Here is a 265,000-nt window from a genome sequence, read left to right on the forward strand (position 1 = left end):
TAGAAATGTGGTCATGTGACAGCAGGTGGTCATAAACGGAGAGATGGTCTTCAGCTTTGCATGTCATTGGCCTCCTTGATCTTCAGATTGCACCATATTACCATGTATAACTAATCGGGACGATAAAAACAGTCCAAAAGTGGTGCAAGGCTTAACAGTGAAGTACGAAGAATTAAGTTGTAAGTGAAATCCAACAAATGATGAGGTCTCACCATCGTCTAACTTTGTGGGCTTTTTTAAACCCTGTTGTGACAGACATGATCCATCGCCGCGTGTTTGTTGTGAAGGAAGTCCCACATCAGATAATGCAAGCATTCGACTTTGAAACCATCGGACAAGCAGGCTGGCATGTAAAATGATTTGTCGGTACCCTACTCGAACATCGACACCTTGCCTGTCAAAGCGCCACGTGGTAGAGTCGTTTCCTCTCCATTCCCTCACAGCTTTTCAGGAGAGAACAGACCAGACGAGCAGCAGCCACCACTGTCAATATTTACAGTCCTGGATGAATCACTCAGCATGACAATAACATTCCCTGCGTGCCTCTACATCAGGAAGAGATTAAGAAAAAAGGAAAAGTGAGAGAAGTGGTGAAGAGGGGGGGCTGGAACGGTGAAATATGCGCCAGCAGCGATAAACGTTGAGCAAAGGGATCTGCTGGTGGCTCTCCCATGACGAGGCTGTGTGTACGTGTACGCGAACAGATGTAGTTCAGGTTGGTGGATTCAGTGGGTGGAATTTCAGTTTGCGCGTGTGGGTGTAGTGACGGTTTGAGAACTGTTAGCGCATGTCGAGGAAAGCTGTGGATGTCGTAACGTCGGGTTGAATGGGTGCAGTGAAGGCATGGGAAAAATTTGTACTTGGACAGTTTCACTGTGGAAGCGTGTGGAAACGTCACGCTGCACAGGCAAACCGGGAAAAACATTTGGAGCAACACGTCCGTCTCAAAAAGACAAACGTCAACGGACCGTTACATGGACGCTCTGTGTTTTAGGGAACCAGTTGTCTTTATTGCCCATATGACAGCACCACAAAACCCACCATTTGTCTCCTCAGCAATTGTGCAACAATCAAAGGAAATTGGGCAGAAAAGGCAAAGTAAATGACGTTACTGGCGTTTATTTTAAGACAAAAGAGGCTCTTTCACAACACAGCTGCTCGAATTTGAACCATTTGTCATGTCAAATGTACATACTGCTGCGAAAGTTATCTTATATTTGTATCTATTATACAGAAATCACAAAAAATCTTAAGATTATGAATTTATGATTTTACATTTGCCGTCTGTTTCATTCAACAATATATGAGAGAACCTGCACAACTTGGATCCTTGCATTGGTATATCTTCAGTAGGATTTATGTTTGGCTCATTTGCTCCTTATGAGCAAATTACTGGAATGACTTCGACATGCAGCTGCAGCTGCCCATTATTTTCATTATTGGTTACAATGGATATTATTCGGTTCAGTCAACTGTTTCTGCTACAAACTGTCAGAAAATACTTAAAAAAACTTTACCTTACACATTTTCCCAGAAGCAAGAGTGACATGTTCAAATAGCCTTTCTCCCACTCAACCGTCTAAAATCCAAAGATATTCATTTGACTGACCTTTAAAACTGAAAAAACCTGCAAATATTACACTTTTGCTTGAAGTAAACAATCAATTATCAAAATGAGTTACTAATTGTTTGAGCTGTCGTTTGGAAACCGTTTACTGAAAGTCTGCAGCACAGAACAGCTTCGAGCTGTCATAAACTGACACTAACATGATAATTCAACAGTATTAATACTCGGTAGGCCAAGTGTCTTATGTCATGCACCACGTTAAGCTTTGCCCCTCCAACTTAAAATGTTTAGTCTGGTTGTTTTAGTTTTGGGTTCTAGTAAAAAAAAAAAAAAAAAAAAAGCAACATATCAATAGAAGCTGGCCAATGGTTTAATCCAACTTTTTATGTTTTTGAGATGAGCTGTTTTTATCCCTCTTCAAAACCCATCGCCCAGCGAGCAGCATTGTCAACGGACCTTTTCAGCTCGTTGTTTCCCTGAGCTGTTTGGCTTAGACCGGCCCCAGTTATGTGGCATCTGAAGAGAGAGGAAAAGAGAGTACTTGGGGAAGGAGAGAAAGAAGAGGTTAGAGGTGAGAGACAACCAGAGAAAAGCAGAGAGAAATTGAAGAAAACACTGGAAGGGGGTAGATGGAGCTTCAAGCAAGACATAGTGGAGAAGACATGGGTTCAACTGGAGAGAGAGAGGGAGAGATAGAGGTTGAGGTTGAAGGTTGAGTGTGTAAAAAAACAGAATGGACTGACTGTGCCAAGCCAAGGGAAAGCATTAGTGCTATTTGTGTGACGGCTAGACTGTTATCTGCTAGACTCTGGACTATTATCTTCTTCATTACCCCTTTTAGTGAGCACCAATAAAGACGGACTAAGGGAGCAAGGGAGAGAGTGAAGAAAAGGCAGAAATGCTGAGGCCAAGTGGAGGGTGAGAAAATGGTCGAAAGTGCAAAGCAGAGTTGACGACAGAAAGAAAGAAAAAACGGATTGAGCAAGAGTTAACAGAATAAGGGAGGGACTCCAACAAGCAGAGCAGAAAATGTGTAACGTTTCTCCACATATTGTGAGGGACAGTCCTGGTGGTGCCTCATCTTGTGAAGAAGCTCCCTAATGTAACACATTGACAGTTAATGATGCCAATATAATTGGTGTAATTTCCTGCACCTGCACTGCATGTACATATCATACACAGCTTTTCAACTTTAACATAAAATAATGTAGAAGCAGCGTTTCCCACACAGACTTTACTTGGGCGGGCTGCCCAAGTATATTTGGCGGCCCATTTCAGCATTTGTTGTTTATTTATAGTTATGTATTTTTTAATCTGTCTGAGATAACGACTCTCAACTAACGAGTGGACAATCTCCCCTCGCTCTCCTTTCCCTCCTCCCCCAATAAACTGCATGAGTCCCTGTATACACATCGGTCACAAGCCATGCCACCACAAGTCAATTCTCGACCCTATAGGAAACACCAAGAGGCATATAGTATAAAGATAGATTTTTAAATACAAAACCACAGTATACATACAGAAAGTTACCTTTTAACTTAGTTAAAGCCAATTTAAAAAAATATATATATACAACTGTAAAAACTGTATATATATATAAAACGCCTTACCATTAAAAAAAAAAACTAATTCTATAAAGTGTTCAAAAACATATTGAGAAGTAATTATAAATGTCTGAAAAGATGTAAAATAAACAATACAATCACATCAAGGATTTTCAGTCGTACACTGTGGATACTGCATTTCATGTATTTACGAGATGATTTAAATGAGAAGAGATTAAATAGGTTTCTACTGGGTAAACAGCCGTTAAAATCAGGACATAAGTAGTGAAATAAACAGCTGTGTTTTTGTCAACAATAATATTTGAAAATGAGAGCACAGAAAGAGAACCTAATTCATAACCATAAAGAAATGGAGAGGGGGTAGATGGGGTCTCTACGGACAGAGAAGAGCACGAGCAGCGGCGTTGGAAAAAAATGCAGCATCATGAGTGAGAAAATATCTGTCTTGAATGATTTGAAAATGAGTTCCAACAATTTGCAGCACCTCCGATGTGTTTACCAATGTCCACATTGTTGAAATACAGAGCGTGTATGCTCACGCTCCGATTTACAGCAGGAGCAGTCGTGTTCTTCTTGGTAATTTGTATTCCTGGGAAAATCGGGAAAGACATGATGTGACTTCTATAATTTGTGCTAATGCAGGTGAAATGACCGGGTTGCAACATGAGTCAGGGAAGGGTGTGCATTTGTGCGAAAATTGCATGCGAGTTTTTACATCTTTTGCATGCCTGTGCAGTGTGAGCGTGTGTGTGTGTACATGTGTGTGAGCGAGGTGAGTCAGAGGAAGGTGTGTGTGATGTCAAGCCCAGACAGGCTCTGCTGTGGTCCAAGTTCAGGTTGCTGTCAGGTGGTAGTGGTTAGTTATCAGAGCTGGTAATTATCTCAGACTGTTGGGCTGAGATACTGGCCAGATACCCTCAGGATACTGTGGGAAAGTACATTTAATAGGTCACGGCAGTGTTTACCATCATGCTCCTGCCGCAGCGGAAAAGTGACCCTTACTTCCCCCTTACAGTTTTTAGGTACCGTACATCTGGGAAAAATGTATTTTGAAGGGATCTACCTTCGTGACAAAATCTTAAAGAATAAGAGTAATGTCACAACTTTGTTCTTTGTTTAATTAGAACTTTGTTTTCATTTTAAAGAATTGTTCACCATATGTTACTCATCATCAGTTAACTTGCATGTTTTCTTCTGTGACTGATCATTATTTTAAACTTTGGCTCGAAATGTATTTTTCAGTTGTATATTCCACTGTTTTTTTGGAGACTTTTCTCTCATTTCATTACATTGTATACTTTATTTACTTCGTTGCAAGTGACCCCTTCTTTAGGATATTCTGATGAACAGTATGTCTGTGCAGCTCATCTGAATTCATGAAATAACGAAGCCATCTACCATTATCCTATCTTCTGGTTTTCCGCATTAGAGGTTTGGTTGTAGTTGTGTTACCTAAACCTTGTTAAGCTGCATTTCAAAGTCTCACGGTGTCTTACAGGAAATGTGACGTACAAAGACAAATTGATTTTTCCTTGTATGTGCAATGAAAGTATTTATATTTTCAAGTAACTACTTTCATAAGTGAGGAGAAATGATGATTTAAATAGAGTGCTTGATTTTGTGACCTTCTCTCACCTCTCTCTCTCTCCTGCACACTGGCAACTAGTGCTCAGGCTTTATTTTCCACTCAAAGATAAGAGCTTGATTTAATGATTAACACTGAAATGATGCCAGCTTTTTCAGTGCTCGAATACGAAATGAAGTAAGATGTTTCCACTCCAGTTTGTGTCATGTCTAAGATTGTCCATCCAAATCACAGACTGTTACATGAACCTCAGGAACGTGGGAGAGAGCAAAAAAAGATCAGTGCTTTGGGCCGGTGAGCTTCTCCTAACTCATTATTTACTCATCATTTGTACAGAAGTGAAATACAGTACTGAGGCTGATTTTTCCATTTCAGCATGTCGTCCCACTTACAATCATTTTCCATTTTAATAATACCTGACAGAATGACAGGGAATTAAAGATGGCACTACTGACATGATGGCAGACATGAAATGATGGGAACAAACAATGAACCTCTGGTTTTGAATGTTTTCTTTTGGTTTCTATGGAAGGCATACATACTGTAGTTTCTAGAAGAAAAAAAAAAAAAAAAACTCGTCTTATATGCAGTACATATATTTTAAATCTTGGACAGTGGACTTTGAAGTATTTCTAACTTTCTTATGGATTTACATATAAAGGTTAGATGAGACCAGCTTTTCAAAAGGAGACGATGGTGCAATTCCTGCTCCCCTCTCACTCTTCGTCTCTCCAGTTCCCACGCTGCCCCTTACCTGACTTACCCAAATTTGAATGAAAACATCGGGACCCAATTGGCTGGTCCATAACCATGTGACCCACGTCGGCCCTAAAAGCACCGCCTTTTGAGATTGGCCGAGGATTTTCCCATGGGAGCTGCCTACAGAGTGTGTGTGTGTGTGTGTGTGTGTGTGTGTGTGTGTGTGTGTGTGTGTGTGTGTGTGTGTGTCTGAGCACGTTAGGGATAAAACAAATCCCCCCCCCCCCCACCTCCTCTCCACTATCCCCCTTTTTCTCCTCTTTTTTTTTTTCCACCACCTAGCGTCCTTTGAAACACAGTATCACACTTCAGATAGCCTTTGTTGTCACGGCAAGGAGCATTCGAGGAGTGAGAATGTAGGAGGTTCCCTGAAAACGACTGAAAGACAAAGAACAGGCAGTAAAACAATGTAGCAACAGCCTAAAACTTTGTCGAGTTAGATATAAATAGAAATTACTGTATTCTGTTTGCTATTTTTGGGACACTTTTGATCTCAACCTGTTGTTTAAAATTGCAATCCACCTGATGATCTCAAAGAACGTACTCAGTCTGTGCAGACAGGTTTTGTACTGGAACTAGTTTGACAGTGAGTCTAGTGCTGTACAGCCTCAGAGAACGCAGCTTCATAAGCTATATCCACACGAATACGTTTTTGTTTTCCATTGTGTAACTCTTCTTACTATTACACCTAGTGTTCACACTACTCGCCAGAGGTGCTTTCCAACCCCTAAAACTGAGACTTTTGAAGACCCTGTTGACCCCTTGTTAGTTTGAAAACCCAGGGACTGCACTTTAGTCCAGTGACTTTTTAAAACCACGAGACCTACGTTTACTTCCTGATTGGGTCTTATCTGTCACCTGTCAGCAGTCACGCCGCTATCACGAGTCTTTTTTTTTCCAGAAAAAAACAAACAACATCTACCATGACTACCATTAGTTCATTCAACAGTTGCAAAGGTTGTTGACCTCTTTGTGTGTGCTAGCAGCCATTCAAGTCTGCATTTCATAATACTACCACTGCCTACAAGCTCATATTTGAGTGATTTGCTGCATTATCAGCTCTTTGTGGAGCGGTAGTAATGTACTGTACTATGTGAGCTATCAGACTCAGTGAGCTGCAGTGTTTGTTAGGCTCGTTCCGTTTAAACATGAGGAGTGAGATGAGTTGGGTAAGAATGAGGTCGTGGCACAGAAACGGATGGGTCACCATGGCATGCTTGTGATGTGTGTACTACTGTGGACAGAGATTTTTTTTTCCCTAAACGGTACAGACAGATGGTTTTTTTTGTCACTGTTTTAAAAGGACAATGCATTAGTGTGGACATAACTTTATGCTTGATGGCAGCGTGCCTGCAAACTCCAGCACTTACTGCTGTAGAATAAAGCTGCTGTTCACAAATATGCTTAATCTCCAAATCTGTTAACATCGCTTTGACGTGTGTTAATATCACTGCAAATTTAAATTATTTATCTTTCTGTATCACTTGTTAGTCTAAAAGATTCCTGCAGGATCTTTGCGTTTGTAAGTCAGTGTTTTGATGAATTATAGAATTATTTCCATCCAGGTTGCGTGTGTATGAGATGGTGTGCGTGTGTGCCTGCCTGTCCGTGGCTTAGCCTTGAGATTTCAGAGCAGGTTCTGGCTTGCTCAACTCTGGGAAACTTCGAGCTGAGCAAATAGCTCGGTCTGTTTTCCTGGCTGCCGCCACACTTGTATGTATGAGCCATGTGTACACGCTCTGAGCCTTTGTATGCATGCGGTTTGTGCGCACTGCAGTGTAGCCTGTGCAGATTGTAAAGTGCTTTGTCTCGCGTGGTTCGTTTTTTTGTGTGCTGTTTGCATGTTACGTGCGTGGTGCGTTTGTGCATCCACTCGGCGATGAGCTTCATTCCCGCAGACAAGACAGATTACACCTCTGCCATTCCCACACCTCCACTGTCTCTTGCCGTTTTCTCCTCTCCCGACCTCCGTCACCACAGAGGAAAACACTGCTTTGCATGTGCTCATAGAGGAGGAGACATACTTCAGTGTTGGGTGGGTGTATGCGCTTGAGTTGCTCCTGATTTTTTTTCCCAGGTAATCTCTTGGGAAGGATTGTGCTTGTGAGCGAGGTTTGATTTACAGCCCACCTCTAAGTGGAATGCTGTTTGCTGGGTGGAGCTCAGGTGTATTGACAGGGCTTTTAGCACTGACATGCTGTCAGGATGGCTTACAGACAAGTGTGTGTCCACGTTAGGGTCCGGCAAACAGGAGGTCACTAATGTCCCATCAGGGAGACCTTTACCATGGAGAGGGACAGGACAGCATGGACATGTGAACATTACTGAGGCGTGAATGCTGTCTACACAGACACACGCACACGCACACGCACACACACACACACACACACGCACGCACACACACACACACACACACACACACACAAACAAACACTATTCTGATCCTGCTGTAACACTTGTGCCCTTTCACACCAAAGCAAGAACCTGGGAAAAATGTCTGCTTGATGTCGGTGTGAATGGGTCAACACAAGTTATCAGACTCAAGCATTTTCCGGGTACTTTTACTTTGGGAACAGGGGAAATTTGGTCTATACAGTTGACATAACGTTACTAAGGTGAACTTTGAATACATACCGCCGCTAAATGACTTGGAGGATTCAGAAGTTACTTTGTACTCTGGTAGGATTTTAGTTTCTAGAGTTTCAGAGGCAGATCGCGTGTTAACACTGATCACCAAGTTGTTTATCATTTGTCTGCAGAGCCAAACCAACTGGAGGTTGTAGTCTATGTCACGCACTGGGTGTGTGTGTGGGTGTATGCGTGCACGGGAATGTGACTTTGAAGTGATCGTATTAAATACTCCACAATCTATATAAGCCGTTTTTCCGCCGTGCGGTACAGCTCGACTCGACTCTACTCACTCAACCAAAATGTATGGATGATACCTGGTACTTTTTCTGTATCACCTCCATCGAGGTTCCAAGCGAGCTGAGCCGGTACTAAAAGTTGACGTGAAAACACCGTGTTTGTCGACTTGAAGGTGATGTCACAGTAGTTTCATGCAGCGTCACTATGACGACCAGCTACACTGAGGTAGTACTATCCACGGTGGAAAACAAAGTGCAGAAAAGAACCTGGTGCTAAAAGCTCGTAGTGTCGGGTGGACCGTGGAAAGGGCCATTAATCTGTATCTTAATATGTTGTTGTTATATGTCTGGAATATTGTCTCTAATGGAGACATTTATGTTTTGTAGGCATTTTGGTGGAAAAGACAGTTTAGGAAAACACTATTAATTGAATTATTAATTATAAATTCAGGGATGAGATTTTTATGGTCAAATTTACATGTTTATAAATTAGGGAGTCTGTTTTCAGTCTCATTTGGTCTGCATAATATTTACATCAAGGCTTAAATTGATAATTGTAGTTTTACTAAAGTTGAAAGTGTGATTTACATGTCAACAAGTTATTGCTGGTTTTGCCATTAGAATAAAGATAAATGTAAAAATGTGGCACAAATTTAAACTGAATCCATTTGTTTTTACTTATTAAAAACAAAAACATTCCCGGAATGTTCTTGTGTTTTGTTTTGTTTTTTAGGCGTGTAACAGTGATCAGTATGTGGCAATTCCCCAAGAGGACATGCTCAGGATGTTTAAAGAGAACGGTGAGTCAAACCCTTTTACCTTCATGAAATCTCACTCAGTAATATGGGAAAGGCTTTATTTTTTATGGATTATTATGCTAATGAATAAAGGATGTCTCTACATGCCATTACTCCTGCTTTTATTGTGTTGGCTATTACAAAACCCTTACTTTTTAGGAATAAAGTCAGAATATTATTGTGTTTGGTTTGTAGGATTCTTGCAGGACCAGGATAACACTGACCACACGCTACAGGAGTCCCATCAACAGGAAGAGGAGAAGCTGTGTGACATTCTGACCCCCTGTGCGACCCCTGAACTCCCCAGGTATGCCCTTCAATGTCGCTGGGCCTCCCTTTCAGGGCTGGACCCCGACACCCTGACCTTTCCGGGGGGGGCGCCCATTCAGCTCCACACTGTGCCCCTTGGCCTCCTGCCGAGGATACTGCTCTTCTACGCCTGCACCAGATGTGGCAAGGTGTTCTGGGAAGGCTCTCACTTTGGCCGGGTCCTCTCCATGTTTCAGGAGGTCTTACACATAACAGATGAGGACACTGAATCAGCTGCTGCGCCACATGCAGTGGCACAGCACAAATGATTGATGTGGAGCTGCTGCCGTTCACCTGACCCTAAAAAAACATCCTGAAAATGTTCAGCATTTTTCACATTTATCATCCAACTGTCGTGAAATATAATTAAATTACCCAACACATATTTGACTTGGTAAAATCATAAAAGAGGACTGAAGACTGAATAGAAGCTGACATTTCAACTGAGGCCTTTCAACAGCACCGTCTACCGCTTGAAATAATAATTTATTCAGGTGAAAATTAGAACATTATAAAAGACTGGCCTTTTAGTCCACTACAATGTGCGAGTTAATATGAATATATTTTGTTTTCCTGGATCAACAGGCCGCTCTCAGAAGCTGGATCTCTGTTAGCCATTATGGTTAGCAAAGGTAGTGTGTTGATCGATGGGTGAAGGATTTACTTTCATGTCTTTTGTAATATTCCAAATCTTTTTTAAGATGTACATATTTTCAACAGTTTTAAATGTATTGTGTTTAGAAGTCATCGACAAGATTTTAATTTAAAATTGTCTGTTAAGACGCTGCCTATCGATGAATGAGATAACGCAGTGGTGATCGAGCCTGTGGTCCACTGACGACAGCCCGTGTGTTTTCAGTAATTAAAACGTAACGAGGTGGGTGTCTGTGGCGATATCACAGGGAAAAATCACCAGTGGTGCAATTAGTGACACGATTTTCCCCACCCAGCAGTGGAATGTTCCATTAGAGAGGGTAGGCGGAGCTACAGCACCAGGCTCCTCCTTTATTTGCTGAGGGACTGACATCCAAAAACCCAGCTCCAATTACTGCATATCGCCATAGGTGCCACCAAAGAGAACAAAACCGAAATCTTCCAAGATTGTACCTCTAAAACTCTGTTCAAGTTTAAGATTTATTTTAATATCAATGAACCACAGACGGGTCACCCTGTGATCATGTGTTGACTTGTTTTTGCTGTCGACCATATTGACTGTTGTACTATAAATCCCACTTATGGTGATTTATGGTTTGGATTGTAATGTGTTGTAAAAACACACAGGAGATTTTATGTTATCGAACTATATAGCGCATGCCGTTAACAATATGCATCAATGTTAAGTTTGTTCCATCCGGCGATGATCCAGCTCATTTTAATTGTTCAGACTTGAAAGCTGTGATCAACCAATGACAGGACTGTGGTAGGATGCATTTTCATTCTCTTATTAAGTTTATATAAAGTTTCATTATTCTGCTAAATGTTTTAATAAAGAGATTTTTCATTTCATTTTTAATCTGTGAGAAGTAGTTGTGCCTTACGTCAATCACCAGATGTTTTTTTTTTTTTTAGTTTTTTTTATGTGTTTCTAAAGTCACAAAGCAGATGGTGAAGGACTAAGGGTGGACAGATTGATGAGATCATCTAAGCTTCACTGATGTCTGTCAGGTGTAACACTAGCGTGGGGGTTTCCTGCCCCGGGGCCGAAGAGTCGTCAGGTCAGAGTAACCCAGCACATACCAACAGAACCCCCTCACATTTTCTCATACCTTCTTCTCTTCTGTTCACAGATCCCACACCGAATTTGTGTGATTGCAGAAAAAAAGGGTTCAAAGAGATTTTCTAACGTGGAACATTCTGCAATTAATGTTGTCTACAAAAGAGCATGGTAGGCATTTTGTTGAAGCTGCTTCAGGAGGTTGAGCTAAAAAATCTTTTTACAGTCTAACCATGGCCAGATGTGCACTTTATTTTATTGATCACTTAACTCGGATCAAAAAAGCCACAGTGATTTTTCAATGACAGGTCATACTGTGAATCACTGAAGTACATGTGTTCAGTGTTTGAATCACAACAGCTGCAGGAGGAAGTCTGAGATTTGTTTCACTAATCTTGATGCTCCAGAACATCCACACTATCATCATATCATGAGTAATCAAACTTAAGGTTACAGATGTAAAGCATTTAATGAGAGTTAGTAATTCTTGGATCACTAATTTAACAGTCTGAGTTTTCAGGGAGATTAGCTTTCTTATCTTTATTCTGACAAGTAGCTCTGGAAAGAGGCGTGACCCAAACAAGTGTCCCAGGTCAGTCCTCTCTTTATTCTCTTACTTTCCAATTGTTTTCGATATGTTCAAGTCATTCGGAAGAAGTAGACATGTTCAGCTCAAGCAATGACCAACAGTGACGTCACCCATTGTTTCTTGAACTGCTATTATGAAGCCTCGAGTTTGGATTTTGGTTGTGGTCATTTTACTATTTTGGAACCATAAGTGACCTTACAGACAAGCCGGGGGTGAGCGAGTGGTGGATCTGACTCAATCTGAATGGGGAACCCAAGGACACTACGCCCGTCCACCTGACTGCACCACAAAATTGTCAATCAAACAGACGCCCTCCTCTAATGCCGTTATCTGTTAGGACATTACAAGTATTTTCACATCTGGAGAATAACGTTACAAAAGTGGATGTCTGCACACATGAATAGAAAGTTCACCGTTCATTGTTCATTGTTGTGAGCGTTGGGTGAGTCGCGGTAGTCCGGATCTGACCCTCTATGCCCCTGTGAGATGACAGATATTTTCTTAAGCTTTCACCAGCTGTAGATGGCATCAGTACCACTTTCTTGACTCGCTTTACAAAGGGTTCGATTTGATTTTTGTTTGCATTTGAATCGCTGAAAAATTGGAGATAGGCTAATTTAAAGAGCTAAAAACATTAAATGAAAATATTAATTCATTCTTTTATGCATGTGGGATATGGAGACAGTCTCCATCTCTATATGAAAGCATGTCAAATTGAGACTTTTAGGTGTGGGGAAGAGGTCGATGACAAACTGCATGCATGACTGATCTTGGCAGCAGAAGATGCCTTTGAGCTCATTGTGGAGGGAAGGCTGGCCTTATCCTTGTCTGTGGGACATGACATTGTAGAAAAATATCCGAGGGGTGGACAAGACGCCTAGTTGCTCCTCATAACATAGTATAAAATAATATGAGCTTTTTCTTCTGGAGCAAACAGCTCCTGAAATACAAAAAAAAAAAAAAAAACCTCTTGGCTTGTCGCCATGCGCTTTATTTAAAGCAGACTGTGAAATAACTACAGTAACATTGAGCTTCCCTCAAGTATTTTTAATGGTATGAATGAAGTCCACGCCCAAGCTCCCAAATAGCCCCTCTGAGTGTGTCTCGTCCCGTCCTTGTCCGGGTGGTCGACTCGCAGCCCCTGCCTCTGCCGAGCGCGCAGAGCTTTCTGCTGCAGCACCGTGTTATTTGATCCTTGCTCTTTCTTTGCTGGGAAGAAAAGCTCGCCTCTTTCCCACGCTCTGAGGACACGTGGTGTCCGGAATGAATTGGATTCAGAAGACCCTCCCTCCTGGTAATACGTCACCTCTCTCTCTCTCTCTCACTCTCTCTCTCTGTCACACACATAGACACACGCATGCTTTCTGGTATGAATGCAAAAGACCAAAATTACCAAAGCGTCATGGTTAAAAAAAAAAAACATCGACATTTACATGACAGTTTTAATCTATTTTCCCTCTTGTATCCCATTGTGTGACTTTTCCTATCTTGACTCTTTACTAGCGTACATCTCGGGAAGGGACGGGGCAAGACGGGAGGCTCCTCCCGTCTTGTCTGGCCCCGGGTGCCCCGGCCTCGGCGCCAAAAACTCGGCCCATGTACCGATCGGCATCAGGCAGCCCGACGCTCCTTCTGCAGGGCAGCACTCGCGTCTCTTTTTCTGTATGGAAAAAAAAAAAAAAAAAAAAAAAACCACGTCTTGTTTATCAACACACAGCCGCAGAGCAGAGATATGGCTGCAAAAACAACCAGAATAGACTTGCATTATCTTTGTGTAGTTGGTTTCCATGTCGGAGATTGAGGGAAGTTGGTCTCAGCGCAACCTCTGCGCCCATGCAGGCGACCGTTCAGGCCAACTGCACGAAGCCCGACTGTGCTGATGAAAGGATGATTGATTGATGAAAGTTTTGGAAATGCACCATTGCAACTTGTAACTGCGGTTGGCGTGCGCTTTTACGCACGCGAGGAATTCGTCATTGCTGTTGTAAAGTGATATTTTGCCTGACGAAGTAGTGTGATAATAATTGGACATGAGAAATAGGGAGGGGGGGGGAGAAAAAGTATTTTATCACTAGTTAAACGAATATACCATGGCTGCCTCCCAGGTGCATTTTACCAAGAAAGACTCCAGAGTGAAGTGTTGCGGAGGGTATTTGCGAAGAAACTCATCCAGTGGAGAAATTCTTGGCTCCTGGAGTCTGTGCAAATGTTTTCCAAGTGTCCAGACGCATTGCAGCTAAAGCTCTGATAGTGGACAGATGTTCCTGATTTTCCAGAAAATGTTCTGCACCATTCAGTAACCAAAAGCAAAAGAGGGAGAAGGAAAAAAAAAAAAAACACAATGCTGTGCGCAAGTTTTCAGGACAGAAAAAGTAAAACAGAGCACACTAGTGCAGTAAAATTCACATGTGCAAATATAAGATTTAAAATGTAATGATTCTAAACTCATTTCCTGCCAATGTGATGTGAAAATGTTGATACAAACTCTTGTACGTCCATACAGATCATTGCAGTGTCATATGAAGACCATAGAAAGGAACACGTGTCCCTTACTGCGGCCTGTGTACAAGGTCTCATTTAGGTTTTCGCCACATTTCTATTAATGACTCAGAGCTACTGTCTTTGTTTGGGAGCATTTGCAGCTGTGGCCCACTTGTTGCAGAGGAACAAACAAAAAACAGGCTGCACACAAACAGTCACCTGCACATGCAGCTGAAAACAGATGAATCATCATCTCCCATGCCAGCTGTTTGGACTATTGTCCATCCTTTGCTGTCACTTGATCAACAGAAATACTTGTTTTCTGATTGGCTGCCATAAAGCACCTTCGAGCAGTTCAGCCAGCATGTTGAAGTTGCTGTCTGCAGCGATAACATCACAATTCAATTACAGATGAATGTCAATAAAATGAAATATTAAGGTAAAGTCAGTTTCTTTCATTACAACATAATGTTAATAAATCAACACCTGTCAGATTCAATAATAAAGGAACATTATAGTAATTATGAAGGGAGGATTTATTGTTGGACTGTTGCATACTTTATGCTTCACCTGTCAGTGGTTTTACTGTTGCTGTGGGCACTCTGTGCTTAAACAATAGGATGTTTACTCTCAGATGTTTAATTTATGACTTTAATAGACACCTGTCAGCCTGTGTAAAACGTAGCTCTTCGAGCTATGAAGCACTATGCCCAGAAAAAAAAAAAAATGAAGCTGACTATGTCTGAGAACTGCTGTCATGTTTGCAGTTTTGTTTCGGATTATATTAAGTAGGCTTCGGCCCTCGTGCGTGGGACGTCTGTTGCGCGCACACGCACACACGCACACACACACACTGACTGACGCGCCGACCCACAATCGCACACTCCTGCATATATATGCAGGCAGCCGCAGCCGTGCGCCAAATGTGCAGTTCAGAGTGTGGGAAAAGGAGGACAGTGTGAAAACCGCCAAACCATCAGAGCGCAGAGCGGCTTATAAAGTGTTACACAGATGAGATACGAGATGAAGCCTCGACCGCCAAACGGAGCAAACGGTTTGAGGGAGGCTACACATTCCTGCTGTGTTTTCCACACATTTCTCTCTCTCTCTCTGTCTCTCAATCTGTCCATCTCTTGTCACTTCAGGTTTCATGTCTAACCGTGTTCCTGTCGGTCAGTATCTATCACCACCTTTTCCTCTCAGTGTCTCTCTCTCTCTCTCACACGCAGGCGCCCAGTTCCCACGGTGGCGGGGGCAGCTGAGCGGCGTGTCAATCTGCGCAAAGCGTCACCTCTTTTCACTTGCGAAAAGGAAGTAGCGCAGTGGCTTTTGTTATTTGAAGTCCCACAGTCTAGTCATTTAAAAACAAATGGACTGTATCCGCCGTTTATGATTTAAACAGCCACCTATAGCCTCCTCCTCGGAGGTGTTTTCGTATGGAGAGGTATGACCGATAAAACTTGGGGGTGGGGGGGGGTTGTATTTAACTGACGTGACCATTTGCTCCAGAGGTAATTCCTGTCCTGAGAACACGCAGCCTCTCCAGGCTTTTTAGATTTTCAGGTGTGAAAATACGCGCTCACACTTAAGAGTCAGGTGAAACGTGTTTTTTGGAGTCCTTTTTGAGAACAACACTGTTTGTAGTATTCTGCTTAAAATGTAGAAGCATCCCATTATATTCTTTTAATATTTGTGCACAAACCGTAACAGAGCTGTTTACCGGGAGTCCACGGGCTGTCCACAATCTGTAGAGAAAGTTGGGCTACGTATAGCTCCGGCAGCAACAAATAGACCTCCTGGTGTCCGTGAGTCCAGATGTGATATAATTTAACTTGTACCGGTTTATTAAGATGTCTTATTTATCTGATATGGTATCGTCCGCGAGTCAATGTTAAGATTAAGTGAAATACGCCTTTCCTGTGATATTTCCCTGATATCAAAAAAAATGTAAGTGGATAATGACACATTTTAATACCGGTTAAATACTTCGGAGATGTGTTCTCAGAAAAACGCTTTTTCAAAGAAAGATTTCATCTGATTGATTTTTTTTTTTTTTTTTTTTTTTTTTTTTTTTTTTTTTTCTGTGATGTGTATGCGTTGAAGGAGGGACACTTCTCGCGGATGGACAATCCTCCTGACGATGAGACTTGATTAACTTTTTTGTTTCAAGTTCCTATTGATGGGTAATCCACGATCCTTTACAACCTACCCGCTTTCTCAGCAGTTTAGAGCTCCGGCAGACGCACCGTGCCTCTGCCTTCACGTGGTCGACTGCAGGAGATCAGATATAGAGATCACTATAATATTGCTGCGGGCGGCTTGTTTAATATTTCTGCAGCAACATTTGGCTCCCTCCTCGGAATACCACGCCCCCTCCCTACAGATTCAGGGGGCCCTGATCCCTCCTTCTAACCGAGCCGGCAGCCTATAACCTCCCCGGGTCTCCGCCCATTCCTTCACAGTTGATTCTTTGGGAAGGTATTGTCATGCAAATAAAGGACGCGTAAAATATTCCCCCAGAGCGCAGCGCAGGGCAGAGACTCACACGGACCGCAAGGAGGACACAGACCGGGCCACACGGTGGATTTCTATCGTTTGCGTCGCTACGGACCCGTCCATCTGTCACAGGTAAGTCTCAAATCTGCAGCGGATTACAATTCCAGACAGGTTTAGTGGGGGAAAAAAACAAAAACAAAAGTCAAGCAGTGTATCCGTGCGTAAACGCGTGCGCACAGAGATCTCCTCTCTCCCTTTTGGATGTGGCGGAATGCAGGGTCTCTCTGGCAGTCCATTGGTGAGGAATCGGGATTCATGTGGACTTCTCTTGTCTTTTTTTTTTTTTTTTTTGTCTTTCCCAGACACCCTGGCCACATGAGCAGCGACACATAGCCAGGAAACAGGTTGGACCGTTCAAGGAGAACCGACGGGGATCCAACAACCAGGAGGCTGCCCTGTGGTGATTGTGGTCATACGCCAGTTTCCCCAAGTGAAGTCGGAGGTGTCTCTCTTCTCCATCCCCTTGTGTAGGCTACCTGCAGCTGCTACTACAGAAGGGGAACTATATCTAGAGACCCCTGGATCGCTTGAGAGCACCCTCTTATGTTTTAGGGGATTTAGGATCTCTCAAATATTAAAATTTTTGCACACTAAGTGTGTCATTTCTTCTCTTGTCCTTTTTGGGATATACACAGTGATCTTTTTCCGTTTTAGTACTTTAAAGTGCCTTAGCAACTGGTTATAATCCAGTGTAACTGTGGCATTGTTACCAGACCAGAGACGCTCAACAGGGAGAAGACGATTATTATCAGCTTTAGAGCCCAGGCAGGATTACTTCTTCCCCACCCTCCAGTGAGCTGCAACCATGAGCCAGGCGGATGTGTCGACTTGCTCCGCGCCGCAGAGGGTTTTCCAGGAGGCGGTGAAGAAGGGCAACACCAAGGAGCTGCACTCTTTGCTGCAAAACATGACAAACTGCGAGTTCAATGTCAACTCCTTCGGACCAGAAGGACAGACGGCCCTCCACCAGTCCGTCATTGACGGTAACCTGGAGCTGGTAAAACTACTGGTGAAGTTTGGGGCAGATATCCGGCTGGCCAACAGGGAAGGGTGGAGCGCTTTACACATCGCTGCCTTCGGGGGCCACCAAGACATTGTGCTATACCTCATCACCAAGGCCAAGTACTCATCTGGCGCCCGGTGATCTGTCTCTGCTGTCAGGTAAAAACGTAGAAAATAAAAAAAAAAATAACAAATCAACAACAAATGAAATATAAAACTGTAACATGACATAAGGGAAAGCCAGGCTCTTGTAAAAGCAAAAAAAAAAACACAAAAAAAACCATTATCTAAATAGTTGTGCCAAATTATATTACAAAAAAAATAAAATAAAATAGGCCTGCACAATAATCTTTCCTCACTGTAAACCAAACGGGGTCCTCTCTGCACTCCTGAGTGAAGCACCGCATGGATCATACACAGCGCTTCAACACGAATCTTTAACAAAAAGAAACCCATTTCGGTGAGGTTGTTGGTACTAAAGCTTTCCTCTTGAATGTGCATATTGGATCGTGTCGTCTACTATAAAAGAAACCAGCTTCTGTGCATCACATGTGTGTGTTTGGACTCCAGAGTGCAGATGGCCCAGTTTTTTTTTTCTATCCCTCCCATTCTCAGTACAGTTGAATAGTTTCTTTGTGGGAGCGCAGATTTGACCTGTTGCTCCTCATTGTTCTGTTAAGCCCTTTTTTTTTTTAAGTTATTTTATATGAAACACGGCACTTGATGCTAAATGGCTGCATGCTGGAATATCTGAAAGGGAAGACACATGGACAAGAGAAGAAGGGTTGCCCTCTGTTGGCTACCAGAGGTCTATTTTCTTTAATAAATCCATTGATTCATTTTTTTTTTTTTATCTCAAAGAGCGGCATTATGGCTATCCAACACGTTTTTCAGATGTGTAATCATTATGAAACAACAATTGACTTCATCATTGTTGTGAAGTACTGTACACAATAGCTTTACTTCGTTTCTGATTTTAAAGGAAATTAAAAAAAAAAAAAAAAAAAAAAAGAGACAGTAGCTGAATGCGCTCTGCAACAGATCTTGCCATGCTGGCGTCCAACTTTTCAGGCCAGTGCGACCACTTTGCCAATGGTCATTGTGTTACTAAAAGAAAACCGCTGCTTTCGCTTTGTATAAAAAAAAAAAAAAAAAGAAAAAAAAAAATCGCATTTGGAATTCACTTTATAATCTCCTTTCAGTATTTTATTAACATCCTAGTCATCACTGTGAAAGCAGGCTGGGTTTTTTTTTTGTTTTGTTTTTTGTTTTATTTATGAAGGTACATTGAGAAGATGCATTTTTGAATATGTTGTGATTCTTCTTTTAAGAAAAAAAAAATCTGTGTAGTGTAAGAATATCATGGGTGGCTCCAGCTGCTTCAGACTCTTAGCGTAAACTGTCCTGTGTGGAGGTAGACCTGCCACCCCCCAACCTCCCACCCACCACAATCCTAGACTCCCCCATTGTTATGGTCTGTTGACCCTGAGAGGACTCTCTCTTCCTCCTCCTCATCCTCCCAATTAAAAAAATGACTTTGTTTGGTTGCCTTTTTCCCAGCTACCTCGACTGTAAAGTATTCTCAAGTTGTTCTGCTTTCTCGCCACTCTGCCACGTTGTTTGGAGTCTGAAGAGATCTGCAGTTTTGTCTGGGATCACCCACATGCCAGTATGTGTCTGCTCTGTAGCCTCAGACAGATGGACTCCAGCACAGAAGATGCAATGACACCCAATTCCTGCATCCTCGGTTGGGACAGTTTATTTTACACTACAACCAAACCAGTGCTAACAAGCAAAGCGTCTTTCTGTAAGGGAGTCTGTGTCTCACTCTTTTTGTCACACACACACACACACACACGCACACACACACACACACACACACACACACACACACACACACACACACACACACACACACACACTGCCATTGTTGCATGTTTCTCCTGTAAAGCTCCACCTTTGCTCTCCCTCTCTGTCCTCATCAGCCTGTATGGTCGTTTTTGTTTTCATTTTTTTCAGTCATACAAAAAAAAAAAAAAAATGGAATTGTATCGCATGACTTATAAATGCAGGGAGTTTTATTGCACAAAAATACGGAGCCTTGTGCGCCCCCAGTGTTCGTACGGGGTAACTGCAGGAGCCAAGGCTTTGGAATAGTTACTACTACTGAGCAGGACCCTAATACTGTTGGATGATGAAGACTTAAAAACTACAACAACAACAACACATGACTACCGCAGGATGTCACACAAAAAGGAAAATTTGGTTTTCACAAACTTGCCTGCTGCATTTTGAAAAGTCATGGCACCCTAACATTTGTAACAATGCTGCTTGTATGTTTCTTTTCTTGTTAATGTTGATGTGTTTTTTTGTTTTTTTTTGTTTTTTTTAAGCATACTGCTCAAATGGCCAACAGTTGTGTGGAAACTTCACAGCAGCACTAGTTCACCTCATGAGAAGCTGTTTTGAAGATGTCTGTGTGTTTGTGTGTTTTTGTTTTTATTGATGTGTGTGTGTGTGTGTGTGTGTGTGTGTGTGTGTGTGTGTGTGTTATTGTTTGCTTCTCATGAGGCCTGTGTGCTAAACAGTCATCCAGACAGAACTTCCCATTTACAACCTGGAACAACCACATTTAACCGAAACAAATAGTTCCACTACATCAAGGTATAGATTGGTATCAGGCAACAAATGACATATGCATCGCTTGTCTTAAACTTGATTTTTTTTTTTTTTTTTTTACTTTAATTTTGTTTGTTTGTTTGTTTGAATATTGCACTGATGACTGTTCGTTGAAAAGTTGACTTTTATGTGTCAACATTTTAATTTTTTCTGAATAGAAAAAAACAAACACAACAAAATACTATTGTATAAATATATGCTCCAGGTGATAATGTCCTAATGTGTGTATTACTTTGTGGAAAAAAACATGATGTTTTTTTTTTACAAAGATGTGTGTATCTCTGTGATTGGGTGTATGTATATATACATATGGATATATATATCAATGCTGATGATGATGATGATGATATCTTGGGGCACTTTCTTTTCTGAAGTGCTGTCTTTCTGTTGTTGTTTTTTTTTTTAAAGGGGAATAATACATTTGATGGTAAGATCATTGTAACAAAAATTGCACGGTTGTGTGGTTATTTGGCTTACCAGGGTCATAACATTTATGACGTAAGGAGCCAGCTGCCGGATTGGTGTACATGAGTGAGAGGATTTTTTTTCTTAAAAAAAAAAAAAGAAAGAAAAAAAAAAAGAAAAAGTGCTGACTTCTTTGGGCCAACTTGTGTTTCTGGTCTTGCTTCATTTCAAGCAAGAGGAAACAGTTGATCTTTCATGAGTGATGCAGATGTTCCATCATGTCTGATTTTTTTTTTTTTTTTAATTTGTATTCTTTTTATTTTTTGAACATTTGTAACACTGTGATGATGACGTGATGTCATTCGGAGATGAGTGCTGTATTATTTTTGTACGTTTGTGTACAAGCCAGTAAAGAAATCATTAAACTAAAAATTCTCTGTGTATGCATACATTTCTTCACCTCCCCAGCAAAAAGCTAAGTTTTTCTCTGGTTCAACACCCTCCTCCTCCTCCTCCTCCTCCCTGCATTTTTCATAGAAAAGGTTGGTTTGGGAAACACACCCCCACCCTGCTCTCTCTCTTTTTCCCTCCCTGTCTTCCAAGCCGGGCCCAACCCAGATCCCCATTCTCTCCCTTTGTCATTCATCTGGCCTCATCCTTTCACTGCTGGGATAAAGGAGCCCAGTGCATTGTGGGTAGGCTCAGTTTAAAGAAGGGTCCCCTCCCCTGTGTGTGTTGTGGGAGAGATGGTTTTATGTTACCCCCACACACTCAAAAACTTTCCAACACACTCTCCTCTTGTGCTCTCTTTCTAATGATTGAGACCCAAGCTTTGCACTGCAATTCAGCTCTCTGCTAACAACCTGCTTTTACCTCTCTGGCACTTTGCTTCTGTACGCTGGAGTATGTCTTGTCACTCATTATTTACACTCTCAAATTATCTTGTGTCATTTTCCTAACCCTTTCTCCAAAGCGCCATTGCACATCTTCGAAGAAAAACCTGCTTGCTAATTCAGAAGCTTTTTTTTTTTTTTTTTTAAATGTCGGTTTTTGTGATATTTGTTGCAACATATGTACTCTGAAGCCTCCTAGCCAATTATAATGATGCATGAAACGGCCCTGGAAATGGTTGGTTAAACTGTTCACCACTCTCGCTTCATTTGGACCTGTCATTTAAAAAAAAAAGAAGGGGAAGAAATGCTGCAGCACACTTGATTCATTTGCAGCCACAAAAGTTTTAAGAAATTCTATGTCAATGTGTGCATCCTGTACTGAAAGTGTGATTTTTTTTTTTTTTTTTTTTAAGTTCAGCCTGTAAATTATTATTTTCAATTATACTCCGTGTTGGAGAGTTAAGTTTAAGTTTCTTGTCTTTTGCTCCACTTTGCTGTACTCACTGCACTGGTTGACAAAACACAAGATTTGTGAGCATTTTTGCTCATGCCCAGTATTCACCCCGCTTCGTAGAAATGCTGAGTTGCCACTGATATTGCGTGGCTGCATTGAGGGTTGTGGGAAAAGAAACACAATGCATTTTTCTGCATGTCAGACCTGTTCGTGTTGCAACATTTTTCTGGGTGTCGACCAGCTTTAAACTGTGACTGTTTGAGTAAAGAGGATTGCAAATGTGATGAAAATAACGGTTGTGGTTTGAGAATTTTCATTTCACTGTGATCTTGAATTTAAGTTTAAAAAAAAAAAAAAAAAAAAAAAAATCAGTGATGTCTACTTCTGGTTTTCACTGACAAGTACAAGTTTGTGCCGTTGTAAAAACAGATGTTAAACTTGCTCTCTGAGCTGCAGCTGAACCACACAAGACCTGGGCTCAAGCTCTCATCGCCAATCACATGAAAACTTCACCTATCTGATGCATTTCTTTGTTAAACTCTAAAGTTAGCTCCTCTAAACACCATCCCCTTCTGTGTTTTGATACATGGCAGGCAGAACGGGTTATCTGGCCTGCTGCTCACATGTACTTCCCTACCTCCCTCCCTCCCTCCCTCTCTCCCTCCCAGTCTCTCACTTCTGCAGGATGTTTTTGTTGAGCTGGGTTCCCATTGTTCACACACTGAGTTGGCTGGCCTCCCAGGGTTGCTGCTGGCTGCTAGGCCCCCTAATAGGTTCTTCATGTGCCTTGGCTTTCCTTGCTCATCTTGGTCTGGCCTTTTTGGTGGAGAAGCCAGACAACACAAGGCACTTTTTTTTTTTTTTTTTGGGGGGGGGGACTTTGCAGAGAAGACAGTGACAGAAAAGGAGATGAATATTTGTTTGGGGAATTGCATCAGGTCCAAAAGAAACATAGAAGAACAGCAGCAAAGTCATTGTGTTAAAGTGAAGAGGCCAAACTGGCAAATATAAGCAGTTACAGCTCTGCAAATGCGCTTGTATTGTTTTGTTTTTGTATTTCACAGAGACGGAGTTAAATATTGTTGGTGGGGTGATGTTACAGCAGCTGCAATCAAGTGCATCTGTGTGATTATCTTCCATCTCTATTCAAAAGGCCATTGTTCAGAGGCTCATAAAATATTCATATCCGTGCTTCCACCCCTCATTTGAAGGCTTACACTTGATCTGTAACACACAAGATTAACTGAACATCTTGTGATTCGTGTAAAATGCAATTTAACTGGTTTTGCAACAATGAATTCCTCATTTTATAACGGCTCCTGTTCGACATGTGTACAATGACGTGAGCTTTGACTGTGAGATCTTGTGTGTGACCTCCCCACACTGCATTTGTATTGACCTGGTTGCGGTCGGATTGTGTAATAATGCACCACAAACGGCCTGTTTGAATGAGGTCTGTTGTACATTCAGGATGAGAAAGCATTTGAGGAACTCTCAGAAGCTGTTGCAGGAGTGTGAAGTGATGACAGCCGCACAAAGAGGAACATACTGCAACCGTTTAACAGTCTTTACCAGTTCGTTGAATTTGATAACAGGTTGCAATTTTATTTCTTGTTGTCTTCCTCCTGACATCCCTGATAGGGATGACCTCAGGTTGTCAAGGTGACAGTTCTCCTTTTTCTCATGGGACCGCTTTAAGTAATTAGGGACAATAACAGGACACTTTATTTATCTTTATAGCACACGTTCCTACTTCGATACACAGTAGAAGAGTCAACTCCTGCTAGTTACATTACATTACATCTCATTTACATCCATTTAGCGTTCTGTATTTTCCTTATGGACTTTATAGAAATGGTCAATATGAGCAAGTGTGGCGGCTTGAAGTCGATTCAGATAGTTAACATCTCCCAGGATGTTTCTTAGCTGCTACCTGGGATTAAAGCATTAAAGTTCCTTCACATAACTATGTAGATGTAAACAATCTACATCTGATTGACGTCTCCCTTTCTCACTCTCCTCTTAGTTTCTTTTGAGGACGGAGAAACTTTTTTTTTTTTTTTTCTTATTATTATTGCTCTTCTTCATTCCCATCGGAGCTCCACCTGACTTCTGCCTGACTAAGATGTCTGATTCAGTAGGCTATTTGGGTATGTGTGGGCGTGGCGGGGCCGTAAATATGTTAACAATAATTATTGGACAATGGCACAGGAGATTAGCAGCCCGGGCACATACGTAGTGCTCACAGCTGATCTTCAAATTTTCCACAATACCTTGAATACAATCTTAAAACTACTCTTCGGCAAACAAATTTAAACGTGCTTTCGTTGATCTTTCGGCCACTTGTGATGAACAGTGAAGACAACGCTGTCGAAGCATCACCCTCTTAAGTTTGTATGGTGAACTTGTTGTGCAAAATCTTGCTTATCGGCACGTCCATATTAGTACCGTTGTGTTCACGTGACGAGTACAAGATTCACCCTCTTTTTTTTTTTTTTTCTTTGCTCTGTTTTTGGCCTCTACTAAATCCTGCCTATTGCTCCATGACAGTCACCGGCTAGTTTCTAACTATGTCTGCTGTTTGGTGCTGGAAAAGTCGCGTAAAGAGCAACATCCCCATGATTTGATTTCAGTTTTCGTGTCTGTGAGGTCAATCAAAAGAGTTATTAATATCCAGCATGTCCTTCTTATTGGCACCGAAGACTGTTTATTGTCTGTTTGCATCTGTTTTAGTCATTATTCTGGCTACAACTGCGCTTCCTTGCGTCTATAATCACACTCCACAGTCCCGTTTCCAAACCTATCAGCACTTTTGTGTGTGTGTGTGTGTGTGTATTCGCCCTTTGTAAAAAAAAAAAAAAAAAAAAATCATTTTATTGACAGTCTTGCACCATGTTTTTTTTTTAAATGTTTGTTTATGTCACAGAATGTTGCACAAAATCCTTTGAACTAAACTACCAGCAGAAAAATCAGCGCAAAAAAAAAAAAAAAAAAAAAAAATCAGTGATGGTGGTGGATGACGGTGAGCTTTAAATCCTGCTGATACTGCACTTTCTTTCTGAAACCCAGAACATGTCTGTCGCTAAACAGGACCAGCGAAAGTCCCCTCCCCAAAAGTCTGCCTGGGAGTAAGAAGGGGAGTAAAAGAAATAAAGATAGAGAGGGAGAGAGGGAGAGAGAGACAGGTGGTCGGGCTGGTCTTTTCCTTGCCCTCCGCTCCTTTTTGAACTTTTTCTTTCATTCTTCCAGTTCATTCTGTGCTTCTCTCCATAGCTCCAGTGACAAGGCGCTCCATTCACTGCCTCATTCTTCCACCCCTCCCACCTCCCACCTCCCTCCATCTCCCTCACACACCCCGACCCCATCCCCTCCCTCTTGGCTCCTTTGTCTAGCTTGCGGGGGCCTGCTTTAGCTGCTATTCACCAGCCAGACGGACCGCCATTGACTGGACCCCCCACCCCCCCACCTCCCACCTCTCTCCTCTCCCCTCGCCCCTCCCCCCTATTCACCCCTCTAACATCCCTCCCTCTGCAAAACACCCTCACACACATATGCACACAGCAACCTGGCCATTCTCCACCCTACGCCCTGTATCAGGCAGCTGCTATGCTAATAGGGAGGAAGGGATGGATGGAGGGGGGGGGGGGGGAGGCGGTGGAGGTGGGGGGGAGGAGAGGAGAGGAGAGACAGAGCAGCCAGCCTATAGTAAAAGGATGAGGGAGGGAGAGCAGGGAGAGTGACCTCGCTCCTCCATCTCCATAGCCATGCCAGAGCAGCAGCAGACCTCCTGTTACACAAAGGGAGTCCCCCATTCCTCCGCCTCCCCCTTCTCCTCTCCCCTCTCCTCCCCCCCCCCCTCCACTCCTCTGTTTCCCTCTTTCTCATTCAAATCCATTTTATACCCCAGTGGTAAAGGGAGCTGTAAGTGCAGTATGTAAAGTAACCTTACTCCTGCCCTGCGGGCGTAACCATTCAGGGCTCAATACACACACAACAGCCTGTGTGTGTGTGTGTGTGTGTGTGTGTGTGTGTTCATTCCCCTGCTTTGTTTAGGACTACAGCCCATACCTACACACACACACACACACACACACACACACACACACACACACACACACACACACACACACACACACAACTGACACCTGTCCTTGAGTCAAGTTGCATCTCCCTTCATCGTCAATAGTGCATGAGACACACACACACACACACACACACACAAACACAAACAGTTTATGATCAATTTGGAGGCTGTTGTTTGTATTGTCCAGCTGTGGCTGTCACTAACGATTATTTGCAGCATTAATATATGCTGATTATTATTTCTGCCAATAATTTACTTGTGCAATCGATTATTGGTTTCGTGCATGAAAAGTTAATGAAAATTATGAAAAGTTTGACAGTAAAAAAAATTGTTGAATTAATTTCCTGTCCTGTAGTCACAGATTTATTTTGTGTTTGACGGATTGCAGCTTTATACTGAAAGGTGTTTCTAATATTTTGACCAACACATACATCAGAGGGATGGACAATATTAGAATTTAATGGACTAATTTATACATATTTTAGGATTTATAGCCTAAACTATTAATACTCTTCTTTTTTTTTTTAAAGAGTATATGCAGTGCAATAGGCATGTGAAATTACAAAAAAACACAACAATATAATGAAACGACAATAACTGCACCACTGAGCTAAAACTTTAAGTTTTCATTTATCATTTAAAGTGTCATTAGGAATGGATGTTGCATAAGTATTTTAATGCTCACGTTATAATTAAAAGTAACGAACGTAAAAAACGAATTAGTTCATTTATTCAACTTTAATCCCATATTTACTATTGGGGTAATTTTTTAAAACACATCTGCATTAAAACAAATCTTGCTGTGACTTGGTCGGATCATTTGTTAGTGATTGTAGTGCTATGCAGTGAGCCCACGGCTGTGTTGGCATGTTTGTGTCAGCAGCTTTTTCTCTGCTAGCATGTGTATACATCTCTTTTGCTGTGTTTTAGGGTGGGGGGGGGGGGGTGGGGAGGGTGTGTGTGTGTGTGTGTGTGTGTGTGTGTGTGTGTGTGTGTGTTGGCAGGAATGCATTTCTCTCTCCCTCCTGTTCTGTTATTTGCCCCTGTGCGGTGTGACCCTGTGCCCCATCAGGGAGGCACGTCCCATTTGACATCTGCCTGTTTGCACGGGGAGGGGAGGTGGAGCGGGCAGGGTGTGTGTGTGTGTGTGGGGGGGGGTGTACAAGGGGTGGGGTGCCCATATGGAGCTTCAACCCACCACCCCCCCTACCTAACCTTACCCTGTCTGACACTCGCACACAGGCACGCATGCACGCCTCCTTTGTTGCACCATGTATATACAGTTGAGTGAGATAGTTTGAGCGCCCCCCCCCCCCCCCCCCCCCCCCCCGGGCATAATTACAACACTGTTCAAAAGAAGAAATGTAGAGATGCAACACAAATTTTCTCTTCACATGTCACTTCTTTTATAAAACTAACAAGTAAAAAAAAGTTTGAATTTATTCTGTGTACATCATTTTTTTTTCCAAAGTGATTCTGGCTTATCCAGATGTTACTGTTGCATACTTCAGACGTTGACTTTTGTGATGAGGTCACAGGTAGGGTGTCCATCAATGCTGCACAGTGGAACGGTGCACCACCACACTATCCTAACCCTGTGCCATCATCAGCTCACGAATGTTGACCTGCCTTACATGTCCGAATAACGAGTATATGAATAATAATTATAATAATAATCAGCTTTATTTGCATGGCACCTTTCATACAAGAAATGCAGCTCAAAGTGCTTCGCAGCAAAAGAATCACAGTGTTTCACATAAAAACAGATATAAAGGGACAATTCAAAATATAGAAAATAAATTAAATAAAACAGATAAAGAGCATTAAAAGGAATACAAGTGGAAAATATCAAATTGAGCAATATGCATTTCAAGGCGCGGTAGTTCAAGTGCATGGCAGGCGTAAGAGAGCATCAAGAGGTAGCTAATTAAAGGCTGATGTAAAGAGATATGTTTTGAATAGAACAAGATGGATGGATGGATGGATGGATGGATGGATGGATGGGTAGGTAGGTAGGTAGGTAGGTAGATAGGTAGGTAGATAGATAGATAGATAGATAGATAGATAAATAGATAGATAGATAGATAGATAGATAGATAGATAGATAGATAGATAGATAGATAGATAGATAGATAGATAGATAGATAGATAGATAGATAGATAGATAGATAGATAGATAGATAGATAGATAGATAGATAGATAGATAGATAGATAGATAGACCGACAGACCCATATCTAAATCCTACCTTACTTATGTGTTACATGGTGGTGTACCAGTGTGTACCAATTACCCTGTATGGATTATTGTTCGACACAATGATTCAGTGTGCTGGATGCACAATGAGCAGGCTGGCCATAGGGCTGGATCTAGGCTAACGAGCTCGGTGGAGTTTAAATGGCCAGTGTAACACTGACAAAAACTGATGGTGATACTGCACTCTGCGACAGCACTTTCCCTGTGAAGGCTTGCCCCCTTTATCCGACAGCCGGTGTACGATTATACCTCTTGTTAAAGGGCTTACAGTGAATTAGGTTGTTAACACATATTGTGGCACAGCTGTGGGAGCAATTTATTCTATTACGTCAAAGAAAGTGAGGCTTAAATGGCTTTGGAAATTAATCTCTATATGCATTGGCTGAATTGTCTCTTTCTGGAGCTACTGGGTGCACATCCCATCCTACTTTTAAGCCATGCAGATGGACAGTCAATTCAGAGGAGAAAAAAGTAGAGTGTGAGTATCTGCTCACTGGATTACAGCGTCTAAACTTCACTGGACTGAAACAGGCAACATTTTGACCCGACCACATTTTCAGGAAAATGGTTAGCATGACAAAAGGTGAGCTGCTAATCTCGTGGTCCGTTTAAATGGAAATAAGCACTCATACAGGACAAAAAGAAACACATACATCAAAAAGGAAACTATTTACATAGATTTAATGATATCTTTTCTTAATATGGTGACAGCATAATATGGCAACATTGCAGTTAATTCCACACATTTGAAACTACAAAAACAATGGGTTGGGCAATTGAGAATCCACCTAAAACATGTAGAAAAGTTCACTAAATTGCAGATATGGGATGACTATAACTTGGATAATAATAACTGGATTGACAACAATTCAACAAATAAAAACCTGCCAGAAGGACTTTGTGGTTTTTGATATACTGTTTTTACAATTTGCTTCAAGGCAACATTTATTCTGAAACCCAACGGAAACAGCGAAAGCATTACGAGGTAGGGATCTACGACAACAGTGAGATGTTTCACACATGTGCGACTGGTCTTTCAACGCCACATGGAAGTGGTCCAACTTGTGCCGATCCGAGCTGTACATACAGTACTCTGGCTGCTGTCCAGCCAAAGAGTGTGTACAGACAATGTGCCACGATAGAGAGAAAAACAACAATAAGCCTGGTGTCTATAGTACCGAAAAGTTCATGTTATTTTCATCCAAATTATGTCAGTTTTATGTTGGAAATGACTGACACAGTTTAATGGGATGACTGGAGTGATGTTGTGTTCTTTAAAAAAAAACTATCAAACTGAAAAGCATGAACTTTTTAGAGCAACAAATATGAGTTTTATTCTTTTTCCAGTGTCTTTCTTCCTGTCTTTACCTACCGCCAGAGTAAATGTGCACCTCCACAATGTTTGTGACGAGGGACAGGCTCCATCTCTTCTTGCTGCTATCTACAGTGACGATACTAAATTTGTATTACAAACTGACCAACAGTTTGCATTTTTTTTTAATGAGATATGTGTACAGGTGTGCTAATTAACATCCCATTCATCCATTAAATTAAAGCAACTGCACACAGCAGTGTAATTTCATAAAATGTCCGTTATGGAATTCACTGTGTTTTTTTTTTTATGCAGGGGAACTCAGCTGTTGATTAAATAATCAAGGGTGTCATTTGAGCAGTTTGACTCTTGACAGAGTAATGTGTGTCAGGAGTCAGTCTGGTTAAGTTATTCATATATATGCATGCATACATGTAATATGCATTTTTATGTATGCATATATGTGTGTTTGTGCCCATGTGTGAATACGTGTGTATCAGGGAGTAATTATGGAGAATAAAGGCCTGCTTGTACAGAGTGAAACTCTGGGTTTTGAAGTGAGATGGGAGATGATTTTCTGTTTGGCTGAGCAGGCTCAATGGTCCTATTCAACTAGCCCCCTTACTGCCCATTGTCCTCCCACCACCAGCCCTCCACACACACACACACACACACACACACACACACACACACACACATGGCTGTGGTGGAATTGGAGTGGAGGCCTGGGGGAGAAAGCGATGTTGGGGGATGAGGGAGTTCCAGCTGAATCTGAGAGCAGTCGGAGGGGTGGAGTGAGGAAGGACTGAGTGAGGACTTTGGTGGAAGGAAACATTGTTGGATGGAGAACCAGGATGGAAATAAAACTTCGATGATTCGATATCTCTTAAATGTCATCTTTAAATCTTTCTTACGACAATTTTTCTGCAGAAACCTGATGTCTGACTAACAATGTCATTGCAAATATTCACATTTACAAACTGTTCGACATACTCTCGGGTTCAATCTTTGTGGGCATAAAAAGTAGCCCTTATCAATTGTCCCGGAGCAGGACAAGTTAAAAATGTGTTTTGTTGTACAATCGATGCTTTCTTTTTCTTTCTTTCTTTCTTCCTTTCTTTCTTTCTTTGATAATGATGACCTTATTGTTTAAACTTCATCCTTACATGTCTGATGATGTTGTTTTGTTCAGTCATTGACATTTAAAAAAAGAAACTCATAACTGTCTCATAACTGTTAATGTCCAGTTTACTTAGGTGATGATAAGAGTTATGATCACAATGTCATGTTTTAAGTGAGACCTTTCATCCAGCAGTTAAACAGGTCCACACGACAGAAAAAAAGACAGCACAATAGTTGTTGTACAAAACACAGTGGTCACACAATAGTCTGGCGATGAGGAACTGACACTTGTTAATAATAGTCTGTCATTGATTTGGAGCCCATTAGGACGTTGATCTGGCTGTGTCTTTTATGCCACCTGGGGAAAGGAATGTGCTGGGTCTCCTATTGTGTCTGCCTGTCTAGGAGTGCAGCGAGCGGTCATATACCCTGTGTGTGTGTGTGTGTGTGTGTGTGTGTGTGTGTGTGTGTGTGTGTGTGTGTGTGTGTGAGTGTGTGCGCGCGTGCGTGTGTCAAAGAGAGGTCAATCAAAGCAGAATGGGCCAGAGTGTCACACTGTGCAGAGACAGTTGAGGGTTGAATATTGTTGAGGTCAGTTGGTCAAGGGTCATTTAGACCATGTTGACAGAAATGACAACATGGGGAAAAATTACATTTAAAGATTTATGAACAAACATTGACTATATATCAACAAGCTAAATCATTCTAATATTTTTACTCAACATAATGCACACGCCCAGAAGACATTCCAAGTTTCCAAAATTTTAAGTTCATTCTCACGCACTCTAAGGAAAGGGATTACTGCAGTACAGTTGTATGTCTTCATTGACTCAAGTTGTAGTTTTGATCCATATGTGTCCAGACTCATAGAACATATGTTGTAAAGACTTTGAAGGAATTCTACATGAAAGTTTTTTTTGTCAAGTTTGATACAAAATTCCTCAAGGCGTTCTTGATATATTGTGTTCACGAGAATGGGTGGGATGGATCAGATGGATATGAGATCTCAGTGACCTTGAGCTTTGACCTTCCAATCACCAAATCTTTTAATTTCCTGCTTGAGACCAAGTAAAAAAAATGTGACCAAAGTTGAAGAAATTCACTCAAACTAGTCCTGAAATAGTGTGTTTACAAAATGGGACACATGGATAGGAGGGACATGAGGTTACATTGACCTTGACCTTTGACCTTTTACCAATAAAATTCAATATTTTCCTTTTTAAGGCCAAGTGAACATATTGCCAAATCACAAACAAACTAAATCTAATTAGTTTGTCCTTAAGTCCAACGGACATTTGTACCAAATTTGAAGAAAGTGCCTCAATGCATTTCTGAGAGATAGCGTTCACAAAAATGGGATGGATGTGACGTCACAGCGACCTTGACATTTGACCCCCAACATTTAATCATTTGATCCTTGAGTCCAAGTTTAGTTACCAAATTTGAAGAAATTCCCTGAAGGAATTCCTGAGATAATGTTTTCATGAGAATGGGTCAGATTGATTGGAGGAACTGACATTGACCTTTGACATATTACCATCAAAATCCCATCATCTCGTTTTCGAGGCCAAGGGAACGTTTGTGCCAAATTAGAAGAAATTCCCTCAAGGTGTTCCTGAGGGATAGCACTCACAAGAATGGGTCAGATGTGAGGTCACAGTGACTTTGACCTTTAACCACTATCATCTAATCAGTTCATCCTTGAGTGAATGTTTGAACCGGACAGATGGATGGGAGAGGCATGAGGTCACAACGTTGACGTTTGATCAGCAAAATTTCATTATTTCCTTTTTGAAGCCAAGTGAGTGTTTGTGCCAAATTTCTTCAAAGTGTTCCTGAAATATTGTAATAATCATAATAGATCTATGTGAGGTCACAGTGAACCTGACATTTGACCTTCAAAATCGAATCAGTTGATGCTGGGAACCAAGTGAACTTTTGTGGCAAGTTTTAAGAAATTCTCTCAAGGCTGAGTCTCAAGTTTTTTCAGCCACAACTAAAACAAAATAATATTACTGCAGCTTTCACAAAGCAATTAGCTATTTCTGTTCCTAATAAATTTACTGGTAACAGTACTTGAATTGGATATTTTGGCTGCTGAGTTGTTATTTTTTTAAATGGATGCCATTTAAAAGTTACATGATTTATATTTGTCTCTAAGTGATTTGTATAGGAGCACCATGTTTGAGAATGCAGTAGCGTTCAGAATTTCTGTACCTTTGCTTGATTTGTTTCAAAATAATAATAATAATAATAATAATAATAATAATAATTAAGTAAAGGAAATATAATCCTTCATCTTTCTTTCCAAACCTGAACTTCTCAATTCTGTCATTTTGGACAACCATCTGTTGGCTCTCAGACTTGGTGAAAACCCTCAGATGACACAGCTGGGGTTTAGAGGAGGGGGAGAAAAGGGTCTTTAAATGCTCACGGCTGCCAGTTGGTCGACCGCATAGTCAGAGATGAAGTTGAAGAAAGGAAACAAAGTGACGAGGTTTCTGTTACAGGTTATAGGCTAGTAGTGGTTATGGTGAGGACCATATGGTGAGGACTCACCGGAGAATCTCTTTTTTGTTTGTCATCTTGTAAAATGACATCCCCACCATACACAACCTCTCCTTTTACTTCCACCTTCTCTTCCTGATTTGACTTTAAGGGACGTCGACATCTTTCCCCCCCCCAACTCCATTTACTACACTCTCTCCTCTTGTTCATACCTCGCCTGCTGACTTTCATGCTTTCCTCTGTCCAGCCTACTCTTCAGAGACGCATGTTCTTTTTATATATCCTTTTTTGTGTGCATGTCTTTGTATGGCTTTGCTTGGGCAAGTATGATGATTTGTATGTTTTCCGGTCTTTACTTACTAAAGAATGTTTGCTCTAAGTCACTCCCCAAACTCAGTAAATATCTGCAAGAGAAGCCATATGTTCACAACATGTATGTCCAGTTCCCGTCTGTGCAAACCAGTGTGAAATGAGGTCTGTTTCATTTTGAAAACAACTGTCAATATAAAAAGGGGAGTTTTTAGCTGATTTTCTAAATAAAGTGTATTTTTTTTTTTTTAGTGTCTTTTTGTTATTTTCAATGAAAATTTTTAAAATGAACAGTAGTAACTGTGTAATTGCGAAAATAAAGTACATTATTTACTGCAGCAAAGAATATAAATACTACGCAAAAGTGTAATCAAGGACAATACTTGGGCAAATGTCTTTACATATCTCTACCACTGGTTTTTATGCTCAATCAAAACTTTTTTGTCCAAAAATAAAGACAGAAAGCTGATGTGAGTAATCACTGAATTGTGAGGGGAGTTTTCCTGTTAAATTTGTAGTTAGCTCAGACTGTCTGTTGGAACATTTTATGCACAACCACTTGAAGTTATCGCTTCCCTTCTCTTCATGGGAACCTCAGTCTTTGTCACTATTCTCCTGGAAATTAAACAGAGGTGTCGAAATGTGTCATGAGCACTCATACCTCTGGCTCTGTGTGTGAGTTTTTTTTTTTTTTTTTTTTTTTTTTTTTTTTTTTGCTTGTTTGGTTACTCTCGTCCATGCAGCACCAGGTGATCTGGCCTGGTACGGAAGGTCACCGCTGTGATGTCACTTCCCTTTCCTCTCCGGATATTCCCAGTATTCTACTGCCAGCAGCCGGGAACTCTGGGAACTGAGAGCAGGAAGCCTGGCTCCTTCACAGGACGCAGAGAGCGAGCGAGAGAGAGAGGACAAGTGGGCCTAGTGGTGAGGTTATGTGGTGATTTTGCGGAGCTGAATGACTCACCCTTTACAGTGTAAATATATGAGAATGTGTATTTGACTAACACTGTGTGAAATATTTGTAGATCATCTGTAAATAGAGCAATATTGCCCCCTACTGGTTATTCCCCCAGTTCACCACTTTTCAAAGGGAAATATTGTCCTTTCTACTCCACTACATCAATGTGACAGCTTTAGTTACTTTTAAGATGAAGATTTTTACATAATGAATAATATAACAAGTTTTTAAAATACAACACATTGTTAAAGATTAAACCAGTCGGCTCCAACCTTGAAACGGAGGCTGTAGCGCAGTCGGTAGAGTGGGTTGTACGCTAATCAGAAGGTTGGTGGTTCGATCCCAGGTCCTCCTGTCCAAATGCCTAGGTGCCCTTGAGCAAGACACTGAACCCTAAAATTGCTCCCAATGGTGTACCGTCAGTGTGTCGTAAGTCGCTTTGGATAAAGGCATCGGCTAAATGTAACGAAACAGATTTGTGTGCAAGAACTTCTTCATTCTTCTCCCATTAATCACCACTCACATTTATCTGCTGTCCCTGGTTATAAAACTACAATAGATATAAAATAGATCAAACTAGCTCCACCTGCAGCAGCTACAATAGTAACATGCTGTTCCCAAACTGATGCTTTAGTATTAACAGCAGCTTTATTTGTTGATTAAACCAGCTTTTGGGACTTTTTGTCAACCAAAATTGTTGTAAATTCTAACTGTATTACATGATATAGTCAGAACCCAAGACTCTGGGCGGAACTGGAGTAAAGTAAGAAAAGGACATTTGGTATTTCCGTGATATGGAGAGTATAGCTGTGTCTTTATTTCTATCCTGTTCTGAGTACACGTAAGCAAAATTTTGCTTGCAAAGTTTGGTTTGCTTGGTCAGCTCGTTCTGTTCACAAGGTGGCGGCAAAGCAGTATAAGTCCACTACAGCGTAACAAATTGAATGCCCTGAGGTTGTGTGAAATAATGTTTATGTTTTTCATTGTTTGTGAACTGGCAGGGAAAGACGATAAAATATTTTGCATGAATATTTTATGTTAATAATGAAGGTATGTTAATAGTTGTTAAAAGCCGCAGTAGCTTCATAAAAGGATTTTATATTTTCCCTTTGCTTAAACAGCTGTTATGACAGTACAATATTTTACTCTGCTCGTGTCTGTGATGGTATAACTGACACATGTAAAAATAAAAAAATCAGAAGGTCCCAATTTCTGTCTTGACATTTGTATAATACTGTATTTATGAGACCCAGGAGTGGGAATCCTATAAACAACAAACATGAATAACAAAAAATAACAGGCTTGATAGGACAGACTTCTTTTATTACTGATCTGTTGTGAAATCTCATCACTGCTGAGACAACATCATATTACTTTATTGTGCACCTTGTGCAATTCTGGTTTATGTTGTATCCGTGTATTGAGCTCGGCTGAGCTGCAATGTTTCCTCGTCTCATTCAGGTTGACCTCAGGAGCTCTTCCTCTGTAAAAGAGCAAAATACGTCAGGTGCTTATATTGTATGTGGGTGGAGATTTGATGCTGCATGAGCACATACAAGTTGTAGTGGCAGTTTGACCAAGTTTTACTTGTGGTGTTTGTCAAACATCAGCAGTTATGCTGGTGTGCGCGTTAGTTTTTTTGTTTTTTTTCATTTAAAATGTTTCTCATCCGTTATATTCCCTTTATTATCTTACCGTCTTTCGCCACCCCCGCAGTACTCCTCACACTCTGCCTTGCTGTAGAACTTGTTGGCGTTAGCCTGGCAGAAGCCCTGTTTGTACGGCACGCACAGACCGGCCGTGGAGTCAAAGGCCCAGATGGCTGGCTGCCCTGTGCAGGGTAGGGCAGCCATGGGCAGACGGCACACAGCTGGAGAGACAAAAGAGATACCCACACCTAAGCATCACAACAGGCAGTGTTACTTCATTCTAGGTGTCGCACAGCAGTCGCAGACAGAAGTTGTACATCGCAAACTCTAAACTCTAAACTAATGCCCTTCTTTAGACCTGGCAGGGAGCCTCATTAAACACAACCAACAGTAGCTGCTGATGGCAAATAAATGAAGTGTCAGCTGCTGTACTAGCAACTTTGTTGGTGAAAAGATGTGGTTGCAGCCACATGTGTTTTGGAGTATTTATCTAGCAATGTCTGTATGGCACAGTCATTCCATATGCAGATATTATGTTTTGTATGTCTACTCCTCACCCTCAGTGCGACATCTTTGCAGACACTCTCTCTCATTTTCGAAGTTGTTCTGATTGCCCAAACACCCTCCATACTTGAAGAGCTCACAGCTCATGGAGGAGGAGTTGTAGGAGTAACGCTGCAGCATCCCAAAACAAGGTCCTGTATCCGGTGCTGCTTTACAGGCCTCTGGGGGAAGCAAGAGAAAAAGAAAGAGCGAGCAAGTAAGTGGAGCATAAGAAAGAGCAGATATCCATTACTTACAACATCAGAATCCAGATTTCTGATGTTCCATTAAACGTACAATAATATCTCAATGTATTCCATTAATCATTTGAGCAAGCTGATCTCTTACCAGTTCCATTGAACAGAGCCATATCATCACCGGAGCCCTCCACATCTGCAGGAACCAAAGTGGGCACCACGTTTCTCCTGACCCTCTGTATAAGAGTCACAGACAGCCTCAGTCAGACACAATTTTTTTTTTTTTTTTTTTTTTTTTTTTTTTTTACCAATAAAGGAGCAGTGTGTGCAACTAACTGCACCCTCCTCCCTTTACCCTCCTCTTCAAGAAGCTGAAGAAAAACTACTGTGGCCGCAAAACCCGTAAAAAATACAAAAGGCTCTCTTTGATTTGTCCTTTCTGCGATAGCGCAGAAACATTGCGGTGCAACATGGCACACTTATAAGAAGATTACGTATATTATATTCCATTTCTGCCAGTAGATCCCTAAAATAAATATCCCTACGCACTGAACCTTTAAATTCCCCCTTAAAATGTATTTTTTTTAAGGATCACATCCTCCTATTTCTTCTACTGCTTCCAAAAGCTAAATTACATTTTACAAAGGGGTTTGCAAATACATGAAACTTTTTTTTTTTTTGCGTAGTTGCATGTACAGTTGTTACTCTTCACAGCAAAATTCTGATCTGTCATGACAAAATACAAAAAAACCTGTTTGCCTCAAGTGATGACCTTTTAGTTAAGTCATTCTCGTGAGTAAGCACAGTACGATGAAAAAAACTGTCCTCTCAATTTAAACAATAAACAAATCATTCCTACTAAATGTTGTTTTAGGGACGCTTATATGCGTGGTCTGTTATTTGCTACTGCTAAAAGTATTGCTATAAATAATTCAAGGTTTATCCTTCAGCCCGGTATAACGGAAAAGGCAGAAAAAGACACTCCAGTCCACTACAGAAAAATGTGAGATAGCCAACGATTTGCATTGTCTAGAAGTGAACGTAATACATTTTCCAGTAGCGGACAAGAATGAAACCTACTGCATGCTTCGAGCCACGTGATTTACAGGAAAATGAAATGTCTTAAACAACATACTATGGTATGACATTTTTTGGACATTTTGGACAACATTCTATACTATCAAATTTTTTGGACATTGTGGACAACATGTCATAATTTAGCATGTCGTAATAGAGTATGTCGTTCAAAATATGTCATATTTTGGACGACATGCAATAGTATGACATTTTTTGGACCTGACATGCATGTCTCAAGAAGGAATCAAACCAATGACCTTCCCACTGTGAGGCACTAGGGCTAACCACTACACAATTGTGCCTGTGACACTGACTTTTTTTTTCATATTTCGGACGACATACTATAGTATGACTTTTTTCCTCATATTTAGGACGACATACTATAGTATGACTTTTTTTTTTCATATTTTGGACGATATACTATAGTATGACTTTTTTTCATATTTTGGACGACATGCTATAGTATGACTTTTTTTTCATATTTTGGACGATATACTATAGTATGACTTTTTTTTTTTTCATATTTTGGACGATATACTATAGTCTGACTTTTTTTCATATTTTGGACGACATGTTATAGTATGACTTTTTTTTCATACTTTGGACGACATGCAATAATAGTATGACATTTTTTGGACCCTACATGCATGTCTCAAGCTGGAATCAAACCAATGACCTTCCCACTATGAAGCAATAGCGCTAACCACTACAACTGTGAGCCTGTGATACTGTGACTTTCTTTAAAGCTTTTGAGGATACAGCGGTTAAGGGTGGCCCAACCAGTTATTAGGTTTAGGGGGCAAACACTTTTTCACACAGGGCCATGTGGGTTTGGATTTTTTTTCTCCCTTAATAATAAAAACCTTCATTTAAAAACTGCATTTTGTGTTTACTTGTGTTATCTAATATTTAAATTTGTTTGATGATCTGAAACATTTAAGTGTGACAGACATGCAAAAAAAAATTGGAAATCAGGAAGGGGGCAAACACTTTTTCACGTTATATTGATTTTTTTTCTTCATATTTTCATATTGAAAAAAATATGAAACAAGGTCATTCTATAGCATGTCGTCCCAAATATTAAAAAAAAAAAAAAAAATAAAAATAAAAATCATACTATAGCATGTCCTCCCAAATATTAAAAAAGTCATACTATAGCATGTCGTCCGAAATATGATCAAAAAGTCATACAAAACGTCACAAAAATGTCAAGTCGTTCAAAACATCACAAAAATGTCATACTTTATTACATTTTCAAAAATGTAAAAAAACAACAACCAAAAACTATAAAATGTTCAAATAAAAAAAAAAAAAATATGTTAGCATGCCGTCCAAAATGTCAAAAATATATCATAGTTTAGCCTGTCGTCCAAAATGTCCAAAAAATATCATACTACAGCATGTCTCCTAAAATTTCAAAAAAATGTCATTCACTTGCCTGTAACTTTCACGATCACAAAATTTCTAATTTTCACACGCAGACAGCCCGAAGCATGGCTACCTCACTTTTTTTTGTCTTTGGTACCTGAGGTTTAGGCTGACTTGTCGGCTCTGCCACTTGCTGTCCGGGAACACAGTCACCTGCACAGAGATAAATATATAAACATAACAGTCATGCATCCTTTCACCCTATAATCTAAAATATACATTTTTAACATTTTCAGTTGTCCCATTGTGTTGTTACTAAGTTTATGTCTTATATTTTTATGCAGCCATGCTCCAAAAATGATTTCCCCTTGTGCGACATTGAAGATCTGAAATAAACTGTCTCACGAAGAATGATATTAGTACCTTTTTCCATGCTTTTAGTCACTTTTTAAGCGCTAGATTTTTAGAGGCATGTTTTGGTGTGTGTGTGTGTGTGTGTGTGTGTGTGTGTGTGTGTGTGTGTGTGTGTTTTACCTTTGTTCTGTTTAATGATTACAGTGTCATCACTCATTCCCTGTTGTCTGACCAGTGTTTTAAAGTCATCAAGCACAGTGTCTCGCACAGCCATTGTTCGACCTGAAGAGAACAGAATAATCACTATAAAGCAGATGTAAATGCAAATGTTGAAATGGTGTGAAGGGTTTGAGGTGAAATGATATCCTCCAGTTCATCTGATAATCACTTTAACAGCAGTTTAAAATTGAAATAATAATTTAAGGGACTGTCTTTCATAAATTCATATACATCCACAAATACATGTTTGGAAAAGTCCCCATACTTGTGTCAAATAAATTAAAAGTGATACTTAAAACCTACATAAAGAACAACATGATATTTTTTTTTCCGAGAACAAAGTACAACAATGCAGAGAAATATAATGAACTATCAAGGTGCATCTAGAGAAAGTGTTCACTTACTGTAAAGCTTTACTGAGGTGCTTTCATCACCCGATGACTTCTTCTTGCTCATTATCACTATGGCATACTCATTGTAGTTTGTGTGAACCACGGAAGCGTCCACATCTGCCCTCCACTCTGCAGGAAGGAGAGCACGGGGACAGTCACATGATCTGTAATAATTTATGGACCATATTACCTGATAAGAGAGCCGCCTTGTTGACAGATGGATGGAAAAAGACATACGTGCAATGTGGTAGAAAAATCGTCCTGGTGTGGTGGTCAGCTCATAATCCCCAGAGATGTCCATGCATGTTCCACGTCTACACACACACACACACGCACGCACGCACGCATGCACGCACGCACGCACGCACGCATGCACACACACACACACACACACACACACACACACACACACACACACACACACACACACACACACACACACACAGATTATTGATACATTTATGTGTGCATCAAGATTACTGCTGTATTGTCTATAGGAACATGTCATAATCTATTAATTGATGATATTTTATGAATAATCTAAATCTTATATAAAGCTCTAGTGCTGGAAAAAGAACACTATTTCCATCTGAAATGTGGTGAAAGTAGTACAAAATACAAATTCAAAAGTAAAGTATGAGTATCTCAACCTGTACTTTAGTGGAGTACTACAAAGCCCCGTCAGGATTTGACAAATGTGCCAATTATCATTAGCAGCACATACACAAATGCTTTGGAATTAAACATACATGTCTTTTTTCCTGTTAGCTTTGGATTGAACATTGAGTTTTTGAGTAAGGGAATTTGTAAAATGATAACTTGAGTATTTCCTTATGCAATAATGTAAAGTATATATATAACTGATAAAGATGTGTTTTGATAAATTTTTGCGCATTACTGTGTTTGTGTGTGTGTGTGTGTGTTAATTCATGCATTTTTATACAAACCTGAGTACAGTTCTAGTCATCTTGAGTTTACCCTCAGTGGTACCTCTCTGCAGTACCAGTTTGCCAATGGCTGCATCTTCCCTGTGACGCTGCATATGGGGACATGTACTTGCTACAGCAACATCATGCCAAGTTCCCAAAAACTGTCGCAAAGAGACAACATGAAAAAGATTGTAAAAATACAAATACATCTTACAGTTGAAATAGATTCTGTTGGCTCTGTATATCGGACCAAAAACATAAAAACGGATGTTTAACCCACATTATATAAACAACACATTTACAAAGTGCTATAAAAAAAAGAGAAAAACCTGTTAAAAAAAGTGAAAAGATGCATCCTCCCAAATGCAAACCCTACTGATTATTCTAAAATAAAATAACAGCGGATATATAGCCACAGATAACATATTAGTAAAAATATTACAAAGATTTAGAAATATTTTTGATACACCACATTTAACGCTTGAGAAAAGTTCTAGTAGCCTAAATGACGCACTCTCAGCATTTTAAGAATGAAAGTGAAGTGATCATAGGAATAGATCTCAGGAAAATAAAGTATTTTTTTACAGGACATAAAATGTTATGGAGAATGTAATGTTTATTTATGCATACTTAAGGGAATTAAACTTGACTTTTTATTTTTATTTTTTATTCTTGCATAGAAATCCCAGTAGGTGTATGATATGTATTTTTAGGCTGATGATAAAGGATGAAACAAAAAAGAATTAAACATTTTGTCCCAATAATATGAATAGTGCATGTATGCATCTGTGCCTTTTTCCACTGACCACATAACATTTTAAATTCCACAGATTACAGAGGAAAAATGACTAGACTCAGTCACTCACCCGGGTCAGATCAAAGTTCTCCTGTGTCGGGTAAAGAGGGTCTGGGAGTACAGGGACTCCCTGGGGGGTCCAGGTCCATCCCAGAACCAGCAGAGGAACCAGGAGCACGGATTTCTGCATCTTGCCTGTCCACTCGTATCTCACACAGTCCCTGAAGTGTCAGACGATGAATCACCCCTCTTAACTCTTGAAAAGGGAACGGGGCATTGAACTCCTTTGAGCTCTGTGTGCTGTGGCCCTTGCTTGTACTCACTCCCACAGCCAAGTAAAAAACAAACAAGTAAAGGAGCAAAGTTCTGCCTCTCTGTATCTCTGTTTGTAGTTTGAGTTGTCTGGGCAGCTCACCACACTAAACATTGGACTTCAGAATTGCGGTGACATCAACAGATCAATGTGTCACGATTTGAGAGACTTCGGAGTAACACAATTTTTTTTGGAGCATCTCAGACAAGAGTCGCATTCTCTCCATACGATTTTAAGATGCTGATGTCGTCTGTTGGCGAGGCTTGAAATAAGTTTTCACACTCTACAGACATCCGTACATAATCAACATGTTTCAGAACTACAGTTCTCATAAGGCTCTGGGACATAAACACAAAGTATAATGTTTCAATGGATTCTAGGAGTAACTGGAGTTGTGTGCTACAACCTGAGCCTTGTTTTTAAGGCTAATATAATATAATATAATATAATATAATATAATATAATATAATATAATATAATATATATAGATATAGATATATACTGTACTGTATATACTGTGCATTTTATATTTTTACTGCTATTTTATTGCTTTCTATTATTCTATTATTATCTATTGCTTCCTGTATGCTGCTGTAGCGAAAAAAATTCCCCTCGGGGATTAATAAAGTAACTACCTAACCTAACCTAACCTAATGTTTATTTACATTTTTGCAAAGTGGCACAAATAAAAGTAGCCCAAATTAGCAGTTCAAATTTGCAATGTAGCCGTGGATGTACATCCCGCTGTCACTGGGTCACATTGGTACTGAAGAAAACCTTAAAATGTGATGTGATGATTCTCAGCCAGTCATGGAGTTATGAGAAACATCTGTTTTTCTATGATTGGACATGATATGCTTGGAAACTGTAAGCCACTCTGAATCTACATATGCATAAATATTCACCCCCTTTAAAATGACTGACCTAATTCAACAGAGGTTCAGCTAGTTGATGCCAACAGTGTTACAATTAGTGAAATGGAGATCACCTGAGTGCAGTTGATGTGTGTCAAGTGATTGTAGTATAAAAACACCTGTCTGGGAGGTCCAGTCTCTGGTTCATCAGCATTCCTGCTACAATTGCAACATGAAGACAAAAGAACACTCTGAGCAACTCAGAGAAAAGATCATTGAAAAGTATAAGTCAGGAGATGGCTACAAAAAGATTTCCAACTCACTGGACATCCCACAGAGTTCAGTTAAATTCATCATTAAGAAATGAAAGGAGTATGGCACTTGTTTAAATGTGCCTAGAGCTGGCCGTCCTCACAAACTCAGTGACCGGGCAAGAAGAAGACTGGCGAGGGAGGCCACCAAGACACCTACGACCACTCTGAAGGAGATAAAAGCTTCAGTGGCTCAGATGGGAGAGACTGTACATACAACAACTGTTGCCCGGGTTCTTCACCAGTCGAAGCTGTATGGGAGAGCGGCAAAGAGAAAGCCACTGTTGAAAAAAGCTCACATGAAATCTCACCTGGAATTCGCCCAAAGGCATGTGGGAGACTCCAAGGTCATTTGGAAGAAGGTCCTTTGAGCTGTTCACGCCCGATCCCCGAGCAACCTGACAGAGCTTGAGCTGTTTTGCAAGGAAGAATGGAGAAAAATTGCAGTGTCCAGATGTGCCAGCCTGATTGAGACATATCCACATAGACTCAGTGCTGTGATTGCAGCCAAAGGTGCATCTACTAAATATTGACCTGAAGGGGGTGAATATTTATGCAATCATTTACTTTCTTATATATATTTAATTAATTGACATTATTTTGTAAAAATCTGTTTTCACTTTGATATTAAAGAGTTTTTTTTTTGTGTGCAAATTCTTGTCAAAAAAAGCCAAATTATATTGACCATGATTTCATGTATAAAAGCAACAAAAGGGTGAAACATCCAAGAGGGGGGGGGGTGAATACTTTTTATAGGCATTGTATAAACTGTATTTATAACACTTCTCATGCATTTTCTTTTTAAGTCTCAGCTATTGCTTTACATCCAAAGAGCATTTTATTAGAAATTAGAATATTAACTTATATCAGTAATAAATGAATAATGCCCACAACTCTTCATACAAACAGCAGAAAATGTTTGCACAATGTTTAGTTATAGTAAACAATTAGGCTTTAAGAACAACTTGAAATTGAGATTCCAACTTGTCTCTGATAAACAATAAAGCACAATGAAAAACGTATAGGTCTACTATTACTTAGTACTTCACATTTCTCTCTATTTTTTTTGGTTTGTCATGAGTTCGTTTCACATGTTTGAGGCTAATCTGAGCTTCAGACAAACATGTAGCAGCTTAAAAACTGTGCATTATAATATATATTCTTTGGGTTTCAAAGTACAAATGCACTCATATAAACAGGGATTTCAGTTTACCTTTTCATGTTGACATGCCAAGCCTTTTATACATATCAAAACAAAGTAACAATGTATTATTCATGTGGTAAGTACTGTATCAATAGGAAGTCAGCAGAAAAGAACGACATAAAATGATGTTTTATCTGTTGAATAAAGAGTTTTTCACACGAAGTCAATGCGATGTATACAGTGTGACAATATGATTGTCTGAAGAGTTTATGTGTGATGGTCCTCCTCTTCAGTTCTTCCACATGATCTCTCACCCTGTAACAGTAAACAAACATTTATCAATATGCATAAATACAATACATATCATATATTTAGCAGTTTAACATTTGTATACATACAGTTACATCCGTCAGAGGTGAACTGTATTGTCACTGGTTAGCATCTGGCTGTGGGCCTTTGTTGTGTGTCACTCTACATTTCTCTCCACTCAGTAAGTCCTGTTATCTCACGACTGTATGATGTCTAATGAAGGCACAAAACTGTGAAAAAAAAAAAGATTATAAAATGCCAATGACTTAAAGAGATAAAATTGTCTGTCATAGTTCCCAATTCTACACCCTTCTCTTCCTCTGGGCTGCTCACCACCCGGTAGCACAGCAAAGTGTGAAATAGAAACGCCCGTCCACCACAGCAAAATGTGAGATAGCTACACTTGATGATGTCTAGGCGTGACAGTCACACCTTTTGCTGTAGTCAACCGGCTTGTCTATTACACAAGCTGGATACATCATGCATTTGTAATGTGAACATAAACAATTAGTCTCCTCTCACCTGGTAGGATTGTATCAGTGTATTCCTCTTGTGCAGGAAACCCAGGTGGAGCCACATTTCTTTTTGACCTTTTGGGAACAAAAACCTTAACGTTAGACGCACGAGGAACCCGCCATCGGGGGCTAATCACTCCTAATACAAATATAGGTCTGTAGTTTCAGCACATCACAGTGTGAAGCATGTACCTGTGCTGAGTAGTGGGCTCTGTTAGCTGTTCGCCTGGAACACACTCACCTGGAAAGACAGTGAGACGCAGATGGTGTTTCTGTTTTTCATGCGGACAATGTTCTGTATGTTTACTTGCATTCAAAAGCAATCAATCAATTATCATCAATAGTCCTCAGATAACATGTGTGTGCATCTGTACCTTTGTAGTGATTCAAGATGATGGCCTCATCACTCATTCCATGTTGTTTGACCAGTGTTTTAAAGCGGTCCAGCACAGCAGGACCGACGTCCACAGTTCGACCTGAAGAGGAGATCATTTCTCTTATATACTGTTCAGATAGACTGTTCTACCTCTGTTTAGTACTAAAATGACACAGAGAAAAATATGTACAGTTACCAAATATGAAAAAGCATACATAATAGTTCAAGTACAAGTCATTAAATATTTAAAAATATTTTTTAACTCACTTTAAAGCATCACTATTGTTGCAATAAAGGGGTGAATTCTATATGGCCATCTCATCGTTTTAAAGATTTCAGTTACTTGATTGAGTTTTAAATATCTGCCTATACAATTGTCTAAATATAAGGAGGTTAAAGGTTAAGTTCACAGTTTTTGAAGTCTGTTTAAACAATAGTCAGAGGCCCACATAAACACGAATAAAGGTCTTGGGAATTTGAAAAACAAGATGTCCTCTTGATTTGCAGATAAATGTTGGAATGTGAGGACTGCAGTTTCTTTCCTTAATTATTGATATTGTAAAGTATGCGGGAACAAATCTCTTCAATATGAAAAGGAGGAGTCTTTACAACACGCAAAACTTGTTCTGGGTACCTGACTATTGTTTTAAGATAGATGTAATGAAATGTGACCCCATGGTTTAACCTCGCATGCAGACATGAGATAAAGGTGTAAAAAATAGATTGTAAGACAAGTCACTCACTATAAAGCTTGACTGAGGTGGTTTTATTTCCTGATGGTTTCTCTGTGCTCAGCAGAAGCATCATAGCATATTCATCATAGTTGGTATGAACCACAAAGGAGTCAACATCTGCTCCAAACCCTGCCGAAAATGAATTTTAGTTTCACATTACTAGAAGCTTTTTAATGCGTTGTGCAGGACACGGAGAAGATGTACATACTTGAAACATGGTGAAAGAATCGTCCTGGAGTGTGGGTTGAATTATAATGCGTGGATGTATCCTCACAGGAACCATTCCTATACATGCAGACACACACAAACACACCAAATGTTATACTAATTGTAACACACTTTAAAGTGTGAGTCTAACAGCATGCATGTGCGTCTATGACCTGATAATAGAGGCTGTCATCGTGAAACTGCCCTCAGAAGCAACAGGTTTCAGCTCCAGTGCAACAATGACGGGGTTTCCCCTCTTGCGCTGCATATAGTAAGGGCAGGTAGAAACAACTGCCACCTCGTACCACTTCCCCATAAACTGCAAAGAACACAGACATATTTACTGGACAGCAAAGCATGTGCAAGTGGACAGATTTGCAGCCATGACAACAACAGACATGACAAACTCAGAACATGGAGTAAAACCTAATACTTTCACATTTCATTTCATTTCACTTTTTTTTTTTTTTTCCAGTTGGTGAAATCCTAATAGAGTGAGAAAACTCCATCCAGGCTGATGAAAAACAGACCATTACAAATAGAAAATTGGCAAACTTGGGCGAATACATGCCTCAAAGATGGTGAGGGGGGAGAGGGGGAAACAGCAATGTTATACAATAAATATGATACTAACACCTGTGTTTCAGCCACTCACCTGGTCCAAATCAAAGTTCTTCTGCGTGAGACTTTCTGTCAGTACAGGGGCCACTTGGAGGGCCCAGGCTGACCCCAGGACCAGCAGAAACGCCAGACTCCCTGCTCCATGCATCCTGTAAGCCTGTCCGTCCACCCTGTAAGCCTGTCCGTCCACCCTGTCTGTGAAAGGATTAAGGCTCTGCCCTACCCTGTTTTCTGTCAGTATTTCTGGGTCAAACTGACAACCTATGCATGAGGGTTTTTGTGAATTCCCTCCCACCAAGAGATACACAGCTAAAAGAGCAAAGTTCTGATTGTTTCTTTATCTGTGTCTGTGGACTGAAGGGTAGGCATGTGATTGTATGTTTGTTGGTTGAAAAAAACAGAAATGAATCCCTGGACTTCAGAATTTGAAAAAAAAAAAGAAAAAAAGAAAAGGCAACTAATCAATACATGTTAGCATTTAACAGCTGATAATTAGTGGGGAAAAGGCTGCATTGCTGTTTACCACAGTCAAACATGTTCCTTCTACTCACGGTAGTGGTTAATATAATTTCTCAGGGTATCTGCATTTTCTGTATAGTAGATTACATAGTTTGCGCATCAGCACTAATTTAGTACAGTGACATGTGCCACCTGGTATTCATGTTAGAGTTACTGTAGTGTCAGATGTCCTCAAGACACATACTGAAATAGACAGTGGTGGAAAAAGTATTGAGGTCAGAGGTCAAAAATAAAAAAGTAGCAAGACAGCAAAGAAAAATACTCCACTACAAGAAAGAGCCCTGCAAGGAAATTTTATCGACATATACAGTACATGGGTGCATGAGTATTACGGGGAAAATGTAGTGGAAAAGTTAAACGAAAAGTACTGATTTGGTCCCTCTGCCTAATATATTACAACATATTATACATGACAGCATTAGATGATTAATACTGAAGCATCTGTGCAAGCAGCATGTTAGACATGCATGTTAGCAGCAGCTGTTGCAGGTGGAGCTAGTTTTAACAACTTTATATACAGTTTTATATTCAGGGGCAGCAGATAAATATGAGTGGCTGTCAAATGATTACTAGGAGAAGAAAGATGAAAAAACAAAGTTCCGATCCACAAATCTTTTTTTTTTTTTTTTTTATCATTGTGTCAAATCTTCATCTGAAAAGTAACTAATAAAGCTGTCAAATAAATGCAGAGTAGAAAGTACAATATCTACCTCTGAGAGAAAGTGGATTGGAAGTAGAAGATGGAAATACTCAAGGTCAAGTACCCCTTCAAATTGTACTCTACAGTACATGAGTAAATGTGCTTAGTTACCTTTCGCCATTGGCAGCAAATAAACAAACTGAACTTGCATCCAGTCAGGAAGTTTGTGTCAATATGTGAAACAGCACAACTGATGATGTTCAGGGGAAGTCGTGGGAGAAGTGCCAAAATGTTTTTTGAAATAAAGGACATACCACGGTGTAGAAAGACTTTATGAACATTGAAGTACAAAAGGTGAAAATACTCATTATGCAAAATGGTCCATTTCAGAAAATGTATATTTTATATTGTTTATTTAACTATGTTACCATAAAAGAACCATGAAAATAATGTTAAAACACTGCATACAATATGTTGATGTATACATTTCATCAGCAATATTTTTTCTACTTTTGAACTTTGTAGCCAGATTTATATTTTTTGAAATAAAGTTCTTGTATTACTTCAAAGTAAATGTTGAGGATGCTGGAGCAGCACAGCAGAATATGTGCTGTCATCTTCCTCTCAGGTAAAATATGGAACCTAGAAGGAGTAAGAGAAATTAATTTACACTGAAGATTTGTGGGTAGAGGTCATTCACACACCCGCATTAACAATCAACTCCTCAGTTTTAAACATAAAAAAACAACAACAACAACACTGTCTCACCTAATGTCCAGATGCTGATGTGGGGCAACTTTCTGTTGACCCAAAAACAAACAGAGAAGAATCATGAAATTTAAGAGTAAATCATTTTTATTTTTTATTTTTTTATTATCCGTGTCTGTATGTTCATAAATGATCCATGTGAGGATGTGTATTCTACCTTTCTCACCTGCTGGAGGTGGAGTCAGGATAGACTCTCTGGGGAAACCGCAGGAATTGGCAAAGGCTTTAAACTTCTGAATGACATCAGTCCTGACTCTCTGAGAACGACCTGTTAACAAGTGCAGAGGCACATTTAGACAGTACTGGTGAATAGTATTGGTTCGGCAGTGGAGCTAAAAAATCTGCAGCTTGTGTGTTTATATGTAATGTAAAAAAATATTTGTCTGTCTGTGTGTGTGTGTGTGTCTCACCATAAAGTGCAACCTGTGTGTACTCTCTGTTAAAAACCTTGTGCTTGAGAACCAAAGCGTAGTCAGTGTAGTTTGTGTCCACCACTGTGATGTCCTTCACCATGTTATGGCCTGAAAGAAAACACATAAGTGAGGGACAAACAGCACTGAGATATGAATATTCAAGTTTTAATTGTTTGGCAGAAAAATAAATAAATACAGAGAGTATATAAAACATAAATAAATAAATAACATATATATGTATTTAAGTTTAGCACAGATACTGAACTTATTGTGTCAGCTGTCAATTATGTTACATACAAGACAAAATGTTTGAATTAGAATGAATACAAAATAAATAGGCTCCTGTAAGTGCATTACAAAAATGTAAAATATAATAAATACTCAATCAATACAAAAATAACATACTTTTATTGTGTTAAACAAAACAAAAAAACAAATTACACAAATAATATATTTCTGTGTGGCTTTTGTTTCCTGTCCTCATTACATTTTGTCACATGCTGCCTTGTCACTGTGACTTATCCTCGTGCTCTAATGTGGTCGTTTACTCCTGAACCTAAAGTTGTTCAACTGCTGCGTGACACACAAATGTCTCAAAGCTGACCGAACATTACGTCTCATCTGTTACACTTACGTGTGCTGAAGTAGGTGAACTGTCCAGGCACACTTGTCTTCTCATACTGGTACACTTTACTCCGACATCCTGCAGGCCTGAAGCACACAAACAAATGTGTATTTACCCTCTGTCCAAACCTGTCATCTAATCTATGCATTTCCATCTGCCTTCTTTCCTCTCTTCTTTGACTAGCTCATATCCATTTTGTTTACTGCACAGTACCATAAATAAATACAAGGTATTTAAAACAAAAATTTTCACTGTTGATCACGTGTCATCCCTGCACACACACAGACTCACGTGATGTCCCACATTGTGAGGTTAACGTTGCCGTTCGGCAGCGGTGTGATCGTGCCCATGGAGGCCCTCAGTTTGTCTCTGTAGGGGACGAAACTCGGAGAGTCATAGGCGAGGCCCACGCGGTACCATCTCCCTGCGAACTAAACACACACAAACAGATCTTCAAATTGGTTTGTTTGCCATTAGTCACACACAGATTCCATATATATAGATATATATATCTATATATATGGTGGGTGAAACCCTTTAAAAACAGGTGACATAAAAGGGTTACATTTCAAATAAAGTTTCTGCGTTTCGGAAAACAACTGGGGACTGTATTTGTGGGAGTAAATAGTGTCTAGGGACCATTTGTACTTGTATATTTAGTGCACTGTTGAGCATTTGCAGAAGCAAGACTTAGAGGGTGTGTGTGTGTGTGTGCGATTGAAAAATAAACGACACTGCCCATGTTTATTAAGAAGGAACATGTCAGGAAGTAAAACTAACAACAGCTTTTACCTGCTGCTGCAGCCAATTTAGGCTTTAGAGAGAAGGGTCAGACATGGGAAACGTAAGGTGAAAAAAATTGAGACAATCAAAGAAAAATATTGCTTTGGCTCACACCAGATTGGCAGGAAAACGAGGGCTTTATAAATATAGGACAATCCCTTGTTGTAGCTGAGTCAAATCAGCCACAGCAAACAAACGGAGAGCTTCCTTTTCCAAGACATTTCTCTCGGCCTATTCGCCATGGGAAACATCAACCTGACCTCTCTCAACCTCCCGGGTGTGAGGGAACCAGGAAAATAACTATTCACAAATGTATTAATCTTAACCATTGACTTCATCGTTTGTTTTTTTGGGTCATCAACTGAGTTGCTGCTCACAAACGTTGACCCTGCGCAGACACACATCAGGACACACTGTCCCCCCCCCCCCCCAGATTACTTCAGATCACTTAATGAACAACAAACAACGAGAGCAGCAGGAGCTGAAACTCAAATCTCCCTTCACTTTAACACATCGAACTGACTGAAACACATCCGGGCGTAAAAAGCAAAAATAAGAATGAATATGTATGAATGTCGATCATACCCTCTGCAGGTTGAAGTCTCTCTGCGGCTTCACATCTGCGTGGACCATCAACACGCACAGCATCACCATGGCAACGGCGCCAACGGTGGTCCTCATGGCTGCGTGGAGGGTGAAAGCGGCGAGTTAAAAAAAAAAAGGTTGCGACGGGGTATGTGACCCGAGCCCAAAGTGAACTGTAGGCAGTCAACAGGCAGGTACAGAGTGGCAAAGCCTGTGGCAATGTTTGCTTTTTCTGCTGATCCACCCACCCGCTTGTCAGCCAATCGTCGCCGAGGATCAGGGAACAGTAGCCAAGTGTTGAAGATGTGTGTGGTTCCAAAACAAGCCTGACTTAGACTTCTCAAAAGGCACAGGGGGGATATATCATGCTTGTGGTTCACTGGAATCAGCTGAGATTCATGTGGTGTTTTCACAAGGAAACACCAGGAGGAACGAGGCACAACAGATCAGTGACTTCTGCTTCTAAACTCTGATGACCAAGTTGTTTTTAAACAGACCACTCTGAGGACACACTGTGGTTTTAGTTTCATTATGTTATGGAAAAATACTGCTGGCTTTTACATTGAAAAAAAAATAAATAGGAAAGCGTGTACAATTACAGTAATTATGGCTCATGTCAGTACACGTCTTCCAATGAATAACTTGCTGACAAGTTTCAGATTAATTTTGAAACTCATTTTCACATCCTCGTCTTACTTTCCTTAGTTTTAATATTTCTGGCTTCAGAAGTAAAACTTATCTTGTATTCTCATACTGAAAGCAATTTCTGCCAAAGAGACATTATACTTCAAATAGCTTCATTGCCAGGTTTCACTTTGTTCCTTTCTCAGAAAAGTAAATACTAAATAGTGTTTAACGGTTACAAGTAAAGATTTACAATCTAAACAATAAGTTGTTGTTAAATTAGGGCTAAGGCTGAAGCGGGTGTCGTGTAAACATTAAATAAAGGTTTAGCAGTGAGGCGAGTAAATGAGTACACAGAACACAAAATATATATTTTGTCTGTCAACAGACAGGCTTTTAGAGGTGCTGTGGGTATAATTCAATGTATGTCCTATAAAATATAAATTAAAACAATATCTTTTTTTTTTTTTTTAATAAAGTTTAAAATAATCTAAAAAAAAACAAAACACATTTCTGAAAAGTGTACATTTTCTGTTGGGACAAAAACATCTTGGATACAACAGCTTTATGCAGGAATAATCTGATAAAGAGCTTCTCTCTGAAGCACATTAAATACTGTATACGTGATATACTAGTTGTTGTTTTGTTTTTTTTAGATTGATTACATTAGTACATAAATACATGCAAATTTAGATCAGGTCTTATTAAATGTGATTTCCAAGAGATGGTTGTTGGCGTCATTAAAATACAAAATTTTGACAAATAATAAAAACAATTTACCTGGAAATTCCCCAACAGGAAGGCCGACACGAAGAGACATGCTCAAGGATAAATTTATCTTACCGTTGGTGAGAAAACAGTTCGGACTCAAACTATTTAATCTACACGGCGTTACAGAGTCAGAGTCAACAATTGAAATAGTTTTTATTAATAATGATTTTGAATTTGCAGCACTGCTTTCATCTCATTTTCTTGAAATGCAGGATGTATACAACTAGCCTTCGGTGGACAAGAGGACATCAGTGTGTGCACACCTCACAGACCTCCTCTTCACACTCTGCGCAGGCCGAGAGCTGCTGCGTGTGCAGTAAGACAATCAAATCAAATAAAACAAAAACAAAAAATTGTTCACACACGTGTAGCCAGACATGTACGAACCATGACAGGGGAGAGAAAAAAGGACAAAGGAAAAAAAGGTGCAAAAAGTGATCGGAGGAATGAGGGACAGTGAGACACAAGAGACGCACGCATCATAAAACACAATTCTTCAGCCAGGGTGTGTGATCTGAAGTATGAACTGCCCGCTGTGTAAAAATGTCCATGAAATCAGTCACAACTGTGACGGCGAGAGTCATTATTCACTTTCAGAGCGATTTACACTCGAGAGACTCCGCTTGTCTCGGCTTATCTCGGCGTGAGCTTTGAAGACTGGTTTGATGCCCCGCAGGCTTCCTCACGATGTTCCACATTAGAAACTTTTTTGAATTATTACACCAATCTCCACATACCGAGTGACGGTGGACGTGTTTCAGGGACTGGTGTTAAATCTGTGTAATTACTCAAATAATAATGTAAAAAAAAAAAAAAACAGGCTAATGTAGTCAGTTCGGGTACAGTGATTTCAACCAATTCTAATAACCACAGGCCAAATGAGACATTTAAATCGGTTTAAAAATGTCCAAACAAAATGCATTGCGAGATTTAATTTTCATCAATTACATGTACAGTAGTTGTAGCAGTTTGATCTTCTAACGACTGCATGATAAAATGATGGCATGGAAACCTGTGTATGTCTCTCTTTATCTGTCAATATTTATTCACTGGGAAATGCAAACAAGCTCTGTGTCGACGTCTACAACCATTCTTTTTTCCTGAAAAGGCAGATCCCTGGCTGGTTACTAGTGCCTTTCAAAAAATGAAAAGCCAAAAACAAACCGCCATTCGATTGTCTTCCATTCATGCATGAATCCTCCTTTTTTTTTTTTTTTTTTTTTTTTTTTATATAACAAAACAACAAAGCTACGATTTCACACAGAGAAAAACAAAAGCAAACACATATAGCAGTGAAATAATCAAAGTATAATTAAAAGTTCTTTAAAAATAATAATTTAAACTCGTTTAAAAAAGAAAAAATAAAAATATGAAAATGGAAACATCTTCTTCAGAGTGCTCTTCTGTGGGGCTGTTTAGTCACACGCCCCCTAGTGGTCAGGGTTGACAAACGCAACCCTCGGTTAGAAGCATCATAACAGCCGGACTGTGTTCCCCAAGATCCACAAATCACACTTCACTTTACAACATCGTCACTCGATTTCCTTTTCAGACATTCATGAGAACATTTCACACTCATCATTAAAGAATAAATAAATGTGTGCGAGAGAGAGAAAGAGAGAGAGAGAGAGAGAGACAGAGGAAGCAGGAACAAACCTCGAGTCCTGTCAACTGGCTTTGTTGGTCTTCCCCCCCCCCAAAAAAAACAGGGAAAACAAAGGTGAGAGCAACTTTGATACAGTCAGCAGACTGCGGCCATTCAATGTCAACCGTGTTAGTCAGTGCAACATGTGAACTAAGAAAAGATGTTTAAATGTATTAATAATCAGTCTTCGGAGAACAGTAGCCAAAGTGTAGCCACAATAAAAGTCATGAATAATAATACTACTACTACTAATAATAAGTCCTCTTCACTACAGCCAGACTTCAAATGACTTTTACAATCACTGCTGGCAGCAGCCCGCTTCGCTGTACTGTAGGCGACTTAGGATGTGGTCAATTGCAAGAAAAGAAGTCACGGGGTAATGGCAGACGACACACAACAGCAAACGATTCTTAAAAGTGTAGTTAGAGCTTCTTGTCACCAGACCTCCTGAACTATCTCAAAAGTCGACTGAATGAAACCCTTAACAATCTCCAATTAAGAAATATCCGAACGTAAATGTAACGTGTTTTTTTTTTTTTTTTTTTTTTACCATCGTCTGATTCAGTGAGCACAACGAGATGAAGCAGACGCAAAAATGAAACGGCGAGGATCAAACAGAGATGCCTGCTGAAAAGGGAAAGGAGGGCCACGATCAGAAAGAGAGAAGAAAGAGGGAGGAAATGGATGAATGGAAAGGATTTGGGTGCTTGGCAGAAATGTGACAAAGGCTTAAAGTTTACGTTTTGGGAAAATGGAAGCTTGGGTAACCTACACGACAACCCAAGTAGGAAACACGCAGCAAATAAGAAAGCTAGAGGACAAATTAAAGTGAAAGATAGGACCGAATAAAAGACCAGAAGCAACTCAAAGACAAAGAGACGAGTAGGGTGGAGTCCCTGTAGATGGTCTGACAGCAGCCCACTGAGACATAGACTCTCCCTGCACCTGGCAGGATGAAGGCGCCAGTCGCTGGGCTGCTGTGGAGTCTCCCAAATTGGAGACCAAAAAAAAAAAAAAAAAAAAAAAAAGGAGATCATGGAAGACAGAAGCTGAATGAGAGGAGTGAAAGTAAAAGACGAAGTCCGACACGGGGGGGGGGGGGGGGGGGGGGGGGGGGAAGGGGGGGGGAAATGTACGAGACACTATGTGTGGGCCAGGGCCTGTGAATCTGGGAGGTGAACTCACAGTAAGGCACAGTGCTCTGCTTGTGGATGATGATGATGCTCATTCATGCTGCTACAAGCTCTGATGACAGCTACTTCAAAAAACAGACAACAACACTAATGACAAAGCATGTTTTCTCTTCTTCTACCGCTCTATTTCGATGCATTCCTAACTCCCGCCTTTGAATCTTTGGATCGTTCAGCTTTCCTCAATCTGGCAGAACATCCCTCTTTAGCACCAGATCGAAAACACAAGTCCTCGCTGATCAGGCGATTTGGTGCTTTTCTGTCTTCAGTCAAGTCCTCTTCATGTAAGAAGAATACACACACACACACACACCCTAAGATAGGGAAAGTCTACCGCTTCGGACAAAACCTGCACAATATGGCCACGCAGTCAGACGAGCTCGGTATGCGAACAAGTCCTGTTTGAGGAAACGGGTTCTAGTCCAGGGTTGAATCGGTCAGATCACATTGTTTTGTGGTCCAGCAGCTGATATAAAATGCATTCTACAGCTTTGTTTTCGAAGGACTCCAAGAACTTATGAAGCGCAGATTTGGATAAACATAAAGCAGAAAAAAAAAAACCTGATACATTTATACCACAACAAAAGAACGCTTTTAAAGCAACATAAATACTTAAAATGTCCATATTTTGTTAAATATGTAAACACTTCAACTTAAATATATTTGGTATGATGCAAAAATATTTAAATACAAAGCTTTTTTTTTTAAATTTTTGTTTTTAAATCAGCTCTTATGTGGTGTGGCTGATTTATTGCACTGCAAATGCTGGAGCCCTATTGCACTTTTAAATATCTCAGCTTCAACCACTGGTCTGAATTAACTTCATTTTGTCACATGTCAAAGGCTTTCCTCACAACCTAATGTTGTTCCCCTTAAAAAGAAAAAAAAGAAAGCCTTGATGTCCTCTCCTTATTGTCATCTCATCCTCCGTAGAGAAACGGCGTCGAAAATGAGATTGAGGAGACCGGAGCGTTCAAAGATAAACTTAACCTCTGATAGAGGACAGGTGCAGCCACAGTACAGGTTTGTCACTCCCGGCTAATTGTGCAGGTTAGGTCGACAGTAGAGGCTCCAGTCGTTCACAAAACAATCTCACTAAATAACAAGGAACAGAGAGATAGTTTAGGTCCACGTAGGTCCCTCTGTTGTCCCACACCGTTAATGGTTCTGAATCCATGTTCCTCATTGGCATCCTTTAAGTCCGTGTTGATCTGTAGTTTCAAGTTTTTGCACTCTGGATGCCAGGCAGCCTGAACTCCTCGTCCCTTGCCAGCGAAACAACCAGGGTTGACAGTGTTTGAGGGCTGTGTGGGCGGGGGAATGTGTGGCCATGACGGGTGGTTTCAAGTTACCAAATAGACCTGGTTACTGGGTTTGTGCCTCTCTCTGTGTTTGCTGAGGTAGCGAGAGGAGTAGCTGAGGAGATTTCAGGAGCGGTGGATGGAGTGGTGCGTGTGTTTATGAGTGTGCCGTGCATAAGTCTGTTTTTTAGGGATTTTAAAGAGCAAAGTGGAAATTCAATATGTATGCGCGCGCGCGTGTGTGTGTGTGTGTGTGTGTGTGTGTGTGTGTGTGTGTATATATGTATGTATGTGTGTGTGTGTGTGTAAATGTTTTGGTCGTTGAACATGTATGGCTATTTTGTATGTATTTGTGTGTATGGGGACAAAATCTTTTGCTATCCTGGCCACACAATATTGTCTATTTTCTGTATTTGACGTGTGTTTGTTTATGTGTGCATGTGTCGATGTTGTGGTCAGCCTGGTCATCACAATTTGTGTTTCCCTGACAGTATGGAGCGGTACAGCTCCTCGTCCAGCTGCTCGTAGCGCCCTCTGCTGGAATCCAGGAAGTACAGTCTGTCTGACACTGCACTGGGGTCAAAGCCGTCCCGACGCAAGTCCGTCTTCTGAAACTTAAACGTTCCTGAGAAACAGACACACAAAGACAGTGTATAGATATTTCAATTTGTCAAACAATATCTGCTGTTTTTTGTTTTTTTAGAAGAACTGTCTTCACTGTCATTCTTTTGGGAAACCGCAGGAATCATTTAAATTGTCAAACACAACTGTGTTATTGATTGAAAGCATTCATTTAAAAAAAAATAAAAATCTAGTGTAGCAGCCAGTTTGGACACAAGTACTCACACAAGTTTAAAAAAACAAAACAATTTTCACTCTTTTTTTTTTTATACAATAGAAGATCAATTAAGTAGAACTGCAGTTATGTAATGAGAAAAGAGTAAACAAAGAAAAATATGTTTCATGTTTTCAATTATTAGAAAAGATACAAAAATAAGAGTTTCAGGTTCAACATTTGATTTGTTGTCTTTGGTCTATTTCCAATTAAAATGGGTTGAGATGATTTGCAAATCATCACATTTTGTTTTTAATTTACATTTTATACAGTGTCCCAACTTTTTTGGAAAATTGGTTTTATGTCTTGAATGAAACGGGGCTTGTTTAGAAAGATTACATGTCATGCATTGGCTCCTCAGTGGGATGAAACAGTTTTTAGTAATTCCCAAACAATGAATCACATTCTCTCATATCTGTCTGATAAAAAATACATTAAGAGCAATTAAGAAGGTTTTAAGAATCTGAGGTCCGTCAAAGGCAATTGAAATATTCTTTAAACTCCACAGTAATACATTTTGGAAAGTGAGAGCAATTAAAAGAGCAGGTTACCCGTCTTGTTGACCTCTGGAAGGAAGCGGAGGAAGACAGGTCTGGCGTATGGCGGGGAGAGACTTGTCCATGTCCTTCACAAACTTCTCCAGGTCACTGGTGTGAGAAGGATCAGCGATGGCTGCCATGCCAGCCTTTCCCTCTGCTCCTGTGCACACAGAGGCGGCAAGTCGGAGGATTAATTCTGGAAACCACTGAGGTTTAACAATTGCTTGTGGTCCTGCAATGAAGCCAAGAGTTCTGTGAACCCTTCTTATGTCTCCACACAGTCTCTCACTCATATTCCTCCCTTTCAGTCTATGTTGGAGCTTCAGAGATGCTGTAACTTCAGATAATGAATTTAATTTATAAATCATTTATACTTTTATACATTACTGATGGATTGTGATAAAAAAAAAAATTACTGTGCACAAGTAACCAAACTAGCTTCTCCCTTGCGGATTAATAAAGTTATCTAATCACCAGACTGGAGTGGCATCTGTGATTTGTCTTCAGTACCACTGGACCCTCGACTACAGCTCAGCTTTATATGTGATGACAATTCAAAATGCCATAATTCATTCAATGTCACAACAGATCAAGAGTAAGCCAAGACACTGCAGCTGTAATTACTGTGGTATTAAAGACTGTATGATTCTCGTCAAGCATTTATTGCTCAGTAAACTATTCATTTTTCAATACACACAGCAGGTTACCTGTTAATGACATGCACACGTGCTCATCAAAATCATGATATTTGTTGTCCACCCACTGTATTTTGTTCTTAGCTTTAGCTTTCAAGAGTGACTATAAGGTGAGTGGTTACCTATATATATATAAATATATATAAAACATCTTTATAAATACAAATACATATTTTGACCCACGTTTTTCTTAAAAAATAAACTCTTGAGGATCATTATGCACAGCTTAAAGCTGCAGAAGAGGGCCTGATGGAAAATCTAGTTCACACAAGTTCATATGAAAATCATCTATCAATGGACCGAGGCATCTGTGACATCTCTTCAAAGTTGTTAGATATTTTGATGTCTATTAAGTATTTTCTCGGGGACTTGCCACAAAGAGATGAGGTCAAAGGGGACCCACCTGACGAGCTTGCACATAATAATAATAATAATAATAATAATAATAATAATAATAATAATAATAATAAGCAACTGACATGGACCCATCTGAAGTTAATTTCAAAGCAATTTGAGCAAGAACGTGATCTGCAATGCCAGTAAGGCTGCACACTTGCACAGCTCCAAATCAAAATGAGAATATTTTTTATACATATTTAAAAATATTCCTTTCATAATTTAAATGAGAATTATTCAAACATGTGAATTAAAAGATGTTACCTGGCACTTCCACTCCATAAACAACTACATCTTTCATGTCGAGCAGCCTGCTCAGAATTCCTTCCACCTCGGTCGTTGAGACGTTCTCTCCTTTCCAGCGGAAAGTGTCTCCTGTTCGGTCCTTGAAGAACATGTGGCCGTACTTATCCATGATCAACACATCACCTGGGAAGAGGGAGTCGATTCATCATTCTTCTTGTTCAGTCAGGATGGATTACAGTAAATAACAATGCAAGTGTGTGTGTGTGTGTGTGTGTGTGTGTGTGTTTCTAACCAGAGAGATAGGCACTGTCTCCCTTCTTGAAAACACTTTGAGCAATCTTCTTGCTGGTTGCTGATTGGTTGACGTAGCCATCAAACCTACGAAGAGGGTCGTTCTGAATAATCCTGCCGACAAGTTGGCCTGGCTCGCCTAGGATGAGATAAAAACACAGAATTATAATGTGACAGTGCTGTAGATACACTCTCTCTGAGGGGTTGCAGACTTCAGTTGAGTGTTCAATGAGCCTATGACCCTATTTTCAGAACACATGAAATAGTGCGGCCAAAAGTACAGACACCACGTTCAGCCTCAGTTCAGAAATAATCGAGCATATCTATTTGCATAAGAACACATAAGCAGCTGCGTATCCTTCAGAGGTGTGTATTACCAAGTGTAAAACTGATGTTTGACGTGTGTATACAGTTAACCCACCAGGTTTACAGGGAATGCAGACGCCGTCAGGTCCCCTAATGAGCTCCATGGTCTCTTCGTCAACCCTCACCAGTCTGATGGGGTAGACGAAGGGTAGAATCTGACTGTTGAAGCCGCACGCTCCAACCTAGTGCACAGAAAAAAAGTATCAACAACCACAAAGCGATCACTGGGGTGAGGAAAATGAGAGGCAGACCTGTGTTGTGTTGTATTAATGAGGAGCTACCAATACGGAGAAAACAAGACAGTTTTGTAATAACAACAGTGCTTCCCCGTAAAGGGCAAGACAAGCGCAGTAAGGAAACGAGCTAAGTAGCTTTAAAGATTTCCAAATAGGGTATTTAACTACAACGTTGCCAAATCCAAACTGTTGGGCTGGCATACAAATCTCTGCCAGTAATCTTTCATCAATAAGCCCTATTATGTTTGGTCAAAGCATCATCACCACTTCTTTGCAGGACTTTTTCCTACCCTGTTATCGAAGTTGCCCAGGCTGCAGTTGCACTCTGTGGCTCCGTAGAACTCTGCAATCTGTGGAATATTGAAGCGGTTCATGAATTCCTCCCATATGGACTGGCGCAGGCCGTTGCCCAGCGCCATGCGTACCGGATGCTGTCGCTCAGTGTCCCGAACTGGCTGGTTCAGCAGATACCGGCAGATCTCACCAATGTACTGCACAATCTGGAACACGGTGATGAGAAAAACAACAGTTAAGTAATGAGACAACAGAGATAAGAACAGACTGCTTACTGACTTGTTTACACTTGATATATCAAGTGTAAACAAAACGGATTCAAAGAGCTTAACTGGGGGAAAACATAAAAATCTTGAAATGATCTTTTATAGAAATTATATTTACAGAAATAATCTTTTCAGCAACACCGAGATTGTGTTGTGCTACTCAATAAACTAAATTTGTGGGACGGACTTGCGATCTATTATTCTTACAGTGCAGTTGTATTTGACACAGTCATCCCAGAACCGTGAGGCAGAGAACTTCTTTCTGATGACCACAGTCATGCCGTGTATTAAGCACTGGCCCACTCCCACAACGTTTCCTGTGGATAAAGAATATAAGGTGTCAGGGTACCAGCCTTGACATAAAAATACATACAATTTAAAGAAACAAAATGATAAATAACAGATATTTGCAATTCTTTGGCAGAGACATTTGGTGTACATAAGGTCAGGGCATTTTCTTAACACACCAAGTGAAAAGGTTTGTGGATTATGATTGTGATAAACTTGCTTGTGACTAAACTTGTAAAAGGAAACACCTATTAAAAAACAAACTTCATTGGTTCAGTTCATTTGAATTTGACTCTGGGTCATTTTCCACTTCATACAATTGAGCATAGAAATCACAATGTGTGGAACAAAATCCCACTGCAACCTTTTTGCAAAAGTGATCTTGGTCTGGTCAAATCAATTCTGGATCGGGTTTGTTTGTGGTGGGAACATGAGCTGACATCGGTGACCCAACTCACCTAATTTGATCTCAACAGCTTCCCCTAGTCAGGTGTGTTTTGCATGCTGATTAGGGGAAGCTGCATGCTTGCCAGCGAGAGAGAGTAGACATTTGACGTGGACAAGCAACAAAGTACAGATACTATCCTTAAATGATGCATATTGGTTCGCTCTAACTTTGTTTCACTGATGCTGCTTGGTTCAATCTTTCTTCTGTGTGACAATAAATCAAACCAAGGATGAAACTGAAGGTGTTTACCAACTCATTCATTGAGCAAACAAACTGCAGATTCTTTAAACATACATACCCGCAGAGTGGTAGAGCGGAAGGCAATCATACAGTACATCATCTGATGTCATCTTAAAGCCGTAATAGACCAAAGCTGCCATGCGGTAGTACCTGAAAATCAGTGTGGGCAGGGTGAGAGAAAAAAAAAAAGTAAAATACGTTAAAAAAACAACAACAAAGCAAGTTATATTCATTTCTCTCACATTCTTGTCCAACAGTATTTGTATTACACGAGAGCTACATGATCAACAAGGAGAGCAGCTGTAGTTCCTGTGTGTCTGTTTGTTAGCTGCACGCCTCCTTCCTACCTGCTGTGCACAACAATAGCAGCTTTAGGCATCCCAGTGGTTCCTGATGTGTAGATGTAGAACAGGCGATCTGAAACGGATAGAACAGTGAAAGTGAGATAATGTACACGTGAACAGCAGAGTTTCCTATGACTGGTTGTAGCACGTGCTCGAGGGCATAAGAGTGAATGCGCCGTTTTAACTTACCTTTTTCAAATAACCATTTAGCTGAATGCCTCCTGATTAGCTGTGCAGGAGTGTAAATGTTTGGCTTTGGTCCTTAACTACAGGCCTATTCACAGTTTTGATTGCGAGCTCATTTTGTCTCAGTTCCAGCAGTGAAGGATCGAGGCAGAATGAAGTCCATTCCCTTTTTAGAGATTGCAAAAAATTTGGCAATTAAGTATAATTCTTCCAAAGCTACAGTGCCATACTGTTTGTAAACAAAGTGGTCGAGTGTTTAGACAGCGAGGTCCTCTTCAGATCAAAACTCTGCATCCTGACGTATTCATAGTTCGCGTAATCAGAGCGGTCCCTGGCATTACAGTAGACCACTTTTTATAGTTAGCGTCCCTCCTCTAAACTGGTTTTATCCATAATAAACTTTAACCATAGCTAGATCAGAAATACTGTCAGGGTCTGATATACAGCTACACCGCCGGATTAAGTGTTAGCTCCATTAATGTAAACACTTCAAACCCTTTGCTGAGTTTTTTGGCACAAGCAAATCAGCTCTGTGATGGCCATAGGAAAAAGCTGACTAAGCAGCCACTCAGTGCAGCAGTTCCCATTAACACACACACACACACACACACACACACACACACACACACACACACACACACACACACTACTGTATGTGAACACAGGCACTTCTATTCACCTCTAATTACATCCTGATGGCTCTGATCCTGATGCTTTTTGGTTGCAATCTGTCCAGATCACTACATTTGACCAATATAACATAACAGAAGGTGCCAGGTTATATTGCTGCACCGGCCCGTGAGCTGTCAGTTATTACATGTTGTGGTTTATACAAAATGTGTGGGCAGGTAGGAGTTTTCATATTGATTTGGGTAAGGGCTAAGTGAATGTTGGTGCTGTGGGCGAAGTTTTTCTTTATCTAAGGATGTAGAGTACTGTATGTTACAGTGATTGTAATGCTCTCAGAGGCAAATTTGTGGTTTTAGAAGGTTTGATTATGGATATTGTGGATTCCGTTTTTTCTCCCTTCGAGTCATGTACTGTATACAGGCTGCCTTAGAAAAGCAAACATACACTGCTGGTAATGAATCATCAATAACTCACTTTAAATGAACTTTTTGGAACTAGACACACCGTTAGGAAACTTGTATTGTTTATGAGAGATGTGATGAGCATGTCATTCTTACCTGTGAAGCAGCGTTGTGGCCGGCGGGGCAGGTGAGAAGGTGCAGCAGCCAGCAGGGGCTCGAGGCACTCGGTTCCCTGTGGGACTCTTTTGGGCTCCCAGTCTCCAGAGCAAAACATCTGCACTGCCTTCCCCATTGAACTGTGGACCTCAGAAACCGCTGTGAGAGCAAGAGAAACGCATGAATCGCACACTGCATGAGGAGTACATGTGCGGCAACATTTAAGCATAAAATTAAACTTGGGCAATTTGAACAATTCAATCAATAATAAAGCAAAAACAGATGTTGTATCAGCAAAAAAAGAGGAAATGAAAGGGGTGTGGGGCAAACAAAAAAACACGTCAGGAAGAGTTAAAATAACTTGTGGAGTTGGAGAGACGTGTGGAGTGAGAGGGAAAAGAGAAACCTCATGAACTAAAGAGTGAACGTAGAGTGTGACAAAAAAGAAAGTAATAATGTGTGACAGTGAGCAAATCAAACAGGTAGGTAAACTACAAATTTAAACAGCGGTCATATTTTCCCCTGAAAGTAGATGGTGTATCTTAATTTAAAAGCTTTATGTCATGCTGGCTCAGTACTAATGCTTCTGGCTTGATGTTGGCCTACTCTGTAGCAGAGAGGGTGCGTTTCCAATTACTTAAAGGCATAAAGCACACGACAGCTCCAGGATCCAATACAGAAGCTGTTCCATCAATCCCAGGACGAACAGCTCTAAACTTACTCACTCTCCATAGCTGTTGAGATCAGGGCTTTTCAGATGGGCAGGGACCCAAAAGAGGGCCATGAGGAGAATGAAATAGATCCATAAATTATGTTAGACCATTTTAGTAAGCTGCTAAAGTTTTGTATTATGAGTTTAAGCAATAAAAAGGTATGTTTAATAATACACTGCAAGCTAGTAGATTTCACAATGTAACAGGTGATTTGCACCACAACAATACAAACACACGTGTGATCATGTCCAAATTGATGGAAGAGAACACATCATTGCAAGTAATTTGCTTTTCTATTAGTCAGTATTTCAGATATAACGTCAAGGTTGATAAAAAGTACGAGGAAAATACAAAGATATGTAATTATTTCATGTGCTGTACTTATGCGTTAGTAATACAAGACATTTAATGAAAAACATGTGATTCAAAAGCATTTTAAATAGTAACATAATAAAACTACTGTACCATGTAAACAGTTTTAGCCAAATATTGTACTATACATCTCTGACTTTCTCCCTCTTATCTATTTTAGTTTATCACTTATCAGGCAATGCTCTTCTCTGAAGAGCTGAGACTTTGAACAGTGCAAATTGGTGATAAGGGATTTTTCTCCACATACCTCTTCATTACTCTTTCAGTTCTTTCTATTCATCAGCCATTTAAAGCTCCACTGACTGATATTGAAGGGACACTTCCTCCTAAACCCATTTCTCTTTTATGACCTTTGTTGTGCTCTTCCTGCACCGCTCACCTCTCTCATTACAGAGGTAGAACATCATTCATCAGCACAAGTGAATACCGTTACAGATTCGGAGGCCTCAGGATGATCGTCTAACTTGAACTCCATCATCCTCTTGGCTCTTACCGTCAGTTAGCTCTGAACCAAAAACCACAGCCTTGGCATTGGAGATGGTGACGCAGTGGACCAAGGCCTCTAGTCTCAAATTGAAGTTAATGAGAGCCGCCTCTACTCCGATCTTAGCCATGCCCAACCAGAGGCCCACGTACTGGGACCGGTTCTCCATGAAGAGGGCCACCACATCACCGTCCTTAAGAGACAAACAAAAAAAATCAGATGTTGTCAAACTGATTGCCATTAACGGTTTAACAGAGGTACACTTGTATTTAGTATCATTCCCTACAAAGTGGTCAATAACGATGTCTCCTTCATGTCTCCTTCTGGATGGAAACAACATTTGTGAACGTTTTGACAAGCAAGAGAAATCACCTCTTTTTCCACCATTTTTAAAGGAATATTTTGTTTTATAGACCTACTTTGAAACCCCGTTCCAGCAGCAGGTTAGCCACTCTGTTGGAGTATTCGTCCAACTGTCTGAAGGTCCATCTCTCTCCCGTCCCCTCGAAGATGAGCGCCGTTTTGTCTCCATGGCGCTGCACTGTTTCAGCAAAGATCTTGGGGATAGTGTTCTTCTCTCCGAGGTGGCGTCTGACATTCATCTTCACCCGCAAGAGCACACCTGCTGCACTGAAAGAGCAAGAAAAAATATTATTACAAGGGAATAACGGGCAGTTTAATTAACTCCTCCTGGAATGATTGCTGTTTTTAGGTTTTTGGTTGGTACTGCAACTGTGATAAGATTTTTTTTTTGTGTGGACATATTCTTGGTTTTGGTGATTTCAAGGATGACATCCAAGTTATAGCTGCTCAGAATCTCTGTATTCATGTGTCAATAGGTCAGAAAGTTGACCTAACAAGAATTGAGGTGAAAATGTTTCATCTGCAGCAAAGTTTACAATTTACATGTGCAACTATGTCACCATTTAACAATACGGTGAGCTTTGCAAAATTATAAGCCAATTGAATGTGTGACAATTACAGCACTTATCTCAGGTAGGGTTTCAGGCTCTGAATGTAGGTTTTTTTTACGCTTTAATTAAATGTATGAAAACCAGAACTGCACAGAGGATGCATGGAAGCTCTGAGGATATGTTTGGATAATGTTTGCAGTAATAGCAAACATGCATAATTTGTAGCTAAAGGGCTAAAACATGCAAAACCACTTGAATATCAATTCATAGTAAAATAACTTTGAAAGCAAAATATTTTCAAGCTCATCTATATCTACATTTGACAACTATTACTTATATTGAACAATACACAACATAAAACATTACAACAGCTTTATTTTACACGTATGGTACAGAGGTTCAGATTGTGACCAGTCTCCTGGTGAATAATTACAGACATATCATGAAAACGAATACTTCATGGTTATATTATGGTGGTGATAATATATTTATCATTACACAAGGGATTCGTTTTATGTTGGTCCAGATAAACATGATATATTGTTGCACAGCTGGTTCATTTGTCCACCATAAATCTGTTTGGTGTTATCTCTATTGCAACAGAGGATCTTTAGGAACACTACACTATGTAATTAATGTCTTTCTTTCAGCTACATTTCTAATCACACTGACCTATTGTTAGCAACAGGACTTTTAGGAAGATCTATAATAAAATGTATATAAATAAACTAGCATTTAGTTTCTTTACTGATGTTGATGAGAGTTTCATGTTGGCACCAATAAGAACAAAACCGTATTTACAACCAATTGTTGCAAACGCAGATGCTGTACGCCTACCAAACATCCCACTGACAATCACTGTAACATGCAGGGACAGGCTCACAAATAGTGGAGGGTGATTTAGTGATCAAAAGCAAAGATGTGAACCACAGTGATTTTTATGGGGAACACAGCACTGGACTACAAAAATCCCCTCAATTACCCTCATCCCCTACACTTACTGACATCCACTGAACTGCCCATAGTTTTACTGTTCATATGGGTACAAATTATATTAAGCTGCAACAGGACTATGAGAAACTGATAGATACTATAGAAAGCTCTGTATTACATAAAGCCTGATTCCCACTCAGGGGAAAGTTTGCAAAAACTCCTGTTATCTCTTCAGTGCTCACCAAATGCTACTGAGCTTTTGTGTTTCAGTAGTTTAGCTTGCTGGGCATAACTATCATTTTATTTTACATATGGCTAAAGTTTTATATTGTACCCTATTCTCAAGTTTTTGTGGCTGCAACTTTAATAGTAACTTGTGCTCTACATAGCACATTGTGCCTTCACCTGGTATAATACATAAATAACAGTTTGCTTGTTTGCCAACGTACACTTTGTCAAACCACATTACCAACTTATGAGTCACTGTGGAAATGGTGTATGCGTTGTCAGGGTCAAATAGAGTACATTTCTGACAGCTCAGATATTGACAATACAAAAATCAACAGCAGTATCTGAACCATACTTAAGAGCTATATGCATTTGAAGCCGAGGTAGTAATGTGTCAAAAGAGTAAGAAACCTTAGTTATTGCATACACTTATTTCATGAAAAATCAACAAAATGTCTTCAAAATACAGCCTTGAAAACTGTAACAACTTCCTGTTTTACCATTACTAAAGCTACTGAGGAAAAAAGTAAGTTAGCACAAACCCATTACAATAACTGCCTCCAAGTGTAAATATTGGCTTTAAGTGCCCTTAACCTGATCATCTCTATTTTTCTTTCTCTGAAATATTTTAAGATACCTGTTTTGAAACATGTACAGCAGGAATATCCGGCCGGCTGCTAGCACTAATCTCTAAAACAAGGCCTTTTGAAGAAGAACCACAGGTTGTGTGGCGAGTTCCTCAAAGCTGCTTTCAAAGATGTCTACATATTTGCAGGCCTTTAGTTGTGAAAGGACTTTACCTGCTCGTGTTCCACCAGTGGACATAGAGCTAAAACAAACCATAATCACTCTCGTAATTATGTCTTCATAGAGCGCAATGAGACTAAAAATGTCACGCTATTTATTCAGATTTTCTTGCTGTCTGTGTTTTTATGAATGATAATTGTTTTACAAGCATGTCCTAATCAAATTTAATTGAAAGTGAATTGAATAGATTATAGTTTATGTGAATGTTGGGCAGTTGCATAATTTTAGGAATTAACATTGACGTCATTACTGTGCATCACTATTATCATAGCATTGTTTCATTACATATGATTCCACCGAGAGAGGAATAAATGATAATTAATATTTACAGCCCTGCACTATTTACCCTAAAACCCTTGCCAGAAGACTAAACACAGACAGGAACAAATCTAGTCATGCTTTTCTTATGTTGAAATGATGTATGGTTCAATTTTCATGGAGACTATTTGGCAAAATAAACTGTCCAAATGTCAGACTGATGTTTCTTTGTGTCTAGCTCTTCTTCTGGATGAATACAACCATCTTTTAGCTGGTCGTGCACCCAAATTGACTGAACAGTGTAGGAATCAAAGTCCCTTATAAACAAAAAGTAGCTATGATTGCCTCAGTTAAACAGAGCGGTGAAATCATGACAACGGCACCGGTTCTTATACTCTTTGAACAATCCGGATGTTAACATTCTTAAACCAAATTTGAGCCTAGGTTAACCACTTTACTCTCAGAGTCACTGTTTCACTTGAGTTACAATGTTTTGAAAGTGCAGAGCCAAACCATTTGAAAATTTGTCACTGTCAAAATACTCAGACAAAACTATATTTTGGTAGACAGGACATACCTGGTTGAAAATTATAACTAGAAACAAAATATTATAATTAACAGCCATAACATGTCTGTGCTTTGAGGAGAATGAAAAGTGGTCAGATTCTGTACATTTTCTACATTTGGAGAATGCAAAACGTCCCCATACTTACTGTAAGTCTCTGCCAATTGTTTTGGCAAAAATATGCAGAAAACTCCATCCTCCGCTTCCCAAGTAGAAGATCAGAATGGCCGGAAGAACTTGGTACCAAGACAAGCCCACCAACAGCCTCAACACAAACAGCAGGGCTGTGCAACATGTTAGACGCATCATCCTGAAAGAATGCACACATATATAAATAGTTAAAGATAATGGGCGACAAGCTGACTACTAATCAAACATTTCACACCAAACATCGGTTCACTCGGTGAAAGATCACATCTGGTTTGAGCCAGCAAAGGAGGTCTTGAATATGCATCATCCCAGTGATATTCAAGCAAACAACTTAGGAATGTTATCTGCTACGATATTTTTTTACACATCCTGTACCCGTTTTAATACAGTAACTCAGCTCTGGTAGACTGATTGGGGTGAAAGGTTACTAATATGAAATAGCACAGTAAAACTAGAGTCATACACTCTACAGTATGTAGCCATGCTCATGTAAAAAAAAAAAAAAAAAAAAAAAAATGCACATATTTAAACATTGTAAATAAACAGCACATAGGAGTAGCTATATACGATTTTGACATGAATAGAATTGGTAAAGCTGAAAAGAGCCTTTGCTCTTGAAGATGAAAAAAAAGCCCAGGACTACAGAGACCTTAGGGAAACCCTAATTCAAAGCAACTATTCTGCAGCAACAGCAGAGAGCAACAAAAGACAGCACATGTCCACGTTGGTGGCCGGTGCCATTTGATAGCTTGAAAGCTGACCCTAAACACTAAACGATAGGTTTACATGTCTGCTTATTACCTATTTATTTGCTTTTGCAACAGAAAAGCATTGCAGAATTGTCATTTCTGCTTAACATTGTGAAACAACGGGCCTGTTTTATGACAGCCTTGTTTCCTGGAGTCAAGATACTGATTAGATATTAAGTGCTCTGCCTCCCTGCAATGTGGCTGTAATGGTGATGATGGCCTGATCATGCTAATTCAATAACTGTACTGCTAAAGCATAGACCAGCCTCTGTGAGGGCGATTACATTATTCTTAATGTCCGACGGATCGACGTGGTAGGATGTCACACATCAGGGGAAATAACGGCATTGAGCGCAGTAGCCACTTCACAGGAAGAAAAAAAAAAAAGCGCTTCATCATTCGCTGCTGCTAAACCCGGAAATTTAAAATCATATTGCGGTAGAGGATATGACAATGATAGAGAAAGGCTCAACCCACTGTTGGTAAGACTACACCTCAATGGGCATGCCATGTGCGCTCCAGACGGGGCCTTAAAATTGCAAGCCGGTTGGACAATATTTATCGTGCTAACATGATGGAGGTTATCAAAGGTAACATGCGCGCCGGGGAAGCGGGATGCGCAGCGTATTGTGCGCATCGGCTTAAAGGAAGCGGATGGACAGCGACTGTAGAAGCAGCCCCTTTCAGTATGAAGAATCATGCCGTCTGCGTCGCATCATTTACCATTCATGGTCCTTGGGCTGAACTGAAATTAAATTGTCGCGCAACCCTCTCCAGTCCCGTTAGTATGTTAATCGCTCACAAGGTTGTCAAAGGACAACAGAGTCATTGCCGGGCTCTCTCCCTTTCTTCTAGCGGATAATAAACCTGACCAATCCGCCAAGTTGAACATCGCGGGGGCTTTCGGGCTGCGGCCGGAATAACCGGGTTTTTGCTTACATACCTTGCACCTCGTTCACACCGTCACAGCATGCAGGTGCGCACAAATCCAAAAACGTGAAACTCGTTGTGTGCGATTCCACCTTGATCGGCTTATAGGCTAGCCTGGTCGCTCCCTCCGCTCGTCACCACCGCTCCTCGGCTTGACAAGAGACTCGCAGAAACGCAGACAGCCACAAGCACAGGGATCCCCTCCTGGTGTTAATAGCACAGCGACCTGCTGCTGCTGCTGCTGCTGCTGCTCCTCCAAAATCACCTGGCAGCGCGCGTCGACTTTGACCCCACGATCATCATCCGTTCATTGTCACGATCATTTACGACGTCCCCGGGTTTATTGTATCCGATAAGCTCACTAACAGGCGTAATTCAAATGACCTTATAATTTTCTTAGTTGTGCCCGCCCACTGCCGTCGGCGTCAAATCAGTGAATCAGGAATAAGCGCTTGACGGACGGGTGCCAGGGCCAATCGAGGCAAGCAATTCTTTACACATCCCATCCGGCCGGGGCGGGGTTTGCGGCACTTGACAAGAGGAAATGCGGCGCGGCCCTGCCTGTTTGCCGATAGACTGCGAGGCCAGCATGCGCGCACAGCAGTTTCCACCCGGTAGTGACAAGGCGCCTTCTGGCGTAAAATGAGCCCTGCCTCTGACGAGAGAGTCCGCCTTACCACGTGCATTCATTACTCCGCTGCGATCACACAAAAATGTCTTTTAAAACACTCGTCTGTCAATAGAGGGGACCAGCGAAAGAGCGAGGAATGAGGAAGGATGGGTTTTCATACAACAGCTATGACTACCCTGTCACACTCCAGTGGGGTCCCAGGATCTACTATGAAAAACTGGAACTCATTATCCACCAACCTGCGGGTTTCACTCTAATTAAAGCTCCAGCAGCTAATTAAATGATTTAAGAAGCTCTAGTTGCAGGCTGGCTGTACACTCCAATGTAGATCTAGCTTACACAAACAAATGTCTGACTGAGGTGCAACACAGGACTGATTATTTTAAGTGTTTCAAGAAATATGCCAAACAAAGTGGCTGTAAAACAATTTCATGTCGGGTCAATTTTGACAATTTCTTGGCGGATTGCTGCAACTTTAAGCAAAGACGTATCTTTTAGCCTATAATAAGAAGAGAGTAACACAAGGAGGCTGACATTTTACACAATGCTCATTGCAACACTGACATGGCATGAAGCACATTGCAAAACCAGGATAGCTTACCAAAGGTCTATGACAAATTGCTGAAGGTTTTTACTAAATTTCCCCACGGTGGGATTAATAAAGTCTAAGTCTAAATCACTGGTGCAGGTCAATGGAGATTACTTCCCCAGTGGTCTAAAAGACCCTTGATTAATGGGGACACGCTTATTTGGAATTGCTTACAAACATGTTACAAGTACCAATTTTTAAATAGTTGTCTTTATCTGCAATAATACCAAACAATCAGAGACAAGTTCAGATTTGTACACTCAAATCCTGCACCTTGATCAGAGTTTATCATACTGTATCATCTGCTATATGATCAAACCAGATGAAACGGCATTTATTACAATGACTCCAGTGTGCGAGATAGTAAATTAATGCTACGTGATGCAATAATCAGGATAAGACAAAATGATAAACTTTGACCTGCATTAAAAAGAAAAAGTGCACTCACTCACAAGATTTGATACGGGAAAATAGATGCCAGTTCAGACGCACACACTCGACAACAACGTTATACCTTAGTCTCATCAGGGTTGAGTAACTCCTCCGCCTATATCATTTACAGAAGACACATTGTCAGTGGTTCTCTGAAAGATTAGGACACACCCGTTATATGATCCTTCTTGCCTATGTTTTATGCACAGTGCATACAATGAGGATTTCAAACTTATTTTTAGTTAAACTTTTAGACGGTGCTATAGAGACATGCAGGGAACTGTCAGTGTGTGACACTTGCGAAATCTCTTTTTACTCCCTACAAGTTTTTTTTTTTTTTTAAATGGGTGGGATTTACATGTGGGATGTTACAACAATAGCTGTTTGGATAACACAGGATATTTTGGGTTGAAATGTGTTGTGAAAGTGCTGACTGTTGAGATAAACTAAATGGCATCTATTTTTAGCAGTCACACCATGATTCAGATTTATTTCCTAGATTTTTTTCAGAGGATGTGACGTGAACATCAAAATATGACAGTGTGTCTTCATATCTGTTGACATTATTCAGCTACAGATACTAAGTGCCTTATTTATTACATGTTACTGTCAGAGTACAAAGAATACTATACTTGGAGCGAGTACATTTTATTTTACTCTTTGACACTCCAGTATTCTCTTTTCTGTAAATAACAAACTCAAGTTTGAGAAATATCTGACATCCATGCACCCACATTCATGCACACTTTTATATCAACTCTATTTAGGTAAGCTCAAATGTTAGAGCAAAGCAAGTCCTCTCACAGTCATGCCCTTAATAGCATTCACATTCTTGCACAACCACCGCTACCTTGCAGCTCTGTTGAGTTGTGCTGGGTTTCCGGTAGGCTGGGGAAAAAAAGCTGTATACAAATTTGTACATTCTCAATTGCCTTAAGTTAAAGGTTTCAATAGCAAGCCTGTTTTAAATATCATGCCTGCATGCGAGACTAACCTCATTCCCCACTTTTTTTTTTTTATCAATGCTGCTCATCAAACTCTGTTTACAGAAAAAGGTGAAAAGAAAACCAAGAAAATGGGCAAACCTCTCCCTGAAAGAGACACACAGTTCTTTCAGTGACATCTTTTGCCCAAATCCATACAATGGAAAAGTTCTATGGTCCCTTGACTTGACCCCTCTCCCCCTGGTCTGTGGGACCATTCTCACCACTGTATTTTCATTCTTATCTTTTTTCAGTCATCCAGTTCCAGACCAAAGTGTGTGTAGAGATCTCGTGTGGTGGTCCCCCTCAGAGCAGCTGCAAGACACAGACGGATTACAAGGTCAACTCTCTCTAGTCTACTTTTCAAACAATCCACAAAACACTGAACAGACCAACTTCACAGTCCCCCAAAAAAACAGAATCACTTTAAACATGAGGCTGTACTGGTGAAAACATTTTACACAATAGCAGTAAAACTCAATTAAACAAACAACAACAAAAAACATCGTGCATCTTAGATCATCCCCATACTTGTTTTAATTCCCTTTTACAATATAAAATCCCCTTTTTTCATAGTTTTTTGCATCTATTATTCCAGTTAGCTAGATCTTGGTCTCGTGTGCAATCAAACTATTCTGATCTGTGCGGATTTCAGCCTGATCGTGACCTACTTCTCCTATACAGGGGTGAAAAAGCTATAACATGAGTTAGTACACAATACGAATGCATATATAGGCAAGATACCGGAGCTGAAAATTATTACATTTTATCGTCAGTTAATAAATATATTTTTTGGATCAACAGCTAAATAGTTTGTCTGCAAAAGAAAAATGTTTATCATAAATTGTCATAATTGGCACTGATTAGTTATACCAACTGTCAAAGACACACAATATTAAACCATAAGTGATATGAAGCAGAAGACAAGCATGCAAAGAAGCAGCAACTGTTTGAAGATTTCTCTTGTTTGATAACCTACTTTTTTTTTCAAATGTGCAATATTTTTAGGCAATAAACCTGATGTGAAAATGATTTCAAATATAACACATGTTGTTATTTATCAATTAAATGAAACGGAGTGCATGAAAAACTTTCAATCGAACCAATATCTGTTGGACCACCTTGTGAGCAGCACCAATTCTCATAGGCACACATGTGCACACTTTGTCTATGCACTTTGCAGGCAGGGCTGTTCCAAGGATGTATGAGAACTTGCTACAGTTCTTCTGTGGATTTCGGCTGACAAATTGTCTTCTGTCTCTTCATGTCCACCCAGGCTGACTCTGTGATGTTGCGACCAGGACTCTATGGGGACGATACATTGGTTTCAGGACTCCTTGTTATTCTTGTCACTGTCACTCTCTGGCTGTAGGCCTGTCATCCTGCAAAATGAACTCTGGAGCCAACCAAATAACTCCCTGAAGGTACTGCATGATGGATAAAAAGCAAAGCATCAAAAGTGCCTAAAATCTTTGCACAGCACTGTTTTCACCTCGCCGTCTTATGAGCCTCGACTATAATATGCAACCGCTCGGCACAAAATTGATGCAACCGTTTCTTTTATCTGATGCAAAATTCTATCCATTCACTAGGTGTTTGTATGCATACAGATGTTTGAAGGAGGTTTGAAGGCCTGGAGCTGCAGAGAGGTTCAGTTGTTTCCGATATGAAACTGTCAATCATCTTTGTGCCTGAGGGGCAACACTCAAGCCTTAGTATATTACAATCCAAGGCTTTGAAAGGGAGATTTGTTTGAAAATTACCTTTATCCCATCTGTTGTTTTTTACTGAAATTTCATTTTAGAAATGATTGTACCACTGCTGATTATAAACAGTAGAGTCTGCTGGGAACAATTAACAATAATAACTTTAGAGTAAAGCCAAAAACTACTGTGTTTATCTAAATTCAATCTATGAAAATTTACATACAAACACACTATTCTTATATTGAACCTCTTCTTCACCCATTGTTGACAAGGTAAGATTAATCAATAAGATCTATATAGACATGACTGCCTTATACGATGTGACTACTAAACACAAACTCTGTTTCAGAGCATATTTCTCATTAGTGAAACGGAAATGGCTCTTAGGTGGCAGAAATATGAATATTCTAAAGACTTTCCTGGCAAAAAAAAGACATTTTTAAGTGACAATGACCCTGACTGACTGACAGACAGACAGACAGACATGGTCAGATACAAAGAGACAATTGTCTTTAGAGGGCAATGCAGGGCATCTCTTCTCTTCGCTCCTCTCTCAGTCCACAGCCTGCCCACCCATCACCTCCCTCTCAGAATAACAGCATACAGTACAACAGCAACTCAGTGTTTAAGTGTAGACTCTTTGTGAAAGTGTGTGTTTGAGAGAGCACGAAGGGGAGGAGGGAAAAAAAGATAGCGTGTGTTTGTATTTAACTGCGTGTGCACGTGTGAGTGTATGCATATATCTATAGACATAGACAGAGATTGTAATTGTGTGGAAGCGTGTCAGTGATGTGAAAGACTGCCATTGTGTCAAAGGGGAAATGCCACCTCTGTCCACCAAGAGGTCATTATCCTCTCGACTCTCCACTGTACTGAGAGAGAATTTAAAGAGGTCGCAAGCTTCTAACTCACAACTCAGATTTGACATGGGAGATTACTCAGTTTTTCAACACAGACTACTGTAGTAACAACAAAATAATTGACATTAGATGTATACTGTAGGTATCCGTGTACATTTTCAACAAACATCAGTAAACTATAGTGGGATGGAGTGTGCGGATTTTAACACAGCACACACAAGCACATGCATGTAGGTAAAAAGTCATGACCATAATAGTACTTTGCCACGATTCACCAAAAACTTTCCGACCAATATGAACTTTTCCCCACTTCCTCAATTCCATGTAGTTGCATCATATGCCTAAACATCAATGCCCATCAAAATTAGCCAACATATGACTAGAAATTTAAAGACATTCAGTGCCTGGTGTATTAAGGTGGGAACCTAAGTGGCCAGCTCTAATATAAGAGATGCTTCAACCAATTACATTTTTATATAAAGAGCTAATCTATTGTGTTTGGATATTTAATAGACAGACCAATGCAATCCAAATGCAAACATATTCAGTGTCGTGGGATTAAATGCTGTCTAAGGTGAAAGACTTGCCTTGGCTTTTGATACAGCAGTACAAGTAAAACAGAGACACAACTCTCTGTTGCCCTCTAGCGGTTGCCTGTAGAACAACTTTAATCCACAGTATATACACACACGTCTATTCACATTCGAATTTGTCCAAGCAAAGTCTGTTACTTTCAGTTCACGTGTCCTATAACCTATGGCTGCATATCAGGTTTGATGAGTTTGTTACCATTCATTTTCTACAAAGTCAGCCTTCTTACTTAAAATGTTTTAATCGGACTTAACTATTAGGTATAAGAAATAAGAAGGTCACAACAAAGTCTGTTTATACTATGATCTTACAGAAAATCTACTGCTGTCATGTTGTCTTGTCTTGTTTTTAAAGGGTGTCTATTGTTACATTAATATTAATCATTGAGGTAGTTTTCAGGCCATGATAACACCTTCATGTCGTTTGTTTTCTTTGGTCCAAGTCACACCAGAAAAAGACATTCTGTTGTATGTCTCATTGTCTGGTCAGGGTTCACACTCTGCCTTATAATAAATGAGCAAAAAGATGGTAAAATGAGTCACATTGACAGACAACTCATTCAGACAGTTTTGATCAGATGTCATGTTGTGACACTTATTTTTTGGGCACGGATAGTTTCCTGAGAAATAGTCCAAATGAACTTCAAGCAACTGGACTTCCTGTCATCGCTGTGACACAGACACATCCTCTAAAACTCAAAATAACTGCCACAATCAGCAGATGAGTCAGGTATTTCGATGTCTGTATACTGCAGGGATACATGTTGATTTCACACACCACAGTCCATTTGGCAGAAATATTACAATCAGTCTCAATGTGACTATGCACTAGAGTCAGAATGACATAAAATTCATCATACCGATCTCATAAATAGAAAAGGTTATAGGAGATCAAGATTGCAGAAGGCTTAAATGAATCGAGCCAAAAAGGCTCAGGATGAATGTGTATTCAAAACACTGCACAGCAACTATCCATCCATCCATTATCTATACCCGCTGTATCCCGAACAGGGTCAAGAGGGGGTTGGAGCCTGTCCCAGCACACTTTGGCAAAGGCAGGATACACCCTGGACGGGTCGCCAGTCCATCACAGGGCCAACACGTAGAGACAGACAGAAACAAAGACCATCCATGCTCTCATTCACACCTAAAGGCAATTTTCAAATCACCAATTAACCTGACATGCATGTCTTTGGACGGTGGGAGGAAACACAGGGAGAACAAGCAAACTCCAAACAGAAAGGCCCTCGGCCAAGGTTTGAAGCCAGAACCTTCTTGCTGTGAGGCGACAATGCTAACCACTGCACCACTGTGCCACCCCCACTGATCTAACTAGTTTTAGTAAATTCAATATAACCAGATTTGTCATACATGCATGCAGGAGCCTTGTCAGAAAAATCTGTGCGTCAGTATGGGTTCCAGACTAGTGTAAATTATTGCTCGAAGATAATTTGTCTCAAAGAGCGCTATTGGGGCTGATCAAGGCATTTTTTAAACTGATATTTATCAGCTATAGTTATTTCGCCTTGAACCTGTGTTATATGGCAACCGTCGCACGGGTGTCAGAAATGGAGAGCACAATTTGTGGCAGGATGCAGAAGTCTACAATGCAATGTGGCATATGTGCAGTTAAATGTGTGCAACGGGAAAGTATGTTAAAATGGAAAACAAAAGCAGCACAACAGCATGCGATGTCTGCAACGGGAGGCGGTAGGAACAAGGCTGCATTTAACACTACTAATTTGATACAGCATTATTAACATAAGTACTCAATGAAATACATTGAGTTGAATCAGGTTGCTGTGATACAATTTAATTGTGATTTTTATAATAGAGGAAGCACCAACTCCTCTGAACCTGATTGTTACCTTCCTGGTATTTAGTGATATAAGTGGCTTTTTTTCAAGGCATGTGATCTCGATTAACAATCAGTTGTTGTATTGTTGTCAAATTTATGTAGCTAGATATACAAACACTTGAAAAAAAAAGCTTGATCTTGTCATTGTAAATTCAACAAGTTTTGGCGACTATTGTGCTATTTTAAATGTTACTATAAAGCAGTGAAGTGAAATGTCTGAATTTAACTTACCAATACGACCCAGAAGAGACTGTCCGATGTCCTTGATGTCATTGTATTCATGCAACATATCAATATGATGCTCCAGCTCCTCTACTCTGCATCCCCTGAAAAAACAAACACAAAACCAGTCTCTCTCTCATCCAGAAGATTTGTGCAAATGTTCCTATACAGATGCAGACAGAAATATAAACATCTAAAAAAAAAAAAAAAAAAAAAAAAAAAAGGCGAATTAGATTACATTAATACTGACAAAAATCTATGTGCTGAAAAGAATACACAACTGTGGGTATTTAGGGACATTATTTACAGGGATTATCACCACCGTTTCCCTGACACTGACTTATCACTACCATTCAAGTTGGACCTCAAAGACATAAGTACAGGAACACAAACACAGCTGTACTCACTCAGCCTCCAGCTGTGCTATCTCTGTATCCAGCTGCTCTTTTCTCCTCTCTAGCTCTGCCACCTCCTCAGCCGGGCTAAGTTTAGCACTCTCAGTTACTTGAAGCTGTGAGGTGAAAAAACAACAACCATTAGAGTGGATTGCATGTGTGGCATGACATACAAGATTTAATGTGTGTTACAGACAGGGGGGGGGGGGGCTACTTACAGGTGACCTGAAGTGGGTGTGGACTTTCCTGAACTTTGAGAATGGAGTTCTGCAGTAAAAGGGAAGAGAACAATGTTAAATACTGGACATATTTTACAAGAAATTGTTGATAGTATGTTTAAGATGACTTTACTGATAACTTACCGTCAACAGATATACAACGAGTAACATTTAACAAATTTTTTGCAAGTTGAGGCTAAACAATAATCAAACAAAAGCATCATTCAGATACCTCTCTGGCTTTTTCACGATCTTGTGTTTGTTTTTAAGATAGAAGCTATTGATGTTGTGACGAGCACTGCAAAAACTAATATTTCACAAATGAATAAAGATGAACAATTTAAACGGAACAAATGGCACAACCAGATGAACTGCCTGGGGGTGAAAATCAGATCGTTTGATAAACCACAGACATTTCGCTTGTAGTCATTGATCAATGGTTCAAAGATATTAGTTGAAAACCTGCCAAATAATCAATGATTTCTAACTTGATCAAAGGTCTTTCTATAAAAATGTTAAAAAAAAGGCAAAAATCACTTCCTCTGCTAAAATACCGACATCCCTGAGCATATTTAACATTACACAAAGATCATATTTAACATTACACAAAGATCATGTGTAACATTACACAAAGATCATATTTAACATTACACAAAGATCATGTGTAACATTACACAAAGATCATATGTAACATTACACAAAGATCATATTTAACATTACACAAAGATCATGTGTAACATTACACAAAGATCATATGTAACATTACACAAAGATCATATGTAACATTACACAAAGATCATGTAACATTACACAAAGATCATATTTAACATTACACAAAGATCATATGTAACATTACACAAAGATCATGTGTAACATTACACAAAGATCATATGTAACATTACACAAAGATCATGTAACATTACACAAAGATCATATTTAACATTACACAAAGATCATATGTAACATTACACAAAGATCATGTAACATTACACAAAGATCATATGTAACATTACACAAAGATCATATGTAACATTACACAAAGATCATGTGTAACATTACACAAAGATCATGTAACATTACACAAAGATCATGTGTAACATTACACAAAGATCATATGTAACATTACACAAAGATCATGTGTAACATTACACAAAGATCATGTAACATTACACAAAGATCATATTTAACATTACACAAAGATCATATGTAACATTACACAAAGATCATGTAACATTACACAAAGATCATATGTAACATTACACAAAGATCATATGTAACATTACACAAAGATCATATGTAACATTACACAAAGATCATATGTAACATTACACAAAGATCATATTTAACATTAAGCATATTTAACATTACACAAAGATCATATTTAACATTACACAAAGATCATATTTAACATTACACAAACTACGTAACTAGATGTATTGTCTCGACAACGTTACACTAAACGCTGACGTACAGGACAAACCGTTTCAGAAAGTCTTGGTTGCAATTAATAACAGCGTAAATAAATTACGATATACACCATTTTAAAGTGATAAAAAGTGTACGTTTTATTAAACGTAAGCGAACAAGTACAGTCAGCTTTGCTGTCGGCTAGGGTAAAGTTAGCTGACAACGAGCTAACTGTGAAGCTACCTTTTCAGGGCTCCTTTCTTCGAGTCGTTTCTCTTCGGCGTCGACACTGGATAGATATTATCACCAAGGCGGGCTTCAACTGACTTCCCTGTATTCATACTGTTGTATATTCAAAAGAGATTTGCGTGTCAGGGCTAATTTAATGCCATACAAATAAACGCTGATAAAAAAAAATAAATAGGATATTTATAGTTCGCGGCAGACTCGTAGCGGAATGTGATTGGATCCTGAATCTGAGAGGCGGGACTAAGAGAAAGTTGGTAACCATAGTAACAACCAACAGCGTGGAATCCTCCCGTGTCCGATTGTACACGTGGGACTCTGCGTTTGAGCTACATTTTAATAATTAGTATAATTAGTATTATATCTGCAAAGCATTTCAAGTAAAATCATCTTTGCCTCGTCCCAAGTACGTAAAAGAAGAGCAAACACATACCGCTTTTAATAACTATTTTGTGCATGTTAATTGTAATTGTGGTCATTCAAGATAAATATTTCCTGTTGTAAACAAGGGTCATGGCCTTAAAACAATAGTTCATTTAATTTAAACAGTCAATCAATTATTATTCGTACTCTAAAATTGTTGTTTTGGAAGTTTCATATTTTATTAGTTTTATCCGTTCCCATACTTGCAGATGAATATTAATGAAATCAACCTCATTTGGCTGGAATATGTCAACATATCACTTTATTGACCATCAGGTGGCGACAAAGCACTGCTCAACTTTACTCCTTTATTTCTCTCCATCACATCTCAATTGATTCCCTCTCACAACACTTATAGGCTCTCTCTTTCACTCTGTCTCACTCTGTCTGAAACAACCCACACACTTCTTGACTGAGAAGAATATTGCATAATCAGAGAGCAATGCTATGGCATGAGGTAATCTAAATTGAGTTTACTCTTGATGGCTCACGAACCAAGCTGCCTCTCAAACTGGTTCAATGCCACCAGCACTCTAAATCTAAATCGGTGGTGGATTAACAAAGCAAAAGGTCACGTTCAATCCACAAAAAATACACACATACACACCATATATTGGAGCCAGAGCCTTTCCAGTTTGGTCCACTGGGTAAATACAAAAGCAAGAGGAACACAGCAAAAGATTTTACTCTTAAAACACACACACAGAGAGAGAGAGAGACACAGGCTTCACAGATACAAGATGGTGAGGTACAAAGAGAAAGGCAGACAAAATGTGTATGTAAGGGAGCTGACGTTTGGGTGTGGAGGACATAAAATTGAGTCCATTCTGTGTTATGTCCTCAGGATTCATTGCTTATTTATCAGTTGTTATACAGAAACAGAGAGGGTGGGGAATGAAAAATTCAGACAGGAAGCATGGCCTTTCCTCCTTTCAGAAATTGCAATATTACACACACTGGGCGGTAGTGGTTCCTGCACGCAGTCATGTGTGTGAGAGAAAGAGAGATTTATGGAGGATGGCTATTTCTCCCTATCTCTGACACAGCAGTAAGTATCTGCGAGGGGTGTAGGAATGTGTTACTAGCATCACAAGTCCTGAATAGTGGCAATCCCTATGTTTTTTTTAAATTAAGGACACAGAGTCACACATATGTTTAATTTGTGAGAATGTACACAAATTCCTAAAGTAATGACAAGATGTTTTTTAAGTGTCACAACAAGTATAACATCTGTTGTTATTGTTTAACATGTCTGTCATGTTCACTGTACTACTGTTCCTCCTTTAGTGATAATTATATTTTTTTAATAAATAGTCTTTTTGCAGCATTGGCGGTGAGGCTCACTGGATCAGAAATGGAAAACAACCCATAAACTGCAGTAGCTTATCAGGCCCAAGCAGCAAGTGCAGGCATACTCAGCGTAGCCACTGAGCTGTGCCCTGGCAGGTCCCAAGCAGTAAAAGTTGGGTGACAGTATGAAGGTATCATCGCCCTAAACAGTGGTCTTCAGTAACTGGTCGAGGCAGACAGCCACCTCTGAGTCTGGTTTTGTTGGATGTTTTCTCCTGTTAAAATTGAGTTTTTACTTCAATCTCACCGAAAGCTTACTCATGTGGGAACTGTTGCATTGTTGGGTTTCTCTCTATTATATCACAAGGTCTTTACCTTTCTATTTAAAGTGTCCTGACATGACTTGTGTCATGATTTGGCACAATATAAATTTAATCTAATATAACTGAAAAATGCAGTAATTTTAGTAAAGTAAACCAGTGACACAACAATGCCTGGTCGACAAATACAATGATCATATACTTTTTCAAACTTACAGCAAGTAGTCATTATGGAGCACACAGAGGCCGGGGTCAGCATATTTTAACATCATTCTAATAGTTGTGGGAATAAATTCATACACCTACAATAGTTACAGTTGAAGATTTGCACAGAATGACCTTGGCTGAAGTTTGCACTCTCTGAATGGCACTCAAGTTTTCTGTTTTTGTGCAAAATCCATAAAATAGAAATGAAAAAACTCAAGCTACATAACCACCTTTCCTGCACAGTGCATTAATGTAATCACCAACATGTACTTTTTTCTAGGAATTGATTCAACTCCACTGTATTTGAGTGGCAGAATCTGAGATACAGATATGTCAGAATCTTTCAATTTCTTCAATCTTATTTTTGAAACACAATTTTAAATGACAGCCTATGACGAGGGAGGAGGAAGAGGAGGTGGTAAGAAAAGTGAGTGTAGAGAAATAACAAGAAGAAGAAGGAAATGGAAATAAGCAGAGGGATAGGACAGGAGGTCAAAACAGCCAGACAATAGAGGAATGAAGGAAAAGAGGTAGGAAGCTTTGTAATGTTAGTTGGAGAGCCTCCTATATATCATACTCATAATTCATGGGATCCCAGCTGTTCCTCTGTACTGCATCTAAATTCCAGTGTTGGAGAATTATGGCCAGGGACCATAAAACAGGCAGAGAAGAAGAGAAAGAGAGAGAGACTACAAGAGTGTGCAAGAGGTCCAGTGGACAGACAGAGTGAGGGAGAGTGAGCACACTGCTGCTGCATGAGGGGTTGGTGAGGGGGATGATACAAAGGATGTCATAAAACATCGATACACCTCTAAAGGCCATGCTGCGAGCGCTGCTTACTCTGGAGGCAATTATGTCTCTAAATAATTCACAAAGCTTGCACAAGCGCTTATTCACACAAATACAGTGCAAACATGTCTGCAAATCAATAGAGGATTTCCTGCAAACATACACAAACCTCATCAAAAATGCACACAGAAACATATATGTAGTAAGCAGCAATGTAATATATACTTGATACAAAATCTGTGTTTTGACTGAAATACATATTTTGGGCATTTGATTGGAGTGAATCTTAGAGACAGCTGTCAGGAGGACAGATTTATCTTTATATTTAGCTATTTAGACAAGCATCCAGAGCCTTGATTAAGAATGCTTTGATATAAAGCAGCTGATAGACTGTTAGGCTGTTTTAGTGATGAGGCACAGTCTTGCAGAGCTACAATGTCAGCCGTGAAAAGAATGAAAGGATACAATTGCATATTTTCAACCTCATTTGACCTCATTCTCAGCAGTTTTTAAAAAAAAATTTAATTTTATAATTGATGCAGCTGATGCTTTCACTTTTGACAGAGCTCTGATTGGCTGTTCCTACTCTCAAATACAACCCACAGGTGTGTTTCCTTAACTAGGCACCAAAATAACTTGGTTGGGTTTTGGGAAAGATAAGAGGTCAGGTTACATTTATGAAGTTATGCAACATTCATCATCTTGGCAAACAGTAAATGTGGTTGTAAACGGTCCCAGCTCATGTTTGGAAACTGGAAGTAAACCTCGGTCTATAGTAGGTAAAACTCATATTTTGTATATATAATCTGAAATGTGTCACTTCTCAGGGACACCGGATTGCCGCAATTTATATGATGGCTGGAGGTCACTAAACTGTAAAATGTAGCTGTTAGTTGTAAAAAGCTGCTTGCATAAAAGACCAATGGCATTGTTTTTGTAGGAGGAGAGTCTAAGTCAGTAACCCATTCTTTCCCTCTCTGAATCAAGACGGTGAACATGTTGTAGACCTGAAACTGAGATGAAACGTTGTCCGATTGTTACTGTACTTCAAGCATGCAAGTAGATGAATAAACAGTACTGGGTCACATTAAACCCGCCAGACAGAGTTTAAAAGCCAGTTAATAATGTCAGAATGAAGGGATCTTTACAAAACAATCCCTTTGTTATCCAGCTGTCCTGCAATTTACACTCTACTTGTGCCTCAAGTGGTCCTTTATCATTACAAGTATAAATTATGTCAAGTGTAAAAAGAATGAATAAATACATTTTCCAGACAGCTTGTATTGTGGGTAGAATGCTAGAGTGACTGTTATTCTCTGTTATAGGGCTCGCAATTTATGTAGTAATAAGTAGGAGTTTGAATATATCCACATCAAAGGGAATCCATCATAATCTGAAAGGTTTTTCCATGTCTGAAGCACTGCTGTTGTATTAATACTATCACAAAATGGCTATTCACTTCTCAGCCAGGGAAGCCTTAGTTGGATATCAGCTCTTCTTTGCCTCCATCTGTCTGTGTGTTCTGTGGTATGTGCTATTTCTCCTTCATTAGCTCTGACTCATCCTTCTAATAATTACCTCTATTTCCTCTCTGAAATAGTTTTCACTTGTTTTTCTATTGTATGATTAGCCTCCTTGTGTCTCTGAGTCACAGTTTATTGCCAGAATAAAGCTTCCCATTTCCATCTTTGGGCCTTCTTGTATGGATGCTTGTTCATCGTGACTATCATCTCCTTGCCTCTAACAGTCAGTTTGGTTTATCATCACACGTAAGCACCCCATTCTTGTGTCTCACCCCTCCCATTCAAACATGTTTGCTGTCATGACTCTCACCTAGTTGCCTCAGGGCTGACTGGCTGTGTACAAACAGACTTTATTGCTGTTGTTGTGGGTAGAAGCTTGGCAGGCTGTCCCTGTATGTCTGATGCTTGATTTTATTTCAAATTTAAGAAAAACAATATTTGTAGGTTCACTGGTTTCTCTTTCAGACGTATTCACACCTGTAAGCTTTTAAAGAACACATTATTTTGCCGCTCCTGGTCAATGATATTTCTCTTCTTTGGATTGATATGATAAACAGATGTTGGCTGATTAACTTCATCAACAACAAATAGCCAACATATGTACCAAACAAAACAGAAGTAGCTGACTGATAATGACTGATAATGATAACAATGGGAAAATATGTAGAAACATTTTCACATGGGAATCTGCCTGGGCTTCACAGAAATGTATGTGATCACATGTGATCATCACATGCCTTTTTGCACATTTGAAAGTCTTTGTGGTTTTTCTGTAAGGGCTAGATTTGGATAATTCATTTTCCTTCAAAGAGATATCCCAACAAAGCTAATCCTGCAAGGCAAAACAATTATTGTATTTATTGCTTGGAAGAATCTCCCCTTTGCTGTTTGTGGTTGCTGCTTCAAACAAAGCATGTCAGCTAGCTGATATCTACCCTGTATTTAGTAGTTCATGCAATAATCCCTGATGATGCTCCATGGTTGTACTTGAATCCACTGTGTCCACATTTAGCAGCCAGCAGAGACATGGTTCTGTGCAATCCTACCCAGGGAATACACATTCTCATTATATCATTATCTCGTATATAAAAATTTCCCTTTGAGGGATCTATCTATCTATCTATCTATCTATCTATCTATCTATCTATCTATCTATCTATCTATCTATCTATCTATCTATCTATCTATCTATCTATCTATCTATCTATCTATCTATCTATCTATCTATCTATCTATCTATCTATCTATCTATCTATCTATCTATCTATCTATCTATCTATCTATCTATCTATCTATCTATCTATCTATCTATCTATCTATCTATCTATCTATCTATCTATCTATCTATATTAATGCACATTGATAAACCAAATAGCCAACGTCTTCACTTAAAGTATCTTTTTGAATATGTAAAAGTGAACTGAATAACTGACCTCAAAGGTTCCTCATTCAAAACTATTTGATTATAAATTTCAGCTGAGATAAATATCTACTCCATGTTTGGTTTTGGTGAAATTAGCAGCAAAGATAAAACAGATCAAAAGGATTTTCACACCATTTTATTAGCAACAATGTGTCTGTTAGTTATATATTAGAAACAAGGACAGAAACATTTCTGCTGAACTGCACTGAGTCTGAAAAAAACAGCTGGATCATAAAATAAAGCAACTAATTCAAATACTGTAAGATAAAAGCAACACTGCATTTGAATATACACTTGTAATAATCATAATAATCATAATAATAATACATTTCTCTTATAATTCTTTATGGCACTAAATTTCCTGTGCAACTGTCACATAGTTTCAGTTTCAAAAATAAGAACATTGAGAACTAATGTATGTGCATGTGTGTCTCTGTGTGTGTACTTATATGGCTATGTTTGTGGGGACAGTTTGAGTTTTAGACCTTGGGAGCGTGGACATTTTGGCTGGTCCACACTTTCTGACACACTTTCAAAGGCTGTTTGAGGGTTAAGACTTGGTTTTAGGGTTGATATTAGGGTTATGGTAAGGGTTGGGGCGAGGCATTTTAGGGCAAAGGGACTAAGGAATACATTATGTCAGTGAATATCTTCGCAAAGTTACATTTACAAGTGTGTGTGTGTGTGTGTGTGTGTATTGTGGCCTAGTGTATTTGCAGGAAAGCAAATGTCACGAGGAAAAACTTAAAACAAAATTACTCACTGTTTCACCCCCTTCGGGGAAAATAAATGAGCATGATCGCTGATAAAATCAACAGAGAGACAGAAAAAGAGAAAGATGAGGGTACAACAGCATTTACCATCCATTTGAGAGAGATAGATAAAGATGGGTGGGGGGGCTCCAAGAAGGACAATCCAATCAGCTTCAAGCCCCTCACACAACCACCAGCAATTTGAAATCAGGCTGTAAATAATATCACTCATTGATCGTATGTCCTCTGTCCATAAATTTCAGCCACTCCTTCTCCAGTAAGAATTTCAGCCACCCAGTCAAGCTGGTCAGCTAAGAGCAGAAAATAAAAAAACAAACCCAAGAAGGAACTCTCTGAGTACCTCAGCGCAAGAGCACATATTCCTCAGTCCAATGTGTCGAGAGAGGAGAGAGGCTGCAGTGTATGTTATGGCCAGTTAAATATTTATAGATGTGCCTTTAAAGGTGAATCTTAAGCCCAAGAATCCATATATCAACAAATCAGAGACAACACAAGGAATGCAGTGAAAAGTCCACAAACTGAAACTTCTGTGAAGAACTATAATGAAGATCACATTGAAGGTTAGAATTGTTCCATTAAAACTTTCTGCCTCTCTGACTGCCACTTTCAACATTAGTCTGTTTTATGGCATTAATTGGTAAAATAAACATTTACAAAATAGTTGGAAATCCATTTAATTTCTCAATGTGTTTGGGTCATTCTTTGCCTTAACATGAATTTAGGGTAAAGTTGCACATGGAAAATAATACAATCTCTTCACCCTTTACAAGAAATGGTTAAAATGTTATTGCAACCCACCTTTGGGTTCATTATACATAGGGATGACAGACTGTGTTTAATTGTATGGAATAAAAATTCTGGTATAACAATTGATCGAGATACACACACACACACACACACACACACACACACACACACACACACACACACACACACACACACACACACACACACACACACACGCACACACATGCATGCCAATACACTCACATATATGCACACAAATGCAAGAACCCAGTCCCCTTTGGCACCTAGTCCACCCTGCCTGCAACAACACAGAGGGTTACTCTTCCCAAGTGTAGAATACTGTTTATACACTGTGTTGTCAGTAGACGCTCAGAGAGGCGTCCTCCATCAAACTGGAGACCCCTATGAAAGGATGTGGAAAACAAGCAGGAATTTACATCTTCTGTGAGCCCTTTATGTCTTAAAATATTATGGCCTTAGTTAAGTTTACCTAAAAAGTCTGTGGACGGCAGCTAAAACACGACACCAACCCTCCTCCTCTCCTCTGGTCATGAGTGATGTTTCATAATCTCTATAATCTGTGGATGGAGAAACAGACAGACTATCCCATCATAGGAGAGGGAAACAATGGACTTCCCCTAATCATATTTTGTTTGTAGCAGCTTTGGAAGAGAAAATCCTTCCTGATTATGTAATTTTGACATGACAGGAATCTGCCTTTCTTTCAGCCCATGAGAAGAAGAGTCCAGACGAAGTAGGGCTACACAGACTTTCGCAAATTCCATTCTTTTTGTTAAAAAATAATTGTTTGAAATAAAACAAAACAAATTTACGTTGTCGATAATTTAACATTTTTAAATACTTTTAAAATACTCTATAATGGACCATGTGTAAGATCATGGAATTGAGCATAGTACCTTTGAAAAAAACTGTCCTGAGAGCCATCTGAGTCCTCCATTCTGCAAGAGATGACTGGTAGAATGAGACCAGACTAGACCAGAATAAACAGGTCAAGATGACAAAAACACAGTCTGACTCAAGCCCAGTCCATGCCTAGGCCATCCCAACTCATTTGAGCATAAACTTACATTGAGTTTCAGTTTCACCCAGCTAAACATCAGTGCTGATGCTACAGCTGCGTGTGAACATGTCCCTCATGGTAACTGAGCGGGCAAGGTTTGGTTTACGGTAGTTTGAGATGTTTACAGGCACTGGCAGGTCCAGATCCTGCTGCTGGACACTGCGATAGCTGATCCGGTCACCTCCGTTCCTCAAACCATCTGGTTGGTGGTGGAGCTGTGGCTGAGGGGGCTGGAGGTAGAAAGGCAGCTCATAGTGTGTACAGGACGGACAGAAGGTCTGTGACCTTGTCAGTTTCCTGGCCAGTGGCGGGGTGGAGAAAAGGGCAGGGCCATTTGGGATGGAGGAGGCGGCGGCCGTTGCCGCCACAATGTTGTGATTGGAGTGAACCGGCGGGAGGCGGGACGTAACGGCAAAGTCTGGCTCCTCCTCCTCCGACTCCGACTCTTCCTTCTTACAGCAATAATACTGGTGGTGGAATAAGGAGGAGAGTGTGAGATCAAGAAAGATGATGGTAAGAAAGATGAGAGAAGAACAAGGGAAGGAGAGACAGGGAGAATAAGTACCAAATGATGTAAAATGTAACACAGGGAGAGAGATATCAGCATGACCACTTTATTACATTTTCCCATGAGGTGTTCTCTGTCCAAGATGTTCGCGTGTGCGCTCAGTGAAGCTGCAGTGTGTACCACAGTATGATGTCATAACAGGTTTTCATCTCTAATCATTTTATTGTGCTAGGACTAGTTTGCACAGACTCATTTACAGACTCTATCTTTCAGCAGAGAATATGAGGTTGCTATATATGGCCTAGAAATGATAGCTTTCACTGGCATCTGGCCAGCTAATATTAAGACATAATTTGGGGATTACATTTGATCCTAAGAACTGTCTTAAACTCTAAATTGGAAGCATCATATTATTTCCCTCTAGCTGTTACCTTATTTCCAGATGATTTTAGTAAATTAACTGCTTGCTTTTATCCAAAAGAGCTTTACATTTTGCTTATTATTTATCTAATCACTCACACTCTCATATCAACAAGAGAGCATCCATACACCTAACCTGACTATCAGGCTGCGTTTTGCTCAAGGGCATAGGAGACATCTAGAAGTTAGTAAATGTGTCAGACTCTGTTCAAAACTTCTGCATCGTCACACGTCAGGTGTTAGTTTGGCAATAGCCTTCGGGTCTGACTTTTTACATACATATTAGTGGACACGTTATTGATTATCAACCCATTTCAGTCTTCTTTTTAAACATCAGTAAGCCATATATTTGACATGAATGTAACTGATGACTACTTGCAATATACACAAATTTCTAGTACAAATTACTCGGCATGTCAGCAAAAAAACTACAACATAAAATCCATGAAATCCATGAAATCCAAGGAACTTACTGTAGGTCACTACAATGGAATTGTAGTGAGGCACAGTTCAGGGTAAAGGTATGAAAACATTTCTAAAGCTTTAAGTGGTCCTGGTAGCCCCTTTGGAAGGAACTCCAATCATCTGGCTAAAACCCTCCCCACTGTAAAACATGGTGGTGGCAGCATCATGCTATGGGGAGAGTGGGTAGAACTGAGGAACAACTGGACTGTTTTTCTGAGCCTTGATATCAAGGATGACGTTCAGTGTTAAAAGTGGTTTTCGTTATGCCTCCAATCCACATCTGATTCAGTTGCATAGCTGTGAAAATACCTGCCAGTCTTTCAATTTGTGAAACAACTTCAAGCTGAATTTCACTCTGCGAAAAATCACTTTGTTCTGAGTGGGTGATTTCTACGGTTCACTTACAGGGCAACAATATAGATTGTCACAGTTAAAATTTGCACAGCTAAACAAGATGAAGCAGTTCTGGATTAAAAGTAAATTAAAGGATCAGCATTTTGGGAAATATGTAAATTTCTTAAAAGAGAAAAGATTGGTCATAGTATAAATAAAGACTAAAACAGGAAACAGCTAGCTTGGCTTTTTAAAATGTTAACAATATTGGCCTACCACTATCTCAAAGTTCAGAAAGCTACATGTCTTGTTCATTCAACTGGTACAAAAACAAAAGTGTAGAATAATTTACAAAAATACTATAGCCAAGCCAAGTATAGTCTACACAACAATTTGTAAAGGCAAATCATTGTTTTCACACTTCAGTTTTTATAGCTATTAAAGAAGCATGAGATAGCATGGTAATTATTGACTTTTAGGAGGTGCTGGCAGATGTTGTTGCCATTTGACAAAGACAGGCTAGTTTTCTGCCTGTTTCCAGTCTTTGTGCTAAGCTAAGCTAAACTAAGCTAAACTAAACTAAGATAAGATAAGATAAGATAAGATAAGATAAGATAAGATAAGATAAGATAACTGGTTGCTCCATGTAGCCTTATTGGACAGATATGAGAATGGTATCAATCTTCTCATCAGTTTTTCACAAGGAGGTGAAAAAGCATATAGCCTACCCCAAAATGTTAAATTATTGTTTAGGAAACTGCTTAAAATATGAGGTGTTGATTCACTTGTCACTCAATATGTCCCAGTGATATGTAATACTCTTTTGCAAGGAATGGCAGTGAAACTATTATAGGGGATTACTTCAGTATATCATATAGTATATACTGTATGTCGGACAGAAACAACCCATACATAGGCCTACTTTAATAATTCTACAAATATCATGGCCAATGATGAAATACAACAAATGCAACGGAGGCTAAATGTCAGCTATGGTCTCACCTGCAGCCTACAGTAGCACAGTACTGCGATGATAAGGAGTAATATAACTGTAGCTAGAATTCCACCAGTGATGACCACTGTCCCGGCTGTCATTCGAATGACTCTCCATCAACACCCTGCAAAGAGCAAGAGGAGGGAAGGATGGGAAGAGATGGACAGAGAGAGAAAGAGTGGGTGAAAGAAGAAATGAAGGAGGAAAAAGCACACAATTCATCAGTACAGTGGCTTCATTAAGTAGATTATAACTGTGTGACATCTCAGTGGTGCTTATTGAATTATCCAGCAGCTAGGAGACATGTAATAGAATTATTCTACAAGTGCTGCTGATAAAATAGACGGGGCCTCACTGGAACACATAAAAACAATGAGTGTGAAAGAGGGGGAAATCAGTGTTTCAACAGCAAGACAACGATAAAGATTAAATGCAGAAACGACAGGAGAGCAAAGAAGTAAATGGTGTGAGAGAGAGATAGATAGATAGATAGATAGATAGATAGATAGATAGATAGATAGATAGATAGATAGATAGATAGATAGATAGATAGATAGATAGATAGATAGATAGATAGATAGATAGATAGATAGATAGATAGATAGATAGATAGATAGGGAGAGATGAAACAAGAACAAAGCGTGCATGGAAATGAAGAGGAGTGGGTGGGAGAAAGTGGGATGAAGATGGGATGATGACAAAGTAAAACAGGGTGCTTGGTTGACAAAAAAGAAAACATATGTTACAGCCAGTGGTCTGAGTGAGGGAGCAAAAGGGCTACAAACACAACACATTTAAAACACCAAAGATGTATTAATACCAGCCCACTGTCAAAAAAACAATACAATATAATATCTATAAATATAAATACATATAATATCCTTGGTTGATGGTTTTAGTGATTGAGCCAATACAGTTACTGTATTGATATATCAAGTCACTGAATGTTTGGGGACTCTCCAGAGAGGGTTTTTAACATCACAGTGAAACAGCATTTCAGCACACTGTTGCTTCACTTAGATGCATCTCCCAATGAAACGGGGACCAATTAAAAGTCTCCACCAAAGAGACATGAGATTAAAGACAGAACATGCAGTCAGACTGGATGAATTATATGGCAAGTAAAAATTTGCAAACATGGTGAGCTAGCTATTTTTCATTTTTGCTGTAATTCCATAATGAGCTGATACAAAAGAAAACCTACACCGGTGGTACAACATAATAATGTGAGGTACAGCACAAAGTAGACGGAGGGAATAATCGGGACCTTTATTGCATCAGTCAGCAGGAAACCTCCAAGTGGACAGTCGTGGGTGACCTGTGAATTCTGACCTTAAATCAGAGGTCACAACAAAGACATGTGGAGATGCTGACCCTAGGCGTCGAGCTCATATTCATCAAGCTCTGCCAAATTACAGTGCAGCTCTGCATTTACTGTTATGTGTCTGTCTTGGCTCCATGTGACTGCAGATTTAGTATGCTGTGCTTATGTGCAGGTCACAAACTATCCAACAATCTTCATGTGATCTAAGAGAGAGTGAAGTATTTTAAGTTTGTTGGTGTTTTACATGTACTACAGGGGAGAATGCCACAGAATGTCTTAAAAACACTTGCAGCAGCGTGACTGACTTGAGAGTGAACTGCCCTCCTCTTCAGCTTATTAGATCACTGCTTCCCTTTAATTGCTTCTCTTTAGTCTCGACTGGAGATGGATTAATTTTACATTTGTGAATAATTTTCTGTCATGTGAAAATTGTTGGCTTCTGTTGCCATATTTGGACAAGCAAACTTTTGATCCTCTTTGATATGGTGCTTTCAGATAAAGGTGGAACAGGAACAACACAGAGAAAAATATTTTTCAATCATTTATTCAACAGAAATATCAATAGATTATATATTTTTCTGTGGAAAGAAATAAGTACAGTACACCCTTGGCCCCAGAAACTATTACCCCGTTTAGCAGAAATAGCTTCCTGTCGGCGTTTTGCATAATTATCCACCAGTCTCTGACATTGGCTTGCTTACAGTTTTGTCCACTCTTCCATTGAAAAACTGTTTTCTTGCATGGACTGACCTCTATAAATCCCCCTACAACATTTTAATGTAATTTAAATCCGGGCTTTGACTAGACTATTCATTAACCCTCAATTTTTTCATTTTTAGCCATTCCTTGGTGAATTAGCTGGTATGCTGTTATCCTATTGAAAGGTCCATCTCTGGTTCAACACTAACTTTCAGACGTATAGCCTGACATTATATTTAAGCACACTGTGATACCAGTGATTTAAAGGTGTAATAAATGTAGGGTGTATTGACTTATCTATGATAATAAAATGCCCCCTTTATGTGTCATTTGTATAATTGTATCACATGTATCTGTTGGGACTGTTTCAAAAAGGATCAAGTGTTTGCCAATATGCTGAAAAAGTCAACAATTTCCATTTGAAGTTCTTTTCACATGGCTATGCATTAATCATAAACATTGTAATTATGAAATGAACAGGTAATAATGCAAGGCTGTCACATAACTGACAGTGAACATACATGAAAGCCTTACTTGATCATTCATTCTACAATCTAAACATCAGTTAAAGCAGAACTCAGGTATAAATCCTGCATGGAGGGTTAGGGTTAGGGTTAAACATCACTGTGCTGAACTCAGTGTCAACATCCCAGTTGAGTATAGTCCCAAGTGTTCTGTTGCAGTAGTAATTGGGTGCGTCACTTGCACAATAGTACGTAGCAACATGTCAGTGCCAGCAGGATTTTCAGTCCAGATGTTTGGTTATTGTTACTGCAAAACATGTTTTGCTCATAAGCTCATATTTTGCCCATCACTGATATTATAAAAAAAAACAATTTTAATAATGACTGCAGCATTTCTTGAAATAAATTGTGCAAATTAACAATGTCTCAACAGCTCAGCGCTTTCTATACACTGCAACTTACACAGGAAGCAGGTTTTCCAGTTTTTTAATTGCATTTCATGCATCTCATTTGATTTTGTGTGACCTCCATTTCAGCATCTATATTCATATTGCACACAGAGATTTTGAAATCCACAATAGTGAAATAAAAGTTTCAGAAATGCTCAGGTGCCTTTGTAAATCATGTTTTTTTAATAGGGTATTCAGTACATTAAGTATGATAATCAAAACACAAAAACATTCATCAAAAGCTCTGCAACAAATGGGAAAAAATATGAGAAGGAAAAATTAGCAAATCATGTATTAATACAATATTTTAATGGTCAATGTTTTCCTTTTGTGGTGCCCTTTTGCCCTCTTTGGCATGTCTCATTTTTGTAAAAAATGTATGTCACACCTTTGTACTGTTTTCACCACAGTGGTGTGAAAATATTAAAAAGTTGTTATTCAATCTCCAAGTTAAGCAACATTCTTATATTATTTGGGGAAAAAACCCTGCAGGCACTTGACAGATGTGGGCGCTGACCTTTTTCCCTTCATTACATCCACAATCTGGAAGTGTCTCAGGACCACAGTAACACACTGCATTGTGAATAATTGCCTGAAACCAAAAATAGGCCAGCAGGCTTGTTGCTAAGCTATGACTCAATGGTGCGAGCCATTATCAGCATGAAAGCACACTGCAGTACAGGTCCGTGTTGTCAAGATGTAACTCAACTGTGACGTGGACACACCCTAAAATAAAAATATGAAAAAAGGAAGCAGGACTGACAAAGTTATGATGCAAAATATGGATTGTTCTGAAGTAAACATAAATAAACAGTCACATTTGGATTTCCTGCATTTCCAATATGGAGCTTATATTACTTTGCTCCAGTTTCTACTTTCACAACTGGATGTAAAAGTAAACATAAATAAACAGTCACATTTGGATTTCCTGCATTTCCAATATGGAGCTTATATTACTTTGCTCCAGTTTCTACTTTCACAACTGGATGTAAACAATGTCCAGCATAACATTAGCCTACTCACATTCACTTTACTGTAGCCTAAAGTGTGTGTGAGTGAGTGACTATTAGCTATTCACCAAGCCAAACAATCCAGCAGTGACCTTCTCACCCGGAAGCAACTCTAAAACAGGCTGAATTCCTCTGTGGCTTACTTGTCTAAACCACATTACTTTCATAGTGATATGCCTCTCCAGAGACGCTCTATAAAGTTAGAATGGATCAGAGTGTCTCTACAGTATATGTGCCCTGTCTCCAAACACAGTACAGTTACTCTTCACTCAAGCTGCAATACAGCTGAACTCTAATCCAATCTGCAAGCAACACAGTCCACCAACCAAATCAATACGAAGGAACAAAAAGAACAGAGCGTTTTGGCCCTAAAGACTCAGAGTCGCAGAAGAAGGTGTGTTGATTTAGGGACAATTTAGGTGTCTGAAAAAAGAGAAATTGAGGACTAGAGTTTGAATTCTGATGTTTTGGTGAATGTGAGCATTTCTGGTAAAATGCACTGCAGGCCTCTGATCAAATCTCTACTTCCTGCTTAAGTGAAATATACTGATAACTATAAGCTTAAAGCTGCACTAATAATTGTTTTTACATTACCAATTAATCAAATGACTAAGCATTTTAGCATTTTTTAGCCCATTATATTTGGTTTTGTAACCTGCAGCTTTACTGTTTTGGTTCATTCCTATTGCTCTGATCAGGGTTGTTTTTGAATGCATGAGGCAGCTCTTTTAAAGGCCAACTATATACCACCTTAACAGCACAAAATAGCTGACAGGGAAACTTCTGAGTGACTAGTAGGTGAATTAAGTGAAATACTTAGCAGTAAAATAACCTGATATTTCCTTCAGTGGAGAACAAAACTGAGCTAAATGGAGAGGAAATATTGGACAGGCATTGAGTGGACAGAAATACAACTCAAATGAATGATAATGTCACTCTATACATCTTTTGTGTCTGCTGAATGTGTAGGAAAGCAAATGTTTACTTAGTTTATGTAAATGTTGTGGCCAAAAATCAGTTACTGCAGGTTCAAGTTAAAGCTTTGTTAAATATCAAACATGTGAGACAGACAAGCATGGGACACAAAAACTGATTGCTGTGCTGTTTTGAAAGAGCACAAACTAACTTTACTCAGCTTGCAAGTCAGCATTTGAGAGCATGCAGGCACAGATTTGTCAGAGCAGAATTAGATTTGAACATGAGGGAGGACAGAATCCTAAGCATTGCAGATGATCTGAGTGTGTGAGAGGAACTGTGTTGGCACATTTGAGCGAACAAGACAGCTTCTCGTTGTGAATTCGTCGTGATTGATATTGTTAGGCTCACTTTTGTTTGAATCCCCTGAGTGCAAACTCAGACTCAGAGCAGAGCTTCACCTGTTTAATTTGATCTGGAAGAGAAAGGTCATGCAGTAGAAGCTTTCAAAATAAAAGCTGAGACAGTTTGACCAACAGATGGAGATTGTTGGCAAATGATCTTGTTTATCAGCTTTCGCAGCTTCTGAGTAATTCTGATACCCAATTTAAATTTAAAAGCAATGTCTACCTACAGTATATATCAGAGTGTGTTTGTCTTTATGAATAACATTATTGGCTTTCTAATTTTTTTTTCTGATGAGACATTTATGAATGAGGCTCATTGTCACTTCTGTACAGAACGAACCCCTCAGAAGTCTAATGAGCCTCATACAGAGTGGTTGGGTTTGCTTTGATCTAATCCAACTCCATGAGTGTTTAAAAATCCTAATGATTTCAGAAATAAAACATTATTATGGTCTGCGGTTACATTCTGAATAACAGCCTTTTCTGAAAATTTGTGGCTTCAGTCCAACATGCAGCATGGATAAATAAAAGACCAGTGAGGCTGGAATCAGTTGGAACACCAGAATTTGACTGAACTTCAATCTACATTACAAAGCCACATACCAATATTAAAGTGTCAAATATGTAAATCATATGTTTTCTAAACAATCTTAAACATGTGCCACCAATCACTCCTTGCCAAGGAGCAAAATATTAAAAAGCTGACTCGTAAAAGATATGATGTAGACGTCTGCATATCATGAACTGTTGCAGTTTGCTAGAGTAAATGTCGAAATCGAGCTCGTGATCTCAGGTACTCAGAAGTTACCAAATCAGCTGGAGTAAAAGAAACGAGCACATTAATTATCAGCACTGCGTGCACAAATTTGATTCTGGTCTCACAAATTTATCCCTGCATGCAAATGTTGATTTGCAGAATAGGTACTCAAATTTTACATTTGTGCACTCTAAAAACTTGTCGTTGATATACTTCCATAGAAAGTCATTAGAATTGTATAAACATAGACACACAGAGTGTTTTAACTATCCTTGAGTATACACACACACACACACACACACACACACACAACACACACACACACACACACACATACACACACACACACACACACACACACACACACACACACACACACACACACACACACACACACACACACACACACATATGTACATGCAGCATTAGTCATTGTGCAGGCTGGGCAGGCACTGTGTATCTCCTGGGGCTCCATTAATCAGATCAGTGTGTGAGGGATGTGTTGTAGCAAGGCGACAAACAGTGTTAATTATTTAAACACACACACACACACACACACACACACACACACACACACACACACACACACACACACACACACACACACACACAGTACGCACTTCACACTCCGTTGTGAAATAGTACTGGAGAAATTCAAACTGGTTCACTCAGCTCCTTTTACTGGTATTTGAGCACAGGAATGACAAGGATTTTGGGCACAAGAAGAATAGCAGTGGGCACACGCACACACAAACACCCACAAACACTCACATGCAATAATTTTAGTAGTAGCTAACATGCTCAGACAGTGGGCTTTGGAATAAATTGCCACGCTTCGATGAAACATGGCAGGGATCACAGCAGAGGTCTTGCTCGGAATAATGTCTGTTGACAGGCTTTCAGTTCAATGGGGGAGAAGTACACAGTAGGTGGTGGATTCCAGTCATACACAAGAGACAATAACATGCCCCGAGAACAATGGGAAGAGCTCTATTACAATTGTAGCTGTCAAAGACTGATTTCACACACACGCCATATACAAAGACACCATGCATATACAGATACAGGATTCTTTGAGAAAAAAGGACAAAAGCCTAGGTTTCATAAGTATTTTTTAGCAAATGACGTCAGAGTGCTGAAGTTTTTACACCAAGAACTTGTGTCCAATCTCACAAACAGTCAGAATTAGTAACAAATCTCCAATCTGTGAATACACAAAATGACACAATGACTAATGCTTCATCAAGTGTTCATCTATTTGATCACAGCTTTTTGTCCTCAATGAGTCTTTGTCTACCACAATAAACTGTGCAATCAGTGTGCATTCAACAGACAATCACCAAAATAATGAAAAGTTATTTTAAGTACATAACTTCCATACAAAAGGTTTCAAAATGTCACTATAAGACACATATTTATTGAGATTTCCATTATGCAACATTCATCATATCGCATACTGATGCATGATACGTACACAATATGCACTATAATAGAGAAAACAAAGCATCACTCTGGCCCACTTTGTGCACTTGATACTCTTTCTGTGGAACACAAACCTAATTAGGAGCCAGGATCTTGATATAAGTGTGGCAATATTACTGAACATATGAATGATGTTGATGACTATACATGCACCTTTGAAAATATCCCCAACAGGGAGATGAATTCACTAAATAAGGCTCATCAAGGCTTATTTAGTGAATCATTAAACTAAATGTAAGCAGTAATGTAGATCCCAAAAAACCCTCCTCTTCTATTCTCATAGACTGAAGTACACATTTTTAAATAAGCTGACAAATTCCTCCCTAAGCCTTGTCATATTAGCCTCATCCACATCATCCTGTCTGGCTGCACTGACCCTGAGTGGAGCACTGCTCGACTCTCCCTTCCTGACTCACCCTGTTCCAGCATAAAATTTCACCAGGCACACAAAAAAAAAGTCTTTTTCCACCATTTCTTTGTGTCCCTGCACTCACCTCCGAGAATAATGACAACACACACCAAGCCTCAGGTAAAACTCTCCGATATCTTATCCCTTCACTGAAAAGCACTGACCAGTTTAGCTCATTCCTAACCCTGACCTTGAATCAAGTACCGGGGAAATCCAAAAGGCTGTCAGCTAGATAGGGAATATAGGGTTTTGGATGAAGTAAAAAATGAACTCGTTGTCACTGGTAGCCATAAATGCAATGGTTTTCATCCATCCCATTGCTTTGGAAACATTTCTGTAATTAGTGCCCCCCATGTGAATGATATATCATAAAAATGTCTCTCAGCTAGTATGAATATAGCACCATGTGGACATTTGAAAATTCTTAACGGTGACCTGGGGGTCTCTACATTTAATTATGTAGCTTGCTAAATGTCTCCCATCCCTCTGAATGACCTTGGTTCATTCAAATTACAGGCTGATGTAAGATGTGCTGCGTGCACTGAAGCAGTGGAGCATGACTGGTCCATGACATACTTTATTTTTAGACAATCTATACGGTAGGCTTTTCACCAGAGTCTCAACTCATTTTTGAGAATATATGGTAAGGCCATGGTACCAAACAGAAATGGTAAGACAAAAAATTACTGAGATTTTTTTTTTGTCTGTTTCTATAAAGATGCTTTGGGTTTCCTCTCAGTTTTTGTATTAATCCACTACAATGAATATTTATGCAGGGAAAATGTATGGTATTTCTGTAGCAATGTGTTGAAAATATGCTTTAAATTGACTATGTATAATCAACAGGGTATCATGCCAAAGCGCATAATACACCCACCAGTCCACTAGATAACATCGTGTCAGTGTCACAGCTTTGTCTCTGCTAGGTGTCAAAAACCATGTGGTTTGGTTCAGGAAAACAAAATGACAGGGAAAACACAAGGTTAGGTTTAGGGGGGAAAAAAGTGGTTAAATCAAGGAAAACAGAACCACGTGGTTAGGGGTTAGCCAACAAAACTACTTGGTTAGGAAAACATTTCTTGACAGTAAATCCATGTCATCTTCCCACAGATTAGAACCCTTGTCTTCCGGTTGGAAGTGTACGGTTTTATCCATTCAACCACCCTCAACTTTAACACCTTTGTACTGGATGAAATGAGCTGTGTCATGTGACATGTATCTATATTTCACAGGATGCAGGGCCAACCATCACACTGACATGCTGTTCTCTAGCCTAGTATCACACATACTGGGCTAATTTAATATACAACACATTATTATTGCTTTCTTTGGTAAATCACAAGTCAGTTCAAAGCCATCAACAGTCTGCTTTAATTTGCCGATCTTTGCCCTCTTAGCTACAAATCTCATTTATGATTGATGAATTGTAGCGCACACAATCAATATGGGATCTAGTGCAACTGTCACCTGTGTTCACCACAGAGGAAGCAGATAGCTCTTCTGCAGAAACGTAATAGAACATGATTGTTAATGACTGTAAGTGCTGTAGCTTTTGGAGAAAATCATATTATGAGGGGCTGCCATTATGTCTGTAAAAGAAGCAAAGTTAAAAAAAAAATTGTTTCCACACCTTCTGTGGTGTGTATGTGTCTCTAAGATAGAAGCAGACCAACTTCTTATTTCTCTGCACTTTTAAAAAGAATGTGGTTTAAACTATGTAGAAGCAATAGTTTCCTTTTCCCACTTTGAAATGTCGAATTTAGTGTGGATGAAAATCTAGCAAAGTCCTGAAAGGATGACATCTATCTGTCTGTCAGACTAACACTTATTGTTCTGTCCCAATGAATAGTTAAAGAAAATTAGCTTTCACTTTCAAATCATCTCAAAATAATTACATATAATCACGCTTTGTCAGTCTGCCACCGCACTTCCTGTTCCTCCCCTCAGCCATACTATGCTCTACCCTCTGCTGTGCAAATAATACCACTAGTCTGAGTATGACAAGCTATAATCTTGGCACCAGCAGGAGCTGACGTTGGCTCAGAGATATTACACTTCTTTGAACTTCATAGTTGATGGATTGAAGAGCAGTTATTAGCTCTGAAACCAAGTCAGTATCAGGTTCAACTCTCGTCATGGAAATGTCTGGACTTAAAGGGCAAGCTCAGAGTTTTTAGTCTTTTGATTTTAGTCGAATACTTTTGCAGACATTTATGGCGAGAATGGCTAAAGGTCAAGAAAACAGCAAAGCCCCCAAGCCAAGGCTGTTAGATACATACAGCAATCAAACAAGAATGGCAACTAAGAGAATATAGATAGAATATGACTTCTGTATGTGATTATGTATGTTGGTGCTGTACCTTTGTTTAATATGCAAGTCTTTCCTGAAGCAAGTGCACATATTTGTCTGTCTATGTGTGAATAGTGTTGGAATTTTTGGGTGAATTCAGAAGACAATATTTGACAGACAGACAGACACACACACACACACACACACACACACACACACACACACACACACACACACAAGACCCTCTAACAACTTAACTCTAAAAACATAAGCCTTAGTTACTATTTGTGCTTAGTGCACTGCATAAATACACTAGACAAGAGCAGAGCTACAACTCGACAGCATCTTAAGTCTCAGTCTTCAGAAGTTACTGCTGTTTATGACACAACATCAGCCTGTTAAGTGATATTTATGTAAAGTCTCTATTAACAGTATCAATAACATTATGGAAAGCAATAAATAAAACCAAATCTCGTTTAATTCACCTTTGGCAATGCATAATCTCTGCGTGCTTGTCTGCGCACATAAGTGTGTCTATCTCATTCTGTTCTCTACTCTAGAATAAATCTATCCAATAAAATGAGCTGCTGTCTGTCACCAGTTTACTCCTGGTGTTTCAGTTCAGTGTCAGTCAAATCTGCCCCAGAGAAATTGCGGTGACAGAGGAGACAGTGTGCAGTAACACTCAGAGCTCTGTTCGGACCTCCTGGTGTGAAATCATTTGCCATGCAAAGACACCTATGATAGGTTAATACTTTACTGCAAAACACTTAAAGGTGTAATCATAAGTAAGGACATACATGGCTTGTGCACGCGCACATGCACACGCACACGCACACACGCACATGCGCACACACACACACACACACACACACACACACGCACGCACGCACGCACACACACACACACACACACGCTGATAAGCAAACCCTCCCTCAGGCTACATGGTCTGTTCCACCCTCAAATAAATGTAATTCCTATCCCTTTTCTTTAATTAGATAAGACACCATTAAATTACATTTGTTCCTTAACACCTCACAATGAGAGTTCCAATTTTAGACTTTTCCCTGACTTTGCTCTCTCTGCCCAAGCAACAGGATGATACATAGACTTTTAGCTCTATTGTAAATGGGTTAGTTCAGTTAGTTTGGCTTGACTGGTGTAAAATGCATCCATGTGTGTCAGAAAAGCTGCCAACTGACATACATAACATACTCTACTGTGCCAGTCGTGATGGAAATCAATCGCTGCAGTCAGAAAAGCATCTCTCTGCAAGAAGTTACTTCGCAGCTTACAGGTAATGTTAAGCTTTCATCCTTCATTTTGTTTGCTAGGGCGAGTGAAAACCCCACAGTTACACCCAGTGTGACAGGTTGTCAACGTGTCAAACAAAAGTTTGTGGTGAACAGAAAGCATACACCCACATACAGTATATCAGCGTAAGGTCTTGAAAGTGCTACAAGTATTGTGCGAACACCTTTTTTTTTTTTTTGTGGCATTACTGCACTTAGTTGAGCTTACCAAGCTGTAACACTTTTTACTTCACTATTCTTTTCAGAAGCACAAAACTTTTGTCTTACATATGTCCTCAAAAGCCCACACAGGACTTTTCATCATTTCTGGCAACGAGAAAAAAAAGTTGCTTCTCTTTTCTATAAAAGTCATTCATTCCTATTAATCAGAGAGAAAATAACATCTGCGTGACCCATGTGTGTGAGAGAAGAGAAGGTTGAAAGACAGGCAGGTTGTTATTGCAGACAGAGTCCGGCTCCTTTTATAAGTCAAGGACACGTAACCGGATCATAATGTCCTCATACTGGATAACGGATATATCATCCGATATTTAATCTAAATGTATACATTAAAATGCACCATACAGTATCTGAGGGACGGACACACAAGAGGTGGTGTAGTGAAGGTCAAGTCCTATTATACCATCTTAAGCTGGTTATCTCAGCGCTCACCACTACATAACCCCAGCTGCTACTGCTGATGCACACATCTGATGAAGGGTTCGTGGGAAGAGAAGAGAAGTTCTATGATTCTTTGTGCAACAAGATTCAACCAGAAACTTAAATGTGTATGTATTAATTTTATGAATGGGGAGGGAGTTATAAAACTAGTCCTGTGTGTGGATATTCTTTGTCTGTGCGAGGGCAGCTGGGCACCTGTGCCGCTTTGCTGTTATCCTTCATCTTTTTATATCAGCAACCATATCCATGGCACATTGCCAGTCTTCTCATTCGTTTGTTGTCATCTTTCTCTTGCTTTTTGCTTTTCACTGCCTCGCTGTCTGGCTGTTTCTTTCCCTATGGCCTCTCTCTGTCTATTGAGCCTGGTCTTACATTTTCTTTGCCGTCTTTGTCGCGGCCCCTGCTCTACACTACCTTTGCTCTTTGTCTGCCTTCAGCAGTGTGGGCATGAGCCTATTTTAAACATCTCTCTGAACAGCAGTGCCACTCACAGGCAAATGCAGTGCCTCTGACACCGAGATGGATAGATCCCACTGTGCAACACTTTGCACATTCAGAGTCTGTCAAGCAAACATGGTATTTACAAGTCGTTACACAACTCAAAACAGTCTCAGGAGAGTTTGTAGTTGCTATGTACGCGAAGCATGGTTGAAATGCACTTATTGTAAGTCTCTTTGGATAAAAGCGTCAGCTAAATGAAATGTAATGTAAAAAAAAAGTAAAAGCACAGATGAAATCATCGCACAGCTGTGGCACATGACAAAATACATTGTGGGAAATTAAATCTACCAGAAAATTATGAAAAAAGTTTCATCAGTTAGGAGACTCACTTGAATACTTTGCATTCTTTGAAAGTACTCCTTCGCTTTTTCCCATTTAGACTTTTGGGATATTGTCTCTTTCTGTTTTCATTCCTATTTTCCTCTCTTTCTATGTGTCTCTAAAGACATAGTGAATTATTTCAGTGAAACCAAATGTAGGACAAGAAGTTTAGCTGATGAAGAGGGTGACCTGGTACCAGAAGGTGTGTTGCAGAGGAGACGTATAACAGCCATCTCTGACACAAAAATTTGAGCATTATACCGCTGGAATGCCAATGACACACCTTAACATTGTCTTGTCTGTCCTCTGACTGAATCACAAAAATACCAAAGTGGCTGAGGCAGGGGAAAAAACTACTTCAGGAAAATGCCACTTCACTGGCACAGACCAGAGGTTCATACATTGCATGTACACATATTAGAACCCAATAAAACGCAGCTATTGTTATAACAACAATATTACTACATTTCTTTTCCCACTTTTCAAGCAGCAACTAGTTAATTAGTGTGCAAATCAGTGTGCCAAAACTTACTTAAGATGTCAAATCTGGCACAGTGAACATCTGCTTTTATGGTTGTCACATTCAAATTTGTTGATTTGCAATTGTACTGACTGTTTTATAAACTCTTCCTTGTTGTTGTGGTGATTTTCTTGTATCTAGGAAGAAAAATCCAGCTGAAAATGATTTATTTTCTAAAATCAGACTGAGTTATGTACAGAACTAAGAATTTGCCTTTTTCTTATCTGAAAAATATGTACCAACAATCTACAGCTCACATCTATGTGCATGTGGCATCAAGCTCCTTTCAAAAGATGTCTTGAAAGGAGAAATTGTTCATGTCTATGAGTGTAACTGACATAAAGAGAGAAAGGCTCTAAAGCTTTTTAGTCTGTGTCTATTGCACATATACGATCTATATGTCCAAATTGACACGACAGTGGCAGAGAGCAAGAGAAGGCGCAGAAAGACAGAAAAAAAAAGGAGAGCAAAAATTTAGAAATAAGCGGAGAACAAAGAGGAAGAAGCAAAGTCAGCAGAGGGCACCTTTGACAGGATGAGAGGAAGTATGCACATGTCCAAGATTAAATGTAAACGCGGTTAAAGGAAATGTGTTAAAAGGCTCAAGGCTGGTGATTGCTTGGTTGTTAGTGCTAATGGTCGGTGCTCAAGAGGCAGTGTGTGTTAGAGGATAAATGTGTCTTCAGTTACTATGGCAACCGGGCTATTACAGACTGACATTTTACCATCACCTTTTCTGTTTTTGGAGTGGGTGGTATATGCTTAAAAGATGGAATGCAATTGTACTTTAACTAACTTTCCCCAATTTACTCACTGTATGCTCATCTATAAACTGATAAAAAAAAAGGATGCATTGTGCTTTCAGGCAGAACCGGACATTGGAAAGAGAGAAATTTATGAGTTAGAAACTCTCTTCTAATGTGCACTTTTGTTATGATCAACTTTTATGGCAGGGCAAGTAATAACCTTGCTGAGCTTGCTTGTTCTTTTTTTTCTTTTTACTTCATCACTTTCCAAAAGGAGCATGCTGACATTTGCAAGTTTATGGTCTTAAATTTAACATCATACAGCTGAGCCTACATGCTCCAATGATGAGCATGAAGGATTTGAAAAAAAGCTTTGGTCTATGAAGTTTGTAATGAGAATGCCCTCAGGCTTCCTTTAAATAAATATTGTAGATTAATGCACATTGTACACCGAGTTTAAGCAATACACCATCTGCCTTTATGTTCGATGTGTAATATACAGTATGCACCATGCTGCAGGCCTTATGTATAGACAGACAGGGTAGTTGGACAAAGCTTAAGGAAAAATGTCATGTTTTTATAACATACATCTTATGCTTGTAGCTTCAGCCATCAGTCCTAATGAGTCTTATAACATTTTACCCTCTAACATCAGGCTGAGATGTGGGAAGTCAACACCACTGAGGTCCAGTTCGTCAGGTAACATAAAAATCCCCAGTTTTACATATTATCTTATTTTTTTGGAGGTTCAAACATACATCATTCTTAAACGGATCTTTGCAGATATACCTCTATGATAAACCTCTTTCCCACTTATTCCAGTTAATTGGGGTTTGAGAATGTACAGATTGTGACTGCAATGAGTTACTGTAATGGACATTTTAGGTGTGCTCACCACATTTACATCACATTAATTTGTTTCAGAGAGGTGGGATCCACTGCTGGTTTGTTTACAACTCGTTTGATTATCTGACTGATCACTTTGCTTGGCCTAATTGTGAAGAGAATCTAGTGATGCCATCCTCCCTGATCTATTAAGTTGTTGAGTAAAATTATGTCACTATAACAATAATTTTGTAATGACTATGAAATTAAGTCAATCTTGGGAAAAACAACATCATTTACTTAATTGCACAAATGAGGGCTTCCGTTTAAAATATTAACTCTAAGAAATATTGACACGATTAATTTCCTATATGCATAATCATTCACAGACACACAATCATAAAGAGCCACGCATTAGGTAGAAGCAGGGTGGGACCCAAGAGAACAGCAGGTTTTATTCGGGTTCGTCCACACCCTCTTCCTGCTCTCCTTCCCCACCTCCCTCACCTCTCTTCTACTCTTTGAAATGAGCTTAATTTTTTTATAATCACTCACTTGGATGAGGGCAGCTGACAAATGGCTTGTGTACACGTACACACACACACACGCACGCACGCACACGCACACACACACATACAAACACACACACACACACACACACACACACACACACACACACACACACACACACACACACACACACACACACACACACACACACACACACACACACACACGTGTACTGGTGCCAGGACGTGTGTGCTGGTCATCATTGGGGTCTGAGTGTGTGCACATCCGTGCGTGAGTGTGATGTGTGAGCATGTCAGAGGGTGTAGCTGTGAGGGGAGAGCAGAACGTGGTGCTGAGGGGGAGGGAAGGATAGATGGGTGCAGGAAGGGAGGAACGGGTGGTGACTGTTTAACATGATCAGTGAGCAGCCATGTTCCCTTCCCCCAGTCTCCATCCATCCACTCTACTTCTCCTCTCTCCTCTTTATCCAAAGCAGATCCATAATGATTTGCCCTCCCAATAGTGAATTTTAAAGGTATTTATGATGACATGTGAGTACACTTTGCCCACACAAAAAAGTAGATATGCTGCCTCTGTATTCACTCTCAAGTTTTCACTCTATCACTCTTTAAACTTTCCCTCCTCCTCCTCTTCTCCATCCCTCTCTCCTTTTTTTATACGCGATCTTCTCTGTACACCTTTCTTCATTTTTTTCGTCAGTCATCTGTCTTTGAAATTTGCTTTTCCATCCTACTCATCTGCTTGTCCTTCAACTCCCTCTCCTGCTGTAGAGAATGGGCGGCTGGTAGAGCAGCAGCAGCAAGCAGGCAAGAAACACACAGTCTCTCATAGTCATGCTCTGAGGGGGACTTGAGTGTGTGTGTGTGTGTGTGTGTGTGTGTGTGTGTGTGTGTGTGTGTGTGTGTGTGTGTGTGTGTGTGTGTGTGTGTGTGTGTGTGCAGGAGTATGACTGATCTCCCAGGGGGCCAAGGTTAGTCTGAGGGTCATTGCGGAAATCGCCATGGGAACACAAGCCCCGCCTTGTCTTGCATTGTTGTGGGCCCTCTAAAACCACAGCAAGCATGTATTTATTATCTTTCCAGACTCTACTAGCTTTGAGTAATATTGTCTTATACTAAGAGAATTTCACTGATATCACATGATATAATATGATATCATATTACAGACACTGACTGATTATGTCTAAATTCACTGTAGCATCCATACAGCAGAGGACCCCCAAGTATCAATCTAAGTAAGTGTGCAACCTGCAGTTCTCTCTCTTCAGTCATCTATTAAAATTTGATTGCAAACTTGTAGTGCGTGAGGAAGCAGTGAACCATTTAGAGAGATTAGCTCAAGTAAACAGAAACAAGAGATGACATAAAAATCAATAACTTCACATCACTTCTGCTGAGTAGCAAACAATGAATATTATCAGTCCTCAATGTGTAGTTTAAGCACACAATAGAGCCTGAACTGAGAGTGAAATCTGGACTGTCAAACAGCACAATGGAGTTTTGAGATGCTAACAACGGGTACATATGCTGTGTTAATTACTACTTTGTTCCAGTTGAGGCAGAATGAAATTGTGCTTTTAGTAGCAAGCAGCATGTTTGCCCCAACCTCTTAAGATCAATGTATCCACGATAACTCTCTCTAAGAAGAAGGGGGGGTTATGTAATAACTACTTCCAAATTGCTTTTAAAACAAACAAAGTGCATGGCAAAATGTATTTCTCTATATTTTGACAACATGAGATGTGAAAAAATCTTGTATGCTTCATATCTCCCAACAGCAATCTAGCCTTCTCAGATTCACTTGTTGTTACACATTTCAGCTTGGTCATCCACCATTTCATCTACAGTGTTTCTAAAACACCCAATAGGTGCTGGGTTGCATCTTGTCCTCCACTCATTCCCTAAACAATGTTGTAATTTTGAATGGCATTTAATGGTATGCTTTAGCATAACACGGCCTTAATGCCGCTTGAGATGAATTTCCAACCCTGCCTAAAAATATCTGCAGAAAACAGTTTGGATGTGACCATGGCTAACAGTTGGTGACAGTAGCTGTGGCTCACAAGCCATGCTGTTTTGTCAGCATGTGGTGAGACGGCCAGCCAGCAAGTGTTTCATACAAAGCACTGAGCCTCTCTCTCTCTCTCTCTCTCTCTCTCTCTCTCTCTCTCTCTCTCTCTCTCTCTCTCTCTCTCTCTCTCTCTCTCTCTCACCTTTACCATCTCTTTCTCATCTTTCTGCCACCCTCTCTCTCTTTCTCTCCCCATAATACAGCCTAAATATCTATTTGTTAATTCAACCCATACAGTACATTCACTTCTCATGGCCATGGTGTAATTAAAGCCTCTGGAAGCACATTCTGCTTCATGTGTACAGTACTCACTGTTGGTATATAATCAACTATTCATGTTCTGGGTGAAATAGGGAGAAAAAAAAAGAAGCAGATTCCTCCCATCAAGTGTGTGGTTCTGTCCTTGGTGCTGAAATAAGAAACTAGTCAAGCACTCTGCTTCTCAGTCCAAACTATCTATCTATCTATCTATCTATCTATCTATCTATCTATCTATCTATCTATCTATCTATCTATCTATCTATCTATCTATTGTGCTTATTTCCACAATGAATCATATCAGGTATCGATTTTGACGCTGGAGCAGAACATGTATGACATGAAGAGCGAGTCTGAAACATTAGAAAAACACAAGGATGAAATCAAACGGTAGAAGACGAGCCTTACTTTCAGAGATAAGAAGAATTCGCCGGGTCACATCTAGGGTAGTGGTGGCTCCTTGGAGCTCAGGTCCCGACCTCGGCTGGTTTATAGTTTGTGTCAACCCCAGTCACTGACTAATGAGACCAATGAACAAAAAAAAAAAAAAAAAGAACAAAAAAAAGCCAAAATCTCGGGAAAGTAATGAACTAAACGCTGAAGTGCATGTGATCAAAGTGGAGATGGAGCTAATAAACCCCACTGGGCTTGATCCTCTTTAGTTCTTAATTAAGAAAAAAGAAATCACGTTGATATTCTTGGTCTGAAGACTACTTTTCCACACACAGTCTTGTCATTCGCATGCAAAACATTTTCAGTCCAATTCCAGACTTGCAGAGACACAACTGAAAAACACTCCAAAGGCGGAAAAATAATGAGCCGGGCTCCAATAGTAATAATATCTGTTGAAGATGTGTTTGGAGCAGGCAGTCAGCAACACACAGTTCCATCCACCGCTTGTCTGGAGTTGTTTGAACAGCACAGGCTGGTTAACCGACGCTGTCCGCAAAAGAAAATACTCCTACGCAAACATCATCAGCAACAGCAGCAGCCTCGGCAGCATGCGTGTTGGAGGAGGAGACAGGATGATAGAAAATTTCACCATCTCCATTTCAACAACCAGTTTCCCACCGTCCGCGGAGGTCGAGGTCAGATATTTGTTCTGCTCCAGATTCCGTGGCCGATCGGCTTCACCCCCCCTCTTCCCTTTTACTCTCTCTATCAATCTATTTATCTATCTCATCCCTCACCAGTGCGCTCATCTTACTGCATGTGGGCTCGCTTGCTTTTCGATGTTTGTCGACAAGCAAGCTGTCCAGTCGTGGAGGGCTTCAAAGTGTCTGCAGCTGGCTAGTCCCAGAGAATATGAGCTGCTGTTGATTTGATGCACGGCTGTTGGGTTTCCGTATAATTGCTGATTCTTGCAGAGCGACGTCCGCCGCTGCGCGGAGACGAGCGAGATGCGCTTTAGATCCAGTGGTGGCTCTCAGTGCCTGCAGACCCAGTGAGTAACTGCAGCCTGGAGTGTACAGACTGGGAGATGGCGCTTTAGTCACAGGCTCAGATTGGCTACGGCTGCTAGAGAGGGCGAAATAAAATTAAAAAAAAAAGGACAAGATGCTGGTCCTTTTTTTGACCTCCGAGCTGAAGTTTGTGAGCTGGTGGCGTTTGGCGGGACTTCAAGGCATGCAACGCGGCTGCTGCTGAGGTTTGAACAGAGAGATGTGGCCAAAAATTCCAAATATCTCGAGAACTCACAGGCACACACTAACATAATTACACTGCATATGAAGTGAGTTGTGTCAAGTCATCATCACAAGTCTGGAGAAAATAACTGAAAAAGTCAACGAGCTGTGGGGTGAAGAGAGAGAGTGTGTGTTTCCTTAGACCATCTCTGCCCCTGAGTGTATCACCAGCAACAATCCCACAGCCTACTGTAGCCTAAAACTGAAAGACAACCTTCACTATGTCCTCAGAGTACACTGGGAACCAGAAGCTGCAGCATCATTTAAAGGAGATTCATTAAGCTTCCTACTTCCAGTCACCGTAGTTAATCATCCAATCTATATGCTTATGCGACAGCCAAATCTGTAATTAAAAAATTACACCTGTCCTCTGGCCAAGGTTCAGCCAAGTTGGAAAAACAAACTGGAGCTCTGTCTGGAACATAACGTTCATTAAACTCCATTAGGACGAAGGACACAACTGTCCCTGGAAGGATCATTTTTCTCTCAGTGTACCTCCCCCTTTCTCATGTCCTTTCACTCTTCATTTTTCTCTCGCCCATCTCCTTCCACCCAGCATCTATCACTCTGCTTCCAGACTACATGATGTATTAGGATTCTATCCATGGATGTGAAAGAGTGTTTCCTACTTGTTACCCTCTGTGATGTGATCCATGTCCCTCTCTTAGTGCCACAACAGTCCCTCCTTGTCAATCTCTGAATCACAACTTTTTTTTTTTCTCCATTTCACTGTTTTTCTCTCTGCCTTCACTCATCGTCTCCTCTAATTATCCAATCCACCCTGACAACTACTCGCCTCTGCCATTTAGATCAGATGAGGGGCAGTTTGAGGCAATGTTAAGGGTGGCAGTGTGAGTTTTTATTGCATTAATTATTAAAACTCAGAAGTGGAGATTAGTGCGCATTGAGTCTGCAAGCGTTGAAATATTTATATTAGCAGAGAATGAGATGGCTGGATTGGTCATGTCGAGGTGAATTCAGCTTTTATCCATTTCTCCTTTTCTCTTTCGGTGTGTGTGGACATACTTCCACAGGGAACTGTTCTTGGATCATTACTATTCTCTATCTACATGCTGCCTCTCGGTCATATAATAAAAAAAAAACCACAATATCAATTACCATTTCTACGCCGATGATACACAACTATATTTCTCCTTTGACAATAACCACACTAACCAACTAAGCAACCTCCACATGTGCATTGCAGAAATAAAAAAAAACTGGAGGGCATCAAACTTTTTACAGCCAAATTCAGCGAAATCAGAAATGATCATCATAGGTCCAGACTTATCCCAAAGTAACATTTCCTCCCATCTCAGTTCCCTCTCAGCTAACATTGCTTCCTCCTGCAGAAATCTTGGTGTAATCTTTGACAACCATCTCAACTTTGACCAGCACATAAACTCTTGTCCAATCATGCCTTTTTCAACTCGGGTAAATCTAAAAACTGAGGTCATTTCTATCACCCATTAACCTAGAAACAGTAATTCATCTTTTCATCTCATCCCATTTAGATTACTGCAATGCACTGTACTCTTGCCTAACACAATTTAACATAAACAAATTTCAACTCATTCAAAATGCAGCAGCCATACTCATAACCAGGTCCAACAGGTGAGAGCACATTACACCTTTTTTAAAATCACTTAATTGGCTCCCTGTCCATTTTAGAATAGATTACAATTTTTCTCGCAGGGGGCTGGCGCCTGGGGGCTGGCGCCTGGCGCCTGAATATATAGCTGACCTCCTGTCCCCCTACGAGCCTACATGCAACCTGAGATCCTCTGGTAGGTCGTTCCTGACCATACCCCAAACTAACCATAAAACTAAAGGTGACTGGGCGTTTTGTGTTCGGGCCCCTCAGTTATGGAATGACCTACCAGAAGAGATCAGGGACGCTAACACCCTGTTATCTTTTAAGTCACTCTTAAAAATGCACTATTTTAGAGTTGCCTTTTGTTGACTGCATTTTTGATTCACTGTCTGTTTTATTGTCTGTTTTATTTTTGTTGTATTTTATCATTATATTTTATACTGTTGCATATTCTGTTTTAAATGTATGTAAAGCGCTTTATGACTTGTTTTTGAAAAGCACTATAGAAATGAAGTTATTATTATTATTATTATTATTATTATTATATACTACTCTGTGTGTGCGAGTGTGTGTACGCATCACATGCAATCACAGTGACGTATGTCAGAGTGGCTCTGCTCCACTCATGTTGATAGCAACTTTAATTTTTGCTCAAAATAAAGATTCAATTGCAGAATTTAAATGAAGCTTCCATTGTATTATCAGTGGGAGCAAACAATAATATCAACTTTAGTATAATTTAATACAACTGAGTGCAATCTTTTTGTCAAAGCTGGATCACCAGTCCGGCAAATGGGGGATACTGTGTTGGAGCCCCAGACCGCAAGGGGCCTTGAATGTTCCAGGATCACTGCATTACCTAAAGTAACATTATAAAGAAGAAATAACACAATCTTGAGTAACAGAAAATGTGAATTGTGAATAACATTAGCTAACGTGAGCAAACTTCATATAGATTTAGGCAGCTGCACATGACCTTAATCCTGCTGTTACATGTGGCCAAAACAACTGTTATACAGCAAATGTTAAATAGGCTCACTTAGAGTATAAACACAATCAGATTATGTATTAGGAATAGCCAGATTTCTATTCCAGTGTTGCACAACTAACTGAATTTGGATTGTTAATTTTTACATGAATTATTTTACTTTTTCACAGTATTTGAAGTGGGCTGATACTCACCAGTTCTGGAACCACCTTTTACTCTCGTGTTCAATGAATTTTTCTCGCGTACTGGCCCTTTACATAAACTGCCAGCACTCTTTTCTGCCATCCCCTTATCAGGTTGTCTGGGTGATTCATAATTGGCCCAAATTAACCGCATTACCCAGGGGGCACTATATATATTGCTCACCTGTCACCCGTTCTCACCTGTCTGCTTTTCCATGTCAGGGGCCAATCTAAGTAACATTACATTAAACTCACATTAATGTTTGCCTGGCTCCAAGAGGGAAGAACATGAACAAAGTCAGGCGATGACACAACAGAGCTTCAAAAGTCAAATCCTACCCAAACAGTACTGAGCACGGGCTTGAAGCAGCAAGCTAACGTTAGCGCCTCTCTTAGGATGGAAGAGCCTGTTGATGCAACATTGGCATCATCAAAAACACCAGCGCTAATTACTGGTGGTTTTCCAGTGGTATTTTAGGTGATTGTGAAGTATACTGAAAGGTGTTACTAATTATTCTGTTCCACTTCCAACTATGTTAATTAGGAGGCAATATACTGTGTTTGGCAAACCTGATAATAAATGTAATCCTTTATGTTCATAAAAGAGGAGATCTCTATAAAATTATATACATGACATATAAAGCAAGCAGACTCTAAACACAATGCAAACTATAGCACAGCAGAACAGAATACAATGACACTCCACAAAATGAAAAACGATGTTCATAAACTAAGGATTATTTTTTGCATAGATTCATTGTTATTTATATTTTTTTCTGTCGGTCCTATGCTTGTCCCAAACTGAGAGCAAGGCGGGGTGGTATGCGAATTGTTCTAGGCAGGATAATGTCACATAAAAACCCCAGGCTTTTTGCATAAACTCAGACATGATTACACAAAGGAGCATCATTTTCCCTAAATCTGTTCTCTCCCACCCATCCTCCATTCCCTCCCCCTCTCTTTATTTCCCTCCAGATCTCAGCTGACTTTGCGGCGTCTCATCTTGTTTGTGTTTGCTGACACATCAGTAGTGGCAGCAGAAAGATAAGTGTGCATGTAAGAGAAATGAGAAGGCAGGAAGTGAATGAAAGAGGGTGATCAGCAGCAATGTGACAGAGCAGAAACAGACTGGTAAAAGAAGCTGAAGTGTGACGTGTAAAAGATAAAGAAGAAACAATCATTGTAGAGATACAGAGACATGCATTGAGAAAGAAGGACGATTACTGAGCCTCACATGAAGGCCAGAGACATTAGAAGGACACGCGGATCTCTGTTTTTGCCCCAGGGGAATAACAGTCTTTATTACATTAACCAACACAACACCAGTCATTCTGTTCTGCTCTGTGTTGTCTGCTCTGATCCAAAACCTTCCTCTTCATGAGCCTCTTCCGGAAGAAAAATTCACTGGATTGACATCATGCAGAATTTGTATTAACCATACAGTGGATTTGATGAAATTTCCCCTAGAATTCAAGGTAAATTCAAATGTATTGAGTAGCTACTCTCTATAGAAAAGAGATGTGCAGAAGTAATGTATAGTTAAAGTTGAATTTCCTGTAAAGTGTCCATTCATCCATCCATTCGCCAGAATAACTTAATCCAGACTGAAAAGCAGCATTTTATTGTCTTCTGTGGTTGAAAGTCTTGTTTGGGTGTAAATGGTCTGAAGTTTCCTTTGTTGCTTCTTTTACATGTACACAAACACAATGCCAAAGGCTTCTGGTTTAAATATGCACATAACTACAGTTCAGTGAGTCAGTGAGGTTTTTTTTAGCTGTTAACCCGTAATGCCCATAGCAAAGTCTGACAGGAATCTGGTGGCTGTTCCTATGATTCAAATCCCTCTTTCTTTAAATCTCTTCCTAAAAATTGCCAGTATATTTTTTTTGCCTATGCACATTTTGTTGGGTGTTTAAGCTCTTTGACAGGTTCCCAGTACAAAGACACCATCAACTGGTTCTCACTCCTTTACGTAGAGGGAGATAGAGTGACAGTGAAATAAACTATTTTGACTTGTCATTTTTTGGAAAAGTTCAGGTGTTCCTAACAATCCTCAGAATGACTCCTTTCTACTAAACTGTCCAATTCAGTCATGACATTGTTGACAATAAACCAGCAGGCATTGGATCCTGAAAGTGAAGCAAACAAATACAAATTCTGTCATTATTTTCCTTCTGTGTCATGCCAAAATGTCTATGGTGAAATTATTAGAGCCCCAATATAGTACAGCAGCGCATCCACATACCTAAATGACACAAGACTATTTCCAATGACTCCCAAAACAATATGCGAGTGTTTTCAGCGCCCTCATTAGGACCAACAGGTCCTCAAACCTAAATGACAGAAAAGCGCACATTTTGCCAAACAACATATACCGTTGCAGAATACCAGCCACAGGCATACCAGAAACCAGACCTTCGTCATCATGGTAACAATAATAAACACATGGTTAACATGTCGCAATTTGGGTTTGGTTATAATAAGGCCGCGTTCAAAGGGGGTCATCGCCCCCTCTTGTGGTATTCAGAAGATTGGAATTTTCGAAACCTCTGAGTTCTTGAATTTTAATGTTTTTTGCTGATGTTTTTAGAAATATCTGAGCCCATGGAAGTTCAGCTTCATCGGATGGTACGATAATATGTTGAAATTGTTGTTGTATTTAACTTTTGCTCCTAATTTAGTAATAAGTTTGAGGAAAATATTGATGTTCCCAATGGCCTGATCTTTTCCCTCTGTTATTATACATCCATTATACACCCGCAACACGTGAAGACAGAAACCATTCACGCTCACATTTACAAGCAATTTAGAATCAACAATTCACCTAACACTGATGTGGAAGGAAGCTGATGTACCTGGAGAAAACCCAGGCATGCAAACTCCACACAGAAGGGCCCCAACCAAAGTTGTTTAGCTTGCTAAATTGTTAGCCTCTTTGGTTTCAAGACACCATCCATGTTGCCGTTGCCTTGCAGTGTTCTCACAACTTAACCACTTGAACGGCAAGCATAGCTCACACACAACTTTCCATGTCATAACCATGAGCTCAGGAGTTCCGTTTGAGGGCAGCATAAGTATGTTAGTTATGTAAGTTTCATGTGAAGTAAATTATATTATATACGTGAAATATGTTATATCAGTTACATATGTAAACTAAAACAAGTCTATATTGATTTTTTTTTTTACATGGGACACAAACATCGGTCCCCTAGATGTAAGTCCTGTGTATGATCCATTCAACCTACCCGACCTCATCCCTACATGGACTTTCTTTACTACATCACCTGACTACTCCCATCAGAATTACTATGACCTGTACATGGTGACATTTCAGGGGAAGACATGGGGTCTGAGTACATGGGTTGAACAAACTCGACAGCACATCTTAGATTTTCTGTTTTGTAGCATTACAAACAGGAGTTTAATGTCTGTTTCTGATCTTGGTGGTTGATGACTTTGTATTGAAAATGTTGTGGTTATTCATCTTAAACTGACTAAAAATGTTGCCCCAACTGGTGGAACAGGTTTGACTCACCTCGTAAAGGAACCCAGCTGGGTTTACTATTGACAGAATTGACATATATAACGCTATGCTTCAGTTGTGTGTTGTCTCGTTTTTTTTTTTCTTCTATTACGTCAGTGTGTGCTGTAAAGCACTTAAAGTGATTAAAGTGATATATAATATAGCTAAGCTGAGTTGTCAGGCCCGGCTATTTCCTTAGACTCTCTGCAAGAAAGTGACTCCCACCTAGCCTGTCACAGATCTACGCCCACTAACAATCCGTATCCATTCTCAATCCAATGTTTCCACACCTTGTACACACAATCTTATGTGCAGAGGGTGGGGACAGGCTAAGGAGCATTCTTATAAATCAATTTCTCCCCTGGAGCTCACCTGTTTTTCACCAAATGTTAACACGTGGACAAACACAAGCAGGCACACACTTTTCCACAGGGACTTTACTGACCTTTTAAACCATGTCTATTTTGCTTTTGAAACCAATAATTGACAGTTTGATTAGGTCTTCTGCAGCCTCAGGCGATGGCTTAAGGAAAGGGCCTAATGCATTAATGCCTTGTTTACGCCTCCACAAGAACTCACTGCCCCCTAAATCCACTTTGAATCAAATATACAAAACAAAAAGGAAGGAAGTATAGTGTTTGGAATACTTTTTAATATACAAGGAAATGTATAACATATGATCACCAAATCAAAAAAGACAGAGATGGAGCAAGCAATAAAGTTTAGTTAGTCGAGGCATTGATAATGTCCATGGTTGAATTTGGATCAATTAGGGTCTGGCAGATGTGCAGAATCATGGCTGTCCCCAGGGCTTAAAGAATACAATCCAATTTTCCTCAATAAATGTAATACCATTAGGCTGGATAAAAACAGACAACTCACAAGGGAGGAGTCTCTTAAAAACCAGAGGTGGATGAGACAGAGAGAGACAGAGCAGTTGCTCAGAAGAAAGAGACAACACCCACAAGGGCTTTCAAACAGATAAACCTAAACACTGGAAAATTGGAGATGCTCAAAAGAAAGTCAAACTTTTCAGAAAATGAGAGCCTGAGAGGATAGAAAACATGGGAAGAAAAGAATAAACAACCCCCTCTCGACCACTGAAAGGGAATCTGCTGTGGTCAGAAAGGAAAAAAAAGACAAACCAAGTGAATGTTTTAAGTTTGGAGAATTACGGCTTATACAGCTTATACAGAACTACAGCACTGGAGAAAAAGTTTCCTGACAACTTTGGATTGAACTCTAAGTCAACTTTAGCAAAAGAGACTGAGGAAGACAAAAAGCCAAACAGGTGAGAGGAAAACCTGAGACAATCTGTCCACCGTTGCAACGAAGCTGTCACTGATCCATCTTTGTGGCTATGAGGCTCTTCAACAAAAACTTTCGCCTTCAGGACATCACTGTCATGTATTTCACTGCCCTGGCTGCTCTAATGGTCATCTTGGTGGCTTCGTACCAAGCGCCCTCCAATGCTGTCGAAGTGTCCAGCCTTACACCGAACCCCTCCAGCCCTCTACCACCTCTCCCCATGCCTTTCCGTGTGCCCCTTGACCCACGTGGGGAACTCCAGCTGGCCTGGAACATCAGCTACGCTGACCAGGATATTTATATGGAGCTGAGGGTGGCAGAGCTCAGACACGGCGTGGTCCTGGGGATGTCTGATCGCGGTGAGCTGACCAATGCTGACCTAGTGGTGCTGTGGGACTCTGGAACAAAGAGCTACTTTGGGGTAAGCAAGCGTGAGAAGGTTACTGTATAATCTAGTTTACAAATGTATACTTTTAGAGGGATTTTAGGGTGATAAATACAAAATAAATCAGACTGACACAAGGTTTGCTGCTAAAAAGAAGTTATCCTGTAGGTTTTTACACACAAGGTGTAAAAACAAAAAGTATTTCATATTCTATTAATTACGTCCCATTCATAAATGTGCAGGGATTACATGAAAGTCCTTCAAGAGTGGAGGTTACCCTCCTCCTCAGTGTTCCTCATCTGTCCTTGGGGTGTGTGATTTGTGTTTTTGCACAAGGAGCCGGCGGACAGTTTGCCTTATGATCACATACTCACAAAGGACAATATCAGCTGCTGCTAATTGGGAATCACTCAAACTGCACTAATAGCTGAAATTCATCTGGGAATCATTAGCAGATATTTGCACATCAAAGTTGAATCCTGCGCTGATTTAGATGTGTAAAATTCCTCATTTTCATTTTAGTAGACACAAGCGCCTGTTTATTGAATCCAACCAAGATCTTTTTTTCCTGGAACCTCCTGATACATTTTTCTGAAAAACAATACATCTTTCTAGCAAAATCTCATCTACCTTTCTTTTGTATCTGTATTTTCCCCCATTGTTTTAATATTCTAATAGGGTTTATGGGAAAATATTAATGATACAGTAAGTAAGAAAAGTTTAAATTCCGTTTCCTCCTTGTAAATCTCCTTTCTACTTTATCAGTATCAGCTTAGTAAATAAATTTTAAAAAAAACACAGCAGAGACTGTATCTGCAGGACTAAAATCTGATTGTTGGTTAAATATCGGTTGCACGTATTGAATGATGTTTGGAGCTTGAGGAACTTGCTTTTACACAACCAAACAGTTTCTACAATTTTATACCGGGACTATAACTGTTGTCAAGTTTGACCTCTACAAACATTTGTTGTTCATTTCAAAGCTCTGCCTCATTTTCGTTCTAATATATTTCTTTGAATCTCAGTGTACGGTGTCCCCACTGTTAAAAATCTAACCATCATAACTTAACACTCACATCATCGTAAAGTAATTAAATGTTAAATCAACTGCTTTCTGTCTGACCACATTGTACCCCTTGCTCCATCTTCCCTCAGGAGGGCAAAATTACCCATGGAAGAAAGGTCACTACTGTGTTACAGTTATTCTGTGTGACACACACACACACACACACACACACACACACACACACACACACTAGCACAAATGCGCCCGACGCACGCAAACACACACAGGCACATAAACACACACATACACGTCGCTTCTCACAAAGTCACGTACATTTTGGGCTGGCTCTATGCTCCATCCATTGTTTTCAAGCCACGGAGACTTCTAACTAAAGTTTTTGTCTCATCAAATCATACCAGAGATACAAAGATAATGTATTCAGTTGTATGTGTAAGCAAATGAGAAACATGTGAATAATTTGTAGGGAGTAACAGTTCCCAGACATTTCTAATGGACAAGCAGGGCTACTCAAACATCCCTTTGGAGATCAAAGTGAGGTCTAACCACATATACATGAACATTGAAACTGCGCTGCTTACTGGCTATGAAGAATTCCTTCCCAAAGCATTTTTAATGTAAGTGATGGGGACAAAATCCTCAGTCCTTGTCTGTGTATAAGATGGCATTATTTTATTTGGGTGCATCCAGGTACAGATCTTATATTATAGAGCACCGTGTGTAAATTGGTCCTAAAAATTATGATAGAAAGGGATCGTAGAATTCACATTGCAGAGAGGAAGCAAGACAACGATCAAAAACTATTTTAATGTAAATGTGATGATAAACATTCTTTTATTACTTATATTTTGCAATAGCAATGTATGAAATGACAATATTAAGACAATGTGACACTGAAAACAGTCAAATGACGTGATGCCACGACAGTGAGAAATATCACCCGAGTCTGAAGTTCCCCTCAACCTTACAGAGCTATAAAGTGGGTTTCAGCTCATTGTTCAGCTGTCTCACCTCCAGTTTGAATGTTTTTTATTGGCCCAGACTATATGGTTATTCACGCTGGAAGACTTGCTGCAATGTAGTGTTGACAACTTGTTTCTGCTGTCCCCAATGGCCAAAAAAATCAGTAACTGAAGTTTGAAGGATCTCAGCTTAGATTTGGATGGACATAAAAGCCCTTCAGAGATTCCTAACAACACCAAAAGCTTATCTAACACTAATTTTATGATATGACTTTGTATCTATAAGCCATCCTTAAAAGTCATAACTTGTGTATTCTGTACACAGACATGTAACACACGTAACACATACTATATTTTGCCCAATTTATTTTAGATTTCAATATACTGTACGTATTTTCAAAGTCGTTGGCTTCAAAATCTTTGCAGTTTGTGCAGAACAGTTACATAAGAGGGACAGAGAGGGAGACGGAAATAAAAAGAGAGATCTTAGGTGCTATTCTGGACAGGTATGAATGTGAGAAACATAACAGAAGCAGATAGACTGTGCTGCTGCAAAGCCTCCTGGCAGAGAAGTACAATATCTTGTACATCTTGTTGGTGAAGGTTCACAACACAAACTGTCACGGTTTCAATGATTTCTTTCGTTTAGATGAATTATAATTCTTTGTTAACAACTCGCTGAAATTGTTTAGATTAGCGTTCATTTTATAATTAACATCCAACAGCAGCAATGTTTTTGCTCTAGTGGGTAACATTTATTTTACCAGTGACATTTCAGCACAAAGCCCTCCTCTGTGGCTCAATAACCTTTCTTTTTAAACATTGTTCTGTCAAATACAACTACTCTGCCCTTTAAGTTTAGTATACTACCCAACCTGGTTTACTCGGACACACAACACCACTGAGATTATTTCAGTAATGACTGAATCATTAATTAGACAAAGCAAAAAAAACACGAAAACTTCTATGTGCAGCTACACCCTCATGCACGAGCAATTTAAGATATAACATTGTACTCTTAAATCTTTTGTTTCGTTGTGTATTAGTGCTTATTATATTTAAAAGTTTGACCAACGTTAATTTGTGTCTTCTCCTTTAGGATGCATGGAGTGACAGTGAGGGTCACATATCCCTGGACAGCCAACAAGACTATGAGTTGATTGAAGCCAAACAGAAAGCCGAAGGATTTTACCTGCTCTTCAAAAGACCGTTCAGCACTTGCGATCCCAGAGACTACCTCATAGAGGTATGAAAAGTTAATTTTCTTGAGATTCATGTCAGATTGTTAATATGAATATAAATAGTTTTTTGCACTGGTTAACAGCAGCATCCATACTTTGTACCACAGAGTGCTAAGGAGGAAGTAGTATAAAGGCTCTTTCTTTGGTCTTGCTTATTGTCTTTATGGTAAGGTTGGTAAGGTTTTCTGAGCTAACGGCCTGAACAAATATTACATTCATTCACCAACTTCTGAAGAATCCACTACGTTACAGATGTTGGGCTGTACATCCTGATTTATTGAATTAGCTCCTGTTGTTTGAACTTAACTAGCTAAGACAGTGCTCTGCTGTCTGTGACCAGTCCTATTATTGTTTCTCTTTTTGTCTTCATACTCATTTGTCACCTGTGAAGCACTTTAAGATGCACTAACCTGTGTGAACGGTGCTATGCTCATCATATTTGACTGATTTAAAGTGAGTGATTTTTTTCCCCTCTAGAGCTTATGCAAAGGAAAAACACACTTTTTGCTTAATTTGTCGCATATGGCCTTGAGCCAAAATAACATCCTTCAGCCTTGAACTAACTAAACTTGACAGTTAACAGGTGTTGAGAAGAAGAAAATAACGCGAGCGGAAGGTGGGAAAGGTGGTATTTGAGTTAGCACATGTATGTAACACAAGACCTACACAGTGTCTTCATAGTGTGCGTGTTAATGGGAGAGTGCCCGTGTGTGGGAGAGTGTGTGTCTGCGTGTTTGCAGGATTTTATATTGCTGTCCTTTATGCATGTAAAAAAGCAATGAGACAGATTATCAAAGACAGCTCGTGGTTTCAGGTGAAGACATGAAAGAGTACAAAAGTTAGAATGATCAGCACAATTTCGACTGAAGCATTTATTATAATGATTATGGTTTCCATGGTACCACATTAGGTTTCTAAGTTGCAAACACAAAATCAATGCTCATCACTATGACAACATAATGAAAAGTTCTCTGTGTTTGCCTCAGAAGGCACTTCAGCCAAATAATAATTATGAAAGATGATTAATTTTAGATGCACATCCTTGCTGTTCATGCTCTGCTTTTGAGTCATTAAAAACCCTTTCTTGTCTAATTCGTCAGGAGGGAACTGTCCACATCATCTATGGGTTCTTGGATAAACCACTTGCCTCGCTGGAGCAGCTGAACCTGTCCCAAATCTACACAGGGGTACAGAGAGTGCTGATGCTGCGTCCCGACACGCCATCGCCCACACTGCCTCCAGATGTGCAGACACTGGACGTCGTGGCACCAAATGTCATCATACCAAACCAAGAGACCACCTACTGGTGCTTCATCCAAAAGCTGCCTGAAAATATGCCCAAGAACCACATTGTTATGGTATAAAGGTCTATAAATGGAAACACTTTACATTCAGCGTATTTACTCACAGCAGAGTGGGTGTTTGAGGGAGCTGTCTTTGCTCCTTGTTTACCCACTAGGCCAAAGAAAACATCAGCTGCTTTGTCATGGTGACAAAAAAGAAAAAGAAATCACAGAAAATGTATCACCACAGCAAAAACTATTCCCATTTTCCTTAGTTTTGCACATAAATGTTTATACTGACATACATATATGGTTGCAAGGTGGCAATATTTACTTGTCGTGCAGCACTGAAACAGCTTCTTTGCTCTCTCTCTCTGTTTCTGTCAGTATGAGTCAGCGATAACTCCAGGTAACGAGGCCATTGTGCATCACATGGAAGTGTTTGAATGTTCTCCGGATCTCCGCGATGTTCCAGAGTACAGCGGCTCCTGTGATGACAAGATGAAGCCGGGCAAGCTCAACTACTGCCGCCATGTCCTGGCTGCATGGGCTATGGGGGCTGAGGTATGACACACATCCTCTTATCCGAATGAGGACCCTTCAACTAAACAGCATTCTCAACCTTAGTCCTAACTCTAAAACTGCTCCCTTAAAGATGTAACAATAAAATGAGAATGTCATTAATATGATAAGACACAAACTAACAAAAACACACCTACACAAACACCATCAGATAAAGGAGAATAAACATATACTGCACATCGTTTTATTACACATAGCACCTAATTGATAGAGAGAGTTGGGATAGAGCTTGATTTTGGTCCAGTCCCTGTACCTATTATAAGAGATAAACAAAAACACCTACGCGAGCAATATCCAAACCGAGAACTGCGAGCATAAAATCTTGTAAAGATGATCCCACACACAGCAAATGTCTATTAAGAGCTCAGAGACAGTCTGCATGTGGGATGTACATACAAATAATCATAAACCAGCTCACATGGTCACAAAATTATACTCACAAAAAACACAGACCATGTTTAATAGGAGACACAGGAGGTTTCATGGCTGATGTTCATATTCAATCTGTTGCTCGCAAGTACAACTGTCCCATTCTCATAAACTATATCTTAATAACACCTAAAGGGAATTTTTTCTACCGTGGCACAAACATTTACTGAGGCTCAAGGATGAACTGATTCGAATTTAGTGGTTGGAGGTCAAATGTCAGTGACCTTACAAAACATATTTGACAAAATTTCACACAAATGTCTGAATAGATTAATTGTTTATTTTATATTTGTATGATTTATATCCAACTGGCCAACTTCACTGTGACATCACAATGTTCTGCAAAGACCATTGTCTGCCCATTTCAAAACAATAACTCAGGAGCAGAGGGGGAGATTGTGAACATCCTTCACATTTAATCGGACACTGAATTTGTGGCACTAACCTTGGGTGTCCACTTTGAAACAGTGGTGATTGTATAGATCTTCTGTCTTGTCAGGTTGAAGATGTGTGGGAAGCATCGACGTTTTAGTTTGTGGCTTCTTTCCTGCAACATCCGTATTTGAAACATCATCTACTTTCATGTCTACAACTTGTGTCAATCAGATTTTCCTTTAAAGTCTGAACTACACATGTTATATGAGTCTGGAAAAGGATAAAAACTGCCACTTGACTGATTGACAGAGGCATACGAGTGCCGATCACAAAGTTATGAGACTGTTCCTGTCACGCATGAAACGAGCGCAGAACCGCTACATGCACAAAGCAGAGGGAGGCTGTAACCTTTGAGAGCAAGTGTTTCAAGTTAAGTTGCACATGTTTAGGTGACCACTGGCATTTACACATTTGAAATGTGAAAATTCTAGTTCGTTTTTATGTAGTGCAAACAAATTTTAGTATTATTATGAAAAGTCTAATAATTGTTAGCGGTAATTATGACCTTACTATCTCTAAAATCCTGACTGCAGCCCTGTCGGTCAGCTAGCCAACAAGTCACTAAAAGGTTAAACACCTGTGATTAAAAATAAAAAAATATTATCAGTGCATTCACTGACTTTTATGTGCAGCTAATGGAGGCTACTTCCTTTGTTTTGAAGAAACAAACAGATTGCAGTTTTTGCAAGGCAGAGCATGCAGGAGAAGTGCACCTGTTTCCTCTTATTAACCAGTCGACCAGCTGGTCAGTCCGTTATTTGTCAGGTATAACCATCCCGCTTAGGTACTACAGCCACGAACCAGCTGGCTGAGCAAGCAAGCAGCCCACTAGCCACATAAAGCAAAGAGGACAGGGAACGGTGCGGCTGTCACCATATTTCTCTGCACTGCTCCCCACTGTATCACAGCTAGCCTGGCCCCTCTCCGATTGGATTATCTGCCAGCCAAACAAAAACAAGCAGGATGCCTTCTGTGAGCTGTGAGCTGTGAAGACAAGATTAGGTGGGAAATATTCAGGCCTCTTTCATCACCTCTTAATAGTGTTGTTTCATTCTCCTCGGCACCACATCAGAAGGGAAACATGGCCTCGAAAAAAACCACAAAACAAAAGAGAAAGAGGAAAATAGAGTGAAGGAAGTTTGAAAGGGAAAAGAAATGATAACATGCGACAATGTCAGAATGCAAAGAGGAAGGACGGTACCAGAGAAAGAGAGGTGTAGGTGTGTGTGTGTGTGTTTGTGTGTGTGTGTGTGTGTGTGTGTGTGTGTGTGTGTGTGTGTGTGTGTGTGTGTGTGTGTGTGTGTGTGTGTGTGTGTGTGTGTTTCTTTGGGAGAAGCCTCAGAAGATTTTACTTCTACGGCATGAAAGCAGGTTCAAATAAAAGAATTCTCTCTTCCATGACAAACAGTTTTTTATCAGCTGAAGTGGCTTAAGGTGGATTTCTCTTTGGAATGAGTAAAGGCAATGATGAATCAACATAAAATCAAAATTTGATGACCATGGAGGCAGTGGTCACTCAAAAATTATGATTTTTTTTTTTTTTTGCTAAGATAAGCAGAACAGTTATCACCATACCAGGAGACACATCCATATGACAATACAACCGTTCTCTGTGTAGAAGCAATCAACAAACATTTCTGAGCCAGCTCATAGATCCACATAAGGCCTCAAAATAATTTTAAGGCTCAGTTGATGCAAATAGAGAAATTATTTATTGTAAATCTAGGCGATAATGTTCAGCTTTCTGTCACATAACGAGTTTAAAAACTCTTTTTCAGGCAATGCGTTGCAGTTGCAATTTGAAATTGTGTTGGTGGTTGGGAGTATGAGTGTAGGTATCTTGTCATTTTGCCGGGCAGTCAAAATTATTATGAACTACACTAGTAGAGCTAAAGGCTATCATTTCTGTAGTGTAGTACTTTGACAGTTTTAGAGGGCAGAGGATTGTTGCTATAAACTTTCTCATCTGGAAGTTTCCTGAATGTCCTTCAACATTTGTACAGAAATGTATACCAATTAGCACATTATGGAGCAACATGAAAACCCCCTGCCTAATATTGGGTAGGTCACCATAATGTAACCAAAACAGCTCTGACCCATCACACCTCCTCTGGTGGCTTGCCTGTCTTTTCCATGTGCATCCTGCTGCCATCTCTCTTCCAGGTAAACAACAGACATGCACCCAGCTGTCCACCTGATGTAAGAGAAAATGTGATTCATCAGGCCAAGTCACCTTCCTTCCATTGCTCCATGGTTGAGTTCGGACGCTCGTGTGCTCATTGTAGGCGCTTTCAGTGGAGGAAAAGGGTCAGCATGGGCACTCTGTTCAGTCTGTTGCTACACAGCCTCTGCACAGTGTGTTGTGACACCTCTCCTTCATAGCCAGCATTAAGGGTTTATAGCAATTTGCACAACAGTAGTTCTTCTGTGGTATCGGACCACTGGGTCAGCCTTCACTCCCTACATGCATCACTGAGCCTTGGGCACCCATAACCCTCTCACCAGTTCACTGGTTGTCCTTCCTTGAACCACTTTCGGTAGGTACTAATCACTGCATACCATGACCACTCCATAAGACATGTCATTTTGGAGATGCTCTGACTCATCTAGCCGTCACTGTGGCTCTCGTCAAAGTCACTCAGATCCTTCCGCTTCCCTATTTTTCCTGCTTTGAACAACTTCAAGAACTGACTGTTCACTTTCTGCCCTAATACAACTTTATATCCCACCCCTTGACAGATGCCATTGTAACGAAATAATCCATGATGGTCACTTCACCTGTCAGTGGTTTTAATATTGTGGCTGATTGGTGTAAATTTTTATGCCTTCTTTCTGTCATCCTCTAACAATGTCTCTTTGCCTTGGAACACCAACCCTTTAAAGTCCCACTAAAACTCTAAATTCAGAAGTCTTCCTCACATGGAAATGTATTACTTCTATACAGGGTAACCCTAACACTAATACAATCCTAAATATAACAACAAACAACAAGTTTTGCATATTGTCTAGTAATGTTTTTACTAAGCTGCTCAAATAATCAGTATGATATATGAGGAAGAGTCTTTACTCTAACTTCAAAACACCTGTGCATAACTTAAAAGGAATAATGGATCACGTGTGTCCTAAATTTGTGCATGGCTGTGTGTGCTTGCAGGCATTTTACTATCCTCCTGATGCAGGGCTGCCTATGGGTGGATCAGGCTCCTCACGGTTCCTTCGTCTGGAAGTCCATTACCACAACCCTCTCCTCATATCTGGTACATACAGCACATACATAACACACAGAATTGAAGCCATGCACAGACTACCAAGCAGACGCTCTGTCTAGTTTTCTTCCTTTTACACACACACACACACACACAAGCAGCAGGATTTTCTCTATCTCTCCCCAGGAGTTACAGGCTTATCTTGAACAGAGTGATTCATTTAAAATTTTCCAGATATACCTTTTGATTTCCCCAGTAGAAGTCAGTACAGACTTTGCTTTCCTTATCCTGATCTGACCTTGCAAAGTATTTTACATAACTATTCTTTATTCCTATCTTTTTTTTCTCAATTTGAGTTTTTGGTGCATTTATGCCTTTTATTAGAAAATATACAGTTCTGAGATAGTAGGAAAGAAAGAAAGAAAGATATAGAGGATGACATGCAACAAGGGTCCCTAGAAGGACTTGAACTGGTTTTGTTGCTAATGATACCCTTTGGCCAAAAGGGCATTTCTTTATTTTTGTTATACTCCTCTCATCAAAATCATCTTTTAATATTTTGGTAATTATATCACAATTTTTTTTCAAAACTTTAACAATTGCTATACTGTCAAAACATTAAAAAGACAGCAGCATGTGTGCTGACCAGGACCAGATGGAGAGTTCACATTATACACTAATTGCACCCGTGATTACTCACTGTTATTATAATCCTCTCTTCTCTATTTCTACTACTTCTACTTCACCTGCAGAAATCTGCTGCCATAGGAGACAAACAGGACCTGAAATAAATAAATTATTCCTTCACTTATATATATTTCATAGCCTGGTTTAGTGAAAAATTAAAAATGATCCGATATTAGTTGTAAACTTACGAAATGTGAGATACATTATTTCTCTAATATTATTTATTAGGCCGGCATGACTCATCAGGGATACGATTGCATTACACGCCCAGTCTGAGGCGATACGATGCAGGGATCATGGAGCTGGGTCTTGTTTATACTCCCATAATGGCTGTTCCACCCAAACAACATGCCTTCTACCTCAGTGGATACTGCACGTCCAAGTGTACCCAGACTGTATGTATACAAAAACTCAATTATTTACTGCATTACTTATGGTTGAAATGTTAAGAAAGCTGGCCTGATATTTGATGTGAAGTGACACATACATATATGTATATATATATATATATATATATATATATATATATATATATATATATATATATATATATATATATTTACATATTTTCTTTCAGTTTTTGTCCCTCAGCACAAAAGTCTTGGTTGAAACTTGACCTAAAAACTGTTTTTGTTTGCCTACCTGTTTGTCTATCTAGGCTCTGCCTCCAGGGGGTATCTATGTGTTTGCATCCCAGCTGCACACCCACCTGGCAGGCCGTGGGGTAAGGACAGTTTTGGTGAGGGGAGGCAAAGAGCTTGAGGTGGTACAGGAAGATCAGCACTTCAGTACACACTACCAGGTGAGAAACAGTTGGGCTCGAATTTACCGAGAGGAGCTCTGTGCAGTGATCCACCTTTGTATAGTTCATCTTATATTAGATCCGGTAAAATGAGTTTTACTTCACATCCAACTGAGATGTGTGCCACTGAGACAAAGACTACTCAAATATCTGAGAAACAAAACTGCGCTGGTTGTTTCTACTGGCTTCTTCTTCTCCACCTTTTAATAAAAGTCTTACATCTTATTACAATCAATTCTCACTAAAGTAAAGAGAGTGCCACAGCACAATTTAGTTACGTACAATGTCCTTTGCGCTTGGTCACAGCCGCTGTAGCTGTGGGAAAAGGAAGTGGTGCTGCATGGCCAAGTCATGAAACGGCTTACCCAATCTCATTGAAAGACCAAAAACAACAATGAGCCAGCTCCAAGTCCATTAGCATCATAGATGCAGAATCCTCCCGTCAACTCAACATCTTAACTGTCAAACAACAACATTAGCATTGTTGAGAGACAGAAGACGACATCTGTTGTGCTGTATTTATGCGCATTATCCTGTGGCAGGCACACACACATATGAGGTGTCAAACTATTCAGCTAACTATCGCCAAAATGCCTCACTAACTTCTACTTAAGCACTCCAACAGTTTACATAGACCCACAATGGAGACACACATGTGGCGTAGGTGTGGTGCTGGGCTGTACTTCATATGACGATGGTTGGCTGAGTCTTTTGACACCTTATACACACACACACACACACACACACACACACACACACACACACACACACACACACACACACACACACACACACACACACACACACACACACACACAAAGCACAAAGCACAAAGCACAAAGCACAGAAGGACATCTGCTAGTAGACTGATAAAATCTCCAGCTGTTGTTGATGTCAGACTAATCTGCATGTACCTGAGTGCAGTTGTTTCAAACCCTGCAGCCTGCATTGGACAGATGAAGACTTCATCAAGCCATTCTTGGGGAGGTTAATAGACCTTTTAACACACACACAGCTGATAACCGTGAAAGGTGCCTCTGAGGAAAGCATCAAGAGCAACCACTGATTTATCTCAGTATTTTGAAATGATAGTACTGTAAACAAAGTATCTAATTATGCCTAATATTAAGATGCTAGAAAGATAATTTCATTGTGCAATGTTAACGAGGAATTCTGTGTGAATATTGAAAAACTCCAACAAAGTACTGTTCACATCACCACCATTCATTTCTAATCACGTCACCAATCACTGCCTTGATTTTACATTTAGTGTTTTATTGTCAAAACGTCATTATACAGAGTAATCCAAAAACTGAATCTTCAGTGGATTTTCCCTTTAATGTCCTGCATTTGTTTTTGTCATCTTTTAAATAGACGATCCGAGTTATGAGGAAAATGGTGAATGTTCAACGTGTAAGTATAACATTGATGAGTGTATCTGCAATAGAAATGACCAAAGGCAAAGACTATGGTTCAGTTTTCCACTGTGCAGATTTTACACTCACAAAAATGGCAATTTCACTATTCTGCAACCTCAGCTAAGTACTTGTGAATGGTAGTGCCCCAGATAAAAAAAATATGTCCTTCTGCATTTAAAATATTGAATTTGAATATGTTTCTGCTGTATAAGGCGTTAAATGGAGTGGAAATAGGGACAGACTGTAAAATCAGTGCTGTGATAGGAAACTACTGGGAGACAAAATCAAACAACAGCAGTTGAGCTCCATAATGAGCAATTCTTCTTAACAGCAAACTGGCCACTGGCTCTCTTACATAATTAATCTTCTGTCAGTAACCTTGAATCATTGCAAGTGTTCTTTGTTAAACATAGTGGACTGCTGATGTATTCGTGCTTGATTCTGCAGGGTGACGCCCTCATAACAAAGTGCACTTATAACACAGAAGACAGGAGCAAGCCTACAGTGGTGAGCAGCAAACTGTATTAATATTGCAAAATTTTGTCCTGATCATTATCCACAAGAAAATAACCTTGAGTGCCTTCTCTCATCTTCCTTCATCTTTCTCCTTAAAAGTCATTATATTTTCTCTCCTTCTTCTGATCTTTTTACTGTATCTTTGTCTTCTTTCTCATCTCCTTACAAATGTCTCCACAGGGAGGTTTTGGCATAATGGAGGAAATGTGTGTTAACTACATTCACTACTACCCTCGTACTCAGCTGGAGCTCTGCAAGAGTCATGTTGACCCAGGATACCTGCAGAAATACTTTAACTTCATGAACAGGTGCATAAACCTTCTCTCCCTCTCTAAATCATCAGCTTTTTCCTGTCCTCCTTCACCCTCTCTTTCTCCTTCAGCATCTTCCTCTGCATCTCACGTGTGACTAAGCAGTTTTTCTTTCCCCTTGTCATTCTATCCTTTGCTCCGGGGAACAGAGTGCTGATTACTTCTTTTAATATCGAAAAGCTTTGTTCTTCCAAAGTGATGCTGTGTTTTAGTGATGTCAATTCTAACAGCTTTTTTTCTATCTCTTCCTCCTTTCTCAATCTCTCTCTCTGCAACCCTCGGTTATCGACTTTCCTTCAATCTCTCGCCTCCCTTCGTCCTCCCCTCCCTCCAGGTTCCACGGAAATGACCAGTGTGTGTGTGGTGAGGTTAGTGTGACGGAGCAGTACTCTCAGCTACAGTGGGACGCATTCACTGGAGAAGTGCTGGACTCTCTTTATAATACAGCTCCCATCTCCATGCACTGCAATCAGTCGACTGCACGCCTCTTTCCTGTAAGTCCCATCACAAACACAAACACACACACACACACACACACACACACACACACACACACACACACACACACACACACTACAATGGGCTGCCAAGCCACCAATTAAACCAGTTCAGAAGCAGACTTCAGTCGGACAGGAGAGTCAAACCGGCTGAGCAGACAGCTTGTTAACTTGTAATATAAAAACAGACACATGCATAAGATGTTTGGATCACAGTGAATAAATCAATTACAAACTGTGTAGCGGCCTTGATCGAGGTTTTCTGTCAGAAATATAGCTTTCTATTTGATATCAGTATGCGCGAGTCAAAACCAAACGAAAGAGATTCCAACTTTTGGGTGAGTACATAAAGAGCACAGCTAACAGAAGTGCTGGATAGTGTAATGTTAGATGATCTATGGAAACAAGGATTGAAAAGCCAAATAAATCAGAAGAGGAATCTAGGGCAGAATCAGGCTGAGGCAAGGAAACCACGAAGTATATTGTTGAGCTTTACATACACACTGGATATATGGATGGTGTCTGTTGTGAGGATTCATTTTCATTCATTCTTTTCATTTTACCACCAAATCACATAATTCAAAATACGGAAGTATTTCTCTGAAGGATAAAAATTCAATTCTAAACAAAGTCAAGTGTTATCAGTTAAGCGTGTAACGCTTAAAAAACTTGACTTTATCAGGATTTTGTGGGTATGTTTTGATCCATTTTGATTCACAGTGTCCGCAAAACAAGCAGTCGTTCCCACAAACGTCATCACATTTTGATAAAATATTTATAAATCCTTATCTTTATCCAAATCACCAACCAAGTTAGAAAAAAAAGAAAAGAAAATCTGCCAAGTGCCCCAACAGGAAGACAAAATTGTTCACAAGATATTTTGGAGGATTCCATAATGAGCAACATGAACTCAAAGTAATTCAGCAGTTTCTTTAGACTCTGTATAAAAAACAGTAGAAGTTTGGCACTTGTAAACTTTGCAAGGGATGATGAGCAATGCAGCAACTGGAAAAACAAAAAAAAAGCTGGAGTTTCATTAGCCAAACTGAAAAAGAGGCAGCTTGAAGCAAACGTGAAGCTCAAAAGACAACTTAAAAGTTCAAATAAACAGCTTAAAGCCACAGCCTCACAGCAGGCCACCATTTACAATGGAGGTATGGTTCACAGCATAATACACAACAACAAAACTCACTGTGATGCACACCTAACAGGCTTTAGTCAGCACTCAACATTATGAGCAAAAAAACACATACGCAGTGCATAAATCAAACCAAACAATGTTAACAAGCTTGTTTTTGTTCTTTGCATGGCTGCATTAAAAAATGTTGGCCTAAATCAACATTATTGTTAAAAACCAGGGCTCCGGAGTAAAGATTCACACTGTTGCCACCAAGTCTTTTAGGTAGCTGCACCAAAGCTGCTTTTCAAAAAATGCATGAGTCCATCCATTGCTTCTGGTGAACGCTGTCATTGTGCAGTTTAAGGGAACACCACATTCTGCACAATATACACATCTTGTTGATCTCTTTATTGTATCTCAGGTATAGAAATGTCACTAACTGCTGTTAATTACTAGCTTTTCATAGACTTAAAGCCATGTCCTATAGCCTATAGTACACAACAATGTTTTTCAGTAACAACTATGCAATTACTTTGATAAAACCTGCAGTCTAAATGTGAAGAACAGTAACCCTGAGGTCATTATTTGATTTTAAGACCAAACATTGTATATCTCTTTCTCCAGGGCGAGTGGGAGAAACAACCTTTACCACTAGTAACCTACGTCCTTGAAAAACCTCGCTACCCCTGTGAGGGTGGAGCACCTCCCACCAGCTGAACCTTTACACCTCCATTCTGACCAGGGGCCTCTCGGGATGTTTCAGCCCAGGAAGAGGGCATCTAATCTATCAAAAGTTATAGAAGCTCCTGTGTTTTGGCTGAATTTTTATCTTTGTGTCTGGGGCCACTTTACTTACAGCATATGCTTATATAAACACCCGCTGTCTGTGTTAATATTAGTGCACACAAATTAGGCTGACAATAGCCCTATTTATATGTCACGTTTCAATATGAATATTATTGCTGACTAAAAATGGGGATTGTCAGGTATCAGACAAAAACATGTGCAACTAACAAATTGGTGCTGGGGACAAATGCTGGCAATGTCATTAACGTCTGCTGATTGTTACTTAATCCTTTTAATTTTTATTTTGCTCCCCATAATTCTGATTATAATGACTACTTACAAGAATCATTACAATATAACTAATTATGTCAATTGATGAATAAATTTAGTCTGTGCATATTAAATGTTTTGAGTGTTATTCAAAGGCAAAAAATTAGTAATAAATCATAAATGTTAATTTCATTCATTATTTATATTTCAAGTCTGAAATTTTTGCCTCGTGTAACAAGTGTTTCAGTGCAATTTTTTGTGTTGAATAATAAATATAACAAAAATGTTGGAAGTTAAACAGAAATTTATTAACACACATTGCTTTGGACAGAAAAAAATTAGTTTGGATTAGTTTTTACTTTATTGACTGGCCATCACATTTAACTGGACATCACTGGTCTTTTTTTTTCTCCAAAAACTACAATTATAATTGAGTTGTCCAAACAAACATCAGAAATCACCATTTTAAGTGCCATATCTAAAAGGTCAGCGGTGAAAAATTTAATCTTTTTCACACTTAATATTCAGTTTCACCAAATATCACTTTTTGCAATATTCACACCACACTATGGAGGGAAAGAAAATTATATGACGGATTCTCTCTCAGGACCAGTAGTGTTTTATCACTGTGTTTCACATTTCCCATATAAATCTTGTTATTAACCTAAGCTACAACCATTTCAATGATTAATAGCCTTCTGGCGAGAATCAATGAATCATTCCACATTAGTAAACATTTTGTGCTGAACGTGCAGCAACCAACATCTGAGAGGCAGTCATACATACAAATACCTTCTTTTACTTATGTTAAGTTTAAGTATGTCAGTGTAAGTTAGTGTAAACAAAGATGGAAAATATAATTCTTTGATAATTAATTATATAAAAATTGTCAAAAACAAAAATTATGTAACAGATTTTAGATACTCATGTAAACACAAAGACTAATTACTGTACATAGCATCTGCATTAAAGACATGGATACATTTTCAAGGTGCTACACTAGTGATTTCTATTTTTTCAGATTTGTCACAGTTTTTACTCTTAAAAAGTGAAAGCAATCAGACATTTTCATTCAAACGACTGTGACGAGCTGTCAAAAATCTGCCCGTATGTAGTTCGCAAACATGTTACAATTTTCATTTTTTATGTTTACACACACATACATACAAACACATATAAAGGCACCATAAATTCTCAACAATTCTCAAGTGAAGAACCTGCATGGTCTCAGTTGATTCAGCATAGATTTCCACAACATTAATCACATGACTCCTACACTACTTCGTTACCCGAGGACGGTATTTTCAATTGAAAATATTAATGAGACTTGGACAGTTCTTAATGTGGTGTGGCTCAAAGCTTCCTGCAAATGCTTCACAGTAAAAGTAAACCCAGGTGAAGAGAATTACAGTATTCTCCTTGTGAGGGAGACAGACAAAATGTTGATTCAGATTTAGCACCATAATCGTACAAAACGAGGGGTCTTACTAATGCTTGAATTGAAGGATTGCCTTATTAAATAACAATGTATCTGTGAAAGAACAAAACTTAAAGGACTGAGTTTGTGAACAGCAGTGACAGCAGATTAACACTGGCGAGTGAGGCAATGGGGGAATAGATGAGAAAACAAAGGGTTTCTATTCAAAACGGCTGCTTTCTGATAACTGTTGTCTTCCTGTGTCATTCTTCTTCAACTGCGTCTTGTTCCCTGATACACTGCGCCTTTGGCTGTTTTCGCTCCAATTCTCTCTAACTCTAATAAACAGTCAGGTTGTTTGCCTCAGATTTAGATAGCACATAAGCAAGTAAAACTTGTAATCATTATTTTTAGCACAAACATGTAATCTGACTCCAATTGCCTGCAGGGCTTCTGTATAGTCTGAGAATACTTTTATTCCCTAATACAACACACTGCACCCTCACAGGATAAATTAGAAATGAAACATGCTGCACTACAATATTATATAATACAGTGCACTATGAAGGCTAAATTAGAATTAACAGCCTGACTCTAATATTAGAGTTTTTAATAAAGGTCTAGCTTCTTCTTTACCCAATTGCACAAAGGATCTGGCCACAAATTGAGAATTCATGGTACTTACTTTGAGTAAAAACACACACACACACACACACACACAGTTGTAACCATTTTATTTTGTAGGACTTTGGTTACAAAGGCAACAGCTGTCTGCGCTACCACACAAAGCTACTGCGTAATCATGGTAATGATTATACAGTGTTCATAGGCTCGCCGTCACACTAGCTGCTAGGAAGATTAAGATTTTCTGAATTAAGTAGAAGTAAGACTTTAAACTGTTTTCAGTGGAAACCTAGAAATAATACATGCAGTCTTATCTCTTGAAAACTCCCACAAGGGTTAGTTACAGATTTAAACCCCATTTTGAATAAGCTGTATTTTACTGTTGATGGTGACATGAACCAGGATAGTTTTGTTTAGTTATTAGTGCTAAAACTGTCTTGAAAGTAATCATTCACTATTATTTGCATCCTTAACATGAATCGAGGAAAGCTAGAGGGAAGCGACCGGGTCTTTTTCAGTTGAAACAGTTGTGCAATTCCTGTGATTCTTAGACATAACAAGACAAGTTTAGCTCATGAATTTGTTTTTATGGTAATGCCATTCACATGAGAACAATCACTTGATGACACAAATGTTGAGTTGAGGAACTGAAGAACCCTTAACAAAAATTCATACCGGATTCTGACTGCTTCGATACAGATTTCAGACCATCTATAACATGCTCAATTTAAAATGGGCAAAGATTTTATCAGAAGCACTTCAGTCATATACTCCAATTAAAATGATCAACACTTGAGAAAACTTGTATTTGACAGCGATGTAAAGACAAGTAAAAAAAACAAACTTGCAAAAGTCTTCACCTTGCGTGTCTCTAACCAGCATGTTTAATTCAGTTTTTACATGCGTGGTCCTTCTCAAGCATAAATGCCCTTGACGCGTTTATTCTCAGGGTCAAATGGGGATTTGAGGTGGGCCTTGGCCTTGTACACCACTCCCATCCTTTCCAGGGTAAACTCCCCACTCTTTATGAAATCGGCACTCACCTGATGAAGAAAGGAAGAAAGATACGGTGAGTGAAAATAAGAGGCATGAAAACCAAAACATGAGAGAGAAAGATACGCAAGAAAAGGAGACAGGGGTAGGGATTTAAATATGCGGATGGGATGAGGAGACGATAAAGATTAAAATGGAGCGAAAATGAGGCGACTGATTACACTCTTTGTAAAAATAGTTCTCTTAACTGGCAGAGCTCTCCAGAATGGACATATTCAAAGCGTTCCCATCTGACAGCGGAGCACAGCGCGGGACTTATAAAACACTGGAAGCAATTAATTCACTCATGGGTAAATGTCAGCTCCCTCGTAACACAGGGAGACACACAAACTTTTTTTTTGTCCCACACGTGGAGGGAGATCAACACAGTGTGAATGTAAACAGATTTATGTCCCCACAATATGGATGCTTCATGAGCACGGTGGTCAAATACTTTAGCTAACTGAACTTTTTCAGAGACAAAGCTGCTTTCAGTTTACAACATCTACAACCATTTGACATTACAGTGAAGGCCCACCAGGGATGACATGAATGCCCTTGTCTCACTTTGAATGGATAAATGTCCCCAGTCCTTCTGCCTTAGTCTGAGACCGAAGCCAAATCATACTATCAACCAACAAAAGGATCCTTTTCTCATATGCCTCCTAGTCCTTGAAGTGAAATTAAGTTAATTTGATATCTAAATGCAAGACGTAATTCAGGAGTTCCTATTACACAACATCTATTTTAAAGTAGTAAAAAAATGTAACTCCTATCTCAAGTTGGGAAAAGGACAAATATTTTGTATTGTTTATCTTAACTTTTCGGAAAATTTACAAATGTATTCAACACAATTTGCTTTGGGGGAACGAGCTAATTCAGCCCATCAAATAAAACCTCGCAATATTAACGAACAAATGCATAGTAGGAGGTGAGTGCTTGGATTTTGGTTGTCAAAAATTTCCAAAGAATGAGGTCGAGGTCTAATTGATTTATTTCTCATTTCTAACAACACAGGTGAGGCTGGGGTGGGATTCATATCCGATGAAATTGGAATACATTTTGACGGTATATTGACCACACAGCAGCAAATGGTGAATTGAAAGAAGAGCTATAAAGAGCAGGGTAGGAGAAACTTCAGAAAACTGCAGTAAATCCAATGAATAAAAACCAAGGAACAGAGATACGAAAGAAAAGAAGAGTAGAAACAATCAATGTGAGAACAAGTGAGTAGAGAGGGCAGACACACGCATGAGACAACACACACACACACACACACACACACACACACACACACACACACACACACACACACACACATCTAAGGGATCTGGTTTCTTGTCATCCAGTATTACAGAGCACACCGCCTACAATCACATCACTGTGTGCGTGTGTGTGTGTGTGTGTGTGTGTGTGTGTGTATGTGCGTGTGTGTGCATGTGTGCGTGCGTGCGTGCGTCTTTTTGTGTGCATTTTTCTGGACTGAAGTGCTCGACTAAGACAAGGGTCAATCTGCTTTGTTGTGCTGGTCACAATGCCGAGGTGGACATTAACCAAATGAGTACAGGCGAACACAAAGGCAGACATGCTAACACACACACACACATATATATGCACACGCACACACACGCACGCCCACACAGAGAGAGCGAGAGAGAGAGAGAGAGAGAGAGAGAGCAAGAGAGAGAGAGAGAGAGAGAGAGAGAGAGAGAGAGAGAGAGAGAGAGAAGTGCTTTCGTCACTTCAAAGGCCATACATTGACTTGCATTAATTTCCTGGCGAGTTACCGTCACAGTAGAATCTCTTCTTGCCTAAATTTAAACATACACTTACATTAAACCAACTATTCAACATAAAATGTTGTGATGTATGTTACAAGGACTTCTTTTTGTCCACCAAAGGGAGGCAGGTTTCCAAAATGAGACTGTGTGAACAGATTTATGCCTCCGTTGCATCAGTAATACACCAGAACGGACACAAGCACACACATTGCTCTATTTTTCATAATTTAAAAAAAGTGTCTTTGCCTTTACGCACACCATTTAACTCTTTGTGTCCTTCCTGCTGCTTCCATCCTTCTGTCTTATGTTGCCACTTTTTGTTTAGTGCGTTTGTGTTATTATCATGAAAGAGGCAGACCCCAAAACTTGTATGCTGCTCAGTAAAACTTATTTCTCAATGTAACGTGAGTGGTGGGACCTAAAAGATAGCTTGAGGATATGAATGAGAGTTACTGAGACTCAACGAGAAGCATGCACCTACCAGCTCTCTAAACCACACTCACATAGAACTTGACTTCTCAGTTTCAGTTTATGTTTCTCATTCCACACATTAAGAAATAAGAGCAGATATATAATATGAAACTCAGAAATCAAAATCATCAGCAGCACACAGCAGGATCACAATCTTTGTAATCCAGTTTGTCGCTTATCCTGAAACATTGATCATTTCACCTGTTTGCAATTTGGTTTATAAGAATTTCGTAAAATCAACACAATTTCTTGACAGTACTGCAGGGATCTGTCATTTTTATTCATGATTCCAAGATATTGACGCATACTTCTACACAAACCTTGGAAAATGGGGGAGAAATGGGGCAGACTCACTCTGCTGGTAAAATATTTTCTTGATTTAAGAAAAATTAGGCTGAATATGACACGAAAGACAGCCCAGAGCACACTATTGAACTTATTAAATGAATAATAAAAGAGGGTAATGTAATGTGTAGGTGTTTGTGTGGTATTTACCACTCCTCCATTAGGGTTGCGGATGTATCCATAACCGATAGTTTTGTCGATAAAAAAGCCATAGTCAGAACGTCGTAGGTGACCAACAGGAACTCCGTTACGGAAAATGGCCTCCAGACCGAACATTGGTACTTTCCTGAAAGTGATTAGAGACAAATAATAAGGTTTATTTTGACTTTTCAAAACAAAGGTACAAAGATCTTTACATGGTTGAACCAGGACAGATTACGACCTTTTAAACCTGCAATGAGGCAAATGCAACTTTTCAATTAAAATTGTTCTAAAAACAAAATGGAATAAAAATATCCAACAATACAACAAATAAAAAGATACTTTTTGTTGATTGACTTAAAATATGTCACTGATTCTGAAAGCCTCAGATTCACAGAAAGAGAGAAGAATGTTTTCTTCACACACTCCCAAAATAACTTCCTTGAATCTAAGTTGGACTTTGATTCTTTGAAACTCAGCATATTTATTTGAATCGGTTCCTGTAAGCAGCAACATATACAGAAGCCTTCACTGTAAACATGTTACACTAAACTCTAAAATCATAGCCTTTCTCAGCACACACAGGACTCATGTAAAAATCACACAATGACAGTAATCACAAGTGGCACGCCCACACAGAATATGGCAATTTCAACATTCACAAAAAGAAGCTACATTTTCACTACAGCAAACTGCTGTTGTCGGGTAAAGCAGCAGTCAAAATGCCAACGTTTTAGGAATTTAGAATTGTTTTTATATATAATTTTTTTTATTTTTTATTCTGTCTTCATAAACCCAAGGTTTATAGTATTCTCTCAACCCACATGAGGATAAAATATCCCAGTGGACTATTAAATATTAATCATTATAAAAAATTGTGGAGCTATATCTTAAATTCTAAACGAATGAGGAGTAAAGTAAAGATTTTAAATGTTTTGTGTGTTTTGGGACAAAATCAAATGGAAAAAGTCACATAGGCCTATATTTTCTAATAAATAATACTTGAGTCTAACATATCTAAAAAGAAAATCAAAGAAGTGAAATTTAAACTGCCTCCCCATCCACCTCTGTGGCTCAGGGCTGTCAGTATTACTTACTGCACATTTCGTTAAACGCATTAGTATCCTGAAACATGAAGACTTCTGTTCTCTAAGATCATTTTTTAAACATTTAAAGGTCGTTTAATGATCCAGTTGCAACATGAGTAACAACACTTTATGAAGCTATGCTGCTGACAATATTGATATTATAGTTAAGCACATTTATATTTTCTTAATTTCACACAGATGACTAAAATATAATCTCAAAAGAAGCTGTACTGACTCATCAATGGTGAAGCAAACGATGCGCCTCCTCAGCCCATCCTCCTTCTGCTTCTCGAGCCTATCACGACCCTGGAACGGGATAGAACTCTTCATTTTGCAGGTGAAAGCTAGCCCCGCCTCCAAGGGTGTGTCATCAGGGCGAAGGTCAGCGTGCCAGTGTCTGTACCCTGATGACGATTAAAAACAAGACACAAGGAGATATGAGCAAAAACCATGCTTACTGTTTATTTGTTGCAGATGTTGGGCACAGTATTATTAGTGCTATACTGAGCTTGCATTGCAAGTAGTGTCGACTCAAAGTCAGGTGATTTGTTGTAAATCTGCACCTCAGCTGGATTTGGATGTTGTGATTAGTTGTTCAAGACTTCCAACTGAGTGTTACCTTTCTCTATGCTGAGGGAGTCGATGGCTCTGTAGCCTGAGTTGATGATGCCGTGCTTTGCACCAGCAGCCATGACAGCTTGGTAAACTGGAAGGCAAGAGTCTTTGGGAATGTGCAGCTCCCAGCCGAGCTCTCCGACAAATGACAGACGCATAGCTCGCACCTGGATGGATGGATGGAGGGAGGTGTTGGCAGAGAGGAGGCTTAGAGACACTGAGAGATCTCTCTCTCTCTCACACACACACACACACACACACACACACACACACACACGTCATGTTCAAGGACCAAATTGACTTGGACTGCATTTTAATACAAACAGCAGTTTTTGTGTGATGCTGCTTAAAAATGCAAGCTCTTTGCAGAGACCAGCAGAAAATAAAGAATAGAATAGATGCAACACTAAGATAAGGTGCACAAAGAAGGAAACAGGAAAACTGTAATCTCCTTTTAGAAATGATTGTTGTCTCCAAAATGCTTTAAGTCCTGAAAGAAACCAAAACAAAAAAAAACTCCACTGGGGGTGAGAGGTGAAGGAAAATGGATGTTTTCTGAAAGTAGGAAATGACACGCTTTGAGTCAGAAGGTACAGGGGATGTATTTCTCAACCTGGGTGCTATTTTCTCTAATTTTGTCCTTTTGAATACTGGTTATAGTAATATTTAATTCACCACCTCCGTTGTGGGGATTTTTGGGAAATGTGGCAAGGATGGCATTAAATAGGGCAAGGAGCACAACCCTCCCACAGCTTTCCAAAGAACCTCAATTTAATAGATATCATCTGAAAAATGTGTCTTTCCGACAAGTAAACATACACAGTAATCCCCTGAATATCCTTGTAGCTGCTGTAATGAACTGCTCCAAAGCAGCGGAAAAATTACCTGCAACTAGAATCCGTCTATCCTACAGTGACTCTTAAAAAAAAAAAAACTGCAGTGTGTGCCTCGTCATTAAAATTTTTTTTGCAATTTGGAAAGTTGACAACACAACCCATCTTCTTGTGTTTTTCCAACATGCATGACAAATCAGGTTACAGTGTCACAATGTAAACAAAATAGTGTGTGCATATTTCATACAGCAGGTACATCAGCCAGCTGCACGACCAGGAAGTGGATCCAAAATGTGTTGCAGTTTCCAACAACGGCTACAGCTATTTCTGAGACTACTTCCTGTGTTTAATTTTGTGAAACTGAAAGACCAGGGTGAGAGATGATTTCTGAACCGAGCAGTGTTTTTGAAAGCTGTAGGAGGTTCCTGCTTAAATCAACATAGCTCTTCTTCCTTCAGTCCTTTTTCCCCTAAATGAAATAACCAATAGTTGCAAGAGCTAGATCAATAAGTCGGATGTAGTGTCATTGTCAGCTGATAAATGACAAGAAACCATTGTGCAAAAGTGAGTTTAATATAATTTAGTTTCTTTGAGAGTTTGTCAACCAGTGAGACAAAAAAAAAAAAAAAATCAAAGATTATTGTTTATGTCATTTTTAAATACACTCAAAGTCAAATGTCAAGTTCCATGATGTTTCCCTGATTTTTAACGACTAAAAGGCTGGACTTGCATGACCTACATTGAACGGAAAAACAGGCCAAACTTTACAATTAGCCATCATTTTGTAGCTAAAGCCCTTACAATTTATATTTTCCTGGAATGTTTGCCTTCGTCAGCAACAAAAATAAGAGCATCTTTAGTGACGTGATTGTCAGTTGTTGATGAGCAGAAAGGGGATAAAACAACTTACAAAATAAATAAAAAGTAAATAAAACTTACATTTGGCAAATGGCAACCAAAATTTAAACATGCTACGGACAAACTTCTGTGACGTTGCGTGACTTGGCCCACAAAATTATCAAATCCCCTGACTTCCCATGTCTGGAATAGACTTTTTAAAATTCCATGATATTCCAGAAATTCCATGAACAGAGGGAACCCTGTAAATAATTCCTATGGGTCGCTGCATTGTTGTTGTTCTTTTTTAGACTCTCAAATATATCAGTATCAGCTTCAAAAATCCAGTATAAATAATAGTCACAACAGAAACAACCTCAGAATAACACCCAGGTGAATAAATGCAGGATTTATTTTTTAGGATGGAAACACGTATACATGCTTGAAGAGGAAAACCACTAATTGTCAGAGTCCATGTCGCTGTCTCCCCCGATAGATCTAAACTCTTCACTCAAAGAGTCTAAAGACAAAGGAGAAGGAAGTAAGGGAGTAAGAAAATGTGGAAGGGACTGAAAAATGAGGGGAGAAAATTTTCTCCTTCAGTTTCCCAGTGGGTGCAGTGACAGCCAGGCCATCTGGCCAGCCAGGATCACCCTAGGTCCCATATGTACAGTATACCATGAAGCTCTGGGAAGGATAGTACTGTACATGTAAGGCCTGCTCTTATTCACAACGCACACCACATACACAGACGGCAAACTATAACCCACAGAAACACAATTATCAGACAAAAATCAAACACAGAAACACCAGCACATGTTCAGGAATTCATATCAACATTAATTCATATGACTTAACACACTTGCCAGCACACTCGCGCCAAATGACGAGTTTTAAGAAGAGAGAGAGAAAGAGAGAGACTAATGAGCTTACGAGGGGAGCAGAGGGCAGAGACAACTCTGCTCTCACAGCAGTGCAGCCATTAAAATGTCACCCAGACAAGGCCAGCAACCAGCTGGAACACAGCACAAGCAACACACTCTCAAACAAACACAAACACTCCTGCAGAGCTGTGAGAAGATGCTGACTGCAATCACCAGAGCGATGCATAATTCATGCAAGAGCGACGAAGACAGAGCGAGTGTGTGTGGACATATGTGTCGCTGCATGTGCCTGTACAACATGTTCTTCCTCCACTGAAGCCAGAAACACTGTTGAGGTCAAATCAAGTGGCTGAGACTCCGTACCTTGAAGCATTATTGTTTGAAAACTGAATACAAATTATAGCCAGGTATAAACATATGACTTCATGAGCGCTTGTAAACAATAATCTTATAGACTTTGAGTCTCTAGACCTCAAGGGCAGAGGAAGAAAAAAGTTGAAGGTGGAAAGAGGTAAAAAAAAAACAACACATCAAATTTGAAAGAGACTTGACATGTAAGTAAGTCACAAGGACGCCGTGAGACATGCCATCTGCCCCCCCCCCCCCACACACACACCTCCGTCCCCACCCCAAACACACAGTCTACAATCTCTGATGCCTGAACCTTTGAAATAACAAACCAGTTCCACTCAGTAGCACGTCATTTGCATAGACTTTTTTTTTTTTAAATTAACTGCATATTTTATTTAACCAGCACTGGCAGGGTTATTTTGAAGCTGACAAATGTACCACATCCAATTACCGTAGAAATGAGAACTGAGGCACCGTGAGTGCGTGTTTGTGTACGCGAGTGTTTTCACCTGGTGTCCCACTGCGTTGACAACTTTGTGTGTAGAGAAGGGGAAAGCTTCATTGTTCAGGTCTGTGTCCAAAACCTCCTGTAATACCTCACGGCTGCAAACAGAGAGGAAATGCAGACGAATCAGAAAGTGTGGCAGTCGGTCAAAGGATTTTGTATTTGTGAGACTGCAGTGGAGAAAACATAATTAACCTGTATATTTTTTTTGTATTTTTTTGTATATGCTTCTCTTAACTAAAGTAATACTGGAATTATCAGAAAATGTACCAGCTCTCCTTCCCCCACAAACACACTAAAATCAATATTACGTAAAGATGAGTCAACAGAAAAAAAAAAAAAAAAAAAAAAAAAAAACTATGTTTAGCTTCCTTTGCAGCTTGTACACTTGTATGTTTGTGAGTGGGCAGGTAGATAATACAATGTGTGAGGCCTTATTTTCCAGAGGATATTTTTGCAATGGTGTGGCATGAAGCCATGGTGGAGGATATTTGGGGAAGGGTTCAAGTTGCTATTGTGTGCGTACATGCTTCTGCATCTGTGTGGGCATCCCTTCCAATAAAAAACAATCGATGTGGTCATTGTTAGATGTAGGGATATGTGTAAGTTGGGTTGGTTATATTATTGCATATATGCATGTGCATAGCAAATAATGCACAGGCTGATCTTTTCTTCAGGCTGTCCTCAAGTTTCTGTCCTCCCCTTGTTCACTGAACTCAAGAGCCCAAGAGCAAAGGCCAATTAGCTATATATAAAATCAGTGTGTGTGTGTGTGTGTGTGTGTGTGTGTGTGTGTGTGTGTGTGTGTGCATCCATTGGGTAAGGCGGGTGGGGGTGGGGGGCAGGGGCACTTGCAACATCCAATTTGTTTCTCTGACTTGCCACTTAACTGTGGCTCTCAGCTGTGGATCAGAGGATGCACATACAGAGGGCTGCTCTTAAAGGATATCGCATAATTTCATCTATTATACATAAGGTTCATAATTACAAAGCAAGTGGATGAGCACAAGTTTCACCCTTTGGAACAGGCTGTCAAGCTGTGTGAGAGAAAAAAGCTGCAAGTTTAAAGATTCCTCCTCTGGAGAATTTGAATGAGACGTCTCAGGGAGGGAAAACACAGTCTAACGCATTTCCATAAACGCTGTAATCTTCTCTCTCCTCAAGCTTTAAAGGGATCAATTTGCCTCGTAAGACAACAAAACAGACTGGAGGAGTGAAGCTCTGCAATTCCTCGTACGCGGCAGAAACAATGAGGAGGAGCCAAGAATCATTAGAGTGCTGTGCAGAGAGAGGCAACACAGATGCCAATCTTGTGTATGTTATCCACACACACACACGAAGAAAAAGGAAACATCCAGAGATGTACACATGATGAGTGCACTTCGGATGCTCAAGAAAACTCAATGAGATTCCTAATCAACATCCTATTGTGTGTGTGTGAGTGTATGTGTGTGTCTATAATGAAACACGCGTATATTATTATATTATATATCCAGCTCCTGCTGGTAGTGACGCAGTTCTTTCTGGTTTGACGTAAGCAATAAAAGGAATGAAGGATAGAAAACCTGAAACCAAGGAAGAGGACACTGAGAATAAACAATTGAGCAGAAGGGGAGGAGTTGGGAGAGAGGAGAAGAAAAAGAGAAGTGGTTGCAATCTAAAATCTACCGAGGGAAAAGAAACTTGGAAGAACAGGAGATGAGAGAAGCCTCAAGGAGAAGAAATCGACAAAGCCCACACAGAGAACAGAGTGGACTAACCCTGCTGCTGGTAAGAGGGAGGAACAAAGAGAGATGGGCAGCGAGGTGGGGAGTAGAGAAGGTGAGAGGGGAAGAAGAAGATAGATAAGGAGAGCAGAGTATGAGATCGGAAAGAGGTGAAGGTGGCCCAGCTGGATCTTTGAGTGAATAAAAAAGAAAACTGTGGGATGCAAAAAGAAAGTGACAAGCTTGGACTGCATCCCTTGTCCAAATGTGCAGGACCATTTTCACATGTGAAGCACACATATCCCTAAATGAAGACATCTATCTATAATTGGTTATATAATGGATTAAGTAAAAAAAAAAAAATAATAATAATATTGGCATTTTCAGCAAATGTGATCATTAAATTCAATTTTTCTGGAAAAATAATGCAAAACTTGAGTTAAATGGAGCAAAAAGTATGTGGTAAGACAATGTTTTGGAATAGCTTTTTGATGTCAACCAAGAGAAGTAATTGATTTTATTCAGCAGACATCTCCTCCTCAAATACTTGAACTCGGTGAATCAAACTTCCCATCAAACAATGGTCCAAGTAACCCACAAAATGGAAGTAGCTGATTTTTATCCAGGGTTCCTGATCCCTGACTGCCATCTCCTCCAGCTCTTCTAGGGAGATCCCAAGTTCAAAGGTCAGTGTAATTCCCCCAGTGTAACCTGGGTCTGCCCTGCAGTCTCCTCCCAGGTGACCTGCTACCTGAAATATCTCCCTCAGGAGGTGTCCAGGTAGCACCCTGGTCAGATGGCCACACCATCATCATCAATTCCCCCTAATACATTATAATTTAGTATCATTAAACTGCAGAATTAACCTAGAACCTCTCTACTTGTCTCCTGTTTTTAGTCCACGTAAGGCCCTGCATTCACGTCCTTATGCCTTTGGCCAATTGTCGAGAACAGCCACTTTGTCTGTAACCTCTTATCAATCAAACCGCCCATCTTTTCAATTTCACCAATTTCAGATGTGAATCGTAACCCACCTTGAGGCCAATCAGTTACCTTCTTCTTTTCACCTCTCATTTCCCATGCTTTTTACCCACACCCTCTCCTCTTGTCCATCTCTCCCCTGAATATAAATCGTGACACCGTCAGCATTCATTCACAGCCCTCCTCCTTCCATCCCTCCCACTCGCTTTCCTTTCTTTCCCCACCTCTTGGGTCCCTGGATGCTGATCATGCCCATGTCCTCAGAGTGGTCAGTCAGCTGGTAGCGGAAGCCTTGGTCCTGAAGAACTGTTCTAATGTGGTTCCAGTTGTGTTCTGCTACACCGCCTCCGATGGCCAGGTAGTAAGCATCACCTGGATCAAAGGTAGATGTGATTAGGGAAAGAAGCACAAGAACGTCACAACCACAACGCACATAAATAAAACTTAATGTATCACTGCACTTGATAGCAACATTAGATGATAGAATGATTGAATCACAGAAGTTATCACATCAGAATCTGTTTTATGTTTTAAAACAAATTAAATGTGGCAGAATACAAATTAATTTTGACTTAACTGTGTTTCCATCCATGAGCCTCATACCCAAATATTCAACAGGACTTGTCAAGAAAATAAATACTTATAAATAATCAATCATCTAGAGACAGTAACTTGTAAACCTCATGGCATTTAACTGCAACTTCCCCAGCAAAGAAGGTATCCTGTGAAACTATTTAATAAATAAATTTGGTCTCTTCTGATCAAACTGCAGGCACCCTGTGGTATTTTTAATTAGCAGCAGAAATGGGGTAAGATGAAACAATGACTCTCGCCCCATTTGGTCTCAGATCCTCCTCTTTTACTGGTGAAGTCGAGCCTTGTAATGAAGAAGCAAAAGGATGTCGTGTTGTCATAATGTCAAGGCCTTTGTGTCTCTTCGGTGCAAAAAATTTTTTTGCAACAAGTCAGCTGTTTTATTGCAATATTTTTGTAGTTTCCCTTTTTTTTTTTACGCATGTTGAAAATGATGGAAAAAGAATGCATGAATGAATGATATAGTAAGAAGAAGTAAGTCAAAACACAAATAACAGACACAAAGAGCTGGCCAACAAGATAATGTAACTGAAACGGAAAGACAGATCTCAAACCTATACAATTAAACCAATATATTGAAATAAAAATGATTTAGAGGAACAGTTAAATGCACGGAAGAATAAGAGATGAAAGAATGAAATGATAAGTATACCAGATAAACAGGACTGAGAGTCAAGTGGAACAAAAACAACAAACAGAAAATAGCACAACAACAACATATCCTAAAAAGGAGATTGATAAAGCAATAAACAAAATACAACAGCTGCAATGACCAAACAGTAATGGAATTATAAACAGATGAATAGACAGAAAAAGCAATACATTTATAGCAAATTGATAAATATGATACTGACACACATTGTTCCTGTTTCTCACCATTGGATTCTGGTGCTAGGGGCAGGTTGGCAGCACCAGGCTCCAGTCTGCTCACTGTCAGGTCAGCCTCCGCCCCTCCTCTTTTATTTAGCATGCAGGTATACACAGTGGAGCCTAAAACACGCACAAACACACGCATAAACAATTAATTATTGTGCCCGATTTTGGCAAATTTTAAGTGTGCAGTCTCATGGAAACAAGCCAACAGAAAGATAGAAAGAAAAATGCACCCAAGTCTGATGTTAATCTTTCGTTTGTGACTGAATAATCCAATGCTTTTGTGTGGCTGTGTGTGCTCTCCTGGCCTCTACGTGTAAATAGGAATTCTGTTTCATTACATTCTCGTGTACTTAAACTAAATTCACAAGGATGTTATTTTTAAGGAACGATCATGAGCAATCTCTTCCTCCCTACCAGAGAATACACTTACCTTAATGACAAATGAAATAGTTACAAAGGAAACTATTTAAATATGAACCCCACACTTCAACTGTAACGATTGATGAGAAACATCCCTTAACAAAAATATACATGATGAGGACATGGTCAAAATAATCTCCTAATGAATGAAGTCTGTATCTAATTACAAGAGACATAAAATCACAATATGTCCATCATCCATTTGCTAAAGGAGCCGATGGCTGCAGTGACATGCTAATATGTAACTGTCCCTCTGTCATCTCTCATTTAAAAGATGTTACGGATTCATTTGTCACTCAGTGTTAAAGAAAATGATGTGTTCACCAAGTGCAAGACACCCTGCTGGAAGATTAAAACAATTTTGGAGGAGGTGTGATCCCTGCATTTGCTGTATATTAAAATCTAGCAGTAAGAGTGAGAAAGTGATGGAACAGATCTTGTCATCATACTGGAGGATATTAAAGTGGACACGTAAACACTTTTCCTGGTGTGTTTAGCATCATCTTAGCAAGCTGAAAGGGGAACTTCACTGACTTGAAAAATCAAAGTTAAGTTTGCAGGTCCATTGATGTACTACTATACACGGGAAAAAAAGTTGTATAAATCCTTTTTGAGTCTGATGAGGTCACTTAAGTCAGTGTTAACCAGGTCTGAAGATGACAAGTTTGAAAATGAAAAACATCTGGAGTTAGACAGCATTGGGGTACCAGACTTCTGTAACCCGCACTACCCTCGGTAATTTCTACTTTATGTTTCATTATTCTCTTTTTAATGATTTCCACTACCATCTTTGTTTACACATGGCTCGGACAATTATTTGTGGATAGAACATTTGTGATATTCCACTTGGTTCATGTATGTAAATTTATGTTGATAGTTATATATTTTTAACAATTATTTGCTCTTTAATGACTCCCACCTTGTTATGTAAATGAACGGAGTGTTTGACGTTTCTGTTGTCTCGTTTGTGACCTTGATGTTTGTAAATTTGTACCTTTGAATTATACTTGCATGTCTTTTTATATTCATGGTATTCAAAGAATATCTGTCCTTGCATTTTTTTCAAAACTACACTGTCAACACTGAGGCTGAAGAAGTAGCAATCTGGAGAAAGTAGCTTCCCATTTTCACATCTGTACACACCTGTCACTGCAAAAATCCAACAAAGCTGTTGGTTTGTTGATGGTGAAAAGTAAAAAAAAAAGAGAGACAGTGAAGACTCTCTTTTGCCCGCTTTTAACAGGACCTCGGAGACACTACATGCTGACATTTTGAATTGGTATTTTGAGATCTTGTGGTAGAGTGGACTGTTATTCTCATGCGATGACATCTTTTTCATCCCTCCATCCATGAATCTGCCCTCTACATTCTACAATCTTTTCTCCCATCTGTCTGTGCATTTCCATGTGTGTCTCCGTGTGTGTGTGTGTGTGCGTGTGTGCGTGCGTGCGTGCGTGCGTGCGTGCGTGCGTGTGTGTGTGTGTGTGTCTGCTTCAGCAGCAGTCTAACTGACCTGGCTTCTTGTTGACATCAGCTGTGAACAGCCAATCAGCTGCCTTCTTGGCATCTGGTCCGGTGAGATAGAACTTCCCAAAGTAGGACATGTCAAACACAGAAACACTGTTTCTGCACGAGAGGCACTCACTCTTAATCTGCAATTAAGAAACACAACACTCACGTCCAATAAACGCACCGCATAAAAATGCCGCCCTGTCCTTGACAAACATGACATTTCTAAGATGACTGTGCATCATAGCAAGATCCGTGGAGGCAGCATCCATCACAGTAATGAAATTAAAGGGAAAAGTATGCAAGGTTTGGACATTAAGGTTGGTCATTATGTCCTGTGTCCTCCAAGCTACTCAGTTGGTTTGGTGTTCTCTCTAAAAACCCTTTATGCAACATTAAACTCAATGACTGTGCTCTTGTCACTGTCACTTGCACATGACTGTTATTTCGTAGGAGGACACATTTCCTAATGGGAGCTTTCAGAAAGTGCTCATACTCATCTGACCACCCTAATTTTTAAACAGTGTCATTACCCGACACTGTACAACTGAAATACATTTGCTCCTGGTATCTTACCACGTCGTGGTGTGGAGGGAAGTCAAAGGTGTACTCTTTGCCCAGCAGGTCGTTGTATTTGTAGTTTACATTCTTCTTAACTTCATAAGCCCCATAATAGTCATAGTCTTTGACCTTTGTAGCGACACAGACAAACAAACAGTTAGAGGCTAATTAATCATCATTGTTTCTCAAGTGCAGAGAAGGACAAAGGACTGGGCTCGAGGCTGTCGCAGTGTCGTCCATTATTGGCAGTCAGTCTGCTCCAACATTATCTGAGAGCTAGTGGAAAAAACAAATTATAATCGACGTGGAGGCAAATAAATCAGTGGTGTTCATGTGATTGTGTCTGGTATGTATGTGTGTTGTGTGTGTCTCACAGCGGCAGGCCCGTCTTTGTTGAACCAGCCTGGTCTCTCCCAGCCGTGTCGCTCCTGGAACACACAGCCCTGCTCTGTCAGCACCTGAAACAATCAACACACACAAACTCAGAGCAGGAAAATCAGTAAGGAAAGTACACACAGATGAAATGTTGACCATGTAGTGTTTTCTATGGAATCATTGCTTGAAAACATATATCAGAGGTAAATTTCAGTCATATACTCATCATATTCAATGAGTTCACTCATGACATCTACAGAAATTAAAACATCCACTGACAGAGCAACCACTGATGCCAAGTCTTGAACTGTGACTGGTATTTTCAAGTGTTTAGCATCATTATTTATTCTGCCACTTGAGGGAAGCAGAAAAAGCAATAATTACAACATTGACATACTCACATTATAAAGTTGTTCCAGTGAAATTGCAAGAAAACAGTTGCCAATTTATACATCAAGCAGACAGGAAGCAACATTTGAATTCATTTGTGTTGTTTCTGTCCAACTATAGAATGTAAGTACAATACTGTCTTTGCTTTTAGCTCTGTTTTGGTCTCCATCAACTCTTGAGAAAAATATGTGGGTCTTTAGCAGCTAAGCAGTCCACTATATTCACCAGCTAATTACAAACTATTACTGTTTGTCATTTAGTTTTGATGTGAATGGTTTTGACTTAACCAGCATCACCAATAAGGCTGAACTAAAAATAAGGAGCTAAAAGCTCATTTCAGACCAAAGATTCGTGACGAGAGGAAACAAACGACCTATGGAAAAAGTTGCAGCAGTCTGAACTGGACCCCTCTCACCTTAACTCAAGCCCACTGACGGTGTCGTCTGCAACTTAGCTTGTCAAGTCTCACGTAGGCAGTTTTTGAACATAAAGCACGTCACTTCTTTTAACAGCCAATCATCTCAGAGCAAAGTGAGATGGCCATGTCAGTTAGCTGATTGTCAGTCAGCTGATTAGTTTGAGGATCACCTTATCAATTTATTTAAGGACCAACCATGTCTGTATGACAAACAATTCTGTTTACATGGTGTTTTTAGTTGTTTAGCCTGTTACAAGAGACATTTATATTAGGAGACACACTTCTCTGGAAAAAGAAAGAGAGAAATTGATAAAACAGGGGAGATCTCCTGTCTCAAGTTCAGGGCATAAATTTGAATAAGTATCCTCGGTATTCTGTTAAAGCACCCACTGGTACCTTTAAATTCCCGACCCTCTGATTGTTTTAAAATGATTGTCATTTTATCTATACTAAATATGCAACTATTCCAAATGGCTCTATCACTATGCTCATTCATGTTTTAAGATGCTTATCCAGCCATGTAAAAGCCTGAAAAGTTGCAAGTTAAAAGAAAGTACAAAGAGTCACTTCTGTGGAGTTGGTACACAGATTCATCCAGTCACTTTGGAGTAAACTGCCAGGTTTCAGATTGACAAACTGCAAGTATTTTTTTACGTTTCAAATCAACTTGTCGTAAATGTCAGGTCAAAACTGGCATTAAAACATCCTGTAGAGCTGTGAGGAACTGTGATAATAATAATTATCTGTGTTTCATCACAGCAACCAGACCGCTTTTATAAAACCGACACTCTTTTGATCTATTGTTTATGTTAAAATAACAATTAGTGCAACTTTAATCCCAGTACAAGATCAAAAAAATTAAGTGGCCTAAATATCAAAAACCTCATCTAGCAACAGACGAAGAACCGATGAGAAGGTAGAGCGTGTTTGTTTGACCCAAACTGCTTCAAAAAAATAGTACACGTCTTAACTCTTAATTTCCTGAGCAGTGTTTAGATATGATATTTCAGGGCTCTCCATCCTCCTTGTTAAAACTGACAGTCGCCCACAGTTGGTAGGTATGTTCTGCTATGCTCTCCTCCTAGCAGGCAGCTATAGCTGTCTCTTGCCAAAACTTCCCACACCAAGCTATATTTACCATCTGTGTTACCGAGGTGGAGAAAGCATGTGAGCAGCCGTGTCAGAGATGGCCTGCTTGTGCTCTGAAATAATCCTCTATTGCCTACTAAAAGTAGAAAGTCTCATTATTTGCACAGGGACTGCTACTTTCGATCAAGCCCTTAAGTACCTCCTAGCCATAATACAATAAATCATCATGTGGTTATACATAGAAAAGGTCCAGGTGTTGTGACACAAATCATAAAGATCAATGATAAGACAGTTTGAGTTTTCTTTATAAATCCTAAGAGTCATAAATTGATACTGACAGCATGTCAGAATTGTGCTATAAGCAAGGATCATGTTTTTTGGGGGGGGTTCTTTGTTTTGTACTGACTTTTACCTTTTTTTTTAAAAAGCGTAGCAGACCGGTTGAAAATGATTTTAATAATGATTTTCCCATGTTATTATTCCTGAAAAACTATGACCATAAATTATAGTAAACAACAAAGTCTTCTATGCGTATAACTCAGAAAAGAATTCAAGTGGTATGAGATACTATTTTTGCACAATGAGTATAAAAATAAAATTACAATCCAAGCTTCAATTACAATGTTTGCATTACAAATTGTGTTATACCTCAAATTTTCATACAAATATTTGTGCTGAGTTTTTTTTTTCTTCATTTTTCTTACTTTTTTGTAACCAAAAGACAAAATCAAAAAATAAAAGTCATAATGTTGGAGAAATGAATTGGGAAGACACAAACCACTAAGTGAAAACACATTAAAAACAGAAACTCTTCATGTCTTTGTTCTTGTGCTCATTCTGTACAAAAACTTTAAAAAAAAAGTCAATCTTGAAAAGGCCCTTCAGCAAACCTGATTAATTATGCATGAAAGGTGTCAGGGAATCTAAATAAAACAAGCTCTAAGTAAGCACTAGACATGAGCTACAAAATATATTGACAACATTGCTAATGGAATCTGTAACAGTAATCTGTTCTGAAAAAAATGCCTGCATGTGTGAGCGGAGGCAAAAACAGTTAAAGGTAAATGAAGTCTGGAACAGGAAAGCATGTCTAAGTGGATAATTAATGCATAAAGTATGGTGGCAAGGCCCATTAAGAGCTTGGGCCGTGCTAAGGAGAGAAAGGAAACTGAAAGACATCCGAGAGCTGGCTACCGAAGCTAAGCATATCATTTATAGTCATGTTGGCAGGTAATGCATTAATAAATGTCGCTGCTAAAGATAAGGTACAGTGCTAACTGCTTTCTGCCTGCGCTTAAATCAGCTGTTTGACTCTGGATTTGATCGGAGGAGACAGAATGAGAAGGAGAGGGGGCATACAGGAAAGAAATGAGAGGGTGACAGAGAGATAAACATAGTGAGAGAGATGGGGGTCAGTGTTTGACAAATGATATTTTTGCAAACACTTGTATACCCATGTTTCTGAAGTGCACTCTATTATTCTGTCTTCTGTGAACACACACACACACACACACACACACACACACACACACACACACACACACACACACACACACACACACACACACACACACACAGAGAGAGAGAGAGACAGAGAAACCTGCCAACCGGAGGTTTCAGCAGCATCATTTAAATGCTGATTTGTTCTGTTGTCACATTACTATCTCAATTGGCGAACTAGATGCTGAGGTTACAGAAGTTAAAAGACAGAAAATGCAGACTGCAACAAAACTGACTGTGGAGAACACAGAGAGAGAGAAAAAGGTAGTTGTAGAGAAACTAGTCGGAGAAATACAAGAGGAAAATTGTGAGTGGCTGAAGGAGGGAAAAGAAAGAAATCTGACCAGCAACAGAGAAAGGGAGTCATACAAATATAGGAAGAGATCACAGATGACCAGGTTAGATGGCAGTGGAGATGCTCCCATGACTTTAAAAGTTGAAGTGGCTACATCTATGTGAGGACACCTCCACAATACGTGTCCAGATAGTTTATCTTTGGGTATGCACAAGCCAAAAGATATATGTTTGTCTAAATCAGGGGTTTCAAATCCATTGCTCGCAAGCTACCAGTAGCTTGTTACCTATTTCCGCTGGTTTAGGTTGAGCTCAGCTGTGAAAATGTTACGAAACATAAGTCTCGGACACTTTCAAAGTAGCTGTCAGAGGAAAAAAGGTTGTAGACCCCTGGTTTAAATCATGAGAGATATGACACTGCCCACACTTTTTCAAAATAAAAGGCCTCCTTACCTAACTGAAAGTGCTTGAGTGAGGCCGAGGTTAGTCTTAATGTTCATCGTCTTGCCTCATGCCCATGCACATAGCTGCCTTACCTTAATAAAAGGTGAACTCTTGCCTTTTTAATCTGCCCGAGTCATGCATTTGAGCCCCATGTTTTCTGTGACAATTTGCTGGATTATCTATAACTAGATTATCTGTTCAGTTCCTTTATTCTCGTTCATCCTTATGCTTACCTCAAAATAACTCCCATGAGACTCATCAAACCCTAGTTGAAAGGAGGGTGACGAACTCACAGCAAAAAAAGACAGGGTTACTTCCTTGAACTCCTCATGAAACACCCTGATTAACTCTGTGCACCGCAGATCAAACCACCCATCTACCTGATGGAAAGGGTCCTTCCTCATGTTTCGGCTGGCCAGCGGCTCATCAAAGGGGAACACCACAGAGTAGTTTTTAGCATATGACTCATGGCTCCTCTCTCTGATCCAGCGTTGGTTGTCTGTCAGCGAGTTATGAAAGCGCCTGAGACAGGAGGGAGAGGAATTCAAAAGATTAACGCTCATTAAAAGTCAAAACCATTCAAACTTCGTGATTGTGTTTCCCGCTGCCTGTTGACACAACGACAATCGCAAGCCTTTGTATGTACCTGATGTCATATCCATACATGTCCTTTTCAGGGCGGCCATGTATGATCCAGTGAGCCAGCTCTCTACCACAGCCACCTCCCAGCATCATACCTGACACAGAAAGAGCAAGACACTTATTGAAATGATTGTTTCATAAAATTCTCAAGTTGCTTATTAAGCAAAACATTTGCTGATATCAGCTGCTTTAAAGTCACAACTTGCCTCTTGTGCTTTTTAACTGACTTTCTTTGGGTGTTTTGATAATCATTTTCCAAATGAAACTTCAGACAAAGAGAAAAATGCCCTTCGCAAATTCCCAGAGTCAAAGAATTGACTGATAGTCACAAAAAAGAGAACGATGTCACCTTAGATTCTTTGAAGTCAGGGTGAACATGTTTTTCTTCCCTCTACATTTTGTACATTAGGAATTTCATGATAATAAAAAATGTTTGTTTGGTGCAGAATAAACAATTATACACAAAAAAATACATCCAATTATCACAAGGACCAGGGGCCTCGTTTATAAAACACTGCGTGGGATCCATACTAAAAGTGTACGTGCAAACAAAAGCAGAAAACGGCGTGCGCAAAAAAATATTCTGATTTATAAAACAGTGCGCACGCACACCTGAACGCAATGTTCCCTTTATAAATCACAATTCACCTTGAAAAGTGCGCACGTAGATCAGCCTCACACGCCGCCGTCAACACGCCCACATTCAACCATAAATGGTCAATGAAAAGCATATTATAAAGGTTGTTGCATAAAAAAACTTGCCCTGTGGATCAGTGGTTCTTTGGTGAATCGTGTAAACAACGGAGAGGAAAACCCGGAAATTGATTTTTTTTTTTTCGGACACAGAACTCGAGGTGTTTGAGGACGAGGTGGAGGATATGAAGCACATATTTGTTCGGTGGTCGCAGCTGTAGGGTCAAAAACAAAAGAAAATGCAGCGAGTGGTAACGTGTTGCTGCTGCAGTGATAGAACTTCCACCGCGATGTCTCCATTACGCTGCACTCTGCACACAACTGCATTAAACTATATGTGCACAACAATACCTTTTTTCTTTTTTAAACAGACGCTCTGTTCTGCAGTTCTTCAATCTAATGCTGTTTGATGTTATCTTGGATTTTTACAAAGGAAGATGATTAGTTTGCAATGTAAATGCTGTGAAAAGGAACGCGTTTGAGTGACGGTGCGTAAGATATAATGAGCGGAATTAAATGTGAGATATAGATTTGCTTCAATCAGCTACAGTTCAAAGTTGCTTATGGAATAATAATAGGTCACGGACAAAAATCACCCTGCTGGTTAGAATGTTAATGATAAAGTGGACCCATGTCCAAATAAGATCTGATATGAAGGGAAATTAAATGTGTGAGAGGCTTCATTATACGTATCAAGTTGTCTGTCACATTTAATTTCTACAATTTGGCTTCAATTCACCACCTCGCCGTCTGTGTCGCCAATTTTCCCGTCTCCAGAACATGCGTAAGGATGTGTCAGAGTTTGCTTACAGACGCGCACTATTTACCGTCAAATTTGTTTTTATAAATCTCGACTTTTGCGTGGGGAGTGGCTACGCCTGTTTCAGGCCCTGTTTTGTGCGTAAGCAACGGTAATAAACGAGGCCCCAGATGGGGAAACAAAAGTGGAGAATGTTAACAAGAAACAGGAGCTCTCTTCCGCTTTCACCTGCCTATTACCTGTGTGAAGAAAGTTTCATTAATTTGAAGAGAAAGAAAGAGAAGAGAAAGAATACAACAGAGCAGTTTTTGTCCTCTATATATCATACGAACTGCAAAGGACTGTTTTGACCTTTGTTCCATCATTTGACCCTTGCTCACAGGAGCCCCAGAGCATTGTGACCTCATCATCTGCAGCCAACCAACAAACAAACACTGGCAATATAATGTTTTATCCAGCTAGTCCCAAAACTGCAGGGTTAATGAGCTAAGCCCTTTCAGCAACCCCCTGCTCGTGTTGCGTTGCTGGTAATTTGCTTATAGTGTGTGTGTGTGTGTGTGTGTGTGTGTGTGTGTGTGTGTGTGTGTGTTGTGTGCACATATGCACACTCTTGCATGAGATGCACAACATCGATATGCTGCAGCACAACCAGTGTGTCCGTACATCCCTCCTTCCCTATTTCTCTGAGCGTTCCCTCTCCCTTGCATCTCTCAGCACTTCCCTCATCTGCAGGCACTGTCACTCCGAGCCTGGGTGGACATTTGAATGGCTGGACGGATGGATGGATGGATGGATGGCTGGACGGATGGATGGCTGGACGGATGGATGGATGGACGGATGGATGGATGGATGGATGGATGGATGGATGGATGGATGGATGGATGGATGGATGGATGGATGGACGGATGGATGGATGGATGGACGGACGGATGGATGGACGGACGGACGGACGGACGGACGGATGGATAGCCAGATAAAAGGGAGGAGCGTAAGAGCAGGAGTATGATGAAGTTCTCTCAGGACAATGTGTAGACAACCAACAAGGCGAGGTGGTACTGATAAATGTCACCCCAGCTAACCGCACTGATGTGTGTGTATTTGCGAGTAAACCCTCATGCTTGTGCTTCCACTCATCTTGTCATCACCCCCCTCTACACCTTTGTACTTCCCTTTTTCCTTCCTCACTACATGTGTCTTTCTCTATTGCTGTTCATTTACGCTTTGCAAATATTTACAATGTCAATATGTATCATCCCCTCCCCTCTCTGTTGCATCGCTCTCAGATTCTTCCTCTCTTCTGACATTTACAGTGATGCTGCTAGGAAAAGAGGATTTTAAACATGGAGAGAGCATACACAACTGTATTTATCCTTCTCTACTGAAGTAGAGGAGTAAGCATTATTTGTAGGTAAAAAATATTTAGTGTCGACATCCAGTAAAAGCAGTTAATTTGGTTAAAAACTGACCACTTCGGAAAACAATGTCTGTATGTTAAGGGTGGAGCTAGAGTCTGGAATTGTTAAGATTAGTGCAACCAATCTTCACACCTACATATCTTTAATAACTGATTTTATTTATAGTCTTTTTTTTTTGTTTGTTTGTTGGTTGGTCTGTTTTTTTGCTTTTAAATTTAGGAAGCCTATTGTACCATTTGGCCAGGGACTACAGATGAAAATTAGCTTTTTTTTCCCCTCCTAGTTAACTCTAGCTATTTACAGCAGTGTTAATTAATGCATACTGTTGTTGTTGTTGAATAAATAAATACGAAAAAATAAAGTTTAAACATATAACTATCAGCATTTACAAAGATGACTTGCTTTAAAACATTGTTTCTACAACAGTTAATCTGTTTGCTTTGCACTCATGTGCAGCATCCCAAGCTATTATTATGTCATGCAGGAGACAAACAAGATACCTTATGTAAATAAATCTGCTTCAGGCCATAGCAGGCTTTTTTTTTTTTAACTCTGAGCAGAGCCGCCTGCCTCCAGTCTTTTGTCTTCAGCTGGGCAAAACATGTCCAGCTCTACACTTTAAAGGAATGACATTTTGAGAAACACACGCTTCTTGCCTCTCTTGCCAAGACTTAGATTGATACCACTCGCATGTCTATGAGGGAATATGAAGCCAGATGCAGAGGATGGAAATCCACCAGCCAAAACCTCCAAAGCTCATTCATTGGCACCAGCTTGTTATATCTGTTTCCACTCTTTATGCTAAGCTAAGCTAACTGGTGGCTAGTTGTACCTTCATATTTACTGTACAAACATTGGTGGTATTAATTTCCTCATTTAACAAGAGAAAGAACCATATTTTCCCCCAAAACTATTCTTTTTAAATGTTTTTTGGATTTAAATTTAAAGAAAATCCTGACTTGGTGCAATTGTCACTGAAATCCAGCAGCTTTGAGGTTTCGACATTTATTCACCTTCAATTTAACAATACTGTGAACCATAATAGCCAACACAATAAATAAGTGCACTGAAGTTAAGTATTCTGCATGAAGGTTTTGACACAGGACTAAGTAAGCTAAGGTTGCCAGGCAACAAATGCAACTTCTACCTGTCAACAGACTCAGTGATTACTTGAAAACCAAAATTAGATCCAGCAAATACGGAGGCTGAAAAAGTTTTGAGCATTCACTGATAGTTTGTGTTTTTTTTTTTGTTTTTTTGTTTTTTTTTATTGTGAATTGACTTTGACCCTGTGGTTTTTGAATTATCCCCCCTCTTTTGTTCTGCTCTGAACCCGAGCTGTGTGAGTGAAAATGTGAAATTGACAGAAGGCTGTTTCCTTACCAGAGGGACACCGAGACAGAGGAAGAAAGAGTGACAGATGCAGAGTGACTGGGTAAAGGACAACATGGGGAAAAGTGGACATGACCAACCAGTGTTTACTTCGTGTGTGTCGGGCAAGTGGATGCAGACCATCCTTGCCATGCACGGCCAGTGGAAAAACATTCATTATCAGTCACCATTTACCAGGTGTGAAATCAGATATGCTGGACCGATTCCAATTAGCTTGATCGCAGCATGACAATTTAAAATACAGACATGAACATTTTATCCACCTCCATTCAGATAGGAATGTTCTGTTTATATTTGCTTGACATGTGGAAAAAAAAATACAAATTTGAGTTGAAAAAGGGCTGTGCATCACTGTCAACCTCTGCTATTTTTTTTTTTAATGTTTATCCACTTCTTAGATTTTTTTTTTTTTTTTTTTGTCAATAACTGAAAGAAAATTGTAAAAATGATCCCATTGCAATTTCCAAAAGTCCAGAGTGATGCCTTCAATTGCTTGTTTTGTCTGACCAATAACCCCAAACTCAAAGATATTCAATTTACAGTGATTACATAACAGAGAAAGGCTGGAGCCAGTGAATAGTTGGCTTTTTTGCCTGATAAATTACATAAACTTTGACTAAATTATATAACTTATTGGCAATTGTTTTTCTGTTAATTTTATTATGAAATAATAGCTGTATAAATTTATAAAAGAACTGTGCGGATCAGGGACAGGAGCATTAACCTGACGATGGCTCACAGGATACAACAATCAGACTGATGAACAGAGCAGTTTCATGGACAAGTGGTTGGAAAAGAAGAGTGCAAGGGAGGAGGTGCTCATGAACAGCAAGGACCAGTCATCAATTTGCAAGAATCCAACCACACTTCTGAGGTTAAAAAGACAGATGGAAGCTCTGTATGTTATGCGTGTTGAGAGCACTACATGCCCACTCGTCAGGACTCCACCTCGCTGCACTTCCCGAGCTTTTGCCAGAACAACTCCAGCGCTGAACTCTGTTATCTTCTGCTCTTATGCAGGAAATATAAGCTTTTCTCTAACTGTCTATTGAAGCTTGTGGTGATTACTTTACCCTTTACACCCCCACTGTGTCTCTGTTTTTCAGTCAGCTGAGATGCTCAGAGTCCCCTCTCTCTAATGTCAGAGGTAAGCTCATCTTTGAGTGAAGTAATGGAGTGACTCGGGTTGTTTGTGCATGTATTTGTGTTCTCTATGGACTCTTAAAAATGAAAACCACTCCATTATTCATTTGTGCCTTGAGAGCATCCACAGAGATTGGTGAAGGCTGGGTCAAAGACTAGGAAAAACATTCTTCGGCCATTTCGCCTCGCTCCTCTTCCTCCTGTTTATTATGCCATTTACTTCCTAAGAATATATCTTTGACCTTTCTACCTCATTCATTTCACAAAGTCCTCAAGGAAAAGCTCTACACTACAATGTACTTGAACATATACAATGCTCAGTGATGTGCATCATTTGTTTTAGCTAAAGTTTATGAAGCTCTGTCCTTCTCATGCACTCCTCTTTATATCCCTCTCTTTCAGGTTAATCTTTAGATCTCTGTCTCTGTTTTTTCCACCATCTTTCCATTAACACAGAACATACCAGCGCTGTTGAAGCCGCAGCCGAGGAAGAAACCTCTGACCTCTGGGGCTTCTCCCATCAGCGGTTTATGGTCTGCTGTGAAGGACTCTGAAAACACAAACAGAGAGCGACTTTGGAGATAAAAGTGGCAACAAATGCAATGTAACCCACCAACGAGGTTTTATATTATACTTTATTTTGTGGAACAGATCCAACGACATTCATAATATTTTGTTCATGTCTTTTCTTTCTTACTTTACTGTGGTATAAGTGATTGGTAGCCATTTGTTGATAGCTATTATATACATCATAAATATCACATCATATATAACATATCTATCTTTTTTTGGTCAATAACAAATAATGGGTATAGCAATGTGAAATTTTTTAATTACACTTCAATTACTAAAGCTCCATAGCATCAACAGTCTGAGGGCTGAAATATTTACTATCTAAGCATCTTATGATACACAATTTGCCGCCATATTGATGAAAACAGGATGTGTTAGTTTGGCATAAGTTATGGCTGTGCGGGGAGGCAATTAGCGTCGACCAAAAGACTAGTTTGAATTTAAAATATGTCTGATTTATATTATGTGTGTTTTATGCTGGCCTGCTGTCATGAGAAAAATGGTAAGTCTACTGTCATCAAGGTTTGTTGGAGGAGTCCCGCTCTGAGTTCGAGGCCTCTGAAGAGCTGTGTCCAGCACTGAAGCCAAGCTCATGTTTGTGGTCAGTAAATAGTGCTTAACTGTAAAGTTAGGTTGGCTGTTTTTTAAAACAATGTCTCCTTTTCTGTTTCAAGGTGTTAAAAAAAACAACGAAGAAATGATGTGTGGTTTTGGAGACTTTTAAGTTGTTTAAAGGCAGCTTTGAAAAAGGTGTGATGAATTAAAAAAAATGTAATTAAATTAATTAAAGAGAAGAACATAGAAGGCACCACAGGCCTGTCAATCAGACACACACTCCCAAACATGCCGCTATTTGAAGCCTAATATCTAATGAATGATGGGTTTAGTTTCAGATGGACCACTAGAAAACTGAAAATAAGAAGTGACTTTAGAAAATGACACTATAAGAACCTGTGGAAAAAAATGTGTTGACTTATGCATTGGCCTCATTTTTCCAACTCAGAAGCTGCGTCCACTTTTATATACAGTCTATGGTTTTTATACTGAATAATGGACTTAACATTACATTTTGTGGGATAGTACATATTATCAGCACCTGTTTTACATGTGTTTGTGAGCAGTGGTACAATTTCTTTACGGACCTGAAACTAAAGCAGAGAGCACGCGTCAAAATTTGTGTCAAAGTTGGGACATCATCAACGGAGATGTTTGAAATGCCTCAGAAAGCCTACTGCACTGAAGCACTGAGCCAGGCGAGGTGTTTTGAGTGGCATTCACGTTTCAAAAGGAGCAGAATGTCACTGTTCAAGACTCAAGACGATGCATCATATCAGCTAGGTTTTCTTTCTTCACGGGGTTGTGCGCTGTGAATTTATCCTCCAGGGTCAGACTGTCAAAACCAAGTTCTACTGTGATGTTCTATCCTTTGGGAGTAATGTTAGCAGGTTTTTTGTTCCACAAGAGTTTAAAAATAATCCAGTTTGCACCGCCTGTAACACAACTGAAGCCCCATGTAACAGAGAGGAAGTCCAGCAGGTTCATAAATATACAAATACTATAATTATCCCAATGACCTTAACAGAATGATATGAAGCTCTGAGGTCTCTCACTCAGGCTGCAATACACACATTATCCCACAAGCACACAGACACACGGGTTTGTTACGCATGTGAATGCATTGATTAGCAACAACCCCTGCTAAATATGCCAAAAGAAAACACAGTGAATCTTCAACTTTAGTCTGCAATGTCCATCTTAACTTTTGACAATTTCTTCATTTCACATCTCCTCCTTTAATTATGTCATCTATTTTTCTTTTTCTCTTTATACCACTATTAATGTCTATAATATATAATTTATTTGTTAATACTTTGCTGTTTCTTTCCGTTTTATTTCTATTTCTCTGTTTTCTGTCTTTCTCAAGTCACCTGTTCATGCATGTGTGCATTGTTGTATAAAACCATGTTTCAGGTACCATTTGTCTCACCTCACAAAATCATCCAGCCTCTCCAAACAGATGCATCACACCATGATGATGAAAAATCCAATTCGACACTGAAACCACACGGCAGCGCAGCTACAGACCTGCTCACTCACCCAGCTTAGCAACGTGATATTGCCTGCACTGGAAGTCAGGCTTGAGCTAATCAAACCATCTCCTATACAAACATGAAACATAGGGCCTGATTTACTAAAGGTTTGCATCTGTAAAATCACGACTCGGCATTGTCCTGCCTCTGGGTCATTCCTGCGTATCAGATATCCCAGTCCCACTCGTCAGGTTTGCTGTCCCGGGTCAGCTGTGGAACTGGGGTGCGTGCGTGCGTGCGTGCGTGCGTGCATGCGTGCATGCGTGCACATGTACGTATGTTTGCTGCACATTCTTGTTTCCCAGTGTAGACTTAAACCTGAATACACACCAACCCATGGGGACATGTGTTACAGTGGGGACAAAAAGTGAGGTCCCCAGAGGGAAGCGCTTGCTTTTTAAAGATTAAAACTTGGTTTTAGAATTAAGGTTAGAATTAGGTTAATGTTAGGATGAGGGTCAGGATTACAGTTAGGCACTTCGTTGTGATGGTTAAGGTTAGGGTAAAGAGCTAGGATATGCATTACATCAATGAAACCCCCCCAATGGAGGTAGTGTGTGTGTGTGTGTGTGTGTGTGTGTGTGTGTGTGTGTGTGTGTGTGTGTGTGTGTGTGTGTGTGTGTGTGTGTTGTATTACTCATGTTGTGGGGACATAAATCTGTTTACACAGTCACATTATGGGGACCTGCTTCAAAATTCCAGTCTCTATATTGTAAATAATATATTTGTAGTCTGTGGACTTGGTTTAAGGTTCAGGTAACAGTTAGGATTAAGTAATGGTTATGGTTAAGGAAATTCATCCATTATTTATATCTGCTTTATCCTAAACAGAGTTTCAGAGGGGCGGAGCCTGTCCTAGCTGACTTCGGGCAAAGGAGGGGTTCACCCTGGACAGGTCACCAGTCCATCACAGGGCCACACATAAGGATAGACAACCATTCACGCTCACATTCATACTTACAGCCGATTTAGAATTGGTTAAGAAAATGACCGGAATAAATACAAAGCCTCTTGACGCAAGTAAACATAACTGTGTGTGTGTCTGTGTGTTTGTATACCTGGTCCACAGACAGTGGACTTGATGCCAGTCTGCTCCAGAACAGGAACTCTGTTGATAGCACCCTCAATATGTTGCATGAATACATCCCAGTCCAGGTCAAACAGGCTGAAGGCAAACTTATCAGACACCTGGGAAAGAAAACACAAACAGTAGGAATACATGACTCACTTACTTAATGTAATTAGTGTAATTCTTAAAAACAGATACATATTGGGATTTTTTTTTTTTTTTTTTTTTCCCCTCTGTTTTTACACATTCGATCAAACAGATACTTTCAAAGTAATTTTCAGTGATTTTAAGTTCCCTCATAAATTCTGTATTCGGTTTGAGGAACATACTGATCTTCATCATAAACAAGGAGCACATGCAATGACAAAAACTGAGGGGGAAATTTGTGCTTGTTTCAGCAATGTTGTGTTTTTATTATTGTATTTCTTTCTCAGACTGCACCAGTTTCCTGTTTCTAACTCACTAACTTATTGCTCTTGTCTCTAATCCAACTTCTACAGTAGTAATTTTCCACATTATTATACTGCACCACTTTAGTGGACTGTTGGCTATTTGATATTGGTGCACCACCTCAAAGCCAATGTCAATAAGATCGAGGTGCTCTTTTTCCTTTTTCTTCATCATTACTGGTGACAAGAATACTGTGATTTCAGTCAATCTGACTACAGACAGCCAACAGTTCACTGTAGCCACAACACATCCTGTAGCATTTGTTGAATTGACTCTCACTACGGAAACACATGTTAAATCAAGCAATTCCCTCTCAGTTCTTTGTCCAAGCTGTAATTTGCTCCCATCTGGACTTCTGCAACTCCCTCCTTGTCAGCTGAACCAAAAGTCAACCCTTAGTTCCTACAACTCATGCCCAGCAGCAAAGACCGCCTTGCCTTAAAATTCTCCCCTCCTACACTAATCTGGCTGACTCAGGGCACTCAAAATTGAAAAGTACAGCACACCAGCTTGTGCTCTGTGCAGCAGTTTTACCAGTCACGTATTTCTCTCTATATTCTGGCAGCCATCCGATCACTCCTGCACTCAAACCTGACTCTTCTCCATCTTCGCTCCCTAATAATGTAATAAAATTAATAATTCCTTAAAAAAAAAAAAAACATTACTCTATCTGTCAGCGGCTGGCTGTGTTTGATTCACAGCAGACCTACTTAACAAATCAAACTGGAATGTGAAATAGACACTGAACAAAAATATAAACAATACTCTTTTGTTTTTACTCTCATTTTAGATGCAAAACATCGAAGACATTCTTTATTTATTATCATTTATTTCTCAAAAATTTGATTTCCAAATTTGTTCAAATCCATGTTAGCAAGCACTTCATCTTTGCCAAGATAATCCATCCACCGGACAGTTGTGGCACATATAGATGCTGATTAAACAGCATGATTATTGCAAATGTGTGCCTTGGACTGGTCACAATAAAAGGCCTATCTAAAATGTATAGTTAAATCTTGATTTTGTGTTGTTTTTTACAATATCAGACACAGTTTCACATATGGTTCAGTGAGGCTTATTGTCATGACATTTATCTGTCGTCATCACCTCAAGTTGCTGCATGATAATGCACTGCCCCATGTTGCAAGGATCTGCGCAGAACTCCTGGAGGCTGAAAACGTTTAATTTCTTGCATGGCCTGCATATTCCCTAGTCATTGTTGTCATTGTCACCCATTGAGCATGTTTGGGATGCTCTGGATCGGTGTATGTACGAAAGCGCGTTCCAGTTCCATAAAATATCCAGCAACGTCGCTCAGTCACTGAAGAGGAGTGGACCAGCATTGTACAGGCCACAATTAACAACCAGATCAACTCTATGTGAAGGAGATGTGTCGCACTGCATGAGGCGAATGGTGATCACATCAGATACTGACTGGTTTTCTGAGATCATTCTGAAGTCATATGTGAAATTGTGCCTAATACTGTTAAAAACTGCACATTTTAGAGTGGCCTTTTACTGTGACCAGTCCAATGCAAACCTACGCAATAATCATGCTGTTTAATCAGCATCATGATGTGCCACACTGGACAGTCTTAGATCTTTTACTTCAACTCATAAAAAATGAGAGAGAAAACAAAAGTGCTTATATTTTTGTTGAGAGCAAGTGATTATTTCAGTTAGAGGTCTGCAGTTTGACAGAAGTGCTGAGGGGCAAAGTGGAAGGAGTTCCTGTAGCTTTACAATTAGCTTCAGTTGCGACACTTTCAGTTTTGATTAAGACTTGAATGTCACAAGGATGTGCGAGCTGTTGATAGTCACTTTCATGTGAAGAAAGACTTCAGCGTTATTACCGGATACTGACACTCAACTAGAGTATCTGAGGAGCAGCGCTCTTTGTCCTTGACACCACACTTTTCCCAATCCCTCCCAAGCCATCAATCCCGCTCATCTTCACTCACTAGGCATCTTCTATTCTCTCCATCTCCCTACTAATTCTCCTTTCTGTATCTCCTCTTTCTTCCTCCATCCGCCTCAAGACATCAAAGCAACGCTCGGCTGCAGAGCGAGAACAAAAGAAGCTGTTTCTGAACAAAGACAGGCTCTAAAATGTAAAACCACTGAGGAGTCTGTAGACAGCCAGGCAGCCAGACAGAAGGACAGAAAGTCAGACTGACAGGCAAGAAGATATAGTCAATATCCTGCAAAAAGAATGTTAATGCCTTTCATTTACTTGTGAATAGTATTGGACTAGGTTTAAATTGCTTTGTAAGACCAGAGACTTAAAGGAATAAATGAATACATTAAACAGGTAAAAGGAGTGAAATCTTGTAAGTAGGGTCATGCCACCAAACCTGACAGTCTCTTTAACAAACTGCTATGACACATGTCCTTGAGAGAGGTACATGTCCATTAAGACAAAGACCACCGGTCAGTTCAAAAGCTTTCAAAAAAGATCAATGTCCAAATTCACCCCACCTTTAAAGACTCTGTGTCTGCATGGAACGACCGCCTGTTTGATTACTTTTTATAGTGTTTTTATAGTATTAAATAATTGGTCTTTACAGCCTCTTGCAATTTCATTCTTTTACAGAAATACTTTATGTTCCAGCAAAAGAGATCTACCCACTAGCGAAGCTTAAAAAAACAAACAAGTTTTGTGGTGGGTGGTGCTGAAAGTACTGGGTCATTAAAATCAAATGAATGTATCCCCGTTGGAGCAGGGTACCCTCGTTATGCTCATCAACCTACCTATTGGAAATGAAATATCTAGTGTGCCAGTAACACGTGGAAGAGACGCATGATGGATGACAACAAAGTTTGATAACTTCCCTGCGTTTCATAACTATTGACTGAAGAAACAAACCTTTCAGACGTACTAGTGTTTAAGATCATTTTTTCACAAGCTGATGTGGAAGTTTCAGTGTTGGAGCTGAATAGTAGTTTTCCACACGAATAAATGTTAGTTTCGTGTACGTTCACACAAATTGACACTGAATCCATTGGATCCTGTCAGTCATGTGTTTTCTTTCTATTCAGTTTAACTGCCTTGCTTTAATGCAACCTAAGATGCAGTATGTCGAGTAAACAGTTTGATACTTTTTCTTTATAATGACTAATATTACTTTTGATACTTTAAGAAAAGTCTGAAATTTTTAGAAATAAGCTCATTGGCTTTCATTATCTCTTGTGTCTACACGTCCAAAGTCTCCACCTAAAACCACAAATTGAAATGTTTTAATTTCTCTTAATGTGGAAGTTACACAAACAAGATCCATTGGATAAATAAGTCAGCTTTATGGGAGGTATATGGTATTTTTATTTTACCTTTGGACAGAGCTGGGTTGGCTGTTTCCCTCTCCTTCCAGTCTTCAAACTGAGATTACACAAACGCATCCTGAGTCTCCTTCATTCTTTATAGAAACTGTTCAACGCTTCATCGCTTCCTTGCAGAGAGTTAGAGTAGATAGTTGATATCACTCTCATGTTTGAATTCTAATACAAAGCTAGAATCAGTAAGCTCAGTGCAAAAACAGAGGGGCAACAAGAAACCTTGGCTTTTTACTCTTCAGTTATTGTGTCAGCTAAACAAAAAAGATATACAGTAATGTTATAAAGTGAGCGAGCTGCTCAGTGAGTTTTTGAAGTGCTGGTCGATGTATTTCGGCATTCATTTCCCCCTCTGTCCAGTCTACATATACCAATAGGCAGCTGTCTCTTGGTTACAGACATGTTGTAGTTCTTGGCAAGAAAGCAAATAAGTATATTTCCCTAAATGTCAAAGTTTTTCTTACATTTTGCTGATAATACTTGTGCACATATACTTAAGCAAGGCTTAACTATAACGATTTTAAATCTTGATATTGGTATTTTTACTTCAATAAAAGATCTGCTCACTTCCTTTCACCACTGTGGAAGAATTTAGTGAGCCCACAGAGTTTTAGGAGCGCTGTTATGAATACAGTTTGACCTCGAAGCCAATACAGCAGCAAGTAATGAAGACGATGGAAAGAAAAAGAGATTAAATAAAAGAGGAGGTCAAAATGACACGGAGAATGAGAAGTGTATAAACAGGATGAAACTGTATTTAGCTTCCTAACTGATGCTTTTGATTTAGTTTTGTCAAAGAAGAAAGACGTTACGTCATGGCACTCACTCGGGAACACAGACAGTCAACATGCAAGGTTTCAGTGTCAGAGATACAGACAGAGAGTGAGATGGTTAATCATTAAATAAGTTTGGAGTTTACCTCATCCCAGAAGATGGGGTTTTGTTCATAGCCACCCACAGAAAGGGCATCACCTTGGAGGCGCAGGTACACTGATGCATCATGGTCCCTGACATTTGGCATGTTCTGCAAAGATTAAAGTGGAAGATTCAGCAATCAAAGCGTGAATTAGTCAGCACACATGACACTGCGGCAGACAACCAGATAAGGAAATTTCATGTAAAGTGTTTTAATTGTTATTTTTGTCATCTATCAATTAATTGTTTGACCTTTAAATTGACCAGTTGCACAATGCAAGTTGCTGGAGTCTCAATTTGTATCTAAAAAGTTAATGACTGGCAGCTAAGAGAAATATTCCCTCACAATGAAAATGTGTATTTGCATATTATAATTGAAGCTGTACCAACAAATGATTGGTAGTTTTACCTGATAGGAGACTAAAATGGTTTCAAAATTATTTTTTAAAAAAAAGCCTCCTCTTTTTTATGTTAATTTAACAACATTTGATTTCAGCATAAACTGTTTTAAAGCGAGGAACTAAAACTAATCCCATTATAAAGATGGGGCAAATTAGCTGAAACAAAAAGGAAATCACAATGCTGTATAGCCTATGTTTAAAAAGGGAAGTTTTTCCTCTCCTCTATACATATTTGTATATATTCAGTGCTTTTGGTAATTTACATAAGAACAGGGACCACAAGTATGAGACATAACAACCATTCAAATCTTAACAGCACCAGTTGCACATACCATGACGTACCTTAACTAACCATAGCATTTCTTTATGTGTCACATCGCAGCTACTGACATGCCATGAAATTTTGTTTCAAAAAACTGCGAGATGCATTCATCCACTTGTGTGCCAGTAAATATTCTTGCAGGAGTGTTTAATGAATAGTTACACTTTGAATATGTTGTCTCATCTGTATTCAGACTGTCATGAGGGCTTTTTCTTTCCGAAGTCAATTGGTTTTCCGGGTACAAAACCAAAATACCAGTGAACAAGCTGACATTTTAAAAACGGCACACTACGAATAACAAAAGCCAAACTGCTCCTTTCTTCTCTCTTCTGCACTGAGCACAGTTTGGCAGCTCACTCCATGTGATCAATACTGAACACCGCACTACACTCCTTCCTGTCCTTCATGCACTCACACAGATAAAAACACACATTTACTAACAGCACAACTGGTATTATTATAAATTTAAAGCCACCTCAGCCTCCTGGGATAAAGACCAACTTGTCACACACACAGACACACATTCAGCGTGAAATGTTTGACCTGACAAGTTGCACACTCTGGTGGGAACAGATTTCCTGATGACATCCAAGCGTGCCAGTGTGTCATTTTGTGTGTGGGCTGATGTCTGTGTGCATGATGTAGCAGTAATGCTGGTTAAGCTCCTCTTAAACTACATAACACAGGGCAGCTCTGACAGCCTGCCTAAAACCACCAGCCTCAAGAGGATGAGCACAGTCATGCATGTGTACACTAAATCTAACATGCACAAGACTCACAATCAGACTTACAGTGAACACATGCACATGTCAGACATGTGTTATAGAGCATATGCAAACAGAGGCCTCACTAGTGCTCCCATGTATCAGCAAAATTAACACAAACTAATTCATGTCCCTTTTTCTCTTACAGAACAAGCATACAGGATTCATTCTAACACTAGACCTTTACAGGCTGGAATCTGTTTGGTCACAGTGCCCCCTGTTGGCCATACAAGCTTAATACAGGTGAGCCACAGAATCAAACAACAACAAAACTGAAATATTTCTATTATAATGAACAGCATTTTCCTTCTTCTGTTGTCTTTTATTGACAATAATATAAGAATTTTCAGATACAACTCTGCTGCACAGGTAAGCCTTTTCTTTCAGGTTACAATGGCCCAAAAGTGACAAAACAAGCAAAAGAATAAAATATAAACATTAAATGTTTCCAGCCACCATACTATAAAGTTCAAGAGAAAGGTATGCCGATGATGGTGAGGAGATCATGCGGCTCAGGTTCTCACTGTGTAGCAACCCCGTGAAGTTGCATGATGTCATCTTGGATCAATGTATCATTTTGTCATATTGATTATCCATAAATCTTGGAAGAGGAAATGTTAACTCAGTTGCTCCTCCTGAGGATTCTTCTATTATTTTCAGACTGTAAAGCCCTCAGGAAAATTCCACTCAAAGGAGGCGGTCCTACCTGTATGCCTTCAATTCTCTCTGTCACCACATAGGCGTGATGCATTGCGATGAGAGGAACCTTGACCCCGGCCATTTCGCCCAGTTTGGTGGCCCAGACACCTGCAGGAAACACAGACAGACAAAAATGTAATAAAACCTTAAATTCGTGATAAAACAAAGACATTTGTCTTCTTTTGCTGTGAATATCGACCCTCTTTACAATCTCACTTTTTACATGACATATTTGCATCAGCAGATAGACGCTTCTAATGTCTCCTTAGTCACATCAGGAATGCGTTACTCTGCGTTACACCTGTGCTTTTGCCGTCTTTGATCTCACCTGCACAGTTGACCACACAAGGTGTCTCAATGGTCCCGTGGGGGGTCTCCACTGCCTTCACCTTCTTCACCCCGAGGTCATCAGCTCGCACTTGAATGCCGGTCACAGGGCAGTTCTCAATCACCTGATTCAAAGAGGGACGTGTGTAATCATTTACATACAAGACTGAGACACTCTCCATGCTCTGCTCCATCCTTGCTGCAGTCCCTGCATGTTGAATAATTGTCAGAATACCAAAATACAAAAAAGTGACAAACAACGTCGTCATCATCCATATAAACTAAGACAGATATGAAATGGAGGTCAGGTGGTCAATATTACTTGAACACTACATTTCTACACATTTTAATGCACTGCCGTTTTAAACATTAAACACAGCCGGCAAACTATGTGAGCTAGGCTAACCAATTCTGGCTGTTTCACTTTATTTACGGATTAAGTACATTTCGTCCTTTCACTACACACGACATCAGGCGACATCAAACCTATTTCTCTGAGCTCACAAAAACCTCCCTGTTTTCTGGAAGGATATTCCTCGTTCATCTGACTAGGTCTTATTCTTATTTATATTTTCAGAATTCCTTTGTTTCCTCCGTGGATTACTTTACAGAACACTGATATATGATCAAAACAGCACAGTAAATACAGTCTGCCATTCAATTATCACATGATTTCAACTTAATCGATTGCTTAAAGCATTGCAATGCCAAAGTGATTATTAAGGATGTCCACTGATTTCTCCAGTTATCATCTGAGAGTTGTAATTCAATTATAAAAGAAACATAATTGGTGCTTTGCTTTCCTTTGTTTCTATTTTTAGGACTGTATTTTTGGATCACACAGCTTGCTCCCCAACAACTGTGCTGTGTCAGTTACTATGGTGATCGACCCAAAAAGTAGCTACCATTAGAGCAACACAAAGGCAGTGGTCCAAAGGCATCTTAAGCATACATGGCATATATCAACAAATACATCAGTTACAGAGGAGGTATGGTATTATATGTTGCATTTACTATTTGCCATCCAAGCCCTTGTGACTCTTTAACACAGCAATTAATGTTTAGCTTTTCACAGAGTTATGGTGCAGCTATCTAGTGTACACTGGATTTTTCTAGCACCGGATAAGGGTGCTATTTTTACACTGTAGTAATGTCAGGCTACCACTGAGACAGCTCCTCAGAAGAGCAGATCATTGTGCAAATTTGCACAAACTACAAGCTAAAGGCAAAAGAATGTATTTTGAACCAAAGGCAATTAATGTAATATTGAATTACAGTGTTGCGTCACAACTTTAAAATGTGTAAACCCTGTTGCTCTAAAAGTAATACAGTAAGATATGCTATAAGTTCCAAAGGACCAATCTTTATTTGGTTCACTTGACTGCAATTAATAATGTATACATTCATTGAATTTGTATATAATGTATACCCATATACATCTGTATATCTGCAGATCAGTGCACATTACCATGGCTCCCCTGGCGGAGGCCGCTCTGGTCAAGGTGGTGCAGGTGCCTGCGGGATCCATGGTGCCATCTTTTGGAACATACAGCGTTCCATAAAGATCATCAACGTTCATCAGAGGATACAGGTCCTTGGTCTCCGCAGGTGACAGGACATGGGATTCGATGCCATAAACTTTACCTAGCTAGAAAAAAAAGGGGAGATGTCTTGTTTTAGTGGTTCAAATTTATTATTCCAAAATAATAAGTATTATCTTTGTTCCATATTGAAAATCTTCTGTAAAAGTCTGAAATCATATTAGAATTTATGTATTTTCATACTCAAAGTTATTAAAGGATCAATGCTGCATATTCTCTCCAGGCAAAGAAAACAAATAACGTTGTAAAACAAATAACAACATGGTGCTTACATTTCTGTATAATTCAGGTGCAACGATATTGAACAAGATGTAAGTAAAACCTTGATAGGAAAACCTTAGAAACAAACAGAATTGATGATCTTTCTTTCTGTGAATCTGTTGCAGGAGATGCTGAGCCATACATTTTATCAGATCAATTATTAGTCAGGTTTGAATTAAGTTTTTCTAGTCTGAAAATAATCTGCTGCTTTTTTGTGGCTGGATCAGTTTTACAAAGTGCAACAGTGAGGTGACATTTCAAGTGAACTTTGAACCTCTAATATACATATTAAAATGTAAACAAGCCTTCTCATGTTCCGCCTCGTGCTGTTAAGCAATTAAAAACTTGATAATCAACTTCGCAGAGCAGTAACTGCAGTGTTTCATGCAATCTTTAAAATAACATTTTATATATGTAGTGAGCACACATTCAATTTCTATCAGGTATTGTTTTGTGGGACATGTGACCACAGGGCTCACTACTTCAATAATTTAGTTATCTGGACAGCCTGGAAAAGGTGGTGGAGAGGAGGACGCTGAACAAACTATTATCCATATTGGATAATCCTGACCACCCTCTCCACCACCTGCTGCAGGGACAGCGGAGCACTTTCTCCAAAAGACTCCTTCAGCTCCGCTGTCACAAGGACAGATACAGGAGATCATTCCTGCCCACTGCAATAAGACTGTACAATAACTCACCTCTGGCAAAATCCATCACACAACAATAACACCGTTGTCTGTTTTTCTTGGTTGTTTAAATATAAAAAAAAAAAAAAAACTTTGCACTATTGTTTAGTTCGTTTTAATTTAATTATTCTATTTTATTTTATTCTATTTTATTGTATATACTGTGCATTTTTATATTTAATATTTTTTTACTGTTATTTTATTTCTTTCCTGTACCTATAAATGCTGCTGTAGCGAAAAAAAAAATTCCCCTTGGGGATTAATAAAGTAACTATCTAGCTATCTATCTTATGAACCATTACTCACTGGCACACATTCACACATTGTTTTGCAAACACACAAAAAGGTGTTTCTTAGAGAGTGCTCTGTAGAAACCTGGTTGATCTGCATTTACATAGAGCAGTAATGAAATATATCTCTTACCCATAAATGTATATAGGATCCATGGCTTAATTTTTTTGGTGAATTTGGACTTAAAGTACTGTGAACAGCTTTGTATGGCCAGAATTTGTCTGAATTTTACAAAAAGTAATTTGCTTACCTGATTTATTTATCTAGAACTATATTATTTTAAATGCAAGGATAAACCTGTATGCGTAATGATTTTTCTATTCATCATGCCTCACTGCTGCATCCTCTTCCTGAAGTGTCTTTTTTCGGTTCTTGGAAGAAAAAAAAAGCAATGTAGCATTTACTGGCACCTACTTTTTACTGGGCTCAATGGCACCTGTTGCTACGGAAACCATTTAAGTCCATAGTAACTTTTTATGCCAGTTAGTTACATATTCAAATAACTTCCACTTGATGCAGAAGCAGCCTGGTGATATGTTTCTGTGGAATTTGGGTGGCCAGAAAAAAAAAGATAAAACTTATTCCCAAATGAATGCGTTTGAAACTATTTTTTCTTATTTCCCTCCCAGTATGAAACTACATGGAAGAATTGGCTTCTTTAATTGGTGTTGCATTGAATTGTACCATTTATATATGTAAAGCATCACATAAAACAAATGCTACGTCCCACAATACCTCTTAATCTCTTCACCCTCTATCCCTTCCTCATGAAGTCCACCTCTGTGCTTACCGACATGAGGCGCTTGTACTCGTCCAGTCTCTGCTTGTTGGAAGCAATGAAGAGTCCTCCATTCTGGATCCAGCCTGTGTGGAGACCCGTCTCCTCCTCAAGGTCTTTGCTGATCACATTCCTGGTGTGGGCCAAGAGCTCCACCTCAACATCACTGGGACGGAGCTGCCACAGCAGGCCTGGTGAACAGACGGGCAGATTAGCGGATTTACAACACGCAGGCTTTGTTAGGACTGTCAAAAGATCAAAATTCGATCTTCTTGACTGACTGTATTATATATAGAGATTACAACAGATCAGATCTGCCCAGGTGACAACCCTCATTTTCAGTCTATTCACATTGGTTGCAAAATAATGACATTGCGTATATAAGTGGAAATAATTGTCATACTACAACTAAAGTGGAAGTTGATGAAATAGGCTTGCATATCCGTGGCACAGGTTTTGTAAACACATAAAGACAGGACGTGTGACCCCCAAGTGAACTTTAGGTGATGTTGGGACTGACAGGATCCAATCATTCAGCAGTACGACCTTAAATTTTGAGCCTTGTTTGTGATTGGTTCTCTTGATTGAATTTGCACCGCCTCTGGTCTGCCAATCAATTCAATGTGCACCGCTCTAGGCAACCATGCCAAGGCGGTCGGCCATGTTCGCAGAAAAGACGAAGAGATATTGAAAACTGTCATTTAAAAATCAGTTTGAATAAACTGTCAACAGTCCTACTGACTGTACACTTGGTTTGAGGTTCTGAGAACATTTTTCCTTCACTGCAGTCAGTTGTGATCGACATACTTGATTTGTTTTGGTGGTTGTCCTTTAACCTCAAAACTTCTTAATTTTAATAAAAGTTCTGTTGTGGAACTTTTAATAAAAGTTTGACAGTAATCAGTATTGAGTGTAATACAGAGAACGGTCCGAAAAAGAGAAAATATCCAGTGAGCGGACGTTCTCTGGGCAAAAATGCCTTGTTGATGCCAAAGGTCAGAGGAGAACAGCCAGACTAGTTCGAGATAATAGAAAGGCAACAGTGACACACATAACCACTCGTTACAACCAAGGTATGCAGAAGACCATCTCTGAACGCACAACACGTGGAACCTTGAAGGAGATGGGCTGCAGCAGCAGAAGACCACACCGGGTGCCACTCCTGTCAGCTAAGAACAGCAAACTGAGGCTACAATTCACCACAATTGGACAATAGAAGATTGGAAAAACATTGCCTGGTCTGAAGAGTCTCGATTTCTGCTGCGACATTAATATTTTTTTGACACACTTTGGGCCCCCTAATACCAATTGAGCATCATATGAACGTCACAGCCTACCTGAGTATTGTTGCTGACCATGTCCATCCCTTTATGACCACAGTGTACCATCTTCTGATGGCTACTTACAGCAGGATAACGCACCATGTCACAAAGCTCAAATCATGTCAAAGTGTTTTTTTGAACATGACAATGACTTCACTGCACTCCAATGGCCTCCACAGTCACCACATCTCAATCCAATAGAGCACCTTTGGAATGTGGTGGAACTGGAGATTCGCATCATGGATGTGCAGCCGACAAATCTGCAGCAACTGCATGATGCTATCATGTCAATATGGACCAGAGCTCCTACGACGACACCAGCAGCGTCATGACGGACGATGAGGAAAAGAGTCATTTATTGGATTTATTGGCTGTGGTGTTTGGCTATGCAACTAAATCCATGATGTTAATATCAATAAATATCCATCAAAATGAGGTCAAAATATTTCAAACTCCACACGCGTGATTTGGAACATATTTTCAAGTTTCATTCGATTTTTGGCTGTGCAGAGTTGCAACATAAAATCAGATGACAATCAGATATGCATATAGATCTGATTTTGACTGAGAGTCTGATAAATGTGAGCAAACATGCAGTGAACATGTATATGTACAGCTGCAAGCTCTACAGAGATCTTATCACAACTAAAGTACAGGTTTTAGGAAAGCAAGCCGAGGTGGACGGTTTAGACAGCCTAACAGAACTTTGTGGAGGTACTGTCTACATAAACAACTGACCCAAAGTCCTTGAATCATTGGAAGCATTATTTACATGGGATGGAATATATGGGTACCCCCCATTTCTGCAAACACTCCTTTCATCTGTCCGTACTCTTATAGTTTGGTACCTGCAGTGTGCCAGGTGGTACCAGCAGTCAGTCTGTCTCTCTCCAGCAGAACTACATTGGTCAGCCCCATTTTAGCCAGGTGGTAGATGGTCTGGCAGCCCAGACTGCCTCCTCCGATCACCACCACATCAGCTGACCTGAGGGAGGTGACAGTTAACTACAGGTGAGCTGAGGAAATGACTTTCCAACATGAAAACTCATAATAGTGACCCAATTTAGTGAAACAAATTAAACAAAAGCTTTTACCTAAAGGACTAGTTTGTCATTTTGTGAAATACATGAATCCACTTTCTTTTTGAAAGCTAAGATGATAATATTGAAAAGGGCGATCCTACTCTCATGTCTATCCGCTAAAGTAAAGATACAGCCAGCAATCAATTTACTTACAGTTGCATAAGGACTGAAAACAGGGGGAAACAGATACCCTGGCTCTGCCTGAACACCATCCAAAATCAGCACCTCTAACACAGACTAATTAACACACTGGACATTGACTGTTGATGCTGTACGTAATCCTAAACGACTTTTTGTTTCCCTCTTCTTTCAGTCTTTATACTAAGCTAAGCTAACAGGCTAAGGACTGTAACTTCACTTTAAAGAACAGATATGACTATGATGAGTAATATTAATTGTGTCATGCTTAATCAACGGGGCTTTGTTTAATTTTTTTAGGATTGAGTGGATGAACATTATCAATACTTAGACCCAGAACGTCCATTAATTCAAAATTATGTTTATTAAACCAACGTTCTGTGTTTGCAGACTACAGTGATCAATAGATCATATTTAAGTTGTTCAAGCCCTGTAGATGTCATTGAGAACAGTATTCCTCCGTTATCTGGGCAATTTTCAGAACTAAGTATTGATCTATAACTTCAACAATGTACTTACCCAGGCATGTATTGTACACAATCATCATCTAAACATAACATAATATAAGAAAAATAAATTGCAAAAATGACTGGATTGAAGCATCACTTTAACAAAGTAAAAAAATTATCCATGTATCCATCCATAACCTAACCTGGGTAAAGACTTTGTGGGTCCAGATGAGACTCCGTCCTCCTGTTTTAGTGTCTTCTCATAAGGAACATTCTTTTCTTTGGTGGGCTCGGAGCTGTAGGACCAAGCGCTTGTCCGGCACAAGGGAGAGAGTGGAGGCCGCACCGCCGACACCACTCGCCGAACTGCACTCCCAAGGAAGGCCATGGCCCCTGAGGACGGTCAGAGGTCACAAGAGGGCAGACTGATGAAGTATATGATCATTGTTTGTGCAGAACATTCAAGGTTTCAAAATATAGTGATGTAAAATTTAAAAAAAACTCAAAAGTTATTTACAAACAACATGACAGGTGACATCACATATGCATATATCATAATCTGTGTAGATTGCTCTGGTTGCAGAAGACATGTCATTCTTATTTATAGTAAATTAAATATTCAAATTCTGTACACTGTTACAGCAGATAGAATTATGTATTATTTTCCATACTGTGTGGAAAAATTGTTCGAGAAAAATCTGAAAAGCAGGTGAATTCACACAGTTATTTAACTCAGCAAGCAGCATTACAAACATTTTTCAAGTGTCCCAGATTTCTACAACTAAAGTTGCAAGTTCACGTTCATTACGTACAATTATGAATCAGCAAATTTAAAATGGTCAACGATTGTTACTAATGCCCTTTAAGGTTAAAGATCACTAGTGGCTGATGTTTGCAAAAAGGCTCAAAGCAGGTTTCCAGTGGTAATGTAGCTGCCATCATAGTACTCAAATAATTACTCAGCTCAGCAGATATGCAAGTTAAAGCCAAAAAAAAAAAAAGACAACAACAAAACTAAGATGATACTCAGTAGTTATGTTATTGACAAACAAAGAAGGAAGACAAACAAGTTTGGGGTGGCACTTGCACGGTCGACTAGATAACTGGGGACGCCTTGTTGGAGTCCAAACTTATGCAACCTTCAAGAGTTTGATCTGACAAGAAGGATTAGAAACAAAACAAAAAAAAGCATAAACTTCTCAGAGCGTCTGGCGGCTGCAACAACAGCAGCGCAGCACAGACCGCTCCGTTCTTGTTCACTGACGTTTTAATGGAAAGTTAGCGTGCAATAGCATGCACGCGTCAATGTCCATAACAGAATACCGCACGCGAAGCATGCTGGATACCCTCAAACGACACGTCTCAAAGTAAAAAAGTTCCCTCAGCAGTTGCAAGCAGTAACGTGGCAAAAAAAACCAAAAAAAATCGCTCCATGTGATCTCTCATTCTAACAACCATGCAAACCTTTAACAGACCTGCAAGTTGCATCATGCTGTAACTTTGTGGCATGATCGTAGTTTGGTTTCCATATGTGCACTTACACTCGATCCCGTCTGATACAGACTGTCCCGGAAAACACACTCGTTGAAATGTCTAAGAAAGTGTGGGGGGGGGGGAAAAACACTGCTTGCAGAATCAAAGTATCCGAGTAATGGGGAGGGGGAAATGGCCGATTAGTTCCGTATACCAAAGAGAGAAAGTGTCGCCGGTGTGGCCAGGAGCTACGGTTCAAGAGCTGTCAGATAGTGAGAGCTGCAGTTGTACTCGCTGCCTTCAACCCTTCCCACGCACAACGATCATATCTCCCAAGTATACTGTGTGTGCATAGAAATGCAGGAGAGGGCAGGCAGTTTGGGAGCCTACTAAGTCAAGAATTAGGTCAGTCATAAGATCACCGCAACTTGCAAAAGTTGGGCAGACTCAACAGAAACTTTAAAATCCATTAAGAACTCGAGCACATTTGTGTTGATTGATCAAAACATAAAGACACGAATATAAATCAATGGTTGTCTGTCATGTTAGGAACACTTTGCAGGGATGCATTTGTGGCAAACATTTGGAAACAGTCAGCAAAAAGTATTCATGACTTATGGAGATAAAACTTGCAAAAACATTATTATTATTATTATTATTATTATTATTATTATTATTATTATTGTTATTATTATTCATGCCAATGTAACTGGGAATTTGTTTGAACAGATTTACTTTGCAAATTCTGATCGTTAAGGCAGTATAGATCTGTATACAGGCTACATATACAAGTATCTTCCTTTGTGAAAATGTTCACATAGTCAGCACAGAATCATTGTAAATGCAGTCACAGAAAATGCCCATGTATGTTTTGTTCTATTGGAGTCATTAATGTGTGTGTTTGAGTGTGTTGGCGGACGTCAGGGCCGCAGCTGCTGTTGAAACTCCTTGAGGCCCAGAGAACAAACGAAGCAGAAGTGGAACATCAGATTGACACAGAAAAATAATGTATGTGCAGTTTGTATTTGTAGCCTACGTGAGGCACTGCATACAAAGTTGTGGTGATTTTGCAGTGGGGGAATAGAAGAGAGATTATAAAAGTCAAAACTGCCAAACCCAGCATTATGAAACCTTACGCTCTAACCCATGTTATCACGTTGCTGTGCCGGCCAAGTTGACCTCATGAATCCTCACCTCCTGACCAGCAGCCAATAAGGGACTAAGTTTAGGTTCCCTCCTTTGACAGGAGAGTCTTTCTAGTTTACACAGCTTGGAACAGGACAGGAGCTGAATGCAGGAGCTGCAGTCTGGCCCTCTGTCTTATGAATGGGTGTGTTTCTGAAACTAAAAAAGTGGACTGCGTCAAACTTTGAGCTTTGTTGTCTTCCTCCAACAAAGTTCATCCTGTTGTATAACAGTTTCTTTAGCGTAGCGCGGCATGTGCACATGTTTGTGTGCACTTACACATGCAAGTATGTGTGAAATGCTTGTGCAAACAGCACGACTACAAGCACACACTGTCGATGATCCAGCCAGTTACTCATTCTCGATGTTCCAGAGAAACATGGTCACATAAGCAAGATAGATTACTGCATGTGCAGACAGCTGGCGGTGTGCTTAAGGGCAAATGTATGTGATTACATTCAGATTTACTGTGTGTATATATGAAGTGTTGTCAATAGGCACTAAGTGTTGACTGAATAAACCTATAAAGGAAATGCATAAAAACCCTCCATAATTATTCTCAGCAGAATGAAATAGAAAGTTTTTCCATTAACTTTGCATGGTATTTAGCCATTGCCATGTTGGGTTGATCCCCCCTATTGACTGACAGGTGTAGGTTGATGCTTAGGTTTTTTTCCTCTTCCATGCAATGTATGCACACAGCAGGCCAATGACTGTCCAGTTTTCAATTCTGTCGATCTTTTCATCTGTTGCTTGTCTAATGGAGTCAAAACACACCAACATGAAGATCAGAGAACTGATGAAGAAGAAAAAAACATACTCATCTGTGAGGAGAGAAAACAAATGCTTGGAGCTGAGAAGAAAAACCCCAAAACAACAGCAAGAGAAATCACTGCCAGTCTAGTATCACAAAGCCACCATTTGTAGAAGCTTTCGACAAAAGAATTACACGGAGCTGGACAAGACGCAAACCTGTTATCAGCAGTGAGAAACAAAAGGCTAGATTGGAATTTGCAGATAAATATAAAGACAAGCCAGAGAGGTTCCGGGGCAGTTTTACTTACAGATGAGACCAACATGGAGGTCTCAGCATGTGTAGCTTTCCTCATTAATGATGTAACAGATGGTGGCAGCAGGATGAATTCAGAAGCACACAGATGAATTTCACCTGGGTGTGTTCAACGCAATTCCTCTACTGTCACTGGCAAGACCTTTATCCTGCAATAAGACAATGAAGCAGAAGACGCTGCCTCTGCAACCAAGGCTTTTATCAGTGACAAAACACGGAGGGGATTTAGAGTGGCTGAGCAACTCACCAGATTTAAGCCAGGTTGAGTTTCAAGTTTGTCACTTACACAGACGACTTCACACCAACAAAGTAACCAGTTAAACAAGATCTGGTTTGACTGGCTACACCATTACAATGCTGATCCAACAAACAAAGATGCTATTTTTGATCAACTATTGAGTAGTAATACAACAGTCAATATGCACTTACTAAATCAGTCCACAAAATATTTGAAAAAGAAAGGCCCAAATATGAAAACCTACAACAGTGTTTTAAAAGACTTTCTTTAAATCCAGGAAATAGTGCGTTGCCTGGTCCACCTGGTTAATGCAATAAAAACGATGCTATCTTGTGGTACATTTTTGTACTGCAGCATCTGGTAGTTGTAATGTACTTCAATACCTCTGTACTCTTCTCTAAAGATAATTTGGTTGATCACTTAACCATTCGCCACATTTAGACAACAAAAAAAGCGTACAAACTTTTTTTTATTAACATTTGAACAGTTTGTTGTCCAGTTGTCCCAACAATCTGTTGTATATTAAATGTCTACAATGTATTGCTCAAAGACACTGAAAGAGGCAGAAAAGCCATTGCACTTGATTGTATGTTGTACTGTGACTGTCAACCACATCACAAAAGACTTGACAAATAAATTAGGACATATGAAGGAAAAGAAAGATGCACAGTGATGGAAAAATACATGAAATTAGAGTATTACAAATGATTGAAAAATAAATGAAGTAAAGGCTGTCATTAAAAATCCTTGAAGGACATCAGTATTACAACATCAGTTACTTGCATTGCAACCCTGTCGAGTTTCAACATATTCCTGGAGAGACATGGGTCCCAGTGATGCTACAAAACGATTATCAAAGGCTGTGTTTCAATATGGCTTTCGAGATTTATGCTACAACACATGGGGGGTCATTTCTATTTTCTAAACTTAAGAAAGCAGAAAAAAGTTAACCGGTTCTCCTCCACAAACTATGCATACACTGGAAAAAAAACGACAACATTCTTTACTTAATATGCTGCACTGATTTTAGACAAATATTTGAGTGGCCCCAGAATGAGTTGGCTTATTTTGCTGGAGCATGTCTAAAATAGTAGTAATAGTATGATTAAAGTTAAAATGTTCTATAATAGTGCATTATTCAATTATTTTGCAGTATTATAATACCAATAATATGCATTGCCAATTTAGACATCCTGAAATTACAAAAAGGCCTTTTGATTCAAGTTTGTGTTAAACAATTAAAGGTTGAACATTGTGAAGACTGATGCTATGACAAAGTTAATTTATTTTAAAATTAAAATAGAGTGATGTCAGATATAGCAGCAGTACAATCCTCTCTCTTAAGGCCATGTTAAATTTCAATATTTATTTATGCATTGATTTTAAGAAGTTAACATTTGTGGTTTGTGGTTTAAATAAATAAAACTACATATCAATATAAAATTGTTAAATATCAAAAAAGAGTTGGTGGCTTTTCAGGTATCATACTAACTCTGATTATGGAGCTGAATTTACATACTCATATGTGAAATGTAAAAATATGAAAACACAACCATAAAGTAGAAGGTAGTCCAGGTTAACCCATTCATAAATTGCAGCTTAAATTGTTAAAATTCAAACATTCTTAAAGTCACTAACAAAATACTAAATATAATGTGATACCAATGAACTGGTTCAATACTGTCCATTGGCTTCAAGACTGTTCATGCTGAGGGAAATATTGATCGTGGACAGTCTGGCTTCTTGTAAGATACAGTTGTATCTCTCAACAGTTCCAGTGGAAGACGAATGGAAGAATGGAAAGACAAAAATACCTAAATGAAAAATAAGAATAAAAAAGAAATAATAAACATGCCCCAAAGCAAAATGAGCCTGCCTTCACCATTCTTGAATCATGGCGTGCTCTAATGTTGAGAAGATTCAGTTTTCCATATGCCGATCAGGCTAAAACCTTTTTTTAAAGGTCCACTACTGTTGTTAACAGTTTGTCTTCTCACTTTTCTGCCTTTCGCTGGAGATGAACTAGGTGTGTTTCCACTCATCTCGCTCCTTTGACTTCCTTCAACTCACATCCACTTAAATTATAGTTATCATTATTATTATTATGGTCTATGTTCTGAGGAAATAATGTCAAAACAATATCAGACTTCAGTCCAGACTTGCCAGGAGTTGTGAGCAGTGCAATTATCTCAGTCTGTGATCAACAGAATAGTCCTTGAGAAGCCACCTCACTGGTTTTGTTTTTTGTTTTTGGGTTCTTTTTTGAAAGCTCTGAGATTAGTGTTATAAAAATGCAGTCATGACAAGAACACACCATTACAAGCACACATTTAACAAAAAATAATCATGATATCAGCCATAGAAGACTATCTAAACATTGGACTGTTTGACAAAAATCTGTTGTGCAAGTTCTTGCATTTGAAATGCTGAGACGTGTGTCCGAGTATGGCTTTACAAACTGCCTCTTTACAAACTGCACCTAAAGATGTATCCCCCCCCCCCAAAATTCATCTTGTCCCTTACACTTGCTAAAATGTTTTAAAAAAAAAAAAATCAAAGTCCAGTATAAATGACACTGAGCATGTCAGTGGCGTGACACAGGCTGAAATAAAGTCTGAGAACACTTTTTCTTCCCAGCATCTGTCTCTCTGACCTCGTAGCCTTTTGACCTGCCGCGTCTGCACAGCCTCATCTGCACCGCACTAAAGTTCATCCCTGTAGGCAGCTGACAGCATCTCGGGTGCCGGCGACGCCCCTTTCAGGGTCTTGTGGGAACCCCGCCAATCGGTCCTTACCGAGTCATCATCCCACAGAGTTGACGTCTCCGTGTCGCTCACCCACTGGGAATCACCAGCATAGTGACACGGCTGGACCAGGAGGGGGCGCACGCTGAAGACTTGTAAATTTCTGTTGGGGAAATGGGACTTGTAGTCCTCACTGCAGAGGGAGAACAGTGACAGATTACATTAGTTTGATTGATTTGAGACTTAACAACACATTTAGTGTGTCACAATAAAAGACTCCTAATAACAAGCGTGGAAAACTGCATCTTAGATTCAATATTTGTGCATTTTGGGGAATTTTTCCTACAACTATGAATCATCAGCAGTATTTTGTAATGTATTAGGAATATACTGATTGGACAAGAGATGCAGAGAGAGGCCGATTTCTAAGACGGTTCCATTACTCTTAGCATGAAGGGCGACAGAAGGACCAATGCGTGGGGCGCAGTCGTTGTGCATTCTTAGCGGGGTAGTCAAGCATATCAAATTAGAATCACAGAGGTGAGAGAGAGGGAGAGAGAGACACAGCGAGAGAGAGAATAGAGAAAGTGGGCTGGCTATAAGCCAGTTTTCCACACATGACGGAGCACACAGACACTGCCAAGCCTTCTGGTTTGCAGATCCTTGAGCACAAGGTGGATTTCATTCCTTACAGCCGCTGCCTGGTGAGAACTGGGGCTAATGTCAGGGATATAAGGGCTTGAAATGGGGTCAGTGTTCCATGCAGCCGTTAGGTGAGGGTGGAGTTGAAGCAGATATTTCATAAAGCTACTTTGTTTTGAGGGTGTCACAGCTAATGCACATCACAGCATATACTATACCACAAACAAATAACAACCAAAAATGATACAACCATCCTGCCTGGGTTAATGGTGGTCAGGAGACAGAAAAGGCATTAGTGGAGGAAAACAGAGAAGAATAGCAGCAGACATTTTTTTGAGATGCTTGAAGGAGCTAAACTCTGTTGCTGTTTTTAGACAGCTTTGGTCTGGATCAACATAAATCAAAGTAAAGACAGAAGAACCAGACTATAGCTGTACTTAGTAACTCCAGTGCAAAGTAAATACCTACCTACCTACCTACCTAAACGCTAACATGTTCACAAAGACAATGCCTATTAATGCTTAGCGGGTACAAAGTTTACCATGTTCAACATCTCAGTTTGGCTTGTTGGCATGCGCACATTAGTTTATTAGCATTTCAACATACAGCTGAAATTGTATGGTGGGACTGCTGTTAGTTTTGCAGGAAATTGGTCATAGACCAAAGTATTGGATGAATTGATCATTTTGAACTGATGATGAATTAAAAGTTAAAGCTTCACCAAAATGGTTGCAATTAATCCTGAGGGAGAGATGAGTGTGCGTATCAAATTCCATGGCAATCCATCCCATAGCTATCAGTAGTCAATTTCAAAAACCTCATGGTGGTGCTCGATAAAAAATTAAAAAAAATCAGTGGATCACAAGAGGAATTTGGATTCAATTTCTACAAATCACAAATGTCTGTGGAAAACAATGATCCAATATGATGAGTAGATGTCAAAACAACATTGTGATGCAGTAACTTTGACCTGCTGGTAGCGCTATATTGAAAATGAGGTGATTATTATCAAAGTCAGTAAAATGTATGCTCTGGGCACCATGAATGCATGAACAAAATTTAATCAAGTAGCTGCTGAGACATTTCAAGTCTGCCACAAACACATCTGCATCCCTTTCTGGCTGTCTATCCATCACACTGTGCCTAAAAAAAAGTAGCAGTCCACACTGGCCAAAATCCAGACAATCAATCCCATAGAGAAATGCTGCCATGAGGCTTGTACATCTTCAAAAGGAAAATGTTCAGAAAGATAAAAAAAAAAATCTATTTTGAAATGTGGAGCTCCAACTCAGCCTGACAAGCACTACATGTTAGAGTGACTTCTATTCGGAGCATCTCACTGAATTAAAACCATGTCTTTACTATAGTTCTTTACTCTACAATGTCCCCAAAAAGCCAAGCTAAATATAAAGTGTGTGCACAAGTTTATGCAGCTATAGGAAAGAATGGGTTTTTTTTCCGCAATTATGAGGTCGGTTTTAGCTTTATAGTTCTTACAGCAGAAGGAGATTGTTGAAAGATGAGTTTTATTATAGAAATCAGCAAATTAGAGTATGTTTTATAAAACAAAACTGTCTAATTTCACAAAAATTTGCATCAAGATGAATAAAAGAAATGCATGGGTAGTTGTGGTTATGCATGCGAGAGCATATTTCTGCCAGTGAGTGGATGAAATGCCTTTTTGTGATACGTACTTTGGATGTTTGTCATACATGATGGGGAGGAATTCATCAACAGGCAGCATTTTAGAAAGTGGCTCAGCATTGAGCAGTTTTTGGGCTCCCTGCAGGGAGATGGCGTAGGACAGAGTCCAGTACGAGTAGTCGGCCACCACCAAGTTCCGAACGTGCTCCACCGGCTCCTCATTCGCAGGATTCACTTGCTTCCTACCGAGGTATCTGTGGCAACATAAAGCCAGAAGGAGAAATGAAAAGAAGAAAACTGTAGCAAAGAAAAAAAAAAAAAAAAAAAGACACATGGTCACTAAAATCTGCTGGCAGATGTCCTGGAAAGTTTCATTTTTTCAGCATATGTTTTGCATATTTATCTAAGCACTTTCACGAAGATGTGGCAACCATAAAAACACACAAAAAAGAAGCTGGCGAACATCCAATTGTCCTGCCAATAGTTGCTCTGATCATGAGTCTGACGTCTTGTCTAATCCTCTAAGTATGATTTCAATTAAAGCCATTGGTTTCTCTGTACTGTCAGACCTGAAACACAGACACTCAAATTAACATCTGTCTTTTGGATACAGACACACACGGAGGAATATTCACACCGCGAGACCATTGAACTCTGTTTAAATAAGCAGTGAGTGAGGTACGCTGCATTCGTGAAGGTGACCACTGACCCCACACCTGGGGTCACTGCATTAACTTAACCTGACCTTGCTCATCCCGGCCTAATATAACTCCCACCAAAACAGGAACCATGATGGAGCAGGTCTTACATGAGGTCCCAGTCCAGCTCCTCCTGCTCCACCTGCTCCATCAGTCGGAGCACTCGTCTTTTGAAGTTGGCCTGGAAACGAACGTCGTCCTCAAACACCAGCGCCTTATCCATCTGCATGTCCACCATCTGACGAGAAGAGGGAAAACATTTATACACCCTGTAAGCCTCATTTATTGAAGAATCCAAATGCTGGTTTTCTTTTTGGATTCGGTTTTAAATGTAAATTCCCAACTTGCTTTATCTTTTCAGAACAAGCTGGAGTTTTAGTGCCGAGTTCGGTATTTTACTTTTGTCATTTTGAAACTGCAGTATGTGTGACAGAAACACCCACAATTTAATGTTATTATTATATGTACATAAATATATTATTTATCATTGTACTTTTTAGCTAAACATGCTGCATATGATCAGGGATTAGAAAGGAATCCGATTCAATATTAAAATTAACCGAATAAAAACAATCTAATCAGCAGGATGCTGAACATGAGCTTTCTTTGATTGCCTTACATGCATTTCTGAAAACTACAGTAAGTCAGTATATCACTCCATGCTTCTTGACTGAGCAAGGGCAGTCTACTTGTGTGTATCCTCTCACCTCCTTCCAGATGTAATAGTGGCTGAGGAAGCAGCCCACCTCTCCTTTGGTGAGTGTGCGTCCAGAGAATGGGTCATAGTAGCCCGGCAGCAGGTCAACACCCAGGATCTTAATGTCACTGCTGTTCAGTGCACTACACACGCATATAGACAGAAGCAGCGGTTACACCGATGTAAAATGCAGTCCACCTTGAATAACACCAAAAATGGACAGCTCTTGTCACATGGAGGACAGCTGATGATTTTAACACTACCTACAAAATGCAGTGGTAACACGTGCAGTATTCTTGGCCGTAATAAAGATTTTCTTTTCACAGCATCAATATCTTCATTCAGATTTTGCGCAAAATATGATTAGAAATTAACCCTGAAGCCTAAATTGTCAGCTCTTTGTTATGTCTCTTGAGACAGCTAACTATAAAACTAAACAGGGGCAGAGATAGGAAATGGAAAACAGCCATGACTATATGAAAAACTATGTAAAACAAAACAGAAAGTAACGAGGCAGCGTCACTGAGCCAGAGCCTAAAATAAAGGAAGAACGACATACATTTAAGATCCATAAATTTTCACATAGTATGCATTTACAAAAATCTTCGAGCTCTACACCTCTTAATTTGTTACAATTGATCAGATTACAAATAAAGTGTGTAGAACTTCTGTTTTTCTGCAATTTGTGGCAGAACCATCTGGAGGGAGGGCTGAAGGAAGGTATTTCTAACCTTGTTGCACACATAAATTTTAACTTTACAGAGACTAGTTGCTAGAAAACAGACAAACCTGTTGAAATCTGTCCTTAGCCTTGGTAAAGTCTGTATATTTTCAACCAAACAGTGAGCTGATGTAACCAGTATATAATCTATATTTACCAGAGTTTTGCTATTGTGTTTTTTTTTCTCCATCTCATGAAACCACTAAACACACTCTCTCTCCATCTGAGCTACTTACTGTTATTACTGCATTAAGTCTTTGTCTGAGAGCGCACTTACTTTCCATCCACGGCATCTACCACCTTGACGTCAACCTCGAGCTCATTCAGAGAGAACAACATCCTATCTCTTCGGTCAGTACGGCGTCGCAGATTAATCAGATATATCTGAGGGGAGGAGGACAGACGGTCAGTAGCTCTTCAAATTGCATGTCAGAGCTGGCCTGCATGCTGTCGTCTCTGATCTGTGACCTCTGCAGACAAGTATACTGTATGTTCTGTGCTTTCTTGAACTCCAATCATCATGGGAAAACTCTCCAGTAATAACACAAATGTAATAAAAAAAAATAAAAAAAATAAAAAAAAATGATGTCAAGACAACAGGCATAACACCAGAATTATGATGAATAACATTCACATATCCTTGAAATATTAAAAAAAAAAAAAAATTCTCAGCTGTTGAGGTCATGATACAAGTTGAAAAATCGGAACGATGACATAGGAACATATTATCTTAGTATATACATTAAAAAAAAATGCCTTTCTTCCTGAAAACCAGGAAAGCAATGGAGTGTCTCTCACCTCATCAAATCCCATGAGGTCTCTCTGTTTCGAGAACATGTGGGTGAAGCGAGATGGATTCATGGGGGGACCATCGACTTTTTGACAAAGAGGAGACATGAGTTAGGAGAGAAGAGCATAAAGCAGTAAAATAAAGCCTAACAGCATGAACGTGTGCAGATGTCGTTACTATTGATTCAGAAACTTGCGCTGTTTGTCTTTTATTTGTCAATTTGTCAATCTTTCTGTCAGTATTTCGCCTTTTTTTTTTTTTAAATGAACAGATAGTGAATCAGTGTGTTCTTACTCATGGATTCAAGATGGACGTGGACAAAGTTGAGGCGATCGTCTTCCAAGGTGTGGTGAGGTTTGGCCGGGACGTTCACGTAGCCGTAGCGCTGCTTGTTACACAGATACATCTGTATCTCTGAGTGGCAACAAAGATCAATCAGTCATTATATTATTGAATGAATAAGTGAGCCTGTTATTGTTGAACATCCTAGGATTTTAATCACTGAGTACTATCAGTACAGAGACGCTCAAACAAGTTACTCAACATCAAAGTGAGTGCATACATAGTTAGCTTGAGTAAACCTGATTACTTTTCTTTTTCTGCCCGTCTTTAGTTGAACAGGAACACTAAACATGACTATAAAGAAACACTAACAAACCTGCAGCCCGGCAGGAGAAGGCGAAAACGATGATGTCGTCGTAGGGCCACGAGTAGTCATCGTGAGGAGGGTAGAAAGCCAGTTTCTTCATGCCCTCCTTCCTCAGATCCAGCAGCATGGTGCTGTGGACCATCGGCACTGGGTAGCAGCCCAGTCTGTGACGGTGACGGGTGGGGAAGTACTCGGCTGTTCGACGATAATATCCCTAGCAAAAAAAAGTGCACAGACAGAGACATGGAAAAGTTTGGCGACTCTGAACATGACTTCACTCACTGTGCATTTTAAAGTGTTGCTCACCTGCGGAGTGATACCGCACCAGAAGTTGGAGTACGCTCCCTGAGAGTCTAACATGGGAGCGATGACTGACTTGTTCTCTGCTATCAGCAGGTTGAGGGTGTCTGGGTTGGTGAGGATATTGTCTGTGTCAGCATACTGAAACAAGAGACATGACTGTAGTGTCATTTCTCACTCGAACAGCCATATTTTTTTTCTTGGATAAAACAGTTGCAAAGAAGGAAGAAATTTCATCTGAGAAATAAAAAAAAAAAAAGGTGCTGATATGAATCTGAAGACAGATTTTATAATGTACCAGGATGTAGTCAGCCCAGCGTTTCCGAGCGAAGTTGAGTGCTGCCTGCTTCAGCTTCATCACGTACTCATATCTGGTGTTGGGCCAGTGTTTCGGACCCAGCTCTCCTGCATAGGACCTAAAACAGACAGATGATTTTACAATACTCTCTGGGTACAATGTGGTATAAATTTCCCCTTTTCTCATGCATTTATCATTTCCAACCGAGTTAGGCTGAATGGTTTATATAACAAAAAACATTTCCTAAATAAATCAAATCTCAAAAATCATAGAACACTCTCGACCGCTTTTCTTCGTCAATTGTCAAGATTACGTGCAGAAAAACAGTCCATGTTTACCCCTTATACTCTAATGTATGCACAAACAGAATAACAGCTCATACGAGACAGCGGTGCATGTGAAATGTACTGTATTATGTGACATACAGTGTGCTTGTACCAGTGGATCAAACACACAGTAAGAACAGTTCAAGGTGGAAGTTCTGTGCTCTCTATGCAAAATAAACATAATTAGATGGAGAAAATACAGCAGGACTGAGAACCTAAACAGTTACATGACTGAGGCAGATGAGAAGAGTTGACTCAGACTGAATAATTATCAGGCTCAAACAAATTTCCACTGATAGTCTCCTCAGCTCAGACAAACAGAGACGTGCTGCATCACTCCATAATATGCAGAGAACATCTTATTTTTAGGCCATAAATTAGTTTTTATTTTTAGGCTCCATTATCACTGACAGATGAACTACAAACTCAGAAACTCCAAAGTTATGTATGACACTCCACAGAATATGTGTTTGTCATCCAGATAAAGGTAAGAGGGAAGGATGACTTCTGTGTTTCCCTTCATATGAATGCACGTGGTGATCAGGACGGGGTGTTTGTTTACCTAGATCCCAACTCTAAATACAGTCTACTACCTTTATCTACTGTGTTTGGACTTACGTGGGCTGATCCATTGGTCTCCACTCAACATAGTGGTAAAATTTCTGCATGACAGTCAGCCACTCTTTCAGTATGGCAGTGGTGTTGTCTGAGTTGTGATCTGTGGCTGCCCTGTGGAGCACAGAGAAAACAGAATTCAAAGTTTACTGCACATCACCAAAACTAATGAAAATCCATCCAATTTCTTACGCTTAACAGGGGTCAAGTCATGGTTGAGCAGGTCGTGCAAATTAGTCCAGACTTCCCTCTCCCCAGCAACATTTTTGAGCTCCTCCTGGGTCATCCCAAGGTTCACCGCAGGGTCTCCTACCGTGATGTGCCGACCCATGGCAAGACAGACCAACAAATGAAAATCTCCCAGAAAAACTGATCTCTCAAATGCTGAAACATTAAGTTCAACAATGGCCATAACAAGTTGTACAAATAATGACCAGTCTTACTAGTGGGATTGAGCATCATTTCTGAGTATACACACTCAAATCCTCAATCTCACTTTGGTTTATGATGTCTTTTGATGTGCTCCATCACCTTTGGACAGAGCAGCCAGCTGCACATGATGTTCCAATAAGAAAATACAACACTGGATCCGTTTTCTGTTCATAACTAAGATATCTTAAAGTGTTACTCTAGTAAACCCTTTCTTGTGGAGAGCGAGGGTGGCCAAAGTGATGGAGACAACATAAATGTATCAATTAGAAAAATGATTCTACAGCAATACTCCAGTATTTATGCGATTTTTGCATCAGTGAGATCAAGCATTTTTTAAATTTACTGTATTAGATCATTTATTTTGCTGCTAACACTACTTTTAAAAAAAAAAAAATTCTTGCAGGGCTTTTACACTGCTGTATTGGTACTTTTACTACAGTATAAAAAAAAAAGTAGTTCCACGACTAGTGTCTGTTCAGTTTGTAGTTTTCAGCGTTCAACATCCGGAATGAGTTAAAAAGTTAAATCACAGCTCGAATTGCCAAGTTTCTCAAGATAAACTCAACAGAGCAGCTAAAAAAAAATGTAAGCAACCCGCATCAGGAAATGAATGCGGCGGAGTGAAAGGCAGCTCGGGTTGTGAAAGGCAGAGAGGGAACAAGGGAGGGGTAGGACGCTGCTGCTGCTTTCACCAACTAATTTAAATGCCATTGACCTTTTTGAACGGCCCCTATCGTAGAGGAGTCCCCCCGTAACAAACAGCCTTGGCAGTGCATGCAGTCACCAGAGTCCATGCAGGAAACCCACCACACAGAGATGCGATCTTTGGGGTAGTTGAGTCTCTCCAGAGCTCCGAGGTAGTACGGCAGGGAATGGGCAGTATTTCTGGCTATGATCGCGATCACCACGGTCGGAGGCTGCATTTTCGACTCCTCCGGATATTTCTCCTCCGAAAAGTAACACCCAGCCTGGGAAAGAAAGGCCCCGAGAAGCAGAAAGTGGTGAATAAACATGGTGGAGGCTGTTGAGAAATATAATCCACGGTGCATCTGAGCAGCAGCTCGACGCCGCTGTACTCGTCAGCACTCTAAGAAAAAAAAAAAAAAAAAAAAAAGGGCTTTCCCAAATTTTCTACCCCTAACTTCATGCACACGCTGGCTTTTTCCAACAACTCATCCAAACCCGGTTCGAGAGAGGGTTAAATTTCAACTTCCGCTGTGAGAAAAGTCTGACAACGTTGTCCAAAAATGGAAGCGTGATTTGGCCACATTTTAATGATTCATAAAGCTCTGCGCACAGTGAGGACACATTGTTGTTGGGTTGTTGTTTTTTTGTCAATGGTGATATCTTGTAGAGGAAAGTGGGGAAGCTATGAAGTTTACATTCAACAAACTGCATCGCATTCAAACCATGATTAAACAAACAACAACAACAACACAAATCCAACTAAAGGAATTCAACATTTGCTTACTTTGAGTCAAAATTAGTCTCTTTATGTTTTTTTCTCAATATTTGAGTCTTCAGATAAACATTTGGACTGCATTACTGTAAGCATGTAGGCTACATCTGATGATTTGAAAATACAATTTGTATCAGAAGATACTGTATGAAACTAATGTAACTGTAAAAGGCTGCAGGGTACACAAAATAATTTGTATTCATTCTGACTGCAGTTTCCGAGATTAACCAGCAGGGGGAGGTTTTGATCCAAGAGAAGGAGCTTTACTCAAGTCGTCCTGGGGCCTTTTGATCCTCTGGTTTTAAATGGGTAATATTTGGATTGGTTTGACCAAGTGCACTTAAGTACAATTATGAGGTTACTTGTACCCTATTTTTAGTATTTTCATTCCACTTTATACTCTATACTTTAGAGGATATTAGATTTTACTCCACTTCATGTGTACTGAATGACTGCAGAAGTTTCAATGTACCATTTTTCATGCAAAATAACCTTTCAAAATAAGATGATGATAAATTAAAATGAGCTAAAACACTGTAATGATATAATACACTGAAAGGAGCCCCTCCACATAATGACTAAGCAACTTTATAAAATGCTGGTAATACTTGCTGTCTGTGATTTTATTGAAGTATTTTACTCTATGGTGTTGCTACTTCCTCTTGAGACCAGAGTATTTATTCCACCACTTAGTTAATAACAGTTACTTAATATGTCCTGCTCTGTCAAAAGTGGGAGACAAATGAGTTTTCTTGTTTTGCTCCTGCTTCTCGGAAATTATTTAAGACAATGCATCGAATATAAAACTGTACTTGTGAAGGGGGATTGGGTGGCTGAATGCTTGCTGCACAGAGTCCAATGCAGTGAATTCAACAGGGGCAGGGGGGTGGGGTTGGGTATAAGGAGGGTTAAGTAATGAGTTTCAACTTGTAAACACTGGAGGCTTTAATGGGTGAAAAATAAATTCTCAATGGTCAGAGATATGTTCAACCTCATTGTAATTCCTTACATTTAAATGGAGCTGTAAAAGGGACGAGTCAGAGTCTTTCATTTAATAACAACATGGAAAATTTGTGATACTGACCAAAGAGGGGCTTCAAATTTTAAATACAACTCGTAGTATGTCATTTTCCATTTGCAGTCTGTCTTTATTTACTGCAGCCCTATAGCTTTGAGTGGTTCTGTTGACAAGAGGGGATGTAGGTTTTGGTGCTCTCACACAGTCCATTGTCAAGAAGAAGCAAAGAAAACAGAGATTAGCTCCTCTGTGTATAGAAGGGTCAAAGATGCATCTTGAATGTAATGGGCACCAATGTGTGGGCATTAGAAAATTCATGGCTGATCAGAGGATGCAGGAGCAAACAGGTGCACTCAGTTGAGGATTTAGGAGTGAGGTGAGTTTCACAGTTGCGAGAAAATTGAAACAGAGCTTTAAAACAGGAGTGCTATCTTCATGTTAGTTGGGTCACTTTGGTGACTGTAAATAACCTAAATTACTGATTAGCCACAAGTATCATTAAGGGTCTCCAAGTTTCTCTTACTGAAGACTTCCACTGGTACTTTCCTAACTTGCAGCATATTGTATGCGCCCCCATCTACCAAAATGTTCCTCAGCATGTTGAATAGACACGTCTTGAGCCTCCTCAATAATACCTGGAGGTGTCTGGATCTCAGTTTGACAAACTCCTTGAACAGCTGTTGCCAGGACTGTAATAAAAACACAAGATCTCAAGTCATTGTGGTTCATATGTTGCAAGTTTGATCGTCTCTTTAGTTAGAAGAGCATCGTCAAATAGGATTTTATAATGTGCCATATACCTCTATGTAATAAATCATGTGCCTGAATCAAACTTTGATAGATATGATACAACATCACTTAACTAACAATCTAAATTATAGAAACAATGTCAAGTTTGTCATCTTCTGTCATGTCCAGCAAACAATTCACGCAGTTAAATCCTGAAGGAAATTATTCTTAAACCAGACAAGGGGCACTTTTTTTTTTAATAATAAAAAGGAAATATTGGAGCAGCCTGGGAGAAATACAAACATTAATTTGAAGGTAAAATTATATAAATTGATAAATGTTTTTCAAAAGATGTGCTGACACTTGAGAGAAGGCACTGACTAAAAGTTTGGTACATTTGAGGCTGGGACTTATGGAGGGTTAAACCTGCAGTGAATTTAAGGATGCAAATATTTGAATACTGATGTTCAATCTGCTTAAAATACAATTGAAATTTCAAGCTCAGATGTGCAGCTGGACAGAAGGCAGAGACTGTGAAAAGGGGAGTGATGGGAACAGGAGCAGGAGAATGAAAATGAAGGAAAGGATGGTGGAGAAAGTAGAGATGAAAAGATGCATAAATGTGGGTGGAAAATAATAAGCAAAGTGGTATATGATGAATTTAGGCTCTTTTGGCGGGCTCTGTGAATAAACGCAAGCAGTCAAGGCTGACAATAGCGGACTTGGCTTAAAGGGGTTGTTTGTGTGGACAGGTCAGGAAGGTTGAGGGTCAAATCTCTCCTATTCATGACACCCCAAGTGTTGCCACACTCACACACAAACGCACCCGCACCGACGCACAGACATATACGTTATGTCAGGGGCACTTTCCCAGCGTTTGCAGCTGCAGCTGACCTGGGAGAGTTCAACCTCGGGTGCACTAACTTTTCACTGCGAGGTCAAGGGTGGAGATGGCGTTTGTGTGTGGGGGTGTGTGAATGAGGGACAGAGGGAGAAGGAAGGAGAGAGGAAGACAAAAAGAAAACCTTCATTGTTTTCAACAGATTGCAGGAGAGAGTCTGAAAGAAAAAAAAAGTGGACAAACAGCAGTTAGATGAGGATTGTGTTAAAGAGTCAGTTTACCAAAATAAATTTAAAAATTAAAAAAAAAAAAATCTGATTTACCTCTCATAGTTTCAATCAAGACAGATACTTTTTGGTTTTTTTTATGCAGGATTTGAGATATTAGACCCTGAGACATCTTTGAGATAGCCGCCTCCATCCCAGGGGATGTTGTTTGTGGTGTTCACAGCACTGAAAAGAGACATTTGATGAATTTAACAGCAACATGTTTTTCCAGAAGTACCGCCCCTAATACTCTATTTTATTGGAACTACTTCGTATCAAAAAATAGTCCCCATGATAACTGTTGATAAAGTGCTCTGGAGATTATTTTGATAAATAGGAACAATGATTCTGGATGAAGAAATTTCTGATAAATTCTTCTTGCTGGTAGCCCCACCAATGAAAGTAAATTCACCCTTTTTGTACTGGAGAAGCAGCTGAAAACTCAGAAAACCATATTTGAAACTCTAGCATGGCTTGAAACATCCATAGGAATATATTTTTTTGAAATTGGGATGAACTGGACCCGTAACACGTAGTGGGGGGTCTCTCAGGGGCCCACACCTCATGCATCTATACACACAGCCTGCGAGGTGGCCACTAAGCCACCAATCTCTCTTTCATCTTTTCAATCGGCCAGTCAGAGCGCTTTAGTTAGCATGAGAGAATGAGTGGCTGTAGGTTGGGATGTGACACAGTGACAGTGTTTCTGTCTTTGTGTTTGTGTGCTGGGACCGCGACTGGTATAGGCAGCAGAGAGTTGTGACATTCTCACAAGCTTCCGGGACCTTTATTGCTGTGGCAATAATCAATAGCGTTCCCACAGAGACGTCTTTTGGCTGGGCAGGTCAATACCTGTCACTCAGGGTCTGAGTCGTGGCACATACCCCCTTACTCAGCAGCTACGGCAGCCTGTTCCCCACCTCCCATGTCAGGCATGTATCTCCGGAGTGTAATGTTTTCACAATTTAAGGAGGTCTGCTTCATCTGAGCCCATTTCCAACTCAGCCATTGTATCAGTGATTTTTTTTTTTTTCTCCTTTGTACAGTTTTTTGCTGTGTGTACTGACTCCAGTACAGCAGCAACCAAAAGTGATTTAATCTTTTCGTCATTGATTTTTTTTTTTTTAATTAACCTATCATGATATTATTACATAATTTAATTTTTAATCTATGATATAAAATAAAGGGAAGTCACAAACTGTCCTATTTGAAAAGCAGACCAGAGCATTTTAGCAGTATTTTTCTTGAAAAATAACATAAATCATTTTCAGTTATTAAAATGTTGTCAAATAATTTTCCGTTAACCACAAATCTTTTGAGCTCTAAAAACCTGTTTGGGTTACTAGTTTTGATCATAAACTGAGTGATTATGTGATTATCTGTTGATTCAGAAAATACTCAAACCTCTTGATCTTATAAAACTCTTTCAAAACTAATTTCCTGATCTGAAAATGTTATTCCAGTTCCAAGTCTTCAAATGTGTTTTTGAAGCTCCTAAACAGTGGATGTTTGGCAGCTCAACCATTTTTACCTGACAGGGACTATACTGTGTGAATAGGCCGCTTTCTATTTGGATATTTTATCTAGTCTGCCCAATTAGTGGTTATTTTGGTTACTATGAAACCAAATAAATGACATTTGATTCAAATTAAAATCAGTATTTTAACTACAGTAATGTTAATAAGTACAACAAAAACAACAGCACAGCAACAAATCTTCCTGTCATAAGGATCATAATGTTTAGATGTTATTCAATCTGATTGAGAGAGGTGGTGACTTGTTTTAATGCTCGTTTTGGAGACTGTAATTCAACTGTACTGGGTTATACTGAGATGTGTTCCCTAATATTTTGTCAACATAAATGGGAGAGCCAAAACACCTCTTTTAATACGAGGCTGATGTTTGTTTATCATGTTTGAATTACAAATACTCAACCTTACAAATGCCCTGTTTCTGTTCCAGTAGACAGTGTGAAGAGGGGAAGGGGTGGTGCTGGTGGCAGTATGGATAAATTGACTACCAGGCGGGTGGGCTGGGTGTTGTTGTTTTATTCTTCCCCAGGTGGCCAATATTACTGTTTGACTCGAGCACTTAAACAGAATTGCTTGAGAAGAAAAATTACCTGTGTACATCAAGTCCAGTCTTTACACAGCAGCACCTTGTCAGGTCAAAGACACTGATGCTCAGACTGACAGCTGTGGAAATGCTGGAAGTAATGACATTAAGAGGTCAGGGATCTTCTGATGAACAGGAAACAGACCATTATCTGAAGATTAAAAAAAAAAAAATTGGGATTTCATTTATTTCTATGTCATCTTTATGTTAATAAATAAAATTACAGTACTGTAATAATGAAGCTTAGAATCTGGTGTAAAGTGAAGTCGACGTTTTGAACTAAAAACCTCTGCAAAAATCCATAAAGAGATGTTAGGATGTTGTCTGTAGCACATCATCTATCCTCATGCTGTGCCAGAGATTTTGATTTGCATTATTTAGCTTTAACAACTAAAATGGTGAGTTACTTCAAATTAGCAAAAATACATTTTATGTAACTAATTATATTTTATGCAAATTTGATTGAATTAAACAAAATTTTGCATGAGTTTGAAAACTCAGAGCTAACTCATGCGAGTTTATCTTTTTAGTCCTATAAATAAACAAATTATAGGATATTTGTGAGCACCCTTGTGCCCCATGATGTGTAATGGTGAGATTAGTGCAGACTTCTTTGCTCCTCATCTTCTCCGTTACTCCCTGGATGACGCTGTCTGTCTCCTCGTTGCCAAGCAACAACGCAGCCACTGTCAAAGAATTCTGGGGGATGTTTAGGCAGCGATGGCTTGAGGGGGGTGGGGGGCTGTGATGGTGGCAGAAGAGGAGTAAGAGGGTGAGGAGAGTGTATTTGTCTGAGTGCAGAGTAGCTGGAGACATTCACTTGTGCATTTATAAGAGAATTTTATTTTTTAATCTTTTAATTTGAGCCTTTATGCTACTTGGTAATTCTTTAAAAATGTATTTCACAATCCAGCCTTTCATCAGTGTCACACAGTTCCTCCCTGATATTTGATGAGTCAACTTTTCTTTTACCAAAAACCCTCCACACTCACACGAATGTAGTTTGCAGTGTTTTATGGTTAAGCTGCTTGATTACAATGAAATGTGAATTAATCTCAGCCAGGGCCAATAGACAACTCCTCTACGATACGCAAATCTGCTACTATAATTGCTATAATGTCTGGATATATTTCCAAAACTATTATAATAAAATATATATATATAAATCCCCTCGGGGATTAATAAAGTAAATACCTACCTACCTAATGATGTCAAAATACATGTGTGCCCAGCTGAAGCCTCATGTGGCAGCTATTGCTGACTGCTGGCTGTATTTGGCATGTGTGCATGTGTATCACAGAGGATTATTGGTGCCCGTGAATGTGGATTATGATGCAGTGTAATGGCATTTCTAGAACGTTTAGTCAGTATTTAACTTTATGAACATCTGCTGGATTTTTACGATGTACAGCATTTAGTAAGATAAATACTCTAATTTGCAGTAATGATGAAAGTGAAAAGTAATTTGTTGATCCGCCTCATGATTCCAATGTGCTCCAAAAAGGAATAAGATCTTCCATGACCCCCGATATTATCAGACCCAAATTACTTTGTGAGTCTACAGGTCTGGCCACGTTTCATTGGGGATTGTTGTCCGAATAGAATTTGGGGTAATTTTGAAACTATTGGAGCAGCCTTTAACTAATCGGCATCGACGTCCAAAAAAAAAAAAAATGTTTTGCACTGAAACTCACCGAGTTGTAAACAACAGAGACACTTAACCCAGAGCGCAACGTCATGTTAGTGAATGACCGCCGCAGATTCCAGCTTCAATTCTTCAATATTAGTATTGCTATGTCAGTGCAACGCGGTATCATGGCAAAGGGTACAATAGACATGCTGGTCCACTAGACCAAGTGTCTATTACACGTTTTGTGGGTGTGAAACACACTCACCCCCACTGGTCGCTGATTGGTCCACCCCTCAGAGGGTCTGGAACGCACCTTCGTGGGAACAGGGTTTCCAGACTATGATCGCATGGAAAACTGAAGCTGTGAGCAATAGGCGGAAGAAGTCAGGCTCCCGTGTTACACCCTTTCACCAAGTTTCCTGAAAATCGTGAAGGTAACTTTTCCCGTCATCCTGCTGACAAACAGACAAACAAACAAACAAACAAACAAACAAACAAACCACACCAAAAACATAACATCCTTGGCAGAGCTAATCAATGTGCAAAAAAAAAATTAAATAAAGATGCATGCCCTTATGAGACTGTGGAACACAAAATGAACTTAAAATGAAAGTTACATCTGTCTCTCCTTCATGTCGTGGCTATAAGATAATTACACCATTCTATGCCTTTTTATGTAATTTGTTTCCTGCTGTCTCCTTTAATGTCCCTGGTTGTGTGTCATACTTCCTGCTTATCTCTAACTTTTCCTCCACTAAATACTGAAAGCATCCGGTAATAAACAAGCCCCCTCTTTTTTTCATGCTCGCTGACTGAAATTAGCTGTTCCCTCATAAGGATCCTCTTTCATAAAACAATGCGCCAGCAGGTAGATATATGGATGGAGAGTTTGTGTTTGCCTACTGAGCCTTTTCAGAAACTCTCCTCCCAATTTACCCCTTTGTCCAGTTGACTCTACGTCCCAGCTCGCTATAAATTTCAATGACACTCCCTGCCACAGCGTTGCCTCTCTCTCTAACTACTCTACTCTGTTCTTCATCCTGTGTAGCGGTGCCCTATAGCAGCAGGGAGGAGATGCCTTCGCCAGAGGAGGTTTATTTTAAGGATTCCCCTGTTCCCTTTGTCCTCTCTCTCTCTCCTCTCCATCTCTCGACGGGATGGTTTCACAGCCCACCTCGCTGACTGGGCCTCCCTCTCCCCTGCCAGGCCTTTTAGCCAGCGGGTTAAACATTGATTTGTGAATGGAGGGAAGCACAGTGGCCCCTGCATGGAGTGCAGCGGTCCCCTACTGCTTCTGTGTACACACACACACACGCCTACTATACACCACCAAGACTAACAGCCAACATGAAAGCTACTGAGCTAAAAAGGCCTTAATTCAACAACCGACGATGGTGCTTAATTTTCGTGTGGATATTTAGCCTTTATTTGACCTTCTCCACCTGCAGGTGCTTCAATACATTATCATTTGGCTGGGTAAAAACTAGTTTGCAGATTTGAAGATATTTCGAATCCACACGCACAAATGTTTGTAAAACTGCAAAGGATCCCGCTTTGTAACCATCTTGAAGAGAGTTCTAGATCAAATAAACAAACTTTGTTGCAAATGTATCTGAGTTTAATGATACGGCCTACTTTATGTTTGATTTGGTTACAAGGTAAAAAAATAAAAAAAAATAAAAAAAATCTATTGACAAAGTGTCTAGTCCAAACTGGAAGTGTCAAACCTCTTTCAGACCATAACCCTGAGCACCACACGTGAGGGATGTTGAGGCGAGAGTGAAAGTGGAACCTCTTGACTTCTTCCCGCCTCTGGAAGAGTCATGGCATGAAAAGGCAGAGCGATAGAGTGAGAGACAGAGAAGTCGAGATGGAGGGGTTTGCTTTTCACCACTCAAAAAAAAAAAAAAAAAAAAAGAGCAATGAATGAGTGACTGGTTGAATGAATGAGAGGTGGGCTGTGGCTGAGAGGGGCTCTGGCTGTGTGGATCAGCAGAGGTTAACTCGGTTTCTTCAGAGGGATGAAAAGGGAAAATACGGATTGAGCTTTAAAGAGGAGGACCCCCTGCGCCCGGGGCGGGATCAGTCAGGATGATTTATTAGAGAGAGAGGGGGAGAGAGAGAGAGAGAGAGAGAGAGAGAGAGAGAGAGAAGAGGGTGGCGTTTGCAAGCATCAAAAAGCTGCAGCGCAAACGCAGCATTCAAAAGTGCTGATATGCACCACATGAGGATGGGCTTTAGATTCCTGTTCCAGTCAGAGGGGGGACACAGGCTTTGGAATTCTAAACACTTGAATTGTCGCCACATATTAGGGCATTTATACAAAACCGTTTTACACGTGAACATAAACACGTGCCAGCTCTCTAAATGCGCTCTTTCCACTGTGTTATGAATGTTATGTGCACTGTCCACAAACAAGAGACGCTCTTAAATTTGCAAATTCCCAAATCTTGCCTTGTTTTAACACTTTAAAGAATATTAACTGATCTCATTTGTCACAGTGCCTTTAATTCAATTAGGCCGCATGGGCCTGAAGGCAAAGATATTTAAGAAAATAAGAGAACAGAGCAGAAGTGCAACATAACAGGAGTTTATAATGAAATGTCCAATGCATTGCTTTGCCTATGCAAAAGCATAATTGCAGTTTGGCACTCTTTAAAAAAAAAAAAAAAACGCATATTTTTTTTTAAATGTGCAATATAAATGAAGATGTATTTCTATTTTAAATAAGACAACATGCCCTCTGTCGTCCCATCAATCGTCTGTCACATGAGCATCATATAAGCCACTAATGTTTCTGGTCACTTCGGACGACACTTTTCACAGAGGCCTACAGTAAAGCTGCCCTTTCTGGAGCAGAATGGATGCACATGGCGCTGAAGGCACCGCTTTATGTCCAAGTGCCTGGTTACAGCGTTGCACTAGTTTGCTCACACAAGAGAGGGGGCACAAGAGAAACACTAAACGTCATGCAGTGCGGTCAGAGAGTAAACAGTGTCGGGATTGTAATCTCTTTTTTGGGGGAGAAAATAGGGCTGTTGTGTCTTTAAGAGGGGCTGCTGGTCCCTCATCGCAGCTGCTGGCGTGTGTGTGCGCTCGCTCGCCCGCGCGCGCGCGCGCGCGTGTGACATAGAGGACAGCGGAGATTCATTACTTAAGCAGTACAATGGACATTTATCACCCCGTGGTGTTATTCAAATTCAGTACCAAGCGAGGACCTTCTCCACTCCTCTCTCCGCCCTGCGTCGCGGCCGCAGCGTTTATTGTTGGAGCAGCGTAAAGAAAAAGCCAGGAGGGCAGAGAGACCTGCATCCAGTCAGTCAGTCCGAGAGACCAGTAAAGGAAGGGTGGACGGAAGGCAGGAGCGTCTGTCCGGAGTGAACCAAGCCCGCTGCTCTCCTGCTCCGCAGTTTCTTTTTGTCACCATCCGACGCTGCTCGCTGGGGGGCATTTGGACGGAGCAGAGAGATCCGAGAGAACCGCGCAGTGTGGGGAGCTGAACCAAGGACGCATCAACGGGAACTAACGGGTTTCCTTTTTTTTTTTTTTTTTTTTTTTTTTTTTTTTTTTTTTTTTTCCTTTCGTTTTCATCGTCCGTTATAAAACACCAGAGGAAAGAACACAAACGCTTTAAGTGGCTCTATTCAAATAGGAGGGGGATTTTTTTTTTATTTTTATTTTTTTTTTAAATTAACATCCGTGGAAAGCCATTGTGCATCTTGAGGCACCAGAGCTGAAGAGTCTTTCCCAAAATCGATGACACTACACAGGTGCAGAAATGGCGTTTTCCAGGCGTTCTCATCTCGGACTTTAAGATGAAATAAAGTCGAGATGAGCTCTTTTATTTCTGTCTTTTTACACTCTTTTTGAGACTCTCTGAAAGTAAGACTCTTGTGGGAACCATAGGAGATGACATTTTACTTAAAACTGCAATGGCCATGCAGCCATCTTAAGGGCCTAGAGATATGGACAGACGAACTTTACAACTAGCAACCAGTGTAAAGCCCCGGAGAGAATACGGTAGCCGTAAAAGAAAGTAGGAAAGAGGATGCGTGCGTTTCAAGATGCTTTCAGACAGCAGATGAAAAAGTCACAAAGTGATTGTGTGGCTGCAACAAAGCCTCCTTAGCCTCATCAAACACACAAAAAAGGGATGGACTTTCTTCTAATGCGGTGATCAAAAGAGGGGATGAGTTTCGAGCGCTAAGGGAGTGTGTTCAACGATTTGGGAGGGAGAGAGAAGTTGCACTACAGGTTGTCTGAGTGTTTGTCATCGCAAAAAAAAAAAAAAAAAAAATATCTGGAGGTTCAGTTTCCTGCTGCAACAGCTCAGTGTTTGAAATGCACAGTGAGAGAGCTGATTTTTCAAAAAGATAGGCGAACCCAAGAGGCAGTGCTGAGCAGTGAGGATGTCAAAAATAATGCACAGTAGTGCAACTCCTCGTCTTGTGGGAAGATAAGGAAGGAAAACAGTTTTCTGTGTCAGACGCAGCCAATACTGTCAAAGGGCATTTTAGGCAGCCGTATAGCAGGTGCACCCAGGGGCCTATACAATAACTGCCCGTGCACGTTTGTCATTCAAATTATCAAATGCTTAATTTCTCCTTTTCATTTTGCCAGAGCACACACAGAGTCTTTAGCGACTGATTGTCCAAACGCAATTCTTGAGTAAACTCAAATTCAACCCCAAGAATTGTGTATGGACATCTGTTGCTGCAGACTCACATTCATCACTGCTGCCTTTGGCCAAGCGCCACACCGAGATTGTAGGCCTCCAAACCACAAAGAGGGCAAAAGGAAGGCCCTTTAGTCTCGATTTGTTTTGTAACTGTCTCATTTCAGGTAAGATGCAAATCACAAATTGCGTGATATGGAGGGAGAGAGAGAAAAAAAAAAGAGAAAAAGACGCGGGACATTCATGGGCCAATAAAAGTGAAGGAAACCTTATTCTGCCTCATGTAATGTGTTTTTCGGCTCGTGCGTTGTGGTTGGCCCGATTGGTATTTACACTTTGTCGAAGATCTAATCAAGACTGTTTGTTTTAAATGGCAAATATCGACCCGAAGCATTGATGTATCGACTGTGTTTGGCAAATAGTAGAATGCAGTAAGTTGAGTGCTCACAGAGGGCGAGAGGCCTGCATGCAGCACAGATGCACGTTGGATGAGAAGAACCAGGGCTAGAAACAGGACAGAAACATGAAGCAATTGAACGAGGAGACTATATATATATATGTATATATATATATATATATATATACATATATATATATATATATATATACAAACATCTATATATATATATATATATATATATATATATATATATATATATATGATTAAATTAAAGTGGGGAAGCTTTTCTTCAAAAGCCACAATTGACATCTCCTTCAAATAATTTAGTAAGAACATATTTAGAGCTTTCCAGGCTAATCATAAAGTACGTTGTGCAAAAAAGGCTCTTAAATAGGCCTACGTATTTTACAAGAAAATAGATGTAATTCTTCTAAAACAATATCAAAGGCAGTTTCATGTACAGATATAACAGCATTGTAACAAGAGAAAACAAACAAAAACATGCCCTGATGATTGATGCTGCCAAATCTCTGGAGCCAAATAGCGTCACTGATAAATCACGTGGGACACTTATTGGCCCATTAGGACTTTGACGTTTGTGCTTTGTTCTATTTTTTTTTTTATATACTAATTTTACTGCCTGAAAATAACTAAAATATGTTTTGCAAATAAATGTAGAAAAACGATACATTATATAGTGTTAATATAATGAAATAAAACTATAAAAATGTAAGTTTAAAAAAAAATGTCTTGTTTAAATTTTTTTATTTTGTTCTCATTGAAAGCCGAGGCTCGCTAATTAATTCAAAAGACACACACACACACACACACACACACACACACACACACACACACACACACACACACACACACACACACACACACACACAACGTGTGCATTGTTGTTGAACATTAAAGGCTAACCTCTCTTAATTCCAGGGGATTAGTGCATCATGTTTGCTCTTGCAGAAATGTTTCTGTGTCCACTGCAGTGCACAAGCCCTTTTTACTGGTTGTCTCATGAAAATCCAAACTTATTTTACCGAATAATCGAAGCCAGACTGTTTTGAACAAAAGCCTGGCTCGTGCACGTGATTTCATGCGTTTGAGAAAAAAAAAAAAAAACACAAAAAAACCCCAATCCTGCATGTTAGTACTTTGTTTCAATGAAACTGAGTATTGTAACATTTTATTAGAGGGGATTGATACCAAATTCGTGTAATTAGGGGCTTTTTACTCATACAAAGATCATAAACTCAGTTTCCATTAGTATGTGCTCCTGGAACTTTCTAAACACTGTGTTTTAGTCACACATGCCTTGAGATTTTCAGGAAACTAAGGGAGCCATTGAGTATAACAGGAAAACACGACCGAGAGCAAATTGAACTTTTTTTTTCTTTCTTTCATTATTAAATAAAGAAGGGAGACAACACTTTATATAGTGGCAGATTAAACGAGGACATGTAAACTCTAATTAGTAACTTATTTGGATTTAGTAAAGACAATTAAAAAAATCTGAAGTAAATGTGGTACATTTTTTAACACCAGGATTACGTTTTGCTTTGTTACAGGCTATATACCATTTTACAAAAGGTAAATCTTGTTAGCCTAATAGTTAAAAAAAACAACAACAAAAAAACATATTAATGTAAAATCATATTGTAGTAGTTGTAGTTTTTATTGGCCAGTTTACTTTATGGATATTTTCCTCAGACTGCAAATCGCATGATCTTTTTTTTTTGTTATTGCCACTGTTGTAACCTGAAGTGTGCAGGTCGTTATGTGATGGTGAGGCAGGGCCACTCTCTCACCACCAGCATCGTGACCAGCTCTCCTGCTGAGCAGTCAGCCAGGCAAGTGTGCGCAGGCCCAGGAAATAGCCTAGTCCAAACCTCCAGTATTTATTATCGGATGCACTGGATACTGTACATTCTCTGCTCTGGGAAATAACGATGGAATAAAAAGTGACCGCAAACCTGATTTGGACACAAACTAGAGTCTCACAGGCGACAACAATGTGAGCTATAGAAGATGAAAATATAAGTTAAAAAAAACAAAAATTTTCACGAACCTACATAAACTTCGTAACTGTTGATTTTTTTTCTTAATAATTATGTAAATAACTGTCAAAAGTCTCATTTCAAAATGGCCCATAAGAGGCACCATGCTTATACACGGAAAAATGTTTCTGTTCGTCTCCTCACTTTTGTTAAAGCGTCTCCATCCTCGGCCTGCTGACACAGTGCTACATTTTCTCCTTTCTAACACCCTCACAGCCTCATTAGCATTTCCTTTCTACCGGCCATTATAGGCCGGTTTCCCGTTGCAAATCGGACTCCACAACCGAGAAAGGGTTTTAGGTCGCCCCGGGCGCTCGGGGGAGGGCAGCCCGGAGGCTAGACCTCGACCTCCCGCAGTGGTCCTGTAGTTCACACCCCACCCACCACCACCACCACCACCTCCACCCTCCTTTCTACAGTGAATATATCAGCTGAGTGTGATTTTAGGAAGGTAAAAAAATCAGCCTCAAGTTTCGTCTAATCAGCCTAAAATTACAGTGGAATCACAGAGATGGGCTTAAATCGATCACGTATAAAGTCTCACCAGGAATTATCCGAGCGTGGTGTAAAACCCTAATTATGAAAAATGTTTGGACAGGCCTCTGTGCGCGCTACAGGGTGGCCCAGCTGAAACTGGGCTTTACGGTGAAACCGGCGAGACATTTTCCATTTCGCAAGAAGTGGAAACACTTAACGTGGTTTAAGATTTTTGTCAAAAGCTTTAGACTAGAACACACCTTCATTACAAAAGGTCATTTATGGCAATTGCTACACGATTTGTAAATTTAAGAGACGGCCAAATTAAGAATTCCATTTTCCTAAATTGTAAGCTATATTAAACCCCTAATTTTCTGAAATATTCCTTCCTGTTGGAGATGGAAAACAAGCCGGAAAAAAATTGCACTGTAAACATTTTTGGTCACATATCCTGAAATATTGCATAAATGACGTGACAAATTATGGTATAAAAAGATTATTTTTTATTTTCGTTTCATTTTAAAGAGGGACAATATCAGAAGCAATAAGAATAAAAACCATTTCATAAAAATAATGTAATTTTCTTAATCAAATGAGGAAAAACAGCACAAACTAAATATAAACATGAATTGAATGTTATTTGTAAAGACTTTTTTTGTAATATATTTCTCTAGTAGGCTATAACTAAACCTGTGAAGCAGATATAACTGGTTATAATTAGACCTGCTCCAAACTACATTGTAGTGTGTAATAAACCATTTTTTAAATGTTTATACACCGTTTAGAAATGCTAATGCAGGGAGAAGTTCATTCTGGTGACATGAAGGTTATTTTAAACCTCAAGGTGGGGTCACTTTGTCTTTTACAGGGAGGTTTCAGGGAGATAAAGGCAGCCACACTAACTGTAAGTATTTACACTCGCACTGGTGAGCTGGCCAATCCACCCAGAGCTTGTACAGCTCACCCACAAACGTGTCCAGTTTGGTTAAAAACATGTCCACAGAATGTCCACCCGTCTCACAGCTTCCACAGTTTTCTTGGTGACCATCTCTGAATGTCTCCTCATTCCTGTGGAACAACATCAGTCGTCTCAGTCGTCACATCCACAGCATCCAATGGGGAGACGTGTTGCTGGGATGTGTGTGTGGGGGAGGGAGGGGGGGTGAAGGTGCAGAAGATGTGGAGGAAAGGCTGGAACAGACATGTCAAGGATATGTTTGTACTCATAAATATTTTATTTTATCCTCCATGAAGAGTAGAAAGAAACACAACACTGTCCTGGTCTTGCAGCTGGTAGTCCAGTTCCCCCTGAGGTTTAAAAAAAACAAAAAACACACAATATTCAATATTGTGCACAACTCAAAAGAGAAATATCTGTGTATTAATACGAACGTGTGTATTACTCCTGTGTTCCCATTGGGGTCCAATCAATGACAAACTTTTTTATTTCATTTACATCCTGTGTTGAGGCCTGTAATTGAATCAATTCATTCCAATTGAAGCGTTCAGACTGTGCGTGCATGTAAATATGTGTTCAGATACGAGACCCCAAGGACAAACTTGTCGTGCAGCTGCTTCCACATGATATGAAACATTAACCGAATCAGGCAAAATGAACGACCTCAGTATCAGAGAATACGTAGGTTAACCTTCCCACTCGCACATAAACAATCCGACTGATTTAAACATCCACATAGGCATTTTTAGTTATAGATCTCCACATGTCATTTAACACTAACAGTGCTTTCTGAAACAGAAAATATAGCTCTAAAAGAGCTAAAAATGTAAACAATGAATATCACACACACACACGCACGCGCGCGCACACACACACACACACTCTATACCATCTGACAGTGAACGTGGCTCCCAGTGCTCACCATTAGCTCCCAGTCTGCATCATTGATAAGCACCAGAATCCCAGGCCTCCTGTGGGAAAATACACCGTTTTCAGTCAGACGTGGCTCCCAAAGGTAAAACCAGACTCGAGCACAGGCGAGTAAAAGCTACAAACAGGTAGCTTGTTTGTACCTCCTGCATGCCCTACACGACCACTAGTGAAATTTGCATCCTGCATCTACTAAAAACAAACAAACAAATGAATCATATAAAGTGCTTTTTTTCTTTTTTTTTAGATCAGGAAAAAATATAAACTTTAAATTGGTTTAAAAAAAAATTAAATACCACAGAAGTAGTACAACACAAATTCAAATGATTTTAAATAAAGAAGAGGTGGAAAGGTATTTGTTTTAATCTTTGGCATGAGATAAAAAAAAACAACAATTCTCCAAATTTGATGCTGTCAAATCACACCGATTAAAAAAAACCCTGATTATCAGTCAGTATTTATTCTTGTTGCCAACTACAGTTTATTCTGAAATGTTTTGAGGAGGTGAAAATGGGAACATTTGTTTGAAACAGCCTGATGAACAAGACTAATGTAATTTACATGTAAAAATATGTTCAGAAAGAGTCATTACAAAACAAATCATTTAATTTATGGCAAACTGCAATTGTCTTGTATTTTTATTTAAAAAAAATTTAAATGTAAAAAAATCAGCAGACTATTATGTTTGAGAGGATGGTTGTCAGTCAGATTTGCATGTGTGTGTGTTACGTCGTCATTGCTGGTAATGCAATGTACATTTAAAGTGCTCCATCTGCAAATATGCAGAGTTTACCATTTCAGTCACAATAATCCAATTGTTTTCTATCTAACAAGAAGTGAATGTAACAATGTTTTTCTTATTTGAGACCTATGAGGCAAAAGAGTGGAGAGATAATTAGAAAAAAAAAAGTCTGGTAATTAATGGGGTCCCAAGAATAACATTGAAAAGAGGATAATGGTGAAAATAGGGGACGGTTTCAGCAGGCACCTATGGGTGCAATCTTTTAAACAGATGCTGGCGTGTTTATAATTTTAACGGAGGAAAGTTTAAGCCATGTTGATGGTGAGATAAGAGCTGAAGCAGATACTGATGCCTCCTCATACTGTTCATATCCACCTTATAGATGCTCTATGACGTCAATGAGGAAGGGCAATGTGAGAGGAACAAACATACGAGTGTGCACACCCCCCAAAAAAAAAAAACAGGCAGTCGAGAGAAAACAAAACAAAAAAATAGAAGAAAAGGTAATGATTGTAAACTAAATCACACACAGCATCCACAGACCTTTTAAAAAAAAGATAATCAAGCTACACCTTGATGATGGTTTGCTAAAAAAAACAACAACTGCATGCTGCCAACATAAAGTACACACAAATAACACACATCTAATCTATAAGGTTTATAGGTAGCCCAGCTTTTTCTCCATTCATTGGTTAGATGGTGCTATAAATAGTACTGCACAAAGGCAGCTGTAAAAGTCAGCCAGTCCTATAAGGCTGCTGTGAGCCCTGAAAGCACACACACAGACATGTACACACACATGCGTACAAACACACAAGCTGACGTGCACACAGGTAATCATCTTACTGAAACCTATAACCTGCAGGCTGGACTGTTTTATTTTCTCCTCCAGCATTTCAGCAGTTTTAACTGCAGGAGAAATGCTTGAGGAATCTCCCTGACACTAACATGTCTACGTCCGGATTTTGATAAAAAAAAAAGATATATATATATATATAGTCATTTTTGAGTGTTTCGATTTTTCTGCTGTGGCAGTGCCATGTTTTACACATCCTTTAAGGTGATTCTGCTGCACATAGATCAAGTGTGTGTCAAGTGCACTCACACAGAGTCTCCCTGGATAAAGAGCTCGGGTCGTTCCTTCAGCAGGTTCCGCTGGATCCAGACCAGCAGCTGCTTCATGTCCCCTACAAAACACACACACACACACACACACACACACACACACACACACACACACATCTCCATGATTTCGGAGGACATTACATTGACTTGCATTCATTTTCTGGAAATTTACCCAAACCTTAATCCTAACTATGACTTGTCTAACCTTAATCTAAAGCAAGGCTGCTTTCTCAAATCTAATGATTTACATTGTTGGGACGTAGTTTTTGTGTCCAAAAGTGAGAAAAGGGGAGACAACACAGACAGATATATCTTACGTCTACATACACACTCACAGAAACCATATACAGGCAGACAACAGAGGTCAGAGGTCAGGGGTAAAGGGTAAAGGTGCATGGTTCCAGCCCCCTGGTCGATGTGACGCGACAGAAGCACCAGGCGGGACAGGGTGTGTGTGTGTGTGTGTGTGTGTGTGTGTGTGTGTGTGTGTCTGGGCATGTATATTTATGAGAGTGAATGTTGCGGGGGGGTGGGGGTGGAAGGGGAGGACACTGGAAATGGGGGGGTTGACTGATGTCAATGGCCAAGAGCGACATTGTTCACCTTGGGTAGAAAGAAATTAAATTAATGATTTGCACGTATAAATGTAGAACTGAAAAACAAAAGGACCATCTACAGCTTGACATGCCATTTTCAAAAGGTTAAAATGAGGAAAAAAAAAAAACTATTAAGATATTAAACCAGACATCAAGGTCTTAAAAAAAAACAAAAAACAGAGGGCATTATATTTCTTTCAAGTTTCAGTGCACGGCTTAAAAAGCACATTTGAGGATAATAATTTTCTGTCACCCATTAAATGCAATGCTTCTCATCTGAGCTGGAATATCAGCGCGGCCTGAATCTTCTATGAGTCTGACCTCTTGAACAATCAGATCGACCTCGTCTCAACAATAGGGTGAGCCTCACTCAGACCGACTGACCGCCACAAAGGCAACGCCAATGAGGGGTTTTAGGATAAATCCCCACTAAACAACTAACAATGAATATATTATTGTTATGGCCAACGTTAACGTTCAGATTCAAGGTGGGGTGAGAGCCTTTGAGTGAGTGAGTGAGTGAGTGAGTGAGTGAGTGAGTGAGTGAGAAATCTAATATTTTCCTGATAACAATTCCTGGTTGTGTCTTTGTCTGTCTCTGTCTCTGTGTGTATGTGTGTATGTGTGTGTATGTGTGTGTGTGTGTGTGTGTGTGTGTGTGTGTGTGATCACAGCTGTCTACTTGATGTACATTAGCTTGGCGACTCGTGATAACACTTGAGAGCAGGTCGGCAATTGCCTGTAACCACCTGCCCCCCCCCCCCCCCCAACACACACACACACACGCCCACCCAACACGCACCATCAAAATGAACAGAATCTGCCTCCGTGACCAGTTTACACAGGTATGAAAAGAACAGAGGAGATGAAATGTACAAGGAGAGAGAGAGAGAGAGAGAGTAAATAAACAGAGTGAGCAAATACACTGCAGGAAAGCAGAAGAGAGCGGCAGCAGATACGAGGGCAGGCGGACGACATCAAGTCATCCCGAGGCAGGTGTAAGGAGAGCGGCTTAGATGTAGCAGGTAGGCGTCGAAGTGTTCAGATTCAGGAGTTCAGCTGGATCAAAGGAAGAGTTTACAATCACGTAAAAACGGTGCAAATGTAGCAGGTCTGGCATGCAATACATTCAGACAAATTCAGGGGGGAAAATGTTGCATGATCACAGAGGATTTTGCTTTACATTTCAAAGAATTATTCTTCAAGATGCAAAATGCAAGCTTGCACTTTGCATTTACACCAACCACAAATGAACTCGTGTGAGCATTTTGGTGTCCAAAAATTGGAATTCACCAAAACATCTTCCCAATTATGAAATTATACTAATAAGGGCATTCATCGTGTGTTTTTTATTTTCTGGCTTCCAAAGTTGAAGGGTTTAATTATTTATCAATAGAATAATGAAACTTGAACGTTATCATCATAATCAACCTTTGCTGATAAGAGAACTTTAATTATAAATAGGAACAAGATAAAAAATGAGGTAAAATATAAAGTAAAAAAATATATATGGATATAAAACATTAGTATAGGAACCTGCTTGGTCCCTGTTGGCTATGAGGGCGACAGACTGTGCAGATGATATGTGACGCGTGTGAGTGAATGCGTGCGTGTGCACCGTGGTCAGGTTAATTGCAGTGCTGTCTGCCAGCTCAGTAGTATAATGATAGTGCAAGTTTTCTACGGTTACACACACACACACACACACACACACACACACACACACACACACACACACACACACACACACACACACACACACACAGTACTAGGCAGTGAATATTGACCTGCACCTCTGCAGGGCTAAAAACAGAGCTAATCACTCCAGCAGTCATAACTCCTTCTTTGTGGTGACTCCTTTCTTTGCACTCCTACGGCCTTTCACTATTGGTATTTTTCTCCACCATTACCCTTATTCGCTCTCTCTCTCTCATAAAAGTTGCTCTCCTCCCCTCTTTCTCTCCTCCACCTCTCTCCATTCTCTTTTATGTTCCCCTCTTTTAACACACACACACACACACACACACACACACATGTTTAAAGTTGCACACAGAAAATAAATAGCTTGCTTTAGCTCAATACACAGGTGGGTAATAATTCTAACTTTCATCGATTCAGCTTTTTTATAACGGAAACGTCAAGGCGCTACCCTTTTAGTGGCTTTCTTGTAAAATGTTACGCAGGTCTACACATTCAAATCATCAACAGCCCCAACCAAAAAGACATGCTTATATAGATGAAGTGCATCAGAGATGAAAGACAATGTAAAAAAATTTTTTTTTTTTAAAAATGAGGGGTTGAGAGGTGGAAGGGAAGAACGAGGACACGGAGAGGCTCAGAGGTGAAGCTTTTTGATGGCGCTTTGCAGTCCAGGTAAAGAAACAAAAAAAAGAAAATGAGGGAACAAACAGACAGGAGAGAGGGAAAATGCGTCACGGGCTCCTAATGCATCCTGGGAAAGCTGCGCTGCGTGGGTGTAAAGGAGACATGGAGGGAGGGGAGAGAAAAAGGCGCCATTTTGATGCCGATTCAAACCATTCCCGCTTTTCTTTTGTGTGTGCAGTCTTAGCCCCCTTTCTTCTTACGCGTTTCTGTCTTCGCGTAATTATGACGGTCATGTGAGGGGGATGAGCTATCCATCTTTCTGCTGATGTGAGGGGCAAAACTGGTGTGGTCCTACGACCACGGGGGTTTTGTTGTGCGTGTACGAGCGAGGGAGAGAGTCAGATAGAGAAAGAGAGGGGGTGGGGTCTTTCAGTCGAGGGTCATCAATCACCGACTGGGGTCAAAGAGAAATACGAAGGATTCAGAACCAATTATATCTGCCTTCACTGCAACCCCCCTCCTGTGCTCACACACACACTCGTACATTAGTTTAGAGCAACATTTTCAGAATCCGCAGACGCAGACGCAGAACCAGCCTCGACTTAATATCACAATACGCAAATAGACCTGGAAAATGTAACGTGGAAATGTGTCCTCCCGTGATGCAAAAACTCTGAAGTTCGTGTACTATGTGGCAAAACCTGGACACACACACACACACACACACACGCACATACGCACACACACACGCACGCACGTCAGCTGGTGCAGCAAGGTCATATCAGGCTGACATTCTCTGTTCTGGTCAACTTTTGTCTTTCTGTTGTCGTGGTAACATCAGCACCATGGACGAACACCCTTTGTTTAGTCAAATACCAAAGACATATATTTCTCTTGTTTGTTCTGTCTGTCTGTCTGTGTGTCTGTCCGTCTGTGTGTCTGTGACACACACACACACACACACACACACACACACACACACACACACATATATATATATGTATATATATAGTAAAATCACAAGTAATTTTAACCTCAAGGCAGCTGCAATTCACACGCTATACTTTGACTCTCTGGGTCCTAGGGTGGCTTTGGGAAATAAAATCAGGCTGCAGGCAGGTTTTTCCTCGTGCATGCTGAGTTAGTGACCTGTACTGGAAGGAACATGAATTCCTCTGCAAAATAAAAATCTAATCAATTTGGGTCCTGGGCTGAAAAACTTTTTACGAATTGAGAATTGCGCACACGACCGCCGAGGCAGCAGAAATATTCTCTTCTGCCACGCGACTCCTCTCTGGCAAGCCACAGAAGAAACATTAACGTCCTTTAACCCTCTTTTAACACCCTCCCTTCACACACACATACATCAGCATTACCAGTGGGTTGAATTGACAAGGGGAAAAAGGGTGAGTCAATTAAGAGAAAGAACAGGCAGCCACACAGATGTTAGAGATGAGGATCCAAAAAAGGCATGATAATGCAACCCACGTTAGTTCACCAGCAACTAAAGGGTTAACCTACACTTGCAATACTGAAGTTTACCAGAGAGGCGCTCTAGTGCATGTCTGCAGCGTAACGAGCTACCCCACTTAAGAATTTCATTAAGCCAATTTTTGCTTACTAGTTTCGAGGAACTTTATTTCTTTTGCTCGTTAACCAGACTGAGTCCTAAAGGAAGACAATCTCCAGTGAGTGGTGAATGCATGTTGCCAACAGTTAGCCGGTTGCTGTAGAGATACGGAGGAGGATGGTTGCAACACAGTTCACAATACAGCGGGTATAGATAATGGATGAATAGAGTACCATGATAACACTAAGTAGCTCTCAACCCAAATTGAGGCTAAAATAATTTACCAAGCAACAAATTTTAATCTATCGGTCTTTCTTCCCCAAATCATAATGCTGTTTATTTTCTAAATTATTATAATTTCCTTATAGAGCTATAAGTAAAGGGTGAGGCCATCGTAATCCGTAAAAGAAACAAACTCTTCTGCATTTTAAACTTGATTTACTTTCATTATTGCCATTCAGTCATTTCCAAACTATTCTATAAGTGACAATAATGACATAGTTCTTGTGCACCAAAAAGTCTTCACTCACAGGTGTTTAAAATAACAAAATACACACCATGAAGAAGCCGAGTTCATGTGCTGCTGGGCAGACGACCGACTGATCACACTGCATTGACAAAAAGACCAGTTCAAATATCAAAACGTGAGGCGTGAAAAGTTGAGTCGGTTCAGATGTGTTGGACATGTTGGACGTCCAAGTGTCCCATCATGAACACACCCCAGATGAAACCAGTCTCTGCTCTTTGCAGTATATAAACAGGCAAAAACTGGAATGATCCTTTAAATTCTAATTCTAAACTCATTGTTCCTTTGGTTTCATCAGATTAACTTGTCTGATGTGTTGCGACCTTGAGGAAATCACTGTCTCGTGTTTGGTTTTTTTCCCCGATATGGACCATCGGAGGGCTCTAGCATGCACAGAGAGGTGACGGGTGATACTCACAAGATTCTGATTGGCTCGGAAGAGTCACATGATGTTCCTTGACGCGACCAAAAAGCAGCTCCGCTCCACCTCTAGACAAAGAAAGGGCCACATATATAAATAAAGCATTTGTTTTTGTGGCATTTATCTCTATCTGGATTCTATTTGTTCCAATAAAAAAATACACTCAGAACTATTAAAAAAAAAAAAAAAAAAAACACACATTGTGACACTGTGGGAGTGATGCACGCAATACAGGAAGAACTAGCTGTCAGTTAACATGAAGTTGAGTTAAAAGTTGAAGAAAATGAAAATAAAGTTGCTGTTTAATCCCGGCATTAATTTACTTTAAAAACAAGAATGAAGATGACAGAAAAAGAGGTCATAAGTAGAAGATTACGTTGAAGCCCCCACTATCAAAACAAAAACACATTTACTGGTACAACATTTAAGCAACACGCATAAACAACAGGATGCCGGATTAAATATGTAAAAGCCATCTTTGGTTACTATCACGAGAAAAAGAGAAAAGTCTCTTGTGCCGGTGGTTTCAGCTGCGAGGGTGTTGCACGATGCTACGCGGCAACCAAACTGCGACGTCACATGACTCTGAAAGCACAGCTGGGAAACTTTTGGGGGTTCAGGTCCAAGTCAAGTCTCAAGTCTTCTCGAGCAAACTGCGAGTCAGAAACACAAGTCTCGTCATGTCTGTAAAAGCAGAACATTACAGTGACAAAACGTCTGGAGTTTTTCTACCAAAGTTTGTGGTAATGGTGCCGACACCCACTCTTTGTGGGACTTAGTCCGAACAATTAAATGTTCATGGTGTGCAACTGAGGTTCGGCAATATGATGATATTGTATCGTGCCAGATGACAGAGATTAGCCAGCCATTCATATATTGTTGCGGAAGGCTATTGTGGGGAAATGCTGCAAATCAATGAGCAATACATTAAGGGCAATATTGGATTTTGAAAATAAGCATTTCAATGTAATGTTTTCACCACAATATAGAGGAGGCACTGATGAAGTACTGAATTCCTTTCAGTTATTTCATCTATTTATCTGATTTTCTAGAATATTTGAAAATTCATGAAATATTGAACTCATTAGGGGAACTAATGTCGTTGAGCACAAAGCCCATTTGATGCTACTTCCTACACTACCTTTTAAAAAGGGAATTATTGTACTTCCTACTCCACTACATTTATCCGACAGCTTTAGTTCCTTTAATTTGGGGATTGCGACACAAATTGAATAATATAACGAGCTTTGAAAATACAACACGTTGTTAAAGATTCAACCAGTGGTCTCTAACCGTATTGTCTTTTGACCTCTTACAAAAATGAGCGTGTAGTCGGGGTTACATTTCATATGTTTAGGAGTTGTTAACAGCTCCACCAAATATACAATAAAAATTAAAAAATAAATAAAACTTGTGTTGTATTTTTCTTTCCTCTCTCTCAATAATCATATGATGACTTCTTGGATTTATCTGCTGTCCCGGGATATAAAACTGCAGTCGGGTAAACTAGCTCCACCTACAGCAGCTACAACAGTAACATGCTGCCGACCCACTGATGCCTCAGTATTAATAATCTAAATGATGTCAGATAATAATAATAATAACAACAGTCGGCGGGACCAAACCAGAACTTTTACAAATTCATATTTTAACTAGGCTGTCATTTTGCTGCTAATAATTCTGTACTTTTTTACTTCATGAGAATTGTTCTTGCAGAACCTTTACTTGTAATAAGTACTTTTTACTGTACTAAAGGATCTGAATACTTGTTCCATCTGTTTTTTTCCCCCCTATTAATTAAATTAATTTATTTCCTTTTAAATCCTATTAATTTTTTCCCCTATTAATTAAATTAATTACCTGTTGTGCACGGGATAAAATAAAATAAAAAATAAAAAAACAACAAAGACTCAAAGTTACGTTAACAAAGTATCAACTCCACAACAAAACAACACGTGTTCAGTCGTCCAATAGAATCTCGTCATCGTTTGTGACGTAATTCCGACTCGTCCGCACATCTGGCTGTCTGAGCTTCCGTCCTTCCTCCGCGGCTCTCTGCTCACATCCGACCTGCTCGGTCTGCGGAGTCGGTCGGTCCGCAGCAGTCGTGTTTCAGATCCGAGGCCGTGCAGCGTTTTCCTCTCCCTGCTCGTACGCTGCACGTGTTTAGCGTTAACGCACGTGATAAACCCATCGTAAAACGTTTTTAAATACAACCTACCCAAACTCCAGACGAATCGCTACGGGCGCTGCCATACTTGTCGGCACGTGGAGGAAGTGCGTACAGGAAGTCGGAAGTGACGTCTTTAAATGTCTTTTGTGACGTTTTTTTTTTTTTTTTTTTCCAAAACGATCAGAAACCCTGATATTACGTAAGAACAAATATTTTGTGTGAAGTTAAAATAGTGGTAGTGGTACATTTATCACCCGTATATTGTTATTTAATCAACATTCACCTATTTCACTTTATTTCTTCAGATATTCAAACGACCAAAATCAAGTGCAGTCTCATATAGTCTATAAAGCAAGTTCGTAATTTATGCATGACGATTTGTTTCAATTCAAAATTGTTTGTTCAAGACACGTGATGGATTTTATAGTCCTCTACTATCTATGTAAACAAAAAAATTGCATGACCAATCCATGTTTAGTTTGGACTGAAAAATAGTTTGTTTTATTTTTTTGTTTGTTTGGTTTTTTTCTTGGGCGGGGGGTGTCATATTTATTTTGACAGTAGGTCAGTAACTTTGATTTTAATAAAATATAAGAAGCTTTTGAGCAAAAGAGGTAGTTTATTTTTGTCCTTTCGATAGACAACCTTGTCATGGTTTCAGATATTTAAAAGATCTTATTAAATGAATCACTACACTTTGTTTCTAAGCCACAATAACTCTGCATCATGATGGTGTGCCCATTTAAGAACTCGTACTCCCTTGGACTTGACTTTAACTAACTCCGCATATGCATGCCTGCGCGTGTTTGCTTTGTGTCCGTCAATACAAAAGTGTGCAGAGGCATGACATGAGTGTGTGAATGCACATCTGTCCCCTCTGTCCCTTTCGCCCTTCTTACACACATCCTCAATCATACGGGTGACAGTTCCAGTCCCATTATGCAGGGCGGGTATAGGATGAGGTGGGGGGGGGGGGGGGGGTGTGGGGGGGAGGGGGAGTGTATGGTCATAAGTTTGAATTGCAAATCTGCTGCCTTCTGTTGGCGTCCAAGCCTTAGCAGGCCCTTCCTTGTCTTCATTCATGTGTTAATGAGGAGTCAGCGCAGGGGCACATAGACAGATCGACCAGGGGCCTGGCGGGTGCGAGGGAAGTGTGAGGCGTGGGTGAGGCGGCAGGCGGGAAAATGAGAGGAGTCTTCTGACAGAGGAGGCTGCGGTGGAAATTTTGAAAGATAACGAAGACGCGGGGAGAGCGGTTACTGGTTGCAGTATTTTGTCCGAGAGGGAATGAGGAGTATCCTCACTTGGTGCAAACAGTCACGGGGTGAACTCAGAGGGAGGCAAAGAGGCAGAAGATGAGGTGTGGGGGAGATTTTGTATGGCCACAACTTTCGTGGTTATAGAGTGAGTCATCCAGGAATGATCACACCATCACTGCATGTCATGTCACATTTGTTAAGTTGCCCTGGTGTTTAGGTAGGGCAGGTGGTATAACAGGGACTTTTATTTCTGTTTCCATTTCAGTATGCAGTAAATGACCTATTAAATGAATTTCATAACAACTCACAAGGCTTAAGCCTTCCTGTTCTTTGTGTTTTACTGGAGCTAGAAAACAAAGTGAGTATTTTAAATAGTTCTGGAGGGGTGAGGCTTGTTTTTTTTTGTTTTTTTTTTAAAGGTTTCTGTTTCTTTTCAATTTCGGTGCAGGCGTGCTAACTCCCATGTCTATAACACAACACAGAATACATTGTTCTTTTCTCTGCTTTCATTCACACCGTTTAAATTACAATTTGTCTGCTGTGCACCAACTCAAAAACATGATTCACTACATAATCCATGAAGTCAAATATTTTTATAAGATTATTTTTCATTAATTTGATTCCATAAATTCACATTTGTCACCTCTAATGTGGCAAACAATGAATATTTTCTTGATATTTTTTTTGTCCCGTCTTCATCCTGTACCCTAAACAAAAGTCAACCGTCTTCACCTCTCACTACTCATGCTTGGATATGACTTCAGACATTGAGAAATTTCACACTCAAGTCAATTTCTAACCCTAAATCCACTAAAATTACGAAACATCAGGGTGAAGTTTTAATCCCTGTCACCCTCACCTCCGCCCCCATCAATATCTGCCTAGATGGACAGCAAACGTCAATGCTCCACTTCTAGGTTTCAGCTACAGAGCAGCCAAGGTCACACATGATCAGATGACAATGACCAACACAACGGATTAGCTATAGAAGGACTGGGGGGAGAGATTAAGGGTGAATTGATGACGGCTGGCTGGCTGGTCAGCCGGCTGGCTGGCTGGCTGGCTGGCTGGCTAGCTGGGAGGCCTGGGAGATCTTGGGTCTGTTTCAATAAGGAACATAAAGAGGTGAAATTAACATGTACCATGATATCAAGCAGAGAGAATCCTCTTAGAGATTACATCCATAACATGTTACGCCTATGGAACTGTACGGACAGGGGAGACAAAGACGAGAGCATTATGATTATCTGTTGTGGCAGATTACGGGGCATCCTACACTATTTGATTCTATTGTGTTCTTGTCAATACGTCAAAAATCCGTCAAAAAGAGTCACAAAAATGTAAATTGTTCTACTTTCTCTTTTTCTCAGGAATTTTATTTTGCCTGGAATAAACTTGACCCCCTCCTTCAGTGTAACAGCTGCCAGGACGCACCACTGCCTTCCTCATGAAGGGTGTACGCAGCAACAGCTAAGCAGCACTCCTACAACATCTGTGTTGCGGTGCGCGCGCACACACACACACACACACACACACATCGACAAAAGCTCACATTGATACACAAACATATGCATGCACACATACGGACACAAACTGACACATACATGGACACACACGCACACTCCATCTGTCTTTTCCACCTCCCACTGCCAACACCATGGGTCTGTCTGCAAAACAATGTGTGATGCTTCACACAACACGCATGCTCAGCGTCAGTGCACGTCATGGTACATTTTCGGTTAAGCACAGGATACATACTCGCCTATTCTCATGATATAATGACCATGAAAAAGATTAACAGAGTAGCTGAAGTGCCCAGGGTTGTGCACAGTCCAGAAAACGTGTAGCCTAATAAGGATCATACAGGATGTTTTTGTTTTTTTTAAGTTGGTGAGGAACTAATAATAAATAAAAACTCAGAAAATGAGTTGCTGCCTACTACTTAAACCTAAACTGGACCAGGAAAGAGCAGGTGTATGAGAACAGTTAGAGATGAGGGGTTAGATTTCAATATGTAGGCTATAAAAATATAAAAGGGATCAGGTTTCAGTTTACAGTGAAATGCTGGCCCCTACTGGCCACCAATCTGCATTGCAAGAGGACGGCTCCAGAGGGTCGAGTTTTCACTTGAAGTGGTGGTGATGGTGGGACATAAATACATATGCACTACAGCAGAGCAACTCGGCATCATCTATATTATTTTCCTGTCAACAAAATATGTAAAGAAAGAAGTCTCTTGATCCCCTTACTTTCAGTGGTTTGAAGAACTACTCAGATCTTTTACACAATGTAGGATTATGCTTGTAAACCTCTCACAATACAGAATCATTTGGACAGATAGTCGGTTTAGACCAGCCTAGTATCTGGAACGACCCCTGGATTGTTTGAAGGGGCAAATTTGGACCCACGGTCTACCCAATCACAGAGTGGGGCCAGCCTGATTTGTTCCAGAAGATGTAAATCTTAAAAATGAGTCACAAATTATTTAAATAATTTCCCTCTTAAACAGCTAAACAATTTTCTACACCATCTGAGCACTGTAGTAAACAAGAGGTGGAACAGTCTATTAATGGATCAGCAGGAGATAATCTGCATCTATATTGTTAATGGATTAATGAAGTTATTTGTGCAAAAACGATTAACATTGATGGTTTCTGCTTCTGTTTTAAGGAGTTGCTATATCTCTGGGTTTTGGACTGCGGCTCAGACAAAACTGTCGGTGAGCCACTTGTTTCTATCGTTTGGCAATTTACAGACCAAACAATTGTTGCATTAGACAGGCAAAACTATACCAGCGATGTGCTTTCACTCTGAACAAAGACTCCAACTCATTGACACAAGCAATCTTTTTATTTGAAAAAGTGAATTGCTATATACAATACGTAAAAAAAACATGAAATCAGTCCTTCGATCACTTTTTCATTATCTCATACAACAGGAGAATCCACCCACTGTCAGAGCATTCCTGTACAGCATTCAACAGAGGACAAATAAAAACATACGTCATCGTTATCACACCTAAACCAGTAGGCATCCTCTTGGTCTCAAAACACACACGATACATGTGTAATTCCTCTATGTGTATACTGTATGTCTTCAGTATTACAATTCATGATTCAGTGGTTTTGTTTTTTTTGCTGACTGAAGCACACCTCCTGCTGGACCACAGAGGGAACTGGCACATGGCTCCACACTTCATGAACTGTGATCTGTACAGCTGGATAGAAAACAGGGTTTAACACAATAAAACATCCGTTTAATTATCTCCAATATGTAACTCTCGGTCAGAAGCAACAATTTCTGAATTATTTCTGTTTGATATCCGATATGAGTGACATAGGTCATCCATTTGGATAAGAAAAATTTAGGATAGAAGATTTCCTAAAATCTTCTGAATGTATGTGTGTTCCTTCAGGGGTCTCAGCTGTTGGTTGACATGAGTGCATAGCACTGAGAGTTGGCTCTCAGGCCTGTATACTGTTAATACAGCCATAATATAACACTGAATAGTCACCCAAAATAGTAATCCCATAGAAATAAAAGTATTCCAGTCGTTTTATTAGCTCTATTGCTGAAACACAAATTCAAAACATTACAGAGGACATTCCCTGTAGCACAGCTGTGGTATACACATCCTTATATTGACTTCATTCAGGTTTCAAACTGTAAATAAAAAAATAAAAAAAATCAAACTGAAAAATAATGAAAGATGACAGATTTTCTCTGTCTGTCGGGTATCGGTAAAGATTTTCTACAGACACAAAGTATCTTCACGGAATCATTTGTATATTTCTCAAGTTTGACACATCTATATATGTAAATGATTAAAGCAACATTTTACTTGGTGTAACATTTAGAGGTGCATGCATCAACTGTTTGAATTATTTCTGCAAATTTACAAACTGAAGCTCGAGTCAGCATGTTCGTAAATGTTCATACACAAAGTGAAACATTGCTTTAACTGAATTTCATGTGTACACGCTTTGTATTTCTTCTCCTTCATGGAGCTGTTTTGAGCTACATTTTGTGCACAGGAGACGCAATATCAACAGAGGGAGGTTGCTTTGTCCTCTCAACATTTTTAACAACTCAAAGCCCTCACTGAAGTTGCTGCGTTGCTTCCGCAAATGGTTCGTTTCTGATACATTTATTAATGCATGCCTGATACATTTTTAATGGGATTCAATGGGACTGCTTGATACATATTTAATGAGACTTTATGAACAGGGTTCCCTCAGAATGAGCACTGGCAGATTCTCATGAGTTTCATAAAGCAATGTCCAGAATGTTTTGATATTCTTTGATCTTGACAAATAAATAAGAAAAAAAACAAAACATGAAACATTAATGACATACTAAAAATTAAGGAACTTAAACACCCTTGCCGACGCACGCACGCACGCACACACACTCATTCATTCATTCACACAGACTAAACATGTATGAGCTATGCAAGTTATTATCATTTGGGCTACAGTGTGTGACAGCAGTGTCTGTGTTAAACTGGAGCGAAGCCAGATTCTGTAGCTCTGTTTGGCCCTCTGGACACACCATACAAGTGTTACTGGTTGTACCGGAGGAGCTGGTCACCCTTCTCCCCTATCTCCTTTTCCACTTAGCTTGTCTCCTCTCCCTTGCATTTAAATATTTTAGCGCTAAGTGAGGACGTCCACAGAGAGGAACAGAATACACTGCGCCTTACCGAGTCTACAGTGAGTGCAACACATGTTATAAGTGAGACTCTCCTTTCCGTTTTCCTCCTGCTCACTGCACATGCTCTTTTAGCTGCCTCTTCAGTCACTCTCACTTGTCCCAGTGTTCAAGCTGGACACTGCCACGTCATCCTTTGCGATGCAAAACAAAGCCCATACCATTATGATTGGTAAGTGCAAATGAGAGTGTTTTGGCGATGTCGGTTGTCGGGGCTCGGTGCTATAGCTCGCTGTGACGCACAGGAGGCTCTAGCTTGTGTGATAGGGCGGTGAGGACCTTGTCGAACTTCTCGTAGCGCTCCGTTTGGCTGCCCTCGGAGCCGCGGCTGCCCCACAGGAGCCGCATCTGAAACTCCGTCTGGAAGATCTCGTGTATCTCTGTTCGTTCCTGAAATCCTGCACAGGAAAGGAGACAAAGTTACAGCATACAGATGACATTATAATCGGGATAATCGTAGTGAAATACAGATAATCATAAAAAGAAAAAAAAAAAATATATATATATATATTTTTTTTTTTAAATGCATTTTGCAAAGTTTCAGACACATTTAAAATGACACAAAATAATTGCAACTACATCTACTAAAAGACTTGCCAGAGCTTTGAACCAAATCTCAATCTTCATTAGCGCTTTATTCCCCGCTATTTATGACCACTTATTACCACTTGAAAGACTCATACTTAAATCACAAGATGACACTGGAGCCAGTTCATTTACTGATGATCAACATGGGATTAGGTCGAAAGCTCTAAAAAGTGCACCTTTGAGATGCAAGTACGTGGTCACCCATAATGTTGGAGCATGAACCTCCATGGTCAAATATAATGATTCTGTCACTCATGCAGTGGGTCTGCAGGGAAATCAACCTGTTCTATGATGTTTTAGACGATTCATTTCTCCCCTGTAATCCATAAAGTACAGCTTTCAACCTGAACTCTATAAATGAGCTAAAGATGGATGTTGAACATTTAGATTTTAATTGTATGAAATAAGCTGCACTTTGGCTGATAGAACTGTTGACTGAGGTCAGGATGATCAATAGCTGGATATAATAGAAAACAGATGTGAACTGATGACTATTGACAGACTGTTCCATAAAGCAGTAATGTCCTCAAACTGAGAACCAATGGTGAGGTATTGAGGATCAATACAATCAATATAGTGACCACACACACACACACACACATGATCATTACATCAAATCAGTGATCAGCGTTTACATCCATGCTAGGCTGATTTATAAAGCTATCACAGACACAGTCACAATAACCAACTGATGCTAAGCAAATATGATATTAAAATCATGACTAAACACAAACCACAGCAGATTAGTCGCGAGGGTACATGATCACAAAGCAATATATTGGACTGTTCAATATTTGGACCTCGATGTTATTACAAGTCATTCTTAGGGGAACATGAGAATCTTACCCTGCAATTTGGTCTCTGCATTGGTTCTGTAGATTCCTCCGTGATGTGCAATGGTACGAGCTGCCTCTAGGTGGTACATAACCACATCTACTCCCACCTCCACACTCTCCCACGGCTCCAGCGTCTCCCCGAGGGCCAAGCCGCGCTCCAACAAAGACAGGACGGGAATGATGTGAGGGAAGGAGGTGTTGGACAGGGCACTTGATTCTGGGAGCAAGGGAGAATGTTAAGTTGTAAATAAACACGCACTGGGACAATTTAGTATGAAACACAGAAACTAGAAGGATCTCACCTTTGCCGTCGTTCATATTCTTCATGAAAGGTTTGAGTTTCTTTTCATATAGAATAGCGCCCTCTGTATGTCTCTGACGTAAAGTTACCCATGTCTGCTCCAGCCGGGAAATCTGAAGACACAACAAGAATTATTAGATTGCATTTGACAATGAACTTTGAAGGAAACCTCTGCACCTTCTGTGCTGATCATAATGGATCGTATGTCTCTTACCTGTGGCAGCTCCAGGGCTCTCATCACAGCAGCGAAACCAAACATGTTGCCCAGATTGCTCTTCAACTCTGCTGCTAACTGGATGGTCTTATGGAGCAGGGCCGCCCTCTCCTCAGTGCTTCCCGTACAGCCTAGCAGATCCACAGCCATCATGATGGACATGGTGTAGAACCTGAGAGAGAGAGAGAGAAAAAAAAGGTGGTGCTGTTTAATGAAAGTGAATTTCTGCTGATAGAAAAGCAGGAGACTTTGAATCAAAGCCTATATTGAAAGCCATCCTGGAAATTCACATTGCGGGTTGATGTAGCGAGTGACCTAATCTGATGGAGCCTTCAGATGTTAATGAAATATATATTATTTAAAGTACTCCAATGAATAATTTTACAAAAAAAGTATATTGGGGGACTTAAGCAAAGTTGAGGAAAAGGACATCACGCGATGCTTTAATACAGCTTAATGCCTCCCATATGGCTTTTAACATCTTTGCTTTAATTTCCAAGCGGTTATATTGAGAAATATTTATTATAAAAATGGGGGTGGAGCATAAAATAAAAAGAAAGTGAACAGATAGTCCTTCCTTCTCTGAGTTCCTTTGATGTTCGTCACCATTAATATTGTCCCAATGTTCTATGTTTCTAGAACATATGTTCTCATCCTTGAAACACTAAACTGTCTCCTTCTATACTCATAAAAGACTCATAGCACCGTTTTCCCCTTCACCCAGTGGTTTCTATCTTTGTCTAAAGAAACCCAATGATGAAGTAAAAGTCCTCCATAATAATCATTAGCTGAAATAATGAGAGCGAAACTGAGTGATGTCTAAAGGAAGACAGTGGGGGGAAAAAAAAGTGCATTTGTACCTCTCCAGTAGGTCAAGTCTCAGCTGGTGTCCATGTGGTAGTGTCAGTAACTCCAGCCCTGAGGAGACTCCCATCATCCTTTGCATTTCTGAGGTTACACCTAATATTCTCGCCACCTGCCAAAGATCAAAGAAAAGATGATCAGTTCTGTGTGGAAGTATGTATTTGCATCTTTGTTTCCATGTACGATTGTGCAAGTCAGCATGTGTGAATGTGTATTTAATTACTCTTCTTTGTATGTGTGTGTGTGTGTGTGTGTGTGTGTGTAAGCTGCGTGTACTTGTGCGTACCATGCAGTCCACCATGGTGATGTGTTTAGCTGCGGTCCTTGCATCCACCTCAGCCAGCAGCTCTTTGACTCTCTTCAGCACGGACATCTCCAGAGGCTTATTCTCTGCCGGCATAAGGCAAGACTCGTACCTGCACGAGAGCGATTACCATCAGATTATAGAGTACTGCACCACGACAGGACATAAAAGCACCGGTGAGGATGAGCAGAAAAGAGATTTATAAAAAATAAAATAATAATGCAGTGATTGCGACGATTCTCTGACCCATCAGTAATTTGTAGCGTTTTCATGTGACCTTGTTGGGAACCTCGACAGAGCTGATACCTATAACAGTACCAGGCACTATCAACAACTATTGCCCAACTGAAAACCGAAAAACATAAGAAGAGTCGGGACAGTGGCTGCCGACAGCGGAAAAGAGACATAAATTGCCATAAAACAATTGACATACAACATAGTAATTTCTGCTGTACAATTTCATGTCCGATATCTGCTGACATACGAATACGTCTGCTGATGTATCAGTCAGGCTCGATCTATACCGCCACAACATGAGCAGTTAAAAGGAATCAGATGTGCCTCTCATTGGCTCACCCCGTTGCCTAAAACATGACTAGGCTTTCCTGCCTTCACTGACAATTTCCTCCCAAGTGCTCAGAGTGATTTAGCAATAATCCCTCTGCACCAGAATTTCACAGGGGACGCTTGGATGTCCAAAAGTGCCGCCTGCACTATCGCTGCTGCCAAAAATCAGTGTACCTGACCGTTTGCCTTTTACAAGCCTCATCTGCTGTGTCCTCCCTAATAAAATACAGTATCTGCTGTGTGTCTGACCGCTAAACAAAGTCCGCCCTCCGGCTATTTCCCACAGGATTATCAGCTGTTTATTCGACTCTAGTTTTCCAGCCGGTGTGCAATGCCCATCAAAACTGCCTCACCCCCAAATATTTTTTGCCCTCCGTGACAAAATGTCAGCAGGTGTATTGACCTTTGAACAGATTCATTTTCAGTGAGGAGAAAGCTGAGCAGCTGTTAGAGTCACAGGTGTATGCATGATGGGGAAAATGGTAACGCGTATCTTAAAATGCAGATTTAGTTAATCTAGTTTGCTTGCATTGCTCCCAACTCACTGCAGCTACTTAGGGTTTCTATGTTTACATAAATTGATCCTATTATTTTCCATGATTTTCTGTCTTCTAATAGCTGTTGTTGTCTGCCACTGTCCAGATTTTGCTCATGCTTCGTATGTTTTTGACTCAAAGGAAGAACTGAAACGAGACGGATTAATCCACTTCCTCACTAAACCAAAGCTGTTGTTGTGTTAGGAGTCCTTTTCATAAAATAATCCGTGACAGGTTAAAAAAAAAAGGCTCAGGATCCTTTAAAAACACCCTGAAGTACAAGTCTGGAAGCCTGTTTTCAATGTCTCGTACCTGGATGGCCTGAACGAGGAAGCCGTCTCCACCTGTGGGGCACTGAACATCCCCTCTCCTTCTTCTCTTGCTCCCTCCTCCTTTCCTTCGTGCACCCGCAGTCGCTCTACGTAGCTCTTAGTTGGGGGTTTGGGAGGCCCGGAGGGACAAGGTCTGAGGTCACAGTAGCTCCCTGCTGTTTCTGAAGAATGAGATTGGAAGCTGGGATGATGGGCGGGCGAGGAGTGCGCAGAGTGAGAGGTATGCGCGGGATGCTCCGCGGGGTTGTTACTGGCTGAGGGGCTGAGCTGAGGGTCACTGGAACGACGCATCACGGGGGAGGGAGGGACGACAGCCAGGACCCGCCCACCCGAGTGGGCTCTCTGTCTTGTGACTGAAGAAAAAGAGGTGAGCCTTATAATCTCTAAAGACTGTGTTTTGTAGTTATTGGTCTGAGTCTGTGTGTATCTGGCACTTACTCGCACTATATGCAGGAGACAGCGGGGTTTCCCCAACAGGTGACAAGGGGCAGCGATACTCCTGAATCTGGTCCATGCTCATCGCACAGTTCCGCATTGCATCTTTATGGTGGTGGATTGTCGATGGGCTGCAAATATAGTGATTTTTAAAAATATTAAAATCTTTGAGTAAGGATTTAAAAGTTGTCAGGGATCCTCACAAAGCAGTGCAGTTCAGGGTTTTCCCCCCACGTGACAGGAATGGTGTGATTAAGGATGTAAATGTTTCCTCGGGGTGACAAAAGAGGGAGACATTTTAGTTGGCGTAACTGTCATGAAAAACACACATTTTATGTTTGTGATTTTTCTAAACTAAAACCATGTTTGGAACCGAGAAGCAGGAGCAGAAACATGTGGTACAAGTGTCAATTCTAGGGACCATACTGAGAAAATAAACATTTAAGTGTCATGATTATTGCTTAAAGCTAATGAAAAGTTTTCTACAATTATGCCCAAATAATTATTTTCTACACATTTATGCTTTCATCCTCTCAAAGCTGGCTCGCCATCTTTTCACACCTAAAATTTGCACTGTGCACAACATATGTGTCTGCTCGTACTTTGTCAATTCAGTTTCATATTTCAAACGGCCTCATCCTGTTTGAAACTTGAGTGCAGAAGTGACCAAATGAACAACTTCATTCTGATGCTTGTTACTAGGGAAGGTGCTGAAAGTGTCTGTGAAGTGAGGGAACCGCAGGAATGTGGAAGGTACTACTTTGGTGCTCAACGATAACACTAGTGTCACACACGGACAGGGACACACACACACACACACACACACACACACACACACACACACACACACACACACACAACCTGCAGTTAGGCACAGGCTCCGGCTCTGGTTCTGGTGGTGCCACTGGTGTCTCAACTGGACTGGGACTGTCTGAGTCACTAATCATGTATATGCAAAAAAAAAAAAAAAGCATTGTCAGGATTTTAAAATTGGCTGGTGCACTATTGAGTTTCTGCGTTTCTACTCTAAAACACGAATACTCGACTCCTCGCTCTTTCGGCTCACCTGTGAGGTATCATCTTTTCGGTAGTCAGCCCGTCAGTCATGGTAACGCTCCTCCTCTTTATGTACGCCCCCCTGTGGCTGGACGGGGAGTAGGCGGAGCCTTGCTTGCTGTTGGAAAGGGCGAAGGTGGCCTCCAGGTAGCGCAGGGGGAGAGTCCTGCTGACTGGACAGTAGATGTGGACATTGCTGGATTGCGAGACAGGTTTGCGTTGGCCCACGTAAAAGCGTACGAGCTCCTGGACCGAGTCGAAACTGTCAGACTCCAACACATACTGCACCTGAAGATGAAGATGCAACAGAATTTAGTATGAATATATCACGTTTTTTTTTTATGCTCTCCTGCTGTAATTACCCTGTAACGAGGAAAACATCTGAGCGTTTGTATTCTTTGTTTTCTGTGGTTGCAAATTTCTTCGAGTGAGGAGCCTGAAATCTTGCTGTTCCTCTTAAATTCCGACAGATCAACGTAAAATGATCTAATAGCTGCTTAAAACACAACAAAAGAGGCAGACATCAGCAAGCAGGGCGGGAATTAAGGCTCAGAGGCAGAGAGAGTAACAGGCACCGCTGGTCAAAGAGGCACACCTGTGCCAAATTAACCTCCACACGGAATTATCTCACTCATTCAGGGCAGCGAGAGAAAATAGGCCTTTTCTAAAGGAAGAATATTGGCTTGGCAAACGGATATAACTACAAACACATGCCATTCGGATATATAAGCACAGGGGCCTTTGTGTTTGTGCTGGTTTAAAAGAGCCTTTTGCTGAACTGAAATGGAAGGAAGGACTTAAACCAGTCCACTGCAGTTTAGACTGAACACGCGCGCATTGGATATTTTGACAGGTCAAACACAAGTGTAACTGGTAACAGTAATAATGGCCCGATTCATGTGTTCCAATACCATCACTGGTGTCGTATATGCTGATCGTGCATTCAGGCAGCAGGGAGTTGGGAAATGTCCCACTTCCCTGGATGAGGGCGTTAACCAACAAGCAACATGCCCAAGAAATCTGCTCTCACGCTACAGAAATGATACAGAAATGTGACAAACAACCTCGTCATCATCAATATAAACCAACAAGGATTAAATGGAGCTCAGGAGGTTAAGATTAATGGCACACTAAATTTCTATATGTTCTGATGTACTGCCATTTTTTTAACATTTAACAGACTTCTAGCAAGCTAGGTAGGCTGGGCTGACCAAGTCTGGCTGTTGTACTCTATATTCCAAAGTTTATATCTTCTTTTTACCACAAACGCTGCCATGTTGAGTGATGTCAAACCTACTCAAAAACCCTCCACGTTCCTACTTGGATATTACGAGTTCAACAGGCGTTCAGGTGCATTTTCCCCCTCAGAGGTCGGAACCATCCTACTTCCCAGTTGCTCTTGAACGGGCCACAATTCACAGGAAAAATTACAAAGAAATCTACTTGGAACAGAGCTGTTGATAATATTACAATAGTTACACTTGTGCTTTTCCTACTCCCACCTTGAGGAGACTGGTGCGACTTAAACATTGGTGGAAGCTGATTTTTTTGATCTTCTGGCATTAAATAAACTAAAGCAAATAGCCAAAGAACAACAGGAAATTGCTCTATATTTAATTTTTATATATAGTAAATCCACAGCCCCACAAGATTTGAGTTAAAATGTTATGAATGTATTGAATACCATATGATCATTTTAACAAGGTAAAACGGATCCCATACAAGCGCATAAAAAAATAAAGTGTTAGATAGCCATTAACAGATGAATACGTACCTTAGTCTCATTGGATTTGACCAGGACTTTGCTGATCTTGAAGTGCTGCACCTCATTCTCCCATCGACAGGTCAGAACATAGTCACCCACGCTGGTCAGAGAGTCACGCACGAGGAAATCTCCATTACGCAAAACCAGAGTTTCCGACACCTAGAGATAAAAAAATAAAATAACAATAATAATTAAAATAATAATAATAAATATATAAATATATATAAATAAATAAATATATATATTTATTATATATGTATATGTGTATATATATACACACACACACACACACACATGTTTCTGAGTTGGAGAAGAAGACAAAAAAAGCTGTAAGCATGAAGAGCTAGAAGCAAACTTGGTTAACTGAGCTGCAGCCTGCGTGTGAACATTTTGTTTCTGATACTTTGACTGTTAAATAATTTAATTTAGAGAATCGTGATTATTTATAGCGATGCGTTAGGACAGTCAGTGTCGCTGAACAAACACAACTATCTCTCTCACCGTCTCCTCTGTACACAGTTTCAATCAGCAATGATGGATAAAAATGCCAGTGACAATAGCCGTAACGACTTTGTGAAGACACATTTCATAGAGTTCAGCACTATAGTGAACATGTAACTTATTTTGAATCTATTGACAAAACAAGCAATCCAGAAAAGCAATGTCTCATTCATGGTCAGTGGAGCAGCTTCAGGCTGTACATCCTGCTGATACTAAACACTGCAGATGAGTCTTTGGCTCCTGTAATAATAGATCCCAAATATTGATCGAGCAGCCGTGTGGTAACACAGAAACATAACTCCGACTCAGCAGTATTCTCTTTAAAACCACCTGCAAAAAGACTGCTGTTGAAAGTGAAGGTGCAAACCTTTAAATTCATTCAACACTGCAAACAAAGCATTAAATATTCACTGCAACACAGCCCAGGGTAGACAGACCAGCAGGAGGCAGTATATACACAGATTAAAAGGTACAGCATCTTTTTAGCTCTTCCATTTTTAAACATAATTCTGTTGAGGTTAGTGGCTTTTTTTATTTTATGATCCTTGACTGCATTTAAGAATATTTACACTGGCAGTTAAAATATTCAGGGATATGACTAAAGGGAAAGCCACACTGGTTCAAACACTATTGACTTTTGCACCTACTGTAAGCCTTAAGGAAGAGGAATATAACAGAAGGAAGAAAATGATCAGGAAGGAGGAAAGACATTTAAGAAAGCTAACCTACAGTACCGGATGTGTTTACGTGTGTGTGTGAGATCTGGGGCCTGTTTCACAAAAGCAGATTTAAGATATCCAGGACAACAGAGAAAATTCAGGACCTAGCCCGGTCAGATCATCCTGGCTTAATCTGTTTCACAAATGCTAAGCCTGGCTGATCAGATGCGGCTAGTTCAAGCCAGGTGTAATTTATCCGGACAAATGTGCATTCATGGCCGTCTTCAAAAGACCACAAGGCAGATCACAGATTCACTCATGTGAAATGGAAAAGAGGCGTGTCACATGCTTAAATCCCAGTGAAAAACTGCTCTTAATGGAAGCATACGAGGAGGAAAAGGACAATATGTGAAAAAAAACACTGCCGCTTTAATTAGGGAGCATCAAAAGGTGTGGCAGACATAGTGGACTGACCAAATATGTAGTATCCTAAAAATAAACATTTATTGACCACAAATCTTAACTAAAACCGTCATAATTCAAGGGGTTATTGACTCAAATTATCAGTTGTACACATTAATGCCTTAAAAGTGAGCTCTCTTTCTCTGTGTGTGTGTGCGTGTACACTGTAATTCATTGTACCTGCGATTTAGTAAAATTCCTTCTCAATATAGCACATACTTCTGTGGATAATGAAGACGTGAGAATATCGTTTCGATGCCAAATACACCTTCTAACAGAGCAACAAATAGTGGCTTTGCTCAGTTTTTCAGCATCTTTTGCTGAATAAAGAGAAACATGTCAATTTGTATAATTTTTTTTAGCCCAGTACAGATCATCTGCGGGGTTGAATCTCTGGAACGCTCATGCATGCAGTCATTTGGGGAAAAGTCGAGGGGTCCGACCTGTCCAGAAACATCTTTTTCCATGAGAAAGCCCGTATGCGTTTCATCATCGATGACGTCATCAAGAGCACGTGATTGTAAAGGGAGAAACACCCATCTTTTAACACTTTATTGTCTTCATGACTTTATTGTCCGTTTCTAATCATCATCTCATCATTTAATTAAGTAAGACGGGCTGTTAGTTTCACAGAATAAATCTCCATGATACTGCTTTTGTGAAACCGAACCAAGGCTTAATTAAACCAGGATACCTGGAAATTCCCGTTTTAATCCCTTATCTAGTTTTTGCGAAACAGGCCCGTAGTCACTAAGTATTGTTTTGGTAACCAGGAGGGCCTGGGGGTTCCCCCAAGTTTACACTGGGGCAAATCTGTGAATACATGAATATTTTATGTAAACTAAAGAGGAAAGACTCACAGATGGCTGATTTGAATCTGTGTCTGTGTTTATGTGCGTGTGTAAGAGAGACAGAGGTTGCTCAAGCGACAGAGGTTGTGTCTATGAACGAGTCCGCACCACATGTGCATGCAGTGTGTATGTGCGTGTGTGTGTGTGTGTGTGTGAGTGTCCGGGTCTGTTGTTGTGTGTCTCTGCGTCTCTGCCACCAGCTGTGAAGTTCAATTGCGTACATCAGCAACACACGCAGCTGTCTGTTTGGCAGAGTTGTCCCTCCTTCTGAATGCTAAAGCAATTTCTACTGAGCTGTGACAGATGATGGGATTCATTAATCAGTGTCATTCTGTGTGCACAGCATTTAAACTGTGCTTTCAAAGCCAGAGACTTTGGTCAAGTAATCGCTCAACTAATACTACGCGTTGACAACCATGTCAACCCACACAGAAATACCATTATGTTAGTACATTTATATCTTTGAATTTTTTTTTTAACATGTACTATGAAATGTGGGGGGTTAAAAACAAATCAAAGCAGCAATAAATCATTTTTCAAAAATTGTTTATTTACTTATTCATAATTTATTTCACGACTTCAGGGACTGAGAGACTGTGACGAAGTGTTTCATGAATATATTTGTGGGTTTCTTGATCATTAAATTTTTGAAAACTGATTGTTTTCATGCTGACTAGTAATAAATTAAAGTTTTAGGTATTTTGAAGTATGAACGCACAGTGTATTAGCTGAAACACGGTTGATTCAATTTAATCAAAACAGTGTAAAACTCCAAAGCTCCAGCTAATGATCATTTCTTAAGATTCCTTGATGGATCATTTTTAATAAAGAGTTTAATTATTAAGCTTAAAAAAAAGCAAAGAACCCAAAGTAGAATTTGCAAATTGCTGTTTTCAAAACCCCAAAGATATTTAATTGAGAGAAAAGCAAGTCGTCACATCTGTGCTCAAAAATCCAGTCATGATTTCTAGTGTTAAGACAAATACAGTGTACTCAATGCTATAATATTAAATCCACTGACAGATGAAGCATAAAGAATAATACAACAGCCCAGCAATAAATCCTCAATTCATAAGGATTATAATGCTGAGTTTTTATTCCATCTGATTGAGAGACTTGATTTATTTTAATTATCTTTTGGAGACTATAGTACGTTGTGCTGTTGAACTCCACTGGGTTATACCGAGAGGTATTTCTCATATCTTGTCAAACTAATTCATTTAAATGGGAAGGACAAAATATTAGGCACACCTCTCAGTTATTAAAATAAATCAACACCTCAGTCCGTCCAAAGCAATAACAACTGAACATTATAATCCTCGTGAAGGGAGGATTTACTGCTGCGCTGTTGTATTATACTTGTACTTAAATCTTCATCTGTCAGTGGTTTTAATGTTGTGGCTGATGGGAGTAGATTCTGCAGTGTACTTCACAGTGCTCATACCTCTCTGGGTACATGTCCATGGTACCAGCCATGGCTCCTGATGTCAGCAGGGCTCAGTTTCAGCTCCTCTTCCAGTTCCTTACGAAGTTTCTCGGGAGGAGACTCCAGCAGGTACTTCTCCTTGGAGAACTGCACAAGACAAACAAGAAAAGAAAAGAAAACAAGACATCAGCCAGGTGGATTTTGAGGGAGGCGCTTCTCACAGTGTATCTGTATGGAAATTGACGTACACAAGAAGAAAAATCGATATTATATTTATTCAGATAACTCCTGTAGAGGTTGACATTTATTTACAAAAGAGATTTGAGCGCATACATACATCCATACTGCCTTAAAATGTCAATGCAAACAGCAGTGTAATCCCAATAATACGATAATGTAATATGGGTACAACAGAGCGTAACATGCATGAAGACACACCTGTGTTACAGAAGGCAACACTGCAGGGAAGCGTCACTGCTGACTTCCACATACACATGTACACATGTACACACACACACTCTGGCACACGCACACACTTGCATACCAGAAACAACCCAATCGACCCTGACCTGATTACTAAGAGGAAGAAATCATCACGAGCAAGATCTTATTGTTCTTATGTCTTTAGGAGATGGAGTTTTGGCCTGTAAGTGTTGCCACTCGTGATCACTTGAAATAATGCCAAATACACACACACATGGAACATATTTTACATTTTTAAAGCTTTGTATTTCTTGTATAAAGACTTCATTTGTATTTATGCACCATACATACACGATTCATTGACACACTCCACAATTTACAATGAAGATAGTATGCTTTCAAGTACTCTGCTTGAGTATTATTTACTTTGGTAAGGAAGAAAAATGGGAAATCCCACGCTGGGACACTTGTGTTAAGTGAAGAGACCATAAGAACTGATGATTGTGGAAAGACTGAGTTCAGACAAACGACCTCAGATGATTAAAACAGAGGATGTGCACACACAAATACACACACACACACACACACACACAAAGTCTTACACAAATATGCGCAAAACAGAGGAATCCACACAGGAATAAACAGAGAAAGGAAATCATCTCGACTCTGCCAATATGAAGAGAAATGAGACTGGAGACCAAAATAAACAGTAAACAGCCTTGTCGCTAAGGCTAGCCTGTCGCTCCTCCTAATATTTTCCCTCTATCAGTCTCTCTCTTTTTTTTCGGGGTCAGTGTTTTTCTCCAACTTTCTCTCAGTTACACTTCGTTCCCTCATGGCCAAAGTTTATCTCTTCATCCCGCACAATGAGAACGTTTCAGTGAGATTGTCAGACTTCTGTGTGACAAAGAGAGAAGGCGAAACGAGTGCCGTACATTGTACGACTGTGTGTGTGTGTGTGTGTGTGTGTGATACGAAGAGACTACAAGAGCACAACATTCGATCTTATCATCTCCAGGTCACAGAGATGAAATGATTAACTTCCTCCACCCCTTGCTCCTGTTCCCCCTCTTTTCTGCCTCTCTTCGCCAATCCTCCAGAGAAAATAGAGGAATATCTCCCAGATTAGATTTGAGGTGTGTGTGTGTGTGTGTGTGTGTGTGTGTGTGTGTGTGTGTGTGTGTGTGTGTGTGTGTGTGAAGGAGAGAATAGGCCAATAAAAGAGCAGAGGGGTCAAGTGTGCAGTTATTGCTTTTCCTTGTCTCCGTGGAAACCCAGGAGAGGCCCGTCTCTGAACTGATGCTCAACAATGATCTTGGTGTGTGTGTGTGTGTGTGTGTGTGTGTGTGTGTGTGTGTGTATATATATATGAAGGGTTATGAGGCAAATTGAAATGTCAACAGGGTGCTATTTATGATACAGTTCATGGAATAGGCTGACATCAGAGGGGGCACGTTGACAGAGACCAAAAAATTGACAAAAAAATAAAAAGTAATTTGACGGGGACAGAAAAAGACACAGAAAGGATCTACTTTATTAGGTTCTCATAAAATAAGAATGATGTGTCTGAAGGATACACTCATAACCATCTGTCTAAATCATCACATGTTAATATTGCAGTGGTTCCCTTCCTGGGCGCTGTTTGTACACCTTATATGTTTCAGTTGGAAATGACTTCAACAGACAATGTATAAGTGCTGTAGTTGCAGATACACTTTCCTCGTGGGGAGGGGGAAGGAAAGGGGAGGGGGGGTGAAGTAGAAATGCAAGAGCTCAGAAAGGAAGAGAATAAAGAGGAGACAATTCTATTCAGAAGAAATCAGTTACCTGATGACAAAAGGGGCAGACTCAAAGGGGATAAGTACAATGGGAGACATCGACAAAGACCAATATGATATTGCTAGTATAGTTACAATGACTAGGAGCATGCACCCAATGTGCCGAGTCCGTGGCAGACATTGCAGAATGGTATTGTGTTTGTTGGTCTGTTGGCATGAAAAGAAGAGCAGAGGAGCAGGAAATATTGTGTACTACTGCTACTAATATTTACATCAATTCCTCTATTCATTTTAATCATCTTAACTCTTATATTTACTGTTTTAGATGTACGAGTTATTACATCCTTAAATTACTGTTAGCACTACTACTACTTACTACAATAAGTAATACGGCTCCCTCTATCGCTGCAATTAGTAGCGGCGGCGTCTCCTATAAGCAGTTTCATTTATATAAATGTGTCTGTTAGAATCATAACGGCCATGATTACTTCTTTAGTTTTAACAACTATTAATATGGCAACCAATTTTACTATGAGTTAGTTCTACAATTACGACACTACTATCACAAATACCAATGCAAAAGTACGAGTACTAATAATATATACTTGTAGTACTATAATCACTTCCATAACTACGACCACTACTGTGACTACAGTTTGTGTCCATGCTTGGTATTATCTTGCCTTTTCTTTTCTAAAAACTAGGGATGGGACATGATTTTAGAATATTCAAATAGTCATTTAAATGTAAAAAACCTTCTTACTCATTTTCCCATTTTTACCAGCAACTGGTTGTAATGCATTTCTCCTGTCAGAAGTTGTAGGTAATGCACCTAAAATGCTGTTTACCAGCTGCCATTGAATAACATTAGGGGAAGAAGAACACGTTGTTACCAAGCTCTGGATCTTTGCAGGTAAAACTGTCTGTCGCTGGGAGATTAGACGACAGTACGAAAAGCAGAAACATGCAGAGATAACCCCGACCATCAAAAACTCAAATCGTCGATTAATATTTCTAATACTTCAGAGTGAATTTTTAATAGTATTTTTGCTTCAGTAGCAGTTTGTTCTGTTTTGTTAATCTTACTGTAACTGTAACTTGTACTTTTGCTACTTCTACTTTTTTCTATAAACAGTAACTCAATCAAAAGTAGCGGCAAAGAAAACACTGAAATAAATAAAAGTATGTAAACAACGTTCATTTCTAAACTTTTATTTCATGTTGGTTAAATAGTACCGTACAAGAACATGAAACCATTTCATTTGAAAGTCGTATACACAGTATAGCGAGTATGGATTCATCAACACGACAGTCAAGCAGTGCAGTGAAAAGTGTCAGACGGAAAACTCAGAGACCAGTTGAATTAAGAGCCGACAGGAAGACAGACGGGAGGATAACAAGCAGGCACGCAGCAGGAACAGTCAAGAAACACAGAGACAAAACAGATAGCACACATAAAGACAAGACATCAGACATTCAGGAAGGCAGAGAGACAGACAGACAACAGAGGCTCATTAAAGCAAACGGAGGGGCAGACATGCAGGAAGACAGGTAGGCCATTAGTGGATGAGAGAGTTTAGGCAATTTAGCAGCTGATGCAGGACTTTGCTTCCCATGGGGGTGGTGAGGAGTGGGAAAGTGATTGGTGTGTGTGTGTGTGTGTGTGTGTGTGTGTGTGTTTGCACAATGACAATGTGTGTGCATTCATCCATGTATCTGTAAGCCTGTGTGCATATGTGTGAGTTCTACACGGGCGCCGCTATTAATGGATGGGGCTTTATTTTCGGTGAGGGTGAGAGTTGGAGAGAAAGTAACACCAGGTTAACAAAAGGAAAGAGCACCGTTAGGATAAAGGAGGGCCTCGTTGTATTCAATAAAACTTTGGGGTGTATGGTATATTTTAAATGAGTGTCGCAGAATCAGGAAATAACCTGTGGAGCCGAGGAGTATTTTTTACATGTGTGAAAAGGAGTTATAGATAACGACGGTGTGATCTGTCACCTAATTTACACCAACATGCAGTTCAGCCTAGACTCCTCGCAGCAGGCCAATTACAAGGTTTTGCCTCATGACATCATCACACCGTCTCCGGGTGAAAATTGACTTCACTATCAGTCGACATAAGTCAGAAAATATTTGCCACCTAAAAGGAAAATAAATGAAAGGGATGATAATGGGTGGAAATTCTAAATATATGCACATATTTATACATATATTATGCGCACGCACACACACCCTTTTTGGCATGTTGTGTGTGTGTGTGTGTGTGTGTGTGTGTGTTTTCTTCTGTCATTTTCACAAGAAATTGTTTACTCATCTGTGATGACATTCTCACTGAAACACCAAAACAGCACCATCTTTGCATGTGGAAGTGTAGGTTTGGAGGTGTTAAGTGAAACTCATACAAGCACAGGTATTTACAATGCCAAACACAGTGGGTGAGAGCGTTAACTTTGGCACAAATCAGTATGTGGTTGTTTGTGGTTGAAATAGTCTCTTTGCTAATTCTTGCAGAAGGCGCGCAACGCCAAGCGCCTTGAGTGATTTAAAGCGATGTGACTGAAAACAAACAACTGCGAGAGCGAAGGCATTGGTGAGAAAGGAAATGGAAAATAATTGCTGACAAGTATAACAACAACAAAAGAGATGAATGCACTCTAACCAGACTGCAGCACTTGGATCTAAGCTCATGTCAGAATGCACCTTCTTTTTTTTTTTTATTCAGCTCGTGGGCTAGCCTCTAACCCCATTGCCATGGTAACACCCCGAGTTGTGGTGGCGGTGGGGGTTTTGGGCAGGGGGAGTGGGGGTGGGAGGGATCCCACCTCCTGCGCCACACACAGACAGACTGACTGAGAGGTCAGGGGTCCAATTCCTGAAGAACCTCGCAAACCCTACATCTCTTCTCTTCTGCTGCGATAGAGACCTGGATTATTGCATAAAGACCCTTGAATCCTCCTATCTCGTGTTACACACACCCACACACACACACACACACACTGGCATGTACACATTATTGGGGTTTATGTGCACGTACGTGGCCGATATCACCCCTCTCCAGACTGCTGTAATCCCTCAGTGCCCTCCAGCCTGATTTCCACTGTTCTATTCACACCGCTTCTCATGGCTGTACTCGCCTTCCAGTCACATGTGAAATGATATGAGCATTAGAGGGAAGTGCCAGGAACATTACACTGCTTTTATTTACCCTTTATTTTTATTCAGAGAAAGGTGGGAATGTTAATGAGCGCGAGCTCATTCAACTGCTTTTGAAATGACGCGATGAAGAAAGCTAAACTAAGTTAAACTGTTTGATTGATAGTGCAGTCAGTGAGGATGGTGAATTAAAGAGAAGAGAAAAACGCTGTTATGTAAAATATTAAGGAAAGAACAAATTGTTCAAAAACAGGCAAAAGTACTATTTTGTAAGTCCTTTCACGTAGTGTCAGTAAAAGTCTGCTCGGTTCCGAAAAACGAAAAGGCCAAAAAAACGGACTCTATTGAAACAATAAGCTGTGCATTCAGTATCCATACTGTTATACAATTTAGTATGCCAGAAAAAGATACAGTATTCTTATTTTCTTTTTTACTTTCAGAATGTTCTGCAGCTACCCTTACAAAGTATGCACTGTCGCAAGCAGTATGTATAAAAGTGTTATATACTATTTCATCATAAAAATGTGCCTTAAAGTTTGACCCTCTTGTTCATATTCGTTGCAATCTGTAGCGGGACATTTTAAGCAAAAGCAAAAAGGACGTGATTTGAAACGAGTAAATTTTTTAGCACCCTTGCATTTGCGCCACCAACTCTCTCTGCAGCACAATCGATGCAACGTATCTTCTGGCGTGCAGAGGATTGTGGTCAGAACAGCCGAAGAAGCATACTGGCACGCAAAATACAACCAGATGTAGTGGGACATCCTGGTACTTTTGGCATACTACATTTCACATACTATGTATTGGTACTCACTAAATATTCTGGCATAGTAAATAGTATGGCCGTGTGGGTATTTGAACACGCACACGCACACGCGCGCACACACACACACACACACACACACACACACACACACACAGGGTATTTATTAGCCGTTTCTGCAGGTTTAGAGTCCAACAGAGAGCTCCAACCTGTAACACTGCCTCTGTCCATTTTGTGAATGAACCATAACTGGTATGAGGTGAACAATGCTGTTATTAATTATGTCTCTCACTGATCAGGGCTCTCGGGAGCAGATGCAGGCATTATAACGGAATGGACTGTTTCATATGATCTCATGTGAAAAAAACTCAGGAACATTAATCAAATGCAACCTAAGGAGGGAACAATGGCGAGCGATTAGAACCAGAACTGATCAAAAAACCTGTCGGGCCCAAACCCGTTCAGGCTGACAGAGTGGATTTAATACTAAAGGAATAGCTTTTCACTTCAGGTTCTGCGTCAGGTTTTGTGCCTTTAATATTCTCACGCAGCTGTTTAAAGTTTGATTGTCATTTTGGTTGCAAGCACAAGCACTTATCACAAATGGAATATACCAAGCTCTTCAAAAAAAAAAAAAAAAAAGAAGGGAAGAACAGAGATAAAAATAACAGTGCTGATGTCTCATATGATCAGACGGCATCAGCGAACCAACAAGTCTCTTCAGACAAAGAGTGACGACTCGTACAGAGACAAGGAAAGAGTGCAAGAATATGAGTGACCTTCTACTGTCATTAGGAATGAGTCTCTCCTACATGTGTGTACACACACACACACACACACACACAATTCACCCACGTGAGGCAGCTGGATGCCGATATACAGTGTGTCTTACCAAATAAATATATATACACATACACACATATAGGGCACTGCAGTGAGCTGTCAGTCAGCATGCTGTCAGAGCAGAGACCTCCTGTACTGAGTGACAGCTGGTGGACAGGATATGACATACAACTACACTCCCACTGAGACTGCAGGAAGCACAGTGCCTATCTGCGCTGCACGGCTCCTCTCTCTTTCTCAAAACTACACTCTCCCACTGCTCTGCATTCATACTCTCTTCTTTTCTTTTCTTTTTTTTTTTTTACTTTCCCAGGACTTCTCAGGTCATCGGTTCACTTTTTTTCCTCTTTCAGTCTGTCTCTTACCTTAATTTCCAGAGAAGAGACATCAACGCAAAGACAAAGCAAAGATATAGGCAAGATGTACAGTGATAAGAAGGGGATCATAAACAACTAAAAAGCAGAGCTATAACAGCACACAAAAAGATATGTAGTGCTGTAACCATGATCTAAGAATAACAAAATTCAATCTTTTTTTAGTTGAAAATTGTGCAAAATCCTCAGGCTGCCCATACTTCCTCCACCAATCAGAGGAAAGGGCAGTAGCCTCTCTTTAGTCTGAGAAACAACCCCAGGGAAAAGAAAGTCCTCAAGTTGCTCTCTTCTGCTCATCAAGCTTAATTACTGTGACAATTGCAAGCGACCTTGACATATCAATATTTTTTATCAACCCCGGTGCCAGGGCAGTAAGAGACTCTGTTTTCAGATATTTTAATAAATGAATCAAGCCAGGGAGACATGTCACCTCCTATCTGTAGTGGAAGTAACAAAAATGAAATCATCCAAGATGTCTGTTATGATCACCTTTTGCACAGTGTGAGCCACAGCTTCTGCTACATCTCAGCGCATTAGGCCACACCAGGTTGACGTGAGAAGTGGCTCTGCTGAATCAGTGTAGGTTGGAACCACAGACCGTGTATAATAGTGGACGCAGAAGGTCTGAAAAATGAGGCCAATGCGGAATTACCATAAAGTGCAATACCACTAAGGGCCACTCGGAGTTGGCTCATAAGAGACCTCTGGCTCCTTTGACTCCCATTCAACTTGTCTCATGAAATACAAAGTCAATAGATGTTTTCCACAAGTTATCATTGTGTTGTTAGCTAAAGTCCCTCCTTCTTATTAGTCTTCTGGCAGTCCATATAAAAAAAAAAATAACCTAATTAATTCATAATTAACTAGATATTAAGCCTCAGAAAGCTGTGTTTTTTTTTGTGGGGGGTGGGGACGTCTGTTTGATTGACAGGCTTGTGGTGCAGTCAGGTTTACGCTATAAGTGGGCGGGATACAATGTCCTTGGGTTTCCAATCAGATCCACCACTGATTCCCTCCCAGCTCACCCAAATATGGTCACTTCTGGTTCCAAACCACTCTGGACTAGCAAGCCGACGGCAGCCAAAACTTGAGGCTTAACTGTAGTTCACAAACCAGTGGGTGACGTCAGTGTTGGTTGCCACTTCGTAGAAACTTTCAAAGCTCCCTCCCCTGGTAAAGGTAATATAGTTGAACTATCAATGTCTGACCATTTGTTATGCTTGATCTTTTGAACTCGGCTGTAAAGCTCCGACCTCCCAGTGTGTCCCTGGTTATCATCAATAAAGGTGGTGAGTGAAACCTTGTCAAAACCGATATGAATGAAGCCCACAGCTGTGAAAGTAAAACGTACGTTGAGAAAATCACAAGTTTTTCTTTAATAAATCAATGTATCTGCCTTTATCCCTGTAGACCAAACCAGTCTTTCCCTCTGTGTCCCCATCTGACTGTGCCATTCATATTTCAGCGTCTTTTCTTCTGCACTTCACTTCTCCTGCTTTGTGTTTCTGGCTCAAAGCGCTTCCTCTCTCTATTTCCTCCTCCCTGCCTCTAATCAACCTGGTCAACAACATCTATCAGCACTTTGATTAGAACATCATGGCTGAGGGTGAAACACGAGTGAGTGTGTGAGTGAGTGAGAGTGTGTGTGTGTGTATGTGTGTGTCACTGTGGTAAAATATAGACGCTGACAATCAGCTGCCTAAAGGGCCGAATGTCCTCCGTGTGACTGCATGCGTGAGTGTACTTTGGTGGTGTATAATTATTATTATGCATCTACAATACAGACACTCTGGTGAATCGAGTTCCATCTATTTGGTCTAATTCATCTTGTTATTTTGTTAAATCTGGTGAGTGTTTGCACGTGACAGCGCTGTCTGCAGTGAGAAGGAAAACAGAGAAAAGTAACCTCGCATCACAGGAACCCAAAAGAGAAAGACAGAAAGAAAAACATGCACGTTTTTTTTTTTTTTTTTTATACCCCCAACGAAACTCAAGCAGACAGGAAAACCCTAACACATACACGCACAGCTAAAAATACACATGACATGGGGATACACGCAAACACACACGAACACACAGAGAAGATTTTAATGATGTTTGACTGTTAAGTACGACTGCACTTCTCTCCCTCGCCTCCCAACCCGCGGCTTCTCTGCTAAACAGGCCTATAGGCGCCCCACACACACACGCACACGCACACACACAGAGGGGAGTAAACATCCATTTCCCAAAAGTCTCCACAGACACAACCCCGTTTTTCCCCACCAACAAATATACACAACACAAAAATAGCATGTACACGAAGCAAGACGCAGATACACTCAAAACACCCGCACACACGGGTAGAGATGGAGATGACAGCGTTCCATTTTGCTGAAGACGCCGGTGACATGTTTCGTTATGAAAGAAACAGCGCACCGATGAGTACAATACAGATGCCGATTAAAGATTATACAGATTTAATTAGATGTTTCTCTGGATGAAATGAGATAGCTCGGTTGGAGCCGACTCGATTCAGATTAGTTTAATACCTCAACTAATGACAAAGCAGTGTAGCCAAACACATTGCATTGCTATAAATGGATATACCGACAAATTAAATACAAATTTATATAATTTACATACAAGCCCACCCGGTGACTAGAGCAACATGATTGAGCTGGTTAGCTTAAAGGCACTTAAACACATTTTCTCTCTCCGCTTCTTCTTGCAGGTGTGTTACGATTGCAAAGACGGTGATGTAACATACTTCTTTACAGCATCCAAATGTGTAATGCTAATTGATAACAGTGGATGGGTGTTTTGGCTGGTCAAACCACACTTGTTTTTTTTTTTTTTTTTTTTACTCGAATGTTGATTATTTTATCATGGACGTTTAAAGTTAGAGAGAAATACTAAATATTTAAGTAAATAATGTCTTATTTGTAAATAGCGGAAGAAATGGGACTGTTGGAGAGAGTATTTGCTCGAGAAATACTTTTTGAATGCATTAAAAAAGCGCAATGACTGCATTTTTACTGCCTGGCTGACATGAGTTACCTAACCCGGACACAAAGTCTGGACCTTTAGTGGACAGAAATAGATATTACACAGGAAGCCGCAATGCCACAATGTCACGTGTAAAGTAGTGCTGTAGGGTTTCTTGTAGATCCCACAAATAATAAATGAATACTACATTTATAGAAACACTAGAAAATCATGCAAGTTTGCACAACTATTGCATAGAAATTGTGCAAAGGGAGAGACAAGGCAAGTAAACGGTTATTTGTGCGTTTGCAGATGTCCACAAAACGGTCTCTTTATGTAGAATTAAGAAAGCGTCAACACCAACAAACGCAAAACAAGGGAAGCACAAATGTTCACACCCCACTCACTTACAGTCGACTCAGCAATGCCACGCCTATGGATGCTGTTGCTATGGTAACCCCATACTCTGCATGCCCCAGCTGGTGTTTCCCTGAGGAAAAATGTCTGGCTGTGTGTGTGACAGGGAGAGGTTAATGTGCCCCATGTGTGCCTTGCTCCGTCATGTGCAGTGGGGTGTACCGAAGAGGAAAACATGGCTGGTTGGGGGCAGTTATCGTGGTATCTATCCCATCGTATGTATGACTGGGCGCACACGTGTGCGATCTATTCTTATAGTATTACTCCGATAATACTTCAGTCACCAGTTGTCCCAACGGGAGAGTGACTGGTTGAGTAGTTCACCACTGACTGGAGAAAATCCTGATTTCATTTAAGGGCAGTATATTGAGACGAAGAGATAAAACACAGCAAAATCCTTCAAATCCACTTCACTGCAAAATTCGACAGTCCTTAAGCTCCGATAGTAAAACCACAACAATAGATGAACACAAATTCATGGAGCAACACCAGAGTAAACAAACACTTCAGCTGCCCACTCAGTCACACTGTGTTTTGCTGTTCTGTTACAATGACTCATGTTTTAAATTTACACACATTACAGTACGTGGTGACCTGTGCTTCTGCCAACATGGCTGAGAGGATTTGGGACAAGTACAACATTTATTCGTCATGTTTCCAGCTCTCAGCTTTGTTTACTGTACCATCACCCCGCACAGGAACTCGCGCAGATTCAAGGGTTGAGCAACAGTCTGACATAAATGAACATGGAATCTGATCCATGACATAATGGATAACAACTACTTCACCATTGTGACATTGTGCTTCTGCATAAGAAAATGTCCTGAACTAATCAACAAAAGGTAGAAATTTACACAAGTATACATTTTTAAGACCTATAAGTCGTGCATTGAGTGATGCCGCAGTGATGCAAAAGTATACTCCAGTCCACGGTGACTTCACCATCAACTTTGACCAATTATATTTAGGCAAAAAAAGACTTGATACACTCTCAAAATAAAACCCGTCTGCACCAGAACTCAAGATGTTTGTTAACCCCGGCTGGCCCAGCGGAGCCAATTCTGTCCGTCTTTCCTGGCTCGCCATAGCTCAATGTAATCATAGAGAATGGAGGATTGGCTGTTCCACCGCTGCATTTGGGCCTGCTTCTCCTGTGCCTCTCATACTTAACTTCTCCTTCACTGCGGTGCAATTTTTAGACAGCTCGAATGTACACACACGTCTGACTCATCACACGGCTTTCCTTTACTTCACTGTTAGATTTTTCCACCACTTCTCATCAGGTTTCACTTGGTGCTTTAGGCGAACACTGCTGCCTTTTTCTGCACCGCCTCGTTGGTCTCTTGACATGTTGTGCTCTATTTGAACCCTCATCCTTTTCCAAACTTGGCTTGTTTTTTTCTTTTGGAAAGCATAGAGATAAGAAAATAAGTTGAGGAAGATCAGTCTCATTTCCTCTTTCCAGCAAACATCACGGCTCATGTCTGTCTTACCTCTAATTATTTATCTTTTAATACTTTATTATCATGCCAACTCGCTACATTATCTTTTGTCTTTATCCTCCTCCGTTCCTTAATTCTTGCACTCAAAATTTTCCTTCATCCCTTCTATGAGTTCATCTTCACAGTCCTCTTTGCTGCATCTCCAATGTGAGTCCATGTCTCACTCCATCCCTCCTCCTGCTCCAACCTGCCAACTCCCAACCACATATCATATCATTCCCCTCTCTGTGCACTTTCGCTCACCAATCCACTCAGCCGGGATGTCAGTGTGTAGTTGTTTATGTGCAAATGTGTCTTTATGTCTGACAACAGCTGAGGCATCACCTTGTTCCATCAGGCAAACACAGAGAGCAAGGGAAAGTAATGCATTAGGAGGCAGAGAAGAGAGAAGAAAATAAAATGCTGTACATTTCTTCTTTTTTTTTTTTTTAACATTTAACCAAATGCTCCTCCTTTTAAATTTATATAATAATGATCTTAAAACAATGCTATACACATTCTCCAAAATTTCTTGGAGCAAAGAGGTAATAGACCACTTTCATTTGATCTCCTAATTTTGCTAGTTGTGGCATCCTATTGAACGTTGACCTCAAACGTTTGAGCCTTTAACTAGTCAGGATTGACCATCATAAGCGGCAAAATTATACCGCCGACGCAAATACATCAAGAAGAAAACGCTCGACTTCAACATCATCATACCGAGCCGCCGCAAGTCAACGTTGTTATTTTGACTTGCGTATGAAAGTTAATGTGCGTAAAGTGTGTACCCTACGTCACATGCATAATGTAATGTACCCAAACCATGATGCTTTTCCTAAGCAATTTTTGGTGCCTAAAACTAATCAAACTATTATCATTAGAGGTAAGGTGACACTGTTCCTCTCACTTTTTTAATTTTTGCAAACTTGTGTTTGGCATTACCGAGAGCACATCCTGCTGTTGTCTCTGTGCTATTCCTGGAAAACCAGCTAATTTGTTCATCATTTATTTATCAGTTGCTATTATTCCGAGATGAGATTTATATGAAATCCCAATACCGTTTTGTTAAACCCGCAGCTTTAATTGGTCTTCTTTGATTTCACCTCAGTTTCACTCCAAGTAAAGAATACCGTGTCCTTGTCTTTAATTGAAATGGTTAGTGTCTATGACAGCCGGGACCAGCTGGGACAGATGAAAGATGCTCTGGGCAGTTTATTCACTCTTCTGGAAATACAAATCTAATCTTTAATTTTGGCAGCTCAGGGAAGAGCCTGTGATTGGCTGGGAACAAGACTGGGGCAATCATGAATGTCGGCAAACTAAAGTGTTTTCGAAAAATGACTTCATTATGACAAATATGTTAATTATGATCAAGTAAATCAGGGTCCACTCACAATAAAAAAATAACTTTGCTAAGCTTCAGCCTCTAATTGTTTTCAATAAGATAAAGCCAAAAACACTCTATCTCTCTATCTCTCTCACACACACACACACACACACAAACACAATTTCCCCTAAGGGCTGTGCCACTCGCTGTCATCCTCGCTTCTCTGGGCTTTACCATTAATGGCTAATTTGCTGGCGTTTTGGGGTAAAAGGTCATCCCACTGATGGATGGAAGGTCTCAGGACTCATCAATACTAACCTTCCTCTGTTAACACACACACACACACACACACAGACACAGTTATTCATCTAGGTGCAGACATCCATGCATGAATTTAAACACATATTGCAACCTACACACTGGTGCACACTCAGACCCACACATTTCTGTTTCTTATTTGCCATTTCACCGCAAGTCAGAACCATTACCATCCATACTAGGACCATCTATCTTGACAGTGACAGGTGTGAAGGGAAAACCACAAACCCACAATGCATTTCTCTATTGCAGTTTAACAGGAAAGGGACAAAAAAAAAAGGGGAGGACGCACCAGCTGAAGGACAGACAGCAGAGGGGCACAAATGACAGATGGGGGTTGGTAAAGGAGGACAGCCTTGTTTGGTTAATACTAATTCACCAAATTCCCCCAATATTAATGATAAAGCAGCCTTTTTCAGTCACCACTGGGTCTATGAGGAACCAGACCTGAAGCTGTTCGTCATTCATAATATATATACTGTTATTGATATGCACCGTTGTTGTGACATAATCAAAATTAGTTGCTTCATTTGCGGCCAGTCATGAAGTTTTGGCACGTTGGTTTATGTTGAATATTACTTGTTATATGTCAACAATAGCAGTAGCCTTGTTACCAAGGAAACCCACACATATGGTGACACAGCATCTAATTAATTAATCAATGACTGACAGCAAAGGATTAATGAGCTTTGCGAGCTGAAACAAAGCCAAGAAACATGGACATTTGTCTGACAAACATAACTACAGCTTTTAATGTTTTTTTTAATCATTATTAACCAATTTAATTCGAGTGTATGTTGGTCATGATGCCTGTGTTTAAAAATGTCTAGACACCTACAAGTTTGAGGAATTAGGCTCAACTTTAAGCTTTAAAATCATTAAAACAGGATAAAATCAGGATTTACATCCCTGAAAAGGGAACTCCCTCTATATCCACTGTAGGATGGAGAGCCACTCACTTTTTCACAGTTGGAAGAAGTGGCATACTGTGACCAAAATGTGCTCCATGTCATGGTACAAAGTCAGTGTGGCCGCTTTACTTTTATCAGGCCACTGCTCGTGAAGCAGCTGGACTTTCCATGTTGCGTTTGGTGATGGAAATCCCCAAAAACCCGAATCTTACATGTTCCCTCTGATGTGAATAGTTGAACATTTTGCAGAGTACGGAACTTATTTGCTTTCTTGCGGAGAAGCGAAGGAGACGATTGATAGCACTCTCGTGTTAGTCACGTTAAAAATAAAGCTGGAGCCTGGTTAGCTCAGCATATAGAAAAATACAGTGCTAAAAATGACAACTTGTAGTGTTACTGTGGGAGATGGTTAGCTTGGCACAAAGACAAAGCAGGGAAAGCTAGCTGATATAGATATTTGCATGATCTAAAGTTGATCTTGGTTCTACCTAAAAACGATTTGCAAGCACTTTTCTAGAATAAAGAGAGACAAACAGTGCCCGCCAAACACTCACTTTACATGTATATCAGAAAATATCAGGAGTTTATCAGAAACGTGTTCATTTTCAGCTTTGACATGGTGACATCCTGCTCCCTGCTGTGTCAGTGTACCGATTTACACACGCATAAAATTTGCCAAGTCACAATACAAACGATGACCTATTGACTGGCCTTGTAACTTGACACACAAACATGCACAGAGAGGTGATGATGACGCAGTGGAAGATGTGTCAAAGATAGACCCAAAAAAAAAAAAAGAAGAGGTGCGAGAGGTTGAAGAAAGAAAAGGAAAAGACACACTGACATAGAAAGGGAAAACATGGAAGTAGAGAAAAAGAGGCAGGAGTTACAGAGAGACATATATGCAAGAGAAAGAGAGAGAAGAGAAGACACAAACAGAGAGGTTACTGTACACAATGAGATGGAAATGTTTGATCCCATAGGTGGACCGCGGATGCATATCAATCAGTTTTTAGCTTCCTATTAAAAGCACACACACACACCCTTTCCCCATCACCCCTGGCCATGCAGACCAGCAGAAAGAAGCACGCCCTAGAGCTGTGATGCCATTGGCCAGGAATGATGTCATCCCTTCTTGGAGGTTGAGCGGCGAGCTGCACAATTGGCTGGCTGAGGCAGACAGTAGGAGAGCGCTGCTGAGGTATCAATTCCATTCATACAGAGGCAGCAATGAAGCGCGCACATGTGCGTGCGTGCGTGCATGTGTGCGTGTCTGTGTTTGCATGTGTTTGTGGGTGTGACCACTCCCCACCGAGGCATACAGGCAGAGCTATTAGGGCCGTGTCCATCATTCTGAGACGCAGACATTACCTGCTGGGATGCTCCCTAATGGACGATCCGTCCGTCTAACACGCATACAGTTCACCACAGTACACACTATCAAATATGTATGTAACCAAAAAGTGCACACACACACACACTCAGCTGATGGGGGTTGGGAGGGTTGAGATGGGTGTTGTCTCCCTGTTGTTACTGGGCTGTTGTCATGGTGATGCAGATGGAGCTTTTACTGCTAGCTGGGACTCACTTTGCAATAAAACTACACACAACACACACACACACACACACACACACACAGCGTTTCATTGATGCTCGCACGTGCACACCTTTCGAGTGCAGCTTGCTTTGGAACTGCTTTCAAAGAATGGAAAAAAAAAAAAAGGAACCAGAAAAAGGGGACTCGGTGTGGAAGTGCGTTTGCGTGAGGAGTGTGAAGGTGTAAGTGTAAACAGTCCCATGAGAGACACTAGACACATCCTCCAAGAGATCCTCATGAGAAATTAGCCTGTGGTAGCCTGTTACAACATGCTGCACATTCAGTCTCCTTCTCTCTTTCCTCCTTCCATGAATCTCTCTGCGCCTTTTACCACCAACACCTTCCACTCCTCACCCGAGCATCTTTTCTTTTTTTGAGTATGATGTCATTTACAGGTTTGTAATTGCTAGTATAACCAAGACTTTATGTGAAGAAAAGATGCAAACCAGCCCTGACTCTTAAAATGCTGTATATAAAACCAGATAGTGCGCACACACAGCGAGCCTCTTAACCAAAGATAATAACACACTTCTAGATGTCCTGATACGGAAAATAATTGCCTTGCTGCAGGATGTTCTTTGCCTGGGCCTTGTCCATTACTCTCTTATATGTGGACCCTTCTTACGTTCCGGAAACATAATAACTGCCACTGGTCCATCAACAACCTCCTTCAGCTAATCACTTTCAATAAAACCCAGTCACTGTATGCACGCATGAGTTATGTATTCCGCCACATGATCTGTGCGTCCACACTGCATGGATTCCATTTTATCGGGAGAGGTGTTAATTTGATCTCATCTAATTTGAATTTAATTGTGTTCAACAAATCTATCAAATTCCTGTCGATGGAATCCGTTCAATCTCTTATCAGTATCTGTATCTGCTTCACATTAACAACCCAATCTCCTTCATTAATAACTAAAAGATGCTATCAGCACATTTAGCAGAAAAATCCTGTCCTTGTCTATGTTTAACTTGTGTGGCTGCAGCAGTGCCAAAACAATCAGTCAATGGCATTTTTGATGATCACTTAATCATTTAAGCTGTTTAACAAGGACAAATGTAAATGAAATGCTAATATTAGAGTAGCTTAGAGAGAAAAATAATTCAACAAAACAATCCAAAAACAGCCCAAATCTGTGGAACCATGCATGCCTGTTCAGGCATGTACACATACATGACTGAATCTGCGCCTGTGTAAGTGTGTGTGGGAACGCGAGAGAGATAAAGCGAGCGAGAGCGAGTGTGTTCACTGCCATTCTCAGCTGCTCTGCAAATCACCCAGAGACGCTTTAACAGCCCCGGGTCTTTTCATAAAGGAAAATGATGCATTAAAAACTCCACAGAGGTCTGGGGCCTTTCCGTAACTCAAACACACTTTCCCCCAGCGGGATTTATTTGAAATTAGAGCAAGAAGCAACACAGGCAGTGAGAGCTGGAAACCCTGACCTTAGGAAAAAAAAAAAAAATCCCTGAGAAGACATGCAATGCACTGAACATTCAGCTTAAATTGATAAAAGAGTCATTTGAAAATACAATGTTCGAATAGGGCAGAAAAATTCTTATATTGACTTGCATACATGACATTATCATATCTGCTGATGTTCAAAGCAGTGACCTGTGTTCGAGTCTTATTACACGAGTCGAAACTTTGGAAAAAAAACAAAAACCTGCATGTAATTCAAAAACAATTACAGCTTTCTCTAAATCATCAATTTGGAAAACGGAAATAAAATCATACCATCACCATATGATTTGAAGAAAACTCAATATGCTACCTTTCGGATTGCGCTCTTTGTATATCGTTTCAAACCAGAAGGCCCTACTTTTTTGTATCCAACAACGGGCATTAAAAGCACGAGAGCACAACTCCCCGTGCTAGAACGGCTATTTGTCCCATTTGGGAGAACTGAGCCTTTAAAGCCGCAGCAGCCCGAGATCCAATAGCCTCCGCATTCTCAGAGGTCAGGAGAGGTCAAAGATAAAGAGCGCAAACAATTGCCGAACCTCCTGCTCTAAATCCCTGTACTATGCCACACTCCCTCTCAGCTGTGTCTTTCCCAGCATCTGCAAGCGTGGCGCGTATGCGGATCCGCCCGCATGTGAGACTTTCCTCAGCGAGAGACTGGTGGAGAGACTTCAGAGGACTCATTCGCACACAAAGTGTTCGGCACTCCGTGTCAGTTCTGAAAGTTTGCTGGTAAAAAAAAAACAAAAAAAAAACCAGACAGTTTACTTCATTCATCCTGAAACTCGGCATTAGAACTCGTGAATGAATGTAGCAGCTACAGACGACTCGGAGATGACGAGAGAGTGTTATTATCATTCCTGATCGATAGTGAACAAAGTGGCTGCGATACATAAACTGAGCGAACTCATTATGTTCAGGGTGATATTACTTCTCTATGTTCACAGTTAAAACGCCATCACAAATCAGGATAATTTCTCTTGATTTAAAGAAGAGCCCGTGATTGTTTTGCATGCATTCCTCCATTGGCTCCCCGTATGTTTTAGAATAGATTTTATTGATCACTTCTAAGGCTCGTAGGCGGTTAGCTCCAAAATACATACTCAGACTAAACTTAAAAGGTGACTGGGCCTTTTTGCTCAGTTGTTAAACGAAGCTAACGCACTGTTTTCACCGTTTTATTGAGTAATTGTTTGTTTTATTAACGGTTACTTATTGTGTTTTGGAAGCATGTAAACTGCGCTTTAATAAGGGCTATATAAATAAAGATACTATTATTATAATTATTCGTCATATTCAAGAACAATCAGCCTTCAACATTAGCCAGCTTTTCAGGCAATGGTTACTATTATTTGGCATTGCTTTACTCAGCTCTCAATATGCAAACAATCAAAATTAATTACTGAAGAAAAAGAAGTCTGTAAATAGACACTGATCATACAATTTATAGAAGCAAAGGCCCTGGAAGATGAAAACGTTCTGTGTAAATATTCACCATAGTTGCTTTAAGTCCTACTCTGTATTTGTTAAAAAAAAAAAAAAAGAGGAAGCAATTAATGATGCAGAGTTGAAGATGACTTTATTTCAACCTGCAGTCAGGTATTCTTTAGTATAATCTCTCCTCGTGTCTGTTTAAAGAGTGCACACTGCGATAAGAAGCACAGCAGCGTTCACCATAGGTTTATGTTCTGATGTTGCTCTATTTTAAAGCTTTCCTCCATCATGTCAGGAGAGATCGGATGTTGACATGAAGCACGTAGCTTTCCAGCTCCGTGATCCTTGCCTGCAGCTAAAAGTCATGATATGGAGAGACCATTTGGGTTTTGCATTTGCACTTGTTTGAATAGTGAGCACGTTATGTGCTCGAGCTTTCATTCAGAGTGCCTTGAGACACATTTCTGCTAACACATACCGCCGAGTCGACTAATCTATATTACACTATTCATTAGACTCTTTCACCAATACCTACACTTGACTACCTTTAGGTCTAAAGACTCATCGCATTCAGAGATGAGCTTTTCATGTTTCCAATTAACCTTGCAAAGAAGTTACCCGTATTTGAGGCTTAATGAACCATAAGTCAACACTGTTAATCCACATTTCATCATGAGAAATAAAAGCGCTCTTTCTACCTTTGAGAGGAACCTGCCGAACAGTGACCTGCAGCTGAAATGACCACTTGACTTCTCAGTGCTTCCTCGGAACTCCTAAGTCAAGATAAATACTTAAAGAGAGCCAGAGCGCAACATATCAGAGACAAAAAGCACTGCTGAAGAATGAGATATTAGTGGACTTTTGAGGAACAGTTGAAACTAAAACTACTTCCTGTAGCTGCTTCACAGTAAAAGCCTTCGAGTACAGACTTTTTCATCTTTTGCTGTCGGGCAGCAGGTGAAAGTTTTGAGGCACAACACAGTCCAAGTTGCCAGGAACAGTCCTGAGATGTGCGCAGTTTGACATAGTGGTCAAACAGTGGTACTACAACTACATGCTCATTGTGTGATGCATACTGGCCCAAAAAGCAGTTTACCCCCACACACAATCACAGTGAAAAATTATTTTAATAGAGCCAACTCTGCAGGGAGCTATCTGGGGGTCGGACGTCGAGTGTCCCGGTCACACCGGCTCTCTACTGACTCGATGTAGAAGGATGCTAACGCATAAGCTTCTCCTTATGCGATATGTTTATAGGTACTGTTGATGTAACTAAAACAGAGTGTTAATGTACTTGGGGATTGGTTCTCAAAGCAGATTACTCGCTGCTGCTCGAATATCTCCGGCAGTTCCCTCATTCAGCGCAGCCCGTTCTGCCAAACCTCACTGTGAAAACATTTTCTATATAGAGGTAAGTCCTTGACTCACTGTAGGAGTCTTTGAACCTCCGTTTATGCTTTCATAACGAGCAACCTCTAGTAGTTGACTGTTCTCTCTACGAAGCAAAGACAGGGGGGCTGTTATAGGTGATAAACCTGTATGTGAGGACATCAGAGTGGATAGTGAAGCATATAAAACATATAATTTGATATCAGGCACTTTGTATCTCTTTGTGTCTCCTACCAACAGTTGGCTTCTTTAAACCAAACCAACAATCAGAGGTAGCAGCTCTTGAAACGCTCATATTAACTGTTTTTGTGAGGATACTTTTTTTTTTTAAATGTTCAACTGGGTCATTGAGGGAAGCAACGACAAAAAGTTGATGTGGTCGTTTAGGTATGAAGAGTTTTTCAGTGTTACTTTAAGATCACTCGAAGGAACTCTATTCCAATCAGAAAAGTAACTTGTATAAAACTAGTTGATCTGTAGAGTTGTTAATCAATTACACCGGCTTAAACTAAGCTTTCCTTTCAGCTAATGCCCAAACAATAATGGTTCAAGATGTCCTCTATAAACCAGTAACTAAGTGGACTGGAGCATCGCGCACACACAGTCGTACGCACATGAACACGCACACACACAGCTGACATGTACCAACTCACACACACGGGCAGTATTGCGCCTCATTAGTGCCAAAAACATCTCGGTTCTCTAATGAGGATATGGACTCTGGAACCAGGCAATGGGAGCAGACACACACACACACACACACACACACACACAGCTGCCCTTCACACTATGAGCCTGCAGGGTGTGACAGGCAGGCACGCCAAAAGAGGATTTGTGGTGAAAAGCTTTTTTTTTTTTTTTTTTGGGGGGGGGGGGGGGGGGGGGGCGGGCGAGAGGGAGAGAGAGATAGGAGGAGTGGAGAGGAGAGGATTACATGGTGAATATTTCAATGCTAAAACATACCAATTGGTTTGGGCTCCCTTTCTGGCACACACACACACACACACACACACACACACACATATATATATATATATACACACATATACACACACACACACAAGGCATTAGCAGGGCCATATCTTCTACAGCTAGTTTAGCAATAAGTAGACAGAGAGTGGGGTGATGGGTAAAGCTAATACAAAACCACAAGGACCCCCCCCAGGATCTGACTGACAAACTGATTGCTAATTAACCTGCTGTGACACACTGAGTGGACCAAAACCAACCAAGCTCTTCCTTACCATGAAGGACAATGTCTTTTATAATATTGAAAGAGACATTTTTAAACTTGAATAACACTAAAGTACAGACTGTGGGCTATGTAGAGATATGAACATCATATAGAGGACTTTGATTAGACACAAAGCCAAACCACTGTCTGTTATTAAATTGTGACCCGTTCTGGGGAATAGAGGTAGGGATGATACATAGACGAGACATGCAGAGGGGACATCAATGCAATAAAGGCTGGCCAGTTTAATACGTAGGGTATGATCTATTTGTAACAGGACTTCTTGAAAGTCCACCTGCAGAAAGTAATACATGGACTCCAATGATTTCTTCCACTGTATATGTGACTAGAATCAATATTTCTAGTTTTTATTTTAAAAAAAGAAATGTGGCAGTTTATCAGGGTTCATTTTTAATAAAGGGCAACTTTGGTTGAATAAATAAGTTTCATAAACACCCAGGTAAACATCTGATGAAAAATAAATTCTTATTCAGATTCTGGTGCATAATCAGCAACTTATTTGCATTTACCTCAAGTTTATTTTTTATGTTGTATAACCAAAAGACAGCTTGAGCTTCTGTAAGCTACTGAAATCATTGTCTCCTTGAAGCTGGCAACAAAGCAACTTATGGGTACAGAGAGACATACAGGAGAGTCCATGTAAAAATTTGTTTCATTTACTCCACAAAAACTGCTCCATAAAAATCAATATAAATAAAGTGCCTTACATTCCTTTGCATTGTGTTATTGTAGCCTCGTATTATTCCACAGCATGTGGCAGGCCTTCCAGGGGACTAAAAGCAGATTTAGGGGACAATATTATTATTATTCTTTAGTATATAATTTGATGTTGTATTTGAATTCCCCCCCCCCCCCCAATAGCACAATGAGGCAGCGAATAACTGACTTGTCAGTTCGCACAAGCAGAAACCTGGTTTGCCGTGCACGGGACTGGATGTCAGAGAGAGGTGCCATGTTGCAAGGTTGGAGGTCGACAGCAACGTCCCAGATACAGCCGGGCTGCAGGAACGCTAACGGACAGAGGGACAGGCTGCTGGCTGGCATGACGGCTGCCACATGCTGATAGGGTCAGCAGGGACCAAGGCTACAGAGTCGAGTGGGAGAGACACACAGACGGAGAGACGGAGAGACGGAGAGGGGGCAGGAGAGGGAAAGTGGCCCGGGGAAAAAACAGGATTAACTTCAAAAACAATCAAAGTGTAGGAGGGGATCATTCAGAGTACTTTTATGCCCATTTTCATTTATGTATATTTGTGTGTGTGTGTGTGTGTGTGTGTGTGTGTGTGTGTGTGTGTGTGTGTGTGTGTGTGTGTGTGTGTACTCTTACTGGGGGCTGATGGGGGGGGGGGGGGTTACTGCTGTAGGAGTCCAGCAGGCAGCTACATTGCCCCAGTTACAGAGACGCGCTGGAAGCACTGGGTATAATGCCGACACAATGGGTAAGCTGCATGTCTGTATGAGAGAGTGTGTGTGTGTGTGTGTGTGTGTGTGTGTGTGTGTGTGTTCATAGTTAGCAGTCTAGACCGGGGGATCAAGTGTAATCTCTCCACTGATACAACTGATGAGCTGAGGTCACAGACCACTGTCACTGATTCAACATCATTTCTGCATGTCAATTGCGGAACAATGTAGTCCTATTAATTCATTCATAAATTACATTAAATAACTGTTGTACTATTTGACCCCTTTTTGGCCGCAATTATGGTTTTAAAACATGACTCGGATATTAAAATCACAACTGTCTATAAAGCCTTTGTCAAAGTCTCTTGGGTCTTTATAGCTGCTTATTTCTCCTGTGCGACACGTGGCTACGAAGACCGACTGCTCACTGTCGAATGTACATAAGACCTTGAAAAGTGCCATCACATTACGAGACGATCCTCATTTTCCTCATCTGTGGTTGCTCGTATCTTTTTTTTCTCATCGACGTATCTGTGTTCATTTTGCGTTTTAAAAAGAGAAGATTCAACGGTTAAACTTTTCTGTAGAGGAGGCGGTATTTCCTGCTGTGGTTACAGACCACTAATGAACACTCATGAAGCAAAAGCCAACATGAACTAAACAGTCTATTCATTAATG

General features: G+C 40.0%; 13 protein-coding genes across 21 annotated transcripts in view; 3 read left to right on the forward strand and 10 right to left on the reverse strand.

Annotated features, from left to right (window-relative positions):
* Positions 1-10,962, forward strand: part of exd3 (exonuclease 3'-5' domain containing 3) — a 42,431-nt gene extending 31,469 nt beyond the window's left edge. The window contains exons 20-21 of the mRNA XM_069163507.1: positions 9,077-9,143; positions 9,336-10,962. Of these exons, the coding sequence (XP_069019608.1) occupies positions 9,077-9,143; positions 9,336-9,718 (450 nt within the window). The 3' untranslated portion in view covers positions 9,719-10,962. The remainder of the gene's footprint in view (positions 1-9,076; positions 9,144-9,335) is intronic.
* Positions 10,963-15,479: 4,517 nt separating this feature from the next.
* On the forward strand, positions 15,480-21,316 carry nrarpa (NOTCH regulated ankyrin repeat protein a). Of its 2 annotated transcripts, XM_069163527.1 has the most exons (3): positions 15,480-15,677; positions 16,754-16,861; positions 17,092-21,316. In XM_069163527.1, the coding sequence occupies exon 3, from the start codon at positions 17,595-17,597 to the stop codon at positions 17,931-17,933; it is 339 nt and encodes a 112-aa protein (XP_069019628.1). In that variant the 5' UTR covers positions 15,480-15,677; positions 16,754-16,861; positions 17,092-17,594; the 3' UTR covers positions 17,934-21,316. The 2 variants fall into 2 exon arrangements, with proteins under 2 accessions (XP_069019628.1, XP_069019619.1); XM_069163518.1 differs by lacking the exon at positions 15,480-15,677 and having other exon boundaries at positions 16,368-16,861.
* A 14,756-nt stretch (positions 21,317-36,072) lies between these two features.
* On the reverse strand, positions 36,073-42,558 carry LOC138206675 (protein AMBP-like). Its single transcript, XM_069163539.1, has 10 exons — positions 42,365-42,558; positions 41,517-41,659; positions 40,807-40,883; positions 40,582-40,698; positions 40,139-40,240; positions 39,762-39,817; positions 37,311-37,395; positions 36,977-37,144; positions 36,466-36,640; positions 36,073-36,253 (listed from the first exon to the last, which is right to left on the reverse strand). Exons 1-10 carry the CDS (start codon positions 42,482-42,484, stop codon positions 36,136-36,138), a joined length of 1,161 nt encoding a protein of 386 aa, XP_069019640.1. The 5' UTR covers positions 42,485-42,558; the 3' UTR covers positions 36,073-36,135.
* Positions 42,559-44,503: 1,945 nt separating this feature from the next.
* LOC138204357 (protein AMBP-like) lies at positions 44,504-47,958 on the reverse strand. 2 transcript variants are annotated; one of them, XR_011178794.1, is made up of 9 exons: positions 47,713-47,958; positions 47,231-47,376; positions 47,059-47,135; positions 46,860-46,979; positions 46,115-46,216; positions 45,933-45,981; positions 45,748-45,815; positions 45,315-45,455; positions 44,504-45,231 (listed from the first exon to the last, which is right to left on the reverse strand). XR_011178794.1 is itself a non-coding variant. In XM_069159568.1 (8 exons), exons 1-8 carry the CDS (start codon positions 47,824-47,826, stop codon positions 45,227-45,229), a joined length of 681 nt encoding a protein of 226 aa, XP_069015669.1. In that variant the 5' UTR covers positions 47,827-47,956; the 3' UTR covers positions 44,504-45,226. The 2 variants fall into 2 exon arrangements, 1 of the variants encoding a protein (XP_069015669.1); XM_069159568.1 differs by lacking the exon at positions 45,315-45,455 and having other exon boundaries at positions 47,713-47,956.
* A 1,193-nt stretch (positions 47,959-49,151) lies between these two features.
* Positions 49,152-52,204, reverse strand: ptgdsa (prostaglandin D2 synthase a). 2 transcript variants are annotated; one of them, XM_069159590.1, is made up of 7 exons: positions 52,012-52,204; positions 50,935-51,074; positions 50,653-50,729; positions 50,016-50,126; positions 49,772-49,873; positions 49,606-49,637; positions 49,152-49,479 (listed from the first exon to the last, which is right to left on the reverse strand). In XM_069159590.1, exons 1-6 carry the CDS (start codon positions 52,105-52,107, stop codon positions 49,606-49,608), a joined length of 558 nt encoding a protein of 185 aa, XP_069015691.1. In that variant the 5' UTR covers positions 52,108-52,204; the 3' UTR covers positions 49,152-49,479. The 2 variants fall into 2 exon arrangements, with proteins under 2 accessions (XP_069015691.1, XP_069015682.1); XM_069159581.1 differs by having other exon boundaries at positions 49,763-49,873.
* Positions 52,205-54,323: 2,119 nt separating this feature from the next.
* slc27a4 (solute carrier family 27 member 4) lies at positions 54,324-79,473 on the reverse strand. The gene is given in 16 exon segments (XM_069163553.1): positions 54,324-58,167; positions 58,929-58,983; positions 58,985-59,076; positions 60,272-60,436; positions 60,546-60,683; positions 60,966-61,092; positions 61,437-61,646; positions 61,914-62,023; positions 62,741-62,832; positions 63,030-63,099; positions 64,400-64,558; positions 65,978-66,161; positions 66,388-66,598; positions 69,822-69,983; positions 74,362-74,452; positions 79,383-79,473. Coding segments are annotated over 15 exon segments (1,947 nt in total). The 5' UTR covers positions 74,376-74,452; positions 79,383-79,473; the 3' UTR covers positions 54,324-58,009.
* swi5 (SWI5 homologous recombination repair protein) lies at positions 74,740-81,734 on the reverse strand. Its single transcript, XM_069160323.1, has 5 exons — positions 81,637-81,734; positions 79,987-80,035; positions 79,781-79,884; positions 79,383-79,477; positions 74,740-74,813 (listed from the first exon to the last, which is right to left on the reverse strand). Exons 1-5 carry the CDS (start codon positions 81,732-81,734, stop codon positions 74,740-74,742), a joined length of 420 nt encoding a protein of 139 aa, XP_069016424.1.
* A 6,001-nt stretch (positions 81,735-87,735) lies between these two features.
* fam163ba (family with sequence similarity 163 member B, genome duplicate a) lies at positions 87,736-112,338 on the reverse strand. The gene is made up of 3 exons (XM_069163568.1): positions 111,295-112,338; positions 92,944-93,059; positions 87,736-90,682 (listed from the first exon to the last, which is right to left on the reverse strand). The coding sequence occupies exons 2-3, from the start codon at positions 93,034-93,036 to the stop codon at positions 90,245-90,247; spliced, it is 531 nt and encodes a 176-aa protein (XP_069019669.1). The 5' UTR covers positions 93,037-93,059; positions 111,295-112,338; the 3' UTR covers positions 87,736-90,244.
* A 3,742-nt stretch (positions 112,339-116,080) lies between these two features.
* On the forward strand, positions 116,081-136,262 carry dbh (dopamine beta-hydroxylase (dopamine beta-monooxygenase)). 2 transcript variants are annotated; one of them, XM_069163590.1, is made up of 13 exons: positions 116,364-116,391; positions 120,252-120,587; positions 123,637-123,783; positions 124,879-125,136; positions 125,449-125,625; positions 129,662-129,764; positions 130,629-130,795; positions 131,059-131,202; positions 132,577-132,615; positions 133,068-133,127; positions 133,317-133,444; positions 133,782-133,941; positions 135,689-136,262. In XM_069163590.1, exons 2-13 carry the CDS (start codon positions 120,264-120,266, stop codon positions 135,779-135,781), a joined length of 1,800 nt encoding a protein of 599 aa, XP_069019691.1. In that variant the 5' UTR covers positions 116,364-116,391; positions 120,252-120,263; the 3' UTR covers positions 135,782-136,262. The 2 variants fall into 2 exon arrangements, with proteins under 2 accessions (XP_069019682.1, XP_069019691.1); XM_069163581.1 differs by having other exon boundaries at positions 116,081-120,587.
* Positions 136,263-136,412: 150 nt separating this feature from the next.
* On the reverse strand, positions 136,413-183,530 carry sardh (sarcosine dehydrogenase). 2 transcript variants are annotated; one of them, XM_069163611.1, is made up of 22 exons: positions 183,339-183,530; positions 182,001-182,190; positions 180,977-181,113; positions 178,819-178,997; positions 176,655-176,834; positions 175,188-175,311; positions 174,867-174,967; positions 172,678-172,782; positions 167,968-168,097; positions 164,710-164,796; positions 158,848-158,938; positions 158,582-158,723; positions 154,066-154,149; positions 153,707-153,820; positions 153,135-153,273; positions 151,202-151,315; positions 149,956-150,103; positions 147,049-147,142; positions 143,639-143,801; positions 143,255-143,423; positions 141,941-142,076; positions 136,413-139,204 (listed from the first exon to the last, which is right to left on the reverse strand). In XM_069163611.1, exons 2-22 carry the CDS (start codon positions 182,183-182,185, stop codon positions 139,076-139,078), a joined length of 2,751 nt encoding a protein of 916 aa, XP_069019712.1. In that variant the 5' UTR covers positions 182,186-182,190; positions 183,339-183,530; the 3' UTR covers positions 136,413-139,075. The 2 variants fall into 2 exon arrangements, with proteins under 2 accessions (XP_069019712.1, XP_069019704.1); XM_069163603.1 differs by having other exon boundaries at positions 183,273-183,530.
* A 2,687-nt stretch (positions 183,531-186,217) lies between these two features.
* On the reverse strand, positions 186,218-200,567 carry cercam (cerebral endothelial cell adhesion molecule). Its single transcript, XM_069163626.1, has 14 exons — positions 200,550-200,567; positions 199,431-199,484; positions 197,126-197,286; positions 195,890-196,000; positions 194,946-195,063; positions 194,654-194,788; positions 194,357-194,561; positions 193,993-194,112; positions 193,707-193,783; positions 193,186-193,292; positions 192,198-192,330; positions 191,601-191,728; positions 190,843-191,046; positions 186,218-188,699 (listed from the first exon to the last, which is right to left on the reverse strand). The coding sequence occupies exons 1-14, from the start codon at positions 200,553-200,555 to the stop codon at positions 188,465-188,467; spliced, it is 1,794 nt and encodes a 597-aa protein (XP_069019727.1). The 5' UTR covers positions 200,556-200,567; the 3' UTR covers positions 186,218-188,464.
* A 12,633-nt stretch (positions 200,568-213,200) lies between these two features.
* urm1 (ubiquitin related modifier 1) lies at positions 213,201-223,454 on the reverse strand. The gene is made up of 5 exons (XM_069163639.1): positions 223,403-223,454; positions 221,179-221,249; positions 215,724-215,805; positions 213,869-213,917; positions 213,201-213,296 (listed from the first exon to the last, which is right to left on the reverse strand). The coding sequence occupies exons 1-5, from the start codon at positions 223,435-223,437 to the stop codon at positions 213,228-213,230; spliced, it is 306 nt and encodes a 101-aa protein (XP_069019740.1). The 5' UTR covers positions 223,438-223,454; the 3' UTR covers positions 213,201-213,227.
* Positions 223,455-227,448: 3,994 nt separating this feature from the next.
* Positions 227,449-265,000, reverse strand: part of sh2d3ca (SH2 domain containing 3Ca) — a 53,719-nt gene continuing 16,167 nt past the window's right edge. For 3 of the 4 annotated variants that reach the window (XM_069163654.1, XM_069163680.1, XM_069163673.1), the window contains 12 exons: positions 241,039-241,167; positions 237,131-237,280; positions 235,367-235,644; positions 235,162-235,239; positions 234,304-234,431; positions 233,846-234,218; positions 232,413-232,542; positions 232,123-232,238; positions 231,263-231,434; positions 231,050-231,161; positions 230,758-230,964; positions 227,449-229,721 (listed from right to left, as the gene is read on the reverse strand). In XM_069163654.1, coding sequence (XP_069019755.1) covers positions 229,546-229,721; positions 230,758-230,964; positions 231,050-231,161; positions 231,263-231,434; positions 232,123-232,238; positions 232,413-232,542; positions 233,846-234,218; positions 234,304-234,431; positions 235,162-235,239; positions 235,367-235,644; positions 237,131-237,280; positions 241,039-241,167 — 2,049 coding nt within the window. In that variant the 3' untranslated portion in view covers positions 227,449-229,545. The remainder of the gene's footprint in view (positions 229,722-230,757; positions 230,965-231,049; positions 231,162-231,262; positions 231,435-232,122; positions 232,239-232,412; positions 232,543-233,845; positions 234,219-234,303; positions 234,432-235,161; positions 235,240-235,366; positions 235,645-237,130; positions 237,281-241,038; positions 241,168-265,000) is intronic. The other variant, XM_069163662.1, reaches the window with a different exon arrangement.

Source organism: Embiotoca jacksoni, unplaced genomic scaffold (genome assembly GCF_022577435.1).
Source record: "Embiotoca jacksoni isolate LCO1_2020_lvr unplaced genomic scaffold, fEmbJac1.0.p SCAF_10, whole genome shotgun sequence".
Classification (NCBI taxonomy): Eukaryota; Metazoa; Chordata; class Actinopteri; family Embiotocidae; genus Embiotoca; species Embiotoca jacksoni.

Bases quoted from the DNA above. Each gene is read 5' to 3' on its own strand.
- nrarpa (XM_069163527.1), top strand. From the start codon at position 17,595: ATGAGCCAGGCGGATGTGTCGACTTGCTCCGCGCCGCAGAGGGTTTTC.
- LOC138206675 (XM_069163539.1), bottom strand. From the start codon at position 42,484: ATGCAGAAATCCGTGCTCCTGGTTCCTCTGCTGGTTCTGGGATGGACC. The intron at 41,660-42,364 runs GTGAGTGACTGA...TCTTTGCGACAG, and splicing joins AGAACTTTGATCTGACCCGG to TTTTTGGGAACTTGGCATGA. The intron at 40,884-41,516 runs GTTTGTATAAAA...GTGTGTGTGTAG, and splicing joins ATGACTAGAACTGTACTCAG to ACGTGGAACATGCATGGACA.
- LOC138204357 (XM_069159568.1), bottom strand. From the start codon at position 47,826: ATGCATGGAGCAGGGAGTCTGGCGTTTCTGCTGGTCCTGGGGTCAGCC. The intron at 47,136-47,230 runs GTCATAGACGCA...CTGCATGTATAG, and splicing joins ATGACAGCCTCTATTATCAG to GAATGGTTCCTGTGAGGATA. The intron at 45,816-45,932 runs GTACATGCTTCA...TGTTCCCAAAAG, and splicing joins GAGCCCACTACTCAGCACAG to GTCAAAAAGAAATGTGGCTC.
- ptgdsa (XM_069159581.1), bottom strand. From the start codon at position 52,107: ATGAGGACCACCGTTGGCGCCGTTGCCATGGTGATGCTGTGCGTGTTG. The intron at 51,075-52,011 runs GTATGATCGACA...GTGTGTGTTTAG, and splicing joins GAGACTTCAACCTGCAGAGG to TTCGCAGGGAGATGGTACCG. The intron at 49,638-49,762 runs GTAGAATACACA...TTGGGTCAACAG, and splicing joins ACCTCCAGCAGGTGAGAAAG to AAAGTTGCCCCACATCAGCA.
- swi5 (XM_069160323.1), bottom strand. From the start codon at position 81,734: ATGAATACAGGGAAGTCAGTTGAAGCCCGCCTTGGTGATAATATCTAT. The intron at 80,036-81,636 runs GTAGCTTCACAG...CTTTTACTGCAG, and splicing joins AAGAAAGGAGCCCTGAAAAG to AACTCCATTCTCAAAGTTCA. The intron at 79,885-79,986 runs GTAAGTAGCCCC...TTCACCTCACAG, and splicing joins ACACCCACTTCAGGTCACCT to CTTCAAGTAACTGAGAGTGC.
- fam163ba (XM_069163568.1), bottom strand. From the start codon at position 93,036: ATGACAGCCGGGACAGTGGTCATCACTGGTGGAATTCTAGCTACAGTT. The intron at 90,683-92,943 runs GTGAGACCATAG...TTCCACCACCAG, and splicing joins TGTGCTACTGTAGGCTGCAG to TATTATTGCTGTAAGAAGGA.
- dbh (XM_069163581.1), top strand. From the start codon at position 120,219: ATGAGGCTCTTCAACAAAAACTTTCGCCTTCAGGACATCACTGTCATG. The intron at 129,765-130,628 runs GTACATACAGCA...ATTATTTATTAG, and splicing joins CAACCCTCTCCTCATATCTG to GCCGGCATGACTCATCAGGG. The intron at 133,942-135,688 runs GTAAGTCCCATC...CTCTTTCTCCAG, and splicing joins CGACTGCACGCCTCTTTCCT to GGCGAGTGGGAGAAACAACC.
- sardh (XM_069163603.1), bottom strand. From the start codon at position 183,306: ATGCCACAAAGTTACAGCATGATGCAACTTGCAG. The intron at 168,098-172,677 runs GTAAACTCCAAA...TTTCTTTCCCAG, and splicing joins ACCCCATCTTCTGGGATGAG to GTGTCTGATAAGTTTGCCTT. The intron at 139,205-141,940 runs GTAAATACCACA...TTTCTTCATCAG, and splicing joins GCAACCCTAATGGAGGAGTG to GTGAGTGCCGATTTCATAAA.
- cercam (XM_069163626.1), bottom strand. The intron at 196,001-197,125 runs GTGGGTTTCCTG...TGTGCTCCACAG, and splicing joins AAAGATCGCATCTCTGTGTG to GGCAGCCACAGATCACAACT. The intron at 195,064-195,889 runs GTAAGTCCAAAC...TGTCTGTTTTAG, and splicing joins AGACCAATGGATCAGCCCAC to GTCCTATGCAGGAGAGCTGG.
- urm1 (XM_069163639.1), bottom strand. From the start codon at position 223,437: ATGGCAGCGCCCGTAGCGATTCGTCTGGAGTTTGG. The intron at 215,806-221,178 runs GTGAGTATCACC...TGTGTTTTGTAG, and splicing joins TCCGAGCCAATCAGAATCTT to GGGACATGAAGCAGCTGCTG. The intron at 213,297-213,868 runs GTGAGCACTGGG...TTTAAACCTCAG, and splicing joins ATGCAGACTGGGAGCTAATG to GGGGAACTGGACTACCAGCT.